Source organism: Peromyscus eremicus, chromosome 3, assembly GCF_949786415.1.
Source record: "Peromyscus eremicus chromosome 3, PerEre_H2_v1, whole genome shotgun sequence".
In the NCBI taxonomy this organism is placed as follows: domain Eukaryota; kingdom Metazoa; phylum Chordata; class Mammalia; order Rodentia; family Cricetidae; genus Peromyscus; species Peromyscus eremicus.
The window spans coordinates 85,156,698-85,365,869 of NC_081418.1; the positions used below are offsets into that span (position 1 = coordinate 85,156,698).

The following is a 209,172-nucleotide window of genomic DNA, read 5'->3' on the forward strand; positions in this document are numbered from 1 at the left end:
CATCATTAAACAAATATTCCACAGCATAAACGAATGTAACACAGATTAATATTCCACAACAAATAGTAGGTCCAGGCCGAAACTAAAAGTCCCAACAACTGTGTTCATTTTGTTTTTGTTGTTTTGAGAGAGGCAGCCATTGCAGGCCTGGAACTCACTCCAAAGAGCAGCTGACCTTGCACTTGGCATCAATCTTCCTTCCTCTGCCTTTAGAAATGCTGAAATTACAGTGGTGTGCCACCTTGCCAGGTTCTATGGTCCTTAATACCCTGGAGGTTTAAGTCAGAGGCTATTTTAAATAAAATTATTACGTTATTCTTCTATGTGTATGGGTGTTTTGTCTCCATTTATGCCTGTTCAGCATGTGCTTGTCTGGAGTCCAGGGAAGCCAGAAGAGGGCATCAGATCCTTTGGAACTGGGGTTAGGAGATGGTTGTGAGCTACCATATGGGTGCTGGATATTGAACCTGGGGCCTCTGGAAGATCAGCCAGAGCTCTAAATCTCTGAGCCATCTCTCCAGCCTCAGAAGCAAAGGATCTTTTGAATTACCAGAATTTGGAGGCCAGTCTGAAGAAAAAAAAGTAAGAGTTAGTCTCAAAAGTACCTAAATAGCCGCTCATGGTGACACATGCCTTTAATCCCAGCACTCAGGAGGCAGAGGCAGGTGGATCTCCATGAGCTGGAAGCAAGCCTGGTCTACAGAGTGAGTTCCAGGACAGCCAGGACTGTTACATAGAGAAAGTTTGTTTGAAAAAACAAACAAACAAACAACTCAAACAAAAAAGCAAACAAAAAAGACATAAATAAATATGAGTTTAATTTCATAAAGCATGCAATCTGGTGAGGTACATAAATATCACAAAGATGTTTGTCCATGTTTGCTGGAATGGTTAATTTTTATTATCGACTTGATGAGCTTTAGAATTACCATGGAAAGAAATCTCTGGGCATGCCTGTAAGGGATTATCTAGGTTAGGTTGACCGAGGTGGTAAGACCCACACTGTATGTGGGCATTAGGATTTCACGGGTTGGAGTCCTAGACTGAATAGAATGTAAACCAAGGTGAGCACAATATACAGTGTTCCTGCCTCTCTGCTTCCTGATCATGGGTTCAACATGACCAGCCACCTCCTGCTCTTGCTGCCATGATTTCCCTGCCGTGATGGACTGTGTATTCCTGGGAACTGTAAGCCAAAGGCAACCTTTAAATTATTCTTGTCAAGTAGTTTGCAGTGACATCCAGATAAATAACTAATAGAATACATTCCAAGAGCTGCCAAGCAAAATGTGAAACGTGTGTGTACGCTGAGGAGTGAACCATAGGACTGGGGACCAAAGGTTGTAGATATTCCTGGGGAATAATGAAAGGAGAGAGGGATGAAGATTTCTGGCTGAGTGACCAGCACATGCAGTTGTGAACCTGGCGTTATGGGTAAGCCTAAAGAGAAGGCTTGTTGGATAACAAGAATGGGAGAGAAGGAGGCTGGAACAGAGCCAGACCGAGAAACAAACAGTTTACTGTTCAACCACTCCAGCCAAAGAGGACTGTAGCCACAGGGAAAGTAACACTCTATGAGAAACCTGAATGTAACATGATATGACATGTAGTCCCGGATGGCTGAAATTTTTCAAAATTTCAGCAACTAGTACATGACACAAATACAGTTTCAGAAACAAGTGCTTTTTCTCTTATTTGAATAAAAATCCCTTTCATGTGTTCCTCACCTCTTCCCCCCTCCCTTCTCCCTCTCCTCTCTTCTTACATTACTGAAGAGGGAATAAAAATCACAGAGATGTGAGAAGTCTACCAGATTATTTCAGGAACCGGACTATAGCTCAGTGGTAAAGTGCTGCTTGCCAGACATGTGAAAGGCCCTGGGTTCAGTCTCCAGAACTTAAACACACACACACACACACACACACACACACACTTTAGAATGTTGACTCTGCCTTGGCTAGAGGAAGTGAACTGGTAAATGAATCTTTTTCTAAAAGAAAATTCTGTCCGCCTGCCTTTAAGATAAATGTTTGACTAGCATTTAAGGATATTGGCTTAGTGAGGGTGTGGGTGGGTGGGGAGGGTAGTGGCAAATTATTAAACCTGACCTGGTGGCCATGTTGCTAGGCAGGGCAGGCAAAAAGTTCTGATCACAGAGAGCTCTTGGGCATTTGTATTTTATCTAAACAGTAAAAGAAACCCTTGAAGAGGTTTAAGTAGGGGCAAGGTGTAGTCAGTGGAGAATGTTTGGACATTACTCTGCGTGTATCAGAAAGAACTGACTTGGGCAATAGGGGAAAAGATCTGGGTGTTAATCATTGAGGAGGCTGTTGCAATAGTCCCAAGTAGCTCACAGGCCCAGAGAGAATGATGGGAAGTGGTCAGACTGGAGACGAAGTTGGGAAGCAGAACCAACATGCTTCCGAGGTAGACTGGAAAGGAAGCAGAGGAAAGCTGGGGAGGGAGAAGGAAAGGTGCTTTCTCGCTGAGGTAGGAACCACCGGTGGAGAACCAGGTGTAATGGACTGGGGCATAGGCATATTCTGAGAGGCAAGCCTTCTTTCAAGAGTGAGGGGGTGGAGACGATGTTGGGCCTGGGAGGGAGAATGAACAGAGCTGCTGAGTGGGCCAGGAGGGAGCTGACACAGGACAGTGCTGAAGAAGGAATGAATCTAACAGGCTCATCACCACGCCCTGCTTCTTCCTGGCCCAGGCTCAGAGGAGGCAGACTCCAACACTGACTCCTAGCTCACCACAGTTGCAGTGGAAGGAAGAAGCAGAAAGGAATTCCCTTTTCCTTTTCAAGTGGAGGTCTCACTATGTTGCCCAGATTGGCCTGGAACTCCAAGTCAAGCCATCCTCTTGCCTCAGTGTGGTAGCTAGTAATATAAGTGTATGGCACTATGCCCAGCTGAAAGTAGATTAATAAATCTTAAAATTTTCTTTGTATCACTTCATGATTAAAAGTAACAGCAACAGAGGTTGGAGAGATGGCTCAGAGGTTAAGAGCACTAACTGCTCTTCCAGAGGTCCTAAGTTCAATTCCCAGCAACCACACGGTGGCTCATAAACCATCTGTAATGAGATCTGGTGTCTTTTTCTGGCCTGCAGTCATACATGCTGTATACATAATAAATAAATAAACCTTTAAGAAAAAAAAATAAAAGTAACAACAACAACTAAGAAAAGGCAGAGAGTGTGCTCAACCTGAAAAAGGATATGCATGGAGCTTACCGCTCACATACTTGATGGAAAGAAATTAGATACCTTTTTTCCCCCAAAAAATAAGGAACAGTTTTCTCAACTGTTTTTTATTTATCATGTGTGAGGTATAGTGTGTGTGTGTGTGTGTGCGTGTGTGTGTGTGTGTGTGTGCAGGTCAGAGGACAGCATACGGCTGGCTGTGGGTTCTCTCCTTCCTCCATGTTGGTCCTGGGAATCCAACGGAGGCTCTCAGGCTTGATAGTAAGTGCCTTCCCCTGCTGAGCTACCTTCCCAGCCCTCGACTGGATTTTATTTACTGTTTTCACATTTTAATTATTTTGTGTGTATTGTGTGAGTGTGTGTATGCCATAATATTCATGTGGAGGTCAGAGGCCGACTTGCAGGTCTCAGGAATCAGTTCTCTCTCATAAATCAATGATATGTGTGTGGGTCCTGGGGACTGAGCCTAGGGCTTTGTGCATGCTGGGCAGGCACTCTACTAACTGAGCTCCATGCCTAGCTCTTCAGGTACTCTTGAATCAGGGCTTAGTCACTCTTTACACAGTTTCCAGTTCTCCACCTTGTCCTAGTTCCTCAGCTGACCTACCTTATAGCTGCCAATATGACCATCTCCTGGTAACCACTTCCTTATGAGGCAAACAGCAAACAAATTGGAAGTCTAGGCAATAGAAACCGTTCAAAAGTATCAGAACCTGACTGGTCTTTGTCATTGCTCAAAGTATGATAGGAATTAAGGAAAACACACCTCCCCTCACTTTTTGCTCTTTTTCAAAGCACACCTTTAGTTCCAGCACTGGGGAGGCAGAGGCAGGCAGATCTCTATGAGTTCAAGGCCAGTCTGGTCTAAGGAGTGAGGTCCAGGCCAGCCAAGGCTATGTAGCAAGATTTTATCTCAAAGAACCAAATAAATAAATAAATAAATAAATATGTGTGTATATGTCTATACGTATGACTGTATGTGCACCTGTGTCTGTGTGGGTGTGTGCCAGAAAAGGGTGAACAGCATTCTCCACAGTCATCCTCGGCTTAATTCTTTGAAGCAATGTCTCTCTCTAAACTTGGAGCTTGAGTTTTCTAAGCTGGGCTGAAAGGTGTGTGAGGGTCAGCTGTCATGTTAATGTGGGTGCTGGGATCCAAACTCTGGTCCCCTTGTCTGTACAGCAAGTGCTCTTAAGTCCTGACCCACCTTTGTAGCCCAGCTGGAGAAACAGATAGTGGTCATGATCACAGTGTTGTAAATGTACTGAATGCTACCTAAAAATGGCTAAATGGCTCTTTCTTTTTTTTAAAGCAGGAACTCATGTCACCTAAGCTGGCCTCAGACTGAATATGTAGCCAAAGATGAAAACAAACTTCTGGTCTTCTTGCCTCTACTTTTCAAGTTCTGGGATAACAGCACCACCACACCCCTGGTTTTATGGAGTGCTGGGCACTGAAACTTGGGTGTTGTGCATGCCAGCCAAGTACTCGAGCAATTGGGCTATATCCCCAGTCTTAAATATAAAAATGTCGAACTCATGTTAAATGCATTTTACTACTGTTAAAAAAAAATTGATACAAGGTACAACGTGGATAAACTTGCGAACATGACACGGAGAGACCTTGGTGACAGAAGACTTCATGTTGAATTATTTTGAGTAAATACCAGGATAAACAAATTTATAGACAAAATAGATTGCTGGCTGGGTAGTGCTGGGGTGGAGAGGATGGGGGAGTGAACTTCAAAGGACAGAAGAGTTTCTCTTGAGAAAAACTTAAATTCTCTATATAATTGGCAGTAGCAATGGACACATGGATACACAGTTCATCATGCAAAAATCCAGTAAGATCATCTTCTTTAAAAAAAATCCAAGACGGCTCCATGGGTAAAAGTACTTGCCCACAAGCCTGTAGACCTGAGTGTCATCCCTGGAAGGTGGAATTGGTTCCGTAAAGTCCTCCGACCACCGTAATAACTTGGCTTCCCTGCCAGACACGATGATAAATAACGTGGCATTTTTTAATTGGCAGTACTGGTATCAAACTCAAAGCCTCCTACAGAGGTCGTTGAGAGGTATCCCCAGCCCTGTCCACTGTTCTGAATGGGTAAAATGTAAGTCTAAATTAGTAAATTATATCTCAAGAAAGCCACTATGAATAACACCAGCCACAGGGCTGGAAACCACAAAAAGCTCAAAGGACATCCAGTGCTCCTTGGCAATTCTAATAAGGGGTGGTGGGTCAGAAGCATAAGCAGAATATTCCCATATTAGAAATCTCTTGAAATCAATTATAAATGATAAGATTCATACTTTGGGGTTCTCAATGGTCAATACCGACTGGGTTATGTATCTTGAAGACCAAGTTGGGGGCTGGAGAGATGATTCAGTGGTTAAGAGCATTTTTTCTAGCAAACGACCTGAGTTTGGTTCCCAGCACCTACACAGTGGTGTACGTCCCTCCATAACTTCAGTTGCAGGGGATTCTAAGCCCTCTTCTGACCTCTGAGGGCACCAGGCACACACATGGTGCACATATGTACACAAAGGCAAAATGTGCAAAATGTTCATGCACATAAGGTAAAATAAACAGTTGTGGGGGAAGAAAGGTTAGAGGTTGCTTGGGTTCTTCTAAGCTCCGCTGGTATGATTCTACCACGAATGGCCTGCAAAAACTTAACCCAGGGCTTGGCAGGAAGGCAGCGGCTTGATTCAACAAAAGGTCTAAAGAAACATCCAGAAACAGTCTTGCAACTGTAATTTTTATTTTCTTTTGTGAAAATAAACTGGGAGTTTAAATTGCTCCAAAAAACCATAAAAACAAAATGAAATACACACAGAAGAAGCTTGTGAGGTGGGCGGGGCAGAGGGTCTCAGAACTTGGGCAGATTGTACCAGCACAGACTGAGGTGACAGGAGCCGGACACTGGGGACTGGGCCCTGCCAGCCACTCTGAGACTGCGAGGTGGGAAAGCTCAGCTGGGCACCAGAGAGGAACACAGACTTCTTGGAGGCACCTTGAGTCCCTTTAAGGGGTGGGGGGACCTTTTCAGAGGAAGGACCTCGTTCCCCACCACCAGCTGGAGGCTGGCCCCTTGGGGCCCAAAGAGGGAGAGGGCGAGGCTGGTGGGAACCGGTCAGGCCAAGATGTCATCACACACGGTCATGGCCTTACGCTGGGCAGAGGACAAAGGGCATGAACCATGAAAGGGTGTGGAAAGCATGACAAAAACTTGCGCTAGGGAACAGGAGTGACCCGGAGGAAGGGGAGCCAGGCTAGAACTCCAGGCCACGCAAAGTTGCAGATGCGGTGGGGGGAGCTGGGGCAGCAGGCGGGGGATGGCGAGGACAGGGGAGGGCAGAAAGTCAGGAAGAGAAGAGGTAGAGAGGCATCTTCCGCCCAGGTACACCTACCACAGCGCACGGGGAGAGCGCGAGCGAGCGAGCGAGCGACACACTGCTTTTCAGTGCTTTCTTGTGAAGATATTTTTTTGGGGGGGGGTAAGGAAGATTTTGTTTTGTTTTTTTCTTTTTCTTTTTTTAAAAAAGCCTGAAGATCAGCTATTGGTTACATCTACACTCGTAAAGCACTGCTGTTACCAGACACTTTACAGAACAGTCCAGAGTGGTCAAATATTGACCAATAATGTTTCCTTTTTTTCTCCCCCGCCCCTCCTCTTGTCTGAATCGTAACTACTTGGAGTCCCAAGACAGCCTGCATAGAACAGGGGGCAGCTTAGTGGGCAGACTTGGTGACCAAGGAAAGAGGCTGAGCCTGTAGCACGGGGAGGGTCTGATGGGCATGGAGGGTGGCTGGGAAGGAAGGGGGAGAGGTCAGCAGAGCAGCAGGCACGGAGCCCAGGGGCAAGGGCCTGGTCAGCAGCGGGGGCTGGCTGCCCATCTGGCCGGAATTGCTGGCCGTGGCCTTAGCTGACAGGAAGGCAGCTGAATGGAGAGCCAGCTGGGCTCGGGCCTCCGGTTTGGTGGTGAGGGACAGGGGCTGGGCTTGCTCCGAGTGGGTGGCCGCGGGGGCAGCTGGCGATGCCAAGGCTGTGGAGGGAGTTGCAGGGGAGTCCAGCGTGCTGCCGTGGGAGGAGGCAGGGCTATCACAGGGCTTCTCGGGGGGCAGGTACTGAATACATGGCTTCTTGCTCTTGGAGGCCAGAGCACCTGAAGGTAAAAACACAAGGAGAAAGGATCAGCTGATAGCAGGGGGGAGGCGCAGAGGAACAAGCAGTGGCTAGACACAGGTGCAGTGAGCCTTGTGGATCTGTGGCTCCCACTCTGTGGATGCAACTCAGAGCCCGTGAGAAATACTCAGGCAAAAAAACCTTGTCCATACTAAACTGCTATTTTTTTGAGAGGCAAATAGAACCTAATAGCTATTTCCACAGCCCTCACTGTGCGGGGCGTTATAAGCCATCTAGAGTTGGTATCGGGAAGACGGAAGATATGCATAAGCTATACACAAATACAAGGCCACCTCACTCAAGGGACTCGGGCACCCGTAGACTGGCTGTCTCAGGAGTGGAGTGCGGTGGGGCCCTGGAACTAATCCAAAGGATATTGACTGTACATTGGAAACGTTAAGATTACTTTAAAGATACTTGCAAAAAAATTATATTGTGGGGTGTGTGTGGAGGGCAGGGGTGAAGTCTGGGCATCTTCTATTGCTTTACACCTTAAATTTCTAAAAAATTATTTTATGTGTATGAGTGTTTTGCCTACATGTATGTCTGTGTACCAGGTATGTGCCTGGTACCTGTGGGGGCCAGAAGAGGGCATTAGATCCCCTATAACTGGAGTTACAAATGGGCAACTCTCGAGACCCTCCCCCTTTTTTTTTTGAGTCTCTCACTGGATATGAAGCCTGTTGTTTTTAGTAGATAGATGACCAGGCTGCCATGGTGACTTTTACATATCCACCCAGTTATATCTCCAGTCCTTGGTTTATTTGTTTGCTTGAGACAGGCTCTCATGTATCCCAGGCTGGCCTCAGACTGAAGCCAACCTCTGGAGTGTTGGGATAGACACCCAGTACCACCCTGTTTTAGGTGGTGTTGGCCATCAGGCTCAGGGCCGCATGCATGCTTAGGCAAGCAGTCCTTCAACTGAGCTGCATCTCCAGGCTTTTTAAAGATTCCAAGAATAGGAAGCTACACTTAAGAACACCCAGAGAAGACACAATCCAAAGACCAAATACCTGAACTGACAAAGACCCACTCACAATCTGATTGGAAAGAAACAATTCAAAGTCTCCCTCCTTTCCATCCCTGCCTTAAACCCCTTCACTGTTGAGACGACTCTCAACTCCGTTTGCCTTCAAATCCTTGGCTAATGGCACAGAGATGGGGCACTCACTCCTGCTGAGCATGTGGCATGTGACAGAGTTTGTATTTTACTACTGTATGCTGTACACAGGAATATACAGATTACGTGGAAGAAGGGAAGCCAATGCACCAATGGCACAAGCAGTTACGCACGTGTTACCTATCGGCTCTATACTGAGATGAGCATGAGATGAAGGCCAGGACCTAAAATCCTGTCACCCTAAGCAATGCTCTGTGCTAGCTGTCATCCAGCTCAGCTTCTTGTGGGATGTGGTTCCTGAACAAAGGCGAACACTGTCCTTCTGGCGTGCTAAACACCTAATCCCAGTGAATTCATAGATAAGTGGTGTGATGGGCAATCTTCACCATCACCATGGAAACACACCCCTCAGTGTGTCCATCATATGTTTCCAGAGAGTTTTAACAGAGCCAGGAGGACCCACCCTGAACAAAGGCAGAGGTCCTAGACTAAATCCAAAGGAGAAAGCAAGCTGGGCACCCATTCACCTCCCTGCCTACCGGCCAAGAACACAGTGTGACAGCTGCCAGGTCCGCTCACCGTGAGGGACAGTCCCCCCAGCTCTGAGACAGACCAAATCCTTCCTGACGATGCTCTGTCAGGTATCAGGTATTTTGTCAAGGCAACAAGAAAAGTAACTAGCCCGGGCGCTGTGTTTACCTCTAGCATGCCACCTTTGGAAGGGATTTTAATTTCAGAGATTAATTCCAGCTAACTCCTGTTTTTACTGTATGCAGGACATAACCCTTAAGGGACAACTCAGTGGGACCGAGACATGCCTGAGCTTTGAAAAGATTGTCAGCCTCTCTCCATTTAAAATGCTGATTTTCTTAAGGAGAGTAACTGGGGAACCCCTCCCCCAAACCCTCCAGAGTTTTATATGAGGAGGCTGGGATCCAACCCAGGGCTGACAACAGTGTTCTCCTGGAGGACCCAGCCCAGGACTCACCCTCTGCCTCGTGGATTTGCTGCTGTGACTGTGTCTGTGACAGTTGCTTTTCTCTCTTCCTCTTCTTCTTCTTGCCCTGAAAAATATGGCCGCAGGACGAGATGACTAGGGACAGAATAACACCAGCCTGGCAAGAGGACCCCAGACCAGACTGCCTCGGGACACAGGTGCCAGCCTTCTTCTCCTGATTGCTCCTGGTGAGGGTGCTAGAGGACTGGATTGGGAAAGGAGACAGAGCGACCCTGCCCTTCTTTCTCAAAAAGTCCTTCTGGTTGGGGCAGCCAGGCCTCTTGGTCTTGAGGGCCTTCAAGCTATTCTGTTTAGCTCCTACCCCGACTGTGCGTGCGTGCGTGCGTGCGTGCGTGCGTGCGTGCGTGCGTGCGTGCGTGCGTGTGTGTGTGTGTGTGTGTGTGTGTGTGTAATGCACATGGGGACCAGAGGACCAGATACCATTCCTTAGGCACTGTCTACCTTTTTTTGGAGACAAGGTCTCTCCACTGGCCTGGAACTCGCTCCCCAGGCTAGGCTGGCTAGTGAACCCCAAGGATTTGCCTCCCTCTATCCAGTCTAAGAACACAGCACCATGCTCTGCTTTGTATGTAGGTGTCAAAGATTAATACTCGTCTTCCTGCAAAGCAAGCATTTTATCTACTGAGCTATCACCTGGCCTGGTTGTTGATCTTTTCTGTCGTGTCCCAGGTCCCTCTGAAAATTTGATGCAGCTTTGAACCCTCTTACCAGAAAAAAAAAAAAAAAAAAAAAAAAGAAGAAAATCATATATTCAAAAATCTGACAAGTTTCGAAGAATTTCTAGACATGGCTTCCCTAAGAATTCAAACCCGGCTTCCTTGTCTCTAGAGAACATGACTTCTCCTCTAAAAGCAAACTGAAGCTGCTTGCTCTCTCGCCTCTGCATCCTGAAGATGCGCATGTGCAGCTCCCGGGGTGAGCGGGGCTGGGGAGGGGACTGAGTTCTGGCACAGGTGAACACTTACATAGTTGTCCCGAGCTGACCAGGTTGGGTAGAGTTGAGCGTGAAGCTGCCGTTCTTTCCGGGCAAGCTCGTAGTATTTGGCCTGTTCTTCTCTAGACAGGTTGTGCCACTGAGGGGGAAAGGGTTAAGACACACAGAGCCATCAGGGTAGGGGACGGGGAGGCCGATGATGCCAGGGCGAGCCAGCGGGGGGGTGGGGGGTGGGGGGTGGGGGGGGGTGGGGGTGGGGGGGTGGGGTGTCGACGACGACGACGACGACGACGGCGGGGGGGGGGGGGAGGACCGGGGGGGGGGGGGACACGGACGGACAGGCCTCACCTTTCTTCCCAGGATCTGGTTAATGGCTGCACTTTCCTTCAGGGTACACTCAGCCACCACCTTGGCCCTCATCTCCTTCATATACAACATGAAGGCGTTCAGAGGCTTTTTCACGTGCGGCTTCTTCTCCTCCTCCTTTTTACGGTAACCGGGGATTTCCTGTGGAGGAATGTGGCTATGGGTTAGGTACCACCATCATCGGCTCCCCCATCCCTGCCTTCACTGAGGCAGCTGACCAAGGCCTCTGGGAGGAGAGGCTTGTTTGTGTAGCCATGTGTGACTGCTTTAAGGATCTGGGAGGGGGGGGGGAGAGAGAGGGGGGGAATAATAATAGTAATAATAATAATAATAATAATAGGAAGAGGAGGGGGAGTTGGAGGAGAGAGGAGAGGAGGGCAGGGCATGGCTCTCTGGGCTCCTCAGCCACGGTGCTAGTGGTGTGGGCTTTCCTGCTGTCTTTCCAGCAGAGAGGATAACGTCTGGGTCTCTGCTCCGGCATCAGCTCTCACCAGTCCTTGAGAGAATTTCTTTCTACTCTCCTAGCCTCACATTTTATTGGGATGACAGGGTAAGAAGGGAAGCTAAAAGCTTCCTTCGTTCCTCACAGCCTCTAGAACCTGACTATGGGAACGGACGCATCAGGTCTTAAAGGAAGGGTCACAGACACTCGCTGAGAACAGCCCCCAGGAGAGAAGACCAAACAGCATGGGCTGTGCACACTGGCCAGCCGCTCACACCCCCCTCAAACAGCATGGGCTGTGCACACTGGCCAGCCGCTCACACCCCCCTCCATCCAGACAGCCTCTTACTTACGCACTCGCTGCAGGGCTCAGGCTGGGGGGCGCTGGCTCCTGCTTCACAATGGGGGAGACGATGGCAGGGTGGGGGATTCCTGAGGTGGGCAGGCCAGGATGGGCAGAAGCCACCATGTGTGGGGAGAACCGGCTTGAGACCAGGCTGCATCACAAATGGAGACAAATGAGAATAGAGAGGCAAGGGCTGTGTGCCACCCAGATGGTTGTCATCTGCAGAATTAGGAGATCGGTTTTGGGGGCTGCCTAAGGATGCTATTCCTTCCCCTCGCACACACAAGGTCCCCAAAACTGGTGCTGGATGCAGGTAGAATGACAAACAGAGGTGTGTGTGGGAGTCCTAGGGGGTCCATATTCCATGGGGTTATGGTGTAAGGAGCATTGGGCAAGAGGTAGCCCCTCATCAAAGAGAAGTGAGGACCGGGGAACCCCATACCTACTCACTAACCTACAGGGGACAGGCTGGTTCACGGCCACAAGTGGCAGTCACTAATAGACAAATATCCCAACAATTCCTGTTGACAGCGCCAGCCCCAAGACTAACCTGGACATTGAGGCATTCATGGCGAGGGCAGGGTAAGGATGCCGGAAGCCACCAGGAGGGAGGGAGTACATAGGCTGTCCTTGCCTGTGAGGGTGAGAGAGGAGCGAGATAATCTAGTCAGACGGGTATTTAAGGCCAAGACTGAGGGGGCTGGAGAGAAATAGGGCCAGAAGTCAGAGGAGCTGGGAGGAAGCTGGCCAAGGTGGGAGTGAGGGTGTCAAAGTTCTGGGGTCCAGAAGGCAGAGCTCAGCAGAGGGGGCAATGAGGGTAAGAGAGGTGGTGGGTTTCCTTACTGTGGGACAAGCCAGCCGAGGGGATGAGGGATTTGTCCGACAGCTCCTGGAGACAGTGGGTAGTATGGCGAGAGCTCAGAGGGATGAGGAGGCCGGGGGATTCCTGCTTCCAAAGAGAGAGGTGTCAAGTACTTCCCTCACCCTACCTTTATAACTTCCCTAACACCCAACGGAAGCTCCTTCCCCTGCGTGCCCAGGTTGTCCACACCCTGGGAAGCCTTGTCTCTCCTCATTTCTGCCCTTTCCACCTACAGGCAGCTCTGGGCTGCCACTCAAGGGCACCCAAGGGCGGGGAGGACCCATAAACCTTCTCTCTAGTATCTTTGTGGTTGTAACTTTCTGTTGTTGACTGGACAGGGATGCATACAGGGTCCAGGACATACCCAACAGAGAGCAAAAAGTACCCCGAATCACCTTTAAATCATGTTCTAGAAAACCTGCTTCATTCCCAGTACAATAAACTCGTTCTGCCAATAAACCACCCTGCCTCTAAACTCTGGATTTTCACTCTACGTGTACCCACCCCACCACCCTACAATGATCATTATTTCTCCAAACAAGGGCTCTGAAACTTCTTAGAACCATAGTGACTCAGTAGGAATGTTATGAAGACCTTGGCTCCCAGGGATGGACAGGTATGGTGGGCAGTTAATTATCACCAACAACACATCAAGTCAGGCCCGCCCTCTGTTTTACAGCTATTTTAAAGTCTGTCCAGAAGGCTCCTATTTGAAATGTACGGTGAGGGCATACATCCTGGTTTATGGAGGCACATCCTCGGATAGACTGGACAGCACTCTGAATTTACAACGGTACCAGGCTCTGTGCTTAACTGGTCTCATGGCTTCTAGTCCTCACAATGGCCTCTTAGTGTGGAGAGGTGGGGGGCATAGGTTAAAACCAACCAAACAAACAAAGAAACCCACCAGACCCAAACAACAAAACACTACTCCAGCGAACCGGCAAGGCGAGCAAGATCTGAGAGCTGCAACAAGATCTGAACACAGATCTCACTTATCCAAGGACTCTTCGGTACCCCACCCCAAAGGAAAGCTGGCCGCCCCATGGGAGCACAGCCTGTACCAGGGACCACTCACCTGTCTTTGGATCGATCTCCGGGGAGAGATGCGTGGGAGGGGACGCAGGGGAGAAGTGGTCGTTGCTGTAGGTGATGAGGGGGGTCAACGGGTGCATGTGATGAGGGTGCTGAACAACAGGAACCTTGTTGGACTGCAAGAGAGAGAAGACGGACTAGGCACAGGGGCCGGGGAGACGGTGTGTACAAGCAGCTGTCATTCACTGGTGGAATGTGTGCTGGCTCTTTTCTGTGCAACGCCCTATCCAGTCCTCATAACTGGCCTAGAGAGGAGGATGAGAGAGGACAGCAAACCCCTCTCTAAACCTGCCCAGCACCTCTTCACAAGTGCAGTGGGCGCCCGTGGGCCACTCAGTTCTAATGGGCTATGGCCTCTCTAGGTGGGAGAGGGCTTGGCACACTTTCTAGACCGCTTCCATGGAAACGGGAGATCTCAGGTTCGTCACCAAGTTCAGACTTACAGATGAAGGGCGCTCTCAACTCTCTGCTACTTCCTGTAGCCCTTCTATTCATCTGGTGTTCACACCACAAACTCTCATCTGCTCAGTTCCAGGAGCTTCCTAGACTCACAGGTCTTTCTGCAGATAAGGTAGCAGAGCAAGGGGTGGAGAGCCCATGCCGATTATGAGCCATGCTGCTGGCCTTGGTGGTGGACACGGGCTTTACAGTGAGCTACTTCCTAAGTCCTCTGTGCTTGTTAGACGTAGTAGCGTGAGGACTGGTCTCACTTTATCCACTGGCCATCACCAATGGTTCTCTACCCACAAACACACAGCACAACTAAAAGCATAAACAATAATTCTCACATCAGATTGCTAAGAACCCAGTGCATCCAAAGGATGAACTTGGGTTTCTTGGGGATGGTTTGTCAAAGGGTGACTATTGGTATTATAAACATAATAGGACTATTACCAAAGAAAAGGAAGGGATGGAAGAATTATAGAGAATGGTCAGATGGTTCGGTGGGTCACGGTGTTTTCTACCATGCCTGACAACCTGAGTTCTATACCTAGAACCCACACAGTAGGTCCTCTGACCTCCATGAGAGTACCATGGAACAAGGATGCCCATGCCCCCCCCCCACAAATAATAGTGAGAAAAAAAAGAGAGAATCACACAAAACCATCTCAGTTGGGAAAACACATGAACTATGATTTAAAAAAATGGACGATACACAATCACACCACTTAAGCCAGCCCCTGCCACCAACTTCTCATGTCATTTATTATTTTTGACATCATCTCATTATATGGCCCAGGCTAGTCTCAAACTCATGATCATCTGTTCCAGCCTTCATGCCTCAGTTTTTAATTTATCCTTATTTGTATCATCTTGTTATTTTATAGTAAGAAGTCTTGGGCTGGGGTGTGTAGCTCTGTTGTCTGGCATGTTTGAAGGCCTGGGTTTGATCCCCAGCACTGCATGAACTGGGTGTGGTGGCATGTATCTGTAATCCAGGCACTTGCACTGGGCAAGTGGAAGAAGAAAGATCAGGAGTTGAAGGTCATTCTTTGCTACATAGCGAGGTGAAAGCCAGCCCGGGGATAGAGCACTCTCTGTCTCTGTCTGTGTCTCTCTCTCTGTCTCTCTCTCCACCTTCCTCCCTCTAGTAAAGTCTCAGTTGCCCACATGCCATTGAGTCAAAGAACACAGAGCAAGGAGTTCAATTTGCAATCTAGGTATAAAACCAACCCAGATGTCCTGTGGGCTATTATCTGCCACTAGAGGGCAACATTGTTCAGGAAATGAACTTCAAGGGGCCAGGCGGGAAGTAAACACTGCTAAGCAAGAACTGTTCTAAGTCTGGCCTCGTCTTTCAGGCTACAATCCTACTCTGCTCTCCTCACTCTCCTCTCCAGCTGCCCCCAGGGCTGATGATCACAGCTGAGGTCACAGATCAGGAATGTACAGCCTCGGTGGACAAGCTCAGTGAAGACACAGGTGCTTGCTCCGGGAGGAATGCACCCATCCAGAACAGAGCCAAATCCTTCCTGTAAGCTCCACGGCCCGAGCACTTCCTCAGCCCAGGTGTCTTGTCCATTTTAAAGTTTTGTGTGTATGTGTACACATAGGGAGGCCCAAGTTGACATCGGGTTGTCTTCTTTGACCATTCTGCTTTTGACTTACTGAGCAGGTCCCTTGCTGAACCCATCACTTACTGATTTTGGCTAGACTGCTTGCCTAGGGAGGGGTCTTTATCTACTGAGCCTGGAGGAGGCCGCCACACAGGCTTAGGTTTTATGAGTTCTGAGGCTCCCAACTCCCTCTGGTCCCCACACTTTCAGAGCGAGCACTTTATCTGCTGAGCCATCCCTAGCCCGTCTTTACCTTTCTAGGGCATGGGTTTAACTGTAACCTAGGCTGGCTTATGACCACCACAACCTGCTTCAGTCTTTTCCAAGTTTGAATCTCTTCAAACTCCCAGCTCTTAGGGAAGTAAAGCCCCACCTCCGCCTCACACTTCAGGGTGTATTTCAAGTCCAAAGTAAAGGGAACCCCTAATGGCTGCCCCATGGAAAACCCTCCACCAGAGCCCCCTCCTCATTATTTTTTCCCCTTCTTAACCTGATCAAAATCAGGTGCATGGAAGTTTATGGCTCAGGAGAGAGTAGAGTCCTACCCACCATCAATGATCTGTTTGCTGACAGAGACTACCTTTCTTGATGATGGTGGTGGCAGGGGTGCTGTTCGTGAGAGACTATGCAGAAAGGCAGGGAAGAACGAAAACCAAGAATGTATGCAGTGCCATGGGCTTCTCTGAATCATCACAAAGCCCCTGGGAAGGAGCGGGACAGGAAGCGTTCGGGAGAGGCTCCAGCAGACCTTGTCCCTCCAGGTACAATCTGCTGAGATCGTAAAATGTGGGTCTGGAAGGAGAGCCCCGAGGACTTGGAGGCTCCGCTACAGCATTCCGCCATACTCTGGCTCTTCTATCTGTCCCAGGTGATCAGCTAAGCCAAGGGTTGCTCCATTTCTTCTGTCGGCCAACCCAGGCAACAGAAAGCATCAGCTTTGCCGCGTCCCTTCAGTTTTAACCTCGGGTTTGCTGCAGGAACGGCCCCCAAGCTCCTGGCATGTTTCCTAAGTGTATTCCTAAGACCCGAATGGCTCCTCAGGTGGGCTCAGCTAAGCCGAGATGTGTTACAAGAACCAGCACATAAGTGTGTTGTCACACCTCAACACGAAGCTTCTGACTTCCTTCGGCACACCTCACATTTAACACAGTAAGGCTTCATTCCTTTTTTTTTTTTTTTTTTTTTTTTTGAGACAGGATTTCTCTGTGTAGCCCTGGCTGTCCTGGAACTCACTCTGTAGACCAGGCTGGCCTTGAATCACAGAGATCCACCTGCCTCTGCCTCCCTAGTGCTGGGATTAAAGGTGTGTGCTGCCACTGCCTGGCCCTAATTTAAAATTATTTTAAACATTTATTTGTGTGTGTGCTCATGTGCGCACACACACACATGCTACAGCGTGCTTGTGGAAATCAGTGAATTGGGTCTCTCCTTCCATACGGGTTTCAGGGCTAGAAGCTCAGATCACCAGGCTGAGCCATTATGTTGGCCCCCATACATAGATATCCATGACAGTGAGCATGTCCTACTGTCCATCTGCCCAGATCTTCTTTTGTTTTTTTTTGTTAATCCACTGCTTAAAGTTTTATGACAGAGAGCAACCTTCTCTGCATGCATCCCATTACAGATACCTACAAAGCTCTTCCTTAAGAAAATTAATGAGATGTCTCCTTTCTAACTCTGCATATGTCTCCATATCTGTCTCTCTCTCTGTTTTTTGTTTGTTTATTTGGTTTTATTTTTGATACAGGGTTTCTCTGTGTAGCCCTGGCTGTCCTGAAGCTCGCTCTGAAGACCAGGCTGGTCTTGAACTCAGAGATTCACCTGCTTCTGCCTCCAAGTGCTGGGATCAAAGGTGTGTGCAACCACACTGGCCTTATTTCTCTTTAATAAGTGAATTCTGTTTTAGATTTTTCTTTTCTTTCTTTTCTTTTTTTTTAAAGATTTGTTTATTTATTATGCATACAGCTCTCTGTCTGCATGTGTGATTATAAGCCAGAAGAGGGCACCAGATCTCATTATAGATGGCTATGAATCACCATGTGGTTGCTGGGAATTGAACTCAGGACCTCTGGAAGAACAGCCAGTGCTCTTAACCGTTGAGCCATCTCTCCAGCCCACTTGTTTTAGATTTTTAGACTTTATTTTATTTGTATGAGTGTCTGCCTGTATGTATGCATGCATACCATGAGCACGTCTGGTGACCACAGAGGTCAGAGGCACTGGATCGATCCCCTGGCACGGGAGTCAGGATGGTTGTGAACCACTGTGAAGGTGCTAGTCCCAACCTGGTTCCTCTGTGAGAGCAGTGCGTGCTTCTGACTGCTGGCCCAACAATGTCAGGGCTACTGCTCCCAAATTTCCCACTTTCCTCACGCCACAGTTTCTGGATTCCTCTCCGATTTCTGGCCACCTGTTTCTAAATTACTCCCAAGACTATCTTAAAATTAGCAAACTATTCCAGAAGGAGCCAGCTGGTGCAGAGAATAAGGGTGAAAGATTTACATGCAACAAGAACTGAGGCAAAGAGGAACTTAGTTCAAATTTGGACAAGAGGGGCTGGTGAGACGTCTCAGCCGGTAAAGGTGTGTGTCACCAAGCTTGACAACGTGAATTCAATCACAGGAACTCCCAAGGTGGAAGAAGAAAGCGATTCCCGGAAGCAGTCCTCTGACCCACACAAACCCACCGTGAGGCATGTGCTCCCCCTCGCGCCCCCAGTAAACAAACGTACGTAAGAGAACAAAAGAAACCAGCCCAGGCATGATGGCACATGCCTTTGATCTCAGCACTCCCGAGGCAGAAGTAGGTGGATCTCCATGAGTTCAAGGCTATCCTGGTCTACACAATGAGGTCTACATAGCCAGGGCTATGGAGAAAGACCCTGTCTCAAAATACCAAACAAATCAACCCTAAACAAATAAAACAAAATCCAAAATTGGACATCTTCCTTGATAGACAAATACCTCTCTAACTCTTTAATGATTTCTTTCCTTCTTCCATTCCCCCTTTCCTTTTCTGAGAGAGGATCTCATGTAGCCCAGGATGGCTTCAGATTCACTATGTAGTCAAGGATGACCTTGAACTTCTGGTCCTCCTGCCTCCACCTCCTGAGTTCTTCAATTACAAGTGTGCATCATTACGTAGTGCTGGGGATGGAACCCAGGGCTTTGTGTGTGTTAGGCAAATACTACCAACTGAGGCACATCCCCAGCCCAACAAAAGACTCTCAACTCACACTGTAAGCTCTTTAGCAACCCCCTACCCCAGCCTGTCAAGCAGAGGAAACATGTGACTCCCGCGTAGAATCTGTCTCTACTGTGACCAATGCAATGACACTTTTGTTTATGGGTTACATGACTGTGGAGAATCTGCACGGGACAGGCACTGATTTGGACAGCCACAGAGCTGGAGCTGACAGGGCAGGGGACAACTGGCCTCATAGAAAATTAAGGGTCACAAAATTAAATAAGAAGTATCTGGGGCTGGAAAAATGACTCAGTGGTTAGGAGCACTTACTGCTCTTGCTGAAGACCTGGGTTCAGTTCCCAGCACTCACATGGCGTCTGTCTGTAATGTAAAACTACAGGGGATCTGATGCCTTCCGGCCTCCAAGGGCACCTGTACATATGCGGTGCACATAAACTCATGCAGACACACACACATTCACACACAAATGAATCTTACCAGAAGAGAGAACCTGATCTATTTAGACAAAAGTACTTGTCCTCATGGTATATGAAGAGAATACGGAGTCAGTGTTTGATAAACACCAAGAAAAAGTAAACTGGAAAGACAGATAAGAAATGCGGGTATTTGTCAGGCTGTTCAGGGAGGCCACAGAAAAGGTCACCAGGAAAATGACTTAAATGACCCAAGGCAGGAACTAGTCAGACACGAAGCAAAAGCGGGGGGAGGGGAGGATTCTGGCAAAGTGTAGTGACTTGAGGTGGGCGGGACACTCGGGGTGTTGGGGAACTACCAGAGGCCAGGGGACTGTGCAAGAGAAGGAAGTGGGGTCTCTGTTAGCATATCCACAGCAGCAGAACACCAGGAAAGCCCTGGGTTCGAGCTCTAGTGCCTCCAAACAGGCTGGGCACGATGAGTCACCCCTGCAACCCTGGCTTCCAGAAGCTTGAAGAAGTTGAGGTTAGGGCAGGTTGCTAGCTCAGCAGCCAAAGGCCTCCAAGTTTGATGCCTGGGACCCACGTGGTGGAAGGAGAGAACTGACTTCCACAAGGTGTCCTTTGAGCTCCACACATGTGCCACAGCACATTCTCCGCCCCCCCTCCCCAATTTTTAAAAATTAAAAAGAAATGAAGTTGAGGCCAATCTGGGTTCTATAGAGAGACTATGTTTCTAGAACAGCCTAACACGAAAATCCAAACTGAAACTTTCCAACCCCTGAGACCTGAGCAGGACCACACTGCAGGCCAGGAAAGATGCACAGATAAGACAAGAACCTGCGGGACAGCAAGAGATAAAACTCTGGGAACTGGAATGCGCCTGCAGGTGCTTTTGTGCAATGGTCCATCTGGAAGGCTCTGCAAGCTGGAGCACTAACAGACTCCCTTGGACAAACCCTTCCTAACCAGAGCTCTCGCTTCCCCATTCTTGGCAGTGGGAGACAAGGAGAAATGACGGCTTCTTCATCTTCGCTCACTTGCTGCTGCCATTCCTTCCTGTGTCCGAGGGAAAACCGTTTCGAGACAGGGTTTTGCCCGGCAACCTAGGCCGGCTTCAAACTCATAGTACTCCTGATGACAGGCCTCTGTCACTGAGCAATGGAAAACATTAAAAAATCCTCGCAACTCAGACTGTTGTTAGAAAATACCATATTTCCACTCAGTTTGACAGAACTAAGTGTTTTTGGTTTTTAAATATTTATTTATCATGTGTACAGTGTTCTGCCTGCACATATACCAGTGCTCTTAACCTCTCAGCCATGTCTTCAGCCCCTGGTTTTTTGTTTGTTTGTTTGTTTTTGTTTTTAATCACTAAGTTCACACTTAAAGTCCATCCATTTTAGCCAGCACAATGGATCTCTGTGAGTTCGAGACCAGCCATGACTAGAGGGAGACAATGTCTCAAAACCACAAAACCACTGTGTGTGTGTGCGTGCGTGCGTGCGTGTGTGTGTGTGTGTGTGTGTGTGTGTGTGTGTGTGTGTGTGTATGCTTGTGTACATGTGTGTGCCATGGCATGGATGTGGGGGTCAGAAGACAACTTGCCGCGGTAGACTCATTTCTTCCGTCATGTGGGTCCCAAGGACAGAACTCTGGTCATCAGGCTTGGCGACAAGTCCCTTTACCTGAGTCATCTCACTGACCCCCACTGATCAGTTCAGCTCTCTGTGTTATCAAGGGCACAAATTTGATTCTCTACTTTGTTGATTCTATTCTATGTGAAAGTTAGAGAGGGGGAGGGGTAAGATTTTTCAAAGAAGCCAAGTGCACTTGTAGAAAGGAATAGAAACATGGTTCTCAACCTGTGGATCACGACCCCAGGGACAAATGACCTGGGGGGGGGGTCGCGCAAGACCAGCGGAAAACATTAGCTTCAGACCAGTAGCAAAATTACAGTTATGAAGTGGCAACGAAAATAATGTTAGGGTTGAGGGTCACCACCACAGGAAGAACTAACTGTATTGAAGGGTCGCAGCACTGGGAAGGTGGAGAGCCACTGGAATGGAAGGAAGGATGCAGTTCCCGCTTTCAAACTCAGTGGGTAAATATTTGGTGAGAAAGCACATGCAACTTCCAATCCTCTCCCCACAGAGCACTCATTAACCACCTCGGGGAAAACCAGCAGCACCACAGTGGAAACACCTGGCCCCAGCTAATCCCAACGCCAACATCTCTAACATGGGGCCATATTGACACAGTGGGCCTGCTCCTGATGGGTCGAGGAGACAGCATTAACACAGTGGTATTCTTGCCTAAAACACACAAACATGGAACGTCAGACAGACTCAAACTGAAGGGCAGCCTACAAACAGCTGCTTTGGCTGGTGATGTAGGGCAGTAGGCAGAGTGCTGAAAGTCCCGGGTTCGATCTTGCCCACTGCATAAACTGAGCGTAGTGGTCGGCGCTTGTAATCCTAGCACTTGGGAGGCAGAGGAAGGAGGGTCAGAAGTTCAAGGCCATCCTTGGGAAAATTCCAAGTCTGAGGCCAGCCTGAGCTATGTGAGGCTCAACAAACCAAAAGCAACAGAGAAGCCGGACAACGAAAAGGCTGGCAGCCTATGAGAGTCAAGGAAAGCAGAGCAGGGCTGAGGCCGTGTGCTGACTGGAAACCAAAGGCACACCGATGAAACCCAACGGATGAGCGCAGATGGGACTCGGGATGGGAGACAGGGCCGTTCTTACTGTGGGCTAGTGTTGAAAGAAAATGGTCCCCAAAAGGAGTGGCACTGTTAGGAAGTGTGGCCTTGTTGGAGGAAGTGTGTCACTGTGGGGGTGGGTCTCTTTCACTCAAGATTCCCTCAGTGGGGCTAACAGACGACTTCCTGCTGCCTTCTGGTCAAGATGTAGCCAACACCATGTCTGCCTGCACGCCACCATGCTCCCTATCATGATGATAATGGACTGAACCTCTAAAACTGTAAGCGAGCCGGGCGGTGGTGGCGCACGCCTTTAATCCCAGCACTCGGGAGGCAGAGCCAGGCGGATCTCTGTGAGTTCGAGGCCAGCCTGGTCTACCAAGTGAGTTCCAGGAAAGGCGCAAAGCTACACAGAGAAACCCTGTCTCGAAAAACAAAAAAAAAAAAAAAAAAAAACTGTAAGCGAGCCACCCCAATTAAATGTTTTCTTTGTAAGAGTTGCCGTGGTCATGGTGTCTCTTCACAGCAATAGAAACCTACCTAAGACGGCTAGGAAATTGTGTGAAAAGTTAACCTTTCTTCTTTTCTTTTGTTTGTGTGTTATATGCACAAGGCCATGTGTGTACTGAGGTCAGAAGAGGACCTGGAGTATCCTAATGCATCACTTTCCACTTTATTCCCACTGAAACTGGAGCTGGTGTAAACTGGGGTTACAGGAACATATGCACGGCCCCATCCTTTCCCTTTTTTAAGTGGGGGCTGGGGATTTGAATTCAGGTTGTCATGTTCATACAGATACACTCTTACCGACTGAGCGATCTCTTCAGGCCCTAATGTTCCTTTCTTGATGTTTTGATAACTCTCTTGTGGTTATTTAAGCAAATATTTTTGTTCTTAAGAAACCTAAGGTGTTCAGAGATCACATTTCTAAGTTACTATCAACTTATCAGAAATGGAAAAGGGGAAAACATACACAGAGGAAGGAAGAGGAAAAACCCCAGGAGCTGGATTTGTAGATCCAGATGAAAAGTGGTGGGAGCTTCAGATAGGAAAGGCTGAAGCTCTAGCCAAATGAAAAATGACTATTAAGTAAAAAGAAGTACAGTCAGTGTGGAGAGGAACGGAGTGAGCCACAGACTTAGGGATTTCAGAGACTTCTAGGTCATCTGGTGAGGTGGAGAAGCAACACATAAATTTCATTTATTTATGAACCCATTATTTATTTGCTTATGAATAGATAGATAGGGTTGCACATAACTACATGCAAATTTTACTTATTTATTTATAGATAGCTAGATAGGCCTCACAGAGCTCATTCTGGCCTTGGACGGACTATGTAGCTGAGAATGACCTTAAACTCCTCTTGGCCATCCTGCCCCTAACTCTTCAAGTGCTCGGATGACAGATGTGTGCCACCACATGCCCTCTGCAATGCAGGATACTACAAGGGAAATCCCATGAAGTGATTCGGAGGGCATTCACCTGCTCGGCAACATCGGGCTTCTCAGCGTGGGGCTCGGGGCTCGGGCAGTGAGATTGTGGTCCTTAGAAGGAATCAGTGTCCAGGCACTGACTCAGCCACGGGTCCTCTGACACGCAGCTCTCCAATTTGCTTCTGAGAATGACTCAATGTACAATGATAGAATAGGGTATTCACTGCTAAAATATCAGGGTGAGAGTGGCCACGGGCTGCAGGCTTTATTCCTTTTACTCACCAGCCTTTCCCCCTCCTCCTATTAGTGATATTGCTCTTTTTAAAAACGTTATTACGTTTTTATTGGTTTACTTTTCGTGAGTATGTGCATGTGAGTGGAAGTCAGAGGCCAACTTGTGGGAATCTCTTCTCTCTCTCCACCATGTAGATTTCGGAGATGGAACTCAGGCTGTCGGGCTTGGTAGCTGGCACCTTTACCAGCCGAGCATGCAAGGGGCCCTGAATTCAATCCTCAGACCCTCGAAACCAAGTATGAATGCCTGTACACACACACACACACACACACACACACACACACACACACACACACGCACACACACACACACACACACACACGCGCACACACGCGCGCACACGCGCGCGCGCACACACACGCACACACACGCACACACACACACACACACGCGCACACACGCGCGCACACGCGCGCGCGCACACACACGCACACACACGCGCGCACACACACACACACACGCACACACGCGCGCGTGCGCACACACGCACACACACACACACACACACACACACACGCACACGCGCACACACACACACACACACACGCCAATGACATGTAGCAGCACATATACCAGCTGTCTTCCTCTATGTCCTTCGGCACTTTCTCAAGCAACGCAGTATATATAATACCCTTTGTTTTATTTTTGTGTTTTTTGAGACAAGGCCTTGCTATGCAGTCCATGTTGGCTCGAACTTCTGAGTCTCCTGCCTCAGCTTCCTAGGTACTAGGATTATAGGCGTATGTCTCCACAGCTGACTCATGCGCGACATTTATCATTTCTGAATGAGAAGAAGGAGGTGACCCTGGAGTAAGGAGAGGTACACAAGGACTGTCCAACTCCTCACAGACCATCCCCCACTCCCTTAACAAGTTCTCCTCTGCATATGGAAGATGCTGGTAAAGGTTTATGAACAAAGCAGAGACAGTTTTTTTCCTTTGCTCGGCACTCCGGGAACAGAGTGGGGAAAGGCAGTGCTCGGGCCTGGAGGGGAGATTCAGTGTGGGGGTCAGCACAATCGTCCCCAAGCAGTGAGATTATGGGAACAAACATCATAAATAGTTACACAGGGGACTGGAGAGATGGCTCAGTGGTTAAGAACACAGGCTGCTTTTGCTGGGGACCTGGGTTCAGTTCCCAGCACCCACATGGTGGCTCCCAACCATCTGTAATGATTTCCAGGGCTGTGGTTCCCAATCTTGCTAATGCTGCGACCCTTTAAGACAGTTCCTCATGGTGTGGTGACCCCAGCCATACAATTATTTCATTGCTACTTCATAGGTGTAATGTCACTAATGTTATGGATTGTAATGCAAATATCTGTGATTTCTAATGGTCTTGGGCAACCCTGTGAGAGGGTCATTTGATCCCAAAGGGGCTGTGAGTCAACAGGCTGAGAACCACGGGCTCTAGGGGATCTGACACCATCTTACGTCTCCCCTCGGCACCAAGCACGCGCACGGTACACAGAAGGGCTGGCAGGCACTCATGCACATAACAGAAAAACAAAATCTTTATAACAAAGCAAAGCAAGAAAAGCAAACAGTAACAGAGGCGATTTCCCCATTTTCCACCCCCAGCTCGCCTTAAAGGTGTAAATGGAAGTAATAGTAACACTCAGCCCCGCCCCCATCGCAGCCGGGTTATGACTTGTTTGGACACCCTTCCCTGACAGACTCCACATGACTCACCAAATCTCTGCAAGTATGCAGCCTATTTCCTTCATTGGCCCTACTCCCCGGGCAAACGTCTTCAAATATTTTACTTCTGATCTAAGCTAAATTTTTCATAATCTAGAGTGTTTTTATTTCTCTAATTAAAGGAGAAAAGAAAAACGAATGCCCCAGCTTCTGTGCCTGCGACCTAAGAAGCGTCAGGCTCTGCTCACACCTCTGGCCTGACAAGGAGTCATGCTAAGTCATTAGGGATGTGGGGAGCTCCCCTTTCCCCTGCCTCCGGGCTTTGATTTGCAATTATGGGAATGAGTCTCAACTCTGGCTGCCCCTTAGAGTCGCCGTGGGGAGCTGAAAAAACTAAGATACCAGCCCCACCCCAGCCCAATTAAATCATATCCTTGGGGGATTACGATGTTAAATTCTATGGGCTCATTATCTCTATTACCTTCGCAATCTGTCCATTTGTTTTGGCACCTAATTCAGGTCCTCATTACCTCTTAGTTCTGCTAATTAAACGGGATGTTAATTGTTCATTCCCTCTCTTAATTTCCTAACAATAGCAATGGCAGCATAGTGGTGGCGACGATGGTGTAGTGTGGTGACGACGGTTTGGAAAGCCAGGCGTTAGTGAAGAGTTACTTTGTGTTGGGCACAATGCTGAACTCATTACAACCCACTGGCTCATTTCTGCACAACTCTATGACGTCAGCGTTCCTCTAATCCCCATTTAATAGATGAAGAAACTGAGGCAAGGAGAGATGACGTCATTGGCCTGAAGCTTGGAGAAGAGAAGGAAGCGAAGCCAGGATCCAAATCTGCACTGCTTCCCAGCCCCGGTCCCCAGCCAGCCCCAGCACCTCCTCCCCAGACACCCTGGGTCCTCCGCCTCTCAGGAGTTTGGATGAGCTGCTGGACTCCAGGTTCATACTGAGGGCTTTCCCCTTGTGTATGCCTTTATCTTTTCACTTTCTATTTAATTTAATACAAGGTCTCCCTTTGTAGCCCTGGTTGGTCTGAACTTGCTATGTAGACCAGGCTGGCCTAAAATTTACAGACACCTGCCTGTTTATGTCCAGCCCACCAGGTTTTTTTAAAATTACATTTATCCTCTCTCTCTCCCCTTCAGATTCATAGTCTCTCTCTGTCTCTGTCTCTCTGTCTCTGTCTCAAGTTTGCCTGTGAAGGTGGGAGGATAACTTGCAGGGGTCAGTTCTCTACTACTAAGTAGGTCCTGGGAATCGAACTCAAACCATCAGGCGTGGCAGCAAGCCCCTAGATCCACAGAGCCATCCCTCTGGCTTCCTTGCTTTGCAATATTAGAATACAGAGTACGATAATACAGAATTTATTGGGAAAATTCTCCACTTTGCTACCTATAAAGCAGTCTATACCGACGGTTCATGCCTCTCTGCTCCCGGACAAAATCAGTGTTCTTGGTTTCCCCCGGGTGCTGTGATATGATACACAGAGCACTCATCGGCAGTGGCCAGATGATTGGCAGCTGCAACTGCAAGCAGCTCCCTCAGAGTTTAGGAAAGTTCACACACTTTTCGGTCACCCCAAGAAAGCCACGAGCAGCTGGTTTATTTGAGGGGAAGGGACCAGGAAGAAAAAGGCCAAGAGCCAACATTGAGTGTCAACACTGTCGGATGTCACCTAGATGGTGCCTAGAAATCACGGAGATGAGCGGACATGGCAGTTAGCGCTGAGCCAGGCTGCCAATGTTAGAAGGCAAGTATGGTGATGCTCACAAGGAGGACGGGACATCCAGAAATATGTGTTAGATTTGAAAGGGAAATCGTGTCCCTGAAAAGGAACCTGTGAAGAGACCGTCTCAGACAGGAAAGAGGGCATCAAGCCCTGACATTTTGGGGTCTGCTGCAGGAGGCTCCGAGGTGCCACAGGATGGGCGAGGGTAAGCAGAGAGGGAGACAGTAAATGAAAGGTAAGTGATCAGGACTAAAGGTCCATCATTGTGTCTGATTCACGCCACTAGAGGGCACCAATACCTCATGCTCACCATCCCAAGCCAGAACCACCACCATGGCCCATCCAGGACACAACTGCTCAACGCTTTGGTGACAGGATGCAGAACCTGCCACTGGTTCCATGCATGTCGTGGGACAGCCTACCCTGGGTGGCTGGCTCTGCCCTACATGGTTATTCCTGTCCACCTCCTGACAGATGGCTGTGACAGTCATCTGAGAGCCACACATGACATCACGTTGTAAACTACCACGGGCTCCACCACTCTAAGCTGGTCCCGTGATTGCTGGAAACCACACAAGCTCACTGCACCTCTATTTATATTCCGTGTATATCTTCTTCCTCACAGCTAGCCTCGAAGCTTTTAATGAGCAAGGAGTCTCAGTGTATCTTAAAATGTCCTGGGTGAGAAAATAATATGTCTGTGATTTGCTGTAAAATCAGAGTGTCAAGAAGGGGGATGTGAGTGATGGCAGTATGGGAGTTCATTTTACACAATATACTCTACTTCAGAGATCTTTAAATTTGTCTCTAATAGTTTCTAAAATCGCCACGGATCCCTAAGGCTTTGTAGCTAGCGTGGCTGGCAGTGAAGAAGCCCTAGTCTCCTGTCTGTAAAGTGAACAGGCTGAGAAAGGAGAAGGTCCTCTATGACTCTGAGACTCACTGGACAGGACAGTTACCAGATCGCTGGGCGGGCACCCACTCGGAGCCTTCCTTCCTTCCCGGAAGACGGAATGCAAAGGTTCTATTCCAGCATCATTTCCTGTATGCTTTGGACTTCAGTCATGAGGAGGTGAGGAGCCCTGCTGGGACCCCACTGCCCTTCTCTCCCAGGACTCTCTCCCCTTTCCTCCAAAGCCCAGTGTTACCACAGCTGTGCTGAGGGGCCATTGTCCATGTTTTACTGGATGCTTCCCTGAAACAGCTGGTAGAGAAGAGCCTCTTTAACTGCAGCCTTGCAGCTATGGGGACAAGAGGAGGTGTTCTGAGGGAGCACCGACTGGACAGAAAGGACTCCTTGTTCGTAGGAAGTGGAGAAGGATTTGAAGCAGGTGTCCAGGAAGAACGGGGGGGTTAATGGTCAGGGCCATGTGTCTTCAATCAAGCATTCCAGGTGGTGCGTGCCTATGTGCTGAGGTGGACGAAAAGGTGAGACTGTCTAAGACCTAACCTCTTTGTTAACCCCTGACTGTGCCCACACAGTGTGAGGGTTAATCTTCATTGCCAATTAGACTGGATTTACAATCACCATGGAAACCCCCTCCAGGTGTGTCTGTAAGAGTGTTTCCAGAAAGATTTAACTGAGGAGGGGAGACTCACCCTGAATGTGGGAGGCACCATCCAACGGGCAGGATCCCCAGACTGAACAAAAAGGAGAAAGTGAGCTGAGCACCGGCATCCATTGCTCTCTGCTCCCTGACAGCGGATGCAGCATAAGCAGGCGCCTCACACTCCTGCCACCACAGCTTCCCCACCAGATAGCCGCTCCCACCAAACCGTGAGCCAAACAAACCCTTCCTCTGTTAAGCTGCCCTAAGCAGCTATTTTAGCACAGCGAGAAAAGCAAGACACTGGGGAGAGAGACTTAGGAAGCTTCTGGAAGGTGGCAAGGAGTCAGGGGCAGAGGGGCCCAGGCTGCTAAAACAGACTCACCAAGTGTGCTGGAGACGGTGATCTTGTGTCCTTGACTGTAGCGCTGGAGGGGACATCGAGGAGGGGCCATTTCATCTGAAGGTACTGCAGAGGGGACAGAAAACATGAAGCAGGTGAGATGCGGTCTCTCAAGCACCAAGACGAGTGTAGAAAGGGCTGGCAGGGAGGTCACCAGCTATATGGGAGGCCTACAGTTATAAGCCCACAGGCCCTGGACAGGGGCAGTCACCTCCATTACCACATGATTCTTATACGGCACAGCATAATTTATAATCACTCTGCTACCACTATCCTGTCACCGTGGCCAGAGGCAAGACATTAAACAACTCAGCTAAACTTTTAAGTGGGGAGGGGATGGATACATCCCGATGTGACCATCATCTTCAAAGAACCTATCTGTGAGGCTCAAGCCTTCTTTACTCTCTCTACGGAGCAAGGCAGATCATCAGAGAGCAGATTCCCAAATGGAGGGCCTGCCTGGTCCATCTCCATCTCCTGCAGCATCACCGATGGCATTCCCCAAGAAACACACTTGTGGGAGTGATAAACAAATGATAAAGCGCCGGACTGGGCAGGGCGTCCGGTCCAGGTGGTAGAGAGTCTTCACAGCATCCACAAAGCCCTCGGTCTAACCCTCAGCACCACATATGTGGGCCATGGTGGTGGCATGCCTGAAATCTCAGCCCTTGGGAGATAGAGGTAGGAGGATCAGAAGTTCAAGGTCACCCTCAGCTACATAACAAGTCTGAGGCCAGTCTAGGATGTATAAGATCTGTCTAAAAAAAACCTCCCACCTGCCGGGCGGTGGTGGCGCACACCTTTAATCCCAGCACTCAGGAGGCAGAGCCAGGGGGATCTCTGTGAGTTCGAGGCCAGCCTGGCAGCCTGGTCTACAGAGCGAGATCCAGGACAGGCACCAAAACTACACAGAGAAACCTTGTCTTGAAAAACCAAAAACCAAACCAAACCAAAATAAAACCAAAAACCTGCCACCTGTCTCACAGTCAAGGGTCATGAGTAATTATCATTTTTGTTTGTTTGTTTCTTTGAGATAGGGTCTTGTTACATAGTCTTGGCTGGCCTGGAACTTACTATTTAGACCAGGCTGGCCTTGAATTTGCAACAGTCTTCTTGCTTCAGAAACTGGCATACTCAGTTTATAGGTGTGTACTACCACACCCAGCATCTATTCACACTCACCGATGCTGACCTTTTCACTAGTATCTCTCAACCTTGGAACGATCACCTGGCACCCCACCCACCCTCTGCCATGCATCGTCGGGGGCGGGAAAGGAATTTCCATATCCATGTGCATATAAATCCATGCACACATGCTCTCGAGAGGGGAAGAAAAACACCTTTCCTTACCACTGGTTCGGCACGGCTGACAGGAGGGAGTCTAGGGGAAGTGGGGGACCCTGGGCTCTGAGCACAGCATCCATGAGTATAGACATCACTCAACCAATGTAGGTTGTGACCCAAGACAAATGACTTAACAATTTGGAGTCTTGTTTTGTCACCTGTGGGGCAAGCTATTATGACTAACTTTGCCGACTGTTAGCAGGAACGGGACCACGTCAGGGACCGAACACTGTCTTGCACGTGGGAGATGTTTGATAAATGGCAGCTATTATGTTCATAAGCAAACCATTAGTCTTTGCCAGGAGCAAAAGCAAGCATGTTGTCCTAGAGTCAACACTGACAGGGTGCTTCTGGGCACCCGACCAGCCAGGCAACGTCTGTGCAGAATTTCCGAGACGAGCTTGAGAATTAGAGGTCTGCGAGGAAGGGGAGGCTCAGAAAGACTTTCAGAGACTGAAGGGAGCCTTTGGCTCGTCATTGCTCTTGGATTTCACAGGGGAGGGAGGTACAACTGGTTATGAGTGGGAAAAGTATTGGGTGGGGTGAACAGGGCAGGGGCCGAGTTTTCAGAAAGGTATCTATAAGACTTGTGGATGTCGCTCAGGCTGGCAGGGGCTTTCCTAGCACACATGAGGCCCTGGGTTTGCTCCTCGGTACATAAACTGACAGTGGTACTGCCTGCCTGTAATTCCAGCTCTAGGGAGTTGGAACCAGAAGGACCTACCTACTACATAGAAAGTTTGGGGCCAGTCTGGGCTACATGAGACCTTGTCTCAAAAAATAAACAAACAGGGCAGGGAGACGGCTCAGCAGGTAAAGGCACTGAGAAACCCTGAAGCCCACACACACGAAAAAAATAATAATGGCGTTTGGGAGCATGCATGTAAAACCCTAGCATTCCTGCTGTAATATGGGAGCAGAGACAGCATTGCCTGGGAGCTCCTAGGGCCAGGTAGCCTACAGTGCTCAGGGCGGCAGCAGAAGCAAGAAAGATCCGGCCTCAGCAAGTGGAAGGTGAGAACCAACTCCTGGAAAAACAACAACAAATCACAGCGCACCCACTCAAAGAACCGAGGTTCGCACACAGCCCTTCTAGCAGCAGGAAGGGGCGCCAGCCCAGGCTTTCGGGTGAGTCAATAGCTGTAGGCACAGGCTAAAGGGATAGGCCAACTGCGCCAAAACCTGAGCCTAGGGTTTTTATGATTGCTTTTCACTTGAAAATAATCCATTCCTTTTACTATTCTGTGATCAAGAACGTGTGTGTGTGTGTGTGTGTGTGTGTGTGTGTGTGTGCGCGACCTCAGATCAGAGTCTTCACCAATCACTCTACTTTATTCACTGAGGCAAGATCTCTCCAGCGAAGCCAGAGCTGTCCAGCCTAGCTAACTAGCTTGCTCCCGGGATCCCCTTCTGAGTGATATTTACACGGGTGCCCGGGATCCAAACTCTGGTCCTTACACTTGCATGCCAGGTGCTTCATCCAGTGGGATGCCCGCAGCCCATCGTGACCCCTTCCACCGTACCAGCCTCCAACACTTCCTTTGTTCTCATGGACTCTCTCATTCCTTGTCTATCCGCCCCCACCCCCAGAGGTTGAATGGAAATACATACATCAGTGTTCTCCTATGGTGGTGGCATGAGGAAGCCAGTACTTCTGAGTACCAAACGTCTTCCAGAAGCAACACCCCAAATGTTTGTCTGTTTAAGAAACTGAACCTCTGGAACAAACATCTGGTACTAAAGGGAAATGACCCAAATTATATCACCCCAACATGAACTGCAACAGGGGAGTCTCAGCGTCCACCAGGTCCACCATGATCTGCTTTCCCATTGCGCCATAAGAACATACGCGCTTGTTGGCTGTTCCAGAGATACCGTTAAATCTTATTGGGGTGGGCCAAAACCATCTGAATTTTGATTTGGGATAATGTTTGGGGTCTTAAATAACACCGCAGGTGATCTCTTGGGTTGTCACGCACAGCTGGCTTTGGGACTGCCAAGCAGTCTTGTTCCCCTTGGCACTAATGACTGACAGACATATCGGGCTGTAGGACTCTGCTGTGGAGGAGGCTGTCTTCACACACCAGCAGCTCACCGGCCTCAGCAGCCTCCCAACCTCTCTAGACAGTTAGAAATGTTTCAGAGTCAGGGATGAAGAGATGTCTCCGCCATTAAGAACATGCGCTGCTCTTGCACAAGACCCAGGTTCGGATCCAGGCACCCACATGGCAGCTTACAACTGCCTGTAACTCAGATCTAGGAGATCTGATGCCCTCTTCTGTCCTACACAGGCACTGAATGTACATGATGTGTTTACACACACACACACACACTCACACACACACTCACACTCACACAAACGCAAGCAAAATACTCATAAACATTAAAAAAAGAAATGTTTCTGACTTTCCCAAATGTCTCCCAGGACGGGGTTGGGGTGGGGTTGCCTGCTGTTGTGAATCACTATTTTAGTGACTGAGGAGTTGACCTGCAGGCACTGAATTATTTTACCAGGGCACATTCCACTTGACAGTGTGGATGTCGAGGTATGTACATGCATGTCATTACCACACATGCACTCACAGTAAAGAGTTCCCCATTACCACACACTCACAGAGTGAGAGCTCTGACTTTCGGCTGCTTTATCTGTCTGGCGGGACATCTTTTTTGGGCTTCCAGTGCCTCAGTGTTCCCTGCGGGGCCATAGGCATGTGCCACCATGCCCAGCTCACACACTAATTTTCACTGAGAACAGGAAGCTTAGATGCTAACAGTCTTAAGCCCAGGCCTGGGAAAACAGGGCAGAGAATCATTTTGGAAGGTAGTACTATTTAGTTCTCCTTTTTTCAACTTAATTTTTTTTTCCCTTGTGTGTGGTGTACCTATGTGTTTATATGGATGTGCATGCATGTTGTGCTTGTGTGTGTAGAGGCCAGAGCGTCCTGCACGATCACTCTTGGTCTGATTCTCTTGATATCAGGTGTCTTGGATTGTTCTTCACCTAATATATTGAGGTAGGGTCTCACAACTGACCCCAGAGCTTGCTGAATCCCATCTCTGCCTCCCGAATGCTGGGATTAGAGCTGGGTCACTACATCAGCATAGCTTTTACATGGATGTCAGGGACCCAGACTCTGGTTCTTACACTGGTGTTTAACCACTGGCCACTCCCTAGCCTTCTTTTTAAGATGTTGAAGAGAGTTGTGGGGTGGACGGCAGAATTTTAAGGCTCACTGAACAGTAGAATGCCTTAGAAGTCTCCAGACTGCAGCCCAAGGAGGGGGGAATTCTAAAATGCTCCCCAGGAATTAGGGCCACAGGAGGCCCCAGACATGTAATATCCCAAGTCAGCACTAGGTAAACGCAGGCATCTGCATAGTTCTGAATGCCTAGATCACATCCACTGGAAAGGAACTGCTTTTTAAAGAGATTTATTTACTTTTAATTTTGATTGTGTCTGTGTGTGTGCTGTGCACATGTGTGTATGGGTACCCTCAGCTGTCAGGGTGTTGGATCCCTTGGGGCTGCAATTACATGTGGTTGTGTAAGCCATGAACTGTGTGTGGGTGCTGGAAGGAAACTTGGGCCCCTGCAAGAGCAGTACCCACTCAACACTGGGACATCTCTCCAGCGCCAAGAAAGTGCTTCTTGGCAGTGTTTCCCATGGGAGGTCAGCCCCACAATTATCCTGGAGGTCATTGCACATGGGTGGAGCATGTCTGTAGGGATTAAGTGATGTGTAGCTGAGCTTAGGCTCTGTGCATAATAATGGTGTGTGGACAAATTAAAACAGGTTTCGACAAGCCCCATCTAAGCTCCATTCAACAAGCTGCCTGAGGCTCAGGCTTATGACTGGCGTATCCCAGCCGGGCATGAGTGCAGCTGATGTGCTCAGAGCCTGGTTCACCTACCCCCCTCTCTCCTGGGATGGCCACTGAAAAGGCAAAGCTCCGGGTCTTCAAAATATCTGTGCAACTGCTGGACTGAGCAACAGTGACAGCTACTCTGGAGAGCTGTCTGTGGCTAAAGGACCTCTTGAATAGACTCAGCGATAGGAAAGACCACATCATCCTCAACTTACATACACTGCTTTAATATGCCACCATGTTCTGTGACACATACGAATCTTGGAATCTGGTGGGGGATCCAGTCTTCTGCTATGCTGCTTTATAGTTAAGTACAGTACGTCCGTGGTTTAGAATGCATCTTTTATTGTTTGGGGCCACCAAGTAGTTTCAGTAGGTAACAGCCTCTGTCACCAAGCCTGACAACTAGAGATTGATCCCTGGGACCTACATGGTGGAATGAGAGAACTGATTCCTGAAAGTTGTCCTCTGACCTCCCCACAGGTGCTGTGACAATCAACCCTCATCCCGACCCAGCACTCATGCTAAATAAATAAAAATGCAATAAAAATCTTTTTGTTTACTTTTATGTGTGCATGTGTGACTGGGTATGTGTATACATGTGTATGTGCACACCCATGAACAGAGGCCAGAGGAGGATGTCAGGTGTCTTGCTCTATCATTCTCTAGAGACAGGGCTCCTTACCACACACTGGAACCAGACTGGCAACCAGCAAGCCGCAGGGATCCCACTGTTTCCGCCTACCACAGCACTGAGGTCATGGTGGCGCACGCCTTTAATCCTGGCACTCAGGAGGCAGAGGCAGGCGGATCTCTGTGAGTTTGAGGCCAGCTACACAGAGAAATCCTGTCTCAAAAAAACAAAAACAAACAAACAAAAACCCCCCAAAACCACCAAAACCCCCCAAATTATTTATTTATCATCATCATTATATGTCTGTCTGTCTGTCTGTCTGTCTCTCTCTCTGTGTAAGTGGTATGTGCGCACATGTCGGGGCAAGAGGTCAATTTTGTGGAGTTGGTTCCCTTCCTTCCACCTTTATGTGGGTCCTGGGGATCAAACACAGGTCCTCAGGCTTGCAAGGGCCTTTATGTGCGGAGCCAGCTCCCCAGCCTGACATGTATCTTCACCTTGTTAGGGAAGGGTGATTCTAGTCCTATTTTAACGTTGTTCTTATTGGAACAGACGTTGAATTCACTCAGCACCCACCAAAAATGGTCACGTGGTTTCTGATTTGACTCATTCGTGAGATGCATCCATAGTGACTGATTTTCCCACCTGGGAGCACTTTTGCATTCCCTGGGCGAACCCTAAGAGGCTACCAGGGTTGGCTCTTTTTTTTTTTTTTTTTTTTTTTTTTTGTACTTTTCTGTGGAAGGCTGATCAGAGAGCCACATTCCTAAGTAAAGGCGGACAAAAGTGGTTTTCTTTTGGGTGACATTTCTAAGCTCTGGATGTTACTTTCACTTTGTTAGAGGGGTGCTGTGCCTCTTTTCCTGAATGTTCTGCTGTTTCTTTCCCAGAGTCCTCCTTGGGCTAAGTGCTCGGCCAGGTGGGCTGCTTCCGCTCCACTCGGGCCTGGGGAAGGGTCCCTCTGAAGGCTGTTCCCTGGAGACCAGAGCCCGCTTTCCTGCAGTGGGGCGGAGACCTGTCCTACACAATCCCCACTCCGCTCCGAGACCCTGCAGCAGATTAACTGCAGCTGTGCCCTGGAATTTCCCCAACACACAAATCTTCGTGATGTAAAACAGCTGGGAGGAAATCCCAGCATGCCCTGGACAGAGGCAGAGCTGCCAATGAGCTATGGAGATTAACCCTCAGGCTCCCAGAGAGCAGTGAAGGCCCCCTGTCTCAGCCCTGCTCAGGACGCGCTGGGATGCCCAGCCTCTGCTCGAATGCTCTCTGAGAAAACCCTTTCTCTGGGTCACCAGAGAAAAAGCAAGACTTCTTGTCACAGAATGAGCCCACTGCAAGGCTCCCCGAGGAGAGCACTCATCTCCCGAACCCCAGCTCCTGGAGGGATTCCACAACTCCTGTGGACACAGGCAGAGGACAGAGTCCGTTTCAGGTTCCTAGGTTAGGAGAGCAGCCTTGTCTGCCTCTCTGGTCCCCACTGGTGAACAGTGACTCCTGGGACTTAAGCTAGGGCTCTCTTGAATAAAGTCCAAGGATTTCTAAGGCTGCCTCAAAGGATGCCACAGATGCTGTCACCAAGAGACAAGACCGAGGCAACAAACACCCCCTCACCCCCCTAAAATGGCTTCAAGCACAGTGAGACATCTCAAAACAGAGGGTCTCACTATGTAGGCCAGGTTTGTCTCCAACTCACAATAACCCAGATCGCTCAGTCTCCTGAGTACTGACTGGTGTTGGTGTTACAGGGATGCTCTACCACACCCAGTCCCGCCTCCTGGGTCTCTGTCTCTCTGTGTGTGAGCGTGTGTACAGAGGCTTTGGGTACCGTTCTTCAGGAGCAGACCGCCTTGACTTTTGGGACACAGAGACTTGGAGCTGGCCCAGTGGGCGAGTGTTCTGACCTGTGAGCCCCAGGGACGCACCTGTCTCTGCTTCCAGTGATTGTAAGTACTAACCACCAAGCCAGGTCCTGGGGGTGCTGGAGTCTGCTCCTCATGCTTGCGAGGTAAACATAGTCCCGAGTGAGCCACCTCCCTAGCTTGTAAAGGCAGCTGTCCATATAAAGTTGGCAACAAATGGAAAATGTGCAACAGTGAATAATTTCTCCATGGTGGATGAGCTCACTGTACCTCATCAAACCAATGTACCTGTACCACCTACAAAACCCCAACCAGCCAGCCTGTCCTTTGCTAAGAGCCTACCTGCCCCGGTTGTATTCAGTGGTCCAGAGATAAAATCAACAAGCCAATCAACCCTCACTGTCTCCCAACACCAGCTACCGGTAACTTCTTGCTGGACCCGAGTATCCTATTTTGTTCTGCTGGTCCCCAGTCTATTGCATCTTTTACTTGTGAGAAACTAACTTCGTTCAAATCCCAGACCCAAGGCTACCTTCTAACAACTCAGTTACTCCCACTGGCCCAGGTGTATTTGGAGTGTCCCTGGAACTCACATGGTAGAAAGGGTATTGTTTGTATACTTTATCCTCTGGGCTCCCCATGGGTCATGCCTGTTCAGTTATGTGTCTCATGTCTGCGACAGAGGAGGGATTTATTTGCTCTCACAATTGCATGGGTGTTTCAGTTCATCATGGGTGAGGAAGGCAAGGCAGAGCTCTGGGCAGCAGGTGGTACGGCTCCTAACATATCCCACAAGCAGGAAGCAGGGTGCTGACTGGAACCAGAGGTGGGTACACCCTTCAAGGCCACCCTCAGTGATATACCTCTACCAGGTAGACACCACTTCTCAAAGGTTCCTTCACCTCTACAAACAGCATCACCATCTGGGGCCCAAGTGTTCAAATGCACAAGTCTGTGGGGGAGACATTTCACATTCCAGCCATGACAGCAGGCAGAAAGTACTGAAATCCTCAGCCACTGTGTCCTGACAAGTGTGCCATGCCCATTTGTCAACCCAGCGGACTAGGGAGGCCAGTCCTGCTGCAGTACCCTTTGGAGATTGGTTTGTATGCAAAGGAGTCTATTTCACTTTTTTTCTAGGGGGTGGGGCTGAGGATGGGGGAGACAGTGTCTCACTAGGTTCCCCAAGTGCTGGCATTAAAAGTATACACCACCATTGTCCAATTTACTCTTGAGCAATTGATCTTTACTATTGAATGACTGTTTGTGTACTGCTAGGATTTGGAGGGTCAGCATGGAGTCTCTGTTGCCCAACCCTACTGATTCCTAGAAGTCTGTTTAAGACCCTTTATCTAATCAGGGGTGGTGGCTCACACCTGTAGTCCCAGCACTCAGAAGGCAGAAGCAGGAGGATAACCATGAGTTCCAGCCCCCTACCCCGACACTCGTGGGGTCTGGGAGAATGGTTCTTTATCTCCCACACATAGATTGCTCTATGTTTAAAAGTGCACCAACTCTGGAGAGTCACCTCAGTGGTTAAAAGCATTTGCTGCTTTTGCAGAGAACCTACATTCAGTTCCCAGCACCCACAGGGTGGCTCACAGCCACTTGTAACTCCAGTTCCAGGAGGTCCTACCCCCTCCCTGACCTCTGAGGACTCAGGTATGCATGTGGCACTCATACAAACACTCAGACACACACACACACACAAACAGAACAAGTAATTTTTTTTTTTTTTTTTTTTTTTTTTTTTTTTTTTTTTTTAGTTTTTTGAGACAGGGTTTCTCTGTGTAGCTTTGCGCCTTTCCTGGAGCTCACTTGGTAGCCCAGGCTGGCCTCGAACTCACAGAGATCCGCCTGGCTCTGCCTCCCGAGTGCTGGGATTAAAGGCGTGCGCCACCACCGCCCGGCTACAAGTAAATATTTTAAAAGGGAAATTGCACCAACTCTGAACAATCAGTCTCAAGCAAAAAGACAAAACCCCTCCCCAAGGGGGAAAATATTTAATTTTCAGAAACCAATGAAGAAGGGTAATGAAAGAAAAGAAAAATCAAACATCATACTTTGACTCTTACATCCTCTCTTTTCTTTATAGAGTGGCTGTAAGCATTTGCATATAGGTACTGGGCGGCATTAAATCCCAAACACAAGCTCTTTGTTCCACCCCGGTGCGGAGGGCCCTGTTCCTTCCTGAGGTTGGTGAGAGACGAGTCCCCCGAAATAAATTCAATTTGTCAGTCCATGGGGATCTGTAACAAGCTACTTCTGGAGTTAATAAAATAGATAATTTTTTTTTTTGTGGAAAAGTTATTTAAAAAAGAAATCACACTTTGGGGCTGGAGAGATGGCTCAGCAGAGAGAGCTTACGTCCGCCCTTTTAGAGGACCCGAGTTCGGATGTCAGCACACATGTCAGGCAGCTCAGTTAGTCACCTATAACTCCAATTCCAATTCCAGGGCATCTGACTCTTCTTCAGGCCTCCAGAACAACACACACACACACACACACACACACACACACACACACACACACACACACACACACACCAGTAAGACTTAGTCTTCTTGTAAAATCGTGCACACTCCACCTTGTCCCAAGTGACCTGCAACTACCTGTGTCTCCTGTCCCAGGGAATCTGGTGCTTTCTCCTACCAGAACTTGAGCTTGGGTTTGATTTAGAAAGCTGGCTCTCTGGTGGAAAAGCGGAGCACCAGAGACCCAGGCCCCATCTCACCTCTCTGGACTCAGTCACCTCACCTATGAACTAGGGGCATTTTACTCTATCAGTCTAAAGACAAGACCTGGACCAGACCTGGGCCTACTAGAGGAGGAAAACCCAAACCCAAACCAATGCAGCTGTTTGTCTAAACACAAAGGCATGTCAAAGGGCTCCCTGTACATCGGGAGTCCCAGCTGAGCACCACTTACCAGCTGATCTGGGGGACCCTTACTTCTGAATACCAGCTGATCTGGGGGACCCTTACTTCTGAGGACATGTTCTCACCTACAGAGACCAACCATTCCGCTGGTGGAGCAATCACTCTGGGGGGGGGGGATTATATATATACAATGATGTCACTATTTTCCCTTAGCTACTGAGGCGCTGAAGCAGGTCAGTTGAGCCCAGGACTTCAAGCTCAGCCTGTGACATAGCAAGATCCTGTTGGAAGGGAAAAGAAACTATGCAGTGAGTCACTCAATTTTAGTTACTTTTATTCATGGAGCTAATAACTTGCACTTTGCCCACGGATGGGGAAGATCTGGCAGAGTGTGGGGACTCAAACAGCTCTGGTGTTTCAGTGGTGCCCCAGTAAACCCTGAATGCTGCTTCCTAAGCAAAAACTGAAGTCCAACACCCAAGTCTGTCGTGTAGCATTTGTGGTATCTGTGGTGTGAACATTCCCACCACAGTTGGTTTCGAGGGATCATGGTGAGTCACTGTAAGCAGTGGGAAGAGATGCTAATCGTTGGCCTGGCACCAACCGGCCGGCCACACACCACCGCTGGAAGGTAGGGGTGGAGAGGGCTCTTTGGCCGGTCCTGACTTGGAGAATTATTGACTCCATTCATAGATGTCTAGAAAGCTATACATGTGATGCCTCGTTGATTGGGCCTGAGGTCGTCATGGAGACCTGAACACGCGGCCAGGTGCATCTTTCTGGCAGCTACATGCTGCTCTCCTTTCAGAAAGAGCAGGGAAAACTGTCCTCTGAGCACTGGACATGGACACTCTGATGGCCTAGACCAAGGTAGCCCTTGGAACAAAGCCTGAGACATAAGATAAACAAAAAGCCAGTTGAGTGTGGTGACACACAGTATGGAGGGCACAGAGACCCCAAGTTCAAAGCCATTTTTATATACCGAGACCCTGTTTCAAAAACGAATGAATCAATCAACCCAAGCCAATGACGAACCCGCTTTCATGTCCTCATTTCCGTAGTCTACAGTTCTCTGGGTCTAAACCGCCTTCTCCTGGCTTTGACCTGGAGCTTCAGGACCCGAGCGATTTCTACACTCAGCGCTTGACCATGAAAGTGCCGTAGAGAAGCACATGTGGGACTCGTTCTCAGCGCCTGGCCTTCCTCTGACCACCCCGCACAGCAGCTCTCCCTGGGGTCCATACTTTGTCACTGTTGTGTGGAGGAGGACTTCACAGCCAGCACATCTTTTCCTCAGCTGAGGCAAACTGCCTCGGCCCCCTGGTGTACAGCCCGTTTGCTGGCTCCGGCCCTTTACCTTCAGCCCCGCACTCTTGACTTCATATATGGCCCTCACCTTGTTCCAGCCACAGGCGAGAATGGGGTCCATATCTGCTCTTACCCAGCTGCCTCGTTGAGGTCGACACTTAAGCCAGTATGTTCTTGCTTTTTTTTCCTACAATAAACACCCCCTGACTTCCACGAACACGCATCTCTTGGTCCCTGTGTGAATACAGGGGTCACAGGACATGTTTCCAGCTGTGAGGCGAATGGTTAGATCCATGTATGTATATGCAGACTTGGTAAGACCTTTGAGAAGTCAGCACCACTCTGGGCAACGCAGGAGTGAGTTTACCTCTCCATACTTATATCCGCACAGGGCATGACATGCTCTGGGCTCTGCCAAGCTGTGGGCAAAACCAGCATGGAACTGGTATTACGGTGAGTATCTCTCTCTCTTGTACTAAATGAGGCTGGGCCTGAGCAGATGCACAGGCAGTGTTCTGAAGGGCAGCCACAGAGGACACCACAGTCCGATGGGAAGAGCAATGGGGAGTGGGAGGCCACCGCGGGCTGACTCCACAGGAAGGGTCTGTGTGGCTTCCTCACCATGGCTGGTCTTCACTGGGGAGGAGATGGTAGACTTGACAGACCCTGCGGGCTTGGACTGTGGGGTGTGTGAGAGCCGGGGAGGAGAAAAGGAGGGGGTCAGGGAAAGAAGGAAGGGGGAAGTGGAGAGGAGAGGGAAGAAAAGGGACGCTGAGGGGAGGAGGGATGGAAGGAGGAGTTGGAGATGAGGGAGGGAAAGAAAAAGATGATGGCGAAAGAAGGAAAGAAGACGCAGGAGGAAAGTGGGAAATGGAGGAGGAGGGAAGAGGAGGCGGGGAGGAGGGAGTGGAGAGAGGAGGATCTACTTGGGCAGCCTCCACTTCCTCAGCCCTTCCGGTGGCTCCCTAGCACTCTCTCTCCCACCTGCCTAGACCCTCTACTGTCTTCTCAAGCCTTGGATGGCTTTCCGTGGATAACCAGGGCGAGCGTGGGCAGCTCTCAGGCCCCTGCGCACCGGGCAGCTCTGGGGAGACAGGCCTCCTGCAGGAAGTGCTCTGCTCCTGCCCCGGGCAGATGCTTGCAGGTTCTGAATGCCTTCTGCTTCAACTTACTGACCTAACTAAATGTCCTGGACAAAGGGCTCAGGAGAAAGGCCAACAAAAGCTGGATGGACACTCACTAAAATGTCACCACGGAGTTTTCAGCATTTCAGGCAATTTGTTTGCTTCTGTTCTTCGCTTCAGTTACTTTTTTTTTTTTTTCCTTAAACAAGGTCCATGTGTTACACCGTAGCAGCAGGACACAAAGCTATTAAGAGTAATCTCCTGATTACTAATTTTCACCCCCGGATTTGTGCCCTCAGTTTACACAATCAGAAACCTCAACATCTATTTTAGCATTTTTTACTGCTTCCCACTGGCAGTAGACACTTCCAAGCTCCCAACTGGATTCTAGACACTTCTGAAAGTGTGCCCTGTCTGGTGCATGTGGAGAACCTTGGGGTGGCAGCCTGTTTTGTTTTGTTTTGGGTTGTTGTTGTTGTTTTTTTAATTTTTCCCTTAAAGGTTGCATTTTAATTATGTGCACGCATGTGAGTCTGTGAGTGGGGTATATCCCCATAAATAAAGGTACCTGCATAGATCTGAAGAGGACACAGGATCTATGATGCCGGAGTTACGGGGTGTGGTGAGTTGCCCAGTATGGGTGCTAGGAACTGAACTCGGGTCCCTCTGCACAAGCAGTGTATTCTCTTAACCACTGGGCCACCTCTCCAGTCTCTTTTCTTAGTTTTATTTTTCTCAAATTTGCTATTAGCTGAAGATTGCCTTCAATTTCTGATCTTGCCTCTACCTCCAAGGGATTATAGACATGTGCAGCCAGGCCTGGCTTATGTGGTTCTGGGGATTGAACCTGGGGTGGTATGTGTGCTAGGCGAGCACTCTACCTCCTGAGCTACACTTCTAGCTTAAGCAACTTGGTTTGAAGAGAGCAGGTAGAAAGTCTGTGCAATATATCAGCAGGTCCCTTTGCCTCAGCTGGACTAGATACCTCTACCAAGGAACGGGGTGTTGGGTAGAGCTGGGAAGGTCCCAAATGCTTTGTCCAGTGTTACTCCTGTTTCTGTCACCAGCCTACACCTGCCAACCCATCTTTCACTTTCCTTTAGAAATACCCTTTCAAACTATACAGCTACACGAACGGGCCTGGTGATGGTTCAGGAATAAAAATCACTAGTCACGAAAGCCTGATGACTTGAGTTAGAGCCAGGAAACTCAGTAGAAAGTCAGATGTGATGATGAGTATCTGTCATCCCACTGCAAGTGAGAGACAGCAGGTGGGTACAGCGACCTTTTATAGACTACCGTGAAGGGTACAGGACCTTATTTTTGCTTTCTAGAAGTGTCAGGCTAACCCTGCAATCTTGGAACATTGACCATGGGGCACAAGTATGGTGTACCCCTTTCCATGCCCATGCTAGACATTGCTAATAGATTACTGAATACTTCTCAGTTCTGTCTGATGCAGGCTCCGAGTGCTCAACATAGTATACCAGGTGGCTTTCTAACTGGGTGAAAATCACTGTGAGGCACCGTCATACTCATTTTCTCTGATTGAGAATTGATGATAGATAACAGATATTCTATCTGGAAAGAAGCAGGAGCAAGAGCCAGGTCCCATGAACCTTTCCCTCCTGGCTGGCACAATCAGAAACATTCTTGGAAGGGGGCAAGGGTTCACAGAGAAGGCCATTGAGAAGCAAAAAACAGTCCTAACTTGCAGAGTCCAGGGACCAAAAGCAGGCCTGGGAATTCTGAAGTTTATGGATTTTCCCTCGTGGGAGGGGGAGCTGGAAAACATCCCAGGTATTGAGGAGAAAGGAAGCAGGGTCTGTGTAAAATCAATAGGGAACAGGAAGTGGTTATCTGGGGCCAGTAAAATACACAACACAAAAGAACAGCCAGGCAGCAGAGGGCTGGCTCCCAGCAAACAGAGCTCCTAGGGCCCCTCCATGCCATCTGCAAAGCCTGCCCAAAGTCAGCGACCCCTGGTGCCAAGAATATCCCTCCATAGGTGAGCAGGCCTCGCAAAGGTCTCTGATCTGATGGGTGAGAAAAGACTGTGATTTCTACACAGGGCCATGACCCTGAGAAAGGGGTCCAAAGCACAGCTTCCTGCACTTATCCTGAAGGGAGGGCACAGGAAATGAGGATGGCTAGAAGGCTAAGAAGTGAACATCGATGGTGGCCAGGCAGTAAGTCAGACTCTATATGCATTATACCACAGCTTACACCATTGCTTTCTCATTACATGAAATGAATGCTCATCCCAGTGAATACCTGAAGTGTTTATTCTAATGAAATCAAAGTGTCCAGCATGCTCAAGCATCTGGGTTTGATCCCCAGTACTGTAATTAGCAAACAAAAAAAAATTACTAAAGTCTATATGTGCATATTTTTCTAAAATTTTAATTTCCTGGATACTGTCACTTATAATGAAGTTCCACATATATATGTATATCACATATATATGATATATATATATATATATATATATATATATATATATATATATATACACACACACACACACACATACATATGACTTTTAATTAAAAAAATTTAGAGGGGCTGGAGATATGGCTCAGTGGTTAAGAGCACTGAATGCTTTTCTAGAGGACCCAGGTTCAATTCCCAGCACCCACATAATTCTGTTCTGGTTCCGTGGGCACCAGACACGCACTAGTGGATAAACATACACACAGGCAAAATACCCATGCATGTAAAATAAAATAATTTAAAGAAAATAAAATATTTTAGGGGCTGGAGAGATGGCTCAGTGGTTAAGAGCACTGGCTTTTGCAAAATTCATATTCACTTCCCAGTACCTACATGGCAGCTCAGAACCATCTGTAACTCCAGTTCCAGAGGATCCAACATCCTGTTCTGGTTCTGAGGGCGCTAGACTAACCTGGAATTCACTATTAGCACGGGCTGGCCTTGAATTTGTAATCCTACCTTCGCCTCCTGAGACCTGGGATTACAATACAGGCATGCACCACCCTCACACCCAGCTCCCCCATCTTTAAAAGTGAGGAAAAGCGACTTTGTTTAAAGGAAAACACTGAGTACATAGTATAGGTGGTGGGAAGTCAAGGTCACACAAATAAGTGACATTCGGGGTTGGCTGGTGGAGTCGGGGCTACAGCATATTCTTGGTAAGGATAACCTTAACCTGAGAGAGGCTTGCACATAAGCCCCAGAGGCTGCATGTAACTGCGTCTCACCTAAACCCCAAGCCGCCATCCTCTGGTGCACACTAGGTCACAGCAGCAGACACCTCACTGTCCACTGGCTTCCTCCCTTTTTATCATTTAGCTAGCCAGGAAGTCCCATCTATTGGCTGCGGAGGCATCTTTCCCATCTCTAGCCTTGACCTTGAGATGACTCACTTCCTAGTGTGCTTGCCTCTGTCCCTCCTCGGCTTACCTTTCTCCTCTTCTCCCCTCTCAGCTTCTTGGGGACAGGAAGCTTGTGTGTGCTCTGGTCACCACAGCACTTGACATAGCACATTGTCTGTGGTAAGTGCTTGATGACCAGAGGAGGGCATTTCAGGAGGAACTGAATGAGGGGCGGAAGTCCTCCTTCCTGGAAAGGTTTCCGCCAGCCTAGGTGAAATGCATCCAAAAGCCTTCGGTGGCTCTTCCCGGGGTTGTCCCTGATCTGGTCGGTCCCCAGTGAAGGCAGTGAAGCTGGGAACAGGCGGCTTCACTATCAATAGGCAGTACACCAGCTGAGTAAGACTCCATTAAACATTAGCTGAGGGGCTGGGCATGGTGGCACACGCCTTTAAGTTCCCGCATTCAGGCCGAGGCAGAGGCTTTCTGTGAAGTTGAGGCTAGCCTTGTCTACAGAGCAACTTCCAGGCTGATCCCTGTCTCAGAAAAACAAAAACAGCTGGGCGGTGGTGGCGCACGCCTTTAATCTCAGCACTCGGGAGGCAGAGCCAGGTGGATCTCTGTGAGTTCGAGGCCAGCCTGGGCTACAGAGTGAGTTCCAGGAAAGGCGCAAAGCTACATAGAGAAACCCTGTCTCGAAAAACCAAAAAAAAAAAACCAAACAAACCAAAAACAACAACAACAACAACAACAACAACAACAAACACCATTTATTGAGCCAGAAACAATGTGAATACCTTCAGTTCCAGAATTTGGGTAAAGCCAGGAAGCTCACTGAGTTCACTGACGGCTTGGGCTGTATGGAATAGAGCTCAGTGGCAGAGCATTTACATAGCCCATGTAAGGCTCTGGTTCAAACTCTGGCAATCCCCAGTGGAGGGCATCATAATCTGTTTCCAAATATAATTCTCAGCTCCTTCTCCAGCACCATGTCTGCTTGTATGCTGCCACATCCTATCATGATGATAATGGACCAAACCTCTGAACTGTAAGCCACCCAATTAAATGTTTTCCTTTACAAGAGTTGCCCTGGTCGTGGTGTCTCTTCACAGCAACAGAAACTCTAAGACACAGACCTTCAGTGATTGTATCTATACCGAACACACATACCGCTCTCCATATTGTTACTCAGCTGTTTGCATAGCATCTATGTTAAGTATTTAAAGTAATCCAGAAATAATTTAAAGTATAGGGGAGGCTATGCCTAGGAATACACAAACACCCCACTGTTTATTAATTAATGCAGCCACATGTGTGCCATGATACGAGCGTGGTGATCATGTGGCAGGGTCTCTCTAGTTAACTGCTGTGGACATCGGGCTAACCGGCCTGCAAGCTGCTGGCCATTCCTTCACTCTACCTGCCATCTCGATGGGGATGTGCTGTGATTACAGTTGCTTGGACGACTGTGTCTGGCTTTTTTATGTGGGATCTGGGGATCTGTACTCAGGTTGTCAGGCTTGTGTGGCAAGCACTTTACCCACTGGGCCATTTGCCCAGTCCAGTGCTACACTATTTTGAACCACAGACTTGAGCATCCATGGATTTTGGTATCACCTGAAACCTGCCCCCATGAAACAGCACGGCACAAATGTACATGTAGTTCCCTGGTCCTGGTGATGCTGGAGTTGTACTGCGTGACCCTGCTGTGGAACACAGCATGCTTAAAATCCATATTCTAATATCCATATCATTCTACGCAGGAAAATGTGTGTGCAAAAGCCAGGGGCAGCAGAGACGGTTAAGAGCACTGGACCCAGGTTCATGTCCCAGTACCCACATCAAGCACCCCGCAACTGCCTTGTACCTCCAGTTCTAGGGGGATCTGATACCCTCTTCTGGCCTCTGAGGGCACCTGAAAGTATGTGGTATTCACATAGACAAGTTGGTGCATACACATACTCATAAATTAAAAAAAAAAAAAAATCAAGGGAAAGACATCACAGTGTCTGCACAGAGATTCAGAATTCTTTAAAGAAAACATCTGCAGACCACCAAGCTATTTTCATGTGTTCTATCACTTCATCCTCACGGACTTTTTAGATGGTGCTATTATTTCCCCCACAACAATGAAAGGACTATGGCACAGCAAGCGGAATAACTAAGCCCAAAGTTCCATCTCATCCAAAGACCACACTTTTAACCCTTTAAATATACTGCTGCTGAAGGGGGCAGCACACGCCATCACTCCTGCAGCCCATCCTGGCTTTCCTCAGACAAGGACACTCAGACAAAAGTGGTGAGCTATCCCACCATGGTCGCAGAGGCCACCCACCTAAAGGGAATTGGAACACACAACCCAGGTCTCCCCTGCCCTCATTGTGGAAGAACTATGGTATACCATGATATTTTCCAGAACCCGCAAAGGTGAACATAAAAACAATTGGAGGAGGATGAACTACTAATGCAGGAAAATCAATATTATGAGTGGCAATCTGCAGAAGCCATAAAACACTCAACAAAAGAATAATTGTATCATTTAAATTTTTCTTATGGCTAAACCAGAAGGCCGCCTTAGTATGCACGATGGCTCCACACTGCCCCCTGGTGATCCATGTGTACCCACTGGGAGCATGCTAGCTAACGACTATGGGGAACAAAGCCTGCAGATCATCAAACTTGATCTGTGAGACAGCAGAGATGTTCTGAACCAGGCACCAAGCCATCTGGAAAAATCTCTAGGCTCCACTCCCGTTTGTCTGCAGAACCTGAGATAAAGAAGCTATGAATTCAGTAATGAGTTAACTACTTTTAGTCTATCAAACTGGCAAGGGCCTTTTTGATTCCTCTTTAATTACCCTGGGCACTTTTTTGATGCCCTGTTGGTGGGAGAATAAATTAGTAAGTCTTTTCTTGTGCAATTTGGAGGCATGTATCAAGTCTTGCAAAGGCATACCACCTCAAGGAATGTATCTAAGGAAATAATTAAGGATGTGAGCAAAATACAGCTCAAAGAATGCTCACTGGAGCCATTTATGGGAGCTGAAAGCCATTAACAACTCATGCTACAATGATATTTGAATTTATGGAGCAGGTGAATATTAAAGACATGCAAAGGTACTTACTAGTCACTCTCAATGGAAAAAGCAGGACACCAAACAAGTAGAGAATTCACTTTCGTAAAGCAGGCATCTTTATATGTGAATGGAAGAGTTTTACGGACAGACAGGAAGATTTGGGTTCCACTGGACCAGAGAGAAAGACTATAGAGTGGAGTCAGTTTGTTGGTCCTTGGTCCTCCCTGGACATCAGGGCTGCCTGGAGGAGCTATGATCCATTGACTCCCATCCCTCCTCCCCCTGACACGCAACAGTTCCAAGGTGGGTCCCTAACATTCTGCCTCATTTAATTGCTCCCTGGGGGATGCTGGCGTGAGGTCAGAGCTGCCCCACAATGCTCTCAGGCACCCCTCCACTAATTGCAGTCTCCACCTGCTGCTTGGGCTTCTAATTTAAAGATAGCTCCGGGGATCCATTCCTTTAACGTTCTGCTTTTCTTTCTGTTGGGCCCCATGCACCCTCGGTGTGCATTTCACCACTGAGCTACAACCCCCCACCCCACATTCCATACTCAGTTTATGCTCTTCTTTTATACCCTAGAGCAAGCATCCACCCATCCACTCACCCATCCACTCAGCCATCCACTCACCCATCCACTCACCCATCGGGCGTTTTTCAGGGCTACAGTATGCCAGCTTCTATAGTCTTTACCTGTCTAAATCCTCCCAGAATATTTCTCTGCAATACAGAGGATCCATCAGAAGGTCCATGCGGACATTTCTGGTACATATGGAATATTCACAGCCTCAGAGCACCTCCCATTGGGTCTTGTAAATGAACTACCAGAAGATCAGGCAGTAGACATCCACACTGGGATTCCGGGTGGCATACTAGACAAGAACAGTAAAACCAGGATTTCTTGGACATTCCTAATGGTGTCAACACATTCCACTTTATTTCTGGGTTGAGAGGAAGGCTGCAGTGCCTCCTCCGAGCTCTCCAGCCAGTTCCAGGGCTTGGTCTTTATGGAATTCTAGGCATTCTGGCTCAGCTAGGAGGGTACATTTCTGAACACACTCTAAAAAACACATCTCAAATTTCACGTCATTTCCTGAGTGATGCCGGTAGCACACTGGTCCTAGGTACAGCCTATGCATGAGATTGGGTGTGGAGCTGAGTTTCATAAGCAGCTATTTGGCACCAAGACTGAAAAGTGACCGGGTCTTGTTTGGGTACCACATCTGTTCAGCTATTTGGCACCAAGACTGAAAAGTGACCGGGTCTTGTTCGGGTACCACATCTGTTCATCCAAAGATGTTCCATCTCTGCCATTTCCTTCATGGGGCTACAGTTCCTACCTTACTGACTTGAAAATGCAATGATTGCTTTGGATGATGACTCCATCAGCACCACACTGGAGGTTTGAAGTTCACTGGCCAAATTTTCCATCTGATCCATTTTGATTTTCCATATTCCATGTAATATCCCACACCTTAAGTCTTTGTCAGGGGTCTTCATCCAGTCATGCAAATGTATGCTGAATTAAATAAACTGGAAGCCATAGTCAAATGGATCATTGATTTCTTCTTCCTCAATTTCCATTTTCCAGCAGAAGTTTTGAACTCAACGTAAATGGGTGCTCCGGGTCAGTCTCACGGTGGGGCAGGCTGCTGTGTGGCTGCCATTTCCCCTGCTGAACTCTTTACAAAACCAAACAAGGGCTGCTGACATGGCTCAGAACTTGCCACCGACCCTGACAACCTGAGTTGGATCTCTAGGACCCACATGGTAAAAGGAGAGAACCGACTCCTGCACATTGTCCTCTGGCTTCTTCCACAAGCGTGTGGCATGCATCCATCCACAAAACTAACTAATAATAACAACAACAATACCGCCCTTCTTTCTTTCTGACCCATTGTTCTCACTCAGGTTATTGCTGACCTCCTAACTACTGAAGTCACTGTCGTTTTCCAAGTCTCTGCCCCAAGAATCCATGGCCTCACCTTGTGAGACACTTATCAGTGGTTTTCCACCCAACCCCCCTCAATCCTGACCAGTCCCCTGGCCTTCATGTACTCCTGGAAATATGGCTTCGTGAATCCTCCTCTCTGCCTAACTTCATCCATCCTGGCTGGTACCCACACACTGATCCTAATCTCTGTATGGTGAAATATTCTCTCCTGGAGGGATGAGGGAGGCTAAGGTCCGGAAAGATAAGGAAATTGAATTCACAGAATCAGGAAGTCCAGAAAGTTCCACGATTCACAAGGCCCCCACTAAAGGTCAGAGGGAACAGGAGACAGGGAGACTGTTCAGTGGAACTGTCTGCAAGGTGGGCAGAGAAGTCCAAAGAGAAAGCTTTCGTGAGCATCGCTCTTGCTGGGGTAGGTTTTTCAGTGACAGAACTGTCTTAGGGTCAGCCACATCGGCTTTCGGTAAACCCACCGGCTCACCACACTACGCCTAGGTGGGATCCACCGGCTCACCACACTACGCCTAGGTGGGATCCACCGGCTCACCACTCTACGCCTAGGTGGGATCCACCGGCTCACCACTCTACGCCTAGGTGGGATCCACCGGCTCACCACTCTACGCCTAGGTGGGATCCACCGGCTCACCACTCTACGCCTAGGTGGGATCCACCGGCTCACCACTCTACGCCTAGGTGGGATCGTCCCTTGGTTTGTCATTGTGTAGTTAGTGTCTGGGATGAACAGATGTTTGTTTACATCTCTCAAGGAACAATCGTGTAACAGTAGATGATCTTGACCTCTCTCCTCGTTTCCAGTTGCTTCCTCTGCCCCTGGTCACAAGCAACTCAATCCCACAGACTCATCAAAAGCCAGTTTCTTAACGACCAGGAAACCAAGGCTCTTCTGAAAGCGAAGGGAGCACTGACCTGAGTCGGGACCCAAGGCCACACTAACGACTGAACAAATGTTGGGGACACTCTTGCCTCCTTCCCTTCCCTCACCTACACCTGACAGAGGACCAAGTCCTACCATCCAACTGTGGGTTGTCAGGTGAGCCATCTCCTCAGGGTCCCCCTGAAACTCTTGAGAAGATTCCCTGCTAGCCATCTCCTGGAGCTGAGCTCCTCCCAAGCCACTCTGTCCTTCCTACTACTGACTGTGACACCACCCTGCCAGAAGCTCTGTTCGATTCCCTGACCCGGCAGAAAAGTACCCACCTACCCCATGGGCATTAAGACCTCAGCCTCCTCATCCTATCTCCAGCTACCTAACCAGCAGCATCCTTTGACCTTGTTCTGGTCACCCCAACGTCTCAATGCACTGAGCTTTCCTTATCTATGCCTAGAAGACTTGCCAAAAGATTGCCATGCATTTTCCAGAGGCTGGACCACCGCTCTGGGTATTATTTGCTATTTGGTTGCTAGGCCAAGTCAAAGTGGTGGGCTTATGAAGGACCATGACTCTCCCCAGTTGCATTGAGAAGGTGTGTAGTCATCATAACACACACACACACACACACACACACACACACACACGGCCCTTCTTATATAGCAGGAGGCATGTCTGTTTTCTAGAGTTCTAGCCACTGACCTTTGGAAGGCATGTGAAGCCATAGCAGGTGGCTGATATCTACTGCTCCTCTCTATTTCCTTACCCTGGATAGCTGCTCCTGTTGTCTCTGCATAGTACCCCACAGTAATCAGATGCAAGACTTACTCAAAGGTGGTATTAGGCACCAACCACAGCCCATACTTCTGCTCTCCGATTTCTTTGAGATTTCTCAAGAGATCCTGTGGTTCTCAGGAGTCCCTAATTAAATAATGGTTCATTCTTCCATGTGGCTAGATCTTTTTCTTTTTGGCAACATCCTGATCACAAGTCTTCCTGGGAGACTTTAAGCCTAGATCTTTAACAAGTCCTTAATGAGACACTGGGAACCACCTCCTCCTTTACCTTGGTCCAGCAGCTCTTTCTTCCAAGCTGGCAGCCTCTCCACCCGGCAGGCGCTTTCCCCCTTATTCCACTTGGCTAGTCAGAGCCCCGGGGACTAGAGGGAATTCCTCAGGAGAGGAAGCCCTAAGCCTACATCCTGTTCTCTCTGGCTGTGACAACATCCACTTCCACTACTCCCAGGGCTTAGGCTGGCTTTGGGTTAGAGTTAAAGCCTGCCTTCCTGTCTTGACAGCGTCTGTCAGGACACACGGGTGCTGGCAGAATTGTCCTTAGCATCCACTTCGGGGAGGACGCCTCCACTTCACCATCCAGGGAACTGCTGACAGCGGATCTTCAGCAAAGCTGCCTCCCTAGACCCAGAGCTCATGCGCTTGATAATCACAACTCCACCCAAAATGCCTTTTCTCTTCTTTCTGGAGGGGAAAGGGGAGCGCTCTACATAGCCCTGACTGTTCTTGAACTCACTATGTAGATAAGGTTGGCCTTTAACTCACAGAGATCCTCCTGCCTCTATCTCTGGGATTAAAGGAGAGTGCCACAAAGCCCAACTCTCCTTTCTGTTCTTTGTTTTTTTCCTTCCTCCCGCCCCGAGACAGGGTTTCTCTGTGTTGCTTTGCGCTTTTCTGGAACTCACTTTATAGCCCAGGCTGGCCTCGAACTCACAGAGATCCACCTGCCTCTGTCTTTCCCGAGTGCTGGGATTAAAGGCGTGTGTCACCACTGCCCAGCTTGTTTTGTTTTTTTTCAAGACAGGGTTTCTCTATGTGTAGCTCTAGCTGTCCTAGAACTCACTCTATAGATCAGGCTGGCCTCAGAGATCCGCCTGCCTCTGCCTCCCGAGTGCTGGGATTAAAGGTGTGTGCCACCACTGCCTGGCTCCCTTTGTGTTCTTGTATGGAGTGACTGGTGGTGGTGGAGAGTCAGAGGTCTGGCCTGTGTGATGAATGCTGATAGGAACCAAACATCCCGATACAGGCCTGAAGCTTTATGTTATTATAGTTTGTTTGTACAGTGGGCTGTAGGAACTTAAATTATTTTACTATTATCATTGAAAATAATTTTGATAGCTTGGGCTTTGGAATACCACACATACACATACAAGCAACCAGTTCTGGAAGCAGTTGATGACTACATAATGCATGAGCATCTATTCAGATTACACCAAAGATGACTACTTAGGAACGGCACAGATGTTACTGACAGGGAGGCTCTCAGAGAAGACGCACAGGGCCTGTCCTGAGCAGATTCAGTGCTGCGGGAAAGCAAGTGCTTAGATGTGGCAGCAAGTTTTGAGGCCCCTCAGAACTCACCCGCATCCCAGAGGTGAGCATGACTTTGGCGATGCTGCTCCTTGCATGGCCCCCTGTCTGACATTGAAGGGGCCGGGGCCAAACTGAGCTTCTTGAAGGGAGGTTTAGAGAGCGCAAGCTCTTCAGCACACGTTGACTACAATCACTGAAACATCTTTCGCTTGGGTGTCCCAACCAAGAAGTGTGTTTGTTTAGAGACAGGGTCTCACTGTGTAGCCTGGGCTGGCCCCAAACTCACAGCAATCTACCTGCCTCTGCTTCTGTTATTCAAGGCACGTGTCACCACGCCTAGCCACGGGGTCTCTTTAGACAATGAATTCAAAACATCTGTATTTCTTTTGTTTAAATTCTAGTCCATCAGGGCTGGAGTACTGGTGGCTCTTCCAGCGAACCCAGGTCTGGTTTCCAGCACCCACATAGTGGCTCATAACCATTGATTGGTAGTTCCACGGGACCTAACGCTTTCCTCTGATCGGGCACGCACGTGGTATACAGACATACACGGCAATCAAAATATCCAAACCATTAACAAAAAATAGATTATAGTCCATTACCAGTAAAACAGGGGCAGCAACTCTGCCTACCACCTTATTTTTTGAGACACGTGTCTCAGTGACCACCAATTGAGCTGTGCTGCCTGGCCAGCACTCCTGGGGATCTTCTGATCCCTGCCGCCCCAGTGCTGAGGTCACAGGTACGGGGGATGGAACTGGGGTCCTCACTAGCCAGCACTTTCCTGATTGTCTCGTCTCCCCACCTCCATCAGCACTTCTTATCACACTGTTGCCCCATGATGACTGGGGCAGCTTGCCTGAATGAGTGAGGGCCAGTGTGCAGAGCCTGACCTCCAAGCACACCTTAGTTCCAGTGGCTGCAACTTGCAGTCTTGTGACAGGTCTGCTGGAGAGACTGGGCATCTCTTGGAAGTTTCCAGAGATTTTCTCTTGACGCCCATACAGTGCCTGGTGCTTTAGCCCCCGAGTTCTGAAGACTGCCCGAATGACTGGGGACTTGAGGGGAGTCCACGCAGCGCACGGGACACTCTCCGCTGACTCTGCCCTCCTGTTCTTTTCAAATCATTCAGCATCCTGGCCTCTTGGACTCTCCACTGGCACTCTTCTGTCCATTGTTCACAAAAATGAATCAAGCTATGACATGGTGCTTGAATTGAACTTAAAATTGTATGGCTCTAAGGGTCTTCCATCCAAGTTTTTCCCAAAAGATTATTCTCCAAGGGAAAAAGAAAACAAAATGTCCAAATCTCCAACATTTTTCAGTCTCTATTATCCCACGCCTCTCTGTACCCCTTGAGACACAATTTTCAATAGTAAACGGGGCTGAAGTTTGAGGGCACGGCCCGGAGAAGTTGTTTAATTTCTACCACTAAAGACAAACTGGGATTCTTTCAGGCTGCTTTCCCCTCAGGCCAGCCCGCTGCTGTATGGGGCCAAACCACCGAAAGAATAAATGAATGCAAAAAATTTGCCTCACAGCGGTGGACGCTAAGATTTTTTCTGCAGATACAAATTCCCAAGCAAACCTAGCCCAGAGATAATACAAATGAAGGCTGGCTTTATTGGCCTGTTCAGGGCTGGCTGCCCGATGTTCTTGAGGATATGAATCTGTTTACTCGGGGGAGAAGGTGATGGTGGCGGTGTGTTACTGACAGGGCAGTTTTAGAAAAATTAGTGCAAGTCCAAGAAACATGGATCAGTTTGCAATATACTCCGCCCGTCATTCCCCAAATACTCATGGTACACCCACGGTGCTGGAGCACTGGATGGGGGCGTGGTGGGGGAGACAGAAGGACAACATGGCTAGGCAGGTGGCCTTCACCTAATAAGGGCGGACAAAGCCTATGTCCCAAGTAGCAAGTGATTGAGAGCTGGAGTGGGTGATGAGATTTGACATAGACTCTGAATCTAGGTGATGATTCACACAGAGGAGGGCTCTATGCTAGGGGGCGGGTGCACACGCACGTGTGTGCGTGCGTGCGTGTATGTGTGTGCATCTGTGCATGGAGGGCAGAGGACATCCTTGGCTATTGGTAGTGGAGATCTGTCCACTTTGTTTTCTGAGACAAGGTCTCCCACTAACCCTGGGGCTCACAGATCCGGCCAGGCTGGCTGGCCAGGAGGTTTCGGGGACCCACCCACTCAACTCCCCACTACTGGGATTACAAGTATGTGTTATGATACTTGCCCTTCTTTAAACATAGGTTCTGGGGCTCAAACTCAGGTCTTTATCTATAAAGCATGGCAACACTTTATAGATTGAGCTGTCTCCCCAGCCTTAGAAACAATATTAACAAGTAACCTTTTGAATAGTTAAAAAGATCCATGGTACTGTTTTCCTAAATACAATTATGAAGGCCATCATTAAAATTGGCATGGGTGGGGCTGGAGAGATGGCTCAGCGGTTGAAGAGCACTGGCTGCTCTTCCAGAGGACCCGGGTTCAAATCCAGCACCCACAGGGCAGCTCACAACTATCTGTAACTCTCCAAGATCTGATACCTTCACACAGACACATATGCAGGCAAAACACCAATGCACATAAAAGAAAAATCAATTATGAAAGAAGACTGGCATTGGCCTCAGAGGTCACGGTGGTTACCTGTGGGAAGGAGGGACATAGAGGCAGGCCCACAACAAGTGTCTATAAGGATGTCCACACACTTACAGTTACAACTCAAGCCCATAAGCTGTAGAATACAGTTACTCCCAGCCTGGCAAATAAACCTTCCTAAGACACAAAAAGGCGAGGTCCAAATACAGAGCACCTCAGATTTTTCACTTGTAAGTGAGATGTGGCGGTGGGGGTAGTGAGCCTGGTCCAGCAGCATCCTCCGTCTCTCCCACGCCTGCTTCTAGCTGTGTCTCGGGAGGTCTCCTAAACATCACAGCTGCTCTTCGGGAAAGCAGCGCCAAGGGGCCAAAGTCGGACTTTCTAAGGGGGGAACAGACTCATAAAGTGGGGGTCCTGTTACTTAGGTTTAGGGGTGATGCTGCATTCAGTGGATTCCGTGTCCTGGACTGTGGGGCACACTGTATGGTTCCCATTAAGGTGACAAGAGAAGCCACTCTGTATCCCCGGTAACGAGTCCATCAGTACACTTAGTCCTCCCTTCAACCAGCGAGCTTAATAATATCGCTCACTCCCATTACCTCACAGACGAGGAAACTGAGATTATGGACCTTTTAATTTATCTAAGGCCACACAGCTAGATACGGTAGAGCCAAGATTTTAAATGTTAGATGCTACACGTTGTGGCCTAAAAATACTCGGAGGAAAATCATTTCCCAATCCTGAATCATGGAAAAATCAAGAGTGGGAAGGAAGTGAAATTCGTTATGTTGAACTCAGGATGGCTGGCAGGTCACAGCAGAGAAGGAATCCAGGGTCCTGCCTGCTGGGAAGTCCCTGTGGGGTCAGCAGGGTGTCCCACACAGTTCAGGGCATAGCAGACCCTGTGCTCAGGATCTGGGCTCCCCTGATGAATATATAAGCTCAGTGGGGTGACAAGACTGCTCAGAAGCCACATGTGGCCTTGTGGCTCTCTGTGAGCTGGGAAGGTGACCTTAGGCGGAATGGGGACTTGGAGACCTTTCTGTGGTTGCTACTTTGGATCCTTTCTTCAGATTTTGTGAGTAAAGCGGTGGCTTGGGACGAGGAAGGCCCCGGGTCTGGCCACTGTACAACTTCATTCTGTTTCCCCAACGGCAGAAGGGCCACTTGGACACTGCCACTCCACGGTGGTCCAGGGTCCCCATTCCCTGTTGCTGGGATGGCCAGAAAAGGCCTCCAAGGTTAGGAAGGAGATTTTTAAAAACATCTTTCATTCTTGTTTGTTTTGGGAAGTGGGAGGAGACAGGGTTTCCCTGTGTAGCCCTGGCTGGCCTAGAACTTGCTAGGTAGACCAGGCTGGCCTCACAGAGACCTGCCCGCCATCGCCTCTAGAGTGTTGCGATTGATTTATTTCTTAAAAAACAAAACAAAACAAAAAACCATTTATTTGCGTGTTTGCGCCTCCATCGGGGTTGAGGGGGGCGAGCAGACGTCAACTTTAGGCTTTATTTATTCTTATTTTATGTATGTGTGTTTGCGGCATGCATGTATGTGCATGCCTAGTGTCTACAGGAGCCAGAAGAGGGCATTGTAAGCCCCAGGAACTGGAATTACATAAGGTTGTAAACTGCCTGATATGGGTGCTTGGAGCAGACTCCATAAACTCCAGACTAAACCAGGACACTCTGCAAGAGCAGCGGGTACTCTTCACCACTGAGCCACCTCTCTAGTCCCCCACCTTAGTTTTTTTGAGACTGGGTCTCATTTGGCTGAGGCCAGGCTAGGCTGGTTGGCAGTGAGCTCCAGGGATGCGCCTGTCTCCCCTCCCCTAATGCTGAGATTATGAGGACACCACCACATCAGGCAAGGTGTACACGAGCTGAGTGTGGTACAAATGCTCCCATGTGTACGGGTGTGCTTGTGGAAGCCAGGAGGACATCCTGCTCTATCACTCTGTACTTTATCCCTTTGAGAAACGGTCTCTCCCTGATCCTGGAGTTAGGCGTCAGCCAGCCAGCTTCAGCGACCCTGTCTCTGCCCACCTACCCCTCACACCCAGGTGGAGGGTAATAGCACATCCATCCCCGCTGGGTGCTGGGATCTGAACTAGGGTCCTCTCCAGACTCCACCCAGCTTTTCAGCATGTGCTCTGGGGTCAGGTCCTCCTGACTACACAGTCAAGGCTTGAACCTACAGAGCTATTGCCTCAACCTAAAATTTACTTCTTAAATGCCCTCAACAAACGAAACGCACAACAGCCATGAGCAAGTGTACACCATCCTGCGTACAGCTCGGTAGATCTTTAATACGCAGATTTTATGGAGGCACAGCCCAGACCAGCACAACAGGCTGCTTCAGAGCTGGACTGTAAACTGCAGCAGACATGAACACACTCTCCTGGTAAAGCAGTAAAACACAGCTTGTGAGCTGACCCCGGCCAGCACCCGCCCCCAACACACACAGGCTTCGCTGTTCGCTGCTAGCGTCCAGAAGCAGCGCTCACCCCTAGGCATGCATTCCCAGGTCTCTCGGCAGCTACGCAAGCCTGACCAAACTGGTTTGAGGGCTTTTCCCTTGAACATTCTCTCCGCTCGCCCGTACAGTTCCTCCATACACCCACCCCCTCTGAGCTTCCTCTGTGGTGCGGGCTGCGGGGTTCTCCTGGTTTTAGCAGGCTAACGATGTTCTAGTCAGGCTCCTTTAAGACGCTGGAGACAGCCGAGGTAGAAGGGGACCCAGGACATCAACCTTGGGGAGGCTTGGGAGGCAGAGGCGAGGCACTGTGGGCCCCTGAGCAGCGGGGCAATGCCGAAGCCAGAAACTGCCCGAACTGGTTACATTCCAGTAAGATTAACACAAGGCTGGGCCTGCTCTCGCCCACCCCTCCTCCCCTCCAGGCCTTGAATAGGATTTTTAACTATTTCCCTCCTACTTGCTGTCCAGCCCCACAGGCTGACAACGCTCCCCGCTGTTTGCACATTAACCTCCCATTTGCCAGGCAGCTTCGCGGAGGCTGCGGATTAACACCCACCAACCCAGACAATGGTCCTCGGGGAGGGATGCAAGGGGCCCAGACAAAGGCTCCAGACAGCAGGCCCAGTCAATCACGATCCAGTGACCATTAGGCCGAAGTGCAGGGGCTCCTTCAGGGCGAGCAAGAATCGCCACCGCGGGTTCATTGCTAGCTCCAGGAACCTGCCCCGCGTGGAACTGGGGTGGGGAGCTTTGGGAGATGCTCCCAAACTCAGGCCTATAGAAACCCAGAAACCTGTCCCAGTCTAACTTGGGAAGTTCTGGCCTCGGAGGGGCCTAAAGTCTGGAAACAGGAACAGCCTGGAACATTCAACCCACTCTGCGAGGCTGCTCCCAGGGGATCCCACAGCTAGCAGAGGGCTCTGGCCCCTGCTCTAGGGCTCCCTGCAAAAGCAGCTTGAAGGCATGACTCCACAGATCAGTGTCGTTTCCTCCTCCCTTTGTATGCAGGTGCATACACATCCACGGAAAGGTGGCAGCCTGTTGGCTGGAAGGCCTGACTGCAGGAGAAGCCCTGGTGTTTGTCTGTACATCTCTATAAGTGACTCCGTTAGTGTCAGCTAGGCGGGTCACAGTGAATGTCCAGGCACCACCCCCCGAGGCGCTTGTTCTGTGCCAGGGTTTGAGCAGACAGGTCTGAGTGGGAACACCTGATAGTGGAAGTCTCTAACAAGCTGCCATGTACTGCCCTCTTGGCAGAGGACACTTGTGAGGGAACCTTGAGGAAACCACAAAGCCCCTACTTATGTTTTTCCACATATACCTCTGCCTCCCAGTCTAGGCCAAGGGAGCTTTTTCAAAAAAGAAAAAAAAAAAAAAAAAGAAAGGAAAGATTTTTTTTTTAAAAATTTATTTTCAGTTTTCTGAGCCATGTAGTTCCGGGGCTGATGCCAGATGGTGGGAGTGAGGAGCAGAGTTCAGGGCAGGCCAATGAGACTATAGAGGCCCACAGTACAAGCAGAAACCAGATCTCCTGCCCTAGGGCCGTTAGCGTGCAAGAAACTTAAGGACAATTAAAAAGCAACAACCACAATTAATATGGTTTACACAGGCAAAACTCATTAAGTGTGGGTTGGGGTGCTCCATTTACCTTGGCTAGGCAAACTCTTCCTTTAGACAGCGCACATTAATTGCAGACGAGACTCCTGGGGGATGTTCGTTTGCTATGAAACAAACTTTGAGCCCTCCAACGAAGGGCAGAGGACTCCTGACCTAAAACAGTGCACAGAGGGCTTTACCCAGGGAGCCAATCGCCAGCCTGGCAAAACCCAGACGCCAAAACCTTGCTCATCAATCCTAGCTCCCAGGAGGCAGAATCAGGCAGATCTCTGAGAGTTTGAGGCTAGCCTGGTCTACATATAAATTGAGTTCCAGGCCAGCCAAGTCAGTGTGAGACACTGTCTTAAAAAAACAACAAAACAGCTTTAAAGAAGAAGGAGGAGGAGAAAGAAGGAAGGGAAAAAGGAAAGGAGGGAGGGAGGGAAGGAGGGAGGGAGGGAGGGAGGGAGGGAGGGAGGGAAGGAGGGAGGGAGGGAGGAAGGGAGGGAGGGAAGAAGTAGGAAGGAAGGCAAGAGAGAAAGACAATAGACAAAACAATAAATCTTGCCCCTTGAGCTAAGGACACCTAACTTACTGGTAGAGTTCCTGTCTAGCATGCACAAGGCCCTGACCCCACCCCCAGCACTACCAAACGATGACAAGAAATTCCTGCTTTGAAAGGTTTCGTGAACCTAGCCGGCCCATTCATACTGACATCCACCCCGGGTGTGAATGAGCCAGACAATGTGGCCAGGGCCTGGCACACTGCTAGGGCAATCACTGCCCTGTCCTGGCTGCAGGGGACATTTGAGAAGGGGCTTGTGGTTTGAAAGGCAGTAAGTCTGCAGGTGACACAGAGCATCCTAAATCAAGTCCTGCCTGGCTGTCCCTGCCCAGAGGGGATTCCTGCTCTTCCCTGTGCTCCAGGCCAGGAGCAAAGGGATGGGAGCCCCTAAAAGCCACCACTCAACGTTCTGTTCGCCACTCGTGGCCCTCCCTCGGTGAGTCACAGGCGACAGTGGAGTCCGGCCGGCCGGGCTGACTCTTGGCTATATACCCGCTTCTGGCACTCAGGTCCCACGCATTATAATGGCATTAGCATGGGGCTGGTAAGATGGCTCAGTGAGCTTCATCACCTGCCACCAAACCTGACAACCCGAGCTCTGTGGCCAGGACCCACATGGTGGAAGGAGAAAACTGACTCCCACAAGTTGTCCTCTGACTTCCACATGCGTGCCACGGAAGGCTCCCTCCTCGCCACCCAAACATATAAAGATGCTAGTATGGAGTTGTGTAGCTCAGAGTGCTTGCCTAGAACATATTAGGTCCAGGTTCTATCCCCAGCACTACATAAACCGGGCTGTGGTACACACCTGTAACCCAAGCACTCAACAGTTTGAGGCCAGCCTGAGCTACACAGGACCCCCTCACCCCCACCCCCACCCCGCGGCCGCCAAAAAAAAAAAAAAAAGTTAGCATCATCTAGGTAAGGTTGTGGCACAGTTTAACTGAGCAAACGTTTAGCTGGGTAAGCTCTTATAATGGTAACAAAAAGTAGGAAGGGTGTGGTTCTGTAAGAGGCGGGTATTGGGGGTGTGGGGGAGGTGTGGTAGTCTAATGCCCTTGCTTCTTTGAGGGTCCAAGGCTTCCTTTCTCAGACTTCAGAACAGTTCAACCCCCTTATCTTGTCGCTCTGACTGGTGGGTGAGCAGCCAGGTTTGTGCACCAGATCGGTCTTTCTCGTTGTCACTTTGTTTTGTTTTGTTTGAGACAACGTTTCTCTGTGAAACAGTCCTGGCTGTCCTGGAACTCTTGTAGACCAGGCTGGCCTTGAACTCAGTCTGCCTCTGCCTCCCGAGTGCTGGGATTAAAGGCGTGCGCCACCACTGCCCGGCTCCTCATTGTCACTTTCCGCAATGCTTGCCCTAATGCTTGCAATTAGTGAAAAAAATAAAATAAAATAATAAACCCACTGATCAATACACGTCGTGTTGACCCTCCAGCATAAGCCAGCCAGCCCCGGACAACGCAAGAATGCCACTGTGATCAAATGAACCAGCCCAGCCCTCCTGCCCACAGCAAGCAAGTTCCACTTAGATTTAGAACAATAGGAATGGCATTTTGGTGAAAATGGGCAGCACTCTGACCTGGTGCCAAGCTCGCCATGGTAACTGCCACCAGCATCTACTTTTTATCCACACCGTCCTCCAGAGGTCGGCCACACAAACCAAGTGATCCGGTGAGGCTTCCCATCTTCAGAAACACGAACCCCCAACACTTCCACTCAGCGTGACACACACTCTGAACATGTTGTTCAGCGTATCACCGCACTGTCCATGGATAGGGGTCACTGGGTCAGGGACCACCTTCTCCCAGGATGAGACATGCTTCAGTCAGGAGCGACAAGAGTCTAATTTTAGGACTTCTGAGACAGTGCAATGGTCCCCCGCCACACGCCCAGCCTTACGCCTACAGCAGGCAACAGGGGTCACGTGCTCAGCATTTCTGGGCTTCAAAATCATAAAGCCTTTCTGTTTCCTTGAGGTATCAGCCACTCAGCCTAGCAGTTGCAGCCTGTCCTTGGGGGTAGCAAGGATGGGTCGGCTCATGGGAGGTTTCCTAAGAGGGGCCAAATAGGAATTGGGGCTGGGTTCCCAGGGCAGGGACCGGCTGGCGGTGGGCACTGTTGAAGCTGCACATTTACTTAGATGACACTCTTCACCTAAAGACATTTCTCGATTCTTCTTTGGCTCTAGAGAGCATTTGTCCCACCACCCACACAGCTCTCATGGGTAGCTTTTCCTTCTCCTGTTTGCCGAGAGGGAATTCTGCTATTCTCTCTCGGGAGCCAGGGACTCTCTGGAGGGGCCCACTGAGGGGTCACATTGAGTTTGGGTCAGGAAGTAACAGGACACGGCCAGCAGTGTTTGCTCATTTTGTGTAGTTATCACAACCAGAAGTGTAGGTCCCTGCGACTGCCATCGCCGGGGCTCAGGATCAGGGGCCCTCGGACGAAAACTACCAGGAACCCAGAGGCTCCAGCTGGTGTGGGGAAGGAAGCAGAGGGCCAGAACTGAGCTTCCCAAGGGTATGGATGCATCAGATCCTTTTCTGTGTGCCCAACTCCTTCTGGCCCTCTTTGCACCTCAGCCTCCCCACTCCTCACAACGCACAGACAACCAGCGTGTGACGCCTTCGACAGAGAAGCATCTAGATGTCTGTTAACTGCATTCTGAAGGTGAATGGGGAATGCCTGTTGGTCTCAGGGGCAAGCGGAAGGAAGCTGCTTAGAACATTTTTCTGACCCAAATGTTGGGCTCAGACTTGCAGGAGTGGCCCCTACAGATGCAGTGTCTGATAGGAAGCTTTTAGCTGAACCTCATGGGGGTCATAGCCCGCTGGTGGCCCCTCTCAGCATTGAGAAAGGGAAAAGTAGCAGGCTGAGCCCAGAGACAGAAGCTCCGACCTGACTACCAGATCCCGGGCCTCACTGGTCTCTCTCCTTGATGGCGGCCAGCAGCTAGGAGAGGCCTTTGTGGTAATTAACACGTATTGAGCACCTACAGTTTACACCATCTCCTGTGCCCACTAAAAAGCAGAGGGTTTTTATTCCTTCCTCACAAGCTTCTCTTTGTGCAGGGTGAAAACGAATACTGATTATCATCCAGACACAATAAAATCCGGACACAGGTCATTAAACAGGGCGACGGTCTACCCACTTGGTACGCTGACCTGTTCTTGCTTATTCCAAAACATTATTCAGACAGCAAGATAAATCGGTTAATTTTTCTTTCCACTCCTAAATCATTACATTAGTTAGAAAGGAAAGGAAAGAAAAAAAAAATAACATGCAAACATCCTCGGTAGAAATTAGGCCCCTGCTCCTGCCATCTGCTTTACTCCAGGCTGGTTTCACTCTGACCCCCTGGTGCTCTGGGCTATCGGTTCCAGCATTTGGCCAAGAACAAACTGCTCTTTAGAATCCAGCTGTTAATTACCTCTGTAACACCCTTTCGCTCAGTCTCTATGCTAAGCGTCCCCTACAGACCTTAGTTTCTCCTTTTCTTTACAAGTTGTACCCCAAATACACCATTCAGTTCTCTTGGAGGGGAGGGGGAAGGCACCAATGAGATTGGCCAGAGCTTTTAACACATGCAAAACACGAAATAATGCAACAGGAAGTGAGCAGGCCTATTAAAAGTCGCACCATTGAGCTAGGTATATTTAATACGCTGTCACTGATCTCTTTTTAAAAGGATCAAATTATCAATTGTTGTCTGTGGTGGGGGAGAGGGCTTGGGTGGGGGAGCCTTCTAACTTCAAGTAGGTGTCACAAATGTCTTCCCATGGTAGCTCCTGGCATCTCTCCCAAACTCAGCGCTCAGCCACGTTAGTGGTAGTAGTTTGAAACCAACCACAACAGGAGTGTTTCCAACAAGCAAACAGGAATCAGGGCATTCTCATCCACCATAAGAGCTTGTGGTAAAGCACAGCCCAGTGCCTCACACACAGCTTGCCATCCATTCCCCCTTCTCTTCCTGTCATTAGTAAAAGAGATGCTTACTGACCATACAGTCTAGTGGTTAGACCTCAGACCCCAGAAGCTCATAACTTCTTATTGATTTCATGTACATGTGCATGTCCAGTGACCGTGGGGCCCCGAAACGGGCATCAGATCTCCTGGATCTAACTGGAGTCAGTGGCAATTGTGAGCAGCCCAATGTAGATGCTAGGAACCGAACTTGAGTCCTCTGGAAGATCAGCAGTGTTCTAGACCGCTAAGCCATGTCTCCAGCCCTAGGGTTCGTCCTTTCTATAAAGCACAAAGGTGTGAACACCATGAACAGTGGCTCTTCTGCACGGAGCCCAGCACTCACTGCCCAGGTCTGTCTTCACATCTGCAAACTCACTGTCTTTACGACACAGCTGGACATGGAAGTGCTTCTTCAAAGACACGGGTGTGTGGTGTGTGTGTCTCGGGGGGACCCACTCAGGGTCACAAGTGGGGACTGATATGTGCAGATACAGAACCAAGCCCGCACCCAAAGAGTCTATAGGATTTCCACCTCACAAAAGGATGGAAACCCAAGTTCAGACCTCAAGAGCAAATGGATTTGATGGAGGCTTTGTACCAAAAGGGGTTCTTGGAGGCGACAAAAGTCCTTTGGGTTCTGAGGATAGCCCAACAGACAAGAAAAGACCGGGCGTGGTGGCGCACGCCTTTAATCCCAGTACTCGGGAGGCAGAGGCAGTCGGATCTCTGAGAGTCAGAGGCCAGTCTGGTCTACATAGTGAGTTCCAGAACAGCCAGGGCTATATAGAGAGACTGTCTCAAAAAAGGAAAAGCAGCTGAGTGGTAGTGAGGCCAGCTTGAGTGGGTACACAGCCACCCCTTATCCCAAAGTCCCTTCGCCTAACCTTCCTCCACAGGAGCTTAGGAGAAATATCCTTAGATGCTCACAGCTGAACAACTAGAGAAAGAGCCAACCCTTAGTCCACATAGCCTGGCTGACGCCATGGCAGACCCCCAAAGGTCTCACCTCTTAACCTTGCAAGTAGCAAAACAAAGAAGAAGGCCTGTGCACTCACTGTAGGGTCCTGGGGTGGGGACACTTCTTTCAAGCAGTCACAGCAGGTAGAGGAAAGAAACACTTTGTGGTGGCTGGGGAGGTGGCTCAGATGGATCCCAGCACCCAGTAGAGGTTGAAGGCGCGTCTGTAACCTTATCAGGGGTTGGGGTGTCCTTGGCGGGGTGGGGGTGCATTGTAGAGACAGTGGCAGAAGGATCCCTGAGCTTACTGGCCAGCAGTCTAGCTCTGGGTTCAGGGAGAAACCCTGTCTCTAGAGGCGAGGTAGAGGGTGACTGAGGAAGACAATGGACATCAACCTTTAGTGTCCACTTGCAAGTACACCCATGGGCATGTACACACATCTCTGAGAAACCTCCTGCCTTCAGAGACACAGCCTATAATAGTGAGTAGCAAATGTTTTCATTTCTTATTTCTGCTTCACGGACAGAAAACAGTCATATCCCGCCAGCAGTCAGACATCAGGCCGGGCCTTTCCTTCTGATACTCAAGAAAGAGCTGAATTCACTTCCCCTTTCCCTCCTTCCTTTGGATTTGCTTCTGCAGGGAATGAATCAAGTCAGTCAACAAGTATTTATGTAGCGCCCACATATCGCAGAGGCGGGTAAGGGGAGCCAGGGGCTTGCTGGAAGAAGCCCAGGCCAGCTCTTACTCGAGACAGTTAAAGGAAATGTCTGTCCTCAGGCCAGGTCTGAACAGGGGCCGCAAAGAGCCGACAGCCACCCTGGGTGGGTTTATCCTGGACCAACCACTCATTTCTGGCTGAGCTGGCCCTGTTATCGGAAAGGCCAGTGTGGGCGGATCAGCCATGCCTGTGCACATTTTGAGAATGGCAAACACAACGCTAGCGATCTTGGTAGTTGGAGGAATGGGGGCTGGGGGCTGGCTGAGATCCTCCTCTCTCAATCCCCAAAGTGGGGGTGGGTGGGGTGGGGGCCCCCAGCAACAATCAAAATCAGCTAAACAAATGTTGTCAGATGTTCACCATTTTCTCCTCCGCAGATGTAAATGCTCTCGGCAGCTGGCTGGGAGAGGCTAGGAAAATCCGGGGTCCATGGAAACCACCTCGGTAGGATCTGATCCTGCTCACAACGTGTGCCATCAACCAGTGTCCTGAGCACCTCTTAAGTGGTTAAGAGCACTGGATATTCTTAGAGAGGACCCAGGTTCAATTCTCAGCACCTACATGGCAGATCATAAACACTGTCCCAGGGAATCTTCTGCCCTCTGAGGGCACCAGGCATGCACATAGTAAGTGCACAGACATATGCATGCAGTCAAAACACCCCCCCCCACTCCCACACAAACCACAAATAAATTAATTGGGGAGGGGTAGAGTTTGGAGCTCCAATCTACAACCCAGAGGAACCTCCCACTGTAATCAAGCAGGGAGAAGTGTGCTTCTAGATGACCAAGAAGTGTTACCACTAACCGAAGAGGTTTTCTGAGGTCACATTTGGGATACACCTGCCTTGCCCATTGTTGGGGAGAGGTTAATGGGCTCCCTATATCTTCTATTCACAAAAAGCCTAATGATTTATAAATACATCATCAGTCCTGATTTGAAAATAAGAAACTGAAAGGGCCTGGTCATCACATTTTGTTCTCTTTGGTTTTCAAATTGTTTTGTTTCATTGAGATAGGGCCTCACTAGATAGTCCTGGCTGTCCTGGAACTTCCTAGTAGACCAGGCTGACCTTGAACTCAGAGATCCACCTGCCTCTGCCTCCTGAGTGCTGGGATTAAAGGCGTGCTTGTTTTTTAAGAGACAGGCTTTCATATAGCCCAGGCTGGCCTCGAACTCCTGATCCTCTTGCTTCCATTCCCAAGTGCTGGGATTATTGGTTTATATCACCACACTGGTCAATTACATGTTGTTTGATTGCAGGAGACTTTTTCTTTTAAGTGTGTGAGCGTGTGTGTGCACTCATGCCCTGGTGCACGTGTGGAGGCCAGAGGGCAACTCTGTGGAGTCAGTTCTTTCTCAGATCACCAGGCTTGCTTAGCAGGCACCTCATCTGCTGAGCCGTCTCTGGCTTGGAGCTAACAGAACCAAATACTGCTCACCACAAAGCGCCCTTTCACGTCTACCTCATGGACTGGAGATTTCTTAAAGTCCCAAGGGATGTTTGAATAACCTGCAATGGTTACAGTTAGGATCTCGGCATCTGGGGAAGTCACCGCAAACCCCCCACATATAAATATGGTGATTTTAATAACAAATAACACATTTGGAGATTGGGATAAGTATGCTGGCAGAGGGAGCCACCGAAGATGTTAATTTGCATGTGCACAAAGGAATCGAATCCAGCTGCAGCATTCATGCCTAACTCTGTGGGGCCACAGGACACATGGACAACCTCACCATGGGCATGCTCTACATTTAAAGCTTATTTTTAAACCCTCAAAGTTTTGGCAAAAAAAAAAAAATCAAATTCTACTGCTGGAAGAATGGATTTGATTGTTCTGTGAATCCTAAAACAGTGTGAATAGAAAAAAGTCCATGTAGATTTTGCAAATTAAATAAAAATGTCCAAATCAATTTGAAGCAAAGTTTCTCAGAATACTCACCTGGGGGCAGGATCCTGCCATCCCCAAATGAGAAGAGACTTTTGGCTTAGAAGACTTTGGGAAGGACAAAGTTTAAGGACAAGTCTCTAGCATAGTTGTCTGATGCTTTCTGGTTTCCTAGACTTGTTTCAGTATTTAAAGTAAAATGTGAAAATTGTGTTAGACTCAAAAAGGAGGATAAACCTAAACTCACTGTGGTGATACGTGTCTATAATCGAAACCCTGGGAGGCTGAGGCAGGAGACAGAAAGTTCAAGGGCAACCTGTGGTCAATAGTGAGACTGCCTCAAAAAACAAAACAAGGCCTGGTATGGTGGCGCACACCTTTAACCTTAGTTCTCAAAAGGCAGAGGCAGAAAGATCTCTGTGAGTTCAAGGCTAGCCTGGTCTACATAATGAGACATTGCTTCAGAAAACAAGACAACAGGCTTGATCTACAGAGATCTGCCTGCCTCTGCTTCTAATAGCTCAATGGTCAAAGCACTGGCTGGGCCTGCAGAGGACTCAGGTTTGAGTCCCAGCACCTACACGATAGCTCACAACTGTCTATAGCTCCAATTCCAGTAGATCTGACACCATTTTTTGGCCTCTGTGGGAACCAGGCATGTATGTGGTACACAGACATACATGAAGGCAAAGTATCTTATTATACACATATAATAATAATAATAATAATAATAATAATAATAATAGACTAAACTTCTCAAACGACCTTATATGAACGGCTGTCCTTATGCATGGGTATTAGTAGTAACAATGGCCATCATAATCATAACAGGCTATGTACTAGTTTGGACATTTTTGTTATCCTGGTAAGCTTTGAATTCTGTTCTATCTTCCTTTCTGAGAAGTACCACGACCAAAGGCAAATCAGAAGAGGAAAGGGTTTACTTCATTCTACACTTCCAGGTCACAGCCCATCACTGAAGGAAAACAGGGCAGGAACCCAAGGCAGGAACCTGGAGCAGAAACCACGGAGGGTCACTGCATGCTGGCTTGCTCTGTGGTTCTCTTAGGCTCATGCTCAGCAAGTTTCCTTATACAGCCCAGGGCCTTCTATTGAGGAAATGGCTCTGTGCACGGTGGGCTGGGTACTCCTGCATCTATTAAGACAGTCAAAACAATGCCCACAAACCAACCTGATAGAGATGGTCACTCACTCGAGAGGCTTTTCAGCTGGTTCTAAGCTGTATCGGGTTAATGGCTGATGCTAACTAGGCTAGTTTCTCCATCATCATGGATAAAGTCTGCTGAGCCACTTATGAAATAAATACTTCCTCAAACATTTCTGAAGACAGAAGGGGTCTCTAGCATGGATACCAACTCAGTAGGGGAATTAAATAGGACATGGTGATAATATGATGGCTTCTTACAGTTTTGAAAGAACTAGCTGCCACCCCACCCCCCTGCTGGAATAGAATGAGTCGTGATGAAGCCTATTTGTCAGTTACCACCTTCTACCAAGTGAGATGCTGGCCAACCCCTTGAGGGGTCCCATGTATTGGATAATGACCAGACAGCGGGATTTCATGAGATAAGGGGAACTGTTTCATGAGTTACATGCTTGGGAGCCTTGAGGACTGCAGCTCTGCCAGCATCCTTGACCCGCGTGTTAGTAATACATGCCGGGGGTTGGGGAGTGCCCTTATCAAAGGGACTACTTCCTTTGCCTCAGCCTTCAACAGCTAGATGAGGAAGTCAGGAGACCTCAGGTCTACTCAACAGAAGCAGCTACTCCTAATATTCTTACAACTATGTGCAGATCTAAAGAGACGATGGGTGTGAGTCCTATGTGTGTCCGTCTGGAGTATGTGGGTAAGGCTGTGTGAATGTGTGTGTGCTAGGTCTGGGCCATCAAAGATGGTGTGTGGTCTCTCCACTGCACCTGCCTCCCTAACCCTCCAACAAGCTTGCCTTTAACATTTATTTGTTCATTTGTTTGTTTTTGAGGAAAGGTCTAACTGCGTAGCTCTAGCTGGCTAGAAACTCACTGTGTAGAACAGGCTGGCTTCAAACTCCTACAGATCTGCCTGCCTCTGCTTCTGAGTGCTGGGATTACAGGTGAGAGCCACCATGCCCAGCTCTTGCCTTTACATTTTAACACATTAGAATCCACTACACAATAGACTCTGTTCCGATCTAATGGAGCTTTTCTCTGAAGGCAGTTCAAATCTCCTCTAAGCCTGAAAGGTTCGCAAACACTGGAAGGTGAGACATCCCCCCCCCCCCCCCAGCACTCTTTCATGATGAGATATCCATGTCAGTTTTCTCCTGGTGCAAGACTAGGGCCTCTGCCACATCTGCAGGCCAGATCCATGCTACCATAACACTGTGGCATTAAGTCTGCCCTGTGTGCCATCCTATCTGAAGACAATGGTCAGAAGAAACAGCAGATGTCCCCATACCATTTCAAGACCCATGCTGCCTGGGGCAGAGGAAAGGGTATGACTTTTTGCTGGTGACTTCCATTTGACCACACCCCTTCAAGGGATGGAAGTTCATTGGCCCATCTTAAAGAGACCCTTGGGCCTGATGCTGTATCTCCAAATTTACCATATGGTCCTTGTCCAGTCTTCTCCTTTGCTCTGTAGCCTGCCTGAAGCCTGTTCTGTCAACGGACACCCTTCCCCCAAATGGAAGAGGGGATGGTGTGATGCCTGGCATAGAAACTCGCCTTCAGCCCTTGGCTCCCAGAAAAGAAGCTCCTAGGGCCTGTGCCCCTACACCAGTGATGGACCATAGCCAGCCAGCTGGCCAGCTACCCATGGGAACCTGAGCCTGAACCAGTGACTACATTGGTGTCTCTAGATCGGATTTCGAGTGTTCTGGGACACTAAGGTGTGTGCCTGGGACTTTGGAGAGCAGCCATCAGTGCCTGGCATGTGTCTCTGCTCCTAGCTCTAGTGGAACATTAAGTTCATCTTTTGTGGGCAGCAATGACCGCCTTTTGAGGCAACATTGTCCTAACTTAAGTGCCCTTCTGCAGCTTCTGACTCCGCTCTTTCTCCTTTGTGGCCATATATTTCTCCTGGAAGCCCCGGAGTCCGGTCCCGCCCCCGGGCTGTCCGTTGTCAGCCCCTACAACAGTTCCCACTCTTCTCCTAGCGAGAGTGAAGACCGGAATGCCCACCATGCACTTCGCCTTTTCTCTCATTCCCCGGGGGTCCGCTACTCTGGGCTCATGACTTCCTGACGGCTCTTTCCTGACTTCTGGACCCAATCACCACCCTCACCGGATATCACCAAATCTCTACCGCTGCTCCTGACCATTTCCTCGGAACCCTGATCCTTCCGCGGCTTTTCCCACTTCCAGCAATGGCTCCTCCTTCCATCCTGTTGCTCAGGCGGCATTCCTGACTCTTCTTTCTCTTGCACCCTAAGTTTATCTTCCCACAAGTCCTGTAGCTCTCTCTCCCTTCAGAACAGACCCATGACCTAACTCTTCCCATACCATTTCTGCTTTACACACCCCCGTTTCTACCACGGTGCCCATTTCTTCTGACGGCACGCTCTTCAGCGCCACCACCGAGCCCATCCGCTTTGCTCCCTGCTTCCCAACCTGCCCGGTACGAGCCTACCTCAGGATGTTTCTGCTTTTCCTGGACTGCCTTTTCTGCCACTGGCCTTGTCCCCTTTCATCTTTACTAAAAATCACTTTCAACAAGGCCTTTAATAAATGTCCATTAAATGAATGAACAGACGGACTGAGTTATTTCCCTGAACTCTCACTGGTGACTGGGACCGCACGATTTGCATGGTTGCCGTTCTTTTTTTGGGGGGTGGGTGGGTGGTGCATCTCCCACCTCTAGGGGGCGCCATTCACACTGTGGTCCGTGATCAGCAGCAACGTCGCTCAAAGCTCACTTAAGTCTGCAGAAACACGTGCAACACTAAGTATGTATTTGGCTCCTTAGGGTGCTCTGTGTGTGCGCGGAGAGCGACACAACACATATCTAGTGACTCGACACGTGTGACAGCAGCGCCCCCGGCTTCACCCAGAACCAGCATCCTGCCTTTCAGGTTGCCACCCCTGTGCCTTGGGCTTGCCTCTGGCCAGGTAGCTTCCTTCTCTCATGCTCTAGCTTTTCCCTCCTGGTCCTCTTCTCTCTCTTTCCAGGTCCTCTTAGGCTATTTAGAACACTGAGTACCCTGCGAATAATGTGTGGACACAGCTCTCCCATGCAGAGACACTGGGCACATCCCCAGCTCCCTCCTAGACACTGAACAGAGGTGGGCACTAACTATGTCATACAAGGCTCGTCATGGATAAGGTACCAAAATGACCCTTTAGAACTCCAAACAAGGCCTGGGAGCCCTGGGCCCCTTACCAAAAACTTCCCACCCCGCATCTACAAGCTATAGTAGCCAGGTCTTCCTTACGACCTCTGGGTTGATGGTTAGATACACCAGGTGACCTTAAGACCTAAGGTTTGAAATGGCTGTAATACCTATCCAGTGGGTTCTCTTTTATGTACATGTGCAGTACTGGGGACTAGACCCAGGGCCATGTGCACTCGGGGCAAGTGCTCCACCATTGAACTATATATACTCCAAGACTCACTCACTCACTCACTCACTCACTCACTCTATCTATCTATCTATCTATCTATCTATCTATCTATCTATCTATCTATCTATCTATTGTAGGGATGGGAAGACAGTGGCTCACTATGTAGACCACACTGGGTTTGAACTTGTAGGAAATCCTCCTGCTTCTGCCTCCCAAGTGCTGGGATTACAAGCATGTGTCACCATACCCAGTTCTAGAATTAACATTGAAGACCGCAGGATAACGGATTATTAATAAACAGGGGTAAAAGGGAAAATAACCAGCACTGAATTAACACTAACCTCGAATGTTAGCAGAGGGGGGAGAGCCTTCCTTGGCTGGAGGGCAATTCAGCCGTTACTCACTGCTGACACCTTCCCTGGTATTTTGGTACACTGAGGTCTGTAGATGGGTGGGAGGCCCCACGACGACAGAACTGTAATCTAAATGAGGAAAGGCAGGAAAAACATGCCCTTTCGTTTACGACCTTTGAAATTGCAGACTGTGAGGAAAGTCTGACGTAAAACAGCCTCGTCTAACAACAGGGAGGCAGAAATGAGGGGAGACTGAGGTCTCGGAGTGGCGGGGGTGGGGGTGGGGTGGGGAGATAGAGGATTTCTTGAATGAGCCAGAGAGTTAAGTATATAAAGACGAGAAACAGGACACATTGCCCATTGCAGGCCCTGAGCAGAGGTGCTGCTGGAAGGCGGGAAATGCCCTCAGGATGGAACACTGAAGCAATCCACCAAAAATACTTGCCTTCTCCAGGGAGCGGGAGGGAGGGCCAACAGGTTTCCGTGACTTAGCAAAGGCTGAGGGAGAGGCACAGCGAAAGAACGGGCAACGTTTGCACATCCACCGTCACCAAGGCCTCAATCAGGGTGGAGGGAAGGCTGGCTGACACAGCCTAGAGCGCTGTATCTGGCATGGCCTGTGCTGTTACTTGGGGTATCCACAGACGAAGTGTGAATGTGTGTGTCTGTCATGTATGTGTCCGGGTGTGCACACCTATGAGGCCGGAGCAGGACATCCGGTGTCTTCTCTACCACTCTACTTTATGGCATTGAGAACTGGAAGCTCACTGGGTAGTCTGGCTGGCTGGCCAGTGATCTGTTAGAATTCACCTGTCTCTGTCCCCCAATGCTGGTGTTACACGTGGCCACGTCTGGTTTTTAAGTGGGTGCTGGGAATTCAAACTCAGCCTCACACTCCAAGGCTTTCTGCCCACTGAGCCATCTCTCCAGCTTCAGGAGGGGTTGAATTCTTAAGCACGATGTGTCTAGTAGAGACCCCAGACTTCATCTGATGTGGAGTCCATCTTGCTGGGCCCAGGTGAACAGGAACGCCCAGGAGAAGCCAGAGGCCATGAGGGTTCCAGCCTCGTGGTACAAGGGGAAGAATGATGTGAACATAAATGAGGACATTATGGAGACAGAAAGATGTGCTGAGGGACATCTCTAACATCTCTAACCCCCTCCGTTCTGGGGCCTTGCAGGTAAATATGGGGCCAGGTAGTAGAAGAAATGCCCATTGTCTTCTTTTGAAAAGTCTCTTAGACTTAACGATGTTTTTGCAGAGGGAAGCAGGGGAGCAGGGGAGCTCTGAAAGGAATAGTCACTGAGCAATAAGAACAGACTATTCCTGGAGTCATGGGGTTATCCAGGTCCTAAGAAAGCACAAATAACAGTGTCTTAACAGAATTTAGTTACAATACTAAAAATAAGTAGTGGCTACATTCAAATTATTATTATTATTTTTAAGTTTTAAACCAATAAACTAAAAATATACCTGGAGCCTAAATTATCTAACATGAACAAGGACTGCATACATAAAAACACATCCAGTTCTCTGGGCCAAAGAGTGGGAGGAAGCCCCCACTCCCATCCCCGACCCTTCCACTCCTTTCCTGTAGACTTCCATCTGTAAGTCAATCAGCGAACGTCTACAGCACTCCACCCTGGAGAAGGTTCTGGGGTTAGACTAAGCGTTCCAAACAGTCAAGCCAGGCAACAGTCGTGTTCCAACTTTGTTTTCCTCCACTGAGAGAAAAAGCCAAAAGTGCTGAGCTCCAAAGGACAGCCTGGGTAAAACAAAATGTTGCAAAGGAAGACAAGGCCTTTTAAAGGGTGACCTTGGGTGTGCCTTTCCCAATCAAGTGAAATGTCACTGCTCTGAGAACTGGTACGTACTGATTTCCTGATTTTGCAGAATTCCAAAGCTAGCAGAACAAATTCAAACCCTCCAGCTTCCTTCCTTTCTCCATTTCCTTAAAAACAAAAACAAAAGACGCAGATTTCACATAGCCATTAAGAGCCAATGTGCCCCCAAAGTATCACTGGCTTTTACTGTTACCGTGGCTTAGGAAGAAAATCGATCCTCCTTTTCTGATGTGAACAGACACGGAGCTGTGTCCCACAGGGCTGAGGCTACAGTCTCTATCTAGCGAATGTCACTGTCAGAGGTCATTGTCTGGGGGTGTTCTCAGTCACCTTGCTCACAGCTCAGCAACTGTGAGGCTCTGGAGGGGAGATGCCCACATCACACCCTTGCTGACCTCGGCTTCAGCACCCCACCTTCTGGGCTAATAAGTCCATGGCAAGAACCTAAATCCTCCACAGCCTCTAGAACCTCTAGGAGAAGGGGGGCTGCAAGGATGAGACCCTCTTTATTGTATGGTGGGGGAAAGGAAAGCCCCCAGGGCCATTCACAAGTGTGGCTGCTGGGACTTAAGCTGACGTACCACATGTACACATATCCAAATCAAGCGTCAGGAAGAGACTGTCTGCAAGGAATTAGGCAGAGTGATGGCGTAGGGCACTGGGAGCCTTCCTCTGGCTTCTGTGTGTAGGTGGACACATGTCCCTTCATACTTGGGCATGTATTAGTGTGAGGGAGGGAGGGAAGGAGGAGCGAGAGAGGGGGAGATATTTAGGGGATGGGAAGATGGCTCAACTGATGAAGTGTCTGCCACATAAACACGAGGACCCGAGTTTGGGTCCTCGGAACTCTCATAAAATAGGTGGGCTGGTGGCTCTTCTGTAACTGGGGATGCCCAGACAGGTGGGTCTTTGAAACTCACTTGCCAGCCATCACTGAGACCTGAGACCCAAGAGGTCAGAAACCCAGACAGTCTTGGTCCGTGCCTCACCAACATTCCAGCCTACTAGAGGGAGAAAGATATGAAAGAAACAGAACCACCCCACAGGGTTCCTGACAGGCGGTACCGAGACAGGCTGGCTGCGCACAGCCAGTGCCGAGGTGACCCTTTTTTTTTTTTTTTTTTTGGTTTTTCGAGACAGGGTTTCTCTGTGTAGCTTTGTGCCTTTCCTGGAACTCACTTGGTAGCCCAGGCTGGCCTCGAACTCACAGAGATCCACCTGGCTCTGCCTCCCGAGTGCTGGGATTAAAGGCACGCGCCACCACCGCCCGGCGAGGTGCCACTTTTGACGGAGAGGGATCTGCTGGTGGAGCTCGTCACATACACGCATGCTCACACAGGCTACAGTTTGTTTGCTTTGTGGTGCTAGGTCCCAACCCAGAGCCTCACATGATGCTGGGCAAGCGCTACCATGGAGCTACCCAGCCTCCGGCAGCACTGACAGACATTTAAAAATAATTATCTGACTGCCATGCAAAAGGAGACAGGAAAAGGCTGCTCTAGTTTGCTTTTCTGTTGCTGTGATAAAGACATCGATCCAAAGGAACTTAGGAAGGAAAGGGCAGGTCACACTCCATCACTGAGGGAAGCGGAGGCTGGGCATGAAGCACAGGCCATGGAGGATCCCTGCTTCCTGGCTTGCTCTCATGCCTTGCTTAGTTTACTATCTCACACAACCAAGACCACCTGTCCAGGGAGGGCACTGGTCACAGGCCCGGGCCCTCCCACGTCGACCGTTAATCAAGAGAATGTCTCACAGACATTCCCACAGGCCGTCTGATGGAAAAGCTTCTTAAATTGAAGTTCCTTCTTCCCAAGCGACTCTAGTTTGTGTCAAGTGGACATAAACAAACCAGTGCAGAGTGGGCAGAGGTTGAACCCGTGGGGGTCCCTTGTTTAGGGGGTAGTACACCCTACTTTCCTTTTTGGACTTAACTGTCAGATTGAGGTTCCCCATGTGATGCATGTGAGCTCCTCCCAAATACTTGGAGACCCCGGCCCGTGGTCCCCATACTCTCTTTTCCCAGCTGCTATGAGGGCCTCACACCCTGATGTGGCCACAGACAGACAGACAGCCCCCTTCTCCATGCCCTCGGCACAGTGCAGACAGTTTCTTATCTGTAGGCAAAGCTCTCCTGATTTGTGCGCCAGTGGAGGCAGTGGATTGGGCCCAGGTCCTTCTCTTACACACCCTGGGATTTTAGAACCGCGCTGGGTGGTAAAAATTTAACATGAGCTACAGGGATAAATTGAAATCTTCTCTACTAGCCACCTTCAAAATGAACAGGAAGGAGAACAAGAGAGTACTGACGTGAGGCAACCAGGGGTGACTGAGTCCCAACTCCACGTGAGGCGCACCAGGGAAGAAAGATGCTGAGTCTGACTCCCCACCCTGAGTGGCCGGGGTGAGTGACAGAAGACCAGGATGGCAGGCGTCCACACCCAAGCTGATGCTGGAGAGCCCTCCTCTGGCTGCAGATAGTGCAGAGACCGCTCCAGTTCCGTATCTCCTCCCGTTCCTCTCAAACCCCTCATAGGACACCCAGGGTGAAGGACAGGGGTAATTTATGTGTGGCCCCGTCTTCCACACTAGCTCAGGGGACGATTTGTGTCTGGAGTCTCTAAGTCCTCACTTGCTGCCCAGTGCCGGAACTCTCCTGGGAGTACAGCTGGGACCTCACCATTACTCAGGTCTCTGCCTGAACTGAGACAGGCAATGAGACTCTTCCCTCCTGCTGACCCCAAAGGCCGAGAGCTGTCCAGGGCGGAAGCATCTCTCGACTGGAATGCCATCACCTGCCCTGGCCTGCCTGTCTCATCTGCCCCTGTCAGCCTGAGCTCTTAGCATTTTTCATCCCCACCCCATCACCCCTGCGTTGGCGAATATGCATCCTAGGTATTTGAGAAATCTGGGAACCTGTGTGCTCTCTGTCCTTTGTGTCCCATGCTCCTGTCCCTCCCCACCCTGTACAACCCTGTGCCCCCACCTCTCCCTGCTCCTTCCCCCTCACCTCAGAATTATCTTTAACTTTGTCCCCTGCCCCCACTGTTTACACAGCTGCAGAATGAGGGGACGTGGCTTCTCCCCCGCTTCGCAAGCCTGGGGTTAAATATACGTGTATTTCCGGCTCCCCACAACTCAGGCAGTGGGAATGCTATCCCAGGACCCAACCTCCTGTAAATAGACCGTGCGCTGCTAATGGCGCTTTCTGGGGATGGAAAAGCATATTGAACCACTTACTGTGCATGACCCTATGGAGGAGGCTGGTGCAGGTTTTCCTGTAGCCCCAGGAAGGGGCTGCTGCTCCACACATAGCCTCTGTGAAACCAGTGGCAGCCAGAGAGACAGTCACACTGCAGACCTCAGAGTCACCAAAGTTCCAGCCAGAAAGCACAGTTAGAATGGAGACATTCAATTGGAGTCCCCTGGAATCTAAGACCCAGCTAAGTGCTGTAGTGGGCACATAGACAGAAACGAAAACAGTGCAAGACAAACTGTCCAGGAGTTCCTGTGGTATTTGGGGTGTCCGCAAAGTATTCTAAATGACTGTTTCTGGGACCACACCCCAGGGCAGATAGGAAAACCAAGCCTGATAGTTCCAGAGAGTACTACCTTAGCCAGAGCTGGTAGAGGCATCAGCTGGTAGAGATGAGAGAGTTAACTAAAGAACCTGAGACATGGCCCTAAGGTCTCAAGAACCGGACATAGCACAAGCGGGTGCCTTGGTGTCGCCGCGGCCAACGGGCTTTGGATTTGGTCATCTCAGTCACTGCAAATGTCCCTGAAGTCCCTCCGTTCTTCTCCCCATCATTCTACAATCCCTTGAAAGCCCCGAGACTTTGGGGGCACCTGCTACTGAAAGCAGAACTGTCACACTCCATTGTGACTCTCGGGGAGCTCTGCCTGGAGCCTTTGTGGTGTCCAGGCAGAGAGCAGGGCAACGGAGGGAGTGGGTATGCCCAGCCCACCCCTCACCAAGGCTCTCCCCTTCACACTTACAGAATTGACCAAAAGTTTACCTTTTCTCTCTTTCTCAAGATAGGGTCTAATTTATTCAAGAGTGGTCTTCAACTCACTATGTAGCTGAGGACAACCTTGAACTTTTGACCTTCCTGCCTCTACTTCCTGAATGTGGGGACTACAGAGGATGCCATCATACCTGACTTGGTGCTGGGGATAGAACCTCCTATGCTGGGTAAGTACCGTATCCCCAACCATATCCCCAACCCCAAACCTTTTGTATTTAAGACATTACCTCACCTGTCTCATTCATGGAGTGCCCCCAACAGAGAAGCCCAAATCTTCCAATTACCTTTGTTTTGAAATAGTCACTAAAAAAATTCTGGATTTTGCTGGGCATGATGATACATGCCTGTAATCTTGACACTGGGGAGGCTGAGGCAGGAGGATTGCTAAAGGGCAAGAGTTAGCCTACTGGGGCTATGCATAGCAAGACCCTGAGTCAAATGAAACAAACAGACCATCAAATGTATGGGCAACCAGGGCTCTGACCCAGTTCAGAGACCCCTCTACAGAATACCTGGGAAGACCTGATTCTATAATCAAGAATGTGTCCAGGGGCCCATGAAGAACACATGACCCGGATCAAAGAATGGAGTCAGGAAAACTCTGCACGTCTGAGCAGGGTGCTACAGGGTAACACAGGGCCGGCCACATGCTCATCCACAGGCAAGGGGCCTGGGCTAATTACTCCCCTCAGGGTCGCCAAAGTCATCTTGCCCTGACCTATAGAGTTGCTAGGCAGCCACGTTTTGTTGCTGTCATCTCCAAAGGATGCGTGACTCACACCTGGGCCGGCGGAGCACACCACAGGTGTAAGACCCAGCGGCCTCTTGGTCACTACACAGAGGAGCATTGCCCGTGGCCACATCACAAGGCCTCTGTTACCGGAACAGAACCCTCCTCTTCCTGCAGTATCCTTTGACATCCAGGGGAGCATGGTAACCAACTCATCACTCGGTTGAGTTCTACCCTGCAGGACAGAGAAAAGAAAAAGGCCTGGGAGAGAGGGGCAGCATCTCTAATCAAAAGAGACTTTTTTGGGGGGCTTTGGGCTAATGTTGGTGTGTTACGTCTACTTAGTGTGTACCTGGGCTCAAACTAAAGGCAAAGGAGACGACTCTGACAGCCATTTCCTCGCCTTCTCGCTCCATCCAATAGGCACCAGTGGTTAACAGTATGGTGGCAACAAGTGGGTCAAAGGTCAGCCCTTCAGCCAGGGCTGGTTTCCATGGAGACGAGTCCTATTCATGAAGCACACAGAGCCTCTTCACAGCCACTTACACACAATTGAGCTATTACTGGGAGCCCAGGAGAGCTGTGTCTGGACCACAGTGCTCTAGACAGGGCAGGGTTTAATGGAGCTGATTAAATGGTAGTCAGGGAATTACCCCGAGCAGGATTTAGGAATACCCTTCAGAAACAAGTTAAATCCCCAAGCCTCACCCCAGTCCACTCCCCGCCCCCCCACGACTCCCTTGAATAGTCTCCACATCAACGCCCCCTGTGTAGGACAATGCCAGTGTCTACACACTACTTCTAACCTCAACTTTCTTCCCAAATGCCTACGACTGAGAGGACCAACCCAGTCTGAGATCCTGCACCTTGACAGCTCTACCTTGAGCATCATTATCTGTGGTGGTATTGTGTTCCCCAAGATATTGTGCACACTAATAAACTTATCTGGGGTCATAGAACAGAACAGCCACTAGATACAGAGGCTAGAAAATGGTGGCACTCACACACCTTTAATCCTAGCCTTCTGGAGGCATGGATCTCTGTGAGTTCAAAGCCACACTGGAAATAGCCAGGCATGGTGACTCACGCCTTTAATCCCAAGAAGTGAGCCTTTAATCCCAGGAAGTGAGGGCAGAAAGCAGAAAGGTATATAAGGTGTGAAAACCAGGAACTAGGCTGGTTAAGCATTCAGGCTTTCAAGAAGCAGTTCAGCAGAGATCCATTCGGATGAGGACTCAGAGGCTTCCAGTCTGAGGAAACAGGATCAGCTGAGGAACTGGCAAGGTGAGGTGGCTGTGGCTTGTTCTGCTTCTCTGATCATTCAATGTTCACCACAATACCTGGTTCCAGGTTTGATTTTATTAATAAGACCCTTTAAGATTCGTGCTACAATTATCCTGTCCTCAGTGCTGTGGTGTTCACAATGTACTCATGCCGATTGTTTCTGAGTTGAGTCTAGTTGCATCGCCTTTAATCCCAGCACTTGGGGAGGCAGAGGCAGGAAGATCTCTGTGAGTTCGAGGCCAGCCTGGTCTACAGAGCAAATTCCAGGACAGCTAGGACTGTTACATAGAGAAACCCTGCCTCGAAAACAAACAAACAGGTCTAGTTATGTAGCCCTGGCTGGACTCAAAATGCTGAGTTCTAAGGCTTTTGTCGTCTCGGTCTCCCCAGTAGCTGGGACTACAGGCATTTAGCACCACACCAGTTTACCAGAGTAATATTATTTTTTTAATCTAGAGAGATATCAACTCAAGGCTGGGGATATCGCTCAGTTGATCGAGTGTTTGCCCTAACATCATGTAAACAAAACATAATGGTGCAGGGCTGTAATCCCAGCACTCAGAGGGTAGAGGCAGGAGGATCAGAAATTCAAAGTTACCTCTGGCTACAGGGGGAGTTTGAGACCAGCCTAGGTCACATGAGACAGTCTCACAGAAAAAAAGATATTGTTCTAGTTTCCTTTCTGCTGCTGTGATAACATATTCTGGAAAAGAAAAAGAAGAAAGAGAGAAAGAAAGAAAGAAAGAAAGAAAGAAAGAAAGAAAGAAAGAAAGAAAGAAAGAAATGAGGGAGAGAGGGAGGGAGGGAGGAAGGGAGGGAGGAAGGGAAAAAAAGGAAGGAAGGAGAGGAAGCAAGCAACTTAGGGGGAAAAGGAATTTAATTCAGCTTACAATTCTAGGGGATCGCCCACCATTATGGAAAGCAATCAAGACAGGCACTTCAAACAGCTAGCCACATGACAGGCACAGCCTGGATCTGAGAGGAACAGATGCATGCACTTGCATGCTCGCTTGTGCCTCGAGAATGGTGCCACCCACAGTGGGCTGGGCTGTCTCACCTCAGTTAGTTAAGACAATCCCTCGCAGACATGCCCACAGGCCAACCCAGTGTAGACAGTTCCTCAGTGAGACTCTCCTCCCAGGTGATTCTGGGTTGTGTCAAGTTGACAGTTAGGGCTAACCATCACAGATAAGCAGTTCAAAGACAGGTTAAGGAGGTGACGGATCTACTTCAGGCATAAGATAAATTCTGTGGATGCAAGATGTGGCTTCTCAAGGGAAGGGGCACTTGGGTGTCTGCTCGGCGTTCTTGACAGCATGAGGGTGCCCTCAAAGGATGTGTTGCCATGTGGTCTTTGCCAGATTCTATCAACAGTCTCACAGCCTTTAAGTTGGAGTAGAACAAGAAGTGTGAAAAGTAAAATTACTAACAAGGGGAAATGCCTTGTTAAAAGATGATTCTCCCGCATAACAACGTTCATGAGTGTGAAAAGCAGAAACAGTCCGAATCTCCCTCAAGGACTGAATGGATGGATAAACAAACATGACTTCATCCACACAACGGAACACTACTAAGTAATGAAGAACCACAGCTCCAGGCAGCCACATGGACAGACGTCAAACACATTTTCCTGAGTGAGGGAAGCCAGGTTCCTAAGGCTGAATGGATATCAACCCCTTAGATGTCATTCTGGGAAAGCCCAAATGATAGGGATAAAGACCAAACCAGTAGTTGCCGGAATTTAGGGCTGGCTACAGGAGAAGTACTGACTGTGAAAGGGATGCCCCGGGAATATTTTGGAATGAACGGCATTGTTCTAAAACAGCGGTTTTCCATCTGTGATTCGAAACCCTCTTGGGGGTCACATATCAGATATCCTGTGTATCAGATATTTACATCACGGTTCACAACAGTAGCCAAACTACAGTGATGAGTAGCAATGAAACTGTTTCGTGGCTGGGGGTCACCATGACATGAGGAGCTGTATTAAAGGGTCGTAGCCTTAGGAAGGCTGAGAACCGCTGTTCTGAATGATGGTGCTGTCGTATAACCTGAAGCCAGGTGGAGTGGCATATGTCTTTAAATCCCACTTGGGATTAAATCACTTGGGAAGCAGAGGCAGGCAGATCTTTGTGAGTTCGAGGTCAGCCTGGTCTATATAGTGAGTTCGAGGACAGACAAGGCTCTGTAGTGAGACTCAGTCTCAAAACAAAACAACAACAATAATGAACAAACAACTGTTGTATAATCTTGTAAGACTCCAAAAGTGAATTTTATGGTACAGTTTGTGTGTGTGGGTGTGCATGTTTGTGAGTGCACGTGTGTACAAGGATGTGTGTGCATATGTTTGCACATGGGTGTTGAGGCCTTAAGCCAACTTCAGGTGCTGTTGAGCTTGTTTTTGAAACAGAGTTTTTCACTGGCCCAGAGCTCACCCAGGATCCTAGGTAAGCTGGGGGGTTACAAGTATGTGATACCATGCCCGGCTAAAAAACAAAAAACAAATTGGACTCAGCGATTGAACTCTGGTTCTCATGACTCCATGGCAAGCAGTTTACTGATATTTCCTATCTCCTCAGCCTCTGTGATTCATTTTTAAAATGCTTTGACTTGAGCTCTTCAAAGAGCGCGAAGGAAATGGTGCTGAGTCTTCAGGCTGGGATGAAACAGACATCTACATTGTGTCCCAAGTTAGAGCTGCCACCCTGTGAGGGAAGTGCACCACCACTTTTAACTCTGGACTGCTCAGGTAACCAGGAGACTCATGTCCCTGGTGTATGCAGTGTCCAGAAGAGCATCAGGCCCAAAGAAGTGCACAATCCGAATTTGATGAACAAGAATTACTCGAAGGTAGAAACTCATAGAAAATGGGAGTAAAGAGAAATGGAGATTAAATACACGGAAAGAGTAAACAGACTGTTCATCTAGGCCGAGTATCAGGAAGCAGTTCTGTAAGATTTCAGACAGCATCAGAGGGTGGAGACAACAGCTCTGTGTTTGAGCACCTGTCTGGATGCCCGAGACCCCGGGCTCCACACTCAGTACAACACAACAAACAAACAAACAAACAAACAAACAAACAAACAAACAAACAAACAAACAAGTGGGGCTGGTGGGATGGGTCTTGGTTGGCTTTCTCTTGCCATGATGAAGACCACGACAAAAGCGACTTGGAAAGCAAAGGGTTTATGTGGCTATACAGGTTATAGTCCATCCTTGAGGGAAGGCAGGGCAGGAACTCCTCCATGAACCTGGAGATGGGAACTACAGCAGAGGCCATGGAGGAACTCTGCTGACCGGTTTGTTATTCATGGCTTGCTCAGCCCGCTTTTTTTTTTTTTTTTTTTTTAAATAACCCAGGACCACCTGCCCAAGGGCGGCAATGCCCGTAGTGAAGTGGGTCCTCCCACATCGACCTGTAGCCAAGAAAATGCCCCATAGGCTTGCCTGTAGGCCAGTCTGATGGAGGCATTTTCTCAACTGAGCTTCTTTCCAAATGACTCTAGCTTGTGTCTAGTGGAGAAAAAACTACCCAGCACAGTGAGGAAAGGCACTCGCCATCGAGCCTGATGGAGCTCCATTCCTGGACACCATGGGGGAAAGAACTCCTCTCTCTCTCTCTCTCTCTCTCTCTCTCTCTCTCTCTCTCACACACACACACACACACACACACACACACACACACACTAAAAAAAAAAAGAGGCATGCTAGAATAAGTAAATAAACAACCTCCTCCAAAGCCAGAAAGTAGATGGAGATAAGAATTAATGGGCGAGCCCAGCTCTCTACGTTGCCTACTGATTGAGGGGAGGGGGAACCACTGACAAAATTCTGAGACCATAAAGAAGATTCCAATTCTGCGCTGGAGAAGTGGCACACACTTTTAATCCCAGCACTCAGAAGGCACAGGCAGGTGGGTACCTGAAAGGCACAGGCAGGCGGGTACCTGAGAGTTCAAGGCCAACCCAGGCCACACAGTGAGACCCTGTCTCCAAAAAAAAAGGGGGAGAAAAACTCATCAATTGACGGTCATAACTGATGGCCCAGAAGTTAGTCTCGGCCCTTTATTTACTAGCATTAACTCACTGAATTTGAACTGAAAACGAACAGGTAAGGGCTACTGTGAGTCCCAATTTATGGATAAGGAAACTGAGGTACAAGAAAACTCACTGTCTAGCCCCACAGTAGGATTTGAACTTCCCTTGACCAGAGTCCTCAGATCTAACCCCTACAGTTCTCTGGGAAAATGAAATAAAGGCATTAGGGTGAAGGTTAACAAAGGTGAATTGTAGTGGACAGCTTTCCACTGTTTAGGGTGGTGGGAGAGTGTATGGGAGCAGAAGATGTGGCTGAATTGGCAGAAAGATCAGGAGAATTAACTCAACAATATGGTTACCCCAACAAGGAGGCTGCTTCAATGGCTGATGTTTCCCATGATGCCTGGGGATCACTCTGTCCGGGACACACCATTCCTGATAGTTTGGAGTAGAATTAGGCTCCAGATATTCAAAACTGCGTCCAGAGGCCCTCTCTGAGGGGTGGAGAGCTGTCGCACAGACAGGGGAACGCAATATGCTCTGGGCTGGCCTGTCACTGCAGGTGTTCAAGCAGACACCAGACAACAAATTGTTGACCAGATAACCCTGAGATCTCAGCTGAAGATTAATTACTCTCAGATGCAAACAACTGCTTCTCAGGCCTCCTGGAAGGACATGCAAGGGAGAAAGCCCAGTTCTAACTTAAAGAAGAAATGCCAACAAGGGGCTTGGAGACACGAAAGACATGCTTGGGAGGCTGGGTCCCCGCACCCCACACCCCCACCGCATCCCCAGGAAAACAGACTTCCATTGCCAGGTGTTCCGCTGGCTAGCTCAGCAACGGCCCCAGTTTGCAAGATCCCTGCAGATGTTTCAAAGGACTCTCCATGCAGCCTTGCAAGATCCCTGCAGATGTTTCAAAGGACTCTCCATGCAGCCTGTAACACTTCCGGGAACATTTCTATGCTCTTTCCCTCCTGAAATACAGCATCAGTCCTGAGGGGACCAAAAGTCAAGGGATCTGCCCAAGCGCAGGCTGAGTATTTGGAAAGCTTTAGACATGTGTTCCTTCATGAAAAATGGAACAGTAAATTAAATGGTGATGTACAACTGTCCCCTCGGGCTTTCCCCCTGGCAACACTGTATGCAGAAGAGAAAGAGACGCTTGAACCTATTTTTTTTTTTAAAGGACTTACAATAACCAGACTGGTTGTTCCTAGTAAAGGGCTGCCCACAAAAATAGTGCCACGTGGGGGTAAAGGAGAAATAGGTTTCCCACAGTTGTCCTGGAAACAGACAGCCTCACCCAGCCCCTTGCAAAGGAATCTGGTCATAGGACAGGGCTTTAAGATGTCCCTAGTTATACATTTGACGAGCCCAAGTATGGGAAGCTATCTAGAGTAACAATTCTAAAATGCTTGATACAGGGCTGGGGAGGCTCAGTGGTTAGAGTGCTTGCTGTGCCTAAGAGCTGAGTTGGAATCCCCAGAACCCAAGTAAGTAAAGGTAGGTGTGATAGGTGTGATAGGTCTGCAGTCTCCCTATGGCAGGATGGGGGGTAGAGACGATAGCATCCCTGGAGCTCAGTGGCCAGTTAGCCTGGAGTTCTCAGTAGTAAACAAGAGACCTTGTCTCAAACAAGGGAGAAGGTGAGGAGGGACTCTCAAGGGTGTCTTCTGACCTCCACACATGCTACCCGAGATGGGCATGCAAGAAAGGGAGAGGGAGACAGACGAGACGCGGGGAGGCACAGAGAGGAACACTACATATTTGTGCACTATTTGTGAAAATAAAATACCAGAAGAACGGAAGTTTCTAAAACCGGAAACAGCTAGATGAGTGGTTTGGATACAGTCAAAGAAGCAGGTCATCAACCGAGCCTCAGTGAGAAGAAGCTGGTGTTCAGGAGGACAGAGAACCAATCATATGATCCAGGAGAAGAAGCTGGTGTTCAGGAGGACAGAGAACCAATCATATGATCCAGGAGAAAGCCAGGAGTGGGTGACAGGATCATTAGGTGACATTAAAAAAAAAAATCTCCAACTTCCCCCAAATGAACATACATACTTTCATCTCTTTCTCTTCTAGTAGCTCAAGTAAGACGAGCAGATATTCCTTCTCTGCGTCCCTCCTTCCCCGGGCTACTGTGAAATTCCCAGGCTTTTCATTCATTTGTAACATTGAGCTACATATAAATCCGTACGCCCATGTTCACAGTTTTCTTCCTGCCCTCCCAGGTACTTCTTCCATTCATTTCGTTTTTGAGAGAAAGTCTTGCTATGCAGTCCAGCCTGGTGACTGGAACTCACTAGAGCCAGGCTGGACTTGAACTCACAACAGACTCTTGTCTGTTTCTCCACTATTTGGGATTACAGGAATGTCCTAGATCAGGTATTCACGGAAACTCTCCTCAGTGTTCTTCTAAAAAATAAGTTAAAAAAAATCTCAACTTCTTTTTTTAAAAAAAAACCTCATTTATTATTCTTATTTTGGGGGTGGGTAGGGGCACACACAGCGATGTGTGGAGGTCAGAGGACAGCTTTGTGAAACTGGGTTTCATCTTCACTGGGTTCCCGGGATTCATCAAGCTTACACAGCAGGTGTTAACCCTGCTGAGCCATCATGGCAGCCTGAGAAGAACAGTGTGTGTGGAGGGTGGGGTGTGTGTGTGTGTGTGTGTGTGTGTGTGTGTGTGTGTGTGTGTGTGGTAAGACAACAGGACAACCTCAGAAGCCCGTCCACCTCCTCTTGCTCTTCTCCATTCCTCTGCCTACCTTTGTGAACTCCCTGGAGATACCGCAGGGGCCTCATACCATGCCTGGCCCCTGTGTCCTCTTCCAAGGTCCAGCTCAAAAAATCCCCATCTGCAGATGAACTTGACTCCTTGTTCTCACAAGACACTCCATCCCCACAGGCCTAGGACCTTATCATTTCTGCATCTCAGCTCCTCAGACACCGCCAGGAGCTGCTTGGTCATTGTTTATGGCGTGAAGAACAAATACCAGAAATCACACACAAAAAAAATGCTTATGAATAAAATTCAAATATTTACTTGGAAACCTGTCCATAAAGACAGATTCACAGAATAAAGCACATGTAAAATGGGTAAGAGCTAGGTGTGGTGGCACACACCTATAATCCCAGAGCTCAGGAGGATCAGGAGTTGGAGACCAGCCTGGGCTATACATACCCCGAGGCAAATCCCAACTCACAAACAATGGATGGGAAATAAGACCAGTGGCTTATGACTAAAGGGCTGAAACAGACTGAGAGGTAAGCTTTTACCACAGCTGGGTTGGTAGCATTTAAAGGACCGTCCTTTACTCTGGGTTCCGGGGGCTCCTCTTTTTTGTCGCTGTTATTCCAATATTCTTTTGGGAATGAAATTATAAAGATAGTAAGAGTGAGTCCCTTCTTGGAAGACCCTTCTGCGGCATAAGGAAGGCCCATAAAATGGCTTAGGGTAAAGGTGCTTGCTGCCAGGCCTGCCCACCTGAGCCACATGGTGGAAGGAGAGAACTGACTCCTGAAGACTGTCCTCTGTACTCCACATGTGTGCGTGTGTGTATGCGTGTGTATGCGTGTGTGTGTGTGTGTGTGTGTGTGTGTGTGTCCAAAGACCCTGCTAAGCTCTCACCCCAGCATCCTGCAAGCATTCTGAAACTTGTGTGGATCAGGAAACTCCCAGGGGAAGCCAGGAGCAAGTGGTCCAGAAGCCGACAGAAGAACGGTCCAATCAGCACAGCCTGGGGCAGAAGCACTTCGTATGTTTCTGCACGGACAGATAGATCTCAAGGCCTCCTGGAGCTAACAACACTTTCACTAAGCAGAGAAGCAGCCACAGATTGCTGGGGTGGGGGCTGCTATCTGTGGGAGATCCAGATATCCAGAGGGGATATCTGGACGAGGCCACAACCTTTCTAACCACTGCCAAAGAAATGAGACCCTGCGTTCATTCTGTGTCCGGTGAGGATGCTTAGACAAGGTCACCAAGAAAGCAGGGAGAGTAGAGATGGCTCAGATAGATCACTTATGACTCAAGTTCGATTCCCAGCTCTGGCTTCTGTGGGCACCTGAGTTTGCGCGCACATGCCCACACACAGACATGCACACAAATAATTAAAAAACGTGTCATTTTTTTCCTAAGAAGATTGTGTGTGTGTGTGTGTGTGTGTGTGTGTGTGTGTGTGTGTGTGTGTGAGAGAGAGAGAGAGAGAGAGAGAGAGAGAGAGAGAGAGAGAGAGAGAGAGAAGGGTTACATAGGAAGGGAATAGCTGGTATCAGAGCACCAGTACTGTGGTCTAGACTTAAGCCCACAAACCATGTGCTGTAGGGTTAGAGGACGGCAATAGAGAATGAGCGGGCCCTAGGACGGTGGCTAGCAAGGGACAGAAGGGAGGGAGGACCCAGAGGACGCTAACCACTGAGGAGAGTCTGTAGTTACAGGCTTCCCTCGAACCTGCTAGGAAGAGACAAAGACACAGCACACCCAGTGGTCTAGACCCAGCTCATAGGCCCGCCTTTCCCAGACGCCTTGTCCTGTTTTGCGCTAAGTGGGAAGTGGAATTTGGAGGACACGTGAGCAGCACGGTTGACCACCATTCCTGAAATGACCATCCTTTCCAGGCCTTTGCAGCAGACAAAGCTGGAAAAAGCAAAACAAAACTCTTTTTCTCTCATACCTATGAATATAATGTGTTTATATCCACCCGTTAGTTTTCAGTCAGAACATCAAGTTTCTATTATCAGTTTCAAACCTTCCTTCCTTCCAGCTTGAGGAACCCTCTTTCGAGACACCAGTTAATCACTTATTTATGCCACTCAAAATGCATACAACAGCACGGAGTAACCCTTAATACCTCATCAACAATTCGGCTCATGAAAACACTTTAAGGGATCGGAGGGCGTCTTTTAATTCTTATTCTCTATTCCACCAGGGATATACAAACTACTGTGTTTGTACAACTAGGTTCTGCACGGGTCATCGATTTCCAGCCTGACTCAGTCCTTAGGAACTTTCAGCTGAGCTGTGACATCCTGCCCTCTCTTGGCTTGCCCCATCCCGGAGCTGGATACATGCAAACTGGAGCAGACAGCAGACACCTGACTGTGCAGAGCTAAACATCTCCTGCAGCAGTATGGACGGACGAGTGCTGCTCTCTACAAGGAACCCAGGGTGGACCTCTGTTTTACACAGGTAATGTCCAACCTTGACGTAACTCCCTCACAGGTGATTGGCCAGAATCTATTGGAGAGAATCTAGCATTCCACAAACTAACTCCCTCCCTCCTGTCTCTGTCTCTGTCTGTGTGTGTGTGTGTGTGTGTGTATGTGTGTGTGTGTGTGTGTGTGTGTGCGTGTGTGTTTTCAGTTCTGAGAACTGAACCCGTGAAACTGAGCATGCAGGCAAGCATGTTACCACTGAATTACATCCCTAGACCTCTTTCCCCTTTGGAATGGGACTCCAAAAAGTTGCCCAGGCTGGTCTTGAATTCATGATTTCCTTCCTTCTCAGCCTCAAGTATCTGAGATCACAGATGTACACCACAGTAATCTGCCAAGACTCTTTCTAAAAATAACTTTCCTGGGCACATGTACATGTGTACGGTGTGCGGGCATGTGGAAGGCACAGGTCTTCTGCCGGTGTTTTCCTGCATTGCTCTCCGCCTTCCATACCAAGGCAAGGTCTATCAGCTAAACCCAGAGCTCCCCAGTTCGGCTAGTCTAGCTAGCTAGCTTGTTCTGGGATCCCTTGATATGCCCCCTGTGATGTGGGACTACAGGTGAGCTGCCACACTCACCCGGCTTTTATGGCAGCTCCGTCCTGACTCTGGTCCTCATACCTGCACAGAAAGCGCTTTACCCACCAAGCCATCTCCCTGGCCTCTAAAAATGACTTATGAAGAAGACAAAGTCCTTTCCAGTGGAGTTTTTTTCCTTGGTTTTTCAAGACAGGGTTTTTCCTGTGTAGATGTCCTGAAACTCGCTCTGTAAACCAGGCTGGCCTTGAACTCAAGAGATTTGCCTGCCTCTGCCTCCCAAGTGCTGGGATTAAGAGTGGGCACCATCATACCCAGCCCAGCATTTTTTTTTTTAAATGAGCAGGGTCTCTCTATGTGGCTCTGGAGGGACTGGAACTCACTATACAGACCAGGTTGACTTCAAACTCAAAGATCTATTTGATTCTGCCTCCAGAGTGCTAGGAATTAAAGGTGTGCACTACCACATCTGGCCATAATTTTTTTTAATGCAATTATTTTAAATGTTATTTTTAGGGCTGGTGAATGATATTAGCCTGGCAATTACATGGTCCTTAGTTTTATCCCCAGAACTCACGTCAAAATGCCAAGCATGGCATGTTTGTAACCCCAGTACTTGTGAGGCAGAAACAGGAGCATCCCTGGGGCTCAGTAGCCAGCCAGCCACGTCACGTTGTCTCAAAGTGGGTGGACAGTGTTCCTGAGGATGACACCAGAGTTTGTACTCTGAGCTACATACACACACACACACACACACACACACACACACACACACACACACACACATTATTTTTAGCTATGGAATAGCATCTTTGTATAAAATTATGTACACTTAATTTCAAAATGCAGAGCAAATAACTAGCCATGTTAATGTAATTATCTAGACTAAAGACATTTCCCCATCACCTAAAACTTCTTACCTCTTCCCTCCCTCCCTCCCTCCCTCTCCCCCCACCCTTTCTCTTTCTTAGAAAAGTAGACTGGATGCAGCTGAAGTCCTCAGCTTTAGCTCTCCTTTTTCCCCATACTGCCCAGGCGTAATTACTGTCTCCAGGGTACTGTTAACCAGGCCTCCGCTTGTCTCCGTAATTACAAATGCATTACCCACAAACCAGGCAGAGACTCCAGCAGAGTGTCTTCCTCAACTTTTTACCTTGAACAGCTCCACATGTACAGGACAGTTGTGGAACACTGTGAACTCTGACCTTCAACTATTCTCGCCATGATTAGTATGCATCCTTCCTCAGTGGTTTTTTCAATCCCTCTGTCTGTCTCTACCTATTCCCACACATACTTCTACCCCGCCTAAATCAATCTTAGACACTGTCATTAACAAATACATCACCTTAAATACCCAGCCTCCGTCTTCTAAGCACAGGCGATTCTCCCACAGGACTGACTGCCATTTTCGTTCTCTCGGGAGTTTTGTTTTGAGTTGTGAGTTGCACCTGGAACCCTGCACGGAATTCTAGCACTGAGCTGCACACTGAGCCTAGGGTGGGGTGGGGTGTCCTGAGGCATTTGTGAGCCGCACCACATTGTATACATCCAGCCAACATTAGACCCCCAGCAGTCACCCCTGTTAATGTATGCAGACCTGGTTGATTCTGCTGTGACTGCATGTGTGTAGTTACTATGTTGACGACCACGGTTTCCACTGTAACAGGCAATGCAGCAAGGGACACTCTTGTTCATGTCCTTGGTGTATAGGAGACTGGCTGGGACTGAGACAGGCATATTTACTAGACTTTTATCTTAGCATCTTTTATCAACCGGTATCCTGGCCAACATCTGTATCCTGGCCAACATCTGTATCATCTCAAACTTTATTTTTTTGTCATACTGTTGTTTTCCTTTGCATTTGTATGGCCTCGTTTCATTTGTATTTTTTATAATTGTAATTTTTTTAAGGGTATGAGTATTTTCTCTGCATGTATGTCTGTGTACCACATGTGTGCCCGACACCTGAAGAAGGTGGAAGAAGACATCAGATCCCCTGAAACTGGAGTTACTGAGGTTGTGAGCTGCCATGTGGGTGCTAGGAACTGAGCCTAGATCCTCTGCAAGGGCAGCCTGTGCTCTTAACCTCTGACTGATCTCTTCAGCCCAGGTGTTTCTTTTAACAGAAACTCTTGCTGGAACATCTTACGTCACTATTAAGACCCTCCTTCATAAGATGCCCTTTGGCATGGTTACTTACGCTCCTCTCTGCACGAACTCCTCTTTCCCCAGGTGTCCAGGTGATGTTTAATTCTGCCCTGTCGGCCGCTCCTCGACTGATGGTAAGGACTTGTTTTCTAGTATCTCCTCCTACATTTTAAGCTCTGGAGGCCAGGGATGGGACCTTATCTCATTCTACTTACAACCACGGAAGGTGTGCAGAAACTGTTACGTGGATAGATGCATTCATGCACACCACTGTGTGTGTGTGTGTGTGTGTGTGTGTGTGTGTGCGGGGGGTGGTGCTAATAATGTTGAGCTGATTAATTCACAACATACATGTATTCCCATGAGCAAAACAAGGCATGGGACATGTCTGTGGGCGGGAATGCTTGTTCTTTCGTTATTTTGCTTTCTGGGGCAAAATGCAGAGGGTAGGACGTGTAACGAGTTAACTCACTGCTAGCTAACGGGGATTTGTTTGGAATCCATCGTTTCTGAAAACCCTAAGAGCAGTGGGACACGGGGTCCCCATATGGCAAGGGGGCTTGTCAGATCTTCACGGGCAACGGAAATGGGCAAATTGCATTTTGCACAGTCACATAACTCCCCGACAGAACTTGACTATTATTTCCACAGCAGTCAAGTCCTTTGGAGTAGAGGAGGGGCTGATCGAGGTGCCTGGAGCCAGGGTCCAGACAAGGCTGGGCTGGGCTGGGTGGACCAAGGCTAACTTATTCTCTGAGAGCCCCCCTTCATCCCTTTGGAATAAAATCTGCATTCCCTTTCTGGGAGAAGGGCAGGTCTCCGCTGACAACCCCGAGCGTCGTGGACTGGGTGCCCTCAAAGCCAAGCCCCTCGAGGAAGCTGAACCCAGGCCAGCGTTAGTACAAGAAGAGAAAGAGGGATTGTCCCTTTTGCATAGCTCAACATCTCATTCTCTTCGAGGCCTCAAAACCCTAATTTGACCACAAAAACCTGGCCTCTGGTGTTTCTGTTATGAGTATCGGATTCCTTCAGCTGAACTTGGCTGTTCACTGCCTGAACAAATTACATTAACAATACAGAGAAATGTATACAGGGCCCTAAAAACACTGCTGAGCAGGGACCAAAACAAAGACGGCAGTATCCTAGCAACAAACCTCACCCCCCCCCCCCCCAAGCAAGGCTGTGGGCTCTGCCAGGGATTGTAAGCCATTGAGTGCCTCTCTTCTCTGAAAACAATTAGGGACAGAGAAGTCACAATTACAGATGGGATTTACAGCCAAAGGGGCAATCTATAAATCACAGAGCTCCCACCCCCAGCCATTCCCAGCCAGATAATCAGAGCCAGATGTTCACCACAGCTGCCTCAACGTGGGTACACTGTTGGCCAACCTGACCACACTCCTGCTCTGAGCCAAACAGACCAGCCAAGTCAGAGGGGGCCTCCGCACCCTGGAGCCTTCCCAACTGTAGGAGAGGTTGGGGCATGCGGGAACTGTTTGCTGGAGCAATCATGGAGACACAGGCTCCCCTCTGGTGAGGACCTGTGGCTTGTAAGTTCCTGCAAACCTGGAGCAACCGGTGATGGTGGTGATCGTGGCAGTCTGCAGTGGCCACATCTTCAGCCTCTCTCGCTAGGGGCTGAATGGGGCCTTTTAAGGCATGGCTGTTGATGAACAGGGATGAGGCTCGGTGGGTAAACGCACTTGCCATATGTGACGGTTTAAAAGAAAATGGCCCCCCAAAAGGAGTGGCATTATTAGAATGTGTAGCTTTGTTGGAGGAAGTGTGCCACTGTGGGGGCGGACCTTGAGGTCTCTTATGCTCAAGTTTCCTTCAGTGTGACTGTCAGTCGACTTACTGTTGCATCTGAGTCAAGATGTAGGACTCTCAGCTACCCCAGCACCACATCGGCCGGCACTCCTCCATAATGGACTGAACCTCTGAAACTAAGAGAGCCACCCCAATTAGATGCTCTCTTTATTAGAGTTGCTGTGGCCATGGTGTCTCGTGACAGCAATAAAAACCCTAAGACAAACTGAGTTCTGTAAAAGCCTGGCACAGTATCACAAACATCTGGAATCCCAGCGTACAGCTATAGGGAGATGGGAGGTGTTGGGAGGGGAGTCTCCAGAGCCTTGTGGATGAGCTAGGTGTCCTGAAATGCAGTAATGAAGAGACTGTCTTTGTTTTGTTTTGTTTTTTGAGACAGGGTTTCTCTGTGTAACAGTCCTGGCTGTCCTGGAACTCGCTTTGTAGACCAGGCTGGCCTCAAACTCACAGAGATCTGCTGCCTCTGAAGGTTGTCTTTTTGCTTCTGCATGTACAGCAATGCCTGAATACATGAAGGAAAACATACTCCTCACCCCCACGAAATCAAGTACACCTGTTTATGCAGTACAAGGACTGACCCCAGGGTCCCACGCATGCTAAGCAAACACTCTACCCTATCCCCAGCTCTCTTTTTATTTTTAGTTCACTGGCAGCACAGGCAGGTCCTGAGCTTTCACTCTTCCTGCTTCTACCTCCTGAATAGTTAGAATTACTGGCCTTTGCCACCAGACCTGGCACAAGTACACACATCTTAATTGTATAGTTTAATCAACTTTTGTGCATATATAAACAATGTCAACACCACCAGATCAAAATATGGAACATTCTAGGGCTGGAGAGAGAGATTCTACAGCAGGTAAGTGTGCTTGCTTCTCTCCCAGAGGACCTGAGTTCAGTTCCTAGTACCTATACTTGGTGGATCACAAGGATCTTTAACCCCAGCTCCAGGGACTCTGACCTCTGATGGTCCCTGCCTCGAACATGCCTTGAACCCCATAATTAAAAACTGAATTCTAAAAAAAAAGATATGGAACGTTCTAGAGGTCATTTTAGAAGGTTCTGGCTTGTCTCACCACAGTCAACACTCCTCTGCCCTCAAGGCACTCACAGCTCTGACCTTAGCATCATCAGCTTTGCTTGCTTTTGAACATTTTTGTGTGTCTGAATCTGTATCTTTCCCCAGGTTTGGGGTATTCTCAGGGTTAAACCAGGGCCCCCAATTCCAAACCACCACAAAACCCAAGATAACACAATTAGTCCTGCCTACCACCATCAGGTTCATGAGAACACTGTCCGACATCTGTGACTCCTCTTCCTGAGACCACCCCCTGCCTTTGAGTGGTGGAGAGACCCTCAGCCATCTGTCTCCGAGCAATGCCTGGTAATCGAATCTGGTAGTAACAAGCTATGTTTATCCCACTCGTCACCCATCATCCTGACAGCCGCCATGTTTCACTGCTCAGGAAGTGCAGCGGGGCATGGAAGATGTGCTTGGGCACTTCGAGGGAGGAGAGGATTAATGGGGCTGGGATGCCTGGGCTCCCCCCTGTGACAAAACGGTTCAGGCTGCTGAGGCCAAGCACTCCTTGATTATCCTTCACATCTTTCATCGCCAGGGTCCTGAGGAACTAAGCCAGGGGTGGACAAGGGTGAGGACAGAGATGTGAGCACCCACTCTCCATACACACACAGCTCCTTCTTTTGGAAATCTGGGGCAGAATCGCTACGCAAGATGGGTGTAGCTGGTTTGAGGCTGGAAGACTCCTCGCTTGGGAATGGCACAAACAGATTCCAAGCAAACGGAACTCAATCCTGGGTGCTGGGAGAGGCAGGGTTTTCCTCTGCCTTCCCTCCAGGGTACAGAGCCACCCACCTTTTGCTCCTGGCACCACCCCAGCTTCACTTCCCAGAGTGGCTATTTTTAGCGGTGCTTAGCACCCGTTTGTGGCCGTGGCTGTTTAAAATTCTACAGCTGTTGGCAGAGTATGACATAGGACACTTCCAAAGGATGTAATGCTCCCAGCCGGAAGTGGCAAATCCTTAGGCTCTCAAGCTCGCATTCAAGTATTTCCGGGTGACACATGAATGCGGTGATCTTACATCCAAATAAAGCAAGGAGGCACGAGGTTCTTCCAGGGCTATTTGGGAGTCCTGCTTCTCCATCAGAGAGACAGCTGAGGAGGTGTCATTTGGAAGTGGAAACAGTACAAACAGTGATGAGGACTACCGGAAATTCAGAACTGAATGTTAGCTCCTCCCAAAGCAGGGCGGGTTGGCACACGCTCGCAATGCTAGCACCCACAAGCCAAGCCAAGAGCATCACAAAAGCATAATGAGGCTCCAGGCTAGTGAGAGACACTGTATCAAAAAATAAGGTGGAGAGCAATTGAGGAAAATGTTCAATGTCAACCTCTGACCTTCACGTGCATGTGCGACACATGCACATATGCATATACACCGATATCTCTCCCTCCCTCCCTCCCCCCCCCTCTCTCTCTCACACACACACACACATGTATATGGGTGTATATATATGCCTGTGTGTACGAGCATTTTCATGTGAGGGGGTGCATGTGGAAGCTCAGGGTCAATACTGGGAGTCTTCCTAATTCACTCTCAACCTAATTCATTGAGGCAGGCTCTCTTAGTTGAATCCAAGCTCGTCTATATGACTGCTCTAGCTAACTAGTGTGTTCTGGGAATCCCCATTCCCCCTTCTTAGTGCTATAATTACAGCAGTCACCACACCCATCCAGCATTTACTCAGACTCTGGGGATCCAAACTCAGGTCCTGACATTTGTGTAGCAAGGACTTTAAAACCACTGGGGGCTGGAGAGGTGGCTCAGCAGGTAAGAGCACTGGCTGCTCTTCCAGGGGACCTGGGTTCAATTTCTGGCACCCACATGGCAGCTCACAGCTGTCTGTGATGCCAGTTCCACTAAAGTCATCCCCCCAACTCAGCTAAGGCCAGAGACTTTTGCAGTTCCATATACATATCTTCCAGCTCATAGAGCTGACATAATTGTTAATATACTGCATCTCAGTGGTTCCAGACGGGGAAATGAGTGAGTTCCTAAATTAGTTAGTGAAGGGCTCACTTGCAGTAAGTCTATCTCTCCATCATAATCAAACATTGGCTCCCTAGATACCTGAGGAATCAAAGCTCTGATAAAGACTTAAAGATACCAGCACCGGGGGCTGGAGAGAGGGCTCAGTGGTTAAGAGCACTGGTTGCCCTTCCAAAGGATCCTGGTTTGATTCCCACTATCCACATGGCAGCTAATGACTGTCTATAACTCCAATTCCAGGAGATCTGTTTCCCTGTCCTGGCCTCTATGGTCACTGCATGCGTGTAGTGCACAGACACAAATGCAGGCAAAACACTGCTGTGGGATGTATGGCAAATGTGTTGCTAATTAGTCAATAATTAAAACACTGATTGGCCATTGGCTAGGCAGGAAGTGTAGGCGGGACAAGGAGGAGAATAAAGCTGGGAAGTGGAAGGCTGAGGCTGAGAGACACTGCCAGCCGCCACCATGACAACCAGCATGTGAAGATGCCGGTAAGCCACGAGCCATGTGGCAAGGCATAGATGAATGGAAATGGATTAATTTAAGCTGTAAGAACAGTTAGCAAGAAGCCTGCCACGGCCATACAGTTTGTAAGCAATATAAGTCTCTGTGTTTACTTGGTCGAGTCTGAGTGGCTGTGGGACTGGTGGGTAAGAGAGATTTGTCCTGACTGTGGGCCAGGCAGGAAAACTCAAGCTACACCCATACACATAAAATGAAAATAATAAAGCATCAAAAAACCAAATACATCTCTAGGGGCAAGACCCACCTTGCTGTGTGCTGAGCGGCAATAATACATGGGCTCTGGGCTTTATACTCATTAGCCGTATGACCATAGGGCAAGTTGCTCCAAGGGAAACCAGGCATGCAGGGGGAAGATGAGATGAGGGGACTCATCTCTCAGGGCTGTTGGCACGATTTCATTAGTTGCCAAGCTGAGGGTCTGGCTTAGTGAGTAAAAATGTGTGTGAGGGCCTGAGTTCTGATCCCTAGACTCCATGTAAAAGCCAGGGGTAGTAGTGCATGTCCTTACAATCAGAGTCAGGACTTAAGAAGTACTGTTGAGTCAGGGCTGGAGAGATGGCTCAGAGGTTAAGAGCACTGGCTGTTCTTCCAGAGGACCTGGGTTCAACTCCCAGCACCCACATGGCAGCTAACAACCATCAGTACCTCCAGCTCCAGGGGATCCAACACCCTCACACAGACATACATGCAGGAAAAACGTCAATTCGTATGAAATAAGTAAGTCATTTTTAAAAAGACTTTTTAAAAATGAAAGTACTGTTGAATCAACTTTGACCTATGAAAATTACAGGTCAAAAGGTCAGGCCCTTTCAGATCCTCCTTGTCTGCCTGATTTTAAATATGTGGAGATGCAACATGTCTGTATATTTTACTAGGAAATACTCGAGTGTCTCAAGCTATCAACAGTGTCACCATTAATATTCTATCTGATTGCCGTGCCTGGAAGCATCCTAGGCCATCATCTGGAAATGCAGAGGCTGCAGCCGTGGATGATGTGTGCAGTGCTGCTCTCCCTGCCAGAGTGCATGCCTGTGTCAGCCCTTGGGGTGCAATGCTACCCCTTCCGTTCCTTGGAGCAGGCCCAGGAATCTGCATCTCACCAAATACCTGTGAGTACTACAGCACGGTCAGTAGACCGCACTCTGTGACTGCGCTGGCATTTCATTTGGCTGGAAGCTGCCGAGCAGCCTCTCTGTGGTTCCTCATTCCCTCATCTGACCCAAGAGGCTGCACAGCACACGGAGGGCATCAGCAGTGCCTCCCAGGAGCATAAGCAACAGAAGCTGCTTACCAGCTAAACTCCCACACTACCCAGTGTGAGAAGAGCTGAAGAATGAATGGCAAGCTAAGTAGCTCACCTGACGCCCGTATGTAATCAAAGAAGTTCAGTTGCTTCCAGCATGGCCGGGCTTATTGCCTCATATGCAAAGGTAAAGTGGGGTGATGGTTAGCTCTAGCTGTCCGCTTGACACATCTAGAATTACCTGAAAAGAGTCTTAAGGAGGGATTGTCTACCAGGATTGGCTGAAAACATACCTGTAGGGAATTGTCTTAAGTTAGTTGACATGGGAGGACTCAGTCCACTGTGGGCAGCATCATTCCCTAGCTATATAGCTTTAAGAAGTCATAAACTGTAAGTGAGGAAATTAAGCTGAAAAGCAAGCCAATGAGCATGCATGTATTCATCTCTCTCTGTTCTTTTAGGTGGGATGTGACTACATAAGTTTTTTATGTATATGTGTGTGTGCCCGCATGTATTTATGTACCACATGTGTGCAGCAGCCCGGAAAGGTCAGAAAAGGACATCACATCTCCTGGAACTGGATTTACAGGCAGTTATGAGCCACCAGATGTGGGTGCTGGGAACTGAACCCAGGTCCTGTATAGGAGTAGTGAGTGCTCTTCAGCACTGAGCCAACTCTCTGGTCCCATGACTATCTGGGTTTTTTGTTTTGTTTTGTTTTCTGTGCGTGTGCGGGAGGGTGGGGGTGGGGTGGGGCTGTCCCCCCCCACCCTCCCACCCCCCGACACAAGGTTTCTCTGTGTAGCCCTGCCTGTCCTGGATCTCGCTCTGTAGACCAGTCTGGCCTCGAGCTCACAGAGTTCTGCCTGCATCTGTCTCCCGGGTGCTGGGATTAAAGGCGTGCGCCACCACCGCCCGGCCCATGACGATCGGTGGTTAAGTTCCTGTCATCTTACTTCCATGCCCCATCTTCCTTAGGGACGTTCTGTCACAGCAACAGGAACGAAACCAGAGCTGATGTTATCAGGACTTCCCAGCTGCTGCCATCTTTATATGGAGATGTCAGTGACCTTTTCTTCAGGCTTCTTGCCCGAGGACCCACTGTCTCATTTTCTCTAACACACAACCAGAGGTCACTCTAGCTGGTTCTGAGGCCCTTCCGGGTGCTCAGAAACGGCTTGCTTGCTTCCTACCGACCTGGGCGTGTGCTGTTTACCTGTCCCACGTGGAGGAAACTCAGAACCAGACCACCCCATTTTAATGTGGCGCCTTCCAGATTAGGAGGTATATGTAACCCTGTAATCCAATGGTCCTGTAAAACTCCTCAGCCATTGGAGAAGACACACAAACGGAGTTGGACCTGCCAAGCCCAGCATATTTTAAAAAGTAATTTTGTTCTTATTAAATTCATACTGACTCTTGAGGGGAGAGAGGAGGGGAAAAAAAATCACATTTTTTTATGATTCATCACTTCCTCAAGATAATAAAACATGATCTGAAGATATAAAAAATATGTGGCCTGCAAACATCTTTTCTCTCCCTTGAGCCGTCCTTTCTACAAAAAAATAGTTCCCACCATTCCACAGAACCCTGTATTCCGCTTTACCTCTGTGGCAATAACCAAAACTGCACGTGTGACAGTCAGCACACACCAGAAACATCCTGGAGTCACGGTACAGGAAGGGTCCAGGGCTGTAGACGGCTCTCTCCTGTGTCCTTTGGGAATCTGCTCAAACACCGCCTTCTCCTCGGGGCCTTTCTGACAGCCAGGAGAAACCCCTTTTCTGACAGCCAGGAGAAACCCTCTCCCTTCTGTTCTTCAGCCTGGCCCACTCTTTATGGCTTTTTCCCAAGCACTCATCAATTCCTGCTACTCTCCCCAACCAGACGGTTAGTGATCGAAGGGCTAGCACGTTATTGACTGCTAGGTGGCTGGCACTAGAAATCTAGCTTGTCAGGGTACTGGGTGAGAGCCCCAGTCCATCTGTCTATCCGTATCTACCACCTACCTTGTCCCCCCTTGAATTAATACCTGAAGTTCATATGATAATGGAAAAAGTAGGTAAAGTAGAAATCAACATTTAAAACTTCTGTGTCCCCAAAGACACTATCAATAAAGTAAAATTTTTTTGTAAAATTAGAGCCCTGAGATAGGGAAGAATATTTGTAAATCATATATTTAATAAAGATCTAGTCTCCAGAACACATAAAACCTCTTCTGGGGCTGTGAAATGGTTCAGAGCAGTGGTTCTCAACCTGTGGGTCGAAACCCCCTTGGGGGTTGAGGGAACCTTTCCCAGGTCACCTAAGAGGTCGCCTAAGACCATCAGAAAACAGGTATTTACATTATGACTCATAACAGTAGCAAAATCACAGTTATGAAGTAGCAACAGAAATAATTCCATGGCTGGGGGTCACCACATTAAAGGGTCGCAACATCAGGAAGGTTGAGAGCCACTGGTTCAGAAGGTAAAGGAGCCTGCCATTAAACCTGATGACCCGAGTTTGAGTCCTAGCATTCATGTGGTGGAAGATGAGAACTGAGTTCTGCAAGGTGTCCTCTGGCCAATACAAGTGCACTGTCGCATGTACATACTTCCACAGACACGCACACAAAGTAATATAATAGGATAAAAACTTTTATAAGCCTCTTCCTTAACAATAAAAAGATAACCACATTTTTAAAAGTCAAAAGGTCTGAATATACATTTGCCTTGAAGAAAATATAGCCAATGTGCACATAAAAGGTGTTCAAAACTCATACCCACAAGGGCATACATAGTCGAGAGGATAGACTGCAGTGTGGTTGGGAGAAGATGCAGAGAAATCAGTGCCCTCATCTACTACTGGGGGCTGTGTAAAATGGTGTGTCTGGGATGGAGCAATGGTCTCAGCAAAGATCTAGCTATGCAAGCAGGAAGACCCAAGTTCCACCCCCAGGACCCATGTGAAAAAGCCAGGTGAAGCAGCATGTGCTTGCAATCTCAGTGGTGATACGGCCCAGACAGGCAGATCCCTGGGGCTCAAGGGCTATCTTGTTTAGCTGAACTGGAGGGTCCTGGGTAAAATGTAGATCAAGCTGGGCTCAAACTCACAGATCACAGAGATCTGCCTGCCCCTGCCTACCAAGTGCTAGGATTAAAAGCTTGCAACATCATGTCCAGTGAGACTGTCTTAAACAAGATGGATGGCTCCTGAGGAATGACACCTGAGGTTGACCTCTGGCCTCCACATGAACAGGCACACAAGAATCCCCCTCCACACACACAATGGTGCATCTATTTTAGAAGACAGGAAGCGGGTGGGGGGTAGAGCAGTGCCTCAATTGGTTAAATAGAAAATGACTAAGACATGGTAGTCCTGACCTTAGGTATGTACCCAAGATAACTGAACCCATGTCCCAATCTCCACACATAAAACTTGTCTACAAATGCACGTGGCAGCATTGTTCATAATAGCCCTGAAGTGGCCATAAGACATATGTCTATGACCTGATGAATTACAATGGAATCTCACCCAGCCACAAGAAGGGATGTGTGTTGTTTCACACCACAATATAAACCTTGAGAGCACTGTGCTAAATGAAAGAAGCCAGTGACAAAAGGCCACAGGTTGAATTATCCAGTTTATATAAAAGTACAGGACAACTCCACAGAGATTAGATTCCTGGTTACCAGGGATTGGAGGGAGGATAGAAAGAAGAAATACTGTTAATCAGTCCAGGTTTCTTTGTAGGATAACAGAAGTGTCTGGAATTTGATGGTGGTGATGGTCACACAACTCTGTAGACTTTAATGCGAGGTTGGATTTTATGGCATGTGAGTCGTATCTAAAGAAACCTGTAGGGCACAATTTTTAAACCCTTTAAGTAAGTAAAAAGAAAAAAATTATCTTGCATAATAATCCTGAAAATGAGGCTCAATCTTCTTCATGTCCAGTTGGTAGATCCCAAACAATGGTCTCACCTTGGCTGCCCCCCATAGAATCACTCGGGGAGCTTTTAAAAACACAGATGCTTGGCCCTCCTTCCAAGAGCTGACGATCTAATAAGTCCAGGGTGGAGTTCTGGGACAGTGTTTTCAGAAACTCTAAGTTGATGCTAGTGTGCAGCTGGGGCAGAGAACCGAGGCCCTAAAATCTGAGCTGTCGAGAGAGTCCCCGAGTCGTGTTATTTTATCCTTTCTCATAAACACGAAGCAAACAAAAATGTAAATGCTTCCCTGTTCCTGGCTGTTAGAACTCAAGAGAAGATTTTATTGTTTTGTCTACATTTTTAAAAATCAGTAAATGACTATATAAAATAGACCAAGACTTTGGGAGAGGAAATGGTTAAAGTGCACACTGAGCTCACTGTCTTAGGGTTAGCACTGCTGTGACGAAACACCATGACCAAAAACAACTTGGGGAGGATAAGGTGTATTTGGCTTGCACTTCCACATCATGGTGTATCATTGGAGGAAGAAGTCAGGACAGAAACTCAAAAAACAGAGCAGGAACCTGGAGGCTGAGGCAGAGGCCATGGAGGGGTCCTACCTAGCTTCTCTGTGTGACAGCCCTAGCTGTCCTGGAACTGGCTTTGTACACTAGGCTGGCCTCAGACTCACAGAGATCCTCCTGCCTCTGCCTCCCCAAGTGCTGGGATTAAAGGCATAGGCCACCATGCCAGGTCTGCTTTCTTATAGAACCCAGGACCAAGAGCCCAGGGATGGCCCCGCCCACAATGACCTGGGCTCCCCCCATCAATTACTAATTAAGAAGATGCTCTACAGGCTTGCCTACAGCACAATCTTACGGAGGGTTTTGCTCAACTGAGGCTCCTTTTTCTCAGATGACTCTAGTGTGTGTTGAAAGTAGCCAGCATAGCTACCGTTCTAATTTGGGGCAGGGATCAAACTACAATTTCATCCTTGGGAACTTAATATAGCTCTTTTTCTGCTTGCTTACCCTGAGGAAACCCTCTCCACACAGGTGGTAAGAAAGGCCATAGCCTGAAACTCAGAACACTGAGCAGTGCCTCAGAGACTAGGAACACTTCAAACTCAAGTTTCACCATGTAGCCCTGACATACCTGGAAATTGCTATGTAGACCAGGCTGGCCTTGAACTCACAGAGATCTGTTTGCCTCTGCCTCCACGTTTACCTTCTGAGTGAGCAAAATGCAATCCCCTCCTCAGCCCCCACTGCTCAAGAAAACAACTTCTTATCTTTCATTTGAGACAGGGTCTCATATAGTTCAGGCTGGCCTTGAACTCTTGATCATTCTGTTTGCACATCCCCAGTACTGGGACTATAGGCATGTGGCACCATGAGACTGGGAAGATGAGGTTTGTACCCCTTCCTCATTTCGGGTAAGTCACCTCCAAGCCCTCACTCATATGGACCCTGCCCATCTCATCTCCCTTATTTTCCCACACGCTGTAAAACCCATGTCAGGTCTTCATTAGGCTCCCCATTTATTCCGGAGCCCCAAAGCTGTTTCCAATTGGCAGAGTCAGGCTAGTGTGGGCTGTTCATTAGTAGGTTGGTGGGAAGCTGACTCGGCCCTAAACCAACCCCAGCCTGTGGGAAATTCTTCCCCAATCAGAAGGCTCTCTAGGTCCCTGAGACTGGGAATGAAGGAGCCACCACCATCTCCCTTGGGTTTCTGCTCTGCATTCCTTGCCCAGCTCCGTGGCTCAGGAACCCTGAGCAGCGGTGTTTGGGGTCTAACTTTGTTGGGTAACCGCTCTGTGGTTTTCTAGGCTCCCTGGCTCCTCCATCCCTCTTTCTCGCTTACTCAGCTGCTTCAGAAGTTGAATTTTAATCTGAGTTTCTTCACAATGTCTCCTTTCACGAAAAGCTAATAAAACCCTAAACAGGAAATTCAGGAGTAGTAGCAATGTCACGTGACTGTAACTAAAGGCTATTGGTCAACTGGACTTGGTTTTCAAGCTTGTCCCCCGGGAGGCTTCAGCCCCTCACCCACATTTGCAGCAATAAAGAAGGCCTTTGTCTCTCCATGCAAGAACGTGAGTCCCAACTTTTCTAGGGGTGCCTGCAGGCAGTCCACACACAGCTCAGGACCAAAGCATCCATCTGTGTTTGCCCCTCCACAACCTCCGTGCTTGATGTGCTGGGCATGGCCCCCAGCTCTGCTCCCCAAGAGCCAGGGTGACCAACCACCCTGGCCTTAGGCAAGCTGTCCCAGAGCCTGCTCACATACGTGTCACCTGGCCAGGCAGGTAGGGCTCTCTGCACACTCAGGAGACTATTCAAATGCTCAACTGAGGAAATACTTTTGTTGTAGGCAAAAATCTCACAAAAATCCCCAACATAAAAAAAAAAAAAAAATCAGATCCATTAAAGAGAACAGCGAAAGCGGTCCACTGTATCTCCAGAGCGCTTGTCATGTTTAAAAGGTTTCCATGTCACCACATCGCCTGGGGATTTATTCTAGAATTTTGTTGTGATTGCACAGAGCTAAAAAGAAAAAATCCTGGTTCCCAGATAAAAGGCAGTAAATACGAACAGGTAGACTAGTTTTTGATCTTATAGCGATGTTTGGTGACCTTTCTCCCATTACTGTCCCCCAAGAAGCATTTGTAAACATTTTACATATTTTGCACTCCACCCCTAAAATCATACTACCACAGAGGCACAGTAGTCCTTTGGGGGCCACATGCCATCGTCACAGCTAGACACCACCCGCTCCCTTCCAATTGAGAATTCATTAGTGTAATGGGGCCAAGCCTTGAAAAGGTGATAGAACATTTTGTTTTAAGTTAGAACCTTTAAAATTGTAATATAGAGAGTATGTCTGGGGATAAAACTCAGTTGGTAGAGCAACTGCCTAGCAAGCACTGATTGAGATCCCTGGGTTCAAATCTCCAGCACCCCAGAAACCGGCGTCTTAGTTAGGGGTTTCTATTGCTGTGAAGAGACGCCATGACCAAGGTACCTCTTGTAATGGAAAACATTTCATTGAGGTGGTAGCTTACAGTTTCAGAGGTTTAGTCCATTATCATCATGGTGAGGAGCATGATGTGCAGGCAGCCATGGTGCTGGAGAGGTAGCTGAGAGTTCTACATCTTGAAGGCAACAGGAAGTGATCTGAGACACTGGGTGTGGCTTGAGTATGTATGAGACCTCAAGGCCCACCCCACAGTGACACACTTCCTACACTAACAAGGCCATACCTCCCAACAGTGCCACTCCATTTGGGGGCCGTTTCCTTTCAGACCACCACAACCAAGCATGTTGGCACATGACTGCAATCCCAGCTCTCAGAAAGTAAAGGCGGGATGATCCAAAGTTCAAGATCATCTTTGCATACAAAGCAATTTGGAGGCCAGTCTTGGGTACAAGAGCCCACCTGGTAACTATCTGCTAGACACTGTTTTAAACATTTTACCTATTCGTACCCATTTACATCTTTCAACCCCACTGTTCGCATATCTTCCCCCTTGTGCCCTCACCTCTGCCTCCTCTCTTGGTGGCATGAACGTGGGGCCTCCAACAAACTAAGTGATGCTTCTCTGCCCCACAGCTACATCACCAGCCCCATAGTCATTCCTTGGCTCTTGATGAAAACGTTTACAGGTGGGACTAGACGGCCTGTCCAAAGTCATCTAGCAGCCATGTGGCTAAGTTGGGGGTCCGGCCTAAGTCCCACTGCCTTCCCACACGACTAAACAACAGCTCCTGTTTCCTTATTCCGAACATGAAAAAAAAAGTGAAAATGTACCCCAGGCTGAGCTATGACACCCTGAGCCAAGCCCAGCCAGGGCACACACAAGCATCTGGCTGACACCGAGGAGCCCTGTGTTCCTGAATATCTAACAGAGCCGGTGCTCAGCTACAAGCTCCCTAACCAATGCCACATTTACAGTTTATTCCACTTGAGACAGAGTGGCGGGCGGGCAGGGATACACGGTATGTGTGCCTCCCTGGCAGTACCGGTTTGAGCACCGGTGGTCTCTGGAATGCTGACATCTCATGAATACTTCATCGTGTGGGTTTTATTTTCGTTCCCCATTTGTAAATGTCAAGAATAGGATTTTAAAAAATAATCCATTCCAGTGTTCAAGAATTCTCCCTCGAGCACCAGACCCACAGCAGTGCAGCTGAAGCACCGGAGGGCGGCTCAGAGCTGCCCAGAGTCTCCCTGACAGTGCTCACACAGTTGGGTCAGCGCCAGCTCCTGCCCCTCCCTTCCCAGCTTTCTATGTCCCCCAAAACTTGACCATCTCCTCCCACCAAATACTCAAGCCGGACACCACACCTATGCAAGCCAGGCCCCCAGGGAGCACCGGCTGGCACGCTCGCTTGCCCCGCGGACTCTTGTCTTCTCGCCTGCCTTCTCAGATGTCCATTCCCCGGCTTCCTCCCTGAGCAGAAGTGCATGCTCATCATGCCTGCTTTCTTCTCATCCGCTCCCCTCTTGTTCACAGAGTACCTACTGGAGCGAGCAGCTGGGGGATCCGAACACACAGCACCTCACGCTGAAGGAAAAGGAAGAGAGAGAGGGGCTAGCAGAGAGTGGAATAGGAGAATGCAAACCCCGAGTGAGGAGAGAGTGAACAATACTGTAGGTAGAGCAAGACCCAGAGGGGAGGCCCTGGGGCTGGAGAGCCTGGAGGGTCATCCAGGAAGGAGCAGCACTCACTGTGCTTTAGAGTAAGGTCTAGGCAGGGAACCTGTCTCCCCGACAGGATTCCTACAGTGGGGGAATGAACTAAGGCTTGTTTCCTTCTTGACTGTCAGGAGTGATGTCACCCTCCACAGGTGGCATATGTCACAAACACAGCTGTCCTAGACAAGCCCTGAACTGTCACTACATTGGTGTCATCTGAAAGCCCTTTACAAAGTCCTAAGGCATGAGACCTATCACCAAGCTGGCCTGGGTATCGTGAATTGTCGAAACTCCCTGAGGGTCTCTGCTGTGAGGAAGGGGTGAGCACTGTGCGGCGGAATGTCTGGTACACCTCCAGCGCCTGAGATACGCCGCCGTCTGCTCCATTAGCAGGACTTCCGTTCCCTCCCTCCTACCTGGCTCTTTTAAAAAAGGGCATTCATGTTCCCAATCAAAATGATCTCTGCTCTTCAGCCATCAGTGCAGATGACTTTGGGGAGGAAACGATAAAATCTGTGAAATGCTCAAACTCAAAGAGACAGGAAGTGAGGCGTGGCTGTTAGTGGAAGGAATAATGGATGTTATTCAGTGGGTACAGAGTTGCAGTTGGGGTCTTGAAGAGGGCTCCGGAGAGCCTGTGGTCACACAGCTTAAACGCACCCGGTGTCACTGGACTACGGTTAAAAGTGGTTAAGGTGGGAGATTTTACAGTTCAGCAATTAACAGCACCTGTTGCTCTCTCACGTGACCCAGGTTCAGTTCCCAGAACCCACCTGAGAGTTAACAACAGTCTGTAACGCCGCCGGTCCTAGGGGATCCAACACCCTCTTCCAGACTCCGTGGGCACTACATGCATGTGGTGTTCAGACACGCAGGCATAATACCCATATGCAGAACATTAAACTTAATAAATTTTAAGATGTTTACAGTACCATGTACAATGAATATAAGCAATTAAAATTTAAATCATCATAATAAACTCTATAAAAGAAAACAAAAGGGCTGACGATGTCCCTTAGTTGATCGGGTTTGCCTCGCACACGCGAGACCTTGAGTTCTACCCCTGGCATTGAACACGCTGAGAACGACCCCCCCGCCCTGGCATTGCACACACTGAGAACGACCCCCCGGCATTGCACACACTGAGAACGACCCCCCGGCATTGCACACACTGAGAACGACCCCCCAGCATTGCACACACTGAGAACATACCCCCGGCATTGCACACACTGAGAACGACCCCCCCGGCATTGCACACGCTGAGAACGACCCCCCGGCATTGAACACGCTGAGAACGACCCCCCCCCCCCCCCCGGCATTGCACACGCTGAGAATGACCCCCCGGCATTGCACATGCTGAGAACGACCCCGGCATTGCACACGCTGAGAATGACCCCCCCCCCCGGCATTGCACACACTGAGAACGACCCCCCGGCATTGCACACACTGAGAATGATTTCAGGTGTACCCTGAAATCCCAGCACACGGGAGGAAGAGGCAGCACAATCAGAGGTTCAAAGGTCAGACCGGCCTATGTGAGAGCCTGTCGGGTGGAGGAAGGAAGGGAGGGGTTTTTGCTACACTGGTGTGAAGCAGGATTTTGGTTATGCTTTGAAGGCAGAGAGGGGGATCTGAAGCTAGATGGGTAGCTAGCTGCATGGGAAAGCTCTGCTGTCAATCCGGAGGCCCTGTCTCAATGAGTCAGGAGGAGAGCAGGTCAAGACAGACTCCCAAACCGGGTGGTGCTGGCGCACGCATTTAATCCCAGAACTCGAGAGGCAGAAGCAGGCCGATCTCTGTGAGTTCAAGGTCAGCCTGGTCTACGGAGTGAGTTCCAGGACAGCCAGGGCTACACAGAGAAACCCTGCCTCGAAAAACCAAAAAGAGATAAAGCTGGAGGCTTGGGGTTAAATATGACAATTTTAAATGAATTTTGCTGTACTTAAAGTTTTAAAGATGGAAATATGCACAAGGTTCCAGACAAAACGGTTGTTAGACAGGTGGTTCTGTAACAAGGGCCCTAGGAATTAGGATCCTTGAAGGAAACAGCCCTGGCTCTGTCTCTCCTGAGAAAGATTATTGCCCAGTTTCTGTACCTGGGGCTCACCACCAAATGTGTGTGTGTGTGTGTGTGTGTGTGTGTGTGTGTGTGTGTATGTATATATCCTGACTTATGTTTAATTTTTCTGTAAGTTGCAATATTTCTATAATCAGAGCCAAGACAAATCAAGAATCTCCAATTTTAACTAAAATTTTAAATAAATTCTTTTTTTTTTCTATAAAAAGAAAATGGGCAGTCAGGCATGGTAGTATATTGGAATCCCAGTGTTTTAGGCTAGCTTGGGCTACATAGTAAAATCCCATTTTTTTTTTAAATGAGGGGTGAGATAAGGCATGATAACATACACTGATAATTCCAGCACTTGGGAGGATGATGGGGGAAGATAAAAAATTCCAGCTTGAGGTACAAGAAAAAATAAATAAATAAAGGCAGCCACGATGTAAACACATGGGGGGGAAAAATCCTAACACTTAGGAAGTCACAAGTTCAAGGCCACCCTAGGCAAGTTAGTAAAATCTTGTTTCAAAATGAAAACAAAATGAGCTGGCAACAGAGCTCAGGGGTAGCGCTGGCCCATTTCGGTGCCAAGAAACCTAGAAGCAAAAGCAGCATCCAAAGTACCTGATAGATGCGCCTCTCGTATCCATGGACTCTGGTACCCAAAGCTCCATCCACTTTTTCCTTTGTTGTCTTCACAACAAAGTAGAACATACACAGGACAAACAACCTAGAAATACAGTCTCCACGGCTGTGATCCTCATTTCACAAATGAGGAAACACAAATATGGGTAACCTGGGCTGGGGAGCTGGCTTATACGCCGGGCAAGCATGAGGGTCTATGTTGGGATCCCCAGCACCCACGTAAAAGCTGGGCACAGTCTCCAGACCTGGTGGTGAACCCCTTTGATCCCAGCACTCGGGAGTCAGGAGCAGTGGATCTCTGAGTTCGAGACCAGCCTGATCTACAGAGTGAGTTCCAGGACTGCCAGGTATACTCACAGAGAAACCCTGTCTCAGCCCCCCCCCCCCCCATGAGGGTTCCTTTTTGTTGTTGTCATTTGAGACAGGGTCTCATACAGCCAACAATGACCATGAACTTCAGAGCCTTCGGTCTCCACCCACCAAGTGCTAGAATGGCAGGTATGCATCAAAACAGTCAGTTTGCTAGGTGCTGAGGACTCGAACCCAGGGCCACCGAAACCATGTCCTCAGTCCATATGATGGGAATCTTTAAAAACCTTTTTCATTTTGAAATAATTTCGTTTTGTTGTTGCTGGGGTTTTTTTGTTTTGTTTCATTTTGTTTTTCTGGGGCAGGATTTCCCTGTATAGCCCTGGCTGTCCTAGAACTCACTGTATAGACCAGGTTGGTCTCGAACTCAGAGATCCTCCTGCCTCTGCCTCCTGCATGCTGGGATTAAAGGCATGCACCACCACCATCCGGCTTTGAAATACTTTCATATTAACAGAAAAATTATAAAAGTAGTAAAAATCAACTCCTATAATACCTTTCCTAAAAATGATATTTAAGTACATAGTTTTCCATATGTGTTTTCTTTTCTCCAAACCATTGGAGAGTAAGAAGCCCTTTTGTTTCTTGGTATTTCCAGTGTGCATTCTCCCTAAAAGACATTCTCTTACATGGCCAGGGTAACTATGTAACTAGCAAATTAGCAAGGTTAAAATACCATCATCCCGTCTATAGATTATTCAAATGTTGCCAGTTATTCTAATAATGTCATTTAGACAGAGGGAAAAAACAAAAACAAAAAAGCATCCTTGGTCCAGAATGCTATCCAGACTGAACGCCAGCTAGCCCACCCACCTTGCCACCTTCTGAACCTGTCTGAGACCTTGGCCGCCCATCTGTGCAAAGAGCCATGAATACAGACTTGTCAGTGTCTGTCCAGACTGGGCACGAGCCTTTCTCTCAGATCTCCGCCCTCTACCACCTGTGAGGATAAAGGACAGAGGAACGAGGAGCATTGTAGTCAGAGTCATCAACCAATGGGCTCACAGCTACCAGAGCAACCTCTGACTGTTCTGGGGCAGGGACACAATTCATCTGAGTGAAGAAATTAGAAACGATAGATCAATAATCAATTGGATCCGCCAGGGCTCTTCCTGCTCTCTATAAACCATGTCATTCAGCCTCCACTCGCAAACAGAGGACTGACTGTGGAGGGACCGAGGCACTTGCTCCGTCTTTCCAATGTGTGACCTCAAGATTAGGAACGGGGAAGGTAGGAAACGCTGTTGTCATTTGCACGATGAGGCATCTTTTCCAGCCTGAGATTAAAGAGAAGCTGAAGGCGCAGAGACCGAGGTCTCCCTGGCTAGGACGACTGCACCAGTGACTGGTTTCAGGGCCACACAGCTGGGACAGCCTGATCACATGCAGCATAGAGTCCTGGGCAGTGGAGAAATGGACTCAGACCGCGGTGAAAACAAGACCATAACACTGTGCTCCATGCTGCAAAACTGCTTGTGATAGCCTGGAGTCAAATTGTCATCCCTCCCCAGTGAAAAGTAAACCCCCCCCAACCCCAGACCAGAGTATGAAGCAACTTCCCCTTGGGAGAAGTTGGTTACTTCCAATGAAGAAATCAACTTCTACATGAGCTAAGTAGGTACACAGCGCTGGCTAATCCTGCTTAGGGTGTTTCCCATCCCACAGCTGGGTAAGCAGACGCCAGGTGGGCTCAGAGGCTGAGCCAGCACGGGATCAGGGTCCGTGAGGTCCAGCAGCACCCATCTTACGGGATGGGCTACAGGGACCGGACGGTTTGACACCAGAACCGGGTTAAGCAGACCCACACCACTCTACTTGACACTGAGTAGGTTAACTGCTTCCTTGGAAAGAATGCCGGCTTTCGTGGGCCTGTGACCTGCTTCTAGGGTGCATGGTGTGTGTGTGTGGGGGGGGGGCAGACATTTTTTCATCTGCTTGTCCTCAGCCTGATAATTGTCCCTATTCCAGCTGTTGTCCGCTTGTAAAATGTTCCATGCCTGTTTCCTTAACTCAATTGTGAGGCTCTTAAAGACTCGTGTGCGTGTGTGTGTGTGTGTGTGTGTGTGTGTGTGTGTGTGTGTGTGTATGTGTATGTGTGTGTGAGAGAGAAAGGAGACGGGGAGGGAGAGAGGGAGGGAGGGAGAGAGAAAGAGAGAGAGAACTGGCCCATGTGCCACAGTGTGCATGTGGAGGTCAGAGGTCGATCTCTCAGCTGCAGGACCTTACCTTCTACCTTGTTCGAGACCGTTTCCTGTTTGCTGCTGCATACAGCAGGCTTCTAAGCATTCCCCTATCTCCACTCCCCATATCACTACAGGAAGGTTAGGTTTACAGATATGCATGTGCTTTACATGGGCTCTGGTGATCCAAACCCAGCTCCTTATTTGTACAGCAAGCGTTCTATCACTAAGGCATCTTCCCAGCCTCGGGGGCGCTTAAAGATTGTTGTTAAGGTGGGCTTGACAGTTAACAGCACTTTCTCCTGTTAAGGACCAGAGTTTGGTTCCTAACACACATCCAGCATCCACAACCGCCTGTAACTGCAATACGAGGGAGAATCTGGAACCTCTTACCTGCATACACCTGCACATAACCCCCAACAGACTCCCAAAAATAATAAAATTTCAAAAATAATGTTTTAAGGCATCCGCCACCAAACTGGGTGTGATACTCATGTCTGAAATGTCAGCTCTGCGAGGATAGTTGTAAATCCGAGGGCAACTTGGGCTACCAAGTCAGCCTGGACTAGAGTAAGAGACTCTTCTTCAGAAGAACTATTCAAATGAATAAAAAATAAAGATGGCCTTAATGAAGGTTTGTTTCCAAATCACTCCATTAATTCCCGACAGAAAATCTTCAGTATCTTCTGCAATTCCTGAGACTGCTGTGGCTGCAGTCCTCACGGTTTTCCAATGTTTCTTCGGCATCTTGGCCCGTGCTTTTCAGACATTTCCATTATCCTCAGCACGGCTCTAGGATGCCTGACCCATGGTGGAGATAGAAGCTGGAACAAGGGCCGGAGGTTTTTAAGGATATTGGCTACCAAATAGTACAAGACACATGAAGTCAATTAAGCCTCTCATATGCATGTACCACTGGCTGCTCCCAAGTCAGCTCAGAGTAGGGCACCTCTCTCTGCAGAGGTCTGGGTGCTCCTTAGGAAGGCTCCGGATTGCCAGTGCAAATACCTCGCTACCAATGGGCTGGACTCTATGGCTACATTCTACCTCGAAAATGGCCTTTATCTCTAGATCTCAAACTCTGCTGTCCTTAATACACAAGGCGATCCTCTGCATGGGCTGGTCACACCCGAAGAGGCAGAGTTGAGGGGGACTCTTCAAAGACCAGTGAGTATACGCCAGTGCTCCCTGGGGCTCCACGGAAGCAGCAATGTTCACTCATTCAACAAGCCCTCATTGAGCGCTGGTATGAGGCCTGCAAAGGTTGCTACTCTTAGCAGAAGACCAGTGAGTGGGTGTATACAAAGATAAAAGGTGAAGGTCAGAGCCAAAGATAAACTACTCAAGCAGGCCTGGACTTGCTCATTCCCTCTATCCCTCCCATTTTGGGGGTGGAGGGCAAGGCACAGCATGAACGAACCCCAAATGGCTGTCTGGTGTTACTCTTCTGGGCTCCCTCCTGTACCACAGGCTCCTCGGAACAATCGGGGGTTCCTGGAGGCAGGCAGAGCAGGCACATTCTCCTGTGCGGAGCCCACAGAGCCCTCTCAGCTGATTGTGTCCTGGCAGCCAGGGTCTCGGAGGCGCATGAATGCCCCTGAATGGGCCCATTCAGTCTGATGGACAGGAGCTGAAAGCTGGGCGCACACAAAAGCCACTGGGCAGCCGGGAGGGCTCCAGCCTGGGCTTTGCCCACGGGAAGGGAGGCCACCCTACCACAAAGAGCAGTGTGAAGACGTCTCTCCGGGTTTTCAATGACATCCCCCCCCACCCCACCCCAGCCGCCAACTGCAGGGAAGCGCCCCTCCCCCCACAGTGGCAACCAAAGGCCGAGGGCACTCCATGGAGAAGCTGCAGAAATTTACATCCAACAACAGACAAGCCAAAAGGCGTTGCTCTTTAAGTGCGAGCTGAAGGGCGGCGCTGAAGGACGCCTCTGCGTGCCCATCTAGTACGTTCGTTTGCAGCATTCCTCACACCCACAGTGACCTTTAAGGACTGCAGCTGACCTGAGATTGTTTAACATGTCACCAAGAAAAATGATCTTCAAAGGGCACGGTCAATATTTAAATGAAGACTGGAGAGACGGCCCACTCTTGTGTCACTCTTCGGCTATATCGGGCGGGGTGTGTGTGTGTGTGTGTGTGTGTGTGTGTGTGTAAAATCCCTGAGATGACACTTACATTTTTAAATAAACCAGGAAGGGGAGAACCACCCACCTGGAATTCTTTTCACTGCTGGGGTTGGGGGAGGGCAGACTCCACTCTGAGAAGCAGGGAAGTCTATTCAGGTCAATTTTGAAAGTTCACAGACAGGTGACTGCTTGGGAAAGGATGGTTGTAGCCCCAGAGATTACATGGCTTTAGAAACAGCCCCCCCAAGGTAATTAAAGATAGTGCCTCCTTTTAATGCAGTACTATAATGAGCAATTAAAATGAAATTAGCGTGTCATAATAAAAAAGATGCATGGCATTCTTAGCCTCTGCAAGCTAGAGTCCGTAACTCTGTCACTCACGGAGGGGGGCGGTTGATGTCTGTGAGTGAGCAGTGGTGTCACTGAGGAGCTAGTATGTGTTCGAATCAATTTGGTGAACAGTCTAAGACAACACGGAAATACTTGAGCATCATTCTTTCTTTTGTTTGCATTCATTTTATTTTCAAAATAATTGAATGATCCAAACAGATTTAAGAGGTCAGAGAATTATATAGCAAGGAAACATTGAATCAAATCGTCCAGATTCACAAATGTTAATATTTGGCTATATTTGCTTCAAGTCCGGGGGTCACCCATCTGAGTTTTTACAGGTTTGACATTGTTATCAGAGATACAATGTAATGTTGCTGTGTTTTCTTTGTCTTGGTAACTTGAAGTAACTGCACATGCACAGGAAATTTAAAAGAAACGTACAGGAAAGTCCTACGCATCCTTTATGAAGCCCCCGCCCCCAAGGGCATAACCAACTGTAGCACACAACAAAAACCAGGATGCTGCCGGGCGGTGGTGGCGCACGCCTTTAATCCCAGCACTCGGGAGGCAGAGCCAGGCGGATCTCTGTGAGTTCGAGGCCAGCCTGGGCTACCAAGTGAGTCCCAGGAAAGGCGCAAAGCTACACAGAGAAACCCTGTCTCGAAAAAACCAAAAAAAAAAAAAAAAAAAAAAAAAAACCAGGATGCTGGGTGGAGAGATGGCTCCGTCAGTAAAGTGCCTGCTCTACCAACATGAGGACCTGAGTTCAAGTCCCCGAACCCACATAAAAAGGCCAGGTGTGGCAGTGCGTTGGTGATCTCAGTACTGAACAGGCAGAGAAAGGAGGAACCAGTCAAGCCTTAGAAGTAAGCACAGGTCCCAGTGAGAGAGAGATCCTGTCTCAAAATGCAAGATGGGAAACTTCTGTGGAGCATCTCCACATGCACCTGTGCACACACATGCCCTGCACACACATGAACATTCACCAGGCCATCATAACCCTGCCACGAAAACCCAGAATGCTGATGTTGGCACATCCATGGAGCTTGCACATATATCATAAACTTTTTTTTCTTGTTTTTTTGAGACACAATTTCTCTGTGTAACAACAGCCCAGGCTGTCCTGGAACTCACTTTGTAGACCAGGCTGGCCTCGAACACACAGAGATTTGCCTGCCTCTGCCTCCCAAGTGCTGGGATTAAAGGCATGTGCCACTACTACCCGGCTTCATAAACTTATATCAAGGAACACTTTTATGTATGTGTGCACTTCAATGTAATATTTTACACATATGTAGCTTTGTGTCGACACCACAGTAGGGACTTGTGATCGTTAATCTCAATTGTCAACTTGACAAGAGATAGTCTCACTGGAAAATGGGTTTCTAGGAATGCCTGAGGGGGGTTATATAGGATCAGTTAATAAGGGTGGGAAGACCTACCCACTGGAGGTGGCACCACCCTGTGGGCTGAGATCATGGGCTGTAGAGAGGAGAAAGGGAGCTGAACACAGGCATCCATGGGTCTCTGCATCCTGATTGTGTGTAGGGATCTAATCAGCTGCTTCAAGCTCTGGCTGCTTTGACTTCTCTACCATGATGGACTGTGAAGCCTCTAACTGTGACCCAAAACATACCTGTTTCCCTTAAGTTGCTTTTGTCAGGGTATTTTCACACAGCCATGGGGATAGCGGATTGGACAGGACACTAAACTATATCAACACAAAACACCCTCATACCCTTTATGGGAACACTCATCCCTTAAGGGCCCCATCTGTAGCCCCTGGCAAAGTCTGACCTCCTTATAATTTTGTTGTTTCAAAATGATGATGGCCCATATCTATAACCACAGTACATGGGACCCTGAGACAGGAAGATCATGAGTTTGAAGCCAGTCTGGGCAGCTCTGAAATTCTGCCTCAACAAATGAAATAAGGAGCAATGTAATACGTAGCCCTTGGAGACCGGCTTTTTCGTGCAGTATAATTTCCCTGAAGTTCATCTATAATGTTGTATGCCCCTTTTCTGATGAGTTGTATTCCATAAATGACTTCCTCGGTCATTCCCAGGTTGTAGTTATTTTGAATGAAGATGCTATGCTCATTCACAGCTGTAAGATCCTATGTGAGCATACAAGAAGAAAATTTAGTTTTTCAGGTCTGGACAGTTATGACTCTCACTTTATAAACTATCTAGGCTTCCTATGGAGTCTCCACAGAAGAGGAAAACAATTTGAAAAAGAATAAAGGAAAAATTCCTTCCGCAAAGGACTTGCTGTATACAACATTAATCATGACAGCATGGGATTGGTGAAGGATTAGAGACATAGATCAATAACACACAACAAAGAAAACAGAAACAACCCACCCCATCCCCACAGCACAATACGCAAGTGAATGTAAGTGTGCCAGAGCAATTCAGTTGTAAGGGGTAGTCTTTTCAACAAAGATGCTGCAGCCACTGAACATCTATCCACACAGAGGAGGTAATCAGTTTCAACCTTAATAAACCACATAAAAACTCACTCACAATGGGTCAATGTAGGGCCAAGGCAACAGCTCCATTGGTAAAATGCTTGTCCTGCAAGTGTAAGAACCTGAATTCAATCCCCCAAAATCTACATAAAAAACATGGTGTGATGTGTGTCTGTCATCTCAGCGCTGGCAAGGCAGAGACAGGCAGATTCCTGGGGCTTCCTGGCCAGCCAGCCTAGTCTTCTTGGCAAGTTTAGACTAAGGAGAGAGACCCTGTCTCAAAAACAAGATGGGGGCTGGTGAGATTGCTCTGTCCCTAAAAGTGCTTGCTGCTCTCACAGAGGACCCAAGTTCAGATCCCAGCACCCACATCAGGTGGCTCAAACATCGTCTTCTGGCTTCTGCAGGCAGGCACCTGTATATATATATATATATATATATATATATATATATATATATATATGCATACTAACACACACACACACACACACACACACACACACACACACACGATTAAAAATAAATAAAAATAAATCCAAGATGGATGGCCCTGGAAGAATGTCCAGGTTGTCCCTCCGGTCTCCACACACACACACTAGCACACACGTGCACACACACTAGCTGGGTCACCATAAAGCATAACTATAACACGGAGAAAGAGTGGAGTTGCAATCACAGACACAAGGAGAGTCTTTCTGTACCCTCCTCTCGCCCTCCAGCCCGTCCCAGATGACTGAAATGCCGTAGTAGACAGTCATATCTTTGGCTTAAGGAATCATGCAGAAAATTTCTTTGGGGAGAGATAAGAAGCGGGCACACTCAATCTTGGGAGGACTCGGAGCATCAAGTCCCCTCCAGCTGGCAGCCGCGGGAGCTGCAAAGGGAAGTGAAACGTAAAGTGAGTGTGCTGTGCACTTGGAGCGGAGAGGGTGAGAGAGGTCACAGGAAAAGATGACATCCCGACAGGCTACACCTACTTGACTACACAAGGGACGCTCTTCTGAAGTCTATCACGGTTTCAGCATTTTGTGGTGGGGATTTGCCTTTGACCCTAAAACTTTTGAGAAACGAGCGTATCCTCTCTGCGGATTCAGATGACACAATGGGAGCCAAAGGGGGGTAGTGACGACACTCCCCAAACCTCGCACGTGTGCCCTGAAATACGAGGAAGGCACAGCACAGGAAAGAATAAGGGTGGAAATCTGAATCGAGCAAGTGTGGGGTCCCATGAGCCAAAGAGCTATCAAGGCTTACTCGGTCCATCCAAGGGGAAGGGGACCAGAGTTCCAACTCTGCATGGCGCCTCTCAGCTCCCTGGAGAAGAAGGGGAGATAGGCCTCATAGTCACTGCTGACCAAGAAATCTCTTCGTGGGAGAGGATGTGAGCCTCCTCGTGCTCCACAAAGCAGCAGAGAGCACAGTTATATCAGGAGGCAGTTAGCCTACAGTCAGCCAAGGACCGCCTAGCTCTCAATATCACCCTGTGTGAACTAGCCACCGAGTCACGCCATGGAGCTGAGGAAATGGTTCAGTTGGTAAAGCGTTTGCCTTGCTATCGTAAGAACCCAAGTTCAGGGGTTGAGGATTTAGCTCAGTGGTAGAGCGCTTACCTAGCAAGCACAAGGCCCTAGGTTCGGTCCTCAGCTCTGGAAAAAAAAAAAAAAAAAAAGAACCCACATAAAAACCTGGCCATAGCCGGGCGGTGGTGGCGCACGCCTTTAATCCCAGCACTCGGGAGGCAGAGCCAGGCGGATCTCTGTGAGTTCGAGGTCAGCCTGGACTACCAAGTGAGTTCCAGGAAAGGCGCAAAGCTACACAGAGAAACTCTGTCTCGAAAAAACCAAAAAAAAAAAAAAAAAAAAAAACCCTGGCCATAGCGGTACATGCATGTCATCCCAGGGACGGAAGATGGGAGGAGGTGACAGGATGGGAGGAGGTGGCAGGCAGGTCCCCGAGCTCACTGACCAGCTAGCCTAGCCTACTTGGCAGAGTTCCAGGCCAGGGAGTGACTTGGTCTCAAACAAAAAGATGGCAAGTCTCCCTGAGGACCAGCCCCCAAGGTTGTCCTCTGATTCCCGCACCCACACATGTGCACATGTGCAGCTGTACACACATGAACACACACTCACACTCAACACACAAAACTACCACAGCCCATGAGCTGCAGCTCTGTAACACCCTCTAACCCCAAGGGCCAGAACCTCAGGGCCACTGTGACACCTCAGGTAGAGACCCCTTGATCCTATCACTCAGACGCAACCTCTGTGGGAAACCCACAGCAGTCACGATGACCCTTTCTGCAGCTGGAGGCCACTCTGAACCACTTTGCCCAGTAGGAGGACCCTTCACTGAGGGTTCCTAAAGTCCTAAGCCGGTGTGTTGCACAAGCTGGTCACTGTCCACTCTCTAGCTATTACCAGTATCTTCCTTAGTCTCAACTCCTTCCCTGCCCAGAAACACCAAGCTTCGTGTCCTGAAGAGCACAGAATTCTTCATGAGGCTGTCAAAGATCCTGAAACAACGGGAGATCATGAGCTCCGTGGGCGGAGTCAAGGCACCCAGCTGTAGACAGAACTTGCTGCTGAACTTTGCTAAGGGAACTCAAGGCAGGCCATGACCTCTCCGGGCCTGTGAGCTTGTTTCCTCATTTCTGACATACCGGAGCAGATGGTGAGAGTCTTTGCCTTACAGAGGTGCTGGGAGGATGGGAAGAGATAACTCCTGTGAGTGCCCGGCACACCTGGCCCTGAGAGGAGGTCACAGGCCAAATCAAACAGAAAGGAGCTGGTTTCCTGCCTAGTGGGCTCAAAAGGGGCAGTACAGGCCTGGAGGGAGCTCCAGCCTTGCCCCTACACAGTGAGAAAGGGGGGTGAAAAGAGTGGGCTAAGGAGGTCATATTCCATCGTGCTCTGCTCTGTGAGGAAGACGCCCTCACCATCCATGCTCGGAGGGCCAGAGTTGCAGACTTCTGTAATCACCACGACATACACAGCTGAACCCCTAGGGGGCCACAGGCCTCTTCCGTGAACTGACACATTTGCCCCTTGTCCTCTGGTTTCCCTTCACATGCAATCAGTGCAAGCTGCTGCCTCTGGGTCACCTTTCCCACAGATGATCCCACAGTCCTGTCTGACAAACTGTTTTCCAGAACACCACCTCTGCCTGTCTCCTGTTCATCCTCAGCTGGAGACCAGAGACAGGGTCCAGGCCTTCCTCCTGGCTGTCAAAGCCTTCTCCTGCCCATCCCACACTCATCTGCTGACCAGGGCTCTCCAGCTCCTGCTTCTGACCCTCAAATCCTACCTGGCCCTTGAGGCTTGGCTGGACATTAGTTTGCTCCGTGGAAAGGATTTCCAGCCTGGTCACTTCCTCATTCTCCCAATCTAATTTCTTTCCCAAAAACATTTCCTTCACACAGAGCCTAGCGAGCTCCACATGAGTGGCCCCGGTATGCACCCCAAGTCAAACCCTAACTCTCCCCTCCGGAACGACACTCAACACCAACTCTACTGTCACACCCGCAGCTCAACTTTATGGACGTCTCACTGGATGACACTCAGTGGTCCCCACCTCACCCCACCCCACCCCCCAATCTCATCTCTGCCTCCTTCAGTTTTGTTCAAGCTGTGGTCCCCCTAGCCAGGTGGGCCTGAAGTTCCCGAAGTGGTCTGAGCATTCTCTACCTTCAACTGGGCTCTGCAATTCAGCCACTGCTCAGTACACCACATCCACGCCAAGCCAAACCTTCCCTTATTTTATTCAAGATGCTTTAGCTTCCCAACCTTAGGAGTGCTGGGATAGAAAACAAACGGTTATTGACCATGCTGTGCCACCCCCGTGATGATCCCTCAGATCCGGACGAACTATGACATGAATGAAAAATAAGCCCTACGTCGGCAAGTGGGGTTGTAAGGGTCTCAGAGTCACGAGGCAGCAAGGATGAAAAAAGATATCAAGAATGAACTATCTGAAGCAAAGTCCATTATGTGGAAGCATGGTATGACTACAATATACAGTGTTCTTCCTTTGGCCCAGGATTCAATGGCCAGGCTAGAGCACCAAGGACTATTTACCTGCCTGAGGAACCTGTTTGTATGCATATGTCTCTGTGTGTGTGTACTTGTACATGCAGGTGCCCTGGAGCTTGAGTTCCAGGCAACTATGAGCTGCCCCACGGCTCCATGATGGTGCTAGGAACTGAAGTCTCCCTTCCTAGCACTAGGATTGCAGGAACGTGCTGTTGTGCCTGTTTTTGTACTTGGGTACTGGGGATCTGAACTCATACTCTCGTGGCAAGCACTTTCCCAAATCAGCCATCCCCCAGCCCCATTATCTGCTGTCTCGTGCCTATTAGTAATCGAAACTCCTGGTTGGAGTTGATTTGGAGATGAACTATAAGATGGAGACCAGGTTAAACCAGGCTCTGTGCCGTCTTTCTAAACACGGCAGAGACAATACCATGCCATGCTTCTCCTGGGCACATGAGAGGACTGCACTGGTCAAGTTCCCTTGGGGTGAAAAGTGGGGTCATTGCACCCAACTTCCATTTATTTCCATCCCTCAGCTCTTGGCTGGAAGCAGCCCATCAAGAGGGAACTATAAACTTCTAGAGCAGGGTTTCTCAAAGGGTGTTCCCCGGGGCCAGCTGCTGCCGCTGCTGGGAACCTCCGAGTCAAGCAATTCTCAGGCTTTCTACAATGAAGTAGGACTCTAGAAATATAGAGGTTTTAAAACAAAATAAATACATTTTAAAAATTAAAGAAAAAAAGAAATAGAGAGGTTTTAGGGGTTGGAAAATGGGTCAGTGATTAAGAGCACTGACTGCTCTTTCAGGACCTCGGTTCAATTCCCAGCACCCACATGGCAGCTCACAACTGTCGGTAACTCCAGTTCCAGAGGATCCAAGAGACAAACATATAGGCAAAATACTAATGCACATAAATTAAAATAAATCACTAAAAAATTAGAAACAACATTTTCTTTGTTGGGTGATTGTAGTGCATGCCTTTAATCCTAGCACTTGGAGGCAGAGGCTGGCAGATCCCCGAGTTCAAGGCCAGCTTGGTCTACAGAGCAAGTTCCAGGACAGCCAAGGCTACACAGAGAAACCGTGTTTCCAAAAAACAGAGAGAGAGAGAGAGAGAGAGAGAGAGAGAGAGAGAGAGAGAGAGGAAATATGGAGGTTTGGTATGGTGTGTGTGCGTGTGTGTGCACGTGTGCGCCCATGTAAGGCTAGACGCCAATGTGGGTGTCTTCCTCAATTGCGCTCCATCTTAGTTTTTGAGACAGAGTCTCTCAGTGAGCACAGAGCTTGCCAATTGGCTAGCCTGACTGGCCAGCGAGCTCCAGGAATTCCGTTGTCCCTGCTCCCAGCTGCCCTTTGAATACCGACACATACTGCTCTAACTCATACTTCATGTGAGCTCTGGGGAACTGAACCTGGACCTTCATGCTTACATAGCAAGTTCTTTACACAGAATTCCACATCCTCGGGTGGGTACCGCTGTTCTGGAAGACAGACGAACTCGAGAAAGACTCGTGTGAATGGGCAATATGCTTCATGCTTACACTGACTGTACCATGCATGAAAGATAAGCCATGTTATGTTAATAAGCCATTTGGGGGAGTTACTCTGGATACGGTGATTCTGTCCCAGTAAAAACAATAACACTGGCTTCCATCTAAGTCGCTCATCAGGGCCATTACTCAAAACAGGTTTCTGAGCATCAAAGGCCAGCAGTACAAGCCCTAGGAGCTGGACAGCCAGGGTTGTTCTTGCCCTGGCTGGGATGGCCCAGGCAGGGACCCTTCTACCTACTTCATTCATTCATTCATCCACAGCCTGCTTGGTATGTTAACAATGGGTGAAGCGGAAGTCACGGAAAGCCAGGATCAGATATCAGCCAGCTGCTGGTGTTGACACATTCCTGCCGCCCTCCGTCTCCTGGCGCCAGTTCGGGTGCCCGCCACTTCTCGGCGGAGAGTGTCTAGCACCTCCATCGAGACTTCAGCTCACAGAGAATGAATGTAGGGGTTGGCAGGCCCGCAGCTCTCACGGGTTAATTGCTAGAACTGCAAATCCAGCCAGGTCCCAGGCTGTGTGAGAGGCTTGGGTGTCCATGTGACCGTCAAGTTCAGCTCTGACCGGCCTTGTCTAACTCCACCACCATCTTTCCCTTTCTTCCCCACCTGCATACACTTCGCTCACTCCTTAAGTTCCCCTTCTCACCCTGCTTCCTCATGCCCACTGACGGCTCCTCTCCCCGTGGGACTTAGCACTCTATATCTCAAGTGCCGCCCGATGTGACCTTGGGTTTCATGGAGTCTGTGGGGTTCACCCACTTCACAGTGGTTTGTCTCCTCGTCCATATGGGATTCGTGAAGCTGTGTCATGTGTCTGGAACACCGTCCACATACCCCCAGCCTTGGAACAAGAATACAAGACACCTATTAAACTGATCCGCCAAATGTCGCCGAATGACGGGCCAGTGACGTGCAGAGAGAACCCCAGAAGCACCCTCAGGAGATACTGTGTGTGTATCCTGAAGACCATAGATCTTAGACTCGGCATGAAGACAGCGGGCTCTCATCTGCTGGGACCCAGCGTGCTCCAGGTCGCTTCCTCCAAATAGAAATTCTTCCCTTTGCTCCAGCCAGGCTCTGCTCCCTCTGATTATTCAGCCACAGGAAAGAACACTCCCCTTCACTTCCAAAGCTGCCCTATGGACTGCTTGCTTGCTGTGTGTGTGTGTGTGTGTGTGTGTGTGTGTGTGTGTGTGTGTGTGTTGAGGGGAGGAGCTTACATATGTGTGTGCATATATGCTGAGTGTTTTTTATTGCTCTCCTTTTTTTTTTTGAAAGGCAGGGTCTCTGGTTGAACCCTGATTTTGCTAGGCTGGCTGGCCAGTGGGCTCTGGGGATCCACCAGGCTTTTTGTTCTCTGTCTCCAAACACAGGTCTTCATGCTTGTACAGCACTATCTAGCTCAACTCAATCCACATCCCCCCCCCATTGTTTGAACCCAGGCTGGGCCTCAAATTCACAATCCTCCTGCCTCAGCCTCTAGAGTGCTAGGATTGCAGATATGAGAGACCACATCTAGATTTCCCATGGGTGGTTTATAGTATATTGATTTACATCTAGTCTTTGGCCATTCACCAGACTGGACAGGAATGCATTTCTAACTCCTTCTCACATCACAATGTATAGCCCTCTCGGTCAGGGGCTCAAGAACCTCCTCTTCCGGCAGCCTCTTCCCTAGTCCCATCAAAATCGCTGCCAGGCAGAGCCCTAGGGTAACTGGCCCCGGAGGTTTATGGAATCGGAAACCACCCACAGCCTCCCTCGCTTCCCTCCCTTAGAAACCATAGAGAAGCAGTTGAAGCCTCAGGCAAAGCTATTCAAGATGCTAGGGCAAGGGGCCACTGGTTAGGGCTCTTCCCAGGCTGTGGCTTCTCAGAATGCTCAGCTCTGGCAGGGAAGAAGCCATTGGCTGCTTGCTGTCTGCTGGTTGTATGTTGTTGGACAAATCATGTGACCTTATGACATCTTGGTTTCCCCATCTGTAAAATGGGGCTAATGAGCGTAGCCTATCTTCCAGGGCTGCTGCCCATGAGGGGACAGAGAGATGCTAGGAGCAGTGCCTGGAGCACAGGAAACATCCCACGTGTCAGCTATCACTTTCTTGATTTGGAGGCCACCAAGAAGGTAAAGGAAAAGTATGAGACGCTCGTGGGAGCCAGATGGTGTAGAATAGCATTCTGAGGTTTCAGTGTGAACCAACAAGATTTGATCAGACCAGAGTTACTAGAAATCTGTGAGTGGGCCTGGGGAGACGGCCCGGTCCATAAAGTGCTTGCTTTCAGGCTCGAGAAGGAGTCTGATCCCTGGAACTGACATTTGTAAAAAGTCAGGACTTGGGACTGGAGAGAGGGAGCGGCATTTAAGAGCAAACCTCTTCCAGGGGACACAAGTTTAGTTCTCAGCGCCCAAGTTGGGTGCTTTATGGCTGCCTGTAACCCCAGCTCTGGACTCCACAAGCCCCTAGCCTCACATTCATGGACCCACCCCCACCCCCACCCCTCCCACATAATGTAAAAATAACAAAAATAAGCCTTTTTTTTTTTTTTTTTTAAATAGCCAGGTATAGGGTAGGCTTGTAATCCCATCAGTGGGGAGGTGGAGACGGAAGGACTCATGGGAGATGCTGGCCAGCCATCCAGCCAAGCCTACGTGGTAAGTTTCAGATCAGTAGGAGACATTGTATCAGAAGAGAGAAGAAGGGGGAGGACGGGGAGGCGGCTCAGGTCAAGTGCTTTCTTTGTTTTGCAAGCGACATGCATGAAGACAAGACCCTCCTAAACGCTGGGTGGATGTTGCAGCCCACCTGTAAGGCCAGCTCTGGATCTCAGAGCAAGCTGGCCAGCTAGACTAGTCACAGCAGCAAGCTCTAGGTTCCAGGGTCTCGGTGGAATGTGATCAAGGAAGGCTTCCGTTGTCAGCCTCGGCCTCTCTATGCACACATATTGCACACACATGTGCGTCTACATACGAGTATACACACCCACGCAAATATTCAATAAAATATCCACACCACATATATATACATGAAAAAACTTAAAAGGTGTGTGGCAACTGAAAATAACACCCTGACTTCCATATGTATGTGCACACATGTGAACACATACTTACAGACACAGACAGACAGACAGACAGACACACACACACACACACACACACACACACACACACACGAAATCTGTGGGTGGATTCCCACATATACAATGAGTTGGTTCTGTCCTACCACGGCCAATGGACACACCCAGAGGCAGCTGGGCCCTCAGCTAGCATACTGCTCCCCCAAAGTTAACCACAGAGCATTTGGCACTCAGAAGCTTTGGGGCACAACACAAAGTCCCTGAACTCACATTTCTGTCCCCTCTCAAAGGGGGTGGAGGGTGTCTCCTTGATTCTCTCCCCAGCTGATGTCTCTCTGTCCTTCCTGCCTACTCAGCCCTGGAGCAGTTCCCAGGACCTTGCTGAGCCATGTCCTGGGTGGGAACACCCACACGGGACAGCCATTAAAAATTAACTCCAGAGGTCTTTAGAAGCAGAGAAAGTTACTGGAGAGAAAGGATTCAGAGGACAGAGCATGACTAGCGGTTTCGAGCACAGCATCTAACAAGTTTTGACTGCAGACAGAGAAGACATTTATCTTTCTTTCAGAAAAGGATGAGAAATCTTTTTTACGCACTTGCCACGGAAAATGCTTAGCTCAGCAAATTCCACAAACCAACACTATGACAGGACTCTCGTCCTACCGGCCCGAGGGCCTCTCATCAAATCCCTGTACTGCCAGGTAAGGGAGCAAGGGCTGTTGATGGGTAGCGTAAGATGGCAGTTTGGCTCCGGGACGTTAGCCAGCATCACTTAACTGCTCTGCGCTGAAAAGAAAGTCCTTTTCAGACACATGGCTGGGTGCCAGTCTTATCCATTCCTTAGTGTTTTTGAAGGTGAGGGGGAGGGGGGGAAAATGCCAAATCTGAATGACGCGACAGTCCAGAGGTTTGTTCATTCTGGCAAGCAGTGTGCCACCTCCCAAGAATGAGCTGGGAACACACATTCCACCCCTCGAATCCCAGCGTCCCAGCACTCGGGAAGCAGAGACAGGAGGCTGGCCATACATGTGAGGGCCAGCCTGATCCAGTCTGCACAGTGAGTTTCAGGCTAGCCAGGACTACATGGTCAGATCCTGCCTCAGGAAGGGTGGGGGTGGAGCTGGAGAAACGGCCCTGCTGGTAAAGTGCCGAGGTGTAGACCTGAGCCTGGATCTCAAGCACTCACATAAGCACCACGCTGGGTGAGGTGGGAGCAGGTGGGTCCCCAGGGTTTACCGTAACCAGCCCAGGCAATCGGTGAGCAGCGGACTCAGTGATAGGCACCGTCTCAAACGACAAGGTGAAGAACATTTGAGGAAAGATATCCCATGTTGACTTCTGGTTTCCACATGTGTGTGGGAGGGAAGGAAGGAAGGAAGGAAGGAAGGAAGGAAGGAGGGAAGGAAGGAAGGAAGGAAGGAAGGAAGGAAGGAAGGAAGGAAGGAAGGAAGGAAGGGTGGGCCAGTGAGAAGGCTCGGCAGGTAAAGGTGCTTGCCGGCAGCCTGGTAACCTGAGTTGGCACCCCCATGGTGGAAGGAGAGATCTAACTCCTGAAAGTTGTCCTCTGACCTCCACACAGATGCTGTGGCCACCCCCCGCCCGCCCCCAACACACTTACACACAAATAAATAAATGTAATTTTTCAAAATTTAAAAAACAAATTCTGTAGGTCCTAGCCTAAGACTTTCAGAATCAAACACTAGCGGGCTGAACTCAATGACCGTGGGGTCAGATGAGGCTCCAAGGTGACCCCTACCTTGTGATGCCAAGACAATCATCTCAAGGGCTCTCAAAGCAGGACAGGATGGGTATGGAACACAACGAAGCCAAGGGCATCAGTGAAAACTGCAATGACCTCAGATTTTGGAAGTATGATTAGGGCCTTGGAAAACACTGGCAGGCCTCAGTTTTCCTGTCTGTCAAATGGACAGATATCTGAGGGCTGGAGAGATGGCTCACCAGTTAACAGTACTAACCAAGTTTGGTTCCCAGCACCTCTACTGGGCAGCTCACACACACACATTAAAAATAAAAACAAATGTTTAAAAAACTAGACAGCTTTTTAAAAACTGCTAATGGCTGGCTTCCAGACTGGGGAAAGCAGCTCTCTGGAAGAGAGGGTGAACATTTCCTGGATTCGGAGGCTCTGGTCCCATTGTCTCCCACAAGGCTGTTCCTTCTCCTCCAACCCTAGACCCTTCTGGGAAGTAGTACACATGATTCCACAGAGAGCCCAGAGCAGAGAGACGTGTGAACTAATGCCTCAGTTGACGGCAGGACTGATGTGGAGAGGAAGGAAGTGGCCCACCAAACAAACAGCATCGACGGCCGTGAGAGGAAGCTGGAGGAACAAGCGGCTGACGATAGGTGGAAACACAGGAAGTTCTAGAGAGGATGCACGGGTACTGTTTTATTACGCCTTCTGAAGGATGAAAATCGCAGTCCTTTCCTTGATAAACAGCATATTGTTTGGCGTGTGGTGATGGTTCTGGGGCCAGAACCTGGTCCTCCTTCAAGCTACTTCAGGATCCTGCTTCTTCTGAGGGGCAGGGCCTGCTCTTCATGGTCTATGTCACTGGTTAAAATATGAGCGATGGTCTGTACTTTCCACACAGTGGAGTGCGGAGTGCGGCCATCCTAATGCTCGCTGTGGCTACAGGGTGTCTATATCCCTTAGTCTTCAACTTCAGTGCCTAGACTCATGGAAGAAACTATTACAGATGCTGGGGGGGGGGACCATCAAAAACTTGTACATGTCCTCTGATCATAACTATACAAGATATAAAGGAGCCCGAATATACACAAAGGAAGTACTCAGTGAAAGTGGATGTGGGGCCTGGCCTGCCAAGAATCCCAGCTACTCAGGAGGCTGCCGCGGGACGACGACATAGTCAAGGCCAGCTTGGGCTGCAGAGTAGTCCAGAGACAACTTGGACAACTTACTGGTACTCCATTTCAAAAGTAAGAAGACCGTCAGGGAGATGGCTCAGTGGATAAAGACACTAGAGAACAAGGCTGATGTGAGTTCAATTCCCAGGACTCACACAGTGGAGAGACCCGTCCTCTAACCTACACATGCGTGCGCGCACACACAGAAATAAAAACATGAGGCTGGTGGAGTTGCTCAGTGGCCCTGTGCTTGCTTGCTAAGCACTCAGGAAGCCCTGTGTCCAATCCCCAGTACCACAAAGAAAACAAAAAGCAGGTCTGTCGGGCTGCAGGTTCATCACCTTTTTTTTTTTTTTTTTTTTTTTTTTTTACATAATGTGGTAGGCATTGATTTGATATTTAAAAAGTTTAAATAAAGCCAGGTGTGGTGGAGCACACCTTGAATCCCAGCACTTGGGAGAGAGAGGCAGATAGACTTCTATGAGTTCAGGGCCAGCCTGGTCTACATAGTGAGGTCCAGGGCAGTTACAGTAATGAGACCCAGGGTCACACAAACAAAACAAATTAAATACATGATAGCTATACCAAGAATTATGGGCTCAAAGTTCATGAGCCTACCCTGAAATTCCAAGGTTGAAATCGAAGATCATGAGGTCCGGAGGTGAGTCTTTGGGAGGACATGACGCTAAGGAGGTAAATTTGGGGTAGGAGAGCTAGGCTGCCACACAGGAATGCGGCAAAAGCCAACAGTCCGCCACCAATCCACACCATGCTGTGCTGGCCCCCCGACCTCAGTTTCCCCACCCACCCTCCAGAATGATAAGAAGCAGGCAGTTGGTTCATAAGCTCCTGCGTCTACACTGCTGCCACAGTGAGCCACGTGGAGTGAAGCTTCCGGGATTCACGCATGTCTCCGAGAGTGCAACCTGCAAAACATGGTGTTCTGCTGGGTTGGGAATGGTGAGTACGAGGGTTATAACTCACGTGACAACCGGCTCCCCTGAGACACCAGAGCCTGAGTCTGGGCTATGGAAGTGGGTGCAGACTCCCAGGCACAGGGGCAGGTGGATCCAGACGGTGGAGTAGGGGTGCCAAGAGCTAAAGAAGTTGCCTACCTGTGGAACTGTCCAACTTCCGAAGCAACTGCTAAGGCCCGGGCTCCTGACGAGGACCCACGGTGTGTGGAGAAGGGAGGAACAAGATGGTCACCTATCAGCAGGAAGTGTGAGCTTAGAGGCTTCCAGAACTGTCTTCTGACCTTAGCAGGCTACGAGGGGACAGTAAGTGGAGGAAGGGCACTCCCCTCTTCCCCATCTCTCAGGGCTCAGGCTGTGAGGGAAGAGCCGTACAGTGGGAGCTTTTGGTTCACCACGAGCTGGGGTGTCTGAGGCCTCCTCCAGCCTTCTGACTCACCCAAGTATCCCGCAAATATGATTGTTCTCCATTCGTTAGTTCCTCTCATCATAGCAAATGTAAATAACTGGGTACAACGGTGAACACCTGCAATCCCAGCACCTGGGAGCCCCTATGGGTGTTGGGGGTGGTTAGTAATGTTCCATGAGATGCAAGTCTGTCTCCATGGCAATGCCCCAACCAGCCTTCTGTCTTTACCCCTAACTTCAAGAGACCCATCTGTTTATCTCTCTTTCTCTTCGGTGCAGAAAAGACTCTGCTGACCAAGTCTGGTGATGTCAGGGAAGAGCCCCAGAGGAACTTCAGCAACGCTTTCCAACAGTCAGGTGGCTTCAGTCGCCCTGGCTCAAGTTACCACTACCTTGTGTGTGCCGGGCTTACGGGTTCACTCTCAGCACCTTGTGCGTGCCGGGCTTGCGGGTTCGCTCTTCCTAGTCTCCCATTTTAATGTCCCTTTCTCTCTGCTCACTACTGTCTCTGCAGACAATGCACACACACAACCGAGAGGCCATGGAAACACTCGATGGAGTTACCTGCTAACGGCAGATTACCGACCATCGGGAAATCAGAGGTTGACGGGTGGACAAAGGATGAAGAGGCCTCATTGTTATCTCCAGTCCTGTCCCGTCCTGTCCCCAAAACCTAACTGCCAAGCCTCAAGGCTGTGTGACCCGGGGAGGGGAAGCCTTTGCCCCAGGGGCTCCTGAAGATATTCAAAGGCCCTGTTTAGCAGGGCCAGGCACCTGTTGTTCTAAGAGGAAAGGAAGTCCATGGTTTATGTTTTTATCAGAATTCAGGGATTTTTTTTTTCCCTAGTGAGGTCAGCCATGTGCTTTCAGAAGCAATAATGGGAGTAAAACAAGCTTGGGAGTGATTTAAACCTGATCCCCCTGCACAGACCACTGCATGCCCAAGCAGGTGCTCCCATTCACAGCTCCCATCCTCTCCAGTTACATGGCAGAGGACTCCCGACTCCCAGATGCTGAACCAGCCGGCATTCACAGAAAGCCACTGTGAGGAGGAGTGCAGGACAGGAGAGGGGACACCCTGACACCACAGCAGACTGGAGAGAAGGGGGTCAGGGGACTGGGTTGCTGCTGTGAAGCTCTCAAGGGCAAGGCCAACCAGACTTGACTCACAAATCAACACCCAGAAACATATTACAGGCCTGCCAGGCGGTGGTGGCGCACGCCTTTAATCCCAGCACTCGGGAGACAGAGGCAAGTGGATCTCTGTGAGTTTGAGGCCAGCCTGGTCTACAAAGTAAGTTCCAGAACAGCCAGGGCTGTTACACAGAGAAACCCTGTCTTGGAAGACCAAAAAGAAAAGAAAAAGAAACACATTACACACCAGAACAGAAAGATAGATGTACCCACCATCCCCAAGGCTCACACCACCTGCCAGGGAAGCCATGCTGCCTCCATTTGTATTTTTTAAAACTCCATCAATACCAAGCGTTTCATTACATTTCCAGATGGCTTACTGGTGATCAGAAGATAGAATGAACCCACACATTCATAGACCCGTAAATGGATAAACAAAATGTGGTATATCCATTCAATGGATTAATATTTGGTCATAAACAGGTGAACAAAGTGTTGATACAGGCTACAACATAGATGAAACTTGAAACATTATCCCACACAAAAGAAGCCGATCACCTGTCTACTTGTGATAGGTCGAGAACACCGAGAAAGAGTTGGGGGAGGGAGCAATGGGGAGATACTGCCAATGGGTTATGAAATGCCATCCATTGAGACAGTGGTAACAGCTGCACCCTTTCAAATGTACTGAAAACCACTTAACTGTATCCATTAAAAGGATGAATTTTGTGGTATGCAAATCTCAATAAACTTATTATTTAAAAACTGGCTTGTAGCTTTTCTAAACGCAAACTAGTCTCCTGTTTTTGTGTACAGTGTATATGGATTCCATTTAGTCTATATTAATAATTCAAGGAAGTAGTTTTGATTATCAGCCAATGGGTACCACTGGTTGTGAGTAAAACCATGTGCGGCCCCGCCTGTAAGTACTTCTCAGTATCTAACCCACTTCCACAGTGTCCTGTGTTTCTCCCTGCCCTGTCTCTGTGCAGCAAAGACCAGCTCCCCCACCCCCACCCCCACCCGCAGCTCAGGCAGACAGGCTCAGGCATGCTCAGACAGTTGCAGGCACCTGGGCCCCTCGGCCTGAGAAGACTGACTTGTTATCTTCATTGGCCTTTTGAGAGGAAGAATTGTTGGATATGTTTAAATTTCTCCTCTGGAACCTAAGCTTATGTGGGGAAAAGAGGCACATTTGGATCCTTTAAAATATCATCAGCCAGGCATAGTGGCACACTCCTTTAATCTCAGCATTTGGGAGACAAAGGTAGGCAGTCTCTATGAGTTTGAGGCCAGACTGGTCTACAGTGAGTTCCAGGACAGCCAGGGCTACATAGTGAGACCCTGTTTGAAAAAACAAACAAACACACACATATATATACACACACATATGTGTGTGTGTTTGTATGCATATATTGTTGCTGCTTATTATGCATTTTAAAAATTCCGTTGGGTGGGGGTGTAACTCATTTGGTAGAGTGCTTGCCTGGCACACCTAAGGCACTGAGCCTGATCCCCAAGCCCTAAAAACAGGATGGTGCACACCTGTAACTCAGGTAGAGGCAGGAGGATCAGAAGTTCAAAGTCATCCTTAATGACATAACGAATTCGAGATCAGCCTGGGCTATGGGACCACATGAGACCCTATATCAAACAAACAAACAAACATCTCCTGGGCACTTCCTAAGTGCCCAGCCCTGTCTAGATGCTAGAATGGCACAGTGAACAAGCTTGGGTGGCGGTGACTTTATAGCAAATGAGGTGAAAGGTGACCCCTGGTGGCGGGAGGATGGTGAGGAGGATGAAGGGGTTGGGGACAGTTTTAGTAACGTGGTCATAGGAGGTCGCTGAGAACGAGGCAAAGAGGAAAGGGAGGGAGCATGCTATGAAGAGGAACATGCTAGGGGAAGAACAGAACAAGGAGAGAGGCCCGAGACAGAGTGTGCCAAGGGACTTCAGGAACAAGAAATGGGGCTCAGTGGTTAGGAACACTTGCTGCCCTTGCAGAGGACCTTAGCTCAGTTCCCAGTAGCCATGTTCAGCTCTAAGGGTTGACGCCCTCTTCTGGCCTCTTCAGAGACCAGCACACATGTGCCATAGACTCATGCAAACATATACACATCTATGCATAAAAATTTAAAGATTGGGCTGGAGAGATGGCTCAGTGGTTAAGAGCACTGGCTGCTCTTCAAGAGGACCCAGGTTCAGTTCCCAGCACCCACATGGCAGGTCATAGCAGTCTGTAACTCCAGGTCTAGGGGATCCAATGCCCTCATGTGGACGTGAATGCGGACAAAACACCAATGCACATAAAATAAAATTAAATAAAATCTTTAAAAAAAAAATTAAAGATTAGCATGACTGGTTGGCTGTGGTGGTGCACACCCTTAAACCCAAGGCAGGTTTCTGTGAGTTTGAGGCCAGTCTGGTCTACATACTGAGCTCCAGGCCAGCCACAGCTACAAAATTATGTCTTAAAAGGAAAAAACATATAAAAATAAATTAAAATAAAGATAAAAGCCAGTGAGGGAACAGAGGCCAAAGGGTCATGGAGTGGTGAGCTCAAACAGAGTGGCAAGGCTCAGACCTCTACTCTCCACCTCAAGTGAGGGAGGAAAAACGATTAGCATCCATCACTACAGCACTCTCCGGGGTTTGTCCTGTAAGTTTAGGTCAGGGCCTCTCACTGATCCTGGAGCTCAGTGTTTACCACCAGGCTGGCTGGAAAGCCGTGGAGATGTTGCATCTGCCTACCTCCCCCGGGCCCCCACCTCCACCGGGCCCCACCTCCACTGGGCCCCCACCTCCGCCAGGCCCCCACCTCACCGGGCCCCCACCTCCGCCGGGCCCCCACCTCACCGGGCCCCCACCTCCACCACCGGGCCCCCACCTCCACCACCGGGCCCCCACCTCACCGGGCCCCCACCTCCACCGGGCCCCCACCTCGGCCGGGCCCCACCTCCACCGGGCCCCCACCTCACCGGGCCCCACCTCCACCACTGGGCCCCCACCTCACCGGGCCCCATCTCCACCGGGCCCAGCACAGCATTACAGATGTAAGGCTGGCCTGGTTTTGTGTAAGTGCTGGGACTCGGGTCTCCATAACTGTACAGCAAGCACTTTGCCCATTGTGCCACCCAGCCCTGCTCTCTCTCTCTCTCTCTCTCTCTCTGTGTGTGTGTGTGTGTGTGTGTGTCTGTGTGTGTGTGTGTCTCTGTGTGTATGTGTGTGTGTGTGTGTGTGTGTGTGTGTGTGTGTGTGTGTGTGTGTGTGTGTGGTTTTTGAGACAGGGTCTCACCATGTAATTCTGATAGTGCACTCACTCTATAGAACGTGCTGGCCTCAGAGGCAGAGCTCCGCCCCCCTCTGCCGGGATTAAAGGCTGTACCGCAGGCAGCGCCCCCCTCGCCACCCCATCGTTCTGACACATCCTTCTTCCTATGTCTGTAAAACCTAGATTCATTTTCTCCTGGGCAAATAGACACAGAACTCATCTTGTCCCTAGGCAGGAAACTCCAAGGGGAGTCTCCGTCTCTGGGGTCACCTGACCTCTTCCTGCCCCAGGATCCAACGAAGCAGGCACAGCAGGGGCCTCCATGCCTGGCTTCCCGGCCAGGTGGGAAGAAGAAGTTTTCAAAGCGCCACTGCTGGGCTTAAGCTATTCAGAACCAAGATCTATGGGAGACAGAGGCAACTCCAGTGAGGGAAAGACTGTGAGAGCAGAGGACCAAGACATCTGGGGCAAGATTGTCTTCTCCGTACAGTGCGGACAGTGAATCCGCATCTGTGAAATCTCCACACACCGTCCTCTAAAGACCTGAACAGTGACAACTTGACATACCCATGCAGACGGGGAGTGGGGGAGGGGGCTGTTCTCACAAGGCTCCACTCCTAGATAGAGAGCTATGGGAATCAATGGCTGCTGAGACAGGAAGAATTGTTCTTTTTCAGGCATGAGCCCCTGGTAGGTTATCCAATGCCAAGCAGTCAGCCCCAAACACAAATGAGCACCTCTAAATGAATTCAGCAGCTGCATTATAAATGTGTGGGGGTAACAATAATTAAAGAATAAGAGAACATGAATTTGAGGAGGGGAAAACATGGAGGGAGCTGGAGGAGAGGGAATGACGTAAATACAGTACTTCATGTGAAATGTTTATTATTTATTGACTTATTAATTTATTGGTGTTTGAGACAGGGTTTTTCTGTGTAGCTCTGGCTGTCCTGGAACTCGCTCTGTGGACCAGGCTGACCTCAAACTTACAGAGATCCATCTGACTCTGCCTTCCAAAGGCTGGGATTAAAGACGTGCCCCACCACCATGTGGCTGAAATTCTTTTGTTGTTGTTGTTGTTGTTGTTGTTGTTGTTTTTTCGAGACAGGGTTTCTCTGTGTAGCTTTGCGCCTTTCCTGGATCTCTTGCTCTGTAGCCCAGGCTGGCCTCGAACTCACAAAGATCCGCCTGCCTCTGCCTCCCAAGTGCTGGGATTAAAGGCATGCGCCACCACCGCCCGGCTGAAATTCTTAATAAATAAATTTAAAAGAAAAAAACCTTGGGCAACAGGGAAATGGCGCAGTGAGTAATATGCTTGCAATATAAATGAGGCTAGGCAGGGTGGCCTACCTGGAATCCTGGAGCTAAGGAGGAAAAGACAGGGGATCCCCAGAGCAAGGTAGCTACCTAGAATAGCCAAATTAGCAAGTTCTTGAGAGACCTGCTTTGGTATAAACAGTGGAGAGTGACTGAAGGAAGATATCAATGCCAATCCCTTTCTTCCACGCACACACACATGCATGCATTCACATCACACAGACATACACATAAAAGAGACACTGTTCGTGTTTTTTTTTTCCCCCAAACTGATTTTGGAAAAAAAAAAAAAATTCCAAATAGAATTTCCAATTCCGATCTTTCAAACTTAAAATTAGTTTAATTGTCTAACTATCAACCCGAGCAAAACCCAAACCGCCAACTAACATCCTGATTGATGGTTGGGGCTCTTTGCATTCCAGGCTAATGACTCTGTAATTATAAATTCCAGTCCTCTCAAGAAGAGCCTGACACTCTAGGATCCAGGCCAGTGGCCTTGACACTCAAGGCAGGGAGCTGGCTATGTCTGTCACTCAGCAAGTGGGGTGGTGTTGGTAGCACAGATATGCAGCCAGAGGACAGAAAGCCACAGCATAGGGTCCTTGTCCCACCCTGGTTAGGGAACCGAGACCCCCCTGTGGGACAAGCACCATCAGTTTTGTCTTGTTTTCTCAACACCTGCAGATAAATAATACATACTCCTTATAAGGCCAAGGAGAAGATCAGCTGTGTGGACTGGGATGTCCATAGGGGTGCTAACCAGGCCATGGAAGGCAATGTTGTTAGGTAAGGGACAAGACGTTAAGCAAGACTTGAAGTCCAGGGGGGACGTCGGGGTACCCCGAGTGTGTCGAGTGAGTGGGATGGGAAGCTGCTGAACGAAGGCATTGGGTGGAAGTTGAGACTGGTCTAAAGGGGTAGGTCAGATAGGGAAGGCCTTCAGAACTGGGGGGCGGGGGGGGATCTCAGAGTTGGTGTGAAAAGCAAAAGGAGCCACCATAGATTTCCTAAAAAACGAAGAACTGGGAAGGTGGAACTGATCCTAATGGGCAAGGTTAAGCTCGGCGGAGGGAGCAGACAGGATGTTCTCACCCAGACTTCTGTCCTTGGTGGAGGCAAGTCTGGCTTCCGGCCCATCTTTAGTTCCAAACTCTCTGTTCACAGATAACCTGCAGCTGTGTCTAAATCCAGCTTTGCTGGGCAGTGTTTGGCACTCAGACTCCGGGGCTACAGCCCCAGTTCCCTGATGTCGTCCCTCTCCTTTCAGACTGTCCCTTCTCCCTGGCCTCACAAGTCCCCTCAGGGGCTCTAATTGGGCCTGCATGCCAAACTCCCTTGCTATTTTTAAAAATCATCTACTTTTTAAAATACATGTATACGCTTGTGTGTGGGCCTGAGTGTGTTTAACTGCACCGTGTGTATGCAGCAGCCCACGGAGACCAGAAGAGGGCGCCAGGTCCCCTGGAACTGGACTGGCAGGTGATTGTGTACTGTCCTGTGGGTACTGAGAACTGAACCGGGGCCCTAGTGCAAGAGCAGTGCATGAGTACTCTTAACACTCAGCCCTCTCGTCAGCTCTCCCCTTGCTATTTCCAGCTCAATGTCCTAGCATTTGTTCATGCTTGTTTCCCTGAGGTATGACTGCACACCCAAACTTAGACATAGTTAATATATGCAATCAATGCCTGTGGCCATGTGGACATATACACCCACAATACTATCACCACAATGGGGGGGGGGGCACAAGAAGTCCATCTAAAAATCTCCAAAAGTTTGTGTTCCTTTGCTTTTCTTCTTGTAACATACAATAATAAATTTACCTTCTTTTTTTTTTTTTTAAGATTTATTTATTTATTATGTATACAGTGTTCTGTTCGCATGTATCCTTGCAGGCCAGAAGAGGGAGCCAGATCTCATTACAGATGGTTGTGAGCCACCATATGGGTGCTGGGAATTGAACTCAGGACCTCTGGAAGAACAGCCAGTGTTCTTAACCCCTGAGCCTTCTCTCCAGCCCCTTGCCTTCTTCTTTTTTTTTTTTTTTTTATTATTATGCATACAGTGTTCTGCCTGCATCCCTGCAGGCTGGAAGAGGGCACCAGATTTCATTACAGATGGTTGTAAACCATCATGTGGCTGCTGGGATTTGAACTCAGGACCTCTGGAAGAACAGTCAGTGCTCTTAACCTCTGAGCCATCTCTCCAGCCCCAGCCCCGCCCCTTACCTTCTTAACACAGTTCTAAAAATTACTATTGCATGCGTGTGTGTAAGTGCAGGTGCATGCAAGCCATGGCTCGTGTTTGGAGGTCAGAGAACAATTTGGTTCTCTCCTTCCATCTTGTTCTTAGGTAGGGATCTCTTCTTGTCCCTGCTACTTCAGGCTGGCTGGCCTACAAGTTTGCAGGCAATTTTCCGGCTCTCAGCCTCCCCTCTTACACAGCAGTATTGGGATTACAGATGTATATCCCTGCATCTGTTTACTCATGGTCTTAAGAGATCAAATTCAGGGCACCGGGCACGCACAGCAAGCCCTCTCACCGGCTGAGCCATCTCACCAGCCCTTACCACATTTGTCATTAACAACATACAGTTAACTACCAGTACGATGTGGTAGACCAGATGTCCACAACTTCTCATCTTGTGTGACCAAAACTTAGAACCATTAACCAACATCTCCCCCTAGCCTCCTCTCCTTACCCCGGCCATAATCATCTTCCACATCATGCTCCAACTTTAACTGTTTTAGTGTCCTCCTAAGCAGAATCATGCACCAGCGCTTGTCTCCCTGAGTGGTTGAAAAGTAAGAGCTCCCTTGTTCTAAGACTGATGATAGTCCTGTATGTGCCCATCACGCTTTCTGTGTCCACTCCTTTAGGGATGGACACCTGCATCGTTTCCACATCTTGGCTCTTGTGCATAAGGCTGCAAAGCACATGAGAGCATGTGTGTTTCTGAGATTCTCACTGGAATATTCTTTGGGATAGATATTCCATAGTGAGACTTCTGGGTAACATAGTAATTGTTTAATTTTTAGGGTTTAAAAACACGTATTTAATCCATGTGTCTATGTAAGCTTATGCCCACCACATGCATTCAGATCCATGCAGAGATCAAAGGGCACAGTTGCAGGAGGCTGTGAGCTGACATGTGGGTACTGGGAACTGAATTCAAGTGTTCTGCTCGAGCAACAAATGCTCCTGACTGCCAGGCCACCTCTGAAGTCCTAGTTGTTCTTTCTTTTTACATTGCTTTATTTTGTGTATGAGGAGGGGGATGGGTGTGGAGGTCAGAGACCACCTTTGCAGGAATCAGTCTCCTTCTACCACGCATGTCTGGAGGATCAAACCTAGGTCATCAGGTTTGGCAACAAGTGTCTATCCACTGAGCCATCTTGCCAGCCCAAACTTTGGCTGAATAAGTGCCATATTGTTTTCTATGGTAGCTACACCTCCACGCTGTGTACCAGCTCTTACCCGCCAGGCAGTCCCAGATTACTGGGACCAGCAGGACATCGGGAGGACTGCAGAGGTGGAACAAAACACTGTCTAACTATGAAGGTAGGTACCTAAGCAGAAACAGAGATAAAAACAAAAGTATAAATGCATATACCAGCACTGCAAAACATCTAAACCCATAACGCAGACGCACTATGAACACTGATCCCCTGCGGCTGAGATGGGTATCCTGCTTAATCAGATGTCCTGGTTAACTGAGAGTTGCCTGACAGACAAGAACACATGCCTGGCTCTGGGTAAACTCCACCCTGGTCTTGAATGCGCTCTGGAGTTTATATTAAGCACCTTCCCTGCAACTTACAGGGGTGTCGAACCTGTGGCTCAGGTACCTCCTGCAGCTAAACACAGCTATGGAAAGGGCCCAAGACAAAATCATAAACTTAGGTAAAACACTGAGATTCTTAGAAAAAAAAAATGCAATTCAGTTGCAACGTTCTGAAGCGTGAACTTTCTAAGTGACACCGTGACAAATGTCAAATGATTGACATCCCTGAATCGGAATCACAATGGTCTAAGGGCACCCGTCATTCCCATTAGCTACTTTTCTATCACTGGCTCTCTAGTTCCTTCGGGTAAGAGCTGATGGTGGTGGAGGGGAAGCATGGCGGCTGGAACAGGATACTGAGAGCTTACCTCTTACAGCAAGCATGAAGCAGAGGAGCACCAGAGAACTCAAAGCCCACCCACCCCAAGTGACAGTGACCTACTTCCTCCAGGAAGGCCACAGTACCTAAACCTACCCAAACAGTGCCACCAACTGGAAACCAAGTATTCAGATGCCCGAGACTGTGCGGGGATATTTTCATTCAAACCACCACATTCCACTCCTTGCCCCCCTAGCCTCTTGACCACATTATAATGCAAAGTACATTTGGTCCACCTTCAAAAGTCTCTGTAGTCTTTCACAGTCTGAACACTGTTTAAAAGCCCAAATTCTGGGCTGGAGAGATGGCTCAGAGGTTAAGAGCACCGACTGCTCTTCCAGAGGTCCTGAGTTCAATTCCCAGCAACCACATGGTGGCTCACAACCATCTGTAATGAGATCTGGCGCCCTCTTCTGTATACATAATAATAAAAAATAATAAAAAAAAAAAAAAAAAAAAAAAAAAAGCCCAAATTCTCTTCTGCAATTCAAGGTGATCTCTTAATTGTAACCCCCTTGGAAAAGCATTATATTTCCAATATACAGTGGCACTGAATTTACATTACCATTCCAAAGGGGAGGGACAGGAGCATCGTGAGGAAATACTGGGCCAAAGCAAGATCGGAAACCCAGCAAGGCAAACATCAAATCCTCTGGCTCCAGGTCCAGGGCCAATCAGCTTAGATGCCCCGCCCTTCCAGCTTTGCTGCCTGCAGCCTGTAACTTGCAATCTCTCTCTTTGGCTGGTTCTTCTCCTTGTCTTGTATGCAGCTCTTCCTCACAAATATCTCATTGCTCTGGCATCTCCGACATCTTGGGGCCTCCAACACAACCCAGGATTCCCTTCCACAGCTCCCACCACGACCTCCAGGGCCTCTTGTCCCGAGAGCCTTCACACACAGACATCCTTGCCACACACAGCCTGGGCTGGTGGCTTTCTGAAACCATGGGGGAAATTTCCATCATTCCTTATCTCTTGCATCCTTCTTGACACTAGAGCCAAGCGAATGACACTGCCAAGTTCAGCTAGCAGCTCGAGATGGCCCGGGTGGGTCCCTTGAACCACATCAGCAACAGCTTGAGCGCAGCTGCTTTTCAGGGCAGAAAAATGCCTTCTGTTTTTTCACAAGTTGGGAGCTTAGCTGAGTGGGGTCTTGCCCTGAGCACACCCTTCTCTTTACTCTAGAGCTGAGCAAAAGGTGGCTCCTTATCTCTTTCGGCACAAGTCTTGGCTGCAACACTAAGTTGTTGGTGTATTTTTTCTCCTCAAACTATATGCTCTGTATTTCTTTCTGTCCCATTCGCTCTTTTTCATTGTAGACGTGAGTGATTACTAATAACCACATGACAGAGTCAATATTAGGCTGCCTTGAAATCTCCTCCAAAGAAATTAGTTTATTACTTTTAAATTTAGCCTCAAGCCGGTTCTTACGACAAGGGTAAAAAGCAGACAAATTCTTTGCTAAGGTATCACAAGAATGGTCTCTAGACCACTTGCTAATACTGTTCCCCCAAGAAACCTCTTGAGCTGGGCCTCCATAGTCCACATTGCTCTCAGCACTACTGTCTTCCCGGCTTCTAACAGGAGGGCCCGTTAAGCCCCTGCTTACAGCATTTAACTGCTTTCCTAGTCCAAAATCTAAGTTTTCTACATTCTTCCAAAAAACAGCATGGTCGGGCCTGTCACAGCAATATCCCACCTCCGGTACCGACTTCAATGTCTGTTATTTTCTATATTGCGGTAAGACACCACGACAGCGATAGCTTGTAGTGCCAGAGAAATGAAAGATCGTGACAACAGAGAGGAAGCATGGCAGCTGGAGCAGGAAGCTGAGAGCTCACATCTTCCACTGCAAGAGCGAAGCAGGAAGTGCACTGGGAATGGCAGGAGGCTTTGCGACCTCAAGGCCCACCCTCCCACCCCCCTACCCCCACCCCCCCACCCCCAGTGACATACTTCCTCCAGCAAAGCCACACCTCCTAAACCTACCCAAACAGCGCCACCAACTGGGAAACAAATATTCAAATGCCCAAGATTATGGGAGACATCTCATTCAAACCACCACAATTCCCACCCAGCTTCCGGAAGCCATGCCCCACAGTGGGGTCTGGACTGACTATACTCAGTATACCAAGTTCTGGAGTAGATGGGATGTATGGAGCAGAACCCTGGGTAACTACCATGCCCATCAACCTATGACCTTTCCACGACTCTCACGCCTGCCCCCCCACCCCCACCATATCCTCCCATCCCTCTGGACCCCGTCTCTAAATCCCAAAGTGTTTGCCTGTGTGTGAGATCACAGTAGCCACCTAAGATGGCAATGCTCCAGGTCCAGACCATAGCTTTTCAACAACCAAGCTCAGCACTGGGGCAAACGCTACTGCCCCCCGGTGCTACTGGCCCCCAGTGCTGGACTCTGGCGCCAAGTCCTGCCGCCAAATTACAGTCTCCAGCCTGAGGCCTTGAGGGCAGATTACTCAGGAGGCAGATGTTATAGCTCCACTGAGCCTGGAGGCTATAGGACGGTTTAATAGGTATGAAAAGAATTCACCATACCATTTGCCTCACAAACAAGTTTTTCTTTTTAAGGGTCACTGTATTTTTGATTATGTGTTTATGTGTATGCCTGTGTGCGGGGATGCATACGGGAGAGTGCAGAAGAGAAAGTCAGGCCCTCTGGTGCTGAAGTCGCCCAGTGTGTGTGCCAGGAATCAAACTCAGGTTTTCTTCCAGAGCGGTACACACTACCAACCACTGAGCCATCTCTCCAGCTCCACAGACAGGTTCTAAAACCTTGTTCCGCTGTCTAATTGTGATCGTGACGGTTAACTATGCAAACACATGGTGCATGCATGTGTGCACGCACACACAGGTAGCAGCCCTGAGGAGCCAAAATGGAAAGGTATAAATATAAGCTAAATCAAGCGACCATCAAGACTGCAACCTCCACTAAGTTCCATGTATGGATTCATTAACTGACTAGGGCCACAAGTTGTCACAAACACAAACCAACAACCACGGCTTCTTCAGTGCCACAGAGCATCCGACAGCGCAAAGAAAATCTGAGGACTCTTATCAAAACGGGCTTAGGTGCCTAAGTTAAAAATCTGGCATCCTGGAGGAAACGAATCACAGTGAAATGTAATTAAAATGCATTTAAAACTCTCCCTGTAAAGGCGGGCGGTGGTGGTACAGGCCTTTCATCCCAGCACTCAGGAGGCAGAGCCAGGTGGATCTCTATGAGTTCGAGGCCAGCCTGGTCTACAGAGTGAGCTCCAGGACAGGCACCAAAACTACACAGAGAAACCCTGTCTTGAAAAACAAAACAAAACAAAAACTCTCCCTGTCAGAGCCTCCGCTGATGTGTGATGATGCTTCAGGGTTTACCTGACCCACTGGAACGGCCCAGCCATCAGTGGGGCACGTAGCTGTTGAGCCAGAGCCACTAAAGAACCTACTTTGTCAATCCAAAAAAGGGGCTGGTGGGGGTGACCAGGCCTAACAGTGGGGCTGGATACGAGGTTGGTGGCAAAAAGAGAATGCTGAATTTTTTGGATGCCCTGGTTTAAACATGATTAAGAGTGGTGTCGGGAGCTGAAGAGGTTAAGAGCACCGGCTGCTCTTCCAGAGGACCCGGGTTCCATTCCCAACTCCCACATGATGGCTCACAACCGTCTTTAACTCCAGGGACCTGACACCCTGTCCAGAGCATGCTTCCGGGACCTGGCCAGGAGGGACGATGCTGGACCATGGAGGGGCTTTAGGGAATCTGGAGACAATGGCTGGCAATTCCACCATCAGCCCACGGTCTGCTGGGGAGGGTACCACCCTACCAGGCAGGGATCTTTTTAATCCTGTCATTCAAATATCCAGGGAGGATCTCTGGCCTATATTGGCAATGCTTCACAAACTTGGCTGCATATCAGAAGCCCCTGGGGAGCTTTTAGAAAATTCCAGTGAAGCTGCAGCCCCACCCCAGGCCAGCTGAACCACAGGTCTTTGGGTGTGGGGGCTGGGCATGAGCAGTTCTGAAAAGCTCCCCAGATGATTCTAATGTGCAATCCCGGGTTGAGAGCCACTGGACCCTCTGACCTTTGAGGGCTTTTCTTTCTCAGAATCTGGAGAGAGTGCATTTTGTGTTTATCTTAGTGGTTCTCGGAGCAGGCCCCAGGGCTGCCTGGAGTCTGGTTTCCTCCAGGTTCAGTCTAAGGCGCCCTTTATGGGAAATTGAATAGGTGAAGAGTTCTGTGTGTGTGTGCGCGTGCGCGCACGCGCGTGTGTGCATCTTTGTGTGTGCCTACAGGCACATGCATGTGAAGGCCAGGGGTTGACAGGGTGTTTTCCTCAGTTGCTTTCCCTGATTTTATGAGACAAGATCTCTCACCAACCTGGAGATTTGGCCATGGAGCCCTGAGGACCTGCCTCCACTATGGGGGGAGGAGGGAGGAGGGAGGGAAATGTTTGCTTTGAGAGTGCTCTTTTTCAGGGGGAGGGGATTCGAGACAGGGTTTCACTGTGTGGCCCTGGCTGTCCTGGAACTCATGCTGAAAAACCAGGATGGCCTCAAACTCACAGAGATCTGCCTGCCTCTTCCTCCTGAATGCTGGGATTAAAGGTGTGCACCAACAAGTGCTTTTTATGGCTTGAGCCATCATCTCTCAGCCCCCGGATGGGCAATTCTAATGCCTAGGGTTTGGTGGCCAAAAAAAAAAGAAAGAAAGAAAAAAAAAGTCCTACTCTCCACTCGCTAGAAGCATTAACTCAGTAAACTTTGATTGCAGAGTAAACATCCATGCACCAGAAGCACACCCTAGGCATTAGAATTGCCCACACAGATCAACCAGAATCAAACTAGGTTAAGAGCACATGCTGGTTTATTAGATATTTTAAATTTTATTCATTTTTATTTTACGTGTATTGGTGTTTTGCCTGCATATATGTCTATCTGTGTGAGGATGTCAGGTCCCCTGGAAATGGAGTCACAGACAGCCGAGAGCTGCCATGTGGATACTAGGAGTTGAACCCAGGTTCTCTGGGAGAGCAGTCAGTGCTCTTAACCACAGAGCCATCTCTCCAGCCCCAGCACATACGGTTCTTGCACAGGACCCGAGTTTGATTCACAGCACCCACGTCAGGCCGCTCACAACTGCCTGTGACTCCAGCTCCAGGTGATCTGATGTCCCTCTGACCTCCTCCTCCTCCTACACACACACACACACACACACACACACATCTTGAAAGACCAAGAACACTTGAGACCCTCTGCTTTGGCGCTCGACCTTCTAGCTGGGGCTAAGGAGGAGCCTCAGGGGCGTGGGGCCTCTACCCCAGCTCTGGACTAACACAAACAAGACATTTCAGCTAATACATGCCCAGGGCCCCACAACCCAGAGGTTCTGAGAACAGGATTTAGTCACTTGTACTTGGCGGGCGGGGTGTGCGCCAAGGAATTGGGGTGGGGGTGCAATATTAATTCTCAACCTTAGGGAGACCTCACAGGGCACGGATCTCCAGCCCTGTTTTCTAAGGGCAGGCAGACAGGCCGTAGCCTGACACCTGGCATGCCAGCCAGGCCTCCCTAGACAGTCAGCGTCTTCCTCATTCACCAGGCTATTGCTCGGGCTCCAGCTGGACAGGAGTCTTTGAGTCCCATCTCTGGAGAACCAGCTACATCTAGCTCTGTCATCTGGCTTAGGTGGTACAGACCCTGCTGCAAGTAAAAAAAAGCCAACCCTGGGTCCAGTGTGGACAATCTCATCCTCCTACCATGGGCTGAGTATGTACGAAGTGCATACACATGTATATACACACAGACATAGACATACATATATACATGTACATGTATAGATTGCCTCTCTTACCTGTGGGCTTCCTCTAGATAGAACATGACACCCCACAGCATATTCTCTTCCTCTTAGGCATTCACCCCCACCCCAGGAGACAGGAAAGGCCGGCTAGGTGAACTCTGGGATCTCCAGTCACTCCAATGCATTTCTCCTCACTCATAGCCCAGATCCCACTTTCCATACCTTAAGGAAAACTACAGCCTTGGGCTGATTTTGATCTCCTCCTACAAGGGCTGAACCAAACACCCATATTTTACTTTATTTGGAGCATTTTTTTTGCTGTTGTTGACAGGTTGGTTTGTTTGAGACATGTCATATTTCACTAGGCTAGTCTATAGCCCGGGCTGGTATGGAACTCACTATATAACCCACGCTGTCCTTGAACTGATAGCAATCCACCTGCCTCAGCCAAGTGCTGTAATTACAGTAGTAGGCCATATACCAGATCCAGATTACATGTTCTAGACTTCATTTACCTTAAGAAATATCCTAGTTCATGCATGGCTCCGAACCACCAGGAGATCTGAAAATCCCCCAGAAAATTAGGATGAGCAAAATTATCCTGGAGACTCTGCGGTCACCTCACTCATCTGGGGCTGGGGAGATAGATAGTTCAGTCAGTCAAGTGCCTGCCACCCGAGTATGAGGACCTGAGTTTGGGTCCCAGGACTCATGTAAACAGCGGGGCATGGAAGGACCTGCCTGCAAACTGAGAACTGGAGAGGTAGAGACAGGTGGACTAGGCAGCTTGTCCAGATCATCAAACTCCAGGCTCCTGAGAGACCCTGCCTCAAAAAAAAAAGTGATGGGCAGGCAAGAGGGCTCAGCAAGTGAAGGCAGTTGTGGTACAAGCCAGATGAGTTCCATCCCCGGACCTTGTGAAGGTGGGAGGAGAGAACTGACTCCACAAAACTGTCCTCTGACCTCTGCATGTGTCCCTCGGCATGCATGCCCCCCATAATAATAAATTATAATAAAAAAAAAAACCAAAACATAAGGTGAGGAACAATTGAGAAAGATACCTCAGTGCTGGTGTCTGGCCTCCACGATGTACACACGCACATACACCACACACAGTTAAGTAAGTGAATAAACAAATAAACGGCTTAGATCTGTGGTCACGACGGTTTTTGGTTTTTTTGTTTGGTCTTTTGAGACAAGGCCTCCCCGTGCAACTGTCTCTAGCCTGGGACTTGTGGCAATCCTCCTGCCTCTGCCTATCAGGTGCTGAGATAACAGGTGTGCACCACCACATCTGTCTCCTGTGCATTTTTAACTCATTGCTGTCTCTCGGGCACTCTGTAGCCATAGAATGATCACTAGGAACAGCATTCATTCCAACTATTTCTTCCTACCACAAACGATTCTAAAGTGCCAAGCTAAGGGAAGTGTTTTTTAAATATGGGTTTGAGCCAAACCCGCAGTAAAAATGCTATGCTGTGGCCTGGCTGAGAGGTGGGAGGATGGACAGCTGGGCCCGTGCTGGTTAGCTGTGTTCGTTTGTCTGGTTTATGTGCACAGATGTTGTGTCTGCTTCTACAACTGTGCACCACATGTGTGCGGTACTCCCAGAGGCCAGAAGAGGGCATCGGATCCCCTGGAACTGGAGTTCCCGACCATTGAGAGCCACCAGGTGGGTGCTGAGAAGAGACCCAGGGTCTCCGGAGGGGCAGCCAGTGCTCTGAACAGACTGTCTCTCTAGCCCCTGATTTGTCTTTGTTGAAAGAGTGGCTGTCCCCTGCTGGGAGGGACTTCAGAGCAGAAGAGTAGTAAGGGCAGAGGAAACGGGACTTTCAGGAGGTTGCTGCTGACCTTTATGTCTTCAGCCTCCACTAACCAGTAGGCACCGAGGGGATTTTGGGGTATATATTTGGGTATAGTGCTGGTGAGTCGTGGTTACAGTGTTTGGAATTATAGCCGTAGTGACATGAATCTATATAGTTTTACAAATCACAAAGCTATAAACTAAAAATGTTCATTTTTCTATATATTAATTTTAGATTTTTGAAAAGAAAAAATGGACTTTTAAAGATTTTACTTTTTTAAATGGGTATGTGTGTTTGTATGCTTGTCTGTATGTGAACCACCTGTGTGCAGGTGCCCTCAGAGGCCTGGAGAGGGCTCATAAGGCCTGCAGCTAGAGTTACAGATGGCTGAGCTGTCTGAGTGGGGCTAGGAACTGAACCTGGATCCTCCGGGAGAACGGGAAGCACTCTTAACCACTAATGCATCTCTCCAGTCTCTATTTTTAATTATGTATAGGTGTATGTGTGTGTGTGGGGGGGGGGGTGTACACATAACTGCAGTGTCTGTGGAGGCCAGAAGAGAACATCCTGGAGCTACAACCACCCCAACCTCGTGGGTGCTGGGAACCAAACTCAGGTCCTCTGCAAAAGCTGTGCACACTCTCAGCCGCTGAGCCATGTCTCCACCTCTCCGCCCCAAAGTTTTCAAATAGAAAAGAGCGTTGGCTGGACGCAGGACATGTGGCTAACAACCCCTCTCTACACATGTGGCAGTGGCCAACAGATAACCCTGTGGAAATTACTAGACTCCAGGAAGATGGAGACCAGCCATTGAAGTAGGGTCTGTCCTAGAAGATCCCGAGTCAGGACAGCGCTGAGGACCAGGGGCCCAAGGACATCCTGTGTTCCCAGCAAAGAACTGAGGAGGCTGCAAGACGCCCCAGGAACCAGGAAGTGCCTCCTGCATCAGGCTCCATCTCTTGCCTTCCAGGAATCCCCTCTTCCTGAGGCCAGCCCACTACTATTTATTTAGACAAGGCTGGCCCCACCTTCCCGGGCACTGTAACCGTTTCTCCCCACAAAGCCCAATTGTGCTTGCACAGGCCTCATGGCCAACTGTGAGGAAAAACGGCCCTAGGGAAGACAGCTTGTGCCACAGAGGAAAGCCTGGTCAGATTTAAATGCACATTTCAATAACAAGAAAATTCTCCTTAGGGCAGAGTGCAACCTTCTAAGGACAGACAGACAGTGTGAGGGTAGGAGAGGGCCTCTGGTCTGTGCAGTGCCAGAAGGCCCTGTGGGGGAGCTGGAGCTGTGGGGTTTTGAAGCCTTTTCAAAGGCTTCACCAGATGCCTCACCAAGAGAAAAGCCAGCATGCTATTCTGTTCGGTTAGTCACTTACTGAGACGCATAGAATCGTTTTCCTAAAGCAGGACAGGTGGATGAAAGATTCACTAATAGGAGAAAGTGCTAGAATTTTCCTTTTAGAAAGGAGACAGGAAACTTCACTACCCCCTCCCCCCTCCCCCTTGCTACACGAAAAGCGCGCGTTGGGGGGGCGGGGGGGGGGATACTTAATCTTACCTATGCCAGACAGAGTTTAGTAATCCAAGCACTGTGACTTTCCTTAGGATAGATGTGGAGACAGAGTATGTCTAAATCGTCTCATGTTTTTAAAAAGCATGAGAGTTTCTCCTCGGAGCTTGTTAGAGGGTTTGGCTGCTCAAAGAATACTGGACATGGGAGCTAGAGTTGGGAGCTCCAAAGAGCACTCAGCCTTAAATTTCCTGGGTTTGTCTGCAGGAGTCGCAGCAGGAGCTGTGCTCCAGGCTGCAGAAGTGGGGTTTCTGGGTAGCTGTTGAGGGGCCTTTGGTGGATGTCAAGGCCATGGACTCTGTTCCCACCAGCCCGTCTGCCTTCTGCCCCCACAACCCCACCGCACACCCAAGGCTGACTACTCCTCATTCTCAATGGAGCTCCCTAGTGCCCAGCCTCCTGGGAACGGTCTCTCACCTTGCCCCCTTGACACAGAATGCTTTTCTGTGTCCTTGGGACAAGGATTCTACGTTTCCGGGGCCCTCTCCATCCCAGAAGCCATTTCTAAAACTCATGCTCCCCCTCTTCACAAATGACGAGTCATTGTCCTGATTCCCTCACCTCTCATTAGCCCCAAGATCTCCCCTGACCAGAGTGGAGGGACCCAGGAGGGGTAAAGCCACCAGGGTCTCTCTGTTCTGCCCAGCTCTCTTCGCTCCCTCAGTCACCTGAAGGCAGACTGCCCACTGCTCCTCCTCAGCAAGTGTCACAGACCCACCAGAGTCACCCTGTGTGTGAGTTCTAGAGCTTGGGGGCCCCAAGGCTCAGACACAAACGGTCATATCAATCACGGAGCCTTAGATCGCGACAACCTACTGTCTCCAATTCAGCATCTTTCCTGTGTCGGCCGCACTGTGCAGGTCCACGTAAGCTACCCTGGGAAATGCCGCCACGTAGTGGGGGCTGGATAAGATAAATCTGGATCTGAAGCCTGTCCCTTCCCCTAAATTTCTGTGTGACTTCAGGAAGAGATATTGGCTTCTCTGAGCCTTGATTTCATCTTGAATAAAACAAGGATAACCTTGGTCCCCACTGCAGGGTCGTTTTGAGGATTAAATGAAATGATGAATATAATACTCCTTGCTGGAAGGTGGTGGCACACACCTTTAATCCCAGCACTCGGGAGACAGAGGCAGGCAGATCTCTGTGAGTTCGAGGCCAGCCTGGTCTGCAACATGAGTTCCAGGACAGGCTGGGCTGTTACACAGAGAAACCCTGTCTTGAAAAAACAAAAAATAAACAATATATATGTATGTGTGTATGTCTGTCTGTGTGTCTATATATACATATACATACACATACACACATGCACACACTCATGCACATGCACATGCACATGCACACGCACACGCGCACACGCACACACACACACACACACACACACACACACACACACCAGAGAGAGAAGCTCAGGTCCTGGTCCTGGTAGGTTTCTCATTAGCTTCTTGTTGTTAAGAGGTTTCCTCCCCCCTCTGTCTTGAAGATCGCTTAGCCAAGCATCCTTGGCCTCTCTCTTAGCTGGACGCTGGTAACACGTCCCCTCCTCAAGACTTATCTATCCCAAATCTCTCTAGACATTACCAAAGCCTGCTGAGGTGGATGCTCTGTAGAAAACTGTGGGTACACCAGTGCATACATTCAGACTAACGTGGCACATACTGACCCAGAAAAGGGTAAGCAGGGGAGGCTGGAGTGCGGCTCAGTAGCTAGAGTGCTTTCCTCACTGAGGCCCTGGGTTCAATTCCCAGGAGTGCATAAACCAGAGATGGCGGTAGACACATGAGGCAGGAGGACCAGGAATCAAGATCATCCTTTGCCACATAGTGAGTTCAAGGCCAGCCTGGGCTACAGAAGACCCCATTTCTAGGCGGGGGTGGGAGTCAGTAAAGGAACTGAATTTCCATGTACAGAGCCCTTGAATGTACTCATGGAAACTTCATAGGAATCAAGGCTCCACACACACACCCAGGCCTTCTGAGTTTCTTTACATCTGCCAGCGCGGTCACTGGGCTCGTAAAGGCGCCTGTAGACTTCATTTGGCATATACATACAGAGTCCCATTGAATGCGGCGGCTTGCTGGGCCCCCAGCTCCCCCCATCTGGTCAAGAATGTACTCAGGAACTCGGCCTGGAGGAGAAGAGAGAACACGGGGGTTCTGTGTGCTCCCTGCCGGGGCCTTGCCTTCAGCAGACTGGAGGAAAAGGAAGCCACGCCAGGGCAGCAGGCTGTGGCGGTCATTCCTGAGGCAAGGGGCATTTTGCCAAATGTGCGATTCCCTTTGACTTGGTGGATGTGACCCAGCTCCTCTGTGTACTATTTTCCTGGTTCCAAAGAACCAATGGCCGGGTGAACGAGGCTTGAGCACACCAACAGAAGACACCTCTCTGGGTTCCGGCAGAGTGAATGACCAGGACGAAGACTGACCTCAAAGGCTCAAAAACGGACAGTCGAAGTGGAGGAGGGGACATGGACGTCTGCTTGAGAGAGAAGTCTGTTTACCCAGGGTTATTTAAAAACAAGAATCCTGAATTCCCTTCCTACCTCATTATGACTTCTTTAACATTTGTTTTTAATTTATCCGAGATCATAATCTTCACTGAGAACTGCATATGAGCCAAACTTGAACTCGAAAACCAAGTGAGGCCTTTTGTTCTGCCTGTGCTAATTAGTGTACAAAGGAGAGCCTGATTCCTTCTCTCCCCAGTCGGAAACACTGGCTCCCATTGATGTAACTACCAGCACTGGAAGGGGGTGCAGGCTGCCGCCTGGGTAACGGCCCCAGAACAGGTATCAGGAAGTGAAGGTTCTAATCCTGGCTGGCTCACGGCACACCAACGAGACAAGTTATTTCAAGCACAGTGCGTTATCTTTAAATAACTGACCGCTTCCTGCTGGATGTGCCTAGTACCTGAACTAAAAACGACAAAGGCCTCTCGTACTCCGGTCACTTGTACTTGAAAATGAAGTACCAGGAGCAGACCAACCAACAAACCCACCCATGGTTCTCATCCTGAAAATGGCTTCTGCGGAGGATGGTTCCCATTAGGTGCTACTTGGGGGTCCGGGGGTATCCGCTATGGTTCCTTCACTCATTCAGCAGATACCAAGTAAGGGCCTTCTATGTGCCTGGGGCTAAGAACGTAAAAGAGACGGACTAACCGACCCACTCCCTGGCATCTTCAGCAAGTTTAGGATCCAGGTGACAATATGTTTTGGATGAAGAAGGTGTGTGTTTGCCAACAGTGAAATGTGCTTAAGAATTTTCAGCAGGGTGCCACAGGTGAGGCTGTGAGGCAGAGGAGGGAGGGAGGGAGGAAGGTGAGATTTCAAACACAAGGAAAGCCTTAGCCAAAGGATCAGAGGAATCCTGCACAATCCACTCCCTCGAAGAAACCCACAGTGGCATGTCAAAGGCCTGAGAAGTCCTCCCCCGATGAAGCAAAGGGCGGTGCGTCCACCTATTAGCATCCCCAAAACCTCCGGGAAGCCTGAGAGAAGCCTATTGTTCTCAAAGCCTGTAAGAAACTGCAGTAGGAAACAAAAGCCCTTGTTCATATAACTGGAAAACTATCATGTGTCCTCTCGCAGCGGCCAAAATACCTTGAGTTGCTAATGTAATTCTCAAGTATTTTCCTTGGCATAGCCCTATAAAAACAGATGGCCTCCGCGACTGCTCACGTCCTCTCCGTCACAGAGAAGTCCACAGACATGAACCAGGGGACCAGGTTCAAAGTTCCATTTCCAGCTCAGACCTCTGCTTTATTTGTTTTTAAAAGGCTGTACAGCCTTAACTCTGAGAGGAACTGGGAGGGAAAGGAAAAACTACCATAATAAGCAAGATGAAATGATCAGCCCCCAGTGATCGACTTATCAAAACTACACCGTGGAAGACAACAGACGTGCACAAGGATTGCTCTTGTTACCCCCAAAATGTCCAAGAAGACAAGTTTTTGTGTTTATTTTATTACGTACCGTGCACAGAGAGAAATATAAATAGACAATATCAGGTATTCACACACATGCAGACTGAAGGCAGACTTTATATTCAAGGCAGGGTCTCGGAGTCACACGGATCAAAATCGAAATTTAATAGCCAGGGCCCTTTGGAATATCAATCCAAGAAAACGGGCCACCCAAAATTAAACATAAGGGGCTAAAGATATCACTGAGTGGTAGAGCACTTCTCTGGCATCGGTGAGGACCTGTGTTTGACCCCCTAGCAAGAAAACAAACAAACAAAAAAAACCCCTGAAGTTAAAGTAATGGATGGGCTGGGATGCAATTTGGTTGGCAGAATGCTTGCCTGGCATGCACAAAGCCCTGGGTTTGATCCCCAGCACCGCATAAACTGGACAGTGAGGTGCGGACCTACAACCCAAGCATGTGGGAGGTAGAGGCAGGAGGATCACAAGTTTAAGGTCATCCTCAGTTACATAGCAAGCTCGAGGCCAGCCTGGGTTACATGAAACTCAGTCTGAAAAAAACATAAAACGGGGGCTGTAGAGAGGGCTCAGTGATGAAAGCACTGGCCTCCAAGCACAAGGACCAAACGTTGGCACTCTAGATGCCAGGGTTAGTGGCAGCCTCCCCGTAATCCAGCCTTTAGAAGCAGAGACAAGAGGTCTTCCATATTGGCAGGTTCTGGGTTTGACTGAGAGACCTTGCCTTAAAGAATACAGTAGAACCATGGAAGATGGATCCTGACATCCACTTCAGGCCCCATATGCACATGCATGTGCACACATATGCACACTCACTCACACATACATGTGCCCTGAAACATGCAAACATGTATACATACACACACACACACACACACACACACACACACACACGAAAATGAAAAAAGGAAATTACATATATGTATATATACATATATATAATTATATATATAATACAAATTTAAAAACCAAAATACATATGCTGAAAATCTAGTGTAGAAATAAAATTTCATGGACCAGGCATGGTGGTACACGCTTTTAATCCTACTCTCTGGAGGCAGAGGCAGGTGAATTAGAGGTCAGCCTGGTCTACATAGTAGATTCCAGAACAGCCAGAGCTACCTAGTGAGAGCCTATCTCAAAAAGAGCCAGCGAGATCCTGACGACCCAAGACTGCCTCAGTTGACAGCCTTCACCGTGTGCCAGGCACTACCCTACTACAACCGTACCCGATCGGTGTGGCTGTGGAGGACACCCTGCAGCCTCGGCCTCAGCGTTGAACAGGAACCCGTCACTGAGCTCGGGCTTCCATCTTAGTAAGACCTGAGTGTCCATCTGATCGATGACCTGATGCTCTCCTAAGTTGACAAATGTCTGTAGTCAGTGCGGTGATGTTAGGAACGAGGAGATGAGGCATGGGACTGGATCTCCTCTGATTACCTGTATGTGCCCTCTCAAAGTCAGATGGGCATTCTATGGGAAATGAGTGAACACCGTCCAGTGAGCTTTTCTTCCTTTATATTTATAGTTATTTTTAATTACACGCATACGTATGTGACGATGTAGGTGTGTGCACGTGTGAGTGCAGGTGCCTATGGCGTCCAGAAGAGGGTGTGGGCTCTCTTGGAGGTGAAGTCACTGGAAGTGGGTGCCGGAAACCAAACTGGGGTCCTCTACGTGAGCAATTTGCTCTCTTAACAGCCGAGCCATCTCTCCAGCCACATCCAGTAATTGTTGAAGTGCTGTATGTGATTTTCTTTTTAGTTTTTCCAGACAGGGTTTCTCCATGTAGCCCTAGTGTCCTGGAACTCGCTCTGTACACCAGGCTAGCCTCGAACTCACAGAGATCCACCTGGCTCTGCCTCCCGAGTGCTGGGATTAAAGGGTGATTTTTTTTTAATCAAAAGAATAAAATATATAAGTATGAAAGATGCTTTATCTATAAAGCAATTGCTATGTATAATTACGATTATTAAGTAACTAGAGAAAACGACTCAGCATTGAGAGCATATTGAAGCCCCATGTGGTACTGCACACTTTTAAGCCAAGCATTCCTAGGTGACAGAGGTAGGATGATTTCTGAGTTTGAAGCCAGCTTGGTCTACACAGCAAGTTCCAGGCTAGGCTAACCAGGGCTGCATATTGAGACACTCTCCCAAAGAGAGTCTACTGATTAGCTGTTTTTAAGATACAATGGGCATATTTGATCTCACTTCTAATCTCCACGGTATGGTCTGGTGCCCTTGTATACTTTACATGTGTACTTCAGTATTTACATGGAGGTTTCTAAACAGCTGCTCACTCTGCTTCCCTTACTTGACCCACAGTGAGGGTCTGTGAACTCTGTAAAGAGCTGGTCAGTATCGTATGACTCTGTCAGCCAAGATGGCTTCCATCTCTACTAGGAGTAGGTCCCTCATCAGGCAAAGGTACCCTCATTGTGCAAATGAATGAGCATAGCTGTGTTCTAATAAATTTTTACTTATAAAAGTGTCAGGTTAGGCCGGGCGGTAGTGGCACATGCCTTAAATCCCAGCACTCAGGAAGCAGAGGCAGGCGGATCTCTGTGAGTTTGAGGCCAGCCTGGCCTACAGAGCGAGATTCAGGAATACGCTCAACGCTACACAGAAAAACCCTCTCGAAAAACCAAAAGAAAAAAAAAAAGTGTCAGGTTGGAGTTCATCTGTGGATGTTAATTTAGTGCTCTTTGATCTAAAAGAACTGAACAGTTGATGATAGGTACTTTCACTGACAGAAAGGCAGGTAATGAGTGAAGAAGAAACAATACAGACTGCAGACATTTGGACTGGCCAGTAAGTAAGGGTGGTTGGTGCAACATCACAGAGGGCAGCAGCCCTTGAGTATCTCCTTCGGAAGCAGCCTGGAAATAGAGCTTGAAAAGAAGATGCTGACGGTGGAGAAGAACCTCTTCTCCTTGCTGGGTATGGTGCTGCATGCTGGACATGGGGAAAGGAGAGAGGAGAAAGGAGGGAGGAGGAGGGGGAGGGGGAGGGAGGGAGGGAGGGAGGGAGGGAGGGAGAGAGAGAGAGAGAGAGAGAGAGAGAGAGAGAGAGAGAGAGAGAGAGAGAGAGAGAAAGAGAGAAGAGAGAGAGAGAGAGAGAGAGAACTTGCTGCCCCACTCCTGGGACCCGGGTGGTGGAAGAGGTAAACCAGCTCCCACCGGTTGCCCTCCGACCTCCATGAGCATGCTGTGCTGTATACATAAAATAAATGTATACTTAAAATTTTAGAGAATATACATTTACAGCCTGCCTGTAATTCCAATACGCGGGAGGCTGAAGCAGGATTGTGAGTTCTAGGCCAGCAGGGGCTGCGTAGCAAGAGTCCACCTCAAAAAATAACAAAATAAAATGTAGTTCTAGAGCTGCGTGGTGGGGCCCAAGCCTGTAATACCAGTCAGTTTTTGAAAGGATTGAGTTCTAGGCCCCAGTGGGCTACAGAAGCAAGATCCTGCCCACCCCCTAAAGTAATAAAATAAATATCACACTGTGATAAGCTCCACAGGTGTCATCGAGATAAAAACCAGGGATTTTCGCTAGCAAATTCTTTACATTCTATGCTGAATGCACAATAGAACAACACCTCTGCTATTCAAACATCTCAGGAAAAAAACACCTCCCAAATCACTGTTAGGTCATCCCTTGATAAGACCACTCCGACACAGACATAACAAAGACTACAGACCCACAGTGAGGCTGGGCTCCTCTTGCTTGGTTTTGGGGAGTTTTGATTTTTGTTTGTTCGGGGTATTTTGGGGGGTGGGATTGTTGGTTTGTTTGGTTTTGTTGTTGTTGTTTGGAGTGCTGGGGATCAAACTTAGGCCTCAAGTATGTATGCTGGGGAAGCACTCCACCCTGCCTCCCCGCACCCCCCAAACCACCTTGTTCCTTCATCTTACTTAGGATCCACAAATACACCAGTGACCTGAGAAACCATTGTTTCTGCTACAGCGTCAAGTTTTAAAAAGTGGGCCATTTGTCTGGCCATCACCACAGGAATAATAATCACCTGTGGCGGCGGGACTCCCAGGAGGCTGCTAAAATCAGTGGGAAAAGTTTGGTGCAGAACATGATACTTAAGTCTCTTACCTATTTCCCACAAGATACTCATTCATTAGAAAAAAGAAACAGTTAAAAAAGAAAGATAGTAGACTTCTTGGGGAAATTGGGCAAGCATACTTGGGAGCAGGGATGATTTGAGACAGGGTAGGTTTGACTCTTACTCTTCCTGTCTTAGCCTCCCTGAGGTGGACACACCATGTCCAGCTCCCTGGCAGACACAATTCTAATCCAGTGGCAGACGGAAGCTCTCACCAGGAAGAAGAGGATATTCCAAAGCCTGAGAGAGACAGGCAGACCAGAGTCATTCTTTGGGTGGCAGGGAGCAAAAACCCATAATAATCAATCATAGCCTGACACTGAGTTCCTCCCAGACCAGGGAAGTGTCTCTTCCTCTTTTTAAACACCCTATCAACAGCAGGTATTACAAGTTTTTGTTTGGTTTTGTTTTCTTATAGAGCTGAGATTGAACCCAGGGTCTTGAGCACACTGGGCAAGCACTCTCCCGGTGAGCTACATCAGCACTGGTCCTTTTTCTGAAAATTTAAAGTGCATGTTTTGTTTTTAACTCTCTCTCTCTCTCTCTCTCTCTCTCTCTCTCTCTCTCTCTCTCTCTCTCCCTCCCTCCCCCCCCATGTGTATGTGTGTGTGTGTGTGTGTGTGTGTGTGTGTGTGTGATTATGTGTGCATCTGCGCAGTGTGTATGTGTGGTTGTGTGTGTGCATACGTGGAAGTCTGTGGACAGCTTTCAGGAATTTGTTCTCTCCTCTCCTCCACCTTGCTGAAGCAGGGCCTGCCCCTCTTACTGTTCCTGCACACTCCAGGCTAACTGAACCTCAGGTTTCCGGGGTATTTTCCTGTCTCGGCTTCCTAGCCCCCTATAGGAGTTCTGGGATTACAGATGTATACCATTGCCTCGGACTTTTTCCTTGGGTTTTGTTGATCCAACTCAGGCCATCTAGCTTGTGGATAGGCTAAGATTCGAGGCTAGCGTCTCTATCTCGGCCCCTCCCCCACCAGCTCTCTTCTGTTATCTGGGAACCCCTTTGTGAGGACCAGCCTCTCCCTCGCAAAGCTGTGACAGGATGGTCTTTCCCTGACAAGCATATCATAACACAAACACTGAGGCTGGAAAACATTAATGGAAGCAGACTCTCACAGACTCCACCACACCCACCATCACTCTCCTCTACATTACCCCACTCAGAAAACAGTCCAAGAAGATAATTAGAGAGTTCGATCACAGGCTGAGGGTGGTGAGATGGTAGCGCACGCCTTAAAATCCCAGCACTCAGGAGGCAGAGGCAGGCAGATCCCTGTGAGTTCGAGGCCAGCCTGGTCTACAGAGTTCCAAGACAGCCAGGGCTACACAGAGAAACCCTGTCTGGGGGAGGGGGGGGATGACAAAACAAAAACAAACAAACAAAACAAAAACAAACCAAAAAAAAAGAAAGAAAAAAGAAAAAGAAGTGTGACCACATTCAATTTACATAACACAAGAAAGTAGGGCGGGTCCAAGGTAGGAAGTCAGCAACAGACTAGGCCAACGGATGCAGGCAGATTGAATGGAGTACAGAGCACAGAATCGAGAAAGATTAAGACAGCAATTAACACCATCTCTGGGGCTGTAAATAGACCTGCTTGAAGGCTCTAACCTCCCCAGGCACTAAAAGTGCCCAAGTGAGCAGGGATCATGTTGCTGGACTCCTTTAATCCCAGCACTTGGGAGGCAGAGGCAGGCAGATCTCATCAAGTTTGAGCCCAGCCTGGTCTATATAGAGATCCAAGCTAGCTGGAGCTGTATAGTGAGATCCTGTCTCAGTCAGTCAGTCAGTCAGTGAATGAATGGGGCCTAACTAAGTGAAAGGGAGAGAAATACTTATTGTTTGGCTTGCATAAACCATTTCTTTAACTCTTGCTCCCAATGGCATTTTCACGCTTATTTTTAATAATTTATTTCTTTTTATTTATTTGCATTGGTGTTTTGCCTGCATGTATGTCTGTGTGAGGGTGTCAGATCTTGGAGTTACAGACAGATGTGAGCTGCCATGTGGGTGCTGGAAATTGAACCCGGGTCTCTCCAGCCCCTCACACTTTTTTGGTTGACTTTTCTTTGGGGGAAAATGCAGCCTCCAGGGAACCAGGTCCCTCCCCTATCCCCAAGGCTCTACCACCTTCAGGGCTCCTGGGCTTCATCTCACAGCTTCCTGGAGGATAGGGAGATTATCCTATCAGACCCACAGGCATTCACTGTGGGGAGAGTTCTAACAGATCCCTGGAACGCTGGAGGCACTTACAGGGCCACTTTCTTTCTTTCTTTCTTTTTTTTTAAAAAAAACACTGATGTTTAAATATTTGTGTTGCCAAATGTAACAACTAAAATCATTTAGTGTGCGTAGGTGCTGTGTTTTAAATACAGAAGGATTTTGTGGTGTACGGCTCCCTGGGCAGAGGGTCACATTCCAAAGAGCACACCTGATGCTCGTCTTGTGTCTATCATTCATTCACTTGTGTTTGCTTTAGGCCGGTCAATAATCGCTGAGCTTACTCACTACAGCTAACAAACCTGGACTTGTAAATTGATCTGACTTGTGCACTGCTCATTCCCACTTCTTGTGTTTTTCTTTCTCATCTTCAGATACACCTTTTTTCTTTTTCCTCCCTCTCCCTCTCTCTCTCTCTCCTCTGCTTCCTGGATTTCCACACATTTTTCTGCAGTCATTTCTACAAGCCCTGGCCCGATTCACCTTGAGGGATCCAAGATACTTAACCTCACTAAGATTCTGGGCATGGTAGAGAATGCCTTTAGTCCTAGTACTCAGGAGGCAGAGGCAAGCAGATCCCTGAGTTCAAGGCCAGCCTGATCTACAGAGCTTCTAGGCCAGCCAGGGCTACACAAGGAAACTGTCTGGAAAAATAAAAACAACCAACCAAAAGGATTTGGTGCCTTGCGGCAGCTGGGTCTCCTGCCTCTTAAGGAACCCAGCTTCTGTCAACAGTAACTCGGAAGGCCCGACCTTCCCCAGGCACCATGGCTTTCAGGAGACCACCTGCCAAGTGGTTTGGTAAGAGGCAAAAAATGCTGAACATTGGGGCTGGAGAGATGCTCAGTGGTTAACAGCTCTTCCCGCTCTTCCAGAGGACCCAAGCTCCAGATCCACTATCCACATCCAACAGATCACAACTGCCTATGACTCCAGTTCTAGGAAATCCTAAAACCTTCCTCCTGCACCTGCACACACGATATAATACATTCACTTAGACACACATATTCACTTAGACGCGCGCGCGCGCGTGTACACACACACACACACACACAAACACACACACGCACACAGATAAAATAACAAGTAAATGGAAATAAATCTTTAAAAAATATGGAATTTGTAATTTCTAATTTCAAACCATAACACACACACACACACACACACACACACACACACACACACTCACACAGATAAAATAAGAAGTAAATGGAAATAAATCTTTAAAAAATATGGAATTTGTAATTTCTAATTTCAAACCTTAACACACACACACACACACACACACAGATAAAATAACAAGTAAATGGAAATAAATCTTTAAAAAATATGGAATTTGTAATTTCTAATTTCAAACCATAACACACACACACACACACACACACACACACACACACACACACGGAAAGACACTCACACCTCTTCTGCAATTCCTAAAATAATCACTGAGAAAATACCCAGTATTTATCTCTTTAATAATAAATCGGTGCTGTCATAGTTCATCATAGATACATGAGCTTGATGGTTTATTTGGGCAGTGCATAAGGAAAGGAGTGACTTGACCAAGCGTTTTAGAAAAGGCACCCTAAGGAAACACCCTTTCCACACTTGGTTTCTCAGGGGTTGGTTTGTTAAGCCAATCATACTGCAATCCAAACTGCAAGGAGGGCCGATGAGCCCCTTCCTCCTCCCCCTCTCCTCCTCGCCCCCTTTTCCACACCAAAGCCACACCTGTGTGCACTTCCAACCCTCACTGACTTCAACACGGAGAAAGCAGTCTCCAGCTTCCAAATGTCAGCAGATAATGGCTTTTCCCGCAGGTGGTGAAGTCCCCAGGCAGCGGGTTAAAGGTTACTGACCCCTCAGCAGCAAAGTCCTGGCCGGCCCGCTTCCAGCCACACACTTACTCACTGCTGATTAGACCAGGGATGTGCCCAGTGCCTGTTTGTGAGGCCGAGGTGAGTCTACCCCCTCTCCACCCGAGCTGATAGTCATATCAGAATTTCTGCACTGAGAAGCAAGCCAGCGCCCTTCCCTAGAGACCAGTGATACCAGGCTTGTGTGTAAAGTCGTGGGGAAAAGAAAGCTGTTCTGGACTTCGGACCCAACCAAGTTCAAACCCTGGTGCTCGAAATGGCCAATAGTGTGGCCTCCTATGACACACTTGACCTCTACAAGTCCGTTTGCACAGCCGCAGAATGGGGTTAACAAGTGCCTACTTCCTAGCAGGTCAGAAACTATGGAAAACACTGAGATTTTTGTAGCCACTGCCAAGTGCTTTCCAAATAGGGTGAGACCGTTTATACCCTTTCAAGAACAGCAATGAAGTGTTAGGACAAAATGGTCTCTGGCATTTGTTTGTCTATCTATTTATTTATTTGCTTGTTTGTTTATTTTAGAGGCAGGGTTTTGGGAAAGCGGAGAGATGATGCCGTGGTAAAAAGCATTGGCTGCTCTTGTAGAAGACCAGGGTTCAAGTCCCAGCATCCACACCCAAGCATCTGTAACTCCAGTCCCAGGAGGCCTGATGCCCGCTTTTGGCACACACAGGCACTGCACACACTTGGTGCACAAACATACACGCAAACCCTCCTACACATAAAATAAAAAAATAAAAACAGAAAGCTCAAGCCAGACGTGACGGTGCACGCCTTTAATCCCAATACTCAGGAGGCAGAGGCAGGCTGTTCTTCTTGAGTTCAAGGCCAGCTTGGTCTACATAGTTAGTTCTAGGTCAGCTAAGAGTATACAGCTTTGTCAAAACAAAAACAAAAACTTTAGATTATAAGCACAATGGAAAAGGAAAGATTTAGGATTTAGAAATTTGCTTTATAACCTTAAAGTTATCAAGTAAAGTAACAAAGGGTATATTTATGTTACTGGGTGCATTCGGGAAGGAACGGGTGCCTGGGAAGAAGTGGGCAGACTCCAGCGCCTGAGTCCCTTTCCAGGCTTCATTCCTTTTGTGGCTGTGTGCCAAAGTGTTAGAAAGTGAACATGTGGCATTCATCCCTCCATCTGATCCCATTTAGAAGACAGAAGGACGTAGTGCACTGGTTTAAACATGTGTCCAGCACGCATGAAGCCCCGGGATTATCCCAGCATGACACAAACCAGGTCTAGTAGCACATGTCTGTAATCCCAACATTCAGGACATAAGGGCAAGAGGGTCAAAAGGCCAACTGTGGGGGCCTGCAAGGTGGCATGTAGACAGCAAGGGTGCTCCTTCGAAGCCTGACGACCTGAGTGGAAGCCCAGAATCCATGTAAAGGTGGAGGAAGAGAACCAACCACACACCGCTGTCCTCTCCTCCATAGACACCCTGGGGCACTTCCCAGTCCCCACCTCTCAAGCACACACATAATAATTTGTTTTAAAAAATCTTAGTGTAAGCAGGGCAGTGGTGGCGCACACCTTTAATCCCAACACTCAGGAGGCAGAGGCAGGTGGATCTTTGTGAGTTTGAGGCCAGCCTGGTCTACAAAGTGGGATCCAGGACAGCCAGGGCTACACAAAGGAATCCTGTCTCAAAAAACAAAAACTTAGTGTAATGGCAGAGGTTTTCATTTTACTTTAAAATAAATTTCCAGAGATTGGTTTGCCCCGTTGTGTGGAACAATAATAATAATAATATAAAAATGTTTTTAAAAGAAAGGGGAAAAAAAGGTCAACTGAATTCCAGGACCCCCCCACCCCCCACAGCCAACTCTCCCTTAGTTTTACTGAGTATAAAAAGGCCGGCCAGGGGCTGGGACAATGGCTCAGAGGTTAACAGCACTTGCTCTTCTTGCAGAGGATGAGTTTTGTTTCCAGCACCCATGCTGGATTGCTCATGACCTCCCTCAACTCCAGCTGGAGGAGGCTCTGACACTTCTGACCTCTGTGGGCACCCACATTCACGGGCACTGCATTCATAGGCACACATACATGCATTTAAAAATAAAATAAATCTTTTTTTAGAAAAGTCCATCTAGCCACGCAGTGCAAGAGTCCCCCTGATGTCTATCAAGCCCGCCTCTGCATTTTCCTACATCATCTTCAGTGTGAACTAGTCTATAAAGTGGGATGCCTACAGAGAGGATCCTCCATGGATGAAGGAAGACTCTCGCCTCCATGCCAAAGTCCCCATCTCTTCTGCTCTACTCATTTCAAATCCTGGCGGACTACCCCAGAACAAGCTCTGTCCCCGAACTCTCGGGCACTTTCTCCAGCAGGCTGCCGACGGTAGCTCCGCCCTTCCCCCTTCCCCAGCCAGGCTTCTTCAGTGGGTTGACTAAAGTCTAAACGTCCATTATCTTTCAGGCAACCCTAGGAAGAAAGTGAATTATGGGGCTGGAGAGACGGCCCAGAAGTTAAGAGCACTGGCTGCTCTTCCAGAGGACCCGGGTTTGATTCCCAGCACCCACAAGATGTTTTACAAACACCAGTGAGTCCAGTCCCAAGGGACCCAACACCCTCTTCTGGACTTCCAGGACACCAGGCATGCACATGGTACACCTACATATAAGCAAGAAAAACATCCATACACATAAAAATAAAGAGAAAGAGAGAGAGAGAGAGAGAGAGAGAGAGAGAGAGAGAGAGAGAGAGAGAGAGAGAGAGATACAGCCATTCTTTTCCCTTCCAAGTTACTCACATTCCCTTACCAGTGAGATCCCCTTCAGTGACTGCCTTCCCTGCTCTGTGCATCCTTCCCCCTTCTCCCACATCCTTTCCCCTTCAGGTTCTCCCGAAACATACCCCTTGAACCCACTGTGTCTCCACTGACACCAAACAGTTCCTCCAAACCAGAGCCTCTCACAGCCTGTTTGAGCCCCGCTGTTGACAAATTATTTGTGGAGCTTCTGTCCAGCACCAGGGTGGCAAAGACAGAAGGCCGGTATCCCACCTGCTGGAGTAATTCCTAAGTCATCCAGGCTCAGATACCAGCAGTGAAATGTGACAGCAGCTTCTTTCCATCTGGGTACCACACCCCCCCTCCTCTCCTCTCCAACGCAGCCTTTCCTGTCCTCTGACATTCGAGCCCTTTCACCTCTGCCTGGCTCCTGTGAGTCTCCCCCACAGTCCAGCTCCTTCCACATCCTGCCCTTCGACCTCCTCATCTTTCTAAGCAGAGGTAGGATGTGTTTAAGTCACAGTACTTTTTGACATAACTTTTTTTGTGTGTGTTGCTAGAGCTTGAACCCAGGGCCTCAAACATGCTAGGCAAGTTCTCTACCGACTGGTAGGTACATCCCTAGCTCTTGGAATAACTTTTGAGGGTTCTCTACTGCCTCCTGAGTAAGGACAGATTTCTTAGCCGGATGGTGATGGCGCACGCCTTTAATCCCAGCACTCAGGAGGCAGAGGCAGGCGGATCTTTGGGAGTTCCAGGCCAGCCTGGGCCACAGAGAGAGATCCAGGAAAGGCGCAAAGCTACACAGAGAAACCCTGTCTTGAAAAACAAAAACAAAAAAAAGAACAGATTTCTTTCTTAGCATCCAAGGCTTAACACGCACCTTATCATGCCAGGCAACTAGAACACAGTAAGTTCTATTGCAACTATGGACTTTTCTCCCTCCTTGGCTTCCATCTCAAGATCAGAGCAAAGATAAGTAAATATACCAAGGCTATTTAAATTCTTTATAATTAACAAGAATTAATTTGAACTAAAACAAGCTGGTCACAGTAGCACATGGTAGCATATCACCCCAGCACTGAAAGGCTGAGGCAGGGTGATTGGCATGAGTTTGAGGTCAGCCTGAACTACACAGCTAGTACCAGAGCAGCTAGAGATACATACCAAGACACTGTGCTCCCCCCACCCCCCCACCGCCCACAACAACAACAAAGAGTGAGTTCCAAGGACTAGTTTAAAGTTACCTCTGCCACTGGCCTTCTTTGAAACATCTTAATTCAAAGCGATTTTTCCAAATTTCTTATTCTAAAAAACACCCCTACAGATTTAATTGCCTCTTAACATAAACTTCCTTGCATCCTTGTAAAGTGCCAATGCTACTGTTTCCTAACTCAACTTTTGAATCTTACAGGCAAAAGATCTGGTCTAATGCATCTTATCTTAGCACTGTCCAGGATAAGCACTCAACACACAACAGATAAAGAAGTCAAGGAGTTACAGATTAATGAATTGCAAGTATGCAAATCTCGAGTACCCTCAGTATAGCAAATGAAAGTCTCCTACCAGGACTATGAGTACAACCCTCTCATTACGAAAGGCGGTGGTGCATGCCTTTAGTCCCAGCAGAGCCAGGAGGATCTCTGTGAATTCGAGGCCAGCCTGGTCTACACTGTGAGTTTTAGCACAGCCAGATTGTTACACAGAGAAACCCTGCCTCAAAAAACAAACAAAAAACAAAAGGTTTCCAGTGGGCTGATTTTTTTTTTTTCTACAATTCTATTGGTTAACATTTCAAGTCTGTGGGTGTCGAAATGGGTTAGTGGTTAAGAGCACTGGCTGCCCTTACAGAGGCCTGGGTTCCATTCCCAGTGCCTACATGGCGGCTCACAAGCATCTACAACTCCAGTTCCAGGGGATCGAAGGACACTTCACACACATGGTGCACAGACACACATGCAGGCCAAACAACCACACACACACAAACCACCAACCAACAAAACACTGTAGTTCGGATAGTTTACTGTTAAGGATGAAATACTGCTAATAGTCATGTGTATCTACACACTAGACCGACCACCTTTCCTCGAGAAGCCCTAGGGATGAGACCACTGGAGAACGAGGTTAAGCCATAGGTTTCTAAAATTATCACAAGGCAAGTCAGATATTCCCTGCCAGATCTACCTACCCAAAGAGAAGACTGACAGGACTCACGTCCCACCTCAGAGTTTGAAACCAAATGTCACCCCAGCAATCCAAGTGCCAAAATTTCAGTAACACAGACAGGGCACTCCCAAAAGCTCACTCTATGCGAAAAGCCCTCATTAAACTCAAGAGTTATATTTAGCAAAAATGGAACAGAAGTTATATTTAGATGAAATGACTTAAAAGAATTTTACCAAAAACAGCATGTTTAGACTGATCTGCAAAAAAAAAAAAGGGGGGGCGGGTAGGGGTTAGGCTGGTTAGATGGCTCAGCGGGTAAGGTGCCTGCCACCAAGCCTAATGACCTGAGTTTGATCCCCAGGACCCACTGGACAGGAGAGACAGGAGAGAACCAACTCCCACACTGTCCTGACATGGTATATGTGACCCCCTCACAAAAAAATAAATAAAATATAACAGAGCATATGAATTGTTTTTAAAAAGAAAGAACAAGTTTTCCTTGGTTGTTACATAAATCCCCCCAAAACAACCTTGCTATGTGTGTTTAGAGATTTCTGTTTGTCTGGCGGAACAGGATGGGGGCACATCAAGGATGTTGGCAAGACAGTCCTCAGGAAGCATAATATGGAGTACTTACAGGTCAGCACACACTTAAAGCCCAGGACAGTGAAACAGAAGTGATCTGGACAGCCTGACGAAAATGCGTGCTTCTGGACAGTGACTCCTAAGTTTATACACAGTGCTCAGAGCCTCTCCCTAGACACTCCCCTTTCTAAGATGTTATTAGCACTCACACAGTGGCCACACACTACTCTATCAGTATGACACTCTCTTGAGGACCACATCCAATACGTTCTTTACCTTCAACATTATTTTCTGGCATCCACTTGATTTTGTTCATCAGTGTTTGTTTGTTTCTGTTGTGGAGACAGGCTCTTGCTAGGTAGACATGCAGTGATCCCCCTGTCATAGTCTTCAAGGTGCTAGGATTATTGGCATGTACCACTATGCTTGGCTTAATTTACATTTTCTTAGCAAAATTGTGGTCAACATCACCTACGTGGTCTCATAAACCTGCACAAAGTCACCTCTAGACTGAAGGCACAGTCAGGTGTGGTGGCATATGCCTGTGATGTGAGCAAGAGAATCATGGCAAGTTCAGGGCCAGCCTCATCTATACAGCAGTTCTAGGTCAGCCAGGACTCGACGGTAAGACGTTATCTCATAACAATTCCAAGTACTAGGAATAGTAGAAAATGGGGGCATTTATTCCCTTCTCCACAAACCTCAGGTTTCCCAGGAAAAGAGACGCACACTTATGGTGACACATCTGTCAACCTAGCAGTCAAGAGACTAACACAGGAGGATCCCGGTTCAAGGCCAGCCTGGACTATATAACGAGACCCTGTCTCAAAACTTGGCCTTTTTAGACCGTTTCCCAGCATCCCAACCAAGCCAGCGCGGAAAGCAGAGATGGTTCATGGAGAAAGACAGCCTGACTTCAAGACTGGTTAGCTCCCGCTGTCCCAGCAGCAAAGACGCCAGTGGATGAAGGTACTTAGGCCCTGTCTGCAATGCCTAAGTCCATAAATAACTGGAAAACACTGCAGCCAATCTCTACTTTGATTTCGGGTGTGGGATCGCCCATTTTAATAGTTATAGACCTTAAAACAGCAAAGCTTTAAAGTTGCATAATTTAGAGGCGAAACAACAGGACCTAGAAAGCAGAAGACGGACTGACTCATATATCCAAGAATCTTCTTCCAATCTACCAGCTATGTTCACTGGAAACCAGCAGAGGTCCGATTCTGTCTGGGTGACCACTTGCCTCCCATGAAAATCATATTAATTATACTGATATGATCATCAAGAATAATAATTTCAGTCCAAACAACTGCTTGAGCGTGTTTCAACTTGCTTTGCTCACTGGCCATGATGCTCAAGGATTGAGTAAAACTAGAAAGAAACTTCCCTAGTACATCAGCGAACTTCGCTGAGAGGGAGGCACGTGAGAAACACCAAAACAGGACGGAGCTGAACTTCTGCTGTTTGGCCAGCTCAGCAGGGAGATAAGACACAGGCATGGGGGGTGGGGATGGGAATCAAAGTCCCCCTGCTGGGGGGCTAAGAGATGGCTTGTGGGCAAAGGCACTGGCTGGCCAAGCCTGATGACCTGAGTTGGATCATGGGAACTCACAAGGCAGAAGGAGAGGATCCAACTGACTACCAAAGGTAGTCTGACCTCCACACAGGTACCCTGGCATAAGATTCAAATAATCATATTTAAGATAAACTTTTACGTGCACAGGCATACCAACACAGAAAATAAATAAATAAACGTAAAAAAAAAAAAAAAAGACATAGGTGTGTGCAGGAAATCTCCAGCCAAAGGAGAATTAGTCCTCTATGGGATATTTCTGTGACTTTTAACTTCTCAAGATCTGGCTCAGAGCTGACATCTGGCCATTAGCGGCTCCTGATGATAAAACAGAGAATGAGACTAAAGTGACCTAAGTCACACACACACACACACACAAAGATATGGGAACTTCCTGCACCTGCAGGCACGGGAGGGAAAATTGACGGGGGCTAGGGGTGTCCCCAACATTTGCACACACCGTCACCTTGAAAATTCGAGCAAAAGCAAAGGCCTAGGTCAAATACCCACTTTTCAAAAGGACTTCTTGGGGGTGTCCTGAAGTGCAGCAGGCCCAAAGCTGTGGGAGTCTCCCTCCATCCCAGGGCAAGGGCAAGAGGTGTGTACGTGGTTCCATGCCCGTCTTCATCCATCAGAACGTCCCCCAACCCCAACCAGTTAAGAATATCCCCCACACACACACACACTGCACCAACTATGGAAGCCATACGGCTCCATCAGAGGGCCCTGAAATGACAGCAGGAACGACCCATTCAGCGCCCACGTCTTCCCCGGCAGTCCGTGATTATAATCAAACTTAAGATAAACTTTTACAGGAGCCTAGCACAGAGAATGAACTCGCCGACTCTGGGAAGCTCCGTAGCAGGCAGGGATGAAGCGCAAACCCCGCATGGCAGGAAGGTGTGCACTCAAGATCCACCACCATCCGAGGAACCCTGGGTGTGGAATAGCGGCTCCAAGGCCTTGCCAGCCCCGAACTGCACCCCTCGTCCCGCGGGGGAGAGGGGCGGGAGTTCAGAGCTTGAGAGGGTGAAGGAATCCGCCCTCATTTGCACATTGTCTGGGGCCGGGTCAATTTGCTTAATCACCGCTCTAAATGCCAGGCACACAGCACACAATGCGCTCCCATTAACAGGTTTAAAGTGTCGCAGCGCTCGCTTTAAATGAGAAAAGCCGGCAACAAAAGGGGGAAAAAGCCAAATAAGAATGCCTTGGGTCGCCCTCCAAACCATCCCAGAGGAGTTTAAAACCCAGAGTTCTGCAGAAAAACTGAGACCCTGGTGTGAGGATTGGGGGTGGGGACTGGAGTGGTGAATAAACCACACAAAATAAGGAGTTTGTACAGCTCACAGCAGCCCCGAGAACCCGGAGGTCAGGGGGCAACGTCTCAAGCCAGGCTCCTCCAGGCCCTTGCCCAACTTCCCTCCTTGCCAAAGGGAAAGTTGACTGGTCTCCAGGAAGGAAAACGAGACCACCACCCCCAACCCCCAAAGTAGGCACAAATCCAAGTTTTCCTTTGGAAGAAGCAAGGAATTTGGGAGGTTGGGAGGAGGACCCACCAGGCCGCGATCTCCTAAAGGCGAGCAGGAGCTCCCAAAGGCGAGAAGTTAAAAGATCTTTACTTTCATCCCGGCACTGGCCAGTGCAGTCTCATACTAGGCCGCCACAGGGGAGTTTAACTCCGCAAACAAGTTCTGCCCAGGATCGACGCAGGAGGCCCCATCCCCCACACCACGGCCGAGCCTGGGGGCTCATGCCGCCGGGGGCCCGGCGCCCACCGGTCCGGGCACAGCTGGACTGACACTTACGGTGCGCGCTCCACCAGGAGACAGGGGTCCATTGGAGAGGTACGGGCTGCTCAAGTCGGGAATCATCAGGAAGGGGTACCCAGGGTACGGAGGTCCCTTAAAGAAAGCGCCGTCCTGGGGCCTTCTCACTGCGGACAAAAACCAAAGCGGAGTGAGGTCAGGGGTCCCCCAGACAGCACAGCGATCTGGAACTCCAGGCGGGAATCTGGAACCCGAGTTCCCCTCGAGTGAGCCCCAGAGTGGTCGCTGCAGAGATGGGAGGAGAACAGGGGCTCCGCCACCCGGGCCATGGGGACTGGTAGCGCCGATCGCTGCCGGCCGGAGTGTGGAGACTGGAGGAGAAGGCACGTACCTTCGGCGAAATAGTCGCGAGGCTTCTGGAAAGCGTCCCGGGCGGGCTGCGGGCGCCTCTCCGCCTGTGGAGGAGACAGACACAAAGGCGAGGGCCTCGGGTGAGCGGGAGCGGGACCCAGGTCCCCCAATGGGACTGACCCTAGGAATCCTTTTACCTCCGAGTCCGAGCTGCTGCTCTGATTCTCCGATTCATTGACCAGGGACGACTTGACCTCATCCAGGTCCCGCTGCGCCGAAGCGCTGTCGCTGCTGGGCTCTTGCTCTTCGCCCCCCTCGTCCTGGAAGGGGATCAGCTCGTCGTTCGCTCCGAGGTCGTCCCCTCCGCTGGCTGCCCCGGCTCCGGAGCCACCGCCTCCCCCGCCGGCGCCGCCACCGCGGCCACCACCGAGCTGGGGCATGGTGGGGCCACGGGCCGGGGCCGCTGCGCTCGGAGCCCCGCGCCCTGCCTGGCCCGGCCCGGCGCCCCTCCCTCCCGCTCGCTGGCCCGGCTCCGATCGTTTGGCCGCTGCAGCGACAAAGTTTTGACAGGGCGTGGCTCCGTGGGAAGCGGGCCCAACACCGCCCAGCCGGGACAGGAGACACTCGGCTCCCGATCGTCCCCGCAGCACGGAGCCTAGGGTTCCCAAACTAGCCGCCGCCACCACAGCCGCCTGCTCGGCCGGGGCGTCCCAGCGCCTGGCCCGCCGGGGAGGGGCGATGGGGAAGGAGGGAGGGACCGCCCGGCGGGGCAGGGGGGCCGGAGGGAGGAGCCCTGGCTGCAAGCTGACACCCGCGCCTCGCGGAACCGGGAGAACTGCAGCGCGCACGCACACTCGCATTCACACTCGCGTCCTGCTCGCTTGCATCTTCCGGGGACTGTACCTCCCCTCCTCGTGCAACCGCCCTACTCCTCAAACTTATCCAGATCCCCTCCGCTGAACCCCATGGGTACCCTGGGAGGTCCTTCTCTCACCCTCCCGCAAAGCCCGAGAGTCTGGCTCGCACTCCAACGCATCTTCTAACTTTCTTTGCAAACACCCCCAGAACTCCGCGCGGGTTCCCACTCCGCTCCCACCTCACTGGCAGACGGCACTGCCCCCTGCAGGAAAGCCGAGGACTCGCAGAACCGCTGCGCACAACCACTCCGCCTGCGGTTCCTCAGCGCAAGATCCCATCAGTCCTTCTACCCAACCGGATGCATAAAGTGAAAGACTGGAGAAGTTTAGGAAACTTCGAAACAAGCTGAGCGGCCTTCCCTCCTCTTTCCTGTGGTGTACCAACGCATTCCTGGCCCCAAACTGTTTTTGATCACGTCCTGCGTAAGGTACTCCTGAAGATCACTTTCTCTAGAGCTGGGAAGAAATGTGAAATCCAATACTCACTGCCTTGGATTCAAAAGGGATTTTGATTGTATTCATTTTAAAGAGAAATTATCAACCAGAACTCCCAAGCTGATCATGAAGCTGCCTTGATAGCCAACAAGCATAATAAACCAATTACCCAACCAGCTTCATAGGTAAAGAACGGCTTTGAGAGAGCATTTACGAGCTGACAAGATGGCTCAGCAGGTGAGGCCCTTGCCATCAAGTCCGATGACCTAAGTTCCATGTCTCTCGTCCCCATACGGCGGCGGAAGTAGACAACAGACCCCCTTCCAGTTGTCCTCTAGCTTCTACATGTGGGCCATGCCTTATGTATTCATTCACTCACAAGTAAGCAAGAAAGATGGAGACAACGTAGCTCAGTGGTTGAGCATGTATTTAGCGTTCATGAGGTCCTTTGTTCAGTCCCCAGCGGACTAGATAGATTCACACATCTTCAGTCAGTCAGCTAGGAAAGAGGGAAGTAATGCCACTTGGAGTCGTCTATAGTAGGGAACTACTGGTGACAATATAAATTTTAAACGCAGTCTAGAAGTCAGTATGAGAATATTTTAAAATGTTTTAAACGTAACTTAAAGTTAGGTATGGTGGCTTGCACCTTTAATCCCAAAACCTGGGAGGGGAGGCAGAGGTGGGTGGATCTCTGAGAGTTTGAGGCCAGCCTGGTCTACATAGTGAGGTCCAGGACATCCAGGGATGCATAGAGAGACCCTGTCTTTATTTTTTATATATATAACTTAATTTTACATATCAGCCACGGATTCCCTTGTTCTCCCCAGACCCCCCAGACCCTGTCTTTAAAAACAAACTAACAAACACATCTTTAATCCCAGCATGGGGAGGCAGAGGCAGGAGGATCTCTGAGTTCAAGGCCAGTCTGGTCTCAATGGTAGAGAGCTGGCCTAGCATATGAGGTCCTGAGTTTAACCCCCGGGGAAGGAGAGGGAAGGGAAGGAAGGGAAAGAGGAAGGGAGATAAAGAAAATAATGAGTGAAATGATAGAACCATATTCCCTCTGAGGGTTCCAGTGAGGGTCTATCCCTTACCTCTTGCTAGCATCTGGGGCCATTGGCACTCTAACTTTGGACCACACGTTGCTAATTTCTGTTATCTGTAGTCACACTGGAGCCCCGTAATAGCATTTTGGGACCGCTCCACTAACCCAGGATCACCTATCTGCCAGGCTAAGATTGATAGATGAATCAAATCTTGAAAGCCCCCTTGACCTCATACAGGGATTAGGCCATGGACCTGTCATCTTTAGGAGTGAGCCGTTGGCAGCCTACCACACCGTCAACCTGGAAGAAATGCAAATTGAAGCAATATAGAATAGCATTTTCCTCACCTATCAGATTGGCACAGGTAGAAAGGAAGGGTGACACCCAGTGTTGGCCCCTGTGCATAGAAGCACACAGGGCTCTAGGCATGCCGTGGTAAGCTTTCTGAAAGGAAGTTTGGCAATACCTTGGAAAATCTTTAAAAGTGCAAAATGCTTTGACTCATCCTTGTACTTCTAGGATTCTGTACTAAGGAAATAACCTGGAGAGTGTGTTCACCACAGTGAAAAGCTAGAGACAGTCTTGATGCTCTGTCACAAGGAACTGTCACTTCAAATCAATTCATTCAGCAGACGCTCTGACCTTGTGGAATTGTGTTTGTTAGTGTTCAAAGAGATGTATAGCACAGGGAAAGTAATAAATTTAAAAAGTATGTGTACGCCAGGCATGATGGCACATGTGTGTAATCCCTGCTCCAGGCAGAGAGACAGGAGAGTCATAAATTCAAAGCCAGAAGTTAGCTTGGGCTGCATAGTAAGTGAAGGCTAGCCTGGGCTATGTCATGTGAAAACTTGTCTCAAAAAATTAAATAGGAACGTAAGAGATGGCTCAACACTTAAGAGTTTTATAGAGGACCCAAGTTTGGTTCCTGACACCCGTAAGAGGCAACACAACCTCCTGTAACTGAGTTCCAGGGGGTTCGAGGCCATCCTTCAGCCTGTGTAGGCATCTGCACTCATGTGTACATACAATACACTCTTGTCTACCTCCCATGTGCTACCTGGCCTAGTTTTATGCAGTGCTGGGGACCAAATGGAGGACACATTCTGTGAATGTTGAGCATGCCTCTGTTACCTGAGCTACATTCCCAGCCCTCTGTATAATCTTCACATGACAACAAAGTACATTTGTCTTAGTCAGGGCTACTATTGCTGTGATGAAACACCATGACCAAAAGCAACTTGGGGAGGAAAAGGTTTATTTCATTCACAGTTTTATATGACAGTTCATCACCAAAAGCATTGAGAGGCAAGAACTCAAGCAGGTCAGGATCCTGGAGGCAAGAGCTAATGCAGAGGCTGTGTGTGTGTGTGTGTGTGTGTGTGTGTGTGTGTGTGTGTGTATGTGTGTGAAGTGTGTGTGTGTGTAACTTACTAGCTTGCTCTCCATTGTTTGCTCAGCCTTCTTCCTCCTTTCTTTTCTTCCTTTCTCTCTCTCTCTCTCTCTCTCTCTCTCTCTCTCTCTGTCTCTCTCTCTCTCTCTCTCTCTGTGTCTCTCTCTCTCTCTCTCTCTCTCTCTCTCTGTCTCTCTCTCTCTCTCTCTGTCTCTCTCTCTCTCTGTCTCTCTCTGTCTCTCTGTCTCTGTCTCTGTCTCTGTCTCTCTCTCTCTCTCCCTCTCCCTCCCTCTTTCTCTCTCTCTCTTTCTCCTCTTAGTTTTTCTGAGACAGGGGTTTCTCTGTGTAGCCCTGGCTGTCCTGGAATTCACTCTGTAGACCAGGCTGGCCTCGAACTCAGAGACCACCTGCCTCTGCCTCTTGAGTGCTGGAATTAAAGGCATGCACCATCATCTGCTTTCTTATAGAACCCAGGACCACCTGCTCAGGGGTGGCCCACCCACAATGGACTAGGCCCTCCACATCAATCACTAATTAAGAAAACACCCTGCAGGCTTATCTGCAGCCTGATCTTATGGAGGCATTTTTTCACTGAGGTTCCCACCTCTCAGATGACTCTATTTTTTGTCAAGCTGACATAAAACTAGCCAGCACAGACACCATAAGAAAAGAAAGATACAGCTGGGTGGTGTGGTGCATGCTTTTAATCTCAGCACTCGGGAGGCAGACCCAGGTGGATTTCTATGAGTTCTAGGCCAGCCTGGGCTACAGAGTGAGCTCCAGGACAGGCGCAAAGCTACACAGAGAAACCTTATCTCGAAAAACCAAAAAAAAAAAAAAAAAAAAAGAAAAGAAAAGAAAAGAAAGATACATGCTTGCTATGGCACACATATATACTAAAATTGGAACGATACAGAGAAGATGAATATGGCCCTTGCACAAGGATGACATGCAAATTCGTGAGGTGTTCCATTTTTTTAGGGGTGGGGGCTATCTCTGACTATGCTGCTCTTGGACCTGTTTCCTTCTACTGGGTGACCTCATATGAGGTGACCTTGATATGAGGCATGTGACTAGTTTTATTATAACTTGACGAGCCATGTGTGGTTGATAAAACATGGGAGGCCTGCTTTTTACTGAAGGCAAAGAGGTGGGTCTGAAGGAGAGGGATGTGGTGGGGAGGGGCTGGGAAGAGAGGAAGGAGGGAAAACTGTGGTTGGGATGCAATATATAAGAAGAATAAATTAAAAAAAAAAAAAAACTTAAAAAAAAAAAGGAAGAAAAACCAGGTGGCGCATGCCTTTAATTCCAGCACTCGGGAGCCAGAGTCAGGCAGAGCTCTGAGTTAGAGTCCAACATGGTCTACAGAGCCTGTTCAGGATAGCCAGGGCTACAAAGAGAAACCCTGTCTTGGAAAAAAAAAAAAAAAAAAAGGCCAGTGTTTCTCATTACCATAAATTCAACTATCTAAAATATTTGAATTCAGTTCTTATGGAAAGAATAATAAATTATAATAAATTGCATCTATTCAGAATAAGAACTTACTCATCATTCAGAAATTCAATCAGGGCTTATGAGATGGCTCAATAATTAAAGGCAAGCCTAGAGACCAAAATTCAGTCCCCAGGACCTCCAGTCACCCTCTGACCTCCACATGCACACACAGATGGGTGGGTGGGTGGATGGATGGATGGATGGATAGATGATGGGGGAGAGGGGGGAGGGGGAGGGAGAGAGAGAGAGAGAGAGAGAGAGAGAGAGAGAGAGAGAGAGAGAGAATAAAATTTTAAATTGTTGGGGCCTGAAGAGATGGCTTAGAAGGTTAAGAGCACTGGCTGCTCTTCCAGAGGTCCTGAGTTCCGTTCCCAGCACCCACATGGTGGCTCACAACCATCTGTAATGGGCTCTGGTGCCCTCTTCTGGCAGGCAGGCATACATGCCAGCAGCACAAACAAAACAAATGTTTTAATCATTAAAGACATTTACTGAATTCCTAGAAATAATATCAGCAAATGCTGTATGAATCTGGAGCTGGAGAGTTTTGACTCAGCAAACCAGAGCAGTGACTGCTCTTGCCGGGGACCCAGGTTTACCTCCCAGCACCCACGTGCTGGTTCACAACCATCTGTAACCCCAGTTCTGTCCTCAGGGAACCAGGCATCCACGTGCTGCACATCCATCCCTTCAGGCAAAACACTCACACATACAAAATATGTTTTAAAAAGACTTTTTAAAAAAGATTTTAATGAATCCCTGAACTAAAAATAAAAGATGAAGGTGTTTTATTTTCACAACTGAAAGACATAGTATTATCAAAATGTTAATTCTCCCCAGATTGATACATGCATATAATACAATGTTAATAAAAACACCTCAGTCCATTAAAAACTTCACAGTTGCTTTGTTGTTTTTGGATCTCTCTCTCTCTCTCTCTCTCTCTCTCTCTCTCTCTCTCTCTCTCTCTCTCTCTCTCTGTGTGTGTGTGTGTGTGTGTGTACATATATTCATATATTGACAAGCTGATTCCAAAAACAGGTTTCACAGGTCTTTTAAATATTCATTTTCAATTGTGTGTATTGTAAACTTTTCTTTTCTTTTTTTTTTTTTAACTTTGTGGATCTTTGATGACCCAGGAGAGATAACCAGGATGCTGTAAGTGTCTGAGAGACTGTATGCAAACAAGCACCCCCAAACCCATTCAGGTACCCCATTTATTGCCATCCTAAGGCAATGGTCCCTGTGGCAGTCTCCGCAGTCAGGTACCACACTCCTGACAGCTGCCGCCTAAGCTGGAGCGTGCAGCAGTTACTCAGGCTAGCAACTCAACCTGCTGGACCAGTTCGCCTGGCTTCTCCCCTTCCTGCTCTGAAAAGCTCAGTGAAAGTTTGCTCTGCTTTCTCCTCATTCCCGCTCCAGGCTGACTCAGGCACTTTCCCATGTGCCTCTGGGTTGTGTGGCCTGTCCCTTCCTTTTAGGTACTTCGAATCACAAACCCTTTTCCATGGCATTTGTGCCCTCGTCAGTTGCCTTCCTGTACCTGATAATAAAACCTATATTTAAAGATGATATGGGGACTTCCCCAGGAATCTCATGCTAGGAGGAGGAAGAGTCCAGGTGCAGCCAGAGGACTGTCTCCCCGGGGAGGTTTCACACAGTTCTGATGACTCATCAGACCACCTTGCAGGAGAGACTGGAGCTGAGACAGTGATGGGTCAGCCGTGGGCAGGACCACACCTTGACCGGACTGCTTGCTTATATAGACCTCTCGCTTCTATTTATACCTAAACTTCACCCCGGGACCTCAAAGATGGACTTGGAGGAATCACTTGACCTCACTGTTCCTCTTCCCGATGTGGCCACTGGATAAATCCTATTTATTTGCTTTTCATTCTTGTCTCCTGAGGACAGGTACATGGGTTAGTTAGCATGTTAAGGCTCCCGGGGTCCAGGCTCTGACCCTGAGAACTCTGGTAACGGTTTTTCTCTGACCCCGACAGCTTCAGTAATAACCACTTGGGAGAAGGATGAGGTTTGAACTAAGTTCTGTCTGGCTGAAAAGCCGCTTGCCCTTTCCAGTGTGTATTGAACCCAGGTATCCCAGCCTCTGGCTCCAGTAATCAGCACTGGAGTTTCTACTGGTCTGCTGCTCGGATTTCCTTCCCTGTGCCATTCCTGAAATAAATCGCATCAAACGAACTTCTCAAGATAGTGTAACCCTACTGAAGCCCCTCTGGTTGGAATGAACCACCTGGTCTTGTCACGTTTCCTGTGATTCTTGTCTCCTTGAGGTCTGTCCACTCTCCGCTACATCGGACTTTCCCCAGAGGCCCAGGCCAACATCTAGACATCCCTGTTCTGCATGCTGGATCCCAACAGCCCCAATCTCGCTCTCATCTTTACTATTATTTTTTACTCTTTTCCTTATAATGAAAAGACTTTTTTCCTGGAGTAATATATCCGGATTATGGCTTCCCCTCCCTCTACTCCTTCCAGTTCCTGCCCACCTCCCCTCCCATCCAGATCCACTCCCTTTCTGTCTTTATTAGAAAACAAATAGGCAGCTGGGCTTGGTGGTGCACGCCTTAATCCCAGCACTCAGGAGGCAGAGGCAGCTGGATCTCTGTGAGTTCGAGGCCAGCCTGGTCTACAAAGCGAGATCCAGGACAGCCAGAGCTGTTACACAGAGAAACCCTGTCTTGAAAAAACAAATCATAAAGTTGATCAATATATTTTTTACTAGAAAATCAAGTAAAGAGGTAATAACGCAAGCGCAGAGGGAGCTGGTGTGGGCTCACAACTGTAATTTAGCATTTTAAAGGCTGGGACAGGGGAATTGTATCAGTTTGAGGCCAGCCCCCTGAAAAGGAAAAAAACAAAACAAAACTGGGGATCTGAGGATGTAAAGTGCTTGCCTAATATGTGTGAAGCCTTAGATTTGTCCCTGAACAATTAAAAAAAAACAAAAACAAAAACAAAACATAGGAATAGAAGGGTTTATGAAGTCTAAACACACACAAACACACTCACACCTCTTCCCACCCCCTTCCTTCCTGAGACTCGGTTTTACAGTATCTTTCTTTTTTTTTTTTAGGATTTATTATGTATACACTGCTCTGCTTGCAGGCCAGAAGAGGGTGCCAGATCTGATTACAGATGGTTGTGAGGAATTGAACTCAGGACCTCTGGAAGAGCAACCAGTGCTCTTAACCGCTGAGCCATCTCTCCAGCCCAAGGTTTTACGATATTAAGGCTGAGCTTGAGCTTGTAGTTATCTTACCTCAGCGTCCTGAATGCTGAGATGACATTGTGCCAGCAAAGCTCAGTGAGTGAGGCAATGCAATATCCTTGTTCTGAATTTGTAAGGTTTTTTTTTTTTTTTTTTTTTTTTTTTGGTTTTTTGAGACAGGGTTTCTCTGTGTAGCTTTGCGCCTTTCCTGGAACTCACTTGGTAGCCCAGGCTGGCCTCGAACTCACAGAGATCCTCCTGGCTCTGCCTCCCGAGTGCTGGGATTAAAGGCGTGCGCCGCCGCCGCCGCCGCCGCCGCCGCCGCCGCCACCACCACCACCACCACCGCCACCACCCAGCTCTGAATTTGTAAGTTTTAACCAAAGAAGGAATTCAGAACTATAACTGTGTATATGTGTGTATGTGAGTTTACACATAACCCAAAGACTTTACACATAGATGGATATGTATGTGAATATATCTACTTATATATAACCTGTGTGAGTGTGATGTGTATTTGTGTGCATAAGTTTATATAATACACACACATATGAGTTTATATATAACCCCTGAAGTTGTGTGTGTGTGTGTGTGTGTGTGTGTGTGTGTGTGTGTGTGTGTAAAACCCTTGAGGTTCTGTCATCATCTTTAAATTTGAGACTATTTTGTTATTTTGATGTTGTCGTTGCTCTGTTTTGTTCGGTTTGAAGCTGGCTTTGAACTCACAGTAGTTCTCCTTCCAGCCCAGCTGGCTTTTTTTTTTTTTTTTTTTTTTTTTCCGAGACAGGGTTTCTCTGTGTAGCTTTGCGCCTCTCCTGGAACTCACTTGGTAGCCCAGGCTGGCCTCAAACTCACAGAGATCCGCCTGGCTCTGCCTCCCGAGTGCTGGGATTAAAGGCGTGCGCTGCCACCACCCGGCCCAGCTGGCTTTTTAATTGAAGGATGTAACAATACAGCGACAGTGAAGTAAAAGCAGCGCACAGTAGGAGCCCGGTGGTGGCTCAGAGGTTTAAAGTCCTGGCTGTGCAAGCCTGAAGACTTCGATTTCCGGACCCCACTGCGGAAGGAGAGGCCTGATTCCCAACCGTTTCCTCTGACTGCCACACATGTGCTATACTCTGAATTTCATCCATTAGGCTAGGCCGGCTAGCCAGTGAGCTTCAGGGACTTGCCGGTCTCTAGCCTTCCCACACGTACAAGACGGGGATTACAGGCTAGTGTTGCCATGCTTGACTTTAAAAATACAGTTATTTTCATTTTTAAGTGTGTGTGTGTGTGTGTGTGTGTGTGTGTGTGTGTGTGTGTATCTATGCACATGAATGCAGGTGCCCTTGGGAGCCAGAGACGGTGTTCGATCCCTTGGAGCTGGAATTATAGCATCTGTGAGTCACCTGAGGTGGGGGTGCTGTGAATTGAACTTGGGTCCTCTGCGAAGGGATAAGCTGTGTTAACAGCCAAGCCATCCTTCCAGCACACATACCTGACTTTTTGTTTGTTTTGTTTTGTTGTTTTTTTTGAGGCAGGGTTTCTGTGTAGCCCTGGCTGTCCTGGAATTCACTCTGTAGACACCAGGCTGGCCAGAGATCCACCTGTGTCTGTCTCCCAAGTGCTGGGACTAAAGGCGTGCACCACCACAGCCCGGCAACCATGCCTGACTTTCATATGCGTTGTACTAACGATTGAAACTTGGGTCTTCGTGTCTGTGTGGCAAGCACTTTACCAACCTGACCATCTCCAGCCCCTAATTGCGTCTTGAGGGGTAACTCTGAAGGACTGTTTCTAGATATCACCAAACTTTTCCGAATGTGGTGCCAGGTTGAGGCAGAGTGCAGTGTATGGTAGGAGTCCTCATCTGCTCACCACACACCTACTGTGGTCACAACGAATATTTCCAGTTATGTCCTTTCATCTTTTTCCAAATATCAAATTAAATAATTTTATGGTTGGCTGAAGATTGGAACAAGAGCACACAGCCTGCTTATTCTGTGAGTTAAAGGGTTTTTCCCATCCATAAAAGCTGTGCCGAATCATCCAATAGATGAGTGCTAAGTACTCTTTACGTTTTAAAAATCAAGTTGAGCAATCCGCCGCCTTTCCTATTCTGTGCAAGGTCAGCTGAAAGTCGTGAAGATTCAAGCTCGCCTCTGGTTCTGAAAAAAAATCAGCTTAGCATCTGGAATGAGTTTCTTCATCTTTAAGAAGACAAGAGTCATAAATGTCCTCTGTGGTCCTCATTATACAAACGAGGCTGCTGTAAAGGGCATCTGGTCCTACTGGGGAATGACAGGTCATCAAATGGCACTGGGGGCTGGAGAGGTGGCTCAGTGGTTAAGAGCACTGGCTGCTTTTCCGGAGGACCCTGGTTTTCTTCCCACATCCACATGGTGGCTCATAACCCTCTCAAACTCCAGTCCCAGGGGATCTGGCACCTCCTCCTGGCCTCTGTGCAGGCCAAACATTGATACACAAAATATGAAATAAAAACGTAAAAAGAACGAGAGAGAAAATGGCTTATTATTTACTATTTCCTCCCAACAATTGAGCTTTCCTTCCTGAGTGGGCTCTGGGCTTTCTGACTTCCCTACTCATTTGTGTTACTGTTCTTTGCAAAATTAGACATGATTAATTTTTCCTGTCTAATTTTGAAGGAGCAGATGACTCCTCAGCACTTTGCTCACATCAAAATTTAAAAATTGCTCCAGCATTTTGAAAATGGGACCCGTCCTGCAGACACACATGCACACACCAACTGGTAAAAAGAGTTTTTCTAGAGCGTTCAAAGGACGACCCAATTCTGGTGTTAATTTACCAGTTCCATTTCTTGGTACCCTTGCCTCATTTCTCCTTTCCCTCCTGACTCTCTTCACCCACTAAAGTGCATTCTGCTCTACACAATATATTTTACTCCTGCATCTTATTTTGCGACAAGGTCTCACGTAACTCAGGTTGGCCACGAACTCCCTGTTTAGCAGAATATGACCTTGAATTCTAATAAATTAAGAGTAATAGATCCCAGCAGGGTGTAGTGGCACAGGCCTTGAATCCTAACACTCAGAAGGAAGAGGTAGGAGGATCTCTGTGAGTTCAAGACTAGCCTGGTTTATATAGCCAGGACAGCCAAGGCTACATAGAGACCCAGACTCAAAACAAACAACCCCCCCCAAAAAAAAAGAAAGAAAAGCAGAGTAATGGACCCCATTGTCACCTAGCCATTATCACATTCTCTTGTGAAAAGTTGGGTTTCTTGGTTAGAGACAGTGTACATATTGGTAGATCACTCCGCAGGCCTTGTGCACTGACCAACATTTGGTAGGTTAAAAAGATTAGAATATATTTAGAAATTGGGTTATGTCCAGTGAGGATGAAGAATTACTTCTTCCACTCTGATGACAGGGGCCTGCTAATCATCTTGTACCAAGTGACTGGTTAGGTACCGAACTGGGCACTCGGTATTCTAGTCTCTGTTGCAGGCAACTTGGCCAACAGCAGCAGTTATGCCAGCCTTGGTGACGAAGAGCTTGCTTTTTTGTTTGTTTGTTTGTTTGTTTGTTTTCGAGACGTTTCTCTGTGTGGTTTTGGTGCCTGTTCTGGATCTCACTCTGTAGCCCAGGCTGGCCTCGAACTCACAGAGATCCACCTGGCTCTGCCTCCCAAGTGCTGGGATTAAAGGTGTGCGCCGCCGCCGCCGCCGCCGCCGCCGCCGCCGCCGCCGCCGCCGCCACCACCACCACCTGGCTTTGAGCTCACTTTTAAAAATTATTCCTTTTTTTTTTTTTTTTTTTTCCGAGACAGGGTTTCTCTGTGTAACAGCCCTGGCTGTCTTAGAACACACTCTGTAGACCAGGCTGGCCTTGAACTCACAGAGACCTGCCTGCCTCTGCCTTCCTTGTGCTGAGATCAAAGGCATGTGCCACTACCACCACCTGACAAAAATTATTACATTGTTTATTGTTTTTTGTGCATGTGTGCTTGTGTGTGGCTGCTCCTGTGCCACAGCATGTGTCTTAGTCAGAGTTTCTATTGCTGTGAAGAGACACCACGACCACAGCAACTCTTATAAAGGAAACATTTAATTGCGGTGGCTCACATACAGTTCAGAGGTTCAATCCATCATGGCAAGGAGCATGGCGGCGTACAGGCAGACACGGTGCTGGAGAAGTAACCTAGTGTCCCACATCCTGCAGACAACAGGAAGTCAACTGACTGTCACATTGAGTGAAGCTTGAGAACAAGACCTCACAGCCCACCCCCTCAGTGACACACTTCCAACAGAAGGTGTGGCCCAGATTAAAGGTGCGCCCTCCAGCCTCAAGGTCTAGATTAAAGGTGGCGTGTCCTCCAGCCTCCTCCAACAAGACCACACTTCCTCCAACAAGGCCACACCTCCTAATAGTGCTGCTACTGGCTATGAGCTTATGGGGGCCAAACACATTCAAACCACCACAGCGTGTTTGTGAAGGTCAGAAGACAACTGGTTGGAGTCGCTTCTCTCCTTCCACCTTGTGGATCCTGGGGACTGAACGGGGTTATCAGGCTTGACGGCAGGTGTCCCTACCCACTGAGCCATCCTATCGGCCCACCAGCTGATTTCTCTACTTCCTCTACCGGGCTAGCTGGCCCAAGAGCTTCAGAGGACTCCTGTTCCCCCCTCCATCTTACTACAAGAGTGTTGGGATTAGGTACTGAGACAAAGTGTCCAGCTTTTACGTGGACTCTGGGGGCTCAAACTCAGGTCCTCACACATGTACAGCAAGTACCCACTGAGCCAAAGCCTAAATCTTCCAGTCACTCAGGGCATAGATACGCTCACGTGGTCAATGAAGTATACGGCAAAGACGTCCACTCTCTCGCCCATTTCTTCAGTCCATTTATCCCAGAGGCTGATACACTAGAGTTCACAGGCCAAATCCACTCAGTGCCTATTTGTAGACAACATTTTGTGGAAACAAGCTGTGCTAGTCAGCATGACACTAGCCAGGGCCTTCTAGGGAGGGGGAGCCTCTACCGAGAAAATGTCACCATCAGACTGGCCTCTAGGCAAAGCCGTATTTTCTTGATTGATGATGTGGAAAGGCCCAGCCCACTGAGGGTGGTGCCACCCCTGGGCAGGTGGTCCTGGGTGGATAAGAAAGTAGACTGAAGAAGCCATGGGGAGCAAACATTAAGCGGAGTTCCTCCCTGGCCTCTCTTCAGTTCCTGCCTCCAGGTTCCTGCTCTGAGTTCCTGTCCTGACTTCCCTTCATGATGGACTGGAAGCTGGAAGCAGAAATAAACCCTTCCCTCCCCAAGTTGCTTTTGGTCACGGTGTTGATCACAGAAACAGAAGGCGAATCAGAACACAAGTCGTGCCTATTTATTTTTGCACTGACTGTGAAGGATTCTGTGTGGCAGCGGAGCTGCAAGAGAACGCCTGTGACCTGTGACTGGAAAGGTTTGCTCCCACACTCTGTGTACAGAGAAAGTTTGCGGATGTCAGTGTGCTCCTTTCCAATGCTGCCTCTGACCTTTGGTTCTTCCTTTTACATCTTTAGCCAGTTAAGCTGTTTGCTGCTGCCTTTATTCCTGTGTGTGCATGTGTACACACACACACACACACATTTTTTTTTCTTTTTTTGAGATGGAGTTTCTCTGTGTAGCCCTGGCTGTCCTGGAACTCCATCTGTACACCAGGCTAGCCTCAAAACCACAGAGATCTGAAGCCGGGCGTTGGTGGCGCACGCCTTTAATCCCAGCACTCGGGAGGCAGAGCCAGGCGGATCTCTGTAAGTTCGAGGCCAGCCTGGGCTACCAAGTGAGTTCCAGGAAAGGCGCAAAGCTACACAGAGAAACCCTGTCTCGAAAAACCAAAAAAAAAAAAAAAAAAAAAAAAAAACCACAGAGATCTGCCTAGTCTGTGCATATTTTCACTTTTCACCTCTTCCTTTTTTTTATACAACAAAAATAACGAAGATGTACTGTCCACAGCTCTAACCATTGGGGATTCCTTATCACCCCCCCCCTTCTGTCCGCTGTTTGTTTTCTTTTGAGACAGGGTTTTGTTATGTAGCCTGGGCTAGCAATCTACTCTAACGTCCTTCTGTCTGTGCAGAATCATGCCTGGCTCACTACTAAACTTTTTTTTTGTTTGTTTGTTTTTTTTGGTTTTTCGAGACAGGGTTTTTCTGTGTAGCTTTGCGCCTCTCCTGGAACTCACTTGGTAGCCCAGGCTGGCCTCGAACTCACAGAGATCCGCCTGGCTCTGCCTCCCGAGTGCTGGGATTAAAGGCGTGCGCCACCACCGCCCGGCTCACTACTAAACTTTATAATGACCTGCTACTGGGCCCACGAAACTTTAGGTAGCTCTGCCAGGATCCATTTTGCACTGAGCAGCTCTGAGTACATGCTCAGTTGATGTCATGTAGTCTGATGTTGGCTGCACCTCTTTTGTGGGCCAAGAATATAATATGCCACAATCTCTCTCTCCCTCTCTCCCCCCGCCTCTCTCTCTCAACCCTATTATAACCTAGGCTGGTCTTGGTCTCCATATGTAGCAGAGAATGACATTGGACTTCTGATTCCCCTGCCCCCACCTACTACCTTGCTTGTTTGTTGTTGTTGTTGATGATGATGATGATTTATCTTTGAGGTGTTAGAAACTGAGCCCAGGGCTTCAAATATGCTAGGCAAGCACTCCACCAACTGAGTTACATTGAAATCTAGGATTGTTTCTTGTCTTTTAAAAAAGATTTATTATTTATTTTATGTGTATTTTGCTTATTGTAGTGTGTGTGTGTGTGTGTGTGTGTGTGTGTACCCTGTACATGCAATCACTGCCCTCAAAAGCCAAAGGGAAGTATTGAATCCCCTGGAACTGGAGTTACAGACAGTTGTGAGGCACCATCTGGGTGCTGGGAACCAAACCCAGTCTTCTACAAGAGTAGCAAGTGCTCTTAACTGCCAAGCCATCTTTCTAGCTCCTTAAGTACACACACACACACACACACACACACACACACACACACACACATACAGTGTATGTGTATGCAATCCTAAGACCTCATGCATGTAGGCAAGTGCTGTCCCATTGAGCTGCAGCCTTAGTTTCCAAGACAGCAGACTGCTGTAGCAAGCTACAACTAGCAAGCTCCGGGGAGCGGCCTGTCTCCTCCCTTGAGGATCCAAACTCAGGTCCTCATGCTCTTGCCCAAGCATTTCACCCACTGAGCCATCTCCCCAGCCCCAGGTCCTCATGTTTATATAAACGGATGATCTGAATGTAGATAGTGGGTGATAAATGGAAAAGATGCTTGACTCTTGACATAATAGAAGATGTACAAATTAAAATCACACAGAGATAACATTTTATCCCACTATCAGATTGGCAAAATTCCAAAACGTTGACACCAGGCGCTGTGAGGACTCAGGCTCTCATATACATTGTTCTTGGAGTGCAAAATGACATCATCTCTTTGGAGGGAAATTGGCACTAGCCATCAGAATTGAACCTGCCTTTACCCTTCGACTTAGCAATGTTGCTTCTAGGAATCCATCCCCATGAGTCACTGGCAGAGCCAACAAATGGCACACAATCCAGGCAATTCATGGCCACACTTCTTGCGACAACAAAAGATTACAAACCACCCAAAAGCTGCTTAGGAACTGGTGTGTTATATATAGCTGGTGGCAAGAAGTCATTGCAGGATATATCGCTAAATAGAGGAAACGCATGGGACTGAACAAGGGCCCTTTGGCCCATTGTTTAAAAAAAAAAAAAAGGTGTAAACCAAGAGGTGGTGGTGTGAACCTTTAATCCCAGCACTTGGGAGGCAGAGGCAGGGGAATCTCTGTGAGTTCCAGGACAGCCAGGATCATTACACAGAGAAACCTGTCTCGAAAAACAAAAACAAAACCAAAATGTATGTACACCTTATCTGCACAAAGAAACAATGAAAGCATAACTAACAGTTTGTTTCCTGTATCTATACTCCACAGAGGTGTGTGTGTGTGTGTGTGTGTGTGTGTGTGTGTGTGTGTGTGTGTAGTATGAGTGGTGCATGCACATGAGTGTGTGAGTGTGCACAAGCAGGCCGGAACAGGATGTCTGCTATCACTCTCGGCCTTGTTAACTTGAGACAGTGCTGGTTCAGTCAACTCTCCAGATTCATCTCCTTGCACCTCCCAATGCTGCGGTTACAAAGCCAAGCCTGACGTTTTATGATATGTAACCTATGGAGATTCAAGCTCCAGGACCTCAGGCTTGCAGAGGAAATGTTCTTACCCACTGAGCCATCTCCCCAGCCCTTCCACAGAAACCCCTAAATCGACTTTTAGGTCTCGGAGAGCTCCTGAATGGACACTATACTTATGAATGAACACTATACTTATGGCTCATGGTATCCTTTATTTTATGTGTATGAGTGGTTTGCCTGCATATATATAAAATGTGCCCACGTGAGCCAGAAAGTGTTGGCTGGAACTGGAGTTGCAGGTGGTTGTGAGTCACCGTGTGGGTGCTGGGAATTGAACTCAGGTCCTCTGCAAGAGCAACCAGTGCTCTTGACCACTGAGCCGTCTCTGCTACTCGGCTCACGGTGTCTCATGTGACACTAAGACAGACGCACTCAGCAGATGTCAGCTGCTTTCGGTGCAGACGGCCGCTTGCCTGTTGTCTGTGGCTTCATCAGCACTCCTTCCCCTCAGTGATGCACCAAGAGGATGAACACAAGCCAGCGCTTTAGGCAAGGAAATCCTTACTCCCTCAACAAAATAAAAATCCAGCCAGCTGTGGTCACTCCCAATACACTTGTGAGTGATCCCAGCACTAGGCGACAGAGACAGGAGGCTTGCTGCAAGTTCTCAAGGCCAGACTGGTCTACATAGCCAGTTCCAAGCAAGCCTTTCTACACAAAGAAACAGAACACTTTACTTGATTATTTTATATTGTAAGATTAAAGTCTTATTAAAAGACTACTGGGTGGTGGTGGCACACACCTTTAACCTCAACACTCAGGAGGCAGAGGCAGGTGGATTTCTGTGAGTATTTGAGGATAGACTAGTGTACAGAGAGAGTTCCAGGACAACGGGGCTACACAGAAGAAATGCTGTTTTGAGAAACCGAAACAAATAAATAAAAGTAGGAATAAAGTAAAATAAAAGATGTGCGTGTCGGGGGGTCACTCAGTGGATACAGGTGCTTGCTGCCAAGCCTGACAACCTGAGTTCAATCCCAGGACTCACAAGGTGAAAGAAGAGCACCGACTCCCACATGGTACTCTGGCTTCCACATCCTGCTGTAGCACACATGCCCATGCACTCATACGAATAAATAAATCACTATAATTTAAAAATAAAAAGGGGGCAGCAAGATGGGTTCATGGGTAAAGGTGCTTGCTGCCAAGTTTTAACACCTTGAGTTCAATTCCTGAAATCTACATGGTGGAAGGAGAGAACCAACTCCAGCAATTTATCCTCTGACATCCATAGGCACCGTAGCATGCACGTGCCCATACACATACACAAGTAGATAGGTGAATAAAATGTAACGAACACATTTTTAAAAAGAAAAAAGAAACAAAATGCTGAAGATGTATCTCAGGCACAAGGCCTGCCTTGGACCCCAGCACTGTATATAAGGAGATGTGATATGTAAATATACCTCAGGCAGAGGCCTGCATTGGACCCCAGCACTGTATATAAGGAGATGTGATATGTAAATATACCTCAGGCAGAGGCCTGCATTGGACCCCAGTGCTGTATATAAGGAGAAGTGATATGTAATTTATGCCTTTTTCTCCACTGAAACCTAAAAGTGAGCCAGGTACGATGACTCATATCAGTACTCTGAGCATTTGGGAGGTTGAGGCAGGAGAATTGTCACAAATTCCAGACCAGCCTGGGCTAGAGAGTGAGACCTTGTCTCAAAGTACCCAAACCAATCAATTAAAGAACAATAAAATCTGTAGTAAAAGTGGCTTTTTCTCGAGGTAATTCATGGCCCCACTTCTCGGGACAACCAAAGTTCTCAAACCACCTCCATGCCGTTGGGAAGCTGGCTGACTCTTACGGCTGTATGATTAGCAACATGCCTTTGAATGACTCCACAGAGGCAGGCACGTGGAATTCCTCCTGCTTTCTACATGTGTAAGATCTTCTAAAGTTTGCTTTGCATGTGGTTCAGAGGACCTAACCCAGGGCCTGCACATGCTGGGCAAATGCTTCCCCACGGAGCTAAAGCCCAAGCGGGACTCATTTTTAAAATCTCTTTACTTTTTTAGATGGGGTCTCATGTATCCCAGCCTGCCGCCATAGTCTATGGAACCAAGGCTGACCCTGAACTTCTGACCCTCCTGCTCCCGCCTCCCTGGGATGACAGGGTCTCATGCATTGCAGGAGATGGAACCCAGAGCTTCATGTACCCTGGACAGATGCTCTGTCAACTGAGCTGCACTCTCAGCTGGATCCTTTTGCCTTTTTGATACAGGGTCTCATGTAGCCTAGGCTGGTCTCCAGCTTTCTATAAACTAAAAAGCTGAAGATGACTTTAAACTTCTGGTCCTCCTTCCTCCACCTCCTGAGGGCTGGAATTACAAGGGTCCACCACCATGCCCAATATTATTTTGTTGTTGTTGTTTTTTGAGACAGGGTTTCTCTGTGTAGTTATGATGCCTGTCTTGGATCTCGCTCTTTAGACCAGGCTGGCCTCGAACTCACAGAGATCTACCTGATTGCCTCCCGAGTGCTGGGATTACAGGTGTGCGCCACCACTGGCCGGCCCAATATTGATTTATATCTTAAGGATTTTAAAAAGTAGTCGGGTGGTAGTAGTGCACACCTTTAATCCCAGCACTCAGGAGGCAGAGCCAGGCAGATCTCTGAGTTTGAGGCTAGCCTGGTCTACAGAGCGAGTTCTAGGACAGCCAGGGCTACACAGAGAAATCCTGTCTCAAAAAACAAACTAACAAAAAACAAAAAGCAGAATTTTAAAAACTAGTACATATTCAGGATGAACAATACTTAAAACAACAGAAATAGACTAAACTGTAAAGCATCTGGGCGGTCTTAAGCACTACAGGTAAGAACTGGCATCACTGGCCTGCTCTAGGCTGTAGCCCTTGGTCTGGGCTGCTCTTCCTCCACTCCCTGTTCCCTACCTCCCCAGCATAGCTCAGGATTGTCACTAATTGCTGTTAAGCAGACAGAGGTCTGTGGTTCTCACAAGGGAGCCACACCTCACCGTCACCCCTGGGAGAAGTGCCATGCACCCTCTAGACCTGGCACTGTGAATCTTAAGCACTTCTCTGAAGCTGGTTTTTCACCCTGACTCAGAGCCTGAATACTTAGACAGGTCCCTTCTGGTCCTCACACAGGCCTCTCTTATAACTTGCATAGCTCATTTGTCTCTACAGCAAGTCCCTGAGGGAACTCAGGCCCTTCCAAACATACACTCCATTCTAGACACACTCAGGTCTCCCCTGCTCTTGCTGTTAGGTAATAAGAAAACATGTTGTACTGTTCCATTCTGTCTCTGCTGCTGCTGAGGATCAAACCCAGGGTGAGGCTTGTTGGTGTGTGTTGGGGTGTGTGTGTGTTTTTTTTTCAAGACAGGGTTTCTCTGTGTAGCCCTGGCTGTCCTAGAACTCGCTCTGTAGACCAGGCTGGCCTCAAACTCAGAGATCTGCCTGCCTCCGCCTCCCGAGTGCTGGGATTAAAGGCATGCACCACCACTGCCTGGCCAACTTGTTTCTTTATATGGATTTACTTCGCAAACTTTACCAAATGAGTTCACACCTGCCTTTTACCTTGCTATGTAGGTATATATATTAGATATTTTTGTGTACCATTAAACATACTGTAACATATTTATCTGACCAAGTTTCTGAAGTCGAACACTACATACAAGTTGTTTTTCACGGTGACTGTCATGCTTCAGAATAGTGTCACAATGAATATTTATGAATAAACCTACTACATTCCTATGTCCTCAGGACAGGCTCCCTAAAATGGGATCACTGAGGGCCTTGAATGTAGCTCTGTTGGTGGAGTAGTTGAACACACAGAGCACCCTAGGTTCCAACCCTAGCACCATGTAAACTGGGTGTGATGGGGCCTGCCCAGAATCCCAGTGTTCAGGAGATAGAAGCAGCAGGATCAAAAGTTCAAGGTCATCCTCAGCTAAGAGGTGAATTTGAGGTTTGAGACCAACCTGAGATACTTAAGACCCTGTCTCAAAAAAATAAAACAATTACTGAATCCAGGCATTTGAACATTCAAAAATTCCCTGTATGTAAGTAGATATTTTGACATTGATTCATTGAATGATTGAGACAATGTTTCACTGTATATCCCAGACTGATCTCCAACTCACAAATCCTCCTGCCTTTCCTGAATGCTGAAATTGTAGGCTTGTGCTGCCCATTAGCATTTTATCTTAAAATGTCACAAGCAGGCCGGTGAGACGGTTCAGCAGGTACAGGCAGTTGCTGTCGTCTGTGACCTGAGTATGATCCCTGGGTGCCCCCTGGTGTAAGGAGAGAACCGACTCTCTAAGGTTGGCTCCTGGCTTCCCATACAGGCTGTGGCATGTATGCATGGGTGCATAAATATGTAGCGAAGAGACCGGTGAATAAATCATTGTTTCTAAAATGTCATATGTAAAAGAAATGTTTCCTTCCTGCTTTGCTGCTGGTGAGTCCACTTTAATGTGTTCTGGGAAAGGTCAAGACATGTTTCATGGGGCTGGAGAAGTGGCTCAGTGGTTAAGAGCACTTGCTGCTCTTGCAGAGGACCCAGGTTCAATCCCCAGCACCCACCTGGTGGCTCACAACTGTTTGTAACTGGAGTCCCAGGGGATCTGATGCCCTCTTTTAACCTCCTTGGGTACCATGCACACACATGGTACACATACATATATGCAAGCAAAACACTCATACACATAAAATAATACACACACACACACACACACACACACACACACACACATATAGATGGGAGAGAGAGAGAGAGGTTTCATGAAATAAGACCAAGAACTCTCTCTGGGGCCAATTCCTATCATGGGGGGGGTTGTATTGGCTGGTTTTGTCAACTTGACACAAGCTAGAGTCATCAGAGAGGGAGAAAGCTCAGTTGAGGAAATGCCTCCTTGAGATCCAAGTGATCAAGGGGGAAGGGCCCAGCCCATGGTGGGTGGTGCCATCTCTGGGCTGCTGGTCTAGGGTTCTATAAAAAAGCAGGTTGAGCAAGCCAGGGGAAGCAAGGCAGTAAGCAGCACCCCTCCATGGCCTCTGCAACAGCTCCTGCTTCCAGGATCCTGCCCTGTTTGAGCTCCTGTCCTGACGTCCTCCAGTGATGAGCAACACTGAATTGTAAGCCAAATAAACCCTTTCCTCCCCAACATGCTTATTGGCCATGGGGTTTTGTTGCAGCAATAGAAAGTCTAACTGAGACAGGGGTTGTATCCACTCTTGTGGCTGGTTGTTCAACATCAGAGCCAGACAGACTTAGGGTAGGACTTCAACATGAGACCATGGGCAGGGCTCCTGTCAGTCTCTTCACCTCCCTGTGTTCTGTGAGGATGCCAAGAAGTGAGAAATACAGGATTCAGCTTTCATCTGCCCAGAAACAAGCTCTTGACAGCTGCCAGGATCAGGACATGCACGTCTGAAAACGGTTATCGGCCACAGAGTGGCATTTCAATTCCCGGTGGACTGTATGTATGACTGTGGTCCCATAAGACCATTGCCTTGTGGCAGATGTCGTAACCATCTTTGTACAAAGGCACTCCATGATGTTTGCACAGAGATCAGATCTGCTAACCACGTCCTTCTCAGAATGCACCGCATCAGCCATGCATGACGGCATTCCAGTGTCAACAGGGATTACTGCAGCATGCTAAACAGCTTGTGCTTCTCTGTTGTCCTTTTCTTATCCTGCTCTGTACTTTTGCATGTTTTTATAACAGCCAGGGATTATTTTTTAAAGGACTTTAAACCTTCACACACACACACACACACACAGAGAGAGAGCAAAAAAACAAAATCCAAAACATACTTTTGAAAATGCAGCTCTTCCCAAGTAGAAGTCCTCATTCCCCTAAGGTTGGCAAATGTCTCTGCGCAAAGCTGCCCCCCTAGACATCCATGCCCCCACCGAGTGTCTCAGAAGGCTGCGTGGAGCGGTGCTGCGGCCCCCTGCCAGATGCACAGCCTTGACCCTCTAGTCCGAGTCATTCTTGTTTCTGCCAGTCGGGTCCCTGGGCTGGCTGGGGAGAGGGTCCTGCTGGAGATGGGAGCCTAGAACTGCCACAGTGGCACAGCCCAGCTGGTGCCACCATCTGTGCCCATGGCCTAGCAAAGCCCAGCAGGCTATCGCCTATTCCTAGCATTGACAGGGGGCTTCCAGATCACCTAGCATGTGGTTTGGTCTAGGCTACATGTGAGAATCATTCAGGACACATTTTAAGGGGGTGGGTGAGAATGTAGCTCTGTAAGCGGTATGCTTTTCTTGCATGCACAAAGCCCTGGGTTCCATTGCCAGCACAGAACAGACTAGGAGTGGTGTTCATACCGGCAATCTCAACACCCAGGAGGCAGAGGCAGGAGGACCAAGAGTTCAAGATCATCCTCTGGTACATAATGAGTCTGAGGCTAGCCTGGGATACAAAAGACCCTGTTAGAGAGAGGGGGCGGGGAGGGAGACAGAGGGAGAAAGAGAGAGAGATAGAGAGAGAGACAGAGACAGAGACAGAGAAGTATTTTTTCGATTAATTAATTTACTTATTAATGTATACAGTGTTCTGTCTGCAGGCCAGAAGGGAGTGCCAGATCTCATTACAAGTGGTTGTGAGCCACCATGTGGTTGCTGGGAATTGAACTCAGGACCTCTAGGAAGAACAGTCAGTACTCGTAACCACTGAGCCATCTCTCTAGCCCAAGAAGCATTTTTTTTTTATTAAGAAATTTTTTATTCATTTTCCATACCAACCACAAATCCCTGACAGAGGAGCATTTTAAGACAAGTTGTGTGGGCCCCTCAGGCCTGCTGGCTCAGAACCTCCAGAGGTAGACCCTAGTACCAGCAGGTAATTCTAATGGACAGACAGGGTCAAGAACGGCCAGGCCAAACTCGGCATTACGTCGTCAGGCAAGTTGAGGACTGGAGCTAAGCACCACACAGCACATTGTAGACCTTCCATCCAGACCTCAGGCGGGAACACACCCTACTACCAGGGTTGTCTACTGGAATGATGTATGTATTGGTATGTTTGCACATGTGTGTGGCTGCATGTGAAGGCCAGACGTTGATATCACAAGTCTTCCTCAATCAATGTACTAGATTCTCATTCCAATGCACTCTACCACCACCTCTACTAGGCCACACCAGGAGGACCGTCAGAGGCCTTTCTTCGGCACTGAGAGGGCTAGCTGGCTTCCACAGACTTTCCCAGTCACCCAACAATGAGGCCACAGGACACAGGGTTGGGGTGGGGGAGAGGCTAGGGAGATATTCTTTAGCCAGGCACACGCCTTGAACACTAGCACTTGGGAGGCAGGGGTAAGGAGCTCTACAAAAGGTCAAGGCCAGCCTGGGCTACACAGGGAGACCTTGTCAAAAAATAAAATAAAATCAGCGGTGGTGGCGCATACCTTTAATCCCAGCACTCAGAGGCAGAGGCAGGTGGATCTCTGTGAGTTCGAGGCCAGCCTGGTCTACAGAGCAAGTTCCAGGGCAGTCAAGACTGTTATATAGAGAAACCTTGTCTCAGAAATCAATCAATCAATCAATCAAACAAAAAGAAGGAAAGGAAGAAACTGAGGCCTGAAGCAGAAAGGGGACCTGAGTCCGACAGGAGTTATAACTACAAGTGACTCGATTTCTGCTGCCCACCCTTCCAGCGGGCAAGGCAAGCACTGGCTGGCTCTACTCAGCGAAGCCGGAGGGTGGGAGGAGCCTAGCTGAACCCTGGGGACGTCAGCTCCTGTGGTGGGGACATGCAGGTTTTTACAAAGGGTCACTAACGTCTGAGGGCCATTGCACGCGTCGCTGCTGCAGTCACCTGACGCTACGTAACTGTGAGGTACGTGGACTTAACGTCTAATTTTAATCTTGGAAGCAGAAAATGCCAAGGTCAAGACGACTGAGCAGAGGAAAACCTCAATGAAATTGTAATTAGCAGTTCCAAAAATAAATACTGTTTTATTAAGTCACAAGAGGATGGTGTTTAATTTTGTTTGATTTTGGTTTGTTGTTGGTTTTCCTTCCTTTTTATTTTTTGTTTGTTTGCTTGTTTTTTGTTCTAATCAGGGTCTCACTCTCTAGCTCAGGCTATCCTTGAACTCACAGCAATACCCTTGTCTTAGCCTCTCAATTACTAGATCATAGGCGCACACACACCATGACATCTACCTTGCTATTTATTTATAAGACACAGCTTTCTCATTTAGCCCAGGCTGGCCTTAAACTCATTATGTAGCCAATAATGGTCTTGTACTCCTGACCCTCCTGTCTCTACCTCTCACACGCTGTGATTACAGGCACTAATCCCCACGTCTGTTTTTGTCTTGTGGTGCTGGGGACCAGACCCAGGGCTTTGTGAGAGCAGGCGAGCACTCTGTGGACTGAGTTACACCCCAGCCTGACATTACTGTTTGGAAGACAACATTGAAAGTGATAGAGATGTGCTGACCCAGTTTTAGATGATGATACTTTCTTTTCTGAGGTGTGACTCAGAGCCTCATGTATGATGCTTTTACATTTTATTTTATTATTTTGTGTGTGTATATCTGTATGTATGTATAGGTATGTTTGCACATGTGTGTGCATGTGAAGACCATACATTAATATCAGGCTTTTTTTTTTTTTTTTTTTAGTTTTTTCAAAACAGGGTTTCTCTGTGTAGCTTTGGTGCCTGTCCTGGAACTCTCTCTGTAGACCAGGCTGGCCTCAAACTCAGAGAGATCCGCCTGCCTCTGCCTCCCAAGTGCTGGGATTAAAGGCGTGCGCCACCGCTGCCGGGCACAGGCATCTTCTTTAATCATTCCTACCTTTTGTTTTTCTTTTGTCTTTTTTTTTTTTTTTTTGACAGAGTCTCACCATGTAGACCAGGCTGGCCTTGAAATTACAGAGATCTGCCTGCCTCTGCTCCCAAGTACTGAGTTTAAATGGTGCCACCCTGCCCGGACCATTTTTTTTTTCTCATCAGTTCAGCTGGACTGGCTGGCTAGCAGTTCTAGAGATCTTGTCACTGGGATTCCAGGCTTCTCAGTGCAGGTGCTGGGGATCAGAACTCAGGGCCTCATGCTTGCCCAGTAAGTACTTTACTAACAGGACTCTCTCTCACTCCAACCCCAGGATGCTTTTTAATCCAAGAGCTCACTCAATCCAGGCTCAAACTCTAAACCAAGTGAATACAAAACTTAAGAATATATTTAAACATTGCAAAATAAAAAAGGTGAGCCAACAAACCAACCAAGAGCAGCACAGATCCTTTCTCAGAAATGACAGTGAGTCACAGAGGGCTATTGACCAGTTTGCCAAGCATAGTGGCACATGCCTGTAATCGCAGCCCTTAGGAAATGGAGGCAGGAGGGTGCAAAGCTTGAGGCCAGCCTTCTCTACTGAGATCCTGTCTCAAAACAAACAAACAAACAAACAAACAAAGTAAAGGCTGCCCCCCCAGCCCCCACAAAATAGAAAGAAAATCTAGCTACTTCAGATGGGTGCAGGAGAGCAGACAGGAAATCCACCTGGACTGTTTTGGTAGAAGAACAATGGGATGGATGCTTATCCTATGCTAGGAGGCATTCTATAGAGGGACTGAAACATTGGGGGCGGCCTGGCTAGAGACTGTAAAAACGAAGCAAACAGTGAAGAAAGAGATAAACACAAAACGTTCCGTTAAAAAAGAAACGTAGGCAGAGCACAGTGGGAGCTCTACGGAGGCAGAAGCAGGCAGATATCTGTGAAATCGAAGTGAGCCTGGTCTACACAACAAGTCCCAGGAGCACCAGGCCTACAGAGCGAGACCCTGTCTCAACAAAACAAAACAGGCAACGTAGCCTGAGTGACTTGGTGTGGTTTTGGGAGACTGAGCCAGAAATTTGATGGCTCAGTGGATAAGGACAATTGCTGACATGTTGGAGTTGGATCCCCAGAAGCCACGTGGTGGGAAGAGAGAACCCAACTCCTTCAAGTTGTCCTCTGACCTCCAGATTTACACCATGGCATGCACACCCGCACACACAGACACGGACAATACACAAATGATGAAGAGGAAGTGTAAGGGCAATTTGGACTACATAGTTACACACCGAGACCTCATCTCAAGACAAAACAAATCCACTTAGCTATGACCTGTGTGTGTGTGAGTACGATAGTGGAAACATTGAGATGGGCCTGGCAAACACTGAGCTGTGTTTAGAGGTAAGGGGGCAAGAGGCAGGGTGGACTGAAAGGTCTAATGTTCTTTCATCCACGGGGAGTTGGTGAATAGGGAATGTATAATAAATAAGGTCTAGCACCAAGTGATGGCAGACTGAATATTTTTAAATACAGAGCCGGGCACTGGTGGTGCACGCCTTTAATCCCAGCACTCGGGAGGCAGAGGCAGGTGGATCTCTGTGAGTTCGAGGCCAGCTTGGTCTCCAAAGTGAGTTCCAGGAAAGGTGCAAAGCTACACAGAGAAACCCTGTCTAGAAAAAACAAACAAACAAACAAACAAAAACAAACAAACAAAATACAGAAATAAATGGCAATTGAGGAAATAAACACAGTGACTGTTGGCCTCTGGAGAGAAGGGAAGAAAGGGAGGTGGAGGAGGAGAAGGAGCAGTCACAGCTTTATTATTCCTCTGTAACCACCAGTGCACTTTTTCTTGTTTCCAGACAGGGTTTCCTCATGCAGCCCTGGCTGTCCCGGAACTCACTACAGAGACCAGGCAGGCCTTGAACTCACAGAGATCTGCTTGCCTCTCCCTCCTGAGCGCTGGGATTAAAGCCCTATGGCACCACATCAAGCTCAACAAGTGCTCCTAACCGCTGAGCCAGCTCACCAGCCCCAGAATAAAAGTTTTGTAAAAGAGAACCGCACAGATCCGGAAGAGGCGAGAAACCTAAACTGGAAAGAAATATGAGCAAAACACATGAGCAGGAAGGAGTCCATGAACGACTCACAAGTGTACGCAGTTTCTGGATGAACCAGGGCGAGGCGGACGGGTCAGCAGGGATGGGGCTTAGAGACAAGCCAGAAGACTTGAGTTCAATTCCCAGGACCCACAAGGTGGATGGAGAGAGCTGACTCCAGTAAGCTCTTCTCTAACTTTCACATATGTAAGAAAAGAAAAGAAAAAAAGAAAAGAAAAGAAAAAGAAAAGCACAGTAAGATGCCATTTCTGTTTTTGTTCTTTTAAAACAGTGGTTTGGGGCTAGAGAGAGGGCTTAGTGATGAAGAGCACATTCGCTCTTCCAGAGAACCGGGTTCAAATCCCAGCACTCACATGGTTACCCTGGCTCACAACCATCTGTAACTTCTGTTCCAGAGGATCCTAGGCCCTCTTTTGACCTCCATGGTCACCAGGCACGCAGGTGGTATACAGACATACATGTAGGCAACACACACACACACACACACACACACACACACACACACACAAAATTAAAAGAAATTTAAAAAATAGTAAAGTCTGTTGAAAGTGGTGTCTTAGTTAGGGTTTCTATTGCTGAGATGAAACGCCATGACCATAAAGCAGGTTGAGGAGGAAAGGGTTTATTTGGCTCACACTTCAGCATTGCTGTTCATCACTGAAGGAAGTCAGGACAGGAACTCACACAGGGCAGGAACCGATGCAGAGGCTGTGGAGGGAAGCTGCTTACTGCCTTGCTTCCCATGGCTTGCTCAGCCCATCTTCTTATAGGGCCCATGACCAGCAGCCCAAGGATGGCACCACCCACCATGGGCTGGGTCCTCCCGAATTGATCACTAGTTGAGAAAATGCCTTACAGCTGATCTCATGGAGGCATTTCCTCAGCTGAGGCTCCTTCCTCTGATGACTCTGTAGCTTGTGTCAAGCTGACACACAAACCACCCAGTACAAGCTTTGGGTTTGTGTTGTTGTTTTTCTTTCCTTTTTTCATGGTCTCTGTCCTCCAGTGTGGAAGATACAGCCACTTTCTTTTCTTCCCAGTAGCCCCCTCTGGTAGCTTACTAGATGTACTTAAGGAAGCCTAAATTTATTATTTTAGGATTCCATGTCCTTAGCATTTAGTTACGTGTTGGTTTTGAAATGTGTCTGGGTATTTTGCCTCAATGTACGGGTGGGCATCTACATGCAGTTCCTGTGGAGGCCAGAAGAGGGTGTCTGATACCCTGCAACTGGAGTTACAGTCTATGTGGGTGCTAGGAACTGAATTCTGATCCTCTGGAAGAGCAGTAAGTTGCTCTTAATTGCCAAGCCGTCTCTCTATCCCTTATGTGAGTTTTTAAAAATCCAATGAAGTAGGCGCTATCATTTCTTATAAAGCAATACTCATCTAGATTTCTATGAATCTACGCATGTCTTTTCTCCCCACCTCCTGCTCTCCTCCCTGTTTTCTCATCCTCCTCTTTGGGCTGGGAGACAGCTCAGCTGTTAAGATCACTCACTGCTCTTGTAGAGGTTCCAGGTCCAGTTCCCATCATGCTCACATGGCTGCTCACAACCATTCATGATTCTAGAGGATCTGATGTTCCTTCGGACTTCTGTGGGCACGTGTTGCCCATCATGCAGACAAAACAGTCATACAAATAAATTAATAAATAAAGCTACATTTTTTTCAAAATTATGTGTATATGTGTGTGGGGTTGTATGCATGTGTGAGTGCATGTGCTTCTGGAATCCAGAAGAGGGCGTCAGATCCCCTGGGTTCTAGGAACTTAACTCAGGTTCTCTGCAAGAGTAATATGCACTCTTTTTTTTTTTTTTTTTTTGGTTTTTCGAGACAGGGTTTCTCTGTGTAGCTTTGCGCCTTTCCTGGAACTCACTTGGTAGCCCAGGCTGGCCTCGAACTCACAGAGATCCGCCTGGCTCTGCCTCCCGAGTGCTGGGATTAAAGGCGTGCGCCACCACCGCCCGGTGAGTAATATGCACTCTTAATCACTGAACCATCTCTCCAGCCTGTCCTTTTTTTGAGACAGGCTAGCCTCAAACTCCCATTCCCCTGCCTCAGCCTCCTACACATCCATGTGCCACCACACCTGGCTGTTCTCATTTTCTTTTGCACCCCAGATGACTTTCTTAGTGCCTGGAATATAGGAGGTACACATAGTCTGCCATGAGGTGGGAAGTGAAGCCTGTCCATTCAATAGGAACCATAGTAGCTGACCCTGCTATAAAGGTCTCAGGAGTTAGACACTGTCTACAGTATTGGCTGTTCAGTACAGAGACCCCTTGGCTTTCGATGGGGCTCTGTCTCAATAACCCCTTGTAGGTTGAAATATTATAAGAATTGCATTTAATATGCATGAAGTGACTGGCCTGCCTTAAATGTGCCCAGAATGCTTACATTAGCCCACAAATGAGCAAGATCATCTGACCCCCAACCAAGTTTCTATGAAAGTGCTATACATCATGTGACATGTTGCACACCTGTAACTAAAAAGGGCACATAAAATACTGGCAACCTACACTGTGGAAGATCAGTTGCTCCTTAGTGGGGGGAATTAGGTCATTGGGGGGGTATTGGGGGCTCAGTCCTTTCCTGTCTTTGTTTCCCGGCAGTTGCCAGGCAAGCAGTTTTGCTTCCTGGCTCTCCTGCCACAGTGACCTAGCGAGAGGCTCAAACCTCTGCAACCACACCCAAAACGATCGTTATCACAGCGACAGAAATCCAACTAATGAAACGTTTGTGCTGGCTAGTTTTATGTCAACTTGACACCAGTTAGAGCCGTGGGAGAGGAGGGAGCCTCCACTGAGAAAATGCCTCCATAAGATGGGGCTGGCTGCAGGCAAGCCTGTAGGGCATTTCTTAATAAGTGATGGATGGGGCAGGACCCAGTCCATTGTGGGGCCACCCCTGGACTGGTGGTCCTGGGTTCTAGAAGAAAGCAGGCTGAGCAAGCCATGGGGAACAAGCCAGTAACCAGCATCCTTCCCTCCATGGCCTCTGCATCAGCGCCTGCCTCCAGGTTCCTGCCCTGCTTGAGTTCCCGCCCTCACTGCTTTTGATGATGAACTGCTATATGGAACTGTGAGTGAAATAAAGCCTTTCCTCCCCAAGTTGCTTTTGGCCATGGTGTTTCATCACAGCAATGGTGGCCCGAAGACAGCATCTTAACGACGTCCCTATAAGCAGGGTGTAGTGTACACTGGGTGCAGGCCTGTAATCCCAGCCCTTGGGAGGTGGAAACAGGAGCATCAGGAGTTCAAGGTCATCCTTTGTTGTCCTTTTTAAAAATGGTCGCTGCCTTTTAAGCCACAGCTGTCTGAATCAGCAACTGCAACTCCAACGTTACCAGCAGCGGTTAGGCCGCAAGGGCTGTCGCTCGAGGGAAATCTGTTCCCTCTGGCTCCAACACTCACAAAGCTACCAAGCAAATTTAACTAAAATGCTCTCCCTCTAAAGAACTTAAGACTCAAAGGTTAAGGTGGAATTCTGCCCCCCAGAAAGGCTGAATAGCAAGTAGCTCACCTCCTCTCCTGCTTGTGTCCTCCAAAAAGCCCTTACGCCTCGCCTCACCCTTCCTTATAAACCCTTTCTCACCTCGCTCCGCCCTGCCACTTCCTGTCAGCTAGTTGCTGACTCAGCCTCCTGACCACAGGTGAATTTTATTTAATCAAACACATCTCTGCATCATTAAACAAACGTTCCAGAGCATAAACAAAAGTAACACATCTTGAAATAATATTCTACAACAATTTTTGACTATGTATCAATTTTAAGGTCAACCTGGGCTGCAGGAGACCCTGTCTCAAAGAAGAAGAAGAAGGAAGAATTTGCTTTATTTACATATTTAATGTTTTAAGAGAGTCTCACTGTTCGGCCCTGGCTAGTCTAGACCTGGGGATATAAGATCAGGCAGAAGGCACTTTAAACGTGTGTCTGAGAAAATGGTCAGCAGCGTCACTCATGACAGAAATGTGCATCCAGTTCACAGTGCGGTACCACTCACATCTATTGGGATGTACTCAAGCAGATGGACAACGGCAAGAACTGGGCCCAGGAGCTGGCTCAACAGGTAGGCAAAGGCATGAGCTGTGAAGAGATGACAACGCCCACATAGAAAGCTGGGTGTGGTGCGCATCTGTAGTCTTAATGCTTCCAAAGCAAGACGGAAGGCAGAGACAGGAGACCAGCCTAGAAGTTCGTGAGCCAGCCAGCATGTAGCACACAGCGCAACCGTACAACCAAGGTGGACAGCGGGGCGCGGCATTGATCTCAGCACTCAGAGGACAGAGGCAAGGGCCTCTCTCTGTGAGTTTGAGGCCAAGATGGTCTACACAGAGAGTTTGGGCCAGCCAGAGGTACATGAGACCTTATCTGAAAAATAAGGAAGGAAGGGAGGGAGGAAGGAAGGAAACAAACAAACAAACAAGCCAGGCATGGTGGCAAATGCCTTTAATTCCAGTACTCAGGAGGCGGAGGCAGCATGGTCTACAGTGTAGCTAGAGTTTTTCTGCCTGGCCCACAGTCAGGACAAATCTCTCTCACCTGCCAGTCCCACAGCCACTCAGACCCGACCAAGTAAACACGGAGACTTATATTGGTTACAAACTGTATGGCCGTGGCAGGCTTCTTGCTAACTGTTCTTACAGCTTAAATTAATCCATTTCTATAAATCTATACCCTGCCACATGGCTCGTGGCTTACCGGCATCTTCATACGCTGTTTCTCATCATGGTGGCTGGCAGTGTCTCTCTGACTCAGCCTTCCACTTCCCAGCTTTATTCTCCTCCTTGTCCCGCCTACACTTCCTGCCTAGCCAATGGCCAATCAGTGTTTTATTTATTGACTAATTAGCAACACATTTGCCATACAGAACATCCCACAGCACTACAGAGTGAGTTCCAGGACAGCCAGGGCTAGACAGAGAAATCCTGTCTCAAAAAAACAAAAGCAAAAGCAAACCAAACCAAAACAAAACAAAAAACAAAAGAAAAAAGAAAGAAAGAAAGGAAGAAAGAAAGAAAGAAAGAAAGAAAGAAAGAAAGAAAGAAAGAAAGAAAGAAAGAAAAAAGGTGGAAGACAAGAACTGACTGCTGAAAGTTATCCTCTGACCTCCACGTGCCATATGGATGCTGTGGGGTCTGTGTGTGAGTGAGAGAGTGCCAGCACACACACACACACACACACACACACACACACACACACACACACACACCAAACAAACAAACAAATAAATATTCTTAAAAATTCAACATTAGAGTAAGATCCAACTAGTCTACTCATTGGTGTGAAAATGTATCTACACAAATCTTGAGTGTGAATGAGCACAACCACATGACTTGTTGTAGCCAAAATGTGAAAATAGTCTGAATGTCCCATGTTGTGAGCTGGGGAGTGAGTCCCCCTTAGAGGGTCTAGAAGGACCACTCTGCTGCAGAAGTTATAGTCACAGAAGCGATGGAATTGAAGGATGTATTGGACAGTACAGGTACTAGAAGAGGGAGGCACAGCTTGGCCACTGAAGTCGCCTGAAAGTCTCTTGTTTGGGGTGGAGATGTCTCCACAGCTAAGAGTACATATTGCTCTTGCAGAGTTCCAACTGTTCCAAGCTCTCAGGTGAGATGGCTCACAGCTGCCTGTAACCCCAGCTCCAGGGTATCTGTTACCCTCTTCCAAACTCAGGCACTTGCACCCCCATGTGCACATACCCACACACAGACACATGGAATTTAAAAAGAAAATTGGGTCATGGTAGGAAGGCAGAGTCACCCCTTATTGAGAGTCATGCGTGGAGCAGCCTGTGACTTGAGGGAAGCATTCCTGCTGGGTAATTTGAGTGGAGCTGTGTTAATGTATAAAGATGTTTCTTTTCTTTTATATTGCTATAATGAAATACCCAAGACAATAGTTTATAAGCAGAAGAAATGATTTCTTATAATTCTTGTGATGGCTATTCCTGGTTCTCAACTTAACTATATCTGGAATAAACTATAATCCAGAAATGTAGGCACACTTGTGATCTGGATCTTGAGGCTGGATAACATACACCTAATACATACCTGGAGGCTGGAAGGCACACCTTCAGTCTGGGCCACACCTTCTGTTGGAAGCCTATAGAAGGACAATGGAAGCAATAATGGTGTTCTTCACCTGCTTGTCCTCACCTCCGTCAGCCCATCCATTCCTTCTTTGAAATCCCAGCAGATAGCTGAGACACTCAGTCTTGTGGGACTGAGCAGCTACTAGATTCTTGGACTTCACAGCTAGCCATTGTTGGACTGCAGCCTGTAAGTCACTCCAATAAATTCATATATATATATATATATATATATATATATATATATATATATATATATATAGAGAGAGAGAGAGAGAGAGAGAGAGAGACAGAGAGAGAGAGAGAGAGAGAGAGAGAGAGAGAGAGAGAGAGAGAGAGATATTCATTGTGTAAGTTCCGTGACTCTAGAGAATCCCGACTAATATAGTTCTAAAGGATGGAAAGTTCATGGCCAAGAATCTGGCCAGCTGGTATCTCTAAGTGGTGTTCTCTGCTTTCTAGATGGTGCTCCATTACGTCCTCCAGCAGGGGAGGAACACTGTGTCCTCATGCAGCAGAAGCAATGGGAGGGCAAAAGGAAAGGTCCTGAACTTGTTCTCTCTGTTCGTTTTATAAAACACTAATCTAAACTGGTGTGGTGCACACCTGTAATCCTGAAACTTGGGAGGTGGAGGCTGGAGGATCAGAAGTTCAAGGACATCCTTGATTATGGAGCAAGTTGGAGACCAGTTTGGGTTAGGTGACAGTCTGTCTCAAATTAATTAATGAATTAATAAAAAATTAAAACATTTGTTTATAAAATTTCCATTTCCCTTATGGCTCTACCTTTAACAGTACTAACAATGATGATTACATTCTGATACATTTTTAGAGAGGGAGCTGTGCATGTGGCTTACTTAGTTGACAGAGTGCTTGCCTAGTATGTAGATTCCCAGTGCCATATAAATCTGGACATGGTAGTACAGGTCTGTAATCCCAGCACTCTGGAGGTGGAGGCAGGAAGATCAGAAGTTCTTGACTACAAAACAAGTCTGAGGCCAGCCTGGACTATCTGAGGCTCTGTCTCCAAAACTTTTTAAAAATTAAACTTAAAAAAAAAATAGCAGGGAAAATGTAGTAAGAGGGAAAAGGGAAAAGGAAAAACCTTGTGAGCCTTTTTGTTTTTGTTTCTGTTTTTTAATTGTATTTTATGTGTATGTGTGCTGGCAGGTATGTATGTATACCACATGTGTGCAGTACCCACAGAGGCCAGAAGAGGGCAATGGATGTCCTGGAACTGGAGTTACAGATAGTTGCAAGACATTATGTGGGTGCTAGGAACCTAACCAGGGTCCTCTGTAAGAGCAGCAAGTGCTCATAACCTCTGAGCCATCTCCCCAGTCCTGGAAGCATTGTTTTTTTGTTTTGTTTTGTTTGTTTTTTGTTTTGTTTTGTTTTGTTTATACGTATATGGTTTTGTTGGTTTGTTATTGTTATTGTTAGTTTGCTTTTCTGAGACAGGGTCTCACTATGTAACCCTGGCTGGCCTAGATCTCACTATGTAGACCAAGCTGACCTCAAACTCATAGAGATACACCAGCCTGTCTTTTGAATGCTGGGATTAAAGACATGCACCACCATGCACAGCATGCAAGCATATTGCTTAAAATTACAGACTAGGAAGAAATATCCAGCAACAGGCAATAATTACTGTCGTGGTTTGAATATGAAATGATACTACAGGCTAGTGTGTTGAAGGTCTGCCTGGTGGTTCTATTACGGAAAACTTTAGGACGTGAAGTTATATCCTTGGGGATTATATCTTGTCCTAGCCCCATTCTGCCACTTTCTGCTTTCTGACTGCCCTGAGGTCAGCATCTGCCCTACAATGTCCCCTCTGTCACAGTACTTACCACACACCAGAGTGCTGGGATCTGTGTTACACTCCAGCACTGAAAAAAAACTTCAACACTTTAGTATACTTGTTTGCCTGTGAGCTAACTTAAGAACTCCATGAAGCCGGGCGGTGGTGGCGCACGCCTTTAATCCCAGCACTCGGGAGGCAGAGCCAGGCGGATCTCTGTGAGTTCGAGGCCAGCCTGGGCTACCAAGTGAGTTCCAGGAAAGGCGCAAAGCTACACAGAGAAACCCTGTCTCGAAAAACCAAAAAAAAAAAAAAAAAAAAAAAAAAAAAGAACTCCATGAATGTGGAAGGCAGACAAGGTTAAGGGGCTGAGCTAGGTCAAGTCAGTGCTTCGGAATAGTCCTTCTGTACACTGTGTGAATACATGTCGCTATGATTGGTTTAATAAACTAGCTGACTGGCCAATAGCTGAGCACGATAAAGTTAGGCGGGAAAGCCAAACTGAGAATGAAGGGATGAGGAAGGGCAGAGTCGGAGGAGTTGCCAGCCAGACGCAGAGGGAGCAGGAGACGAACGTGCCATGCTAATAAAGGTACTGTCATGTGACAGAGTGCAAATAAGGAATATGGGTTAACTTAAAATGTAAGAGCTAGTTAGTAATAAGCCTGAGCTCTTGGACAAGCATTTATAATTTATATTAAGTCTCCAAGTTAGTTATTTGGGAAGCAGCTGCCTATTATTTGGGAGCAGGCGGTCAAGACAGGAAAACTCTGCCTACAAGTTAGATGTGATTTGTTCAACTTATTGAGAAGCATATGCAGTATTCCATCATGTATCTTGTTTGTTTGTTTGAGGCAGGGTCTCTCTATGTAGCTCTGGCTGTCCTAGAACTCGCTATGCAGACCAGGCTGACCTCGAACTCAAGAGACCCACCTCCCTCTACCTCCCAAGTGCTGGGATTAAAATGCACCACTCTGCCTGGCCTCATGCATGTCTTTCAATGGTCTAAGAATGCCTTCTATAAGGAAACAATAGAACATCCATGAAACTTAGAGCTTGTGCCCTAGTCAAAGCTCCAAGTGAAGATGGGCTGATTATAAATGAACATGTGGGAATGGCTATTGGCCTCAATGAGATACACAGAAAACGTAGTTTTCAAGAAAACTATTATGGGGGTTTGAATAAGAGGGTTCTGCTAGGCACAGTAGTGCACGCCTTTAAACTCAGCACTTGGGAGGCAGAGGCAGGTGTAGCTCTATGAGTTCCAGGCTAGCCATAGTGAGAGCTACACAGTGAGACCCTGTTTAAAAAGAAAAGAATGTTAGAATGTCCCCTGCAGGTTCAAGCATTTTTTTTCCTTTTCTTGTTTGATTTGGTTTGGTTTGTTTGAGACAAATTTTTCTGTGTAGCCCTGGCTGTCCTGGAACTCACTCTGTAGACTAGGCTGTCCTCAGACTCAGAGATCTGCCCGTCTCTGCCTCCCCAGTCCTAGGATTAAAGGTGTGCACCACCCACCCCACTCATGGCTCAGGCATTTTCATATTTGGTCCTCAGTTGCTTGGGGAGGCTTAGGCGGTGTGGCTTTGCTGGGCTGTGAGGTTTTGAAGACTCATTATTTCCAGTTTTCTCTTTGCTTGGGGTTTGTGGTTCAAGATATGAGCTCCCAG

At 48.5% G+C, this 209,172-nt stretch overlaps 1 protein-coding gene and 1 non-coding gene across 2 annotated transcripts; one reads left to right on the forward strand and one right to left on the reverse strand.

The window, feature by feature from the left end:
- Positions 1-5,948: 5,948 nt before the first annotated feature.
- Tcf7l1 (transcription factor 7 like 1) lies at positions 5,949-172,427 on the reverse strand. Its single transcript, XM_059258001.1, is given in 14 exon segments — positions 5,949-7,373; positions 9,502-9,577; positions 10,497-10,604; positions 10,814-10,956; positions 10,959-10,972; positions 11,627-11,770; positions 12,170-12,253; positions 12,463-12,565; positions 13,560-13,692; positions 28,667-28,708; positions 29,000-29,083; positions 171,661-171,788; positions 172,013-172,076; positions 172,170-172,427. Coding segments are annotated over 14 exon segments (1,800 nt in total). The 5' UTR covers positions 172,413-172,427; the 3' UTR covers positions 5,949-6,939.
- Positions 172,428-176,637: 4,210 nt separating this feature from the next.
- LOC131907506 (U6 spliceosomal RNA) lies at positions 176,638-176,745 on the forward strand. Its single transcript, XR_009378415.1, has one exon. It is a non-coding gene; the product is annotated as a U6 spliceosomal RNA (small nuclear RNA).
- The last annotated feature ends 32,427 nt before the right edge of the window (positions 176,746-209,172 follow it).